Source organism: Heliconius melpomene, chromosome 5 (assembly GCF_056956725.1).
Source record: "Heliconius melpomene rosina isolate 202511_hmr_F chromosome 5, ASM5695672v1, whole genome shotgun sequence".
Classification (NCBI taxonomy): domain Eukaryota; kingdom Metazoa; phylum Arthropoda; class Insecta; order Lepidoptera; family Nymphalidae; genus Heliconius; species Heliconius melpomene.
In genome coordinates, this window is record NC_140393.1 from 439,681 (window position 1) to 683,473 (window position 243,793).

Sequence of the window (243,793 nt, forward strand, 5' to 3'; positions counted from 1 at the left end):
GTTTATAAGTTTGATTCCTACTCGCAGTATCGAATTATTTTCATGTCTTCACTTTGGTAATAAAAATAAAGCGAGACGTTAAGTTCCACGTTTACGTTTCAAGACGTTAAGAAATATACAAATGTCTTTAAATTTGAGCAGTGCGTGTCTTACCACTAGGTTCCCTCTCCCTGTCCTGCTATGAGCGACGCAGCGTGACGCTAAGGAACCCTATAAATCTATTTTACAATCCTATTATGGATTTCGAACATTATCCCGATGAACATAAATAAAGTTTTAAGCTACAACTTTTACGGGACGTTTACGATTCAAAAGATATATTAAATGTTTTAAGCTGCTCTTACAAAGCTTGAGTGTCTGTTGTTCGTGATTAAATTACTTTATTAATAAGTTATAACCTGTATTTTAAACGGGTATTTCATTTGACCTCATTGAAAACTATCTATAATTAGAGTTATATAGTCAGTCTAAAATATATTACGTATTTATATCATATTTTTTTAGCTTACGAGTTATCATTATTATTAGAATAATATTAAGCAAATTAGTTCTAATCATATAATTTGTGTTACAATAAATATTTTCATATCGCAGTCTACAGTCTATAAAACTAGGTAATATGTGTATATAATATGTATAAATCAAGTCATTAACGTCGGTGGCTACCAAAAATACGGGTGTCTCGTTAGACGAGGCCGTCGGTCACACCGTGTTGCAATTGGTGGAGATAAAATTAAAATTTAATTTTAAATATTCTTTATTCTTCCGATTATACCATTAAATGCACTAGTTGAAGGTTCGATTACCATTCGGGGAAGTTAATTATTTTCATTTGCTCACTTTAGTAATAAGAGTTTAGTTGCACGGAGTTGCCCTCTGCCACATAACACGCATCATCATCATCATCATCATCAGCCTGTCCTCGTCCACTGCTGGACATAGGCCTCTCCAATGCAATGTCTTAAAATTTGGATAGATTATTTGGAACAAAATGTATTAAATACTAGGTTTCCTCTGTCTACCCTGCTATATACGCGACATATTAACGGTAAATATTTAATTTACTCGAATAGGTATCGAACACACAATATGTCGCCTTTACAGTCCTACGCTTGCACTTCTGAACCACGACATGCATCTAAAAATATATTTTTTATATAACATTACATTAAAATGACAATGTAGTGTGAGCTCGAGTGTGTGCTCGAGTAAACACCGTATCACCAAAATAAACTTAACTGGATGCGGTTCTGAAAGTCGCCCGGCGGGTCGCGCGGCATACGTACCGTGAAAGCAAATAACGTTAGACTTTTATATCACAGATAAAAAAGGCTATCGTGGCGCAGTGACAGCGGCTTACTGTTAATACGATGGTTGTAGGTTTACTCCCTACTGGGAGTCAGGTCAGTAACATCCCACGGTAACAAGAGGTGATTGGAAGACGGTAAAATCAAAATAAATCTTGATTATGATTTTACCATTGTAAATTTGATCCCCGCGAGGGATATTTTGAAATTTAAAAATATTAATATTTTAGTCTAGTTAGACAAGGCGCGACGTTGAATTCCACTTCTCAACATGTAATCCTTCTAGAAAATTGAGAATTTAGTTTCTAACGCTAGGTGCTTTTTGCTTAAGTTGAATAAACTAAGCAATAGTAAAATAAAATACAAATGTAATTACTAACACAAAAATATTTTAAGCAACTTTACATTTGTTTTCTTATAGTACCGGGAACCTAGCCTTAGTTATTGTATACCTTATGGAACTCAACAGTCAATGCCGCTTTTTATACTAGAATGGCGAAGAGAAAATTATTTCAATATACTCATTCGCCGAGTCACAATCGAACACACAACCTGTACGTCAGTCCAGTTAAACACTGGTCCACTGCGCCACTTCGGCCTCAGATACATTATATATGCATAAAATCCATTTATTTGCATCATAACCTGTTCAGCAAATAACAATAATACCTCATTATGAATGCTAACTGCCGTTTACGACACTGCGTCCGATTGTGTGCTCTGGCCAATATGTACATTTATATTTGCTATACTAGCTTTTACATGCGAGTTTGGTGTGCTTAAGTATTTTTTTTTATATTTTTAAGTAGCGAACGGAAGTATCTTACCACTAGGTTCCAAGGTTCCCGCTGCCTGTCCTACTACAAGGAGGGTGCAGCGTGAAACTAAAAAAAACAATGTTTTAAATACAGCTTTGCTCGCATGGTCAAATGTAAGTAACTAACTGACTTGTGTATGACAAATTCAAAGTGTTCGAGGTAACTCTGACCGCAAGTGCAGTGGTTACGTGATTTCATATAGTAAACAACCTTCCTTTACAAATGGACTACCTAACCCATAAGAGAACAAGTTGAGGCAATAGTTCCTAAGATAAGCGCGTTTGAACATACAAATTCTTTGTTTGAGGTCATTTGATAGCATTATGTGCAACTCTTAGAAATTTCCATTTAACCAAGTTGGCGACAACGTTAGTAAAGCTAATACATATATTCATATTACTTATTTTTATAACAGATCTCAACGTCGCTCTTTTTCTTGATATCAAAGAGAAAAAAAAAAATAACTTAGTTCAATTAGTGGTAATGGAACCCAAAACAACCGTCACTTTACAGACAGACTGTACCACTGTCTCAAGACGGTGACAGCATATTTTCTGAAACAAAAACAACCTACGTATATTTTTATATATATGTAGATTTAGTGTATACCTATATAAATATACATAACAGCGCTAGTATGAGGCCAGGACATGTTATGGTAATGCACAGTAGGCGTGTCCGACTGTACGTAGCGCAGTTAAAACAACTTGTACTATATTTGTAATTTATCTTGAAATTTGTATAATTTGTTGCTAAAACTATTACTAGGCTACCTTGAAATTTTTGAATTTTAAATTAAGAAATTATTTACATTTTGAAATAAATTTTGCATTCTGTATGTTAATCGTCTGATTAGAATTATTAAAATATAATCATGTCCTCAGACAGGAGCTCGAACCCCCTACCGTCGCGTTTACAATAAATAGGTAGGTTAAACATACAATTACTTATTCACTATCTATGCTCGGTAAACGTTATTATGCACCGGGCTTGCAGCTAGATGTCGCTTGTTTTATTAATATTTTCATTAACTTATGTTATTGATCTGTTTATATTCGATACACGATTAGCTTTGTAAAATGAAGTCGTATAGTCCGAGGGGCGGTGGCGGTAATGTATGTCTATAGAAATTGAGACCATCGTGGCGCAGTGGCGCGTCGGACGGTTAACATGATGGTTACAAATTCGATCTTGATGATGATTATATTTAACTAGCGGACGCGCGCAGCTTCGCTTGCGTATTTAAGGGTGAATTTTAATAACCCACGAAATATGTTTTCAATGTAATATTTTTAAGAGTCTAAATTTCAAATTTTATAAAAGTCGGTGGCGATTTAAAGATTTTTCCATACAAACTTTCAACCCCTTATTTGCACCCTTAGGGTGTGAATTCTAGAAAACCATGAGACATGTGTTTAATTATATACGTTTAAGATTCTGAATTTCAAATTTTATAAAAATTGGTGACGATTTAAAAAAAACCTATACAAACTTTCAACCCCTTATTTGCACCCTTAGGGGGAGAATTTTAGAAAACGATGAAACACGTGTTCCAATAAATACTTTTAAAAATACAAAATTTCAAATTTTATAAAAATCGGTGCCGATTTAAATCTTTTTCCATACAAACTTTGAACCCCTATTTCACCCCTTTAGGGTTAAAATTTTTTAAAATCCCTTCTTAGTGGATGTCCAGATTACGAAAGTAAACTTTTGTCCAAATTTAACGTTTCTACCATCAGCGGTTACGGCTGTGCGCGCGTCTTACCTCAGTCAGTGAGGACAAGTCCTTTTATATATATAGATTATTTTCATTTCCAAGCTCTGGTACACAAAACGCGACGATGATGATATGAGTAGTGAACTCACCACGCGACGTCTCGAAACTTGGACGGAAACTATGGAACAGAGTGTCCCAATCCTAACACAAGCTTTCCTCTGCCTCTACTGTATGCGGGATACAGCGTGAAAGCCAAAGTAATAATAATAATAATAATAAAAATGTACAAGGATCTTTCTTTTTGTTTCGGCCCCCAGTCTAAGCCTTAACTAATATTCACATCTCGTAGCAGCCGCGGTGTAAACAATAGATGCAATATTACTATGCAGTATTCCGTCCAAGGAAAGCACACTGGTTGTGTTGTGTGTCTGTCTAGGTAGATTATGTTTTAAATACGTAAAATCTAGGACAAAAAATAAAAATGTATATAAATTTGTATGTAGTCTTTTATTTAACTGACCTTGAGTAAAAATCTTTATTTTTTTGAGCTTCACACTGTATTCTACACATATCAGAGGGGACCTGGGAACCTTGTGCTAAGAAGCTTTTAATATTTAGTAATTATATGTCCAGGAAAAGGAGAAGAGAGTGCTCAATCACTACGTACGTGCGTACGTTCGTCCTTTGCCTATAGGGACTGGACAAAAATTAAAAAAATTGTAGATACATGTTGATATTGTAAGACTTTGAAGCTGTCATGACGCAGAGGCACTATAGTGTGAATGTAATGCAACGGTTTTGGGTTCAATTCACACTCGAGGAAACGAAATATTTACTTAACTTTAATTTCTGTTTCTTCGCTAGAGCGAAGGCCTCGTCTAGAGCCGATATCCAACTCACCGCGCAATGCCTCGAGAATACAGCGGAAAGTAAGGAACGGAGTGTTTTGAGACTATGTTTCCCTCTGCCTACCCTGCTATATGCAGAGTACAGCAGGAAGCTAAATCAAAATATATAAGAAAAAAAATATATTGAAATAACAAACTCTTAAATCTGTTTTTAGCACATTTTTTACATAAAACAATAGACTATAAATAAAATTAATGATACTACATTAGGTATGTGAATTAATTGAATCGCACGCCTTATTTTGATGGCCTCAGCCGGAGACTAGACAAGCTGCTATTATGTTACAAGGACGATTTATATTAATTATTATGTGTTGACACTATAGTGGTGCAGCGGCCCAATGTCTGATGATTGTAGGTTCAATTCTTACTCAGGGAAAATATCTATTATCATTTTGTTGCTCTTTTAACAAAACAAATGGCGTATATTTTAACACTACATTCAGCAGGATAGGTCGGGGGAATCAAGGTAAAAAAACATTTATTTCCATATACAGTGCAATTTCGCTTTGATTTGTTTTTTGTTACAAATCTATATCTACGTGCTAATCTTAGGAGCTTAGAATTGAATAACTTCTTAATTAATCTTTTTGTATCGGATATTATATTAATCGAGAAAGGCTATTGGTTATATAACATCAAGTTAATCTTTTATTCACATTGAGGGTACTTAACCTCAGAGTTAACTTGGAAGCGGGCGAAGCCGTCGGTAACAGCTAGTGCAACAAGCAAAAGAAACTCAAACCTTAACCGGATAACAAAAAAACAAAACATATATTTAAACAAAAACATAAGCTTAAATTCAGTTTTTTATGATTATATTTACATTTATAAGTGCTTGAATACAGGTATTTTGGTTAACACCGTTATATATTATGGTATTTTATAACCGAACAGACCGGTCCATACAAAATATATCGAGTTACGAATATAGAAATGATTTTTGTTATTTATAAATCTTGAATTTGTGGCCGTCGGGTCGCCGCGTAGCTGACAGTGTCTCACTGTTTGCGCGAAACTATAAACGTGATATAATATAACCTTCTATATTAGTATAGCCTTCCTTACCTAATAATATAGCCTTCCTCGATATATGGACTATTCAACACAAAAAGAATTGTCGAATTAAAACGACTATTTCCTTAAATAAGCGTGTCCAAACATAACCAAGATAACTTCTGCTTTGTTATATTAATATTTATATAATATTAGTAAAGATACCTTTGTATAGCTACATATCATATAAACAAATATCTTGCCTGGCTGTAAATAGCCCCTCATTGTATATCGATCCCCACTTGGTGGAATTGTGGATTGATATTTAATTAATTTTTATTTCCCTGTTTTGATCAAACATAATGCGACATTGAGCTCACAAATCGTAAAATAAATTAAATGTAATATAACATGCAGTCTCGAATTTGAGAGGAGAACGAAGAACAAACAGAGAAAATAGTTTCTCCGCTACGGAGGGAGAGTCCCTCAATGTTAAGACACTTCTTTCTATTTTTCACTCAATTTCTGACATAGTTTGAAATTCCTATTAATGATACTAAATATATACCTATTATATATGTATATAAAAACAAATCCAAGTCAAGTTGTATGTATGTCCATCAAACAAAGCCAGTGATACAAAACAAGAGGTTTTTATTGTATACATCGTTTATATGATAATTAGGAGAGCTGGCGCCGCTTTATAGCCAAGGTTCCTCGTGGTCCGACTTTACTATACGCTTGTTTGTGTCGATAGTCGATAGCGCATACGTTACACGTTACTTTACTGTTACTATCCTAGTCGAGAATTGGTTGTTATTTAACTTTTACTTTGGTACAATTAATAAACTTGTGTATCGCACATGTTTAAAAGCGCAGTTCAAAATTCTGTTACCCAGGGGGTTAGCAAGAAGAGAATACAGTGTCTTGACATTAAATTCTCTCTCCCTAAGCATCTACATACAGATTAAAGGATAAAACTAAAAAAAAAATATTTATGAACAATAGATTAGTTGGCCTGTAGTATTTAATCAGAATAAAATTAATTAACTATGGTCTACTAAAGAAAAACAAGCTTGTTTTTGCCTAGCTATCATAAACGTCTCTTCCTCTTCTCATCTTTACTTGCGAAACTCAACGCTGCCGTCATAACAAGTGTCCGTCGCATTACAGTCGGCCAATTGTAAACTCAAAAAAATCTTACTTCTATACTAACCATAAACTACTATAGTTATTTACGTAATTTTTATACTACTCTCAACTTAATACAAAATCATAGTAAGAATTTAATAAATATTCATTTGATGTATTTTAACAGATGATTTATGTATCGCTTTATAAAGACTTCTAATTAAGCCACGTTTATTTGTTTACTTTTTGTGTTTAACGCCTCTACGAGTATAAAATAGAGCATTTTATACAATTATTACATAATTCCTCACAAAAGGATATCGCACCTACAACCTTAGGTTTGCAGTCACATCAGAATATACTTTTATTAAATTAGTGAATCAATTTTACATTTTTAAATATAAATTATTATAAAAAAGATACATTTAAAAATATGAAAAATATAAAAAAACCACTCTTCCGAGGGCGGGACAAGGGTCCAAGCCATCGGTGGCTAGGGCTCCAGAGAGAGGAACCGCCGCACAATACGTGCCGTCCCAAGTAACACTGCCTTCTGTATCCGGTTCTTGATCCAACAGCTAAGCGATAGCCTCTTAAGGTGTTGGTCGAGGCTTTTCACACTATCGGCACAATGATAGTCGCATTGACATCCCACATGGCGGTAATCTCATGGGCTAGGTCCAAATATTTAGATTGTTTTTCTTTTTCGGCCTTCACGAGATTGTCATCATGTGGGATAGTAACGTCAACAATCACTGCGCGGCGCGCCACTCGGTCTACTAGTACTATATCAGGTCTATTGGCAACAATATACCTGTCAGTAATAATAGACCGATCCCAGTAGAGCAAAGCACAGCTATTTTGAAGAACAGACATGGGATTATTGTTACACATTGTAACAATCCTATCCAAGACAACTTAGTCACATACTAAAACTTAAAGCTCTATTTTATGTCACAATACTGGTTTAAATAAAAAAAAAAAAAACAAAATATATCTCTTAAGACAACACTAATATTTTTCAACAACGTGCGGCGCTAAGTTACGCTACCATACCATGTCAGTGTAAACCAAACAGAACAAAAACAAAAAAGACCTTTTTCCACAAATATTCACAGCTTTCTCGTCTCTATATAAAAAAAAAGGGCGGCAAGCAAACGTCTGTTGCGTGAGCGAATTATACAAATCGCTTAAGTTTACGAGGCCTTATCGCTTCATAAGGGACTGGAGTTCGAATTCGGTGTCATCAAAACACGAAGCGAGTTTTTTATCTTTGAAAGGTCGACAGTTCTTGAACTTTTTATGTTTTGCAGGATTAGAGGCAGAAAGTAGATCTCTATCTTATGTCATGTTATATCAAAAATATTTTTTTACAGTAACACTAAATATATGAAAGTTGTAGATTCAAATATACTATAAAAATATAATATAATATAGAAAAAAAAATATACAGAAAAAACATAAAATACAAACTCGACGGACAATGAGTTACACCTGACCTTTTCTTCATTAGAGTAACAAGACAAAACGCAGCGTTAAGTTTCGCCATACACTATGCAATGTCCTGAAAAATAGGCTAAAATTGGCAACCAATCTGCTTATTCTCCTATAACCGAGGTTTAATGTGAAGGTAATAAAAAGCACTACCCAATGCCTAATTGTACGAAAACACCCAAAAATCATCAAATTTTGATAAATTAACCAAAAAAGAGGGTCAAAATGTCCAATCGAACCCGCAGCCTTTGTTCCTTCAACATTGTTTATTCAAACAACTTTTAATTACTCCCGAAAGTTATGAAGCAGAAATAATATAATGTGAACGACTCGTTCCTGAAAATGGACGAACTTTGAAAGTCCGCCTCAGGACGTTAAAAATATTAGTTGCCTATAGAAAATTAATTCTTTATTGTATTATAAATTTGTTATTTTCATATAAATTCTGGTAATTAACTTTGTTGTTAGAATTCAGGTTAAAATCTTGATTACTTAGGAGAATCTAGTAATAGTAAGAGCGTCCTGGCACAGGGGAACAGCAGTAGATCACATAAATCGACGTGAAATATCGCAAATTCGAGTGAAATATGGAAAGAGAGAAACTTCACTCTGTCTTAGAGACTTATAGAGAGTGTTAAAAGAATGCGCGCCGCCTAACCCACCAGACTGAGGTTGTGAATATGACGGGAATCGAAACTACATCCATCATTAATCAATTCAAAATAACAGAAAATACGCCCAAAATATTTGTGCTTAAATCATGAAATAGCGAACAGAATAATTTTACACTACATTCTCTATTTATTAACTACCTCCTCTACCTATTCATTATAAAATAACTTTATAAAAAAATAACTATATAAATCTACATAATAATTATAAGTTTATAAGTTATATAGTTATAAGTTTATAAGTTTAGTTATAAGTTTATAATTATTATGTAGATTTAAATAATAATAAGAGTAAAAAAGTCTTTAAATCTCCATGTTCATACCATTAATTCACAATTCCCATGTAAAGTTAACGGCGGAGTGGCTGGAGGAGATCTCCGCTTTAAATTATTATGATCCTGGTGAAGTTTATTTGTATATGGTACAAGTTGAGAGAGATTGTAATTATTTTTCATATAAAAAATATATGTGGTCAAAAACCTACAGCACTACGTCAGACAGACTGGTAATAAGAAAAAGCGCGGCGTTTAATTCCGGCACTCAGCATACTCTCTTGAAAATTAAGAGGTATATGGAGAACGGATTTAACACTAGATTGCCTCCGTCTACGCCGTGTCGTGTGGAATACAGCGCTGAGTTAAGCAAGTTAAGTAAAAATCTAATAAACGGAGAGATTACTGCTCATCTGCTTATACTCGTACTAATATTACAAAGCTACAAGGATACTTGTGAGGATTTCCTTTTTTTTATAGTCTATAGGTTATATTACATCACGTTAATTGTTTCAATATAACTCACCGTACCTGCGGTCAAAGTGGCGTCGAGTGCTTAGAATATGTTACATGAATCATACACAACTCTTAGCTTTATCCATTTGACAGCGCAGGCAAAGCCGATGTCATTTTAGTTTATGCTTATCAAAAGACACGAGACATAGGTAACTTGAGAACCTAGTATTAAAACACTCCGTTCCCATTAAGACACTTCCATTCTCCACTTTTCGTATTTCTCACACATATTTACAGTGACACACTTGTGCCCCATATGCCATGACTTGCCTCAACATACTCGTAAGTTCATATCCTAAATAAATTTTATTTTTATACAAAAGATAAATATCTATATAATTAAAGGAACTAAAATGACATTATGAGCCTTAATATTTTTATGAATAATAAGTTTTCCTTTATGTTTGTACTTTTAATATACTTTCACCTCTCACATTTAAACTAAAAAAGGTACCTTATTCTGTATGCAACCTTTGACCTCTTCTCCGAAATTGCTATTATACATGTATAAGAAAATTATGTATTGATCTTCTATTAACACGATGCCATAATTTTTTCTGAAGCCGTCCTGGCATAGTGGCACAGCGTTTAGATGTAAACACGATGATCGTGGGTTTGATTCCCAATCGAAGTGAAAAATTATTTTCATTTCAAAAAAGACACGCAGTGTTGAATTCCGCCACTCAACACACAGTGCCACCAGAATTTGGCGGAAAGTGAGGCACGGAGTGTCCTAATACTAAGTTCCCTCTGGCTACAATGCTATGTGCAGGATACATCGTGAAGCTGAAAAATATCTTAAACCCGCTATATCTGATCACTTGTGCCAACATAAGCGGCGGTCGCATTTGGTGTGACGTCAACAAACAGTTTACGACCAAATGTATTATGAGATATTTTTAGCATTTTGAATTATGACAGCACTCTCTCTCTCTCTCTTCACATGGGGAAGTTTTCAAGCAAATGGTGCGCGAAATGGGTTGATAATATTTAGGGAAACAAATTCTTTTTTGTATAATAAACAAACGATTTCATCATTTATATAAAGTGTTACTTGTTATGTCTTAACACTTTTTTTTTTCTACCTACCCCGCTATATAAAAACAACTTTGCGGCACTTTAGACTAATATTAACCCTGTCCAGGCATTTATCATCAATCAAAGTGTGTTAGGACTATCAAGGCTGTACTACACTTTCACTATATTTACATATTATATACGTAGAAGTATATTTATTGAGCAATTGAACATTAAAATAGATAATTTATACAAGATTTATAATTCATCTGCTAAACTAGTTTCGTACACCTTTAGGTATTTTTTGCTAAATATAATCAATATATCGATCGATTGGCCAAAATGTGTTAAAAACACCTGTATGTTTAAATGAAGGTTTTCTATTGATATTTAATTGTTGCGCAAAAAAACGAATTATTTTTAATTAATAGTACAAATTACTAATAAACATCACTTTTTGAAGGTACTATTAAATGGCTTACTTGGCTTTGGATATACAATTCAAATTAAAATTCAAAATATTCTTTATTCAAATAATCTTATTATAAGCACTTTTGAATCGTCGAATGAACATATGAACAAAAAGCTACCACCGGTTCGGAATATATATGGAATACATAGAGACACTAGAGACAATTTCATTATGCAACTACGAAAATAATACTATGTTACATACAATGTTATATTAGTTAGAAAGCACAAAAGAAAAGATCAAAGAAATTGATTGAAGATTATACCTGTAATATAAAAAAACACAGCCCCGTGCTTGTTCTCGCATATCAGACAAAACTGAGGCAAAACTGACTACTGTCAACACGACAACTCTTTCCATAATTTCTTTTCAATTTTCGAGACAGAGTGTGTTGAGTAATGTAACTTAACGACCTGCTGGCAGTCGTATGATTACCGAAAGCAGAAAATGATAATAATTTTAATATAATCATTCCCCAAAGTGGGAATCGAACCCACCACCTGCCTTACAATGCTGTCACATTGCGTTACAACGGCCTTCAATGCTAAAGGAAGTTATAAATACTATAAAAGATCATAATTTTAAGTTTTAACGTAAAACAGCTGATTTCAAAGTTGTGAATGTAAACATAATAAATTATATCAATTTGTTTGTTTTATATTTGGTTATCGTAAACGTATCGTCGTTAGTAATTCTCGTGTGATCGCGTGAACACATGTTTGTGCATTTTGTATAAATTTAGGTGTATTTTTTTAGCTTCATGCTATACCCTCCATAACAACATAGCAGAGTAGGCAGAGTGAACCTGGATATTTAAATAGTTTTTTAATATCACGTTCTATCCCTAACGGATCCAGGATGGACCATTGATCTCTTCATGTAAGTCCTCTTAAGGATCCTCATGCGTTTTGCGTGATTTCCTATATATATCCTATATATTAGTAAACCTGTATAGGTACTCGTACGTATCTATATTCAACTCGTACGTATCTGTATTGCAAATGTGTGTGGGAATGGCTACAATGCGCAAAACTGAGTGACTCTTCACTAATCTCTCTATTTAACCAAAAATCGAGGACTATCCAAACTAAGTTAAAAAACACCGCAAGTCTATACATAACGAAATTCCACCCCAAAATATAATGTGATTGTAATTTCAATGCATATAAATTGAAGTTTAAAACAAAGCTGTTCATTAAGCGCGAAGTTTTATAGCCTCAGTAATTATTGTCCACTACAGCCCGCGCCGGGCTCGGGGCGGGCTCGGGGCGGGCTCGGGGCAGGCTCGGGCGGGCGGGGTGGACGGGCGGGGAGAGGGGTAGCTTTAATTAATTCGGAATAACGTTCAAAGTGCAAAGTTTTGATAAACAAACTTTAACTTGTAATATGGTTAAGGGATGATTCTACAGTCAGATTGGAATAGCTAAGATATTTTTGGCATTTTATAATTAGATCTTTGATTTTGAGCGCCTATTTATACCATTTTCGAAATACAGTCAACAGTGTAAAGTTAAAGAATTAAAAAAAAAACAATACTTCCATAATTCGGTGGAAGTGTTTGTATGGGAACGGAGTGTCCCAACACTTATTTCCAGGATTTTTCTTATTCCCCTTACCTACCCTGCTATATACAGGATAGTGCGTCAAGCCAATAAAAATAATACAAATGTAAATATATACTGCTACTAGTTTTATTTACACGAGACTCATAAAGAAAACAATAAGAGCAAGCCTTTTGATAACAATATATATATATACACTTATACAGTAACGAATTCAAAATCGACACAATGCAGGGAATTGGAATATTGCCACCGGCGCGGCGCGAGAGAGAACAAAGGGGGCTCGAACAAAAGATGACAAAAACTTTATATCCACGGACATTTACTAGACTTGTTTATTGCTGTTACTTTATTTATTAGCTTATTACCTTTTAGATGGGCGTTGCTGGCGTTGATTTAATTAAATCATTGTCAATGATGATTTAAAAGTTGGTACCGAAGGCGTATCAACCGGAAACACTACCACTGGTACCATTCATTTCATAGATGCGTGGGGCGTGGAAGGAAAATCCTACAAAACTGCAAAGTAGTGCCGTGCCAATCACATATGTACTCGTACGTATGTCATGGTTTTAACTCTAGTAAAAAGCCAAAACGCAGTGTTGAGTTCCGTGACTCAACACACAATGCCTGTAGGTTGAATGGGAGGACGGGAACGGAACGGTTCCCTCTGCCTATCCCGATATACGTTGGATACAGCTGATACAGCGTAAAACTAAAACAAAAAAAGATATACATTTTCAATTATGCGTCTTCCTTTGTTCACAAAAATGATAGCTTCAGCCGAGCTTTGAGTGTACTCTTTATTTCCCGAGCAGCGTGACAGTTAAAAACTTTGCACAATGGTTAAGACTTTTAAAACCGTAAAATCTTCAAATTTATGACTCTCCCAAATTACTTAACTTCCTTTAAATAATGGCTATCACGTTCAAGTTCTTTATTTTTAATTAATTTTGCCTTTTTATATCTATAATTCTATACTAATATTATACAGCTGAAGAGTTTATTTGGTTGTTCTCGTTAATCTCAGGAAGTACTGCTTCGATTTGATTTTTTTTGTGTTGAACAATCCATTTATTAAGGACGGCTTTAATCATTTCGATTAACAAATCTAAGTTTTTTCCATTGTGTGTTGAGAGGCGAAACTCAACGTCGCGCTGTACCTCGTTACAAAAGCGAGCAAATGAAAATAGAACCCACAACCTGTTCCGTTTACAGTCGCAAGCTCGTACCCAAATATAATAAAATATAATAGTATGGAGATCCATTAACTTTTACAGTTTTAATAATATATAACTATTGAGTGTCATAGAAATAAAAATGCATTCATTTTTATGCGACGAGTGGGTTTTGCTCAATAAAAGCAGATATATTAACATAATATTGAATAATAAAATACTAAAAAAATATATTGGATTTGTTAGTTTAAAATGCAGGTCAAATTTTGAATTTAATTTATAAAATAATTTTTAGATACCGTTTTATCTACCTACGACATTAATAATAGTGGAGCCGTCATGGTGCTGTGCTTAGTTGTAAAGGCTACAGTAGTGAGTTAGATTCCCACTTCCGGTAATTCATTATTTTCATTTCCACTCTTTAGTTTAAAAAAGCGACTTTGCGTCGTCATTGAACACTCAATCTCTCGAAAATTATGTTTTGTGCGAGGAACGGAGTGTCTTAACACTTGCTTCCCAACGATGCCCCAAATGCCCAATGCTGGGAAGCCACCATGCACATGTGGGAATCGTACTCACAACCTGTCAAGCTTACAGCCACCCTGAGCCACGACTGGCCTCTATCTATTTATTTATTTTACGATCATATTATGAATCTACTCCACCAAATGACACCACGCGGCTGCGCCACGGCACGCCCGCACGCGATACTTTTACGACGCCATAAAAATCCAGTAAAAACCTATAAGAAAGTTATTTTAGAACTAGTTGCATACCGCGTCTCCGCCCCAGAGAGAGATGGACACCACCGGCTGTCATCAAACCACGTCTTTATTACGTTTAAACGTTCAAACGAGTGTTGAAATTTTAATTATCCTTAGGGCCTTCCATTTTATGTCTATTTGGATTTCGATTCCGTGAATCCTTTTGATATTTTGTGTTTGTGTAAATATTTGTCGAACTCTGTTTAGAATTATTTTAAATAAGTTTTTTGTACAAACTAAAACTATGTCGATGTTTTTTGATTCCTCGCACGCTGACCAATTTTCGCCGCGCGTGGGGCGGTGGAACTCAACGTCGTGTTTTGTTCTGTTACCAGAGTAAGCAAATAAAGATATTTCATTCCCCTGAGTCGGAATCGAACTCACAGCACTAGCCGATACTAGGAAGGAAACTTTTCCCGTTCGTAGTCGTAGTATCATACTATATAGGGTAAGCTGGTCTATGAGGACGCAGCCGATAAGAGTACGCAACCCAAATATCCGTGAAGTTATTTACAATGCGCGGCTTATCTCAGTCGTAATGGGATCCCAAATATGTAAGGAAGTGCTGGGCGAAAAAAAAATGAAATTCGAAGGAAAACATAGAAATTACATAAGTTTTAAGGTTTTTACTCAAAACTTTAAATATTTTTACCATTTTAAAAGCGTAATTGAGACAAAAATGCAATTATTTACTAAAATCGAAGTATACTGTGAAGTATTCGAAGGCAATGCCTAAAACATGCGCCTAGAGTAATTGCGGTTGTCGCCATGAGATGGCAATAAACTACGTTTGTTTACGATTTGGCTAGAATGTGTATGAGTACTCAGTTGTGCATCTTATAAGAGTACGCGCGTTCTCTTACATGCATAATACAAATTTCCTAATCAGCTAATGATGTACCAGAACATATGCCTTTGGCAATATCACATGACGAACCCTGAACATCATTAGGCATAAGATGTACCTTTGGCAGAATCGAATGAAGAACACATTTTCCAACTGGCTAATGTGTCGCAACAAAACGTTGAGCATAATAATTATTTTCCAGGCAATTCTCCGCAGCCTTCGTGCTCACAAAATTTTCCACTTCTTCAACCGTTAGTTGAGACAGATAGAAGTTATACACCATTTGCTTGTCTTCAAATTCAGGTGAAGATGTAGCCCCTCTACCACGAGCTGAATTTTTGACACGGTCTCACCACAAAAGAGATAAGTCGGTAATTTTTAGTGGACTTTTATATAAACTGGCTCTCGAGGAAGCCTCAAAGCTTTCTTCAAAGAAAGTACCAAAAATGGATTCAAAGACTTTTTCTAAAAAATTCAGAAAAGCCTTTAAACTTAAAGAGCCAAAGAAAATGTCTAAAAAGGTTTGGAGATGCCTATCATGCACTGAAATATACGTGGACCCCCCCGCATAGGGACAGAATGCTCGGAATGGTGGCACGAAACTTGCACAGTGTATGAGGGCTTAGAACATCTAATTTGCGGGTTCTGCAAGAGACCATAAGTTAATCGATGATCTGCGTACTCTTGTCAACCTAGAAGCGTACTCTTACACAATCATATATGTAAGAGTACGCAATTTCCACTTGTCATTATTTTTGTTATCCTAAGAGTTTAAAATTACTTTTGTTATTTTTTCTTTTTTTTTATGGTATATGATTAAATTATAGACGCAATAAATTACTAGTTAATTTTTTTTATTCCATTTTGTTTCTTTTAGAATATTTTAAACCTTAAGTGAGTTCTCCTAGACCAGCTTACCCTAACCACTAGGTTATTATGTCTTAACATAGGAAATTTCTATCTATATATAATTGGAAAATTGACTGTAGCCAATTCGATACCCATCCAGATGAATGTTTATATTAAAATCGATATCACTTCCTGACGAGTCTTGTCCGGAAAGCGCGGCGTTAAGTTACGCCACTCATTACTTCTATATAAATATTTCTCTCTATATACATCGAAAAATGCGGAAGTTTTGTGAAAATACATTGAGATACATCCTCATTGAATCCAAATTTAGTTTTACGATCTATAAAAGTGGAAGTTTTGAGAGCGACTAAACTGTCGTGTTTATTACAGTCAAATGTCAACAGGGCACCTGGTAACGGTTATAGTAACCTATAGATTAAATAACGTACAGTTAACATAACTTATAGATATAATATACTCTAGATAAAATAATCTATATTGGACTTTTTTTTCCTTTTAGTTTCATGCAGTCAGGTTTATTGGTATTTTGTCGTTCTTCTTCATGAGTTTGTCATATGAATAAATTAAGTAAAGAGGACCTAATAATAAGGTATAATGTCCTCATCAAATATTTTATGATTTTTTTATTTTGTTTTCATTTTGCCAAGATAGAAAAGAGGAAGTACGGCTATGGCGCAATTTCGCGAAGTAATAAACAATAACCAGAAAATGGTTAAAAAAAGGAAAAGAAAAGTATTTATTATCCGGATATTGGTGGGGACTAAGTTTTCTCCACCAAGACAGGTGGGTAAATAAAAAAACTCTTTTCCCCGAATAGCCTGTTAGGAAGAAGAAATCTCAGTCAGTCGGGATACTCTTCTCTCCACGCACCGCCCAATTTTCGACATTGCATTGAGTGGCGGAACCCAAAAGGAATTATTTGTGGTCATCATTTAATAATAATCATTCTCATGAGTGAAGGATTGATCCCACAACCACTGCGTCACAGTCAGACGTAAACCCATTGTTCCAAAACAGCCATAATAACATTTTTTTATCGTCACGCACGTAACAAGGTAAAGTTAACCAGAGAACCTTATATTGAGACACTCCGTTTCCATATACTTTATATTCTTGAGTGGAAATTAAACTCAAAACTTGTCCCTTGCACCTACAATTACACGTTTGTGCCTCTGTGCCACGACGGCCACAAACAAAAAATATAATAAAGAAAATATATATAAATATTTAATTGTACGAGGTAAAACTTTACCAATTTATCGACCGTAAATAGAGCACGTCCTTGGAGTTCCAGTCAAAACAAAGATAATCTTGTCTCATAAAATATCATAATTAATATCCACACAATGTATCATTGTAACCTGATATAATACTTGATTATGAATAGTTTATCTGACGTTCAACGCGACGACTGCGGGTTCAATTCCCTTGAGGGGGAATTAATTACTTACATTTTGTCTCTGTGGTAAGAAGACAAAGCATAGCGTGGAGTTTGGCCACTCAACACACGTATGAACACTTAGCACACGGGAACGGAGTGTCTTAACTCTAGGTTCAGCGGGACAGTGTCTTACTGAAAACGTGAAGGTTATTACTTTTAATTGCCCGATTATAATTATTTTATTTTTATTTCCGTGCTCTATTAGACTAATCTTGACGTTCTTTTCCGCCAATTTATTAATATCTTGAAAATTCAGCAGCACCAAGTGAAGCTGCTCTTTTTTATTTTGCATCGACCTGATTGGTTGAGTTCTATCACTCAACTAACTAAATAAATACTAAAATAAACATGTACTCTAAACAATTATAGCTCCATTATCTATTTAAATTTATCTCTTATTCTGTACATGTCGTACAAGTACATACATACAAACGCTATTATTACTAAACTCGTGTCGTCCACTCCACGTGTAAAAATTACGTCATTTGTTGACTTTACCGACATGATGGTATAGTAGTTATGTATTTTGACTGCTAAACCAGAGGATGGGAGTACGATTTCCACTTAAAACATTTTATATATTATCACACTAATAGGTAAAAGACAATTTTGGAAAATTTTAAACTGAACACTGTACCACATTTTTTTCTAGTTTGGTCTGTCTCAATAGCATCATTTTTTTTTTACTTTGTTTTTCACATATAGTAGAATAGTCAAAACAAACCTAGTACAATCCGTTGTCTACTTACGGTGCGACGGAACGCAACGATTTCGTTTCTCCAAACGTGAATCGAACTCACAGTCGTCGTTGTCGTGCCGTATTTCTGGAAAGAGCGAGAAATTAAAAGCGAAAGGAAACGAGTTCGTTCCCCCGAGTGGGAACAGAACCTACAGTCGTCGGGCTTACAACCAGACATTGCGACGCGCCACAACTCTCCGTTATTTATAGATGCTCGTTAATACAGTTTCGTAGGTGGCCACGTGGAACTAGTAAAGCTTGTGTAGTAGAATGATAATAATCATGACGCAGTTTCTTGCATTTTGTAGAGCAACATTTTTTTTAGTTTTTATAACTGATACTTCCTGAAATTGGTACGAAAGCCACGCTGGGCGACCCCGACTCGCAGTTAACTAGTTTTTTTAACTTCACACTGTATCCCACAAACAGCACGCAGGCGAAAAGAACCTAAAGAACGCATGTTTATTTCCCCGAGTGGAACTGAAGCCACAACCCTCGCTTGACAGCCAGACACTGTGACGCGGCGCCACGAAGGCCACTACCCTAATTATAGATATAGAATTATAAGATCCGATTATAAAATTATAAGTTTTGTGGGTAGCCACGTAGAAGTAGTAAAGCTTGTGTATAGAATGATTATTATCATCCTGACGCAGTTTCTCGTATTTTAATTAGCCTCATGTTAGCGGAGAACCCAGAGAAAAGGAGCGAGGAAGAAAGAGGAGGAGCGTGTCTGTAGAGACATCGAGATCGCGTGGAGCTAACATACATACATACACACATACATACATGGGTATATTATATATTATGCACAAGCACAAACCGACGGTGTGATATCAGCCACGTGTACAGAAGTGTGCGAGATAACATTTGCACTCACAGTGCGCCGTTGTTTACAAATCTAATTATATATTGTATGATAGGTACCAGTGTGGCGCAGTGGGGGAACGTGACACTAGACGCGATGGTTGCGGGTTCGATCACCATTTGGGGAATCAATTAGCTTCATTTTTCTTCTCTGGCAAGGAAACGCGGCGTTGAAAATTGAGGCTCAACACGCAATGTCTCGAAAATTGGGGAACGCAGTGTCTTAATATTATGTTCCCTCTGTCTACCGAGAAAAAGCGGGGAAAAGCGTGAAAGCATGAAATCTAAGTTAACATAACGTCAGCTGCCATTATAATGCCATTCACATTTCAGACATAACCCAGAGTCGGTCGGACCATGAAAAATGTTTTTACGATATACACAATAAATAAACCGTGTGCGACGTACGTGATTTGGATGCTCTGGCTGCAGCGGCGGCTTCCGGTCCTCCATTGATTGCGTTTTTATAGAAAACTATAAAAAATATATATAAAATATGATAACATTACAGGATATAAGGGCGTTGACTTGGCTACATTTTGTCTTACAGTTTTAAGTTAAGAATGCTTAATATATATGTATGTATATATGTAGTCGCGGCGGTCGTGAGTTGGATTCCTACTTGGCAGAAATAAATTATTTTCTTTTATACGCTCACTCTTACTGTAGGACGATACAAAAGAGCTTGTAATGGGCTAAATTAAGCTAAATTGATTAATATCAAAAAAAGTAAGTATATAAAATATTTTATTATGTTATTTTTTTCCTTCACGCTGTATCTCGCAAATAGCAGGAGGAAAGAATCTAATGTTAAGACCTCATCTTCATTTCCGCGAGTAGAATTGAACCCTCACCCGTCGCGTCTACAGTCAGGGTCACCCACTGCGCCACAACGGGCCCTACCAAAGCATATAAAGGTGTGCAAATGTAGACACGGCGCGTGTTTGCGTTATCTATGCAAGTAACACGGCGGCAAGCCCGCTCTATCGAATTTTTCCACTATATTTTTGTTGGAAGCCCGGGGAGTATGATCCGATTGAATTTTGTTATTACTTGCCTAAATTTATTTGTCGATGGTTTGACAATTACAATATAAGAAGATAATAATTTGGTCATTAATATAGAACTAGTCGTCGCTCCCAATTTTGTATGCGTAGGAAGTTAGTAATATCAAGGAATCCTTCTTTAGCGTTTCATAACAATAGTGTTAAGTTTGACCACCAACCGACCCCTTTCGACCGCTCCACACGCAATTCAATAACGCCGTATATTTTCTTATTGGAGCGAAGATATACCCCATACTCTGAGTGGAAGTCGAATCCTTATAAATCATATTTCTATTATATCTTAGTGTTAGTGTAAACGCAGCATAAGACGGGCGTGGCCGAGGGCGAGAGGGCCGTGGAAGTTATTTTCTTTCCTCCTTATTTTGGAAAATAGGATTTTTGCTAAGTAATTTATATTGTATATAACACTACTGTTTGTTCGAGTGTCCTTGAGTTTAATGGTGTACGATCTATATTAAATCGTTGCTTATTTATTTTTATGCTTTTTCGGTATTTAGGATTGGGTGGAGAAGTCTAGTCTGGTGAGAACTGAGAAACCACTCCAGGGACCACTCCAGTGGAAAATCCCACTTATTGATAGATATAAAATTGCCAAACGAAACCAATTACATCTTTATTCTATCATATGAATCTAGGGAATGTATAAAAAACCATCTTCACGCTTATTACCTCATGGCAGAACAGGCAGATGAAACATATTGGAACTTCGAGACTTACCAAAGCCGCAATTTAAATAGTCTCCTGAAAACATTAGCATTTCTTTCCTGTGCTGCACACTGAGTCCCGTACACAGCAAGGTAGGCAGAGAGATCAGAGTGAGAAAATAAAAATATGAATTATTTCATTACCCCGAGTGGAAATCAAACCCACAACCGTCGTTCACAGACACATTGGTACCCCTGCGCCACGATGGTTTTAAATTCAAAATATTACTAATATCAAATTTATTGTATTTCAAGCTCGAAGGCGTTCAGTAATATATGTATTGAGGCAAATAGGCAAAATTAATAATTTTATTATACGTGCCTAATTCAAATCAAAAGTTATTCATAGATTGTATATAATTGAATAGTGTTATTGGGTCAGGCATTCGTCTCACAGAGACCTATCCTACCTATAGGTTTAGGCTTAGACGTAGGCGCGAGTAGTAAATAACGAATTATCATAAATTACTATATATCAAGAACTTCGAGGCCGTCATGGTGCAATGGGGCAGCTTCTGATTGTAAACATGACGATTGTGGGTTTGATCGCACTCGGGGAATAATGACATTTAAGCACCAGCGTTAAATTCCGCTGAAATGTCTTGAATAAGGTTTTCTCTACTTACCTTGTTGTATACGGAATACAATTTGAAGCTATTTTGTTTTTTAATCGACTTCCGTAAGGAGAAGGTTATCAATTCGACTCTATTTTTTTATGTTTGTTACCTCAGAACTTTAGACTGCCTGAAACAATTCAATCAATTTTTTTACACAGAACTTATTTTTTTATTATTTTAACTATAAAAAAACGATAAAACATTAAATTATAGATCGACAATACTCGACTAGTGTAGTGTAGTGTATATATATAATAGTGGTGTATTTTGACCGGCCTTATGTAACACGCCGGCTGACCGTAGACAGCACTTTCTTGTTGGCGCCGCACAGCCATTAGAAATCATGTCGCTAGTATGTCACTTTAATTTCATATAATATTATGATTTTTATTATATATCCGATCCAAGTAATAAAACTAAGATTCAATACTGAATTTGTAGGGCGCAAATCTAGAAGAAAAAAGGATATAAAGTATAACTATAGCATATATGTTTCTTTATTGAATATATACTTTTTGTTTTTAAGTTGTGTCCTCTCTTTACTTACTGAAGAACGAAGGCTCTGAGAAAGCATAGTGAATATGTTGTAGTTATTAGCTATATAGCATAACTAGTGGGCCCGGACGCGGCTACGCTCGCGAAAATTTAAGCCTAAATAATTAAAATAAGTTAAAAAATAATAAAATAAGTGGAGATTTATTATTAGAAAAAATATCTGAGTAACCGAAATGAACAAACAAAAAAAGTAACTAAAGGAAATTCTTAATATTAGAAAAAGTACCTAAAGTTTGCCGTGCGCGCGTACTAAACATTTTTCTATATTAAATAATTATTAATTTTTGCGAACATTATTAAATAAAATCTCAAATGATTATAATTACGATATTTTAAGTGTATAACATCGGTATAGATAACCGAACTGAGATAAATTAATTATAAGCAGCAAATAATTACATAAAAAATAATAGTAATTCGAAAATATATAAAAATTTACAAAATCATCAAAGTCATCTGCCCGTTCGCGTCGGTCATACAATACCACTCGTAGGCTGGGTCATTTGGAATCAGTGACATCTTAATTATTTATTAGAATGTTATACAGTAAACTATAATTTCCATCTACATGAAATGCTAAAAGTGACTATTATATTTATTTTCATAAGGATGAATATCAAATTATAGAAATCATCTAATTTTTGTTAATATACATTAAACAAATCTATATCGGCGCGCGCCATGTATGCATTAAGCAAACTCACTTTGGGTGACGTTTTCTTAAAACAACAAACTTTGTAAGCCGTTGCTTAGCAACGCGTAGCGATGATTGTTATTAACATGGCGGAATAAATTCCTTGTCAAATTAATTATTTTAATTTATTGGTATATATCGAAAATATTACAAATATGAGAAAAAAAAAGTATCCTATGTTCATCCCGGGACCCTCAAGTATCTCTATATGAGTATTTTATCACAAATAAATTAGCGGTTTGGCCCTGATTGCGGAAAAGACAGACAGACAGACAGACAGACAGAGTTACTTTCGAATTTATAATATAGGTATGGATTTATTTTGTCTTTAAAAGTTATGATTTTCCTGATCTGACCAAACTAAATATGGCGTCGGAGGAGGAATTGGGTTGAGTTGAGAAATCGTTTCGCTCCTTTGAATAATAAAAGAAGAAATTTTATTAACAAAATTAAGTCTTTCAAATAAAAAAAACCATAAGCCCAAAAAAACATTCCAAAGCTAAAATCGTGGCGTTCCATAGAAAATCTCTAGATACGCCCATGAACACAGAAAAAATAAAAGACACTGAAAAATATATTTTTTCCTATTAGAGAACTCACAATGGTGCTTAACTTTACAATGTTTTATAAAAATGAATGAATGAATGAACTGAATTAACTATTTTTAATAAAATCAAGATAATTTTATCGACACTCGACACCGAATATAGATAACTATATAACGTATAGTATAGTAGGGGACCAGTGGTTGTACAACATATCAGGCGTATCAGGCGTATATTGATTTGCACAGATCTCGGGACAATGTGTGGCATTGGCAGGTGCGAAATAAAGGTATTTCTAAAATATTACTTCATAGTCTTGCGTAACTGACACGGCTAGAAAAGGAAACATTCAGTTTAATTTGTTGTCTAAATTATAATAGATCGATGCCGTCGTTACGAAGCGGCTGAGACTGTAAGCGGAACGGTAGTGGCTTCGATACCCACTCGAGGGAATTAATAATTATTATTTCCCAGATCTGATAAATGAATGCTGCCACTCAATAAACAATGTCTCAAAAAAATTGTGAAAAATTAGGAACGGAGTATCTTAACATTCGGCTACCTTTGCTTACCGTCCTGTATAAGGAATAAAGCGTGAAGCTGGGAAAGAGAAATTATGTTTTTTTATTTTTTACATATGGTGAGATAAATAGCGGTATTGGTTTATGGAAGGCTGTGACTAAGTTTTCTTTCTAACTTAATATGTTTACACAATATGTGATTATTCCCCCCAGTAGAAATAGAACCCACGACCACTACGGCTATCCCCAGCCTACGTAATTTACATTTGATGAATTAATTTCAAGTTTAGCAAGTCTCATAGTAGCTAGTTTAATAGTAAAATAATTTAAATTTCCACGCAGGTGTACTCGCATAGGCGCCGCTCTACTTACCGCTGCCATTCGATACGATCGCTGATAAAAGTTGAACAAAATCTATACAATGATTTATGGCACTTACATTAAATTTAGATTTGCTATAAAATATCGAGGCCGTCGTCGTGGCGCAGGTGCACAGGCGTTCGGTTGTAAACGCAGCGGTTGCAGGTTCAATTCCTACTCGGTAGAATGAAAATATATTAACAAGGCAAGGCGCAGCGTTGAATTAAGCCCCTAATCTGCAATGCGTAGAGAATTTGGCAAAAAGTAGGAAACGAAGTGTCTTAATGGGAACGAATTGTCTTAACACTAGGTCTCCAGGTTATATACAGGATACAGCGTGAAGCCAAAAAAGTCAGTTCTTATTGAGTTCTGTTGTCCTAAAACGTCGCAAATACTGGACCAAATGTCAGGAACTAAATGTTCTAACAATAAGTAAAAACTGAAGTTACTTTTTTAAATCTGTTAAGTTCTAAAAAAAAAAAACTTAAACCGGAAAGAAAGGCCCTCTCCGGAAAACATCTCTATAATAGATACACGCAAGCCCGCGACTCATGAAAATCGCTTAACAGAATGAAAGAAAGACAAAAAAATATTAAAATCATATTTAGACTCCTGTTACTTGTATAAAGAATTAATGAAATTAATATAATTATCTCTCTTTACAGTTTTGTTAGTTAGATAATATTTTCATATGTATGATTTAGTACTGCGTTAATAATGAAGACTTTTGTATGGAACTCTTGGCATGCCAGACTAAAATAAATTCAATTTGCTCTATGAATGGGGTAGCTTTTGACTGTTACCACGATGATTGTAGTTTTTGATCCCCACTCAGAGAAATTAATTTGTTTACTTTACTCTGGAAAAACATAGCGCAGTGTTGAGTACCGCAACACGCAATGTCTCCAATCAGTGTGATAAGTGGAGAATTCTCTATCTTGATACTGGGTTCTCGTTGCGTACTTTACTTTGGGAAAAGCTTTTATTATTTTTCCTTTAGCTTTATACCTAGTCCAATAACAGACTTCCTAAGTTATTTTATTTCTCTAGAATAGAAGTAAAAAGTTGCAACAACCACAAGATAATGGCCGTTGTATATTAATAAGAGCACATGCCTCTAAGTGGCAACTTTCATCTCGGTGGTAGGGACGTTAACATCTTAAATAATAAAGGGTTATGGCTTTTGGGTTACCATTACACCGATATAAGTTAGAATATTGGTATAAGCAATTTTTTTTTTTCAAGAATGGGAGGAAATTTAAAAGACTCTGTTTTCTATGTCATAAAAACACATTATGTTGCCATAAAAAATACAAGAAACGACATATTCAAATTCAAATTCAAAATATTCTTTATTCAAATAAACTATAAAAGCACTTTTGAATCGTCGAATGTACATGTCAACAAAAAGCTACCACCGGTTCGGAAGGCAGTTCTGCTGAGAAGAGCCGGCAAGAAACTCAACAGTTGCTCTTTTCAAAGTCAATGGTATATTTTACTATTACATTAGCTGGCAGCTGTCCTGCCTGACATTCAATAGACATTAATTCCATACATGTTTATCCTCTAAATATTCTTGAACAGTGTAATACGCTTTACGTGTTAGATTTTTTTTTACAGATATTTTAAATTTTGGTAGTGGCAAACTAAGAATACACTGCGGAATTTTATTATATACACGTATACTCAGCCCCATAAAAATAATACAATCATATTAAAAATATCAAAATAATACATCTATATGGTGTGTATGTATTAGACAATACAATACTTGTTTGTCTGTCAATTTGACTGACAGACAATGTATAGATGAAAAACTACTGGACTTAAAAAATAGAACCGTGGATAGGATAAATTGGAATTTTCCTTTTTAGTGAGAAAGTGTGATTTCTCTCCGGTTTCTGTTTTCCAACCAATAAGAGACCAAACCTTTACTTTTGTTTAACTAAAAACGGAAAATATAAATTTACTCAGATATGTATTTTCTAAGAGCATCATAAGCTGTATGTTTGCCTCTTTTATTATAAAATTTAGGTAAATTAACTTGAATTGATAAATTAGTTACTTACCTTATTTCGAATAACAAAAATTGAAGTGTTTACCACATCGGTGTGACTGACAGCCGTATTAAAGAAAGTATGTATGATAATGAACTAACCTGCTTTAACTTTATCTGCGGCGCCAATCTATTAACCGACTTTCAACTAAAAGGGCCTAACAACAACTATAGGGCAAAATACTAACAGATAAGTACTACCATACTCTATGTGACGTACTAGTAGGTTCCATTCTCAAATTTGATATTTGTGCTGGTTTTACTTGCTGGAATAAAGTTGTAGCAATTCTCTTCAAAATCTTCTATTGGGGAACGGAATATCTTAACACTAGGCACCCTCCGCCTACCTTGCTGTGTACATAGCAGAGTAGGAAGAGGGAACCTGGGAACTTAGTCTTAAGATATGCAATTCCCGTGAAAAAACCCTTCCATTCCCCATTTTTCACCGAATTCTAAAAGCGATGAGTCTAAAGTGACGGTTCTCAACGCCGCGCTTTGCCTCGTTACCTCAGAATATATAAAGATATTAATACTTCATTTTAAGAAAATATTGAATATTTCGTTCCTCGAGTGGGTATAGAACGCGCAACCTGCCGTGTTTACCGTTGCTAGCTTGTGCCACTACGCCACGACTGGCTCATTTAAAAATTTTCTTTCCACTTATTTAAATGTAATTTTCATTAATATACTTTTCTGTTATAGACTTAGAAAATAAACAGTTTCTATACGCCTAACAAATAATAAGATGCAAATATGAATGATAGTATATTTGCATAACAATATCAAAAGTTATATCCATATAATTAACTATAATAAAATATTTAATCAATTCTTTTCTTAAAAAAACTAAAATAATATAAAAATATATTATTTATCATAATTTAATGAAATATTAAATGAAAATAGCTTAAATTTAACGCCGCGTATTCTGAAGATATATATATTTTATATGTAATAGGCTTGCGTTTGACCGCATCAAGTCTGGTGAGCGTTGATGCGATCTACGGTGGTGCACGCTTGCCTAGAAGATACCTATTCACCCTATCTTTGAAGACCCCCATATTGAAAAAAAGTAGAAAAAAATTGCATATGCACAGAACAAGCAGAGTTAATCTAATGCGGATTGAATACATTCCCCAAATGGGAATCGACAGACTGGCACAGCTCCCCCCCCCCCCCCCCCCCTTAGTACTAATGCTAGTACTATATAATTAAGTTCAAAAGGAAGTATCTAATAAAGTAACTTTCTTATCAGATTCGCTTGGACCTTAGTTATTGACTGTAAAGGAAGCGAGAGCCGTCCGCCGGTGGAAGCGGTAATGGCTGTAATTTTACTATTTTCTCCCACAAAGTGCAATGCACGGAGGGAACGGAAGTAAGGAAATTTTTCATTATATATCTGTAGATTTGTTGAAGGGAACAGGTTTGATGTTTGTAGAAGGAGAGAGAAATACAATGTGTAAGTCGTCATCCGCAGCTTTGTTTACGTGGACTTTAAAACGTGTAACGAAAAATCTTTTGGAATTTCGAAAAATCCTCTCCCCTACACTACGTAGGAGACCAGTGAGAGAAAATTTCACAGGAGACAAAAAAAAAGTGTAAAAGTAGCGGTTCTGAGTTCGATTCCCACTTAGCGAATGTATTATTTTTATTCTTTCGCTATGGTTACAAAACAAAGCGCGGCGTTAAAATCTGCTACTCAACACTCAGGATCGAAAATAGAGCGGAAAGTAGTTCCCTAGGCCGGTATATCAGAGTTATATGCGAGATACGGCACGAAGCTAAAAGAAAAATGTGCAAATAAAAAATATAAAAAAACAAACTTAAACAGGAAGTATATCGAGAAAAACAACAAACAACTTGTTTCTAGGAAAATTCCTTTAAGATTTTTATGAATTATTAATAACATTTTGGTGACATTAAATATTTATGAGTATATTTATTAATAATTAAAAATACATCGTGGTAGCTTAGACGAGAAGTGTTTAACTAAGCTAGAATGTAGTAGATTCGAATTGCATCTGAGGGAAAATTAAAAAGAAATTATAGTTATTAATTATTCAACTACTAACTTATTTTACTTACATTAAAAGGTAGAATTGAAAATATGTTAACACTTTCAAGCTAAAGAAAATCTAGTGTTAAGACACATATTATAGGTACCTATATAGAACATATGAAAATATTTTCTTTACCCTTTCAGGCGGCATCCCGGCTGTATGACCACTTAGCAAGAAAGGTTAGTAGACCGTCATAGTACAGGGGCACAAGTATGCGACTGTAAACAAGACAGATTGTGTGTTCGATTTCCAGTCCAGGAAATGAAATATTTATTATTAACATTTTCTTCCACTTTCTTATGGCAAAGCATAACGATTTTTATGGAAAGTGAGCAGCGGATTTATCTTAACACAAAGTTCCCAGGTATCCTCTGCCTACCTTGGTATGTGCCGGATACAATAGACTACTCTACAAATAAGACTACACTTGTCCCTAATCTACCGCTCAATTATCAAGACATTATGTGTTGAGTGGAGAAAACATTCAGCACGCCGCTGCGCTGCCCCACGGCGGCCAATAAAAAAATATTTATGTTCAAATTTAAAAACAAACAGGATAATATGAAACTCTTTGACCAATTTAGTTCAACGTCAAACTCCTCCATCCCCCAAGAATAATATAACCGTTTGATGAGATAAAGGGTTTGTTGTTTAATGCATAAGATATTAACGTGGCGTCGGGGGAAATTCATATTTTTTTCGCCAAAATATTCTTATGCTTTTATTATACTTGACGTTTTGGAGCCTGTATAGGTGTGTAAAAAACACTGGAAAAGAAACGGCCCAGTATTCTTCTTTTTAGTTTCACGCTGGAACCAGCACATAGAAGGGTACGTAGGAACCTAGTAGCGGGATACAGAAAAAATACATATAGAACAAATTATAATTAGATAATTTATAATTAGATATAAACTGAGACACGGAGTGTTTTGTTACTAAATTCCGTATGCCTATCCTGGAAAAAGCGTGCTTTGCAGTAAAAACCGTGAGTATGTGCATGCTTTTAAAAACACTTAAAGATTGTTGCTACAAAAATGTTATACCATTCTTACATATTTTACTAGCAACAGTGTAAAATTCCTAGTTAATAATGTAAAATAGAGACAAGTGAACGTAAAACTCCGGATATTCACTGCGGGCATATATTTGCTTACGGAACTACTAAATTCCACCCGTGTAAGGGATATTTATCACGAACGTAATACAGCACTAGAGCATAGCGCTGTAAGTCATTTTTGAGTTAATCTTACTTGAAAAGTTTTTTTTTTAATTACAGGCAAAAGGTATATCTGCAAAGACATTTAAGTAAAATTTCTATAACGACGATCAACTTAACAGAATCAAACAATTTACACATAAATTTTTATATATCAAGAACGATGCGCCGGCCTAGTAACTTTCATACATAAAATGCCATCTCCTATTGTCAGGAGGACCAACCGATGGGAAAGAAAGGTCCTCGAATGGCGACCACGTTTCGGCAAAAGGAGTACAAGCCGCCCTCCAACCAGGTGGACCGACGACCTCAAGAAGACAGCGGGAATCCGCTGGATTCAAAGGGCGCAAGACCGGGCGGAGTGGCGAGCATTATGGAAAGCCTGTGTCCAGCAGTGAACTTTGAAAGGATATAGGATTTGAAAGGATATAGGATTTGATACCCACCCAAGTGTGTTGGCCGGATACCATGATACAGATTAATCACCGAGGACATTAAAAACCATATAAAATGGAATAGGTTGAGTAGGATGGCAGACTAGGCAACAAATTGTGGAAATATTTCAAGATCTAGAAATATTTCAAGATATTATGCCGCTATGTCATGACGGAATTAACCATAACTATAAAAGAGAACATAACAACTACATGTAACTTAATAAATGAGTAAAATTTAACTTTATATTGTAATTTAACTGTCGTTTTCAAGATAATTACTGAGTGTAGGACACGCGAGTGGAAAATATATGTGAATTTTAATCTTGTTTTTTTATAGCTTCAGAAAATATTAAATATTTTATTTCTCGCACATACAGTCGCACGCTCGTCGGCGTCAATCTTCACCATAGTCGGGAAATCAAACTAATTTAATCATTACTCCGAATCCCCCCCCTGAGAATCTAATCCACAACCTTCGCGTTACAACCAAACACCGTACCACTGGGCCACGACGTAAAAATAAAAACATGATCAATCCAAACTGATAACACACAAACACAAATGACATTATCATTTAAAAAAATATGAAAAACAAACTACACCTAACTAGATTATCACATTCCCATAACACTAACAAAAAATGTGAAAAGAAAATTATATACAGGAGTTAAAAAAGGTGCAAACGTATAATAAAGGCGTATTAAAACATTTCAGGAGGGTAGGGGGTTCGATCGCGTGTCGACTGACAGTTTGTTTGAGGTTATTTTCAGAATATTAACTTTTACACGTAGACTTACAATGGTTTACGACACGAAACTCGAAAAGGTTGAGAATTTGTTATAATGAATTATATTTGACGTATGAATTAAATGGAATAGGCCATTGTGGTGCAGTTGACACTAATTTGATTGTTTTAGGTTTGAATTTTACGCTCTGCTAGTTATCGCCCGCAACTTTGTTTGCGTAGATATTAAGATGTCAAATAGGAAACCTCATTTTTTCTATTCGAGATCGTACTCTTACTAGATTAACTTACCTATTATACCTACTTTCAAATTTCAACTTTTTAATTCCAACAATGTCGTATATAGGTGTCTGTTGTTTATTAGTAATGGAAGAGTTTTGTACATGTATCTATATAGATATTTTGTTAGAAAAAGAGAGAAAGAGTTCGGACAATAGAGGCGGGCGTTAATATCTAGTTTTTTACGAAGCAGTAAACACTGCCTGTCTTACCACTCAATCTGGAAATAATTGTGTTACTCAAAAATCTGTTATTTCTCAGTATTCGAAACTGGCGGAAATAAAGCTTCTTATATTACAGCATACACTTTACGCAATAATAATAAAAATCGACAATTTACGACTTCTTATATGAAAACAAACATGGCGGCCATCAATTTCCATTACATTAACTTTTCTAAGGTTTGACTTTTGTTGCAGATAAGCCTGAATTTGATATTTTTTCCCTTTTTATACGGCGATTTAAAGTCATTCACCACCCCATAAGCTGAAACGTCGATAGAAACCCTTCCAAGCTTAAAAAATAATCGTAAAACTATAGTAGGTACGTAGATGTGAGAGGAAAGCCGAAGGATTGTACAATTATTTCGGTCCACTAGCGATGTGAAATACAGGAATAATATTGGGTTTTTTACGGTCCCCATATTGTGGGGGCAGTTAGTGGATTGCAGGGATTAAATAATGTTAGAAGTGATATAAAGATTTTTTTCTTTATGTTATTTCACTTTATGTTACATATAGAAGGGCAATCGGACATATTGAAGGGGAAATGAAAATAACTCATCCTTTCCTGTAAGAATTGAACCGACAACCACTTGCGCCGCGTTTACTATTCGTCATATACTACACCACTGCGCCGCAACTGTTTCGATCATTTTAATTTACTTTTTTATTAAGGTAAGGTTAGGTTAGTCTCTATTTGACTTGTGCTTATATTTTTACAAAAAAAGTATTTAAATATTAAATTTTGTTACAATGAAAAGAAAATAAATTAAATTTATAATTTCAAATTAGCTAATAACGTCTATACAAGATATGCTCTTGAACCCACCACGCTCCTCTTAAGTAATGAATCCTTGGACTTGCTCCCTCTTGATCTTGTTCAAAGTTCAAGTACGTTTTATGGAGTTATTTGAGGCCCGTCGTGGCACAGAGGCACAAGCGTGTCATTGTAAACGCGATAGATTGTGAGTTTGATTCCTACTCGAGAAAATGTTTTAAAATTGAATATTTTTATTTCTTTGCTTTGCTTTGAGTTCCACCACTTAACAAGCAATGGCTCCAGAATTCGGCAGAAATCGTGGAGTGGAGTGTCTTAACACTAGGTTCTCTAAATATTATAATTATATAATATTTTATCATGCAGCTTCATGCTTTTTCCAATTTAAGATATTGATTTTAAAGTAGCTGAATTCAACGCATTTTGTATACCAGAATGGGGAAATAAAACTAATTTAAATGTAATCATTTCCCCGAATGGAGATCAAACTCACAACTAACGTGTTTATAGAGGATGTCTTATATAGTTCTCAACATATATTGAACGCGCTTCTGCCGAAAATTGGACCAAAAGTGAAACGGAGTGTCTTATACACTACGTTCCTCTAGCTAACCTGCTATATGCGGGATACAGCGTGAAGCCGCAACAACAATATTTACGCACTACCACTTCCAAGCCCTTCCATTCACGATATCAGGGCAACGTTGAATATTTGGGCGAAATATGTTTTCCTTTTATAGGCGGTACGTTTTACTGGCACTTTCGTTTGTTTTATGAAGAATAAATTGTGGTTTTGTCACTTGGCGGTGTTTATGCATCTGTCAGTTGGACCCTAAATTTATGACGCTTTATGAAAATAAAGCTGAATTTTTATATGGCGAATGTATGGCTAGTTGTTTTAATATGTTGTTTTTTTTAGTTTCACGTCCTTTCGTATACGACAGAGTCGAAATAGAAAAATCTAGTGTTAACTATGGCACTCCGTCCGCGTATTCATTGGCCTAACTCAACGCCGTGTCTAGTCTAGACTAGTCTAGTCTTGGGTCATTCCATTCATTAAAATTTCAACATCCCTCTGATTGAGAATTGACCACACAATCATCATGTACCTACCACAGGACGAGGGCCTCAAATTCCTTATTGTATTTCGAGAAATTTTATACAAGATGGCGTTAAATTCCGCCGCCCAGGCTATAACTTTTAATGATAGTATAATACAGAATTTCGTCATTACATAGTCACAGCCAAGTTAAAATCCAAAACTTCGGTATAGTAGGTACAATAACTTAACATAAACAAAATTTTTAAGAGATCAGTGGTGACGCAAAGGCGTAACACCAGTGTGCGACTGTATACATGACAGGTTGGGTTCAATTTCCATTCGGGGAAATTAAATATTTAATATTTTAATTTCCTTGCTCTGGTAAATAGCCAAAGCGTAGCGTTGAGTTCTCAAGAGAGTGACGCACTCACCATGCAATACCTACATAATTCTGCGGAAAGAGGGGAACTGAAGAGTATTAATAGAAAAATCGAGTTTGTATGATATGATTCTAAGTAAATCTAGTTCTAATAAAACGTAATATAAAATATCCTACAACCTTTTTGTATAAATAGACTCTCCAAAAAAAACTCAATTTGAACCAGTAGTTCCTGAGTTTATCGCATACAAATAGACTTTAACTTTATAATATTAGTATAAAAGTATAGATTGGTTAGAGCGTGACCAAAAACAAAGGATTATCAGCTACCATTTTGACGCCGCTCAGTTTATTTGTTTTGCAGCCTTGAGCAGCGACGCTGGCAGAATTTCATTATAATATATTTAGTTGGATTACTTTTTATCGTGACTTATGGTGCTTTATACACATAAATATAAAATAAAATACTTTTTAATTACCTGTTGTTTATCATTACAACTTGATTGAAGTGTCCCACTGTATAGGCGATGGTCGTATATACAATCCAATTCAGGGGAATATTTATTCCGCCAAAGACAGAGTTATCGGAGCGATGGAATAAATAAATGGTCACAATACAGCGTTAAGTTCTGTGATCCAACACTCAATGCCTCTAAAGTAAGACGGGAAGACTTAGACAGGAAGACTAGAAAAGATACCGTTTTCCCAATTAAATGCAAAAGTAATTGGAGCCCACAACCAGCATTTCAATTGAGCACACTATAAAGGATCACAAATCAATCCAGGACCGGATCACTAACTTTCAGTCGCAGTAACTTAATCTACCAATAACTTAAAGTCAAACACAAAGCTTTTAGGCCCTCAATTATTGAGTGGAGCTGAAAGGGTCGTTTCCAATTAATAGATGCCCCTAGATACCATCCATTATTCCTTTCTAATATCTTTGCCTTGGAATTCGACCTTAATCTATATGTATTAATAGAAACAATCAACTGTCCGCTGTCTGTACATGGCACATATATAAGAAAAAAGCGTTGTGGGGCATTTAATATTCGACCATGTCGATGTCACCAAATTATTGAGAGACCTGCTGGTTTTGCGGGCTGAAATAAACGAAATAAGAAATGGCTACGTTACTACGAAGCAACTAGATGAATTAAAATTGAATTTAGAAACAAATCCAACCCCGGCATCGTTATTAACGTGTAATATTAATACGAAAAAAAGAGGAGGGTATGTACTTGATAGTGAGCCTATCGGCCTTTTACCAGCTGAGTTCGAAACAAGAACGGAAAATCAAAACTCGGAGCGTACGGAGTCAACAAAGTATCGTTATCTCGCTCACGCTCATAAGGCGGACGTCGGAAATAAAGACAGTGCATGCATGCTCATGAATTCAACATTGATTGAAAACGTAATATGCACTGATATGATCGAGGCGGAGGCGCAAGCGGACTGCCATACGAATACGAATATAGAAATCAAACAACCCACGATGGCGGATGTTGCTAAAAAAGGAGAATGGAAAATGCAGAATGCAAAAACTAGTGAGTGGGTTACTGTTCAAAACAGAAGGTATAGGAATCGATTTGAGGGAAAAATAGGGAAAGCAGCTACGGACAATACCGAGAAGTTTAAAGCGGCTGAAGTTAAAATTCCGTTGTTTATTTCAAATGTAAACAAAGAGACCGCAGAAGAGGACATTTGTGAATATATTAAAAATAAAACGTCGGAAGTCGTTTCACTCGAAAAAATAAAAATGAAAAAGGAAAGACCGTACAATGCGTATAAAATACTTGTAAATAAAAATAAATTGAAAATATTTTTGGATGATCAGATTTGGCCTGATGGTATCACATTCAGGCGTTTTATACGTTTTAAGTATAGAAAAGAAGAAGGAAATTCCTCTTCTCAGAACTAATAGATACAAAAATGGATAATTCTTCAAAATTGAGTATAATAACATTTAATTGTAAAAATGTCAAGAGGTCATTGAACTGTGTGCGATCACTATGCATGACAGCTGACATTATATTGTTACAAGAAACATGGTTATATCCACATGATTTATGCTATCTAGAGAATATAGATCATGAATTCAGTTACACTGCAAAGTCTTCGGTGGACACATCAGCTGGTATTTGTAAAGGGAGACCTTTCGGAGGACTTGCAATATTGTGGCGAAAAAGTGCATTGAAGTGTGTGACTGTAGTGCAATGTGATAGTGATCGGATTTGTGCAATAAAAATAGTAGTAAATGATAAATGTTTTATGGTTATAAATACGTATATGCCGACGGATTGTAGTGAAAACCTTCCAGGGTTTACGAACTGTCTCAGTGAAATTATTTCCATAATACAATACAATAATATTGAATCTGTTTATGTGCTGGGGGATTTCAATGCGCACCCAGGTGAGACATTTTTTAAAGAACTTATTAGTTTTTGTACTGAGCAAGAATTGTTGTGTGCAGATACTAATCGCCTTGGCATCTCATCACAAACGTATACATACATAAGTGACTCGCATGGGTGTAAGCGGTGGCTAGATCACTGTCTTGTAACTCATTCGGCGGCAAGAACAGTTGTAAACATTAAAGTTATGCTTGATACATATTGGTCAGATCATTTTCCTTTGAAGTTAGAATGTGATATCAATGTAATTAGATCAAAAACCAATGTAATTAAGCTCGCAAATAGCGGCATCCGATGGGGGGAAAGAAATACTGAGGACATTGCAAGATACTCAGAACTATGTAATAACAGTTTAAAAAATGTTGAGTTTCCTGCACAATTTGAACAATGTGCGGACTATTTTTGTAATAACTTACAACATAAGTGTTTGTTGGATAAATTGTATAAAGATATTGTGTGTATATTAGGCGATGCTGCTTGTAAAAGTAGAACATTAAGAGACTGTAAAAGGAATTATAAGGGTATAAAAGGTTGGAACAAGCATGTTAAAGAACCTCACGCACAGGCCAGGGTTAAGTTTCAAATATGGATGTCGTACGGGCAACCCACTAGTGGGCGTATATTTGAGGAAATGAGGTTAAGTCGAAGGATATTTAAATCAAAATTAAAATGGTGCATTAAAAACCAAGATCAAATAGAGATGGATATTTTGGCCTCCTTATATACAGCAAAGAAATTTTCATCATTTTGGAAAGGAACTAGAAAACTAAATAATAGTCCAAGTCTTCCAGTCAGCGTGGAGGGTAGGAGTGACTATGCGGAGATAGCAAACTTATTTAGAGAACATTTTAAAATTATTTCACCTCTTGAATCTCAGACAGGAGTGAACGATGCTGAGTCTTGTCAGTCGGAATCCCCGGTAAGTTTCAATTGTAAAGAAATAAAAGATGCAATTAAAAATATGAAGAGAGGTAAATCTACTGGACACGATGGACTCAGCATCGAGCACCTTCAAAATGCTGGTAAACATCTGCCAGGAGTGTTGACAATGTTCTTCAATCTCTGTATAGGACATTCTTACTTGCCACAGGAGATGTTGGACACAATAGTTGTACCTATTGTAAAAAACAGGACAGGGGACATAGCGGATAGGGGTAACTACCGGCCTATTTCATTAGCAACTGTGATAGCCAAGGTATTTGACAGCCTGCTCGACTCTCGCATCGGTGGATATGTACAATTACACGATTCACAGTTTGGTTTTCGGTCTAAGCTGTCCACTGAGAGTGCCATTTTTGCGCTGAAGCACGCTGTCAAATACTATACTGATAGGAAAACACCAGTGTATGCTTGTTTCCTGGACCTGTCAAAAGCCTTTGATCTGGTTTCTTATAATATCCTGTGGGAAAAGCTTCGCGGCAACGGCGTTCCTGCTTCACTAATATCTATATTGTCCATCTGGTATGATACTCAGAGAAATTTTATAAAATGGTCAAATTCTTTGTCTGAGCCATATAAACTTGATTGTGGAGTGAGGCAGGGAGGTCTCAGTTCTCCGAGGCTTTTTAATATTTACATTAATGAATTACTTGTTAAACTCAGCAGCACACATGTTGGATGCCATATAGATGGTGAATGTGTAAATAATTTAAGTTATGCAGACGACATGGTGTTGCTGAGTCCCTCGATATGCGGAATTAGAAAGTTAATATCCATCTGTGAAGGATATGCTAAGCAGCATGGCCTAATATACAATCCTAAGAAAAGTGAGTTGTTAGTCTTTTTAGGCACAAATAAAAGTCCAACATGTGTTCCCCCTGTAGAACTCTGTGGAAAACTTGTAAATAGGGTAACTGAATTTAAATACCTGGGGCACATTGTTACGGAAAACTTAAAAGACGATAAAGACATGGAAAGAGAACGCAGGGCATTGGCTGTAAGGGCCAATATGCTGGCTCGAAGGTTTGCTGGTTGTTCATTACCTATTAAAATAGCACTATTTAAAGCTTACTGCCAAACATTTTACACCAGCGGCCTTTGGGCTAGTTGTACTCGAAGAGCAGCCCATATTCTTCGAGTTCAATATAATAATGCCTTCAGGGTGCTGTTGAAGCTCCCTTATCACTGTAGTGCATCAGGCATGTTTGCAGATGCTCACATAAGTGATTACTTTGCGATAATGCGCAAAAAGGTGGCATCTGTTATACAAAGGGTAAGGGCAAGCGCCAACAGCATCCTGAAGGTATTTGCAGATAGAGTGGATGGGCCCACAATAGGGAGATTTATTAGGTTACATGTCCAAAATTAGCTATGTGTTTTAAAAGTTATTATATTATTATGTATTATTATATTTATATTTGTTATCTTTTGTATTTTATTTTACTAACATAGTTCTTAAGTCATTGTACTAACCAGCTATGAGCCCATGTAGCTTGAGAATAAAAGATTTTTATTTTATTTTATTTTTATTTTTTATTTTATAATATAAAACTCAAAACAATTATTTTTAAAATTTTGTCTGTTACTCAGTCCGCTTGTGCCAGCTCATCTCAGAAGTGGCTTAACTGATTTGAATGCAGTTTCTACTATCGTATTTTGATAAAATTCTCTTAATATTTGTCTTTACTTTTTTTTATTTGTTCTGTAATTAAATAACATATTAATGAATATGTTGATAATAATATTCTTCCACATTCAGCAGGAAACGGATGTTCTCCACATTCACTACCTCTTATACTAGAATTGCGTATTGAATGGCGAAACTCAACGCCGCGGTTTGCCTTATTTACCAGAGCGAGAAGATGAAAATATCAAGTATTTCATTTTCTCAAATGGGAATCAAACTCATAACAGCCTCGCCCAATGTCAAGTCAATTTGGACTCAAAAACCAACTGTTTATTAAATACTTTGTTGTGATAAACACTTTGTTTTTGTTATTGAATTATGTCTTCCTTATTTTGTTTTCGTTTTGCGGAAAATTTACTCTCAGGAAAAACATTTTCTTTAATGTTTATACTTTCACCTCGGAATGTAGGTATATATTATCTTTGACCTAATTTATGAAAACATATTTTTCCTTCTTATGATTTCTTATTCATAATTTTATATGTACTCGTAGGTACATTTTTAATTTAAGCATTCTTCCATACTTTGATTTGAAAGAATTCAAAAGTAAAGAATTTATATTATTTGAAATAGCATCGTACGTGCGTGTAACTTACGCACTCGGAAGAAAGAAATATTTAATGTTTTCATTTCTTAGCTCTGATAACAAGGCAATCCGAAGCGTTAAGTTCCGCCACTCAAGACGCAAGTCAGTCAGACACTCCGTTCCGTCTGCCTACTCTACAAATGAGGATAGGTATATATAAAGCTAAAAAAACAAACATCCATTAAAAGCTGGGGGTAGTAAATACAAATATCACAATTTGCATTGATTAAGCGGAAGTGGGACACTAACAGGCAATTCCGTTGGTAATTATTAAATGAAAGGGGTAGCATATCACGCCCCAGGGACCCCTTGACCTCGGGTATGCGCAAACTTCCTAATATTACCTTTGAGCCTCTTGTGGATTACATTCTAATGATATATATTTTTAACTAAATCTATGGAAAAAATGCCTTTTTAACCGATTTCGAAGAAGAGATTAGATATAGATTTATGTGTACGTTTGTTTTCGTTTAAAGCAGAAATAATCTTAATAGATAATTCCTTCAACGAACAAAAGTAAATTATTTTTTGTTTTAATTTTATACATATTGGCATCGACTCGAAAAGTAACGATTCTAATTTGTATTTTTTTTTTGTTTCGTTTTTATTTAACCATATTTGCACTGTTGAGTTACAGATTATAATCACAAAAAACAAGATAACATTAAAATCTTTTACTTCTATATAAAAAATACTTTCCTCATAGAAAAGAAAAAGAAAGGACCCTTCCGAACTGCCCTTTATCCTATTTAAGCTGTTTATCAATCGCAAAACACTCACTCGTCTTTGCGAAAATTTTATATTCTTCAAAGGTTTCTCGAACAAATATTAGTTGGTCTTACATTGAAGAATATTTTACGGATTTTATAAATTATATTAATATTATTCAGAGATACTTATGTGATATGAGGCCGTCGCAGTGGAATGGCACAGTTGCTGACTATCAACGCAACCGTGTAGCTTCGATTCAGTCGAAATGGAAAATTTTCATTTTCTCACTCTAGCATAAGACAAAGCATGGCCTTCAGTTACGCCACTTAACACACAATCTCGAAAATGTCTCGAAAAGTAGTCTACGGAAGGTGGTGAACGGGGCGTCTTAGTAATAGGTTCCCTCTGTCCATTTAATATAACTAATTTTAAAGTTTTTTAGTTTAATTTTATTAAAAGGTGTATAGTGATGAATTTAGTGTTCATAGGTGTAAAGATGACATTTACACTCATTACATTAAAAAGAGTAAGAATTTGTTTGGTTGAACGTTCTCAGGAACTTCTAAGGCGAATTTAAAAATTATTTTTGTGCTGGATAGTTAATTTATCTAAAAAGGCTAAATTAGACGTAGGATTTTTTTTTTTCATTTAACGATTTTTCTCTTTTCAGCGTCTTTTTCACTTTTCATTCGTCAAAACATAACCGAACGAGAAAGAACGATATCTCGCGTTCTTTTTCACGCAATTACCTATTTATTATAATAAATCTAAACAACGTTCAAAGCTCTTATTAAAATTGTTTAATAAAATCCTACTTTAAGTCAATTTATTATATCACCTCTATTATTACATTATTTAGAAATAATGCATGGTTATTGAACCACCCACAAAATTATATTCAAAATTTTTAACACACAAAATGATATTGAACTACGATAGATAGGTACTTACATTTAACATTAGTGTTACATCGTCGTTGTCGCATTCTCCTTTTACTACCACTAATATTTACGTCATAAGTAATATTAAAAACTCAACATTTGTTTGAAATGTTTTAAAAGAATGTATGTTTTGATAGTACACTCAAATACTAACACGCAATAGTTTCACATTTGAGAAAAATACTCAGTAATCACATCATCACGATCACGAAACATTCATCACGATTTTAGAAATCCAATTAATGATAAAATTAATATTAAACAAGATCCAAATAATTTAAAAAACTTAATTCAACTTCGAACAAAATAATGTAAATAAAACAGAAATTAGCCGTTCCGCGGTTAAGTTCCGTTGTTACACAGATAATTAAAAACATTGTAATAATTGCCATTAACTAAAATACTTATTCAACATTGTATTAATTTTTTTATTAAAATTTTAATTATTATTTATATTTGTATAATTATTTTGATAGAAAATCGTATAAAAATTAAATAGTAAACGAGTTTTATAATGTTACACGAGAACCTACGAAAATTCAATACGAAATAAATTAATATTTAGTAATTAGCTACTTGTAAATAGTATTGATAATTTTATTAATTATCTTAATATCAAATAATGCGTAAAAAGTATAATCTACATTTATTATGAACTATAGTGTTATATTAAACTATCAATCAATATTAAAAATGAATTTTGATATCTGCACAAAGATCGCCAAACTATCGATTGTTTTGGACTATCGATTGTATGCTAATTCGCGATAGTATTGAATATGATAAGCTTAAGCATAGCTACAAGATGAAATGAAAAGAACAAGAAACATTTTTGTTACATTTCTTTTGTTTTTTCATATTTCGGTGAAAAGAAAGATTACTTAATACCGAAGTATAGTTAGGTACTTCAACTTCGTTTCTAATACTATGATGATTGGTTACTGTAAATGAAAATAGTAAACGATACTATCGCAACTTAGCATGCCAGCGATAGTTCACAATAATCGATAGTATCGATACTATCGATTATTGTTATTTTATTAACGATATTTTAAAACGATATTTTTATTATTTATTTTGTTTGAAAAAATAACTTTTTCATTTTTGGGATTTTTTTTTCTGAATTATATTAGACTTTTATAGAGTACTTAAAACTGTGGTTTCATTTAAAGTGGTGCTGTCAATTCCACCCGTATAGATAGTAAGCTCAAGTAAAGTAATTTATAGAAAGGTGCCGGTGCGTTACTTTCACACGTCTGAACGGAACGACTCTACATAACGCAGGTTGAAGCGTAGGGAGTGAAATTTTGGATATGAAACACACTAGTATGGCTGTCATTCCGCTTAAACATTGTTTTTGTATTTTCAGTTGTTGTTGTTCTTTAATTATGGCGATCCGAGCGTGCCAGTTCAGCACTAATCACTTCGACAATGTCACGTTGAATGGAAAACACACAAAGGAGAGTGTACGGTAAAGAGACAATATTACGCAATAGTAGATGCACGTTAAAAAGAGATCCAGCTAAGATACTGCCACACATTTGTATTTTCAGTCAACTAGTAACTACTAAATGACGGAAAAAACAAAAAAAGACGTGTCCCTCTATTTCTCATTTCCCTTTTTTTTCTCTTCATATTATTACCTTAGATAGCAACAAATTATTTGCAAGATAAAAAACTTTCTGTCTTATTTTTATTTCTACGAATCTTCTCTGTTTATTTTTTATAGATATATCTAAAATGACGGAATTTTTTTTACTAATGGAATGACATTGTTGATGACCTGGAACGATCATTACAGCTTCACAGGGGCGAGTGTAGCTCGCCTCTGCATAGTATACGAGCACAAAGGTTCGCTTAAGAGGGGAGTTAGCGAATGCAAAGGGACTTCTGTCAGTGCTAATAAGAGGAGATTTTCGATCAGAGTAGTGGAACTTTCGAAATGGAAATTGATGTCATAGCCATTATATACAATGAAGCCGATGTTTTAAAAGTATGTGGATGTAGAAAATAAACTAAGTACTTATCTGTATATCTGGTCACCCTACTCTCGGGATAAGTCACGGAGTACCATCAACACGGTACGTGAGGCATCGCGACATACGGACGTACCTGATGCTATATCTGATGGAAGCTGTTTAGAAATTAAGACTAAGGGGAAACAGGTTCAAATTTACTTTTGTTTAAGTGTCAAATAAACATTTTTGTTTTGTTAGTGTCGTTACACTAGTTTTCCTCTGTCCACCTGCTACATGCTGAATAAAACGTGAAAGTGTATACTGTATAAGCAAACTGAATTAAACGTTAGTGAGAAGAAAAAATTTCAAACAATTACCTTTTCTTTTCATATAATTCAAAGAAACAATCTTCAATAACCTAAAATTGTCCAATTCACCTTTGATAGAGGATTCACAAATACATACATACTTTATCTTCCTTTGACCAAATATCCTTGCTTTGTACCCAAAATTCTTTGATCTAACGTTGTTTCTATACAATACCTCCACTAGTTTACCCTCATTCTCATATAAATAGGACATAAAAAACCGGTCAATTCCGAGGCGGAATCGCCCACCGAGGGTTCCGTATCAATTTCTGAATATTAGGTTAACGAGAAAAACAATTTATAAAAGTTAACAAATCTAAATGCAGGCGTTTGCACTCATTTTTGTATGAAATGAACTACTAATATGAGTTAACATTATTATTTTTTATTATGCACATATAAATGTCCTTTTTTCTATATATTGTAAGTTCTCGTCGACTTAGAAATTTCAGTGCTCCAAGAAACTGAAGTAGCGGGCATTTGAGATTGCAGCTTGATTCATTGTCACAATCTTGAGAAAAATGGTCTAGACAGACGGACACACAACTAGACAATCAGTAGGATAGATTTAAAAGTAAAGAGCGCCGGTAGTTTTACTTTTGAATAACGAAACCCTAAAAAATAACGGGATCAACAAAAACACTTTAATAGATTATTCCTGAGAGGTAATTGTTCTTTTGAAATATTATTTTCTTTGGAAAAACTCTGGATAATAGTGGATTTTAGTATTTCGTGAAGACGGTGAAGATTAAAGTGATGTTCAAAGGATATTTTAGTTGGGAAATAAGAAATGAAAGTATTTCAATTAATTATATTGTACATTTTGGGTCAGAAATAAATAAAAAAGGTTATTTTTTAACCATCGAGGCGTAATGTGACAGCGTCTAGCTGTAAATGCGACGGTTGTGAATTCAATTCTCACTCGGGGCAATAAATTATATTAATTTCCTTATTCAGCTTTGGAACCAAGACAAGAGCGGCGCGGCGATACGATCCATTACTTAACTCGCAATATCTCGAGAATTAGGCGTTGCTTCGGGAATGGAGTGTTTTAGCACTTGGTTCCCTCTGCCTACCCTGATAATTAAACAAGTCTCAACGTTGCGTTATGTCAGTTTTTCAAATTTCTAACACACAATCTTTACTTTGACAAAAAACAAATAGCAAGTAACATAACCTAAAAAAATAAAAAGAAAACACCGAGAAATTATACCACCATTTTTTCAAGCAAGTAAAAATTGAAGGGAAGTCATAAAAAAACTTATAACGCACAGTATGACGATATTATTTGCATGATTATGCGGGAACGAGTCATAAACTGTCGTATGAGGCATATATGTAATTTCGCGAGAAATTGTATTGAAATTTTTCAGGCACACTTATAAAAGAAAATGGAAATTTAAGATATATCTACATATTTTATTTTAGTAAGAACCAATAACATTGAAATCTTTTTATCACGTTTTAAAGTTTTATTACACCCAAGGAAACAAAAATAAAAGCGTAGAAACCATCATCATCATCATCATGCATCTCTCCGCCTACCCTCCAAAAGGAGAAATACGCTACGAGAACACAAATAAATACAAGGACAATATTACATTACGTAATAACAATAACAAAATCAAAATAGATAATTCACTTCCGCTTCACCACGTCGCCGGTGGGGGAGTCGATCTTCTCAGATGTTATCTCGTATTGAGTGTCCAATCTGAAATCCAGAATGTCATTGTAATTTTCCTTGTTTTGTACTTGTGTAGCTAGGCCTAATATGCAGGAGGTCATCACACGTTTGATTCTTAATCTATTTTTTATCCTAAGTAAGGAAACATTTTAAAATTATTTTAAATGATTCCATTCTTTCCTTTCTGTCTGTTGTTACAATATACCTTTTATATAAATGATAGGTAAACATTGTGTGTTGAGTCGCGGAAGTTAACACAACCCTTATCCACACTCATACTATCTTACCGCCAACCCAAAAAGTACCTAGAGGCAGAGAGTACCGAACAGGCAACAACTAGTTGAGAAACAATCCAAGTAAGTGTATATCAAGTCAAATATGTGGGAATTACTGAATGCATTAATACGTTTATCGTTCATCGACATTTTGTAGAACCTTGGAATGTATGGAATTGTAGATCGGTATTATACGACGACTAGAATTTACTACTTTAGTTGTTGTACCAAGCTGTAGAATAATAGGTATACTATTGTACTAGATGTAACTATACTATTTATTTGTTAAGATATTTAATCGAACCAACTGGTTCTCTCGCTATGGTAACGAGACTAAGCGCGAGGTTGAGTTCTACTAGTCAAGACGAAGTGCCTCGGAAATTCGGTGGAAATTGGGGAACACAGGTGTAAAAACATAATAAATATTTCAAATTTCCAATTCTGGTTGGACAAACGAACAAACACGAATTTCAACACTCACATATTCACTATGCGCATTACGCATATTTGTCATATTTTTTCTTACATCTCACTTGCTTTAACAATGTTATAAAACAATGCGATTACATTTTCTTTAAAAAAAATCATGTAAGATCAAATATAAAAAAAATTAAGGAAAACATCTGTTTTTTAATTCTCTTCTCGATTCGATTCTCCAATATACTCATTTCCTCGCTCTGGTAACAAGGCAAAGTACTGCGTTAAGATCCACCACTCAACACTCAATGCAGGCGAGCTTTCGGCGGACCACGAAGTCTTTTAACACCAATTCCCTTTTGTCAGCCCAGCATCCAGCAGCAGAAAAAAACTATACTAGATGTTGTTCTATAAAACCTATTAGAATACACATAAAACATATTAAGTTTTATAAAAGTTGTTCACTCCGGTGGTGGTGTTCCCGCGGTGATCGACCGGGTAAATCGAAGGTGACTTGTAGATCGAGCAACGCATGCATTATGCACATCATTATTTATTGAAAAATACCTCTCATTTGACTCCCTCGCTGTATCCCATTGGTGTCGTGTTTCTATGGTATTGTATAAAACATATACCTACATATATTTTAAATAAATATTGTTTTACTTTAAATTCGGAGTCGCGTATTTCGAATGTACTTTTATTTACTATGTGAATAATAGTATACTTTTAAATAAATAGTATCATGTCGTCGTGTGAACGACATGTCATGGCACAAGAGGTCGTTCTCGAGGAAATGAATCATTTAATATTTTCACAACAAACTCACCTTCACGTTGTATCCCGCACACAGCAGGGTAGGTAGAGGGAACCTCGCTTTATGACACTTCGTTCCCCACTTTTCGCAATTCTAGAAGCATTGCGTGTTGAGTGGCGGAACAACGCCGCGCTTTGCCTCGACACCAGAACGAACAAAATGAAAATATAAATTTGAGTAAATATTTCCTTTTCTCGAGTTGGGATCGAACCAACAACCAGTCGTTTTTGCAGCACACTTTGTGCCCCTGCACCACGACTGACCTCAAACTGGACTAAAAAACATGATAATCCAAATAACAACACTCCTACTTAATTTAAGTCAAATTATATGTGTTAGAGAAAAACATAGATTAAGAGCGAGTCGCCCACCGAAGCGATTTCAGGATTGCAAATCGATGTATATATCAATATACACGATGTATATGTCCATACAGATCCATTTCATACAACATGAATCACTTTTCAGATGTTTTTGTAATATAAATATTTCCTTTAGGTATATTATTTAAGTTCTCACTTCGTACTAAACTAACTAACTTTAGGTTCATGGGAAATACCCTATAGGTTTTGATTACGAGGCGAAATTCACACAAAATACAGAAAAAAATCGGTGCATAAATGCTGGTATCTTTTAATTGCGTTGGTTTTTTGTACCTCAAAGAGGTTGTAGAGCTGAATACTTGAATTAATTTCAGCTTATTGCCTCCACGCAATATGGAGGTAAATGGTCTTGACAGATGGAAAGCGCTGCAAATAGCTATAATAATAACAATAATTTATGTTATACCTCTAGTTTCGTGGCGTTGAGTTCTTTTACTCAACATGCCCCATATTGCCCCAAGAATTCGGCACAAAGTGAGGAACAGAAGTGTCTTATTGGAGAACAGAGAACATCAAGTCCACGATTTCTGACTTAGCAGACAAAATCATAAAAAAATATCATCGTAATACATTAAAACTATATTCCGAATCAAATATCTAATAACATTAAATTACCAATTCTATAACTAAAGGAATTTATAAGACACTACTTAGTTTTCATTATTCAGTCACCACCCGGAGTGGAGTCGTTAAACTTATAATTTGTATAATACTATCATATTATACAGTTCGGGATTCGAACCCGTGGCTTTGGGGTAAGAGGGCATTGACTGAGAAATATCTCGAACCATTAAGAATTCCTACGTCAAACTGAAGGTATACGTCACGAAAGTAATGCGTGAAATGCGAATTGCCGAGAATGTCAAATTAAGTGTTAAATAGTGAATAATATATACAATTTTTGTAGAGTAATTTATGGAAGTTGGATGTTTAAGTTAGCTGTATGGTAATTTATATTCTCTAAATACTCTTAGATTTTATTTCACTTTAAAGATTTTTTAGGTTCTTCTTCACATATACGCTACTATATAGTAGCACATATAGGCAGAGGGAACGTAGTCTTAAATCACCCCGTTCTCCTATTTCCGCAAAATTCTCGAAGTATTGCGTGTTTAGTTGCGGAACTCAACGCCGCTCTTTGCTTTATTACCGGAGCGAGGAAAAGAAAATATTACCTTTCATTCCATTCATTTCATAACATTCTAATTCATTCCCCCGAATAGGAATCGAACACTACAACCATCACGTTTATTCTCACACGGCGCCGAATTTCTGTGGCCTATTTTATGTAATTTTCCAATAATCATCATACAAGTAGGTACATAACAAACGCACAATTTACATATACACATTAATTCTCAATTATATTGCCCAATTTCAACCATTCAAAATCGACCACTTTTACCAGTGATCACCAGAATTCAACGTATTTAGCCCAACCCTTTACCCCTACCCCTTAACAGCCCCTACCCCAAAATAATTCCTCTCCAGCATTGCGTATAAATTAAATTTAAACCTAATATTACTGTTTTCATTTCGTATTCAACACGCACAGACTACTTTGGAATACATACACGATGTAACTTTAGAAACAAACTCGATCATACAAGTTTATACTAACAAAGAGAATCTCGAGTTTAGCGGGATCATTTTACCTATTCTGAACTAATACTGATTTTGCGACCCAAAGACTGAATCGTGACCCCTAAAATTGAAGTAATAAGGTTCCGTGGTTAATTTGGTTACACTTAAAGACTAAGGGCTCTGTAAATATCTTTACAAATATTATAAAGCTGAAACTGAAGTTTGTTTGTACGCATTAATCTCAGGAACTAGAACAAATTGAGAAATTCTTTGTCATGGATAGTCCCATTAACTATCTAGGAAGGTCTATAGGCATTGGCTATATACCATCACGTTGATCGTTTTGACGTACTTGCCGTCAGAGTTACTAGTAGTTATTTAAAACACATCGTTCTCCTATGTCTTCCTAGTTTTTAAGACTAACTGTGTTAAGGGGCGGAACTCAACGCCGCCTTTTGGTTATCGGAGTGGAAAAATTAAAATGAATTGAACATAATCACCACTATTCAGCTGACAGTCTTACACTACTCCTCAGTTATTTTATAACGCGGGCGGAGCCGCAGCCAAAGACTAGTACTAAACACACGCTCTTTCATAGTTTCCCCTTTGATTAGAAGACATTTGCAGTCTGTGAAGCGAATAGATTGAAAGGCTTCGGGAGAATTATAATTTAATGGTCACCCAACCCTGAGTCAATTGGGAAGAGTTGACAACTTGTGGACTGGAACGGTCAGGTCGATTATTAACATCAAAAAGCTTTTAGAGTATTCGCTGTATTAAACCGATGAATGGTTTTAAAAAAAAGGTTAACTTGGATAGATTTGGTATCGATTTTCTAAAGAATTTATAATTGGTAAACTTTATCAAATGGATTCTTTCTAACAATCCACTTGAAAGCCTCTTTTACTAAACCAGATAATTTAAATAACAAGAGATATCCTCCTTTATTAAATTAAAACCCATAACTCAGCTCAATCGGTTGAAGATATCTACTTCAAAATTGAGCTCAAAGATTTCACCCGAACCCACATACATACATTGCAAGTTAAATAAAAGCTTTTAATAACTGGTAATTAAAAACCTCCAACGCAGAAAGCTTTAGAAAATAAAAAGCAATTCCAAAAGAGCTGATAATCTTCAAACCGCTGGACAGATTTTTTTTTAATCATAGTTAAGAACACTCTCACTCATAAGCCATCTTTAAGACACTAGGTTTTTGTACCTACCCTGCTATATACGAAAAATAGAGTAAAGGAATAATTTAATAAGCATGTTATTACGAAAGACTTTTCCTGCCCCAACTACTCTTAATTCGCGCTATTCATCACTATGAAAGTCTTTTAGCGGTACTGAGGACAACCATTGTATTGTTGGTTATTATACGTCAACTGTAATTATTTTTTGTGTTACAAAAGTATTGCATTTTAAATGATATTCATTTTTAGTATATATTAAAGATTCTTTCGAGCAATATAATATTATGTACAAAGTACAGCGTTAGGTTCCGCGATTGGGCACAATGTTTTGACATAAATTAAGAAGTTTTTTTTTGATTGCCGCTTAAGAAAATCCAATATTAAATATGTTCATACCTCGCTCTAGTAACGAGACAGAGAGCGGCGGCGAGTTCCGCCACTCAACAAGTATTGCTTCCGAAATTGGGCAGAAAGTGAGAAAACGGAGTCATAACCTTATAACAGTGTCTTAACACTAGGATCTCTCTGTCCTGCCTGCTATGTGCGGGATACAAATACGTTTACGTTTAATAAGTAAATATGTTTTTTTTTTCAGAAATGTCCAGCGGTCGTTCAACTGTTATTACACCTGGAATACTCAGCCTTTCCAGGTTTGACGTTTATTAAAAAAAATATAATATATTTTATAACGTAAAATTTGAAAATAAATTAATAAAGAAAAACCGACTTCTAACAACGGACTAAAAAGTGAAAAATAATTTTACAAAGATTTTATAATTTTGAAGTCTCCTACAAAGTATTACTTAGTAACCTGTACACATCCATATAAAAATGGATATAAAGCGAAAGCCACAAAAGCTCTAACCCTTCTGTAATACATGAAACATTACAATACACTTCTATTCATGGAATATCAAACAAAGCCAAATAAAAACTCATGGGAATCAAAGAACTGCACACGTGCATTACAAAAAGGTGATAATAAAAAGATTATTTCATAGTGCGTTGACCTGATATGTAATGTAGAGGGGAAATGAACTTTGGACTTTGTGAATCATTTTTTATCCTTACTTAGCCATTTAGCCATTTTTTATAGAGTAAGCAGAAAGAAATTAGTGTTTATACACTCCGTTATACAAAAAAAATCATATATTACGTGGTAGCATGACTCTACGTCGCGTTTTTTACCAAAGTGGGAAAATTAAAATAATATTAATCTATACTAATATAATAAAGCGGAAGAGTTTGTTTGTTTCTTTGTTTGTTTGAACGCTAAGATCTCTGGATCTACTGGTCCGATTTACTATGTTTTTGTTTTGTATGAAAGCTGCATTCTTCAGAAGTGCTATAGGCTATATAACATTACATTACACATATATACTAATATATTAAAATACTTTCTAATTTGACATGCAATTTATTCTGCCATGTTAATAACAACCGTCGTCGCTACGCGACCGCGTTCGTTACCGCGTCATTTTGATATTCATCCTTATGAAAATAAATATAATAGTCACTTTTACCATTTCATCTAGATTGAAATTATATTTCTATAGAAATTATATTCTTATATTTTAAGCAGGCGTAGCCGCGTCCGGGTCCGCTAGTTAAATATACTCATTGTACTAACAAAAAGGACGAACGACCTTGAATGGCCTGAACAGATCTTCATAAATCGTAATTTTTTTTACAAAACAAAATCCGATCAAAAGCCACAATGCCGTATACAGAAAAAATGTCTCTCTTTTACGTCTGGGATTAAATGTCACCTCTGCCTCCAAGTGGACCCGAACCCACAACCATCGCGATGATATCGAGACAGAGGCAGCACTGTGCCACGATGTATAAATGGGGATATAGCGAAATCAGTATAAAATATTAATTTCAATACAATAGAATTCTTAAGGAACAAAAAACTCATGAGAATTAAAAGGAGCACGTGCAGCGTAAGAAAGGTATCGACGATAATGTAAAACATTGTTTTATAGTTCATTGACCTGATATGTCATATTGAAGTACTAGCGACCCTCTTGCGGCTTCGCCCGCTTTAACTACTGGATTATTCATGTAATGTATGTTTGCAAAGCACTTAAGATAATGTGAAAATTAATTAAACCCTAATGCAACCCGCATTTTTGTAGTTTCAATAAGGATTTTCCAATTGTTTTACACAGCAAGGATTTTTTAGTAGGTACCGTAATTTTAAATCTGTGCTATTAATCTTTTCAAGTACTTATTAAAATATATTTAAATGACTATTTTTAGATAGTTAAATGACTATTTTTACGGAAGAAATTATAAACAAAAACCTACCTACTAATAACTACTACAAAAAATGTGAAACCAAATATATCGCGCTTAAATAATACATTCAACTCCAATTATCCAATACGTGCAAACGCATCTAACTAAATCTTCGTTGCTATAGAGGCAGCCGGGTTTTTTTTTTCGAGCTTGTGGTTAATGCTGAAGGGGGTATTCTGTCCCTGATGAAAAGCAAGCACGACGTGGCTGCCTGTGAGGAAAATTAAATAGAATGCATGGGCCGGGAATCGAACCCGGGCCGCCCGCGTGGCATGCGAGCATTCTACCACTGAACCACCGATGCGTGTAAGGCAAGCGGGCACGGCGGCAAGGATTTTTCGCAGCAAGGATTTTTTTGATATTATAACAACTTCTAAAGTACTTATTAAAATGAAAAACAGTAAAAGACAGTTTTGGTCTACATTAAATGGCCAACGTAACAAATGTACTTATTTATATGCTGAGAGTAAGGGATAAGTGAAACTTGAGTAACATACAGCTGATGTGTCAACTACGGGATGTGTCAACAATTAAATGCGTTTTTCTGTAAAACTATTCGCAATTTCGAAATATTATAAAAAGCAAATTTTATTTTCGTTTAACGTAGAAAATTAATAAAGTATTTTAAAGGATAAGGATTAATACCATTATGGAAAAATATCCCTCACAATAAAAAATATATTGAAATTATTATTTTTAGACAGAAAAATGATCACTACGCGTTATTCTTAAAAGATACGAATATGCTCTCGCGGACTTTTTTGTGGATCTTATTAAGAGGAACAATACTACAGTTCATTTTTTTCATGTAGTACTTACCATTAGAGCAGCGCGTGCGCGAAAATGTCTCAACGGGTAGGACTTTATACACATTTATCGTATTTATGTTAATTTACATAAGAATTTACAAATAATAAACTATATATAAACCTTCTACGAAAAACACTCGACTTAATGGTGAAGACCGCATCAAAATCCGTTGGGTGGTTTAGAAGAAGAGTTAGAAACAACAGACAGACACGAAAAGCGACTTTGTTTTATAAGATATAGGATAACTACACGCAGTTTTTAGAGAAATGGTGTTGACAGATGGACAACAAAGTAATCCCATAGGAGTTTATATGAAGAATGTGGCGGTACTCAACACCGGGCTTTGCCTCAACACTAGAACAAAAAAACATTATCTAACTATTAAACCATTTACCTGAGATTTCTAAGTCGACAGTCCGATATCATGCTGATGCGTGATCTGGAACCGTCGTCCAATGGCGGCAGTGTCGCTTTAGATCTTCCGAAAACACTGAAACAAATTATTTAATACATGAAAATACACGAGAACATAATAAATGATTATTTTCTAGAGGCCCTCAGTGCACAGTGAGCATGGGTAGGTAAACATGGGTAGGAGGGCAGAGTAGTCCGTGCCCACTCCAGTACAGTCTGTGCCTAGTCCAGAAATTTTACTTATAAAAAATGTATCCTGTAAAATTTAAAAAGTACCTTCACACGAATAGATCTGTTCAAAACGAACAAACGGTATTCGCGAAAAAAAGGAACGAGACTATTATTGATATCAGGCCCTTTGCCTTTTATGATGCGTAAGAAAAAGGTAATAAGAATTTATTATAGGAATATAAAATATATACATAATCTAAAATGTAAATTTAGTATTAACTCTACTGACCAATTACGCCATGATTTATTACTGTATTCATTTTTACCTTTAGTGTCAAAGTATTATGCTATTCACTTTCCGATAATTTTAGATACATTATTTATTTTTATTTTATTTTATTTATTTCTTCACGCTGTATCCCGCATACAGACTTACCGCTTATCGCATACTTTAAGACATTCCATTCCCATTGAGACCAACTGTCTCAATACTTTATCTACCAAGGCAAGAATTGCAATATACAAGTTAGGGACCAAACCCGCAACCAACGCATGTGCAATACATAATATATATACATAATATACATATTTAAAACAATATAAATATATACAAAATGGTCGCCGAGCCATGGCCGCCCTGAAGTTAGTGTGTTTAAACTTTTGAGCATCAAGTAATAAAAATTGCTATTACATGCTATTGTAGCTAATGTCGAGGAGGCCACGACTCATCGGCCGTAGCGTACCTAGTTTTACTGAAAAGCTTGCTTTTATCCGTAAACCGCCGTTTAGGTCGCTTGTCCACCGCCGAGTCGCCCGCGCCTTCTAAGGAGCCGTGTAAAGGACTTGAGGTCTTTAAGGCGCTCAATGAGGACTCCTATATTATTGATGTTCTTAAATATTACTTATAAACAATATCTAGGTTCAATTTTGATTTAGGGGAATGCTTGGCTAATAAAACGATATTTGCTGCCATAACACAATGTCTTAACCAATAAATGTTGAAAAATAAAAAGAGTTCATTTCCGAAGTGGAAATTGAACCTACAACACTATTTCTAATTTTCAATTTTAGACAAAATTTATAAAAAAAGAAATGATCAACTCACTTTAACAGAAACCTCTCCCGGACTGTAAGTAGTTACCTTCTCGAGTACTTCACTCTCAGTACCAATGTTACCTAGTGTACTGGACGACTCGGATTCCTGTTTATGAGACATTATTTAAATAAAAATAAATATGTAGATTTTTTTTATTAAAAACGTATATTTGTTTTTTATCTTCATGCTGTGTCCCGCTGTATCCGGTTCGAACTTAGAACCCAGAGCGTGGAAGTGAAATAATTATTAAATGACTAGCGGACGCGCGCAGCTTCGCTTGCGAATTTAGGGGTGAATTCTAATAACCCATGAAACATGTATTCGATGAAATATTTTTAAGAGTCTAAATTTGAAATTTTATAAAAATCGGTGGCGATTTAAAGATTTTTCCATACAAACTTTCAACCCCTTATTTGCACCCTTAGGGGGTGAATTCTAGAAAACCATGAAATACGTATTCAATTAATTACTTTTAAAAATCTAAATTTCAAATTTTATAAGAATCGGTGCCGATTTTATTTTTTTTCCATACAAACTTTGAGCCCCTATTTTACCCCTTTAGAGTTAAAATTTTTCAAAATCTCTTCTTAGTGGATGTCCAGATTATGAAAGTAAACATCTGTCCAAATTTCACGTTTCTACGCACAGCGGTTACGGCTGTGCGTGCGTCTTACCTCAGTCAGTGAGGACAAGTCCTTTTATATATATAGAAGATTAATCTCGTCGAGTAGGAATTGACTCACTATTTTTTTTTTCAGCAGGAACAAATAGTAAACGTAATGTCTACTACTTTACTTATTTTATACTATCAATAAACAAACACATTGTCAACTAACATAAGTAATTGTCTTAGTGGAACCTTCTGAAGCCTCTGTCTCTATATAAATACTGACTTTACCAGGAAACCTATGGAAAAATATCAGCTTCACGTTGCATCCCGCATACAGCACGGTAGGCAGAGGGAACCTAGTGTTAAGAGGCGCCGTTCCCTACGAAACTAAAAATTTTGAATATACATGTAAAGTAACTTTCAGGGGATCTTTATTTAATACAAGCGACCTACTCGCGGCTTTGCCTGCCCGAACTACATAATTATTTATATACTAATCTGAATTAACTTCATGGTTCATCTTAATATTGGAACATTATGATTGAAAACTAAAGTTTCAGCTAATTTAATAGAGTTTTTGTAGATTTTTGAACGAAAACATTATATTGATTAAACTTTTTTATTTACGAATCGATTGAAATGAAACAATCACTAAATGTAAAGGGAAGTTTGTCATAATAGTGAAACTGCATATAAATCAGACCGGTAACGGAGAGCTGTAGCACTAGTTTCCCTCAGCATGTTATGCTGAAACAGTGCTAAGTTCAAAAAACTTTAAATTAAAAGATACACAAAAAATAATAACTAAAGCAAAACAAATACCAATATTCCTTAGAAATTTCATCCACTACTGGCATATCCAACGACGTCGAGCTCGACCATCGCTTCAAAGGCTCCTGGTCATCCTCCTCAAGGATCACTAGGTCTTGTTGACACCAAGTGTCCTTTGGTGAAGGGTCTGGTGGAACATCTGGAGTCCAAGATTCTGCACGTTTTGGGATATAGCATGGTGGAAATGCGGAAGGTTCTTCACCAGGATCGTGGCGGAAGAAATTCCTTGGGAATTGATATGTATAGAAAATCGCTGTTGATATATTTAATATTGAAACATATGCAAAATCACAGAATAATTTATACAAAAGTGAATTCGAAAAATCTTAATGGTACCGACGTTGTAAGACGACAGCGAAACGGAGGTAATACAGAAAAAGAATGAAAGAAAGATGAATGTCACGGAGATGCGATCTCTTCGCATATCCTAATATGCAAGAAGAACGTGGTCAGCTGGTTTGGGCACGTCTAACGAATGAGTAACGAAAGATTTCCAAACAAGATTTATTATGGAAAAGCTAGCGGTAAAAGCGGTAGGGGGAGACCTCGATTGACTTTCGAACACACAGTATTAAAGATACCGGAGGAAGGTCACGCATGAAAATCCCCCGGAGGGTGTAGGGTGTATATAAAGAGGTTGATGACAGAGGACGAGGTGAAAGAGGTATGTAGAGACTGTAGCGTTTGGCGCTCCGTTCTCTCTGACTATCCCACTAGGGATGTAGCGTGAAGCTAAGTTAAGTTTAAAAAAAATCTTAATAACATATCAATTATGTATCTATAGTTACTTCCCGGAATTAGTAGGAGGTAGTAGGATTCTCTGGAATAGAAGAAGTGAAGATAATAGTGATGTGTTTCTACATTTTCTTAGGCCCAAAACTTTGGAAAAGGGTAAAGATAGAAAAATAATAAATCAAGTCATCAATTTTTAGAATCTGACTTACTTCTCATTATACCTCATACGAAACATCAAACATCGGGTCGTACAAATGTAGCTTATTTCATATTTAAGAATACTTACCAATTAATTAATTTAAGCCACGCTTCAGAAGCACAATACGCTGTAAACAAAACATTCTGCCGTTTCATATAATTTTCGTAACATATTCTCATTGCCTCTTCAATTATGTCCTCGCGAATATCTAATATTACGAGCTCGTTTTCCTCCTTTTGGTAAATTTCTGCCCTGAACATGCCAAAGGACAAGTAACAAATAACGTACACGTGGTCGTTTAATGTTTATATATCTACCTACCTATAATAGAATTGCAACTGATCATTGTTTGTACGTGGAAGATATATGAGAAAACGTAATATAGGGAGATTATATTCGATTCCGCGAAGGTCTTAACACTGACCGCCAGTACAATGGAGTGGCGTAATTATAGAGTGGCAAGTGGGTAAAATGACACGATGCTGCAGTCAGAAGTCAGAAGCCCCCAGTCAGAGCAGAATGCCAACTCCCAATATTGACTATTACAAATTAAGTAAAAAAAAATGTTAATGGCCCGTTATTTGATCTTTGAGGATGTGATTAACCCTTTTGCTGACTAGAATCTTCGAAGCAAAATTGTGTACTTAAACTACAGTTGTGATTTCAGTTCAATATATACCTACTATAGGTTTAACCTTTAATTTAATTTAAAGTGAATTAATAGACAATCAACTTCACGCTGTATCCCGCACACAGCAGTGTAGGCAGAGCAAACCTAGTGTTAAGACACTCCGTTCCCCACTTTCCGCAGAATTCTGGAGGCATTGCACGTTGAGTGGCGCAACTCAACGCTGCGCTGTGTCTCGACACCAGCGCGAAGAAATGATGTTTTTTTCGACTTGGATGGCCTTAACAGCGTCACCAGGCAGGGAAGGGCGAGAGAAGACCATCTCTCCTGTAGAAAAAGTATAAACTTTGATGGAAGCTCGTGAAGGGTAGTAAGAAGAAACGAAAATATAAATTTAAATAAATATTTCATTTTCCGGAGTGGGCATCGAAACCACAAGTCGTGTTTACAGTCACAGTTTGTGCCACTGCGCCACAACTGGTCTCTAAATTTAGTGTTATGCAGTTTAGTTACGCCTTTCATCATTTACAATTAACGCCATATAAACATCAATTTAGAGTAAATTGAAGCTGAGAAAATATCTGATTCAAAATGACCTGACCGAACCGCACGGTGCAGGTGTCGGGGCTTGGTTACGAAATTATCAACCTATGTCTACTACTGTGTTCTTTTTTGGCTTATTTAGGCTAATATTTTCTTAATAATCCTATTAAAAAGTGAAAATAATTTCATAAATATATTTAACAAATATTCGTACAGTTCAAGTGGCCGAAACCGCATGGGTCCGCTATATTTTTAATAAATATAATATTAGATAATCCTGTGGTAAATTTGAAAAGCAGTATTGTATGAAGAACACAAAACATTTACGGCATTACTTAATATTTGTACAACTGAAGCAAAACAGCTTCACGCATTTTCGTGGTATTTTTTTCTAGTGTCAAGATAATCCGTTCCCCACGCACGAATGATTCGTCAATTTTTAAGACATTTTATGTTAAGTAGCGGAACTCATCGCCGTCCTTTGTTTCAATACCAGAGCAATTTCCCCGAGTGGGAATTGAAACCAGAACCTTCGCGTTTTCACGCTGTGCCGCTGCGTCACGACAACGGCCTGTACAAATAAATAATTATATACATACCACGTTCGTTCAGAGATATCCTTTGGTAAAGCCAGCAAAGTCCTTTGATCATTAGAAAGCTGTAACTTTTTACCTCTTCTGGATAACTTATATTTTTCATTTCTTGAAGGACTTTTGTTACTTGTCATTTTTAATTAAGTTTTCTTTAGTTTAATTTGTTATTATTTTTGTATACTGATTTGACAATTCGTATTTTGATATACTTTTTTTATTTAATACGTTCGTTATACTTTGCTATGGTTTTATTTCTTTCAGTATTAATAAATACTTTAAAAAAAATAAGTAGATTATAAAATAGATTGATGTATCATTTTTCGTTAAAATAATAAATAATAATAATAATAATAATAATACGTTTATCTACATGCCTCTACCAATCTAGATAATGCTTTTATCAATTTTAGATTTGTCGCCTAGGCAATCACTAATAAGTGCGTCAACATAGTACAAACAAATATAATTAATAAATTCAATAATATAATATTAAACTCTTTGTTTATATTTTTATAGTGAGATATAAAAAATAAAACTGGCCACAAGCAATTTTGTCTATGACGCAGCAGATTTGACAGTTTTTTAAAAATTAAGTGACAAAAAAGAAACGAAAATTACCTTTTAATTTGTAATTAAATTAAATTTCACATTGAATATCTGATTATACAGAACAAAATGAAAGAATCTCGTTACATTTAAAGTGCCTAGTTAGTTTTATATAAAATGGACGCTAAATGATGAGTGTATATTTTTTGTATTTAGTGTTTATTATTATCAGTTAGCATGTATACGTTAAAAGGCATATTTCCTGAGCCAAGTAAGTTATTGCTATATTTAAGATATATAAAAGCTTTCTAAATCTCTTCCATTTAAAATGGAGGCCGTTTAATGTATTATTTACTTAATGTTATAGAAAAGGAACAGAAAAAGAATTTTATTAAAGAAAACATGAAACAATTGAAATCATTACCAGGAAAGTCGTCGAAAGACCCGAAATTAACCTTAAAGAATCATTCAACACGACTTTCTACACCAGTAACACAAGTCAAATCCTCACCATCCAACAAAAGCGGCAAAGTTTCACTGAATGTCGGCAAAACATGTTCACTAAATTCCCGTAAGAAGAATGATATGAATGTAAAGAAGGGCGATATGGCGGAGTTTTTGAGACGAAAAGAAATGAGACACGTTCAACAGCCAGAGGAATCATCAGAAGAAGATGTAAAATCTTCAGAATCATCTGGACGTTTGCGAGATATAGGATGTCAGACTATAGAATCAAATTTGGCACAAAAATTAACAGAAAGTACTAAGCTAACTATGTTATATTCAAAGGAAGACGATGAAAGTAAGAAAGCCAGTGGAGACTCGAGGAGTCAAAGGTGTCCATATCCTCCGTCACCAAGACCGTATGATATGATGGATGAAAGGAATCGGAGTCGGTTGAATTCTATCTTGGAGAGACGGGACAAGGATCCATATTTACCTGCAGGTAAAAGATTTTTACTGAGATATATTTAATAGAGTAATAATTTTAAATTGTGTCTTTAAAATAAATAAATAAATATGTAAATTAACATTTTTAATTTTCATTTAAAAACATGAAACTGAACAAAACATTCTAGCCCCTGCCCTCATGTAATTAATATATTTTTTTGTACATTTTACAATTTTCAAAGCCAGTATATTTTCTGACCAGTCATAGCACAGGGGCTCATAATTGCAAATGTAAACCTGACAGGTTCTAGGTTCAATTCCCACTTGATAAAATTAGATATTTAGTATTTTCATTTCCTCACTGGTAACTAAAAAAAAATGTGGCATTCAGTTCTGCCACTCAACACCCAATACCTCCAGAATTCAATGGAAAGCAGAAGTGTCTTAATGGTAAGTGAGTGTGTTAATACTCTGGGATACAATGTAAAGCTAAAAAAATATTTGTATTTTTGGGGAAATTCAAACAAAAACATGTTGTATTTAGTGACCTTATGGAAACTGAGATAATAAGCATATCAAATTCTTTCTCTTTTAAATGAATAACAAAATAAACAAAAATTAATTAATTATAGGCCACTGCAGTTTTCATAATGTTTTTTCACATGCTGCCTGGATTTTGTATAAAATATCCATAATATTCGCAATTTACAGGTTACCAAAAAGGTGTTCTACCAAAGTACCTTAGAGATAAGAAGGAGAGTGCCAAAGAGGTTGAAGAACCAAAAGCTGATGATGACCAGGCATGTCCTGATGGACATGTGACATTACCTGACAACGAGAGGAAGGAAACACTGAGAATGCTTAGAAATAGTAAGAAAAATCGCGACAATGCTCCTTTTATGCTTCACTTGAAATGGTGATCACCACTTTAAATGATGAAACCATAATGTGTGATTTATCAGCTGGATTATATTTCCTCTTAGTAAGATAAGGCATATATTATGTGGGATAGTTAATTTACAAAAATTATGTGGAATTTTGCAGAAAACAAATAATATAATTTAAAAAAAAATACTAATATTGAGATTGTATAAAAATATATATTTTTTTAAGTTTAGTATGCAAGGATTTATAGAATAGGAATTCAAATTAAATTATTTTCTTTATATGAATTTACTAATACTTGTTATTTACACAGGTTTTGCAGAACTAGTGAGTGAACTAAACAAAATGCCCGTCAAAACCGACACTCTCAGAATGAGAAATCGTAAAATGGAATTGGAAAAACAACTTGCTAAACTAGAGGAGGGGATCAAAGTATTCTCCAGACCTAAAGTATTTGTTAAGATTGGAGAATAAAAGACAGGTTTTATTTTCCCCAAATATATTGAATTTTGGTTTTGACAAACATTTTTGAAAGTGTTGCTAATGCTAATTTCAGAATTGACTACAGAAGAAATTGAAATGTGGTATGATCGAATTGAATTTTCTTTATTTAAAAAAATCCATATTGAGGATAAAATATATTAAACTATACTTTCTATACCTTGAATATGAATATTTTTGCTACAACTAAACTTAGACAAAAGTGATTGAAAAATATTTTTTGCCTAAACTTCAAGTGACTAAACTAAAATGCATTTAGTATAATTTTGTTTCGGTAAAGTTTTATAATTAATGAAATTAGTGGTGAATTTAACTTTTCTTTCACTAACATCCGTCCAAAAAAGTTGAAGTAAATTCTTGTGATATAACTACTAGAATATTATAGAATAGTTGTAATTTTGTCTTATATATATATATAAAATATGTTTAAAATAATATATTTGTATGATTTACAGTGGTTCTATCTTTTGGAATTTTAAATATATTCATATAGTGATTGAATGTTTTTATTTAATAGTCCCTTTCGTTGGATTTTTCGTTTTTTTTTCAACTTTTTGTCAAATGTAATTTTTTAAAAGCTTCATGCTGTATACCAAACACATGCAGGCAAAGTGAACCTCTATTTAAGACTCCCTGTTTCCCATTTGCCGAAATCTGGAGGCACTGCACGTTGAGTGGCGAAACTTAGCGCCTCGTTTGCCTCGACACCAGAGCAAAGAAAATGAAAATAATGACTATTTTCTCAAGTGGAAATCCGACCCTGCCGCACAGTCACATGCTTGTGGAATTCGTCGTCGCCACCACGAGATGGAGCTTTCTGTGTTATTCTAAATAAAGTAAAATTAGATGTGTACTGTATAACTAATATTCTATTTTTAATAAAAATAAATAATAAAAAATAAAAAAAGCATTCTTAAGATCTATGTTAAAATTGTGTATTTCACATATTTTACGAAAAGGATGAGGTAACTGACTAACTCTTGAAAAAATTTAGTCTATATTTAAAGGTTGATATTTTTCTAAATCTATTTATAACAAAGGTATATAATAGTATTAATAAATTCATAAAATTTACTATTTTATCACTAATAAGTATTATTATTTATAATACTTAAATCTTAACAAAAAATAAAACAATTAGCCTTATTTAAAATAACATTAATTCTCACTATAATTCTAGTCATTCAAGTATTATGTAATAATTTCTTCTATACAGCCTATGTATAACATGCTGTATCATTTCATTTCTTTTTTGTATGTATTATCATTTTTACAAAAGAAGTTTGTAAAATAATATAAACATTATTTTGTATCATAGCAGGCAGAGGGAACCCGGGAACCTAATATTAAGAAAAATCGTTCCACATTCACACACTACCGTTTCCCATTTTCCGCCCAATTCTTGATATTTTGCATTACATGTTAAGTGATGGAACTCATTGATGACCACATTTGCGTAGTTTCCAGAAGTTGAAAATGAAAACTGAAATATCTCAATCCCCCGAGTTAAGGGGACTGAAATATTTCAGTGGGATTGACAACCAAGTAGCACACTTATTCCCCTGCACCATAAAGTAAAATTTTAGGGGCCTGTGTCTCCCCAAATTATTTTACATAATACTTGAATGCCCCCAGTAACAACTTTGTTATATAAAATTTTAAATAAATATTCCATACAACACCCCTTGAAGTTATCTGTAGATGACTGCTATTTTTTAATTTTTTTCTTACTTGTGAATATTCTTTTCCTGGACATGATTTATGATGACATGATTAACAATGGACAAAAGTTTAGAAAGCCTAACTTTATGGATAACTAAATTACTTTGTCTAATTAAAGTCGTCGAACATGTTGAAACAAGTAATGATTGAATACAATGGGTCCTTTTCTGTAAGTAGCTTCTTCGTGTTCATGCCAATGGTAAAATGAAAATTCTGGAAAGAAAAATTTAATTTCCCTTTCAGCTGACGATGGTGAATCTGAAAATGTTAAAACGAATATTTTAAATATAACTCTTAATTTAGTAAATATGCAAATAATGCGTCAGGTTAAGTATCACATAAATGGTGAAATTCAATGCCACACTACCAAAGCAAAGAAATAAAAATGATTTGAATATAACTATTACCCTGAATGAGGAATGAATGCTCAACCATCACATTTCCAGCTTTTGCACCACAATAGCCAAGAATAGAAAAGTAGGCCGTCATGGCGCAGCAGCACAAGGGTGTGACCTTAATACGACAGTTGTGAGTTTGATTCCCACTTGAGGAAGTGAAATAATTATTTATGTTTATATTTCCATTTCTTCGCTCTGGTGTTGAGGCAAAGCGGCGTTGAGTTCTGCCTCAACAGGCAATGCGTCCAGAAATCGGCAGAAAGTGGGGAACGGAGTGTCTTAACACTAGGTTCCTCCTGCCTACCCTGCTGTGTGCGGATAACAGGGTGAAGTTAAAAAAAACCTGTAAAGTATGAATATTTTTCTAAAATAGTAATAGTTTCATACCAGACCCATGAGCAACATTTCTGGTATCCGATATACCGAACATGCCTCTTAGGCAATTGGGTTCTTTAAATTGAGCATGATATACTTTAGTAGGTCCAAGGATTTTTCTCCACAGCTCAATAGCATTAGAATGTCCTATTATGTGCAAATCTATACTGCCACTGAAAATATACATGTATTATATTAGTATCAGTATTATAAACTACCAGTAATTTTAAGTAAAAAATCAAATAATAGTACAAAAATTGTCAAAGTTATCTTATAGTTTCACATTGTATCCTGCATATAGCAAGTAAGGCAGAGGGAACTTGGTATTAACACACTCTGTTTCCTCTCGGACTGTAACAATTTTTGAGACATTGCGTTTTGAGAAGGTATTGGAATTCAACATCGCACTGCGTCTTGTTACAAAAGCGAGAAAATTATTTATCTATTTATTTAAGTATTACATTGTAACATAGTAAATACAAATTCAAGGCGCAATCATAAAGTTATTCGAGTAAATGACGATAATTTAATTCTCGCATGTATTCATTGTTATCTAACAAATTATAACCTCTTAAATGAAATACCTCGCCATAAACGTCACAAGACGATTGTAAAAGAATTTCTCAACGTGTTCTTTATAGAAGTTACCAGCCGTTTCTTTGTCTAATGTGATTCTTTTAGTTTTTACAACAACGAAAGTATTTTTGATTACGTTTCTTATGTATGAAAGTGCTACTGGATTTTTTACGGCGTGCGGTTTTATAATGGCTAGTGATAATTGCAAATTCGGCATTTTTTGATAACCCTATTGAACTTGGATTTAAAATACAATTTCTTTTTTACATATTATATTTTTTGAAATTTGTGCCTAATTTTGACAGCTCTTTATTGATTTTGTATAATTATGACGTTTTGATAATGTTGCTATTGATTTTTTTTCCAAATATACGAATATTACCGATAAATACCGCGATTTCTATTTCATCCCAGGGAATACATTTCGCGGGGTGAATAAACTTAAAATCAACAAAAAAAATGTTTAAATGTCGTCGTTTCAACTACTAAAAAAATGCTAGCACATTGGTAAATATAACTATGATATTTTTTTTCAATACCGATGGAAATCTTTGTACATTGTATATAAAATTTTGTAAAAGTAAAAAGAGACGCGAATCATGTGAATAGACATGCCATATGGGGTATATAGATACGTTATATGGATTGATAGAAATGAGAAGAAGATGTATAGAAAACTGTTGCTGAAAGAATTGACACAAGCAATGATATCATTATATTTTCAACAAATATTTTTATTATAAGAAGTATTGTGGAAAATAGTGTCGTTAATATATTATTATTCTTTAGAATTTGTAAAGTATAAAAATAGTTACTTTGGATTATCTTTAGGAGAAAGATATTACTGTCACTGATTTTTATTTAGCGCAATGCAAACAACGAAAACTCAAGCGCTCCTTTTGTTGCAATTTTTTTTGTTACTCCACTGCCATTGGTTATAGCTGGGTCATACTCATTTGAGTGTTATATTACAATAGCTATAACAAATAAAAGAAAATAGAACGATTTTTCATTCTAAATTTAACTATGCCTACCCCCTTATGATAAGTGGATAGTCTACACATCAAAATTTAAAGAAAAATGTAAATAAAAAAATTCAAATTCCATCATTTGTCCCCTTCTGTGGGCTGTTCAGATTCGTAGTTCATAGTTTCAAAAATTTGTAATTTAAGTTATTACGCCCGTGTCATCGAAATCACACATATTTTCAGCGTAGAATATACTTGAGTTGATTTTTTTATGATAATTTCCAAACTGTGCTTTAGCCTTTTTACTATAATTTCTAATAAACTAGCCGTTACATGTATCTGACTCTTTTCTGTGATCCAAAAAATCTGCATTTAAAAAATTTCTACTAAAGTCACCTTAAATGTAATATCTTTTAATTTGGTAATATTAGACAGCTATAATTTGCTTACACCTATTACGCAAGACGGATGTGTATTTTTATATTCCAATAAAAAGAATCGTGTATTTTATTCATTTTGTAAAAGATCAATGCATCTTTCCTATTTTTACTGTATTTTGGTAAGTATGTGCTACTTATATTTGTAATTATATAGGCACAATGGATTTAAAGGAGTATTTTTGAAATCTCACTTGCCATTTCTCTATCCTTGAAAACTAAAGACCATTGCTGATTTTCGATAGGATTTTTTTTTCTGTTGACATATTTTCTGTTACCTTAAATAACGAAATCTTAGCTTAGCTAGCTTTTTTACATTGTTCAAGCAACATTTCCCTATTCAAATAGATCTGAGGTGCACTAAAACAATGAAGAGAAGAAAAACGAAGACGTGAGACAAGTAGAGCTAAACAAGATGCTATTATTAACTAATAATGTGTCATTATATCTATAAAACAAAACATTGATCGACATTGATCATCATCACCAGCAGATGATTTACATATAAGCTTCACCGGCTACGAGGCGGGGGCTAATAACTGCGACACAGTTAATACTTCTGCAGTTATTACCGATTAAAGTTGCTATTGTTATGTATAAAATATTAATTTAATAAATATTATTATTATTATTATTATTATGTTTCTCTTTTAAGATTCACGGGTTCAAAAGAACCCGGTCCTTTGGAAGGCTTGCGTGGGGACACAGGTCCAACACGCAGAGGTCCTTAAGAGAATATACAAATGTTTTACTGTGACGCATCAGCCGGGCAACCACAGGTAATTGCCCAGAGATGGTCGCCGGTTAATGCGTAGGAACTATGGAAAATATGGAAATCTAAATTAGGACTATGGAATAGAATTTGAATGAACTGGCTATTGGATGAGACTACTGGACGTCCGCCTTTACAATAGTCTCAAATTGAATGGTCGGTGGACGGTGACTCGCCTCCCACTAGATGGGCCCCCACAAAGCGGCGTAATGCTTCTGGGGGATAGATTACAATTCTTCTCTGGAGGACTCAGGTCCGTGGGGTCCACTCCCCAACAGCTCGCCACAAGCTGCCCTGCGGCTTTACTATTATTATTATTCTCTGAAAATTACTATTGTAAATATGGATCAAAAGTTTAACCAGTCCATTTTGGTGGATTAAAAATATATCTTTATTTACACATTTGGGTCTTTCTTTACTACTCGTTGATTATCAGTCATTACAACTTAAGACAACATCTATCTGTTCTATTTCTACAAATTTGAGACATTATCCCTTACTTAAAGATCTCATTAAGACATAGAGTTTTTTGAAAATGACGAAGAAAACTTAATTTTTTTTTTCGATATAATTGTTGGCCATTCATTAATGAATAGATATTGTTTAGTTTGATTAGGACTCTTTCTTATTGTTTTTAAGAGGCTAGTATTTGTTACAGTATCATTATCGTTACGTTAACATTATTTATACATTTATTCATTATTTAAACAAAGATTTTAAGTTTAGTTCCGTTGAGTTATGCAGAAAATTACTGAAACTATTATGAACAAACAAATAATGATAAGAAAACATGGATTAATATACTTGCTACTCAGTAATTGTAAGAAATTATATTTTTTTTTCTATTTATTACCTTACATTTTTAAGACTGAAGGAATCTGCTGTATGAATCTGACATTTAATAGATTTTTTTAATATTTTCGTGACTATATTGATGTCATATTGTAATCAAGGTCGTTATTAACCAATACGATTATTATTAGAAGTACGAAACCAATCAAATATATGTAGCACTGATACTTTATACTTTTCTGTACGACTGTGTCCGTTCTGTAGTCATCAAAAAAAATATGCGTCGAATATCTTTCTCGAAAACCAATAATGATCTTGTCTCATATTTTTCCTGTATTAGGTTAATCTATAAGAATTAAATGAGAGTGATTTTGAACAAATATTTCACTTTTTTTTTTCGTACACATTTAGGTCGCGATTTGTGTATGACCCAGCTAGAGTATATTACTCTAGCCAATTTAAACCTCCTAAGTTAAAGGGTAGATAGATAATACGGAAATATAGATTGTATACTCGTATATTTGATTCTATTGCACAAAAATTATTAATTAAGTTCATGACTTTATTAAATAAATATGTAATTTCTATTATACTGTGTACATATATATGTGGCTTGATGAAGAATCGACTTGCGCTCGCGCATAGGTCAAACCGGTCGGTCAGTCGTTTCTTGTAACACACGCGAAGCGCATGTCTCTCGCTTGCTTGTCGCTCGCTTGCTTATATCGCTAACGCCACGTGCTTCATTACTTAACACATAGTACACACATTCTATATATATACTGTGGTTACTAATAATGACTTTGAAGTATATGTCAAAATACTTTAGCGTCAAGCCAAATATCAAAACACTATATCACTTACTTCGTTTAGTTTTTTAATATTATTTATAGTTTTATATTAAAACAAAATGCCAGAATTAGAAGTTAAAAGAAAAGCCGAAGAACTTTCACTAGTACCAGCAAAAAAAACTCGCCATGAAATATCCGTAGTTGGTACACGAGAAAAGGCTGTTGTAACCTCTTCGGTAAGTTTATTAAGTACTTAAGTTATTATTTATCACTAATTTTATTTATAATTTTTATAAGTTAATTAACAGTCATCATCATCTTGTTTGATTATTAACTTAAATTTGATTTAAACATGCAAAACTAATGTTGATTTCAGGTGCCTAGAACTTCAAATTTATATGCACCGATTATGTTACTGGAAGGACATCAGGGTGAAATTTTCACAGCTAAGTTTCACCCAGAAGGAAAACATTTAGCATCTGCTGGTTTTGACAGACAAATATGTAAGATATATGCATTAAATATTTTAATAGTTTTTTTAATATTACACAATTTTTTTTGTATAAGTTTAGCATAAGTGCATATTTTTTATTTTTAAAACAGTAACTTTATATAAAGAATTTATATAATTTTTTATTTAAAGTATAATAATAATAATGATATGATAAGGTGTGTAAAAAAAAATATTCTAGAACATACAAACTTTACTATTCATAATTCTCATAAAATTTCAGTCCTCTGGAATGTTTACGGCCAATGTGACAACATCATGGTAATGAAAGGCCACACTGGTGCCATTATGGAGCTGTGTTTTTCTCCTGACGGTGCCCATATGTACACTTGTGCTACTGACACTACAGTGGCAGTATGGGATGTACCAACTGGCACGAGAATTAAGAAGCTGAAGGGACATGCAGGTTTTGTGAATTCTGTTTCGGGTAAGTCTTTTCGTAGTTTTATTGATTGAATGAGTAATGTTTTTACATACTACTACTACTACTACTACTACTACTATTTTTAGCATTTTTTATACCCAACTCTGTTGGTGATATGTGGTGAGGTTTAAGACTTTTCCCTCATCTGTACTCAAAAGTTTTAAAACATTACTTTCAAACGTACATACACTGGAACAATGTCCCCAGATCACTCATTAACAAGCACCTTGCAAAATAAATACACATGATATCTTACTCTCCCTCCTCCCTTGTGATATATTGTGTATTGTTTTTGTCTATGTAACCTACTGTACTTGCAATCAGAGTTACCCCAGCCAGTCTTGTCTTTGAGATCCTTCTAAGCAAAGTTTTTGGAAAATTTTGTAGATGTTTGACATTAATCTAATGGGTTCCCTTTTTGTGCATTAAAATTATGAACAATTCTACCCTTTGTGTCGCTATAGTTTCACAATCTATTATTTCATTGAATAAGTGCATAAAACTTTCAGAATCAATTGCTTGATGTGCAATGGGCAATAAATATATTTAAAATAAATTCCAGGTGCCCGTCGAGGTCCAGAACTTCTAGTTTCAGCGTCAGATGATAACACAATAAAGCTATGGGATGCCAGAAAGAGAAATCCTATAGCTTCCTTTGATAGTACATATCCTGTTACATCAGTATTATTTAATGATACAGCAGAGAAGATCATATCGGGTGGTATTGATAATGTTATCAAGGTGTGGGATATAAGGAATAATCAAATAGCGTACAAGATAAAGGGACATACTGATACAGTTACTGGTAATTATTAATTTCTTTTTAGCTTCACATTGTATTACGCATATAGGAGAGTAAACAAAGGGAACCTAGTGTTAAGACATTCTGTTCCTCAAGCACTGCAGAATTTTCGAGTCATTACATATTGAGTGCTGACTCAACGTCAAACTTTGTCTTGTTAAAAGAGCGATGAAACACAAAATATTCAATTATGCATTCCACCGTGTGGGAGCATGTATAGAGCAGAAACTAATTGAAATTGTTGGTTTTCAATTGTTATTTTAATTAAAACGATTTATAATTAAATTTTTCTTCAATATTTAAATGATAATTTCAACTCTATTCACTATTATGATAAGATAAAGCACGTCGTTTCGTTTCGCTACTCAACAGGCAATGCCTTGTAAATTAAACACTAGGCTTACCCAGCTTACCCTTTCCCTTTCATATATTACACTAGCGGGCGCGCGCAGCTTCGCTTGCTTATTTAGGGGTGAATTCTAATAAACCAAAATGAAATATTTTTAGTGCAATGAAATATTTTTAAGTCTGAATTTCAAATTTTATAAAAATTGCTGCCGATTTAAAAAAAAAAAACTATATAAACTTTCAATCCCTTATTTGCACCCTTAGGGGAAGAATTCTAGAAAACTATAAAACATGTGTTCAATTAAATACTTTTAAGAGTCTGAAATTCAAATTTTATAAAAATCAGTGCCGATTTAAAAATTTTTCCATACAATCTTTCAACCCCCTTTTCACCCCTTTAGGATAAAAATTTTTCTAAATCCCTTATAGTGGATGTCCAGATTACAAAAGTAAACATCTGTCCAAATTTCACGTTTCTACGCACAGACAGCGGTTACGGCTGTGCGTGCGTCTTACCTCAGTCAGTGAGGACAAGTCCTTTTATATATATAGATTATTGTAGTGGTATTCAAATATTCATTTTAATCTTTTTATTTCATTCTCAGGCATGGCCCTTTCCTACGATGGCTCCTACCTTTTATCAAACTCAATGGACAATACACTGAGAATATGGGATGTGAGACCGTTCGCACCATCAGAGAGATGTGTTAAACTGCTGTCAGGTCATCAGCATAACTTTGAAAAGAATTTACTCAGATGTGCTTGGTCGCCTGATGGGTCTAAGGTATTTATATGTATATTTTTTAATATATATATATATATATATGTAGAAGAATCAGAAGGCAGCATCATAGCAGTCTTGGCTGTCACTATTCATTTGTGGACATTGTAGCAACAGAGATGTTTAAATAAAAGTCACACTTGTATTCTATAATGTAATGAAATAATGTCACTTGTATTACTCGTTTACATAAAAATTTTACAATAAATCTCACAAGATTAACAAAATTACAATAGATTAGGAGCCAATAGGTTAGTTGGCGAACATCTCACGCCATAACTGTCAACGAATGACATCTGCTATTCCTCGTGGCTACACCTACTACCCTATTCGGGGTTACCCACTCCATTTTAAATATTCTTCTAATAAAATACATTACATAAATCAATTAAAATCGAAATGTAATAATTACGAACTTATAATTAAAACTAATACATAGCGGCGCGCCGTCATATATAATTTTTAAGTTTTCCACTAAATCCTGCATGTAGTGGGGTTCCTGCAAGGTAACCTGGGAACCTAGTGATAAGACATTCTGTTCCCACTTTCGGCCGAATTCTCGAGGCATTGTGTCTTGTTACCAGTTTGATGTGTTTACAGTCAAACCTTCGTACCAACTAGACACAACAGCTTCTATTTACTAATATATCGGTATTTATTTTGCTTCCTCTCACTCTCACGTCCAGGTGGCAGCGGGCTCCTCCGACAGACACGTGCTGGTGTGGGACACCACGACGCGGCGCGTGCTGTATAAGCTGCCGGGGCACCGCGGCGCCGTCACCGACGTGCACTTCCACCGCAACGAGCCCGTGCTGCTGTCCGCCTCCGCTGATAAACTTATTTATCTGGGGGAGATTGAGCCCTAGAACCCTTACTAACAGACTTCCCGACACCTAGCACACCTTCCAAAAAAAATTAGGGAATTATAGATCAATATGACTACATCTCTGTAATTTAGGTTATTGTTCACAAGCTTATATACTTAGAGGAAATTGTTACTGTGAACCGTACTTGGGTCCCAAGTACGGTTCACACCTTTACCTTTACCTTTTTCTGAAAAGTCTCCTCTCAAGACCAAGAGCAGATTCCACGGTTCTTGAGGGAGATGAGCCCTAGAGCCCTGGGAAAAACTCTATCTCATATAATTGAACATATGATAGTCAATGATCAATTTTAATGGGAATAACGTTTTTTTTTTATGAAGTAAATGTACCCAACCACTAACTCGATTTTACTCCTACCCTACACAGCATGCCAATATGAAGATTAAAAAGTAAATTTAACAAAAAAATACAATATTCTATCTAAAAATGTATAAATAATTAAAACCTTAGTACTTTAATTCTGTAATATAATCTAATGAATAAGATTTTTTATATTAAATAACAATTATAAATATATTGTTTAATTTCCTTGTTTTTCATCTTAATCTATCAATAAGTATGAAATTCATCTTAATCTATCAATAAGTATTAAAAACAAAAAAATAATTTAAAAAAAATTAAACTTTTTTACACCAATTGATACATAAATAATGTGCTAAGAGCTATAAACTGTTTGAGTCTAAATTCAAATGGTTTATAAGTGAGCTCTGAATAGTTCCAATATGCAGGTCCTGGCCTATCATCATACCAGCTTTTTGATACCATAATATTCAAATTCAAAATATTCTTTATTCAAATAAACTTTATAAGCACTTTTGAATCGTCGAATGTACATGTCTCTTTTTAAAGTCAATGGTATATTTTACTTTTACATTAGCTGGCAACTATCCTGCCTGACATTCAATAGACATTAATTCCATACATCTTTATCCTCTAAATATTCTTGAACAGTGTAATAAGCTTTACTTGTTAGAGTTTTTTTTACAGATATTTTAAATTTCGGTAGTGGCAAATTAAGAATACACTGCGGAATTTTATTATATACAGGTATACTCAGACCCATAAAAGATTTATTAACTTTTTGGAGGCGAAAACTTGGTGTAACAAGCTTATCTTTATTTCTCGTTTCTATCGTATGACTATCGCTATTTTTTCTATGACAATGTATATTTTGTCGGACAAAGAGAATATTATAGTATAGAAATTGGGAAGCAACTGTAATAATACCTGCATCCTTGAAAACATCTCGCAGAGAATCTCGAGCTCTTAGATTATAAATATATCTTACGGCTCTTTTTTGGAGAATAAATATTGAATTGATATCTGAAGCACTGCCCCATAGCAGCATTCCATAAGATAAAATATTATGGAAATAGCTAAAGTAGACTAGTCAGGCAGTTTCAATGTCCATCATTTGTCTTACTTTCTTAATTGCGAACGCGGCAGAGCTGAGTTTATCTGCAAGTGCTTATAAGTGTTTATCTATAAGTGCAATATTATATTATCACCTAAGCTATCTACAACTGGCAAGTTTCATGATGATACAATTATTACAAGTGGTTTTCCAATTCAGATTATTAGAATTTAGTGTTTAGGGGCAGAACTCAATGTGGCACTATTTGAGGAATGAATGAGGAAATAAAAATATTATTATAATTTATATTGAGTGATTTTGATTAACAATCCACAACCTGTATAGTTAACCATTGCATGCTTGTGATTATTGTAACATAGATTGTAACATAAGTGTATAGATTGTAACAGGTGTAGGTGTGTCTAAACAGACCTTTTGAATGAAAAAGTTTCTTATTTTTCTGTATTATATTTCCTTCAACAGGAATGGGATGCTAAAATAAGTACAAAACAAAGAACTACTTGTTTCATAAATTCCAGAATTTGTAATGGTTGTATTTTTAACTAATTTCAAAAAGGAAGGAGTTAAAAAAAATTAATACAAAAACATTAAATAATTTATTTTACACTTTTCTTGACTATTCCATACATTTACAATATTATACACAAAGGCTCTTTGGTGGTGGCAATTCGGGAATAAAACCTAATTTGAACTCTGTGTTTTCAAATGCTTCAATATCAACTCGGGATAGATCTTCCACTTTACTATATATCCCTTCTTCATTATAAGATGTTTGTTCAGAACTATTAGCAAATCCAAACACATTTGTCACTGGTTTATGAGAAATTTGAAAGACATTGTTACTTAAAGGTGGAGTTGAACTCATCTGAGAGTCAAATATATTAGTAGGTTCCATTTTCTGTGCTGCACTACTAAATATACTAGCAGCAGTATTCTGAGCTCCATAAGTAGGTGGAGGTGGCCCAAAAACATTTTGCGTAGCTTGAGAAAATATTGACTTCGCTTGATTTTGTGTTTGAAAAACATTTGTTTGTTGATTTTGTTGAAAGATATTTTGGTTAGCTTGAGCAAAAACTGATTTAGCTTGATTATTACCACCAAACACTGTATTCTGGTTACCTAACCTATTAAAAACTGATGGTTTTTGAGAACTTTGACCAAATATCGAATTATTTGGGGCATTATTAAACGTCGACGTATTTTGTACAGCGCTTCGAAAAAGTGAAGAGGCGTTACTGCCAAAATTATTTGATGTACCAGTACTTAGGTTTTCATTTTGAGATTGTGGAGCTAAAACAAATGAAGTCAAAATATAATAAATATTTTTGAATTTCTAAATAAAATATGTTATAATCTAACTCACCTCTATAAGTATATTTGGAACCGTAAATATGTTCAAATCTGCAACTCTGTCCGAAACGACAATGGCCTTGTTGAAAAAATTTACATACAACCATTTTGGATAATTTAAATGATATATTATATTTTTTAAATATTTCACGTCATTATAATAATTGCGTTGATATTTTTTACTTCGCTCTTTTTAAAATTGAAGTTGAAAATTTACATTACAATATACAAATTTTAAACTCAACAAGAGCAACTGTCAAATATTTATCTGTCACTAATCACTATTCACTACATTGTCACTTCAGACATGTCAATTATTATTTACTAGCTTTGCCCGCGACTTCCCCTGCGTAAATTATTTTAAATTGATATACCTGTATTCTTTATAAATTGATTGAAGTAACACAAACACTTAATGTCCTAATTGGAGGGAAACTTACCAAAATACAAAAGCACTGTATAAAATCGGTTACAATTTAAAAAATCATAGTTATTGATTTAGATTCTGCCGTATTGATAAAGGTCTTCAATATAGGTCCTCATTACATATATTTAATGTTCAGACAGCGTTCATGTACAATCTTATTATACTTATAGTGGCTAGAGATAAGAGCTCATCAAAAGTTAATAAATTATGGAGAAAGCTTGAAAAATTCGGCAGAAAGAAACGAGTGTCTTAACTATTTTTCCTCTGCTTATAAAAAGGATAAGGTAAACGAGCTTATGGGTCACCTAATGGCAGGTGATAACTGCCACCAAGGACCCCTTTCAACACCAGATGAGCTACAGCTGGAGCAATAAGGTATCCCCATTATGGTTTGCCTTTGTAACTTTCATCACAATTGTCATTTTAAACCGAAAACTCTTTATAATTTCCTATAATTCACAATTTAGCGCCGTTATCGTTACGTAACGATCTATAAGAAGTTGTCACTTCAAAAATACATTTTAATTTGTAAGCTTAAAAATCACACTAAGCCGCATCGAAATATTATAGGGTCATTTATGACGTCAAGTCTGAGTAATTTCTTAAAACCATGGTATTCATTTATATAATAAAAAATATCAATTCGTTTGTTTACGGTAATCGCTCCGATTGTCGTTCAAAGTATGATGAACGGCGGCTTACCGTATTCTGTAGTTTTGTTTTTTTTAAGCAATTCTTGATTTTACACTTAATAATAAAGTAAATGCGTGTCTCATAATCTATTAATAGGGTTTAATTAATTAAATAGATAATTTTAGTGACTTTTACGAACTCAAGCATATTGTAAAAGACATTTGACATTTCAATTATAGTAACAAATATTTAATCTGTGCTTCTTATTTACTTCACGGCAAACTCGGCAAAGTGTACGTTTCAAATTGCTTACAAAGTATAAGAAGAAAGAGAAACATTATTATTATTATAGTATATAGAATGTACTCTGTGATTATTATGTGAGAAGCGGATTGAAGATTAGTCACGTTGTATTCTAGTTTAGTTTAATTGTATACATATTTTAAGTTACTTTAAATATTCATCATATTTGATGAATCATAACTTTAATCTATTAGATGCTTATTTTAAAAGTAATCCATTATTAAAATATTATAGAATCCTTATATCATAGTCTGACTTTAGTAAGAATTACATTTTAAATCATTAAGAAGGTAAGTAAAAATTGTGTTGAGTCTTAAAATGATTAGGTTAAATTCTTAAAATACACTAGTATAGTATAGTTGTAAAGTATTTATTAATATTATTTTTAACCGATTTCTGTAAGAAAAGGAGGTTATCAATTCGACTGTATTTTTTTTATAATATATTTTTGCCTGTTTAAGAATATTTTTAAATAAAACAACTCTAAGGATAATATTTTCTTCCAGGTTGCCAAAAATGAGTAAATCTGCATTCTTATTATTCATTGGTAATTTTTTTATTTATTAATAATTTACATTACTCAAATATATACTAACATTTTTTAATACTTACAATGTGAATCAAAATTCACACTGATTTGTAATGGTACAGTTTCTGACTAAAATGTGGTGGTTCAAGCCCCACATGAGGTAATTAATTATTTTCATTCTCTGGTAACAAGACAGTTCCACATCTCTGGGCTACTATTCAAATAAGCAGTAAGCTGCTTTATTTATTTTAACAGACAATTTGCAATATTACAAAGTGCATATAAGATTGAAATACTATTTTGTATATAAATCAAGCATACCCTGAGTAGATATTGAATCTTGAACTATCACCTACAATCAAACACTTACCAACTGATACATAATGATGTTAACAATACTAACAACATAAAGCTGAATGCTAATCTTAGGTATTACTCATTTGAAATGAAAAATTATTCTTGTGTTTGAAAGTTGATATAGATATATAGGAAGAACTATCATCCATCATCCTTTCTAAGTCCACTGCTTGATACAGGCCTCGGTCTAGGCCTCCCCTAATGCTCACCACTCAGTCCGGTCCTTGCCCTTTAAATCCAGTGAATTCTCCCTGTCTTTTTGAGGTTGTCGGTCCACCTGGTAGGAAGGACTATAGGCTATATTAAATCATATTAATTATTTTTTTGAACCTACTGTACCCCAGTTGACTTTGACTTTCTTATCTCAATTGCTTTCATGATATATAGAGTATCATTTTAAAGTATTAGCCAATTCAATAAAACACTTATTTTTTAGCAATATTGTGAAATTCAACTATGCAACTATGTATATTTACAGAACTTATTTATTTGTGAATCAATTGAAGTAAAACGAATACGAAATAGTATGAATGTTCATTCATTTTTTTCTGTTTGCCTGTGTGTTTACACAGACAAACTGGAAAAATGTTTAAAATAATTGTTTTGGGTCCTATTACATTAATAAAGGCACCAATAACATATTTTTTATATATTTTTCATGTACAGACACTGATCCATTATTATTTTATTATAAGTATAGATATTATGTATATTAATGAATAGCAAGCCTAAGCATAATAATAATATAAAAAAATAATGTTTATCAACCTGAAACATTATACCCATGTTTACCATAGCTATACACACATTTCATATAAAGCTATTATTGTTTCCTGTTCTGAGAAAAGTGATAATCTGTAAACACTATTTATTGTTATCATTTAAATGAATAATGCTTACACTGCTGTGGATTTGGCTTTGAGACTATATACAATACTTTCATTTTTTTTAAGAGAAAATAAATATACTTAAAAAAAAATTATCTTTGAAACGATATTACGATGTTTTTTTTATTTGAGGCCGTCGTAGCACAGGGGCACAAGCCTACGACAGTAAACGAAACGGCTGTGAGTTCATTCTAGGCAGTGAAAAATATATATATATTTTTATTTTTTCGCTCTACTAATGAGGAAAAGTGACGGCTTTGTGTTCCTCCAGTAGACACAAGAATTAAAATAATAACAATGTAAGAGAATTGTCTCAGATCGAAAATCGCTTCTGGTATTATTTATATAGCGTCACGCCAAATCTCACACATAGTAAGATAATCAGGGGGAACCTAATGTTAAGATATTCCATTCCCCACCACAAACCAATTTTCGAAACATTGCGTGGTGAATGACGAAACTTAACGTCATGCTCGTCTTGTTATTAAAGAGAGAGAATGAAAATAATTCTGTGAGAATTAAATTTAACATTTAGGTAAATGTTTCTAATATTTATTTTAATATATTTTATTACAGGGAAATGGAGCACAAATCTATTAACTGTAGAGATGTTGTACAAACTCGGTCTTTTACTGTATCATAAGCTTAAAAATAATAAAACCTTCGACTTGACTACTGTTTTAGAGAAAATTAAATTTTATTTAATAATATACGCTGTATCGACATCGATATTGATGCTTATGGAGGAAACTATTTACGGATATGATTTTTTTGGTTTAATTATCGCATATATTGTATACAAAAGTCCTGAAATCGTAAGTCTATTTATATTTTATTACAGCGTCTGACTGTATGAGGTTGTGGGTTCGATACCCATTCGCACTCTGGAAATGAATTAAAAATATTTTAGTTTCCACGTTCTGATAACTAAACAAAGTGCGGCGTTTAGTTCTGCCATTCAACATACATTACCTTATGAATTCGGTGGAAAGTGGAGTATGGGGTGTCCTAATACTAGATTCCCTTTGCCGACCCCGTTATAATATGTGGATAGAGTAAAACTAAAAAAATTGTAAAATATCTTAATACAATTACAAAAGTAAAAAGTATAGTTGATATTAATAAAAAAAATTATAAAAATCAAATCGTCAATGTCTCATAGCAAATGTGATGGTTGTGGGTTCAATTCTCACTCATAATCATAATAATCAGCTTCACACTGGAAATTCTTTAACAAAAATATAAAGTTCCAGGAAGTAAAAGGCACAGTGACATACGGAACAGGTATGGCCTGCAGTTTCGTAGAAGGATATTTAGTGCATGTTATTCCCAATGATGGGGCGGACTTCGTGGGCTTCGTCAGAAACATCGATAGGTACGAAGCGACACAAGGTATTGTGTTTCCGGTCAAACGCCTATTCATCGTTTGCACCAAATCTTTATTCTGCCCGCCAGATTTGAGTGAATTTAATAGGAAAAACAAGAATCTACCGTATTTGGAGGCTATGAAGGTAAGAACATGGGCTATTTGAACTTGAAAGCTATATTTAAAATATTATATGTTTCACGCTGTATTCCGCACACAGCAGGGAAGTCAGATGGAACAGAATTGGAGGAATTGCGTGTTGAGTGGCGGAAATCAACGCCGCGCTTTGCCTCAACATCAGAGCGAAGAAATGGAAATCTAAAATTAAATAAGTATTTCATTTCCTCGAGTGGGCTCAAACCCACAATCAGCCGCTTTTACAGGTCACTCTTTGTGCTGCTGCGCCACGACTGGCCTCTTTATTATTTGATTGATTTTATATGTATTTTAGAACAGTTGGATAATTGTTAAAGTATTAGCACTATATCTGTTTTCGCTGTTTTAGCGTTTTTTTTCTGAAATGACTTTTATGTATAATGTCATAATAAATGACATTAAAATGTATTTTGATTTGTTTATTCGCAATGATAATATTTTTGACAATCATAAGTAAAGTTAACAGAAGGCCTAAGACTACGCTTAAGTTGGAAATGTTACTTCAAAGAGTGCTTGTTCTATATCAAAAATATAAAGATTCTTTTTGATTGTTTTCTTAACTATAATATCCGAATAACATTTTTAAAGAAATTTATAATACATAAAAAATTTCACACCTATTCAGTCATTAGAAGACGTAGAGAAAGACGTGGCCGGCGTTAAGAACCGTTCGTACCGAAACTCCGCGTACAAAATCTACCGTCCGGACTCTACACCCGTGCACATCGTGGTGGAGTGCGCCACGCCGCTGCACACCCTGTATAAGGCCAGGAGTCGACGAGCGCTCAGCGATGGTGAGAAGTAGATTAGAGATTAGTAGGGTAGGCAGAGGGAACCTGGGAATCTGGTGTTAAGATGATGATCCGTTCTAATTAAGATACTTTTCCTACACAGTTCCCTATTTTTCGCCATATTCTGGAGGCATTGGGTGTTGAATAGCGAAACTCAACGCTGCGTTTTGTCTCGTTACCGGGGCGAGAAATTAAAATATTAAATGTATCATTCTCTCGTCGTGGCGAAACATCTGGCTGTAAACAGGACGATTGTAAGTTTGATTCTCACTCTGGAAAAGGAACTATTTTCATTTCCTCTCTCTGGTATTAAAGTGAAACACGGCAACACGTAATACCTCCAGAATTCGGGGAAGCGGAGAACACAAATGTCTTAATGGGACTACAGTGTCTTAATATTAAGTCCCCAGGTTCCCTATGGCCTACCATATACAATGTAAAGCAAAAAAAACATCTCAATGCTTATGTGTGCTCGATTCCTATTCAAAGCAATTATATATTATAACTAATTTCTTGATCTGGTTAAGCAAAACAGATAATATCTCTGAGAAGGTGGAAATGTAGAAGGGAGTGTCTTAATACTATAAATTTTATATGCTCTGTAAAGATAATATAAACAAAGAATTTTATTTAGAAAAAGTAAATAAAAAATTATTTTGTTTTTCCTACTAATAAATTATTTCATTAAATAGTATTAGATAACGTGAACCCTCAAGAAGTAGTCGAAGATTTTTGCAATACTTTGGAGATTCTCGTAAAAGCACCAGAATATGAGGGCAAATGCGAAATCGTTTACTTCGATGGTATGTATAATTTATTTATTTTGGTTTACATTTAAATTATTTGCATTTCCTTGACGTGTCAGCGTAACACTGATTCACTCACTGTCACTCAATACTGATTGCCTTAAATTGCCGTTAGGTTATTTGAGTATACTTATTAAAATCGTGAAACTGGTTTTTTTTATATAGCTTCTCGCTATATCCCGCACATAGCAGAATAGGCAGAAGGAACCTGGGAACCTAGTGTTAAAACGCTTCGCTCCCATTAAGATACTTCCGTTTCCCACTCTCGAACGAGTAAATGAAAATATATACAAAACGACAATGATCTCATTCTTTTTTATTTAAAAAAATATTTATTTACATGAAGTTTTATACGAAATTTAAATAAGCTTGAGCACTGGGAGGAATTAATTATTTACAATTCTAGTAACAAGACAATACGCGGTGCTTAGATCCGCCACTCAACTCATAATGTCTTGAAATATTAAATAAAATTAAGTAAAATAATTTTCCGCTGCCTGCTTATTCTCTATGAAGCCAAAATAAAAATTATTTGTGATAAAATATCATGTCACATGAAGTTTCGATGCGGTTAATACACTTTGCATAGTTTAGTTGGTATATTTTAATAAAGCTTTTCGTAAGACAATATTATTCATAAAAATCATTAAAAGAAATTAAAAGCTAATTATTCAACAAAATTTAAAAACTTACTTTCGAGCGGACGAAAGAACAAATAAATAAATTGGATATTAGGATCAAAATTAACCAAAAAAGTTCATTAAAGGAATAAAATAACACCGTGATATAAAATACAAAAAAAAATGTAAATAAACTGTATTAAACTTACATTTATCAATATTTCATCAGCCGTCCATTAATAAAACTTTATTCTTGTCTTAAAATACACTAAACTTGATAATATAAATAATAGTTATGAAATAAAAACGTATTATTGAAATTATGTCTTTGACATTAAATTATTGTAGTGAAATTGCAAATCACTTTTATCAGCTACAAATCTATTTAGCTGTAAAAAATCCCCCAATATAGTACTTTCTAAATGTTGCCGGTACATAAATATTATGATATTTTTTTTATACATATAAACGTTTTATTTGTTTTAAATATAATGTGCTTATATATATATACTAGCGGACGCGCGCAGCTTCGCTTGCTTATTTAAGTGTGAATTCTGATAAACCACGAAACATGTATTCAGTGAAATAGTCTATATTTCAAATTTTATAAAAATCGGTGCCGATTTAAATTTTTTTCCATACAAACTTTCAACACCTATTTCACCCCTTTAGGGTTAAAATTTTACAAAATCCTTTCTTAGTGGATGTCCAGATTACAAAAGTAAACATCTGTCCAAATGTTACGTTTCTACGCACAGCGGTTACGGCTGTGCGTGCGTCTTACCTCAGTCAGTGAGGACAAGTCCTTTTATATATATAGATTATTTTCCTTTTAAAATTATTATAAGTGAGTCAATATATTTTTTATTTATTTTGTCTGTTTTATTTTACAGATAAAACTGAATATTTACCAAATATCCTATTGGAAAGGATTCGTAAATTGGAACCGGACTTTGAAAATATTATTAAGGGCCCAAAATAGATAATATTTCATATCTTAGATTTTATAAATGACAACCAAATTTGAGTTCATTTTTAATTATTATAATTTTAACTTTAATTGTAGCTTATAAAGCTCTCTGTTTTTTTTAATGTGACTTCGATTTGTATAAAAAAGAATTAAGATTTTGATATTGATATCCTTTATATTGTTTTTAAAACACTTTTAAGACTCCTGATTTTTTTTATTTGTTAATTATTTTTAAACTATTTTTGTGACTTTAAATGCTCAGAGAGCATATTATTATATAAATTTAATATTAGTTACATACTAATAAATGATTCTGAGTAATATTTAAATCATATTTGGGTATTTATATTTTGAACTCAATCTAAATATGAAGCATTTTTTTACTTATATTGTTTCTTTTTGTAATTTGTTTTATGTTTCTAATAAGAACATGTTTATTTTAAATTCAAATATTTTCATCAAAATAAATGTACAAATATATATTAATATATTGTCCGAATTAGTAGATAAAAAATAACAATAATAAATTTACGATTATTATTAATGATATTTTTTTGTATTATGTATATTCTTTTATAATAAATATATTTTTTGGAAACAATGTTCATATGTAGATATGAACAGCAAATATAAAACATTGCTATTACTCTGTTATTTAATCTAAATAAAAATGTTTTTTTCTATATATTTTCTCTCTTTTTTAAACGGTTTTATTTAGCTCACCCCGTTTGTTTGTTTGGGTCAAATTTAGTAATTGAAATTTAACCCTCTTCCCGTTAACCGATTGATCTGAAATTTGGTATACGCCTTTGATTCTGGTGACAATACAATTATCCATATTCAATATTATTGTGAATCCAAGATGGCCGCCGCTACAAGATGGCGGACAACTTAGTTTTTTTCAATCCCATCAATATGGATATCAAATGAAAGGGCTTGTCAAGTAGAATTCAGTGGACTATACAAAATCAAAATCCAAGATGGCCGCCACTATAAGATGGCGGACAAGTTAGTTTTTATCAATCCTATCAATACGGGTATCAAATGAAAGGGCTTGTCAAGCAGAATTCAGTGGACGATACAAAATCAAAATCCAAGATGGCCGCCGCTACAAGATGGCGGACAAGTTAGTTTTTTCGATCCCATCAATATGGGTATCAAATGAAAGGGCTTGTCAAGTAGAATTCAGTGCACTATACAAAATCAAAATCAAAGATGGCCACTGCTACAAAATGGCGGATAATGTAGTTTTCAATCCCATCAATATGGGTATCAAAAAAAAGAGCTTGGTAAGTATAATACAGTATACTATACACAATTACAATATGAATCTCCCACCTAAGTCAAGATCTGGTATCCTGTCGAGGACTGTGTGGCTATAGGGTGCCTAAAAACGATACGTCGCTAGGGGTACCACCCAAGGTAAAAGGTAAAAGCGCGCCGAGAACTGTATGGCACTAGGTGGATAAAAATGATATGTCGTTAGCGTTTTCCCCTCAAGATTCAGGCACATCTTGTTGTACATAGCCTTGTCCCTCTATTGGACCTCTGGGGGGGTCGTTCGTAACATTCTCCATTAACCTTGCAATAATGAGACATCGAGCCTCATTTCAACGAATTGAATAGCATGAGAAATAAAAACTAAAAACTTAAAAATAAAAAAGTATAAAAAATTTTTTAAGTTAAACGGTTTTATATTGCAGATAAATGTACTAAAAGCTAAAAAATAATTTCATAGAAATTATGATTACTAAAATAAAATCGTGGGGACACTTGCTACTTACCACTAGGTGGGTGAAGTCTCACGCTATGTCTTTCAATTGTAGATATTGGACGTGCCCCACGATTTTATTTTAGTAATCATAATTTCTATGAAATTATTTTTTAGCTTTTAGTACATTTATCTGCAATATAAAACCGTTTAACTTAAAAATTTTTTTATACTTTTTTATTTATTGTTCTTTATATATTCATAATTATTTGTTATAAATATATATTATATTACCATTTATAATATATGAAACAATTAGCAATTATTATTAACAACCACTGCTCACTATTGCCCGCAGTAGTTGCCTAAATTGGTAAGCGGTAAGAGAAGCAGTGGTAGACCTCGTTTGACTATGAAACCACAGTGACGATGATACTGGCGGAAGGTGACGTAAAACGAATTAGGATCTCCCATGCATGAAGAGGTTAATGACAATAGATGTGGCGAGAGAAGTATGCGCAGACTGGCTACCTCGAAAAGGTTAACGTCACATTAGGTCAAGAAGTAGGTATGGTACAGTTTATACCGTGTAGTGTAACTATACCGTAGTTGTCGTTTAATATACATATAATTATATTTGATAATAGTTCACGCACGTGAACTACACAATTATTTATTACCTAATCTGAATTAATTTAATTTCTTTTAACATAATCATTTTTAAAAATATCAATACTTCTAAATAAAATGGTTACCTCATAGTTTTTTTTTAACAATATAAGTTATAATTGATGTAACTGTTTTATTTATCTATCGAACGAAAGAAAACAAACACTAAATGTTATGGGAAGTTTGGCGAAATAAAACAGTGATAACTGTATTTAAATCGGTGAAAAAGTCGTGCCGCAGTGGCACTAAGTGTCACTGTAAGCCGACTGGTTGTGCGTTAGATCCCCACTTTAGGAAGTGAAATATTTGTTTTATAATTCCATTTCTTCGCTCTGGTGTCGAGGCAAACAGCGGAGTTAAGTTCCGCCACTCAACACGCAATGAAAGTTATATTTTTTTAATAATGTTTTCAAAATCAGCTTCACGCTGTATCCTGCACACAGGAGAGTAGGCAGAGGGAACCTTGTGTTAAGATACTCCCCACTTCCCGCCGAGTTTTTGGAGACATTGCATGTTGAGTGACGAAATTCAACGCCAGGCTTTTGCCTTGATGCCAGAGTGAAGATATGCAAATAATTATACATAATATTTCATCCTCCCGAGTGGTAATCGAACCCACAACCGTCGCAGACACACCCTTGTGCCCGTGGACCATGACGGCCTTAACATTATTGTAGACTATTTTAGATTGAATATAAAGAATATAGATATTCATAAATACCACCTATAATACATTTTCTAATACATCTTCCATGCGCAGACAGCGAACAGTTACATGCTTATTATATGTATTCTCTGTAGTTAGCACGTTTGTTAAATGTCAAATGAGCAATGTCAAAGTGTGGCTGTCAAAATATCATAACAATTGCACGTGTTTTGTTTTAGTTTTAGTTTCCTGTAGTAAATTAATGCATTAATAATAAAAAAATGGGTAAAAGAAAATATGATGGTGAATCTAAAGATAAACCTAAGAAGGCTAAGGGGGAAATTGATTCAGAAAATGCCGAAATATTTGATAGCGAAGAACAACCTCATGATGAAGACGACAGTAATAAAGATATGTTAAAACCAGATAGGCCTCGATTATTTGATGTTAAGCATTTTAGGAAAGAAATACAAGGAAAGCAAGGCCAAACAATGGGTTAGTTATTGTTGTTACTTAAAAAACCTGTTACTATTTTATTTATATTTTATAAACATAAACAGTAGAATTCACTTGAGGCCATAGTGGCACAGTGGAACAAGCGTGAGACTGTAATATCGACAGTAGTTGGTAAGATTCAAAGAATTATGTTTCATTTCCTCGTATTTGTAAAAAGGCAAAGCACCAGGGTTTTGTGAATGTCTCAAATTCGGTGGCGCGTGGGTCATTTTTTAGTAAGAAAATGAACATTATTTAAAGCTATCGCTGTCATAAATAAGTAAAAGAAAATTTGTAAATAATTGATTTAAAAAACCATCTACTAAGAGAGACTTTTTTTAATTGATCATTAAAAAAAGTCTCCCCGAGTGTCTTGTGTCAGTTCTTCATAAGTAACTTTTGTAAACCAGTGGTAAATTATTTAAAATTCAAAAAATTAAGCATGTAACTTCTTATTTTGAATAAAATTATATGACTTTGAAGTGTTGTAAACATTAGACTCCCTATGCCTACCTAAAATTCCTACCTAAATAAAACGTAAAGGGGAAACAAATAAAAAAAAAGGTTCGCACTAATCAGGTGCTGTAAAAGACTAGAGATCAAATCCTGGATTATTGAAATGTTTGGAATACTGCAATGTATATTAAACAAAGCATTTCATAAACAAGTGATGTTTTTATATTTTACTACTAATTAATTGCATAATTTTAAAATAACCTATAATTAATTATTTCACAACAGTTATTATTACACACAGTGTTAATATATTGTAGATATATTGTAGTTAATATGTTTCTAAGAATTATAATTGTAGGCTGCTGGTTTATTGGATGTTGCACTCTATACATATCTAGCTTACAGTGTTAAAGTAATGTGTACAAATAAAAGTAAATTTTATTTAAGCTTTTATTTTTTTTTACATTTCAGCTTTGACACAATTTCTACAAGTATGTCTAAACCCAGACGCAGATGCAGATTACATGTTAGCATATTTGAAAATTGGTGGAAATTCACATGAAATATTACGTCAAATAACACAAGATAATAAAAAGAATTTGACATTAGCTACTCCCACCTTCCATTTGTTCCATTTAATTGTACTGAAAGTTCAATCTGATTTACCGCATATGATACCTATAACCGAGGAAGCATGTAGATATTTCTTAAATACATTCATATCAACTGTTGAAATTATGATCAGTGAAAACTCGGGGCCTCGGCACAGGAAAATAATATTAAATCTTTTTACATCCATGGTGACTTTAAATTCAGATTTAGGTGTGGAAATCTTAAATCAACTACCAATGACACCTAAAAATTTACAACATGTTGTTGAAAAACCAAATTATAAGGAGAAAGATAATGTGAGAACTGCATTTGTTCATTTTATGACATCTTTTCTTGTCGATGGTCACTTGCCACTTATTAAAGCATTGTTAGAAAAACAAGGCCTACTAGCATTAGTAATTCCAGGTTTGGTTCAAGATGAGGCAGATGCTGTGCTTATGTTTCTAAATATTCTCAAAAAGAATGTTATAGAGAATCCATTAATATCTAAAACATTGAAACTAAAAACATTTAGTCACCAAGTATTACACAATATGTTAAAAATTTTTACATGGAAAGGTCCACCGGAGATTGAACGTAGACCTGAATCTCAAGAACACATCATGGCCTTACTTTCAGATATAATACTAACTTTATTCACATCTCATAAACTTGGGCTCTATTTTATTGACAATACATTAGGAACAAGTGACTCAAATAAAAATCAGAATTTATATAAAACGTTGCAATTATTAAAACGGCCGTGGGACAACGAAAAACAATGTGACGTAATACTACAAATAATATACAAATGCCCAGATCTTCATAGAGCTATAATTGGTGTGATAGAACAAAATTTCCAACCACAACATTCATCTGTATGGGAGAAAACCATAGATTTTACTGTAAAACTTCTAGAAACTCTTAAAGCAGAGAAATTAATATCGAGACTTAATAATCTTAACGTCTCTCAAACAGCTAATTTTGTACGTTTCATAACAATGCCAGTACCTATTTTAAAATTAATTAATTTGGGTATATCAAAAGATTTGACAATATCCATTTATTGTATAAAAGTATTAGTTAAAATGTTGCAAACTCTTAAAAAATATATGAAAATATTAGAGTTGGAAGATTCTGATATAAAATTCGTAGAATTAAAGAACAAATTAGATAGTTTTCTTCCAAAACATATGCCGCCACCGAGCGTAATTGTTTCGTTAATAAATGATACGATTGACAAGAATGATTTAGAAACTTCACAAGATTTTAGATTGCCGTCGGTCAATAAAGCAGATTCGCTATTGATTTTAATAGATTTATTGTTATTATACAATTATACATATCCAAATTCATTTGAAGCTTTAGAAGGTACTATAGATTTGAAGAAAGTCCTGGAATTTTCTAAAACTTTGTCAAGAGGAAATCTGTCGCTTTTGAAATTCAAAATAGTTTCATTATGGTTATTACTGGATAATTCTGCATTAACATTACGAAATCCGATGTTTAAAGAGTTATTTTTAATTATGTTAGAAGTGTTTACTGATGAAAACGACACGTGGATTAACGCAAAGGATACTTTGCATTTATTTTTCAGAAACACAGAGATATTTGAAAGTGACGAAGATGAGATCCATTTAATATTATACACGTTAAGAAATTCTAAAGTCAATCCAATATCTCTTGTAGGAGATATAATAGAACACGTTTTGTCAAATGGCAAAGAATTATCAGAACATATTAGAAATCAAGTCGTAAATTTTGAAATTTCCGACGAAAACTGCCAAATAAGTTTAGACAATCTCTTCAATGATTTAATGCACGACAAAAATACTGACGAAAGTGTGTTTTTGGAGAAGAAAATACCTTCGACATTTATTGTTGGATGTATGCAGTACATACAAAATAATAGAGACGCTAAAAAGAATTTGAAGCCGTTTTTATGTCTGTACGTTTCTAATTTGTTACATTGTAACTATTCACCGGAGCTCACTGAGGTTTTGATAGGTGATTCAAAATTAGATATCCGGAGTTATGTCGCCGACTGGATGGTGAAGCCAATTGTTTTCCCCGAGAACACTAGTTCAGAGGAAACACTTAGAAATCTCTCCAAATCTATAATAGAAAATCAAGAAATACCTTTAACTGGGATTTTCTCAGTATTAACAAAAGGAGGTGACGCAAATGATCTGGAGATTAATGGAACTAAATACAAAATAGATTATTCTCAGTCCTTAAATAGTTCCAATTTATTTATATGGTCGAAATATTTGATGTTTTGTGCAGTAAGATTGGCAAGTATGGACCAGCTGTCGTTAGAACAGCAAAGAATAATATCCCTTTATTTTGAGACTATAATTGCTTTAGGAAAGAAGTTCCACATGGTGAATATATGCAGAAGTATAATTTTAAATCTGTTCAAAAACGCTCATTTCCTAAAATTATTTCAACCGATTGATTTGAGCAAAAATTCGTCAAACATTCTCGTAACACAATTATTACTCCAAATTATAGAACAAAACGCAGATATTATTAGATACTTAGAGAAAAAGCACTTTATTCTCAAGTCTTACCAGCAAAAAACTTATAGTGAAATTTTAAAACTGTTGATTAAAATAAAAAAGAAGAAAAATGTTAACAGCGATCTAACTATCAAAGTTCTGGAAGTCATAGGTTTATCTAAAGAAAATGATCACAAAATGTTTGATCATATATTTTCTGTGGATACAAACGCGTTTATCAAAGAAGATAAAGAGCCTAGCATTGTACTTAAATTATTACGAGTTTTGATACACAAGTATTCGCTGTCGGTGTCGATAGAATTGCCGGATGAAATCTTGAAGAAGTGTATGACATTATATACAACGTTGCTATCTACGAAAGACATAATACCTAATCTAACTGAAATCGAAGAAGTGTTAGCAGAATATTTTGAAAATAAACCACAACAAGTTAGTTTAGTGAGTGATGATGATTTCAAAAAATTTTTTGAGGCAAACTCTGTAAGAAAGTCAACATCATGCTTAGCTGCAATATTATTGAAATGTAATAGCAGGTTTTGTAATATCTTTAAGGAAGAAATCAATCGGCCTGAAATATTAAGTCAAAGGGAAATAACGTTGCCACTAAGTAATGCTTTACTCAATCATAGCCAATTTGTCATAGAAAACAAGGAAATGCTGATGAAAATAAATGAAGAATACAAATCTAATATAAACAAATTTTTAGAGAAACCTCATAAAGCTGGTCAAGTGTATTTAAATTCTAGCGACTTTATTAGAAAACTTATAATAGAATGTATGAGTGTCCAGGAATGCCAAAAAATCTTTTCCAAAATACACAAATTTGAAACAGTGGAATTAAGTCACATTAACTTAATGCAGGCTGTCTTCTTAAAACTTTGCCTAACTAAAAACTCTTCTAAAAAAGAACATTTAAATAATTACTACCTGTCAATGCTAAATTTATTAACATTAGCTATAAAAGAAAACAAAGATGCAATAGTTCTAGATGATCTGGTGTCAAATATTCATAAAATTACGCAAATTACAAAAACAGTGGAGAATTTTCAAGTAGATCATAAAGATGGTTTCAAAAATGTTACTGAAAGTACAATTTGGCAAACTTTCTGTAAAACAATTTTAAAAGATTCGTTGAAAATAAGAACAGCGGAGGAAGAAAATTCATCGGGACCTAAGTTGATATACTTACTATCTTGTCTTGTAAAGTTGTTTTACAAAGAAGGTCATGAAGACGTTGTCACATTGTTTGACATGGTCACGTCACATTCAGAGTTTCTAAGCGTAATGCTGAGTTATCACAGCCCGGATATAAAGTCACGTTTACTAGAATTTCTTTTTGTATTAATATCTACGAATAAGTCAGTTATGAAAACTCAACAAATACCGGTCTACTTAAGCGCATATCGAGCCACCAGAAGTCCTTCAGATAGGCTAATTTTAACTATCCTTCGCTTTTACGAGGCCAACGATTTGCCAGTGAATGAATATAAACCATATGTTTGGGGAGACTCTGCAGCGAACCATTATTCAGTTCGTAAAAATCGAACTTCTACACTTTGGAGTCATCCTACACCTAACCAAGTTATGAATTTGTTCGATAAAGAAATTATTGAAAGAACTGTTTCAAATTTCCCTGTAAATCAAAAATTAGACTACTATTATGAAGTTCCACCTATGAATGGGATAACAGTAAAGAATTTCTTAGAGAAAACTATAAGAGATTACAAGTACAAACCGAATACGAAGGAAACTGAGCGAGCTATCCAAACTTTACTCATTAGAGACGAATACACCCAAGTTTTGAATGAATTAAAGGGATTGGATGTTGTATCAACATCTCACGCGCAAAATGATGATAATATTTACGATCCTGCGTTTTTATTTCCTCTTCTGGGCCATCTTCTAGCGCCGGGATCGATAGCGTCGTGTTTTAAATTATTAAGGTCTGGACTATTATCAGTACTGGTTATGGGTCTCAGTTCAAACTGCCCATTGATGCGCGCCGCCGCCTACCACGTCTTGCACAGATTCTGCTTACTTTTGGAAACTGAAACGTGAGTATTTTATATTACTCTCTAATTTATTAACTTCTAAAAATAATGATTACTAAGTAAAGATTATTTAAAATAATTTTATGCAAGGTATTTAATTTTCTATTTATTTCTTTAATAAAGTGGTATATGGTATATTTTGATGTTTTAATTATTTTTAACATAATGATACTGGAAACTGCACTTTTTTTTATACATTAAGTCCATATTTAATGTGTTTATATGCTTATCGTGGTGTAACGTCGTGTATTGAATTTTATTGATCTTTTTCTTATTATTTTCAGGAGACACAAAAACGACAAGCTTCTTCTCAACGATTTTATAACAACGTTACGTCAAAGTTTATCAACTGCTATCATCCAAACAAACGATAGCGAGTTCAATGGCATTAAAAATCCAAAACTACCCGCAATAGGAGCTTTGTATTTAGCTAAGGCGTTAACAGTATCGACTTCTCCATCCGACCCTTTATATAAGCCAGTAAATAACTTCCTAATAGCAAAACAATATGTCGATTTAACGGTAATTCCAGATTTTTTAAGTCTTTTCCATAACAGTGACATAGAATTAATAGAAAGACGTCTCTGGTTATTGAGGATACTAAGAGATGGTACTAAAACAATGACAGATATAACAGTTGTGTTTAAAACTATGTGCCTTAAAATGATAATGGATATCTATACTACAGTCCTAAGTGATAAGAAAACTAAAGTTGCAATCTTAAGAGCTCTTAACTCGATGGTAGCTATACCGAGAGGGTTTATAATATTAGTTGAAGGTTACGGGTTCATGTCCTGGTTGAATTGCCTGGTTAGAAATATTAATGGTGATAAAACAATAGTAAAAGAAATGATAGATTTGTCTAAAACAATGATCTACAGTTTGGGCTTTAGTGTGATTAATAAAAATTGTTCTAAATACGTCTTTAATGGAAACTCAGATGGCTTGGCAGAATTTAGAATGAAGAATGACTTAGAATATGAAATTTTGAGTGTCATTTATAATTTATTGCCTCACACAAACGAAATGGACGTAGAAGAATTTCTTTCGTATATAGAAATATTTAATCTAATAACGAAAAGATCCATAAAGTTTATGACTAAAAAACAAGTTTTAAATATATTGGCCTGTTGTGTGGAGCGATGTAAAAACTCTGATTGTGTTAAACTAGTTCAACAAGCAGTAATTTTGAATAATCCTTTGATTTTAAAGAGCAAAGCTATTTACAATGTTGTGACGTCAGAAGCCAGGCTGATAGAGGAATTGAGTTCTCTTGTACAGAAATATATTGCTTAATATTTTAAATGTATGTTTTATGAAGAATTTGATAATAAATAGCATATTTTAAGTTATGCTTTGTTTAAATTTATCTTAATAAGTAGTTTATGTAAGTGTAAAGTTATGGAATATTGTGATGTTATATAGTTGGGGTGTGGTAAATAATTACAAAAAAAAATCGAAAAAAATAGATTTTTAAATTATCTTTTTGCAAATCTACAGCTAAATAATAACTTGGCTGTTATACCCTTATTACATAAAATAATTTTACAGCAATTTAAAAAACATCAACACCATCATATTCATTTGTGTGAACGCAAAATACAAGAAATAATAAATTATATGCTAATTTCAACCTGAGTGTGACTCCAAGGAAGAACCCTATTTATAATAGGGGTTGCCGGGTGGTTGGTGCCCACTCCAGAATAGTCCACCCCAGAAATTTTACTACCAAAAAATTTGCTCTAAAAAAAGTTAATTTGCCCTGAAAAATAAAAATGCTTACATGAATATTTCTGTTCATAACTACATACATAAGTCCAGCCCCTCCATAAAATATCTATAGATACGCCCAATGCTTGACACACGTCCAATTGGAAGTTTTGTAATATTATATCAAAAACCTTGACTTCAATTTCAATTCAATAACTAACTATAGGGACTATTGCACTTGAATATCCGTCGATAGAAATTAGTTCCCACGACCTTATAATAGTACAATATTTTCATCAGATCTCATTTGTATACGTAATTTGTAATTTTACATTACAATGCTTTTAAGATATTTTTTTCAGCTTTATGCTGTGTTCTACATATAATAGGGTAGGCAGAGGGAACCTCGTGTTAAGACACTCCGTTTTTCACTTTCCGCTCAATTTTTAAATCGACTCAACGCCGCGCTTTACCTCGACGTCAGAGCGAAAAAATGGAGATATAAACGTAAATAAATATTACACTTCTTCGAGTGGGGATCGAAGCCACAACCGTAGCGTTACAGTCACACCCTTGTGCCCTTGCGGCACGACGGCCTCTAATACATTTATTATAATTTACTATCTTTTAGATATATAAAAAATAAAAAGACAAGACATACATTATAAAATCGATGTAGAAAATATTGTTTTCTAAGCAAAACGTGAGATGGAATCGTGACAAAACAACATTATGAACGTAGCTTTGAGCAAGGAACAGTGTAGTTCCCACTCCACTACATTATAGGAGAAGTAAGATAATATATTAGAGATCGTGCAGTAGGAAAACGTCGGACTGTAAAGGCAATGGGTGTGGGTTCGATGCCCACTTGGAGAAATTAATTATTCTCAATTACTTTCCGTCAACGGAACGGAGACACTTAACACTAGGTTCCTTTTCCCTGCTATGTACGGAATACAGCGTTTTGCTAATAGCACAGGATTTTAAGGGAAAGAATAAAATTATATAATCATTTACTGCTACACCGTGCACCGCCCTGTAAGGAAAAGATAAACAATGATAAAAAAGATAACGCTAAGAGCTAAAGTTAGTTCACGGATTAAAGATATAAAGTATGATTAAAACTTGGAACACTAAGCTGCCTGATAAGTGCTTTATTATTCTAATCATAAATTGCCTCTTGTTTATGTGTACCACCCGGGAATCAAACTGACAATCTTTTATGGAATATTTACATATATTCATTAGTGAAAATACTTCTTAATGTTTTAATTTATATTGCTGGATAGGCAGAGTTCAACGCCGCGCTTTACGATTAGTTCTTTTGCTAGAGAAATGATTTACCGTTTTTTATTTTAATCGTGTTCACTGCACGTTTTTCTCTTTTTACCGGACCGGGGAAAAGAAAATAGTTTGCTCCCCTGTATCGGAATCAAACTCACAACCACCGCGTTTACACTCAAAGGCAGTCCCGCTGCGCCACGAAGGCTTCATAAGCTTTGACATATTTACTTGAAGTCTATTCTGTTGTAAAGATACAACGGTGGATATAGAGTTACCAACTCGTTGTAATATATACGTGAACATAAAATTCCTTGCTGTGCTAGCCGATATTGATTTAAAATGAGTGAGTTTAAAGTATTTTGTTTTTAATCTTTTAAAGATTTAAGTACATATTTCGAGTTAAAATATTGTTTTCTTTTAAAGTAATGGATTGGATTTTTATGTATATAACCAAAGTTAGTTTTGTGTTTCTCCATTCAATATGTAAAGTCGCGGAGTTGAGTGAAAGAAAAACCGATCAAGTGCGAGTCGGACTCGCCCACTGAGGGTTCCGTATTAATGGGAACGTGAATTATAAAACTTAATAAACTTAAATTTGTAGGCGTGTGTACTCATTTTTAAAATATAGCGATTTTTTTCTGTAATATAACTATAAACTTAATTTTTTAAACGTAAATTCGAACTTATGCCAAATTTCATAATTCTAGCTTTCCACGAAAAAGTTTCTATAATTTGGTTAGGTAAGGAAATTGATGGAAAATAATGAACGGACTAACGGATCATTAATCTCTATTGAACCCACGGTGATATAAATAAGTTACATTTTTAAAATAATTTTAATAAAACGCTTAAACAAATTGCAAGTAATATTAATTATACAATACATTTTAACACCTTCTGACGTTTATTTCCATATAAATTACACGTAAAGCTCGTAAGGCGCTCCGGGATGATATCGAGTATCGAGTTACGACTATAACTTGTTGATATCGATATCCTCCGCGCGATCTTGTCCTTATACTTAAACAAAATATAAGGAACATTTCCATGGATTATTAAGGGACTTAAGGAGAAATTGTAACACTGTCGATACTGTCGAGGTGCAGTGGGGCTCGGGGACATGTATTCATTTCTTTGCTCTAATAACATGAGGGCAAAAAGGCGGAATGAAATTTCCTGACACTGCGTTCTCTTTACCCACTCTGATATACGGCGGGAAGCAAAATAAAAGATCTTTGAATTTCGCTACTTTAACATATTGTAAATGTATCAGCTTAACCGGCTTAAACGTGTTATTATATTTGAGTATTATAGATTTTTGAAGACCCAATGTTTTGAACACTTTCCATTAGTTCGCTGTCCTGGGATGGTCTACCTACATTTAGAATAGTAGTACCTTTTTAAAGTGTTAATAACACGCTGTGTCCTGCGCACAGGAACGAACCTCGGAACTTAGTCTCACTTTCCGCCGAATTCTAGAGTTTGTGTTTTGAGTGGCGGAACACAACGCCGCGCTTTCTTCAAAATATTTTGTGTACCACGACTTGTCCAATAAAAATAGTATATGTTAACGTTGACAATTTAAATTTTCGACTACGGTTTCAGTTCAGCAGGCACGCTGCGCTGGTGACCGCAAGTTATTAGCGAAGCCAACCAATCAGTGTTCTAACGTTTTGTGGTTATTGATTTTTATATAGCGCTAATTTCACTACGTCGTCGCTTAGTTACGAGGAATCGCGATAATGATGGGTTCGATTTCTGCTTCCGCCACTCAACCCGCGATGTCGAATATTGGGCGGCCTTAATATTAAATTCCCTCTGCTTATCCTGCTATATGCGGGATTCTGTTATTATTAGCTACACGCTGTATCCCGCATTACACAGGGTAGGCTGAGGGATTGTAATGTCAAGCACTCTATATCCCAATTTTCACCGAATTTTCGAGACATTGCGTGTTTAGTGGCGAACTCAAAGTCGTTTGCCAGGGCGAGGAAATTAAAAAATATAATCTTATGTTTACCCAAGTGGAAATCGAATCCACAACCATTGCGTCTTAAAAGCGTGGCGCTAAAAGAAAATAAAATTTTACATATAATAAGCATATATTACTTAGTTTAAGTCATTAGTGTATTTGGATGTCGGTGGCATGCTACCGACGACATAATGTCCTATTGACACGCAACTACCCTCAATTTTTTAAATACCTGATTTATATAGATTATTCACGTGACATTTGGTATTTTAATAAAGTCATTTGAGTTTGAGTTATTTTACGAGATTTTTTTATGTTTATAAATATAAAATGCTTAATTTGTATTTCCGTTTGTATTATACAAGAATAATTTTATTTGAAACTTATACAGGATGCTTAGCAAAATTTAATGAAAATATAAAGAAAAAAACCGATTAAGAAATTTTTTTTTAGATTTACGTGTATTTGGCGTATAGCAGGGTCGGCAGAGGAAACTTAATGTTGTTGACTCTCTATTAAAAAAATCTGGAGGCTTTGAGTGTTATGTGGCGGAACTCAGCACCGCGCTTTACCTCGTTGTCAGAATCGATATCGATGTAATACATGGTAAAGCTAAAAAAGAAACGAACCGTCTCGGTCGTTGCCGCGTGATGCCCTTAAAAGGCAAAGCCTTGCCTGGGTATTGAACCCGTTCTCTCGCTTAGGATTGTGATTCTTATACGTTGTAAACGGTAATTAAATTGTAAGCTGTTTCTAAGTTTTTATTTTAGTAGAGTAATATCACTTCTTTAGAACACTTCGTGGTAGTGGCACAGCATCTGAAAGGTTGTAGGTTCGATTCCCATTTGGTGTAATGAATTATCGTTCTGGTGACAAGAAAAAGCACGGTGTGGAGATCCGTTATATCTCGAAAATTGATCAGTGCATCGGGAGCTTTTTAAATAAGATTAGATTTTGTTTAGATTTCTATAAAGTAAAAAAATATTTTAGTTAAGTATTTACTTTATTAGAGTGTCCTAATCTAGTATTATACATTGTTAAAGCTTCAAGAAGCTCCCCGTCGTAATGTTATACTGGAAACCTACAAACTTTAATCTACGAATCGCTGAATACAGGAAATAGTGATTATGGCCCTAATAGTTGTATCACTTTGGGCTTTATAAGGTTTCGAAATTAAGTCAATTTTATACATGACTCATTATATTAGAAATAAATTGGTGTCTGAAATAGAATTTAGTGCCTTAGAGCAGAGCCCAATAGTGGCGCAGGGACACAAGCGTGCGACAGGTTGTGGGTTCGATTCCCAGTCGAAAAGATTTAACAATTAATATTACATCGATCTGGTAAAGCGCAGCGCGGAGTGATTCAAAATGTAATGTCTTCAAAATTCGGCGGAAAGTGAGAGAACGGAGTTGTCTTAATAGGAACGGAGTGTATGAAAACTAAGTTCCCAGGTTTAATTCCAGTGTCTAACTGTAAATGCGAAAATTTTGTTATCGATTACAATTTGAGAGAATGGATCATTTACATTGGATTTTGATTCACAAGTTATTTTTCAGTAGAATTTTTGTAAATCATCTAATAATCACGAACACATGTAAATTAAATAGTAAAAGCATTAAACATACACGAGTAATATGAGCTTCTCTTTAACAAATAGTGGGTTAACTTACCGAGCAAGTGGCTTTAAATCTGCTGTAATTAATTAATGATCACTTAATTTATCGAACAGGCGGAGATACTACCGAAGTGAAACGCCTTCTTTCTACAGACAAATGGCAATGCCTGGTAATGCCTCCAGAATCCGGCGGAAAGTGGGAAACGGAGTGTTCCCACTTCCAACACCACGTTCCCTCTGCCTAGCTTGTTGTTTGCGGGATACACCGTGAACCTGATTAAATTTCTTCAAAATTTCTGTCTGTCTATTATTAAATTATGACTATTCTGTCTCGACATCGCGTGGAGGTTGGACCGGCTTTTTTTAAATTGAGCCATTAAGGAAAATTATTTCGATATTTTATTTTAAAATGATATTTGTTTGTTATAAAATAATTCAGGATCAGACTAAAACTCCTTAATTGGCAAACCGTTTAAAAACCAGCCTTACTTAAATAAGAATATCTTCACAAAATTGCATACAAAAGCAATCAATATAATTTAAACGGTTACATTGTACAGTTGGTCCAGAGCACCCACAGACTAACCTGTTTTAAAAGTGCCCATTGTCTCGCATTTCTTCCCCCAAGGATAATTGCTGACTCAATCGAGAGGACATTGATCATTACCTGTTTTATTACAGGTTCGATTCCCAGAGACGTGTCAACACAGCGATGTATGGCTGATGATAGAAATGATTGGAATTTTAAAATAACTCGCTATTAGGTGGTGGGGACAGCCTTCGGCGATGTTTCTTGGTATATAAGAACAAGATCAGATACAGAGTGGTTTGAGTTATGGGCGATTTCTGTTTAGAAGTATTTTAGTTTTAATATACTAATCCTATTTAATATATGATTCTATTTGATATCTTTTTTTTATCATCAGATCAGTATTAATGCGAAGTTACTTTTAAAGACATTTCGTATAAGTTGCCAAGTTTTTTTATGTATATTATTTTAAGCTTCACGCTATATTTCGCATAAGCTGCAGGGAAGGCAGAGGGAACCTAGCGTTAAGATACTCCGTTTTCCACACACTACATTATTTTCGAAATATTGCGTGCTGAGTAGTGAAAATCAACGTCGCACCTACCGGAAATCGAACCTATAACGTTAAATAATACTTAAAAAATTAAAGTGAAAATAACTATGTTTATATCTTAGACCAAACCACGAAAGGCTATTAGTGCGATCCAGGCATATTTGCCGATGGACACATTAAGTAGGGAAGGGAAGTGAAGAATATACTGGATGCTCTCCGCTATTTACTAACCTTCGCTTTGATAGAGATATTACAAGGTAGTACTAAAGTTGAAAAGCTTATTATTTCCAATATAAGGTATAATTGACTAAGTATAATGGTCGAGAAAGTCTTTTATCTCGATTTGATTGTGGCTGTCGTGGCGTCTGATTGTGAGCGACACCGCTGTGTTCTCCTTCTAGTTCGATTTCCACTTGGGGGAATGATTTATTTTTATCTTTTGGAAATTAAATGAAATTGTTTTAACAATAGATTCCCTCTGCCTCTCTTCCTAAATATTTTTCTCGATTTCATCAAATAAACTGCTTTATTTTCCACAATGAAGTTCACAAGTCGCGAACATGTCGGAAATATGGGATTTTGAATGAGGAGGTCGTTACTTCTTATATAAGGTATAATTGCCACCAGGTAATAGTTGGTTATCATTTGCAAGATATTTATTTTTAACATAAGTTGTTTCTCACAAATTGTGTAATTTTTTCGCTACTTCATCTTCATCTAAATACTCGGTAATATACGTAGATAGATTCAGATAATTGGCTTAGGTACACTTAATAATATAAGTTATTTAATTGTTAGATTTATATGATTTATACTAAAATATTCAGTTATCGGTTATTGGAATTTAAATTGATTCATTTAAAAAGTATAGTTTTATTAAAGTGTTTTCGATGGGAATGGAATGAAAGGATCTCGAATATTTTTACTTTGGCAAAGGGCAATCTTTAATGAAGTCGTTCAGGTTCTGGTGGACATTTGTCTGTGGTTTTTATTTAAACAAATTGTGACATTGCATTAATTTACTTGTCTTATCGGAATAAAAAAACAGCTTCACGCTTTATCACGCATGTGCAGATTAGGTAAAAAATAGTGTTAAGACTTTCTGTTCTTCATTTCCAAACTTAGAAACTTATTAACTAACTTATAGGTATTTGCTTGCTTATATCACTTATTTCCTACCGTCACCATTCCCTTTTAGTTTTAAACTTTGATAAAGATATTATAAACCGTTGGAATATAGCTGACAAGCTTATTATCTCCTCTATAAGGCATAATTAATCGTCATCATCGCGTAATCGAGTATCTCACTGAATGCACCAGTTATGGGGTTATGCCCTTTTCAGGGTATTCTGCTTATTTACGACAGGTACTCCGGTTCTGAGTGGACAAATTATGTCGTAGTATTTTGTCACTAACGACAAATGAATAACGTTTAATATAGGCTTTAATAGGCTAATTAAATTGCGGACTCAAGTATAGGGTATTCTTCAGTAGCGGTTTATATATTTTTGAAATAATCACTTTCGAGATTATATAATAATTAGTAGTTTTCTGTTAGTTCAACAATAAAGAGCCATTGTACAGATTTTTTATAATTCCATGAGGTAGAAATAAATATGTCAGCATATTTGCTGCTCCAAAAATCTCAGTGTCACTCAGCCTGCTTGTAAATCCAGTCACTGGTATTGTTGCTTATCAGTTCAAGTAATGAGATGAAGAAAACGATGAAATACCTTATAAAGTATTACAATTACGGATGCACAAATTATAATAATTTATAAAAATATAGGAACCAATTATATTGCTTATCATATTCTTTAGATTCCGTTCAAAATATGGCAAAAGTGGTACCCAAATACGGTGTATAATTAAATCCTATTACGACTTATGATTCCGTTACATGGCTTGCAATTTTATGCTCGTTCAAGAAAGTGTCTTGGTTGTGGCTAACTATCCTAGCTCAGTTCTTGTGGGCAAGTTCCAAGTTTGTATGAGAAACAGGTTGTTTGATTAGTTTAGAGGCGTGGCTGAGATCGACACATGTCAGATTTATAATAGATGAGTATAGTGACGAGCTTGGTTAAGTATTGGAAGAGCTAATTTTAGTTACATTCACGTTTTTACCTGCTAGGATAGGAGAGTAGGCTAGGCAAAGGGAACCTAGTGTCGAAACACTCCATTTCCTCTCTTGAAGTCTCCAGATATAGCGTGATGAGTGGCGAAACTAACTAGGTTCATTTAAATTTGAAAGGATACGATTTTTCTTTAGTTTTTTGTTTCTCCAAAGGTTGAACAGGTTATTTATACACTTTATATTTTAAACAGCATCCTCGTTTCGTGTCGAGATTTTTATAACGACACTTCTATATTGGCAACATAGTACCGATAAATTACCCAGACATCGTACTTTCTAGCCTTATCGGTTGCATAGCAGTGTCAACATGTCGAGTCAGCCTCGTTATTATTCCTAACAGCATTGCAGCTTACTCGCATGCCATCTTTTAATTAGGTGATGGAAAATCACACGAAATCTGGTTGGGACCAAACGCTCATTAGCCTTAGAGGGTTTGCTTAGAAAATATATAAAAAGTCAGCGCTTGAGCTTCCTCCAAGGAAGTAGCGTTTACGCGCCGTTTTCATAATATAAAGATGTAAAGAGCTTGATAAAAAATAATATATATATATATAGAAAATATTAAACCTAATAATATATGAAATGTTAAAATTTTATGGTAAATTTGATATAACTATAATTCCATTTTTGGATATGATATCTGACACAAGGTCGTACGACGACGGTATAATACCGGTATGGCCGTGCCTCGAGGTCCCCCTAATAATAGCCTTGTAACGTACAATTTGGGCGGAATGCGTTGAGTTGCAGTGCTAGTAAACGCGTTTTGTTATTTTTAAATACATGTATATGATCATTTGATGTCCATCCCGCCTAATTTATTATATATATGATATAAATAAAAATACATCTAAAATGTATATATGTCACTATAATGTTTGTCTATAAGTTCATAAATTTTTTCATTTAGTGGTAATGGCAAGTAATAGGAGAGTGTCTTAACACTAGGTTCTTTCTGCCTACCCTGCTATTTGCAGAACAAAACGTGAAGCTAAAACAGGGTTGTGGAAAACAGGATTTTTCTATAAAATTTTAGGGGTTTTTTTCATACAATAAACTCTAATTTTCTTAACTCTGACCATACCTTTATAACAAAATACAAGCAAATTAAATATCACTTTCAATACATATAAAGGCTATATCAGCGTTTATTATATTGTTAAGTCACGTATATTAATACGGGATATTTGGTTAAAAGTAGCGGAAATAAGTACATAATAGGTAATTGTTTAATTTAATATGCTTTGTGGTATAATTGAAGGTAATATACGTATTTAGTGTAGTATAGTTAGGGTGCAGGTTCAATTCTGCTTTCTTTAAATAGAAGTAATTTCATAATATATTGTAACAAAATAAGGAAAGCGACTGCCTTGTCAAAATAAGTATTTTTCGTATAAGAACGGACTGTTTTAACACTAAATTTTAAAGTTAAATGCATAAAAACATCAGATATTTTAAAAGAAACTGCACTTATTTATATTATACTTTCTTCCCAACTCGTCCAAGTCTAATGAAGTTATTATAAAAATAATTAAACGAAAACTTTCTTTAGCATTAAAGAGCACAGATAACAATCAATATTGTAAACCTCTAACAGTAAGTACTGTTCCCACAGCGGACCATCTGATATGAGAATACATTTTAATTAGCCAACTAACACTCGAATTGTGACTGAGGCATTGTTTTTATATAAACGTATTTTTTTTAAGTTTCTTTATTGATATCATATGATAATATTATAGATTTAGGGCAGGGCATGTAGGTAGTTGTGAATTTGAACCGTTTACGAGGAAATTGGCCTTAATTATTTTTAACGTTGTTTTTATTTATTATTTTTTCGAGCTGTAATTGTATGTAACTAAGTATTAAAATCTAAAAAACTGAATTTGATGACTTTTGAGGATTTGTGACTTCGAACTTAACAGTCATATAAGGGTCATAATCAGAAAAAGTGACCATTTTGTGTCTTTTCTTGTCCCGCTACTTTGAATGCGTTTTAAAAATACAATTTTAAAGATAGCTTAAATATTTTGCCATTTAAGATAAATTTACTTATTAACTTAAAGATTTTTGTAATATTTTAAGTGTATTATGGCTAATAATAGTATTTTTTGTTAGTTGAAAAAAACTTTTCAAAATGCTTCCATACAATTTTTCGTGTCCCATTCACCACTTTACTTTTTAAAACTTGATTTGTTACGAATGTTTATGGTTTTATTTGATTTCAGATATGTTTATATTACTTTACTTTATGCATAATATTGAATAGAACTACTTTTATTGATACATTATTTAACAAATAATATATATTAATTAAGTAAATTTGTCCCAAAATATTGTCTTTTTGTTACTCAGGGCTAGTAACGTACAATTAAATTATGAACGCAATTATTTTGAATGTTATTTAATATTATTTTTTATTGTGGCAACATTATTGTAAAAGTTAATGCTATCGTAGCTACAACCAGTAGTGTTCTCGCAGCAGTCGAGAGGTTCAAACGTTTTTGAGTGAATGAGTGAAATTACATCTCAGGGTTATAAACGGCTTTTATTTTGGTAAGTATTCTATAATTTCGTTTTCTTGTTTATGTTATTTGCTTCTTTTTACAAAATCTCAAAAAAGAACTTCAATGCTTGCACATGCAACACGTGGCTTATGAGCAAATATTTAAAAAGGTTAGAATTTCTCAGACTTCATTTTCAATTTCGTTATATTTCGTTACGTAACGAAACTGAGAAAATATGAAGCCTAGTTCACAATTACGCTACCAATGTTTTATTATATATATATATATAATATAAATTGTACCGAACCGGTGCTTGTATATGGAAGATATGTATATAAGAAAAAAAATTGCTTGCATATGAAAACAAAAATTAGTGGCTTTTCATAACGTAAACTAACCAAAAGTTTTTAAAGTTTTTTGCCTGTTTGCTTGTTTGTCTATGTGTTTGTGCACGCTAATCTCAGAAACGGCTTAACCAATTTAGATAAAAGCATTATTTTATTCTTCCTGAAATTAGTTGTGATTTTGTGATTACTATTTTCTTCTATGGAAATAGTAAATTAATAAATATGTAGTTAAAGCGGGTGAAGCTTTTATTTAAAAACAAATACCTTCTGTACTAGCGTTGTTAAAGATCTAAACAATAAACATGAAATGTTATTAAATGCCTAATATAATTGATAAATATTATTTTATTTTTAGTAAGCGTCATGGCTCCTATGTCAAATGCTGAAAGACAAAAAAAATATAGAGAACGTCTTAAACAGACCAATCCTATTAAATATGAAGATATGCGGAATAAACACTTACAAAGAATTAAACTTAAAAAAATAAAAATTAATGAACAAAACCAACTTCAACAAGAAAAAACAAGAGCAAAATGGAGAGAATATTCTGATCGATATTATAAAAAAAAGAAGAATAATAAAATTTTAAATGAATCTAGAACTACAAATACTTCAATGGTTTCAAAGGAATGTGTAAAAAGTTGGAAACTTAAAATAATTAATTTTCAAAATAAGCTCCGACAGTGCGAAGATAAATTAAAAAAAACATTAACAAAACAGGAAACAATGAGAAAGCAAATTTATCGCCTAAAACAAATAATTTTCAATGAGAGAAATAAATCAAGACATGTAACAATTGACAGAGACCAATCGATACCTTCTGAATTTAATATTCTTTCGGAGTCTATTAGTTCGATATATAAGCAGTCTTCACCGACAGAAAAAACAGTGATTAAAAAAATTGTAAATAGTCCTATAACTAAGAAGTATCGTATGGTCACAAAATTGGGGCATACTATTGGTATAAAAAGCAGAATTCGTATAAAAAAAAAATTTTCTACACAAAGGAAATCCCTTATTCAACAGATACATAATTTTTATTTGAGAGATGATATTAGCCGAGCTACAGCTGGCAAGAAAGAATGCAAAACTAAAGAAAAAACTAAAATGCAAATACGATTCTTGACAGACACTATATTGAATAGGACTTATAAAAAAGAAGGAGGCAAAGCGTCGTATTCTACCCTGGTCAGATACCGTCCATTTTACGTCCTGAGTCCAAAGTTACATAATAGAGAAACGTGTGCTTGTATACGACACGCTAACATAGGTTTTAAAATAACGAAACTTTACAAGCTCGGAATCCTAAAAACAAATAAAATTGAAGATATTTTGAAAGATATTGCTTGTAATCTAAGTTGCAAAGAGTGCATGTATGGAAATTGCCATGTGTGTGCCATGAAAAAAGTTGAAATTAAAAAAAATCCTGATGACAAAACCGTCTGTTGGCTGCAGTGGTGTATGAAAACTGTGCCTTACAAAAAAATTAATGAAGAAGGTGAAGAGGTGGAGACTTTTTCTAAAAGATTTTCAAAAGAAGTAATCTCTGATCAGTTTGGTTCCTTATTACAAAAATTTCAACAAGAGGTTACATTATTTAAGAAGCATTATTTCAATATGATGCACCAGCACAAATTATTTCGAGAGTGTGTTGACAATATTAAAAAGAATGAAATTGTAATTGTTGTTGATTTTTCTGAAAACTATCAATGTAAGTATAATTTAGAGATACAGAGTATGCACTATGCCTCCTCACGGACACAAATAACATTGCACACTGGTGTAGCATATGTAAAAAATGAAGATGCCGCTGGATTTTGTTCTATTTCCCCTAATAACGAGCATACCCCGCACTCTATTTGGGCTCATCTGTTACCTGTTTTGAATTCAATTAAGTATCAACACCCTGAGATAGATACCTTACATGTGCATTCTGACGGCCCAACCACACAATACCGGCAAAAGAAGAATTTTGCCCTCTTTGATGTGATTACTAAACAGTTGGGATATAAATATGCTACATGGTCCTATTTCGAAGCAGCTCATGGAAAAAATGCAGCAGACGGTATAGGTGGAGTTTTAAAACGTACATTAGATCGACATGTTGCTTATGGAAAAGATATTTCTAATGCTGTGGAAGCTTTTATGCTATTAAAAGAAGAAACCAATATAAGTCTTTATTATGTATCAGATAAAGATATTAAAGTTATAAAGGAAACTTATGCTGTATTCGATTTATACCCTTTAATTGGAACCATGTCTTTACATCAAATCATCACTACCAATAAGCCTGGTGTTATAAAATATAGACATGTAAGTTGTTTTTGTGGTGATGAGCGGGGAAACTGTTCTTGTTTTAACATAAAACTCCACACCCTCTACAAAGAGGTAACACCAAACATAACTACGAGTACACCAAGGATATCTAAAACAGTAAAAGATACTGATAGAAAAAAAAATACAAAAGAGGAAGGAAACCAAGCTCATAATATTTCAAAAAGGCCAAAATATAGTGAGAGGAAAAGCAATAAGAAATATAAGCAAGGGTCACCAGGAAAAGAGAATAAATCACCACACAAAAGGAATACAGAAAGTGACAATAGTCTCTATGTAAATGAAAAAAATAACTCCGTATCATCTGATATTAAGAAAACTCAAAAAGTTACTATTTTATCGGATATTAAATTACATCCAGACAATCAACGATATTATGATTTTAGTTCACCAGGACCTTCTTCATTTCATATTATTGATCCTACTCATGATATATGTTTATTTAACAACAATAGTAATTCCAGTGATAATGACTCAAATCTTGATATATTTTAAAGTGGATTTAATTTTATCATTAACTTTGTGATCTCTAACTAGAAATATAAGTTTATTATGTTACGAACTAGCATTATTATATTGTTAATATTGACAGTTTGTTATGTTTTCTTCTTACATTTATAATCTGTTAATTCAACGATTGAATCTTTAAAATTTTAATTTGTGTCTCATTAAATAATAAAAAAAAATAGTTTTATTCGTATATCCTTACTTTGTTGTGCATAATGCCTTATGACATCAGTTTCGTAACAAACATTATCAGTATTGTTACATATCAGTTACGTTACGAATTCGAAAATGTCCACTTTTCTGATTATGACCCATAATATGGTAGTTACAGTGTTACTAAGGTGGTATGATGATGGAGCCACGCCCTGAATAGGAGAACTCTTCACTTACTAGTAATCTGGAGTTAAGGCTCGCTTAATTTATTGCTTTGCCAACATTTTTTAGTTTCAATTGTAGCCCTTGGTGTAGTTCATCGGGTTTCTTTTAGATTTTTTCTTCATATAAAAATGTCCTTTTGTTGTATTGTTGGCATAAAGAAAACCTACTGATTGTTTTTTTAAGCTTTACGCTGTATCCCACTTAAAGCAGAGTAGGAGGAGGGAACCGAGTGTTAAGACATTCCGTTCCCCACTTTCCACACAATTCTGGAAGCATTGCGTGTTGTGAAGAAATAAATAAATTAAATTAAATCCGGCGGCGGCAGAGGGAACCTACTATTAAGACAATCCGTTCCCCACTTTTTTGCCGACGCCGCGCTTTTGTCTTGACACCTGAACGAAGAAATGGAAATATAAATGCTTCCTCGAGTGGGGATCGAACCCATAACCGTCGATTTACAGTCACACTCTTGTGCCGCTGCGCCACGACTGGCCTTAAGCACTTTATTTGGTACAAAGGGTACGTACTGGTTAAATTTAATTAATTAGTTCACTTATCGTTGTTTGTACAAACATATGTACTACAATTGTACATCAGCATCCACTCTCATCAGATAATTAAATTAATGAGGCACAAATTGGCTTCTTGGCGCAGTTCGATTGTGTTTTTTTGATAAAGGTGCTTTTGCGGTCTGGACTTGGTTATCTAAGGATTCTGAGCTGGCATGATATTTTTAAAGTAAGGGGAATGTTTAGATTAAAATTTAAAGGTTTCTTTTTTGTTTCACGCCGTATCTGTCATATAGCAAGGGCAATAGAGGGAACCTGGGATCTAGTGCTAAGACACTTCGTTTCCATTGAAACACTTCCGGTCCTCACTTTCCAGCGAATTCTCGAGTTTGCGTGTTTGCGTGTTGAATAAGAGGAGAAACTCAAGAACGTGATTTGTGGCCTCAAAAACAGCTTTAAAATTATATTAGTATAGAATTTATAAATATATGAACGAGAACGAATAGTTATTTAGTTTATTATTGTTTGAATGAAAAGCCATCTGGTACAACCAGGTGACAGAATACACCTGTCCTATTCACAAAAACGGATCTATTTCCTAACCAATATTAGTACTAGCTATGTCTGTCTTAGTTATTTACTTGCAATATTTTTTTATTTCAAGGTCGTTGTGGCACAGCCACATAGTGTCTGACTATAACTGCGACGGTTGTGAGTTCGATTTCCACTCGGAGGAATTAATTATTTTCCTTTTTTATTCCTCGATGTGGTAACTAGATAAATTTCATTCAATACACAATGGTGGAGAACGGACTGCCTTAACGCTAGGTTCCCTCTGCCTACCTTACTACATGCGTGATAAAGCGTGAATCTAAAATAATAATAAATCAACAATCATTATAAATGTATTAAACAACTGGTTTCTATAATAAGATTTAAATCAGTCTCGTAAATCCAGATCTTGGTGACATTATATAAATATGAATATTTTATATGGACTTAAGGAGCTTTGTGTTTCTAAGCTTTGTAGAGACGGAAATATATTTCTTTATAATCTCCATTCATAAAATAAAAGTCGAACCGTGCCGTAAACACGAAGGTTGTGGGTACGATTTCCACTGGGGCGAATTAATCATTTTTATTTCCTTGCTCTGGTAATTACTTCATTCCGTAGAAACTGAACGAGCATTTCAACTCTTTGTGCTCGTTCGGTCCTTTCCACCCAACTATTTATTGGTAGAAATACAAGTATGCAATTTACTTTTGCAAGTCCAAGTAATCCTTAATTGGCCCACTCTCCTCACGGAGGAAATTGCACTTTAAGCATGTGGAACCTAGTATTCACCCATTTATGGCCCAATTTTCAAGTAACTAGTCTTATGAAGTAAATAACTACAATACACAGGTTCCTCGATTCAAACCCACACATATTGTAAAAGAAAGCTCTACCATACACTGACATAAATACTATTAATCATAAATGTTAAACTTTTTTGATTGACGAAATAAATAACGGCATTAACAATGTATAATTGAGCGTAACATAGCGTTTTATAATTGCCGTAAGAGTAAGAGTTGTGTATAGAGACGACGTTACTAATAATTTAATATGGTAATGGCCGCCTACGGGTTTACTATTGAAAAAAATGTATTATTATATGAAATTGTTTCTTTTTACACGCTGTGAGACATTGTTTGATGATAGTTGTAGGTTTTATATCAAAATTCATTTTCTTTTTTCTGAATGATACATTACAAATACAATTAAGACCGTGTCCGACCGAAAACGACGGTTGTATTGATCCCCATTTAGGGGAATGAGTAGATTTAAAAAAATAAGCTAATTTTACTTTTTCTAGCAGACAAAACGAGACGTTGAGTTTCACCACTGAACACAAAATGTCTCGAAAATTAGGCGGTAGTTAGTAAGCTTAGCACTAAGTTCCCAGGTTCCCTCTGCCTACTCTGCTATTTGCGGAATGAAGCGTGATGCAAAAAAAATATTTTAAAAACCTATTCGAAACGAACCCATGTAACAGTGCACAATGCAATGACAGTGTTTCTCTTATAATACTAGAAAATCGTACTAATGTTCACGAGAGTGGGATTTGAACCCACATCCAGTTTAAAACTCTTCTATCTTAACTACAATGACATTATTATTTCTTAAAACAAATAAAACGAGAAACAAAACTATCAAACCAAACTTACATATTGCTTCTCAGTCACGAACACGCTGTACCACCATTAAAATAAAGCAAAATGTACCTAACTTATATTGTAAATAGAGTTTGAAATGCTCTACAATTAAAGATAGGATATTTGCGACGCCCGTGACATCTCTATTCTCTATAGCATAAAACAAAAGATCGTTTGTGTTTATTTTTCATACTCTAGATCTTCTGATAGGGATTTTTCGAATTTATTTTTTCCAAGCCTGCCAACCAGCGGCTTTGCGCTGTGTTCCCCATATAGCAGGAAGAACGAAGGACAACTTAGTGTCGAGACACTCTTTCGCGCCATGCAATGAAAATAACTAATATGACTGTAAAGTAAAGACATTGTTCAACAGCGCCACGAAAGTCTCAAATGCTAAATTTACAAGGATTTATAAACATAAAAAGTAAACTCGGTCCCTTATCACGCCCCACGCATGATCGAAGGTGACGGGGAACTCGTATGAATATCGATATTATTAATTAGGCTTCTGAGGTGGTCTTTTTGAAAGAGTAATTAAAATTTAGGCACTATATATCAGTCAGTGAGGTTTACTGTACATATTTTGATGTAACTTTCGATCTAACTAAGGTAGAGGTTAAATATTTTTTTATATTTTATTACAATTTTCTATGACATCCCATTTTAAGTAGACTGGGTGAAGAGTTTTCATTCATATATAACATCAGAGGCCGTGGCGTGATACTGCAGTGTAGTGTCTCATTTTAAACGCAATGTTTATGGGTTTGAGTCCGCCCTGTTAACAAAACAAAGCCCGGCGTTGAGTTCCGCCACCCAACAGGCGCTGCCTCTTACAAAACAAAGTGTCCTAATATTAGGCTCCATCTGCCTACTCCGCAATATATACAAGTAAATATTTGAATACATATACATGTAAAATGCCCTTTATCCATTGGCACAGCAAAGGGTAAGACCAGCGCGGGTCATCGACCGCAGCCTATGGGATTGTTTGACCTATCGTGACCACTTGCCATTATGGTAAGTCCTTAAGATAGGAACCTATAGTGTATACGAATATTGTACTAGGAATTCTTAGTATTTATTTTAAAACTAAGGCTTTTTGCGGGATATACATGAAGAACCTATTAAAATCTTCCCGCATATAGCAGGCAGTAGAAGGAACCTAGTGTTGCACACTCATTTCCTCTCTTTCTCAGGAAGAAGCAGAATTTCAGTAAAAACTTATTTACTGTACTGTACCCATTTACTGTATTTATTAGGATAAAAGTAAAACTTTGTAAAATCTTACCATTGGAGAGCAGAGTCTATTAATTAAGGGTCATTTCAAGCCTAGTGAAACTCAACGCATATCTAGGCAAATCGTGAAAGCGATGATGGTGTGCGAATCCTATAACAACATATTATGAATATTGCGGCACAGCGTAATCGGAATGAATGACATTCATTTTCTCATTCTGGTAACAAGACAAAGTGCAGTGTTAAGTTCCGCCACTCATCATGCATTATTTATTTGGGAGGAATGTGGAAAACAAGTCAACACAAAGTTCCTTCGTCACATCCCTCCATATATAGGGGACAGCGAGAATCTAGAGCAAGAATAAAAAATATATTACAACTTTTTATATTGCAATAATAAGTTAATAAATAATAAAATATTTCTCAACCGAGCCACATTTGTTCCAGCATCCTTAACTTATATGGAATATCAAGAATTTTTTCTCACAAAATTCATTTGTACAATTAAAATTCAACACATTTGTCAATTTGTCGCCGTTATCTTATAACTATGAAGAAAAAATATATAAAGTTTTAAACACTTATTATGTACATTCTCTTAATCGAGATTAAGTTGAAGTTAATTGCTATTAGTGGTTAGTAATTTGTAAATTAAATGAGCCAATCGATTTAATTGAAATTAATTATTTATAAACAAGTTGTGCTCTTACGGATATTAAGATTTATTTTAAAAATACGAATTCAACGAAGATGTAATAAATGTCATTATGGGACAATTGGAATGTGTTAAACTGTAAACGCAATGGTTATAGATTTGATTACTATTAAGCAGAGGGAAACTGGGAACCTAGTGTTAAGATACTTTCGTTCCTTTTTATCCCCCGTTCACTTTCCTCCAAACTCTGGAGTCATTGCGTGTTGAGTGGTTGAACTCAACGCCGCCCTTTGCCTCGTAACCTCAGCGAAGAAATAAAAATATTAAGCATCTAATTTACCCGAGTGGGAATCGAACCTACAACCTGTCCCGTTTACAGTTATACGCTGGTGCCCCTGTGCCATGACTGGCTTGGCTGCTGGAAGAATATTCATGTTTAAATTTTTTATCAGTTCACATGCCGGTGTGATATAGGTGTATATTTATGACACTCAACAGACAATATCATTGTAAATGGATTCTTGTCTCCATTTTAAAGATATTTTTTGAGATTTTAATTTTTTTTATATTCATCTCCAGATTATAATCTGCAAATTAGAGTGTCTTAACACTACGTTTACACTGCCTAAAATATTAGAAATGTAAAAAACGTTCACGTTGAACGGAAAGGTTATGATGTCAAATTCTCTCTAAAATTGAAAAGTTTACCATTAAAGATATTTTCGTTTTAAGACATTCAAACTTAAAAACCAGTATCTCTACCTCAATAAAATAAAATAAAGTAGAGCACGGAGTGTCCTACCTCTCCATTCCCTTCGCCTAATATCAACCGTTAAAAAATAGAAAAAAAACTCCATATTAACATAATACATTCACCTCACGAGTCATATACACGGTGCTAGTGATGTCTTCTCAGAACACCCTCGTCACGTATACAAAGCGCCGCTTTTTGTTGCAATAATTGCTTTTCAAACCTGTATCGATGGGACGCCTTAAAATAGCTGACCTGATGCAGAAAAAACTTATGGTAAAAGGTTGAAGTACCGAGAGGTATTCTCTGTTTTTACTACTTTGCGCCGTGGTCCACGCATTTTTCATGGTTTTGTAATTACAATAAAAAAACTACTTTAAAAAAAACCAACTTCAAAAATTAAAATTGAAACTACGAATAAGAATAGTCACCTTTGTTTAGGGCTTGTCACTGATTTCAAATTTCTTTAGTAGGTAGCGCATATATATATATATATATATGTATATATATATATATATATATATATATATATATATATGACGGCGCGCTGCTATGTATTAGTTCTAATTATAATTTCGCAATTATTACATTTCGACTTTAATTGATTTATGCAATGGATTATATTAGAAGAATATTTAAAATGGAGCGGGTAACCCCGAATAGGGTAGTAGGTGTAGTCTCGAGGAATAGCAGACGTCATTGGTTGACAGCTATGGCGTGAGATGTTCACCAATTAACCTATTGGCTCCTAATCTATTGTAATTTTGTTAATCTTGTGAGATTTATTGTAAAACTTTTATGTAAACGAGTAATAAGACTTTGTGGAATATAAGTGTGATTTTTATTTAAACATCTCTGTTGCTACGACGCCCACAAATGAATAGTAACAGCCAAGACCGCTTTGAGGCCCCTTCTGATGCTTCTACATATATATATATATATATATATATGTATATATATATATATATATGTATATATATATATGTATATATATATATATATAATTTACTTAATACTTGAGAAATTTGTAGACAAACATACAAAATTTAGCTCACTTATGTGTTTACTTGCTATAACATCATATATATGAACTATATACATACATGTCCGTCCTTTTCAATTCAATTAAGAATTACTCTACATACTTAAGTACTAAAAGTACATTATTCTTAAAATCCTTTTGTATAAATAAATGTATTTATACATAAACATTTATATTCTTTTATTATGCAAATAGAGTATTGTGGGTTCTGTATAGTTTGTTATTGTAATGCTCGCCCACGCTCTACGTTCAATGTACTGCGTGATCTACAAACATCTTGGACATATTTTTTTTTCTTCAAGAAACAAGAAATCTAGTGTTAAGATACTTCGTTCATTACTTTCGGCCCAATTTTCGAGATATTGCTTGTTGAGTGACGGAACACAACGCCGCACATCTTGTTACCAGAGTGAGGAATTAAAAGTAATTCATTCGCTCAAGTCTTAGGAAACGAAGCTTGATGACGACGTATGTCTCAGTGCATAGAGCGCTTGAACGGTTTCCAAGAGGCGCTGATACAAATCTAGCTAAATTGGAAAAAAAAAAAAAGTACAAAGCAGTTTTCTAAACATAATATTTTACACCTAAAAATGTTAGCAAATTAAAGTTATTTCAAACAAATAAAGAAGTATAAAAAAGAGGTTATAATAACCAAATTATTAAAGTTGAGCTTTTTAAACTTTTGACAGACAGGAGCTTAAGTGCATCCGTTTTTGTAATCCGACGCCTCGTTTGATGATTAGGACCACCAGGTCTCTAAATGTAACCTATACGTTCATTGTATTAGAAAATTATACCAATATTATAAACCTTAAAAAACAGTGTTTGTGTGGTTGAACGCGCTGATCTCAGGAACTACGTTTTGTTTTTTTGTTGTCTTTGGATTGGATCTTGGATCACGGTAATCGTTTCGATGTAGGTACCTGTGGTCAACATTACTTTGGGCTTTTTTTTATATAAATACAATTTTTATTATATGTTTTTTTAATGAAGCAATTTTTTTTTAAATTGTCTTGTTAATTTCCACCACACAGCACGCGATATTTCTACACTTAGGGTGCCCATTGTGTCTAACCCACTATATCGGTGATGGAAATTCAATTAGAAAAACAACATGAATATAAACATAAAAAAACCTACCGCCATAAAATTATCTAAGACAAAATAAAGACAATATACATTTCAGACGTTCAGATACCTTCAAGATAAAGGGTTACAAATTAAAATGCACGTATGCTGTATCTGCAATGTATCGATCTCCTCGTTAAATGCCTACAATGAGATAAAAGTCTTTAGTTTGTTATTTAATTTTATTATATTAAATTCTTATGGTGCAGCGGATTATTTTCTTTTAGATATACAATAGGTGTGTGTTCAAATATTTTTTAAGTTCATGCTATCACTCACATTCACGGCTATTTTCATGTTCCACGCTCTGGAGAACGTAAGTGTCTTAATGGGAACGTTGTGTCTTAACACTAGGTTCCCAGGTTCCCTCTGCCTATTCTGCTATGTGTAGGGTAATGAAGGATAATGAAGCTAAAAAAAACGTGAAGCTATATAAATCCAAAACAATTGTGTCTATCAGACAGACAACGCTACATATGTATGTATATATTATACACAAATGTAAATCAAGAGCAGATCTTAAGATAATAGAAACAAGTGGACGTAATTAAGAGTAAGCTACGGTGGCTCTATCTTGCGTCCTCATCTACAGAATGTCTGCGAACGAATGATCAATCTTTCTTCTTTTACTATGCGTGTACAGATTTTGATAAAACTTTTTTTAGCTCCATGCTGTATCTATGTTCCGTACATAGCAAGGTAGGTACAGAAAACTTGGGAATTTAATGTTAAAACACTCCGTTGGCAAAATGGCAAAGTTTTATCAACTCGCGGCGTTGATTTTCACCACTCAACACTCAAAGTCTACAGAAATCGGTAAAAAAGTGGTAAACGGAAGCATCGAAACGGGCACGAAGTGTGTTAACACTAGGTTCCCAAGTTTCCTATGCCTACCCCGTTATGTATGGGTGTACCCCCTGGCGTGAAGCTAAAAAAAGTGTTACTCTACGTAACAAAATGCTAATAATCCTTGGAGATAATAAAAACACCAAGGTATATTAAAACACTTATGGACTATTACCCAGTGGCCGGTAGCCCCACGCCCCACTTATAATAACTTAACTCGAAGCCGTGAAAATAACATAACTCGTTCGCATTATAAATAAATTCAAAGTGCAATTTAATAATAATTTGTTAGAATCACGAACATTATATTTCACAATTACCTCCATAGGCAGCACCTGCTCGATGCTCATCTCGAGCGTTTACTTTATATGTTATTGTAATTATCTTGACTTGGCTTTGTGAATGCCGACTTTTGGTTTTTTAGCGTTTGTTTTTTTCCCCTTTTTAGCAGGGTCGCTAAAGGAGATACGTGGAAAAAAAGAGTGGCATATAAACATATCTCTATTTCTAAGTACCCTGCTGGAAATATAATATGTTGTTTTAGTTTCACGCTTTATATATAGCGGAACAGCTAGAGAGAACGGAACGCCAAACTCTCTTCATATTTCTTTCGCCTTGTTATTTTTAGTTTTATCTCTTAGCAATGTTTTTAAAAATATGAGAGTGAAGAAGGAAGAGTCTTATCACTAATCGCTAAGTTCTCCCTAGTTGTCCGTCCCCTATTGTTCCAAGCTAAATATGCCTAACTGCTTTAGGCATATTTGGCATATTTTCTTTAGCTTGATTTAAAAATTAAAAACGACCTGAGTCTAATTAGGATTTGTAAACAATAGATCAAAATTTGAGTACTTCAAATACTAGGGGCGGAAAACAAATGCTAGGGGCCCTAAGTACTGTCCTAATTAGTGAAGTAAGCGAAAGATTTATTTACTGAGGGTTGGATATCTATATTATACAAATGTATTTCTATATTATATAAATGCATATATTTGACCGTCGTCGTGGGGCAGCGGAACAGCATGAGACTGTTAACAAAATGGTTCTGGGCTGAGTTAAGCTACTTAACATGCATGTTACGAATTCATTCTAGGTTCTCGCCGCCTCCTGGTAATATCAACATCAATATAATATCACTCAAATCTAACAACAGCAAAGCCTAGAATCTGATCACTAGGCTCCCAGGTTCCCTCTGTCCACTAAGCTTTGTGCGGGATACGGCGTGAAGCTAAAATAAAATGTAATACAGCGTGAAGCAAGTCACATTTTCAAGCAAAATTATTAATCAATCATCGACGTGTCTGGAACGTGGTCGAGTGGCGGTTCGCGACGAGGGTGCAGAGTGCCCTCAAATATAGGTATAGGTACGATAGGTACCTACTGTCTAGGTATTATATAGGCTTAAGATTAAAAGGAATCTCAAGTATTTATAGATTGTGCGATTTTTTTTATTGAGTAAAGGATTTTTTTAGAGATGCAAATGTCGTTTGGAATAATATTTATTTTAGTAATTAGAGTAAACAGCATAAGACTATAAACTCGACTGTCGATTTCTTAATAAGAAGATGAACGCGTTATGTTTCACTATTGAACACACTATTACGTTAATTAATGAATCAAAGTCACATAATTTAGAGAGCACATGATAATAAATCACTATGTGCTCCGTTTATTTAAAAAAATTACATTACTTCAAATAATATTATGTAAAACAAATAAACAGGGCGAGCTAAATAAAACTGATTAAAAAACCGCAAATTTTGAACCCACTACCATCACGCCCATACCGAGTATACCAACAATGGTGTTAAACATAATTAAATGCGTGCTATATCACGACTTGGCTTTTGTTTATACCCTAAAAGGGCCGTTTCCGTTAGGATTATATCCGAGCGGAACTCAAACAAAAGATTAATGAAAGTAAATTTAAATATATAAGCATTATTTAGCGACCATCTGGTATACACGAAGCGACAATATGCTGTTTCTAAACCGGAAGTCGTATATTCAATTCCCGTATGAAGCAAATAATTAGGGGACAGGACGATGCTTGCTACCTAATTGTAATTAACAAAATGTTCAACACCTCGGCTAAAATGAAAAAGGCAACATAAATGTAAATTATATTTAAAAAACAGTAAAATTTTAAATGGAAATTTTAAAGTGCCACACATGTCAAGCACTCTTTAAAATCTTTTAAAAAGTTAACTAGTGTTAACTCACTATTACATATGCAAAAGAACAGCTTCAATACAAAAATTAAGGCCGAGGCACACCGGCATAATATTAGCCTGCAAGCGCCTACGGTTCGGAGTTCAATTTCCACTCGAGGAATAGATATTGATTTTCCCGCTAACAAGACAAATCGCGGTTCCGCGACGAAAGGGGAGGACGTAGTATCTTAAAACTAGGTTCCTTCTGCCAACCCTGCTATATGCGAGGTTCAATTTGCAGCTAAAAAACAATCTAAAATTAGAAGTAAAAATGTAGTCTCATATATAGAACTATACAGAAAAATTACTATTGCATATACTATTCATCACTGACAGTGCAATTTGTAATAGCACATCAATCCGTGTACAGACGGACAGCCGTTCTATATATCGTCGGTCGAGTGGAGAAAAGAGTCAACTCTCATATTAGATATTTCAAGACAATGAACAATAAAGGTGAAACTGTTAAAAAAGTACTATTTTAACAAAAAGCAATAAGAAATCTTATTAAAATTGTATTTATAATTCAGAAATAGTAGAGACAGTTTAAATTTTTCTATTTAAAGGTTTCAATTTACTATTTATTATCTGGATATTTATTATATGTGAGTTAACTCTCTTTAGTGATAAACTGACGATATATACCTATATATAGATGTAGAGACAACCTGTATTACGTCTTCAGTTCCCATGCCATCCCGTAATTGTGAACGCTCCATTGAGTTCCAGGCATTTTCCAGTAAAACATATAAATATGTATTTTCCATACAATTGTTTTCTATTATTTTTTTAATTTATATGTAAATCGCTGATAAGAATTTTAGTTCACACAGTTTCGTAGTTACTTTTTTATATATGATATATTATAGGCTCTACAATTATAATTACTGTAATTGTAAATATAATATCGAGAGACGTATTCAACAACAACACTTAAATTGTCCATGTACAATTTTTTATATAATATATTTTATTTTTCTTTCTTTATTAAATACCTTTAAAATATAATGGCACATTATAAACTAATAAACGACCATCATAAATAGTAATTTCTCAGATCTTTTATCTTTCAACAATTAAAATGGGGTTATAAATTCAAAAACAAAAGGTGTGAGAAAAACACACGTCTGTTAGTATGGAGTTATGTCACATTAAACCAAGTTTAAATCGCAATAAGAAACGACCAGCGCATAACTTGCGATGTCCCTATACAGTGCAACTTTTTCGAAGCCTAAAAAGTCACTTGAACCTACTATGATCATCTGTCTCCCTCTAGCTAGCGAGAATACAGTGAGTGTAAGTGAGACAGAAATGCAAGCAACTAGCGTCTACTTTAGTAGAGCCTGAGACATTGTAAGCAGTGGTTGTGTTTATAATTGTGTTGTTTGAAAAGAAGTTGTTAAAATAATTCGGCATGTTCTAGAAAAGTGTTATTAATGAATGTATAAAAGTGTTTGCTACAGTGTAATGATGATGTAAAGTGTAAGTGTGTTTGTTGTGGGCCCCAAGTGTTTTTTGATTGCGGAACAGACTTATTGAAACCAGCAGGTGAGCGTCTTATTGGTTTTCGGGTTGCGTATATTTGGTTAATGTAAAGACGGTTTTGAAATTTTTGCCTTGAAATTATTATGATTATCAAGTGCTTATGTTTGTTGTTTACATACATATACAAATATAAAATGTTATTTGTACAACTACGCCATAATGAAATTCAGATGAAATTTAAATTATACGATATATTAATAATATAATTATTCGCAACATACATATTTATTTAATTATTTATTTTATTAAGTCATTATTATATTTTAATAATGATTCTATAAAGCCAAATACCCCATCAAGATATCTTAAGACCTGAGCATAATTGACTTTTCTTTACAATATATAGACAACTCATCCTTTGATAAATACCGAATATGTTGCTATCTTTGAATCTAAGGCACTTTTAGAATAAAACTGCTGCCGTTATCTCTCAATAATCATAAAATTTTACAATAAAATGAATGTAACTGTCTTCGCGATGAATATTGAGATACGATCTTACTAAAGACATCAACGCGCTCGAGCTCGAGAAACTTATACAATGTATTTTTATATATTGTTACAAATCAAATGTGCAACTATTGATAAGATTCTGAGTGACTGTAGTTGTGGGTTCATATCCCTCTCGTGGGGATATTTACCTGTTAATATATGTAGGTCTTCCAGAATTGTTTAGAAAATTACTCAGAAGATGTTATCAATAAATTCAGATTAAATCTATAATACAATGAATGACGAAACGACTACAATCCTAATATTGATTTTATATTAGACCTTAAAATTAAAATTGAATAGATTTTATATTTTATTTTTAAATATAGTTAAGTATTGTATTTTTCAACGGAAGGTAGAAAACGGCGTGTCTTTATCTACAAACACTGTATTACAAACGTATTTGTAATACAGTGTTTGTAGATATTCGTATAGTGTTTGTAACTATCTAATTTCGTAAAATTAGACAGTTTATAGCCTAATTGTGAATAAATTTACTATTGAGTCGGTAAGGATGTAATGTAAACTTCTAGTTTGGTGTGGGGACAATATCTTTAAAAAAGGAAGTTAATAGAATGTGTACCTTAGTTCTTAATTCTTACCTTTGCACCAACCCAATTAAAAATACTGTAACTTGAGTAATAAAAACGCTCTATCTTATCAAACTGCCGGTACATTATTATTGGATTTTGTAAAAATATATACATGGATACCTAAGAAAATTTGAATTCACAGCCGTCACTATAAAACTTATAAAAAATTCACGCTTTTTCCCGCATAGATTGAAAGAATCAAGTGTTAAGACACTTCGCCCACTTTAACTTCGCACTTCGTCTTATTCCACACTAGAGTGAGGAAATGAAAGTGATTCATTTTACCGAGTGAAAATCGAACCTACAACCATAGCGCTTATAAACAAACTGCTGCGCTGCGACGGTCAATCAATTTAAATTTATTGTTGAAATATAAACATATTTAAAACGTTGAATTTATTTTTATTCAATCGCGTCTCGTTCCACCTTCTATGAAGTCATGAAAACGTCACTTTTATACATAAAACTCGTTGCCACGTTGAGTTATTCCACTGACTTATTACAGGGGGATAGAGTTCAAAATTCTATAATTGTAAACCATTTTAAGCTTTAACATAGTATCGCGAAGTTATAAAATTTGAAGGGAGTTATATTTCAATCTCAATAGTTATTTGTGTTGATTCTATAGCATTTTCTATAATAATACAGCATTTATGTAAATTTTAGTTTGCCAATGTAGGTTCAAATTTCACTATAAACATTATACAATATGGATTTCGATCATCAATATACAATGTACATTGAGATCGTCGTAGCATGGCCACAAGGTTGAGACTGTAAACGCGACGGATGTAGGTTCGACTCCCATTCAGGGTAATAATTAATTCTTAATTCTGGTACCAAGGAAAAGCATGGCGTTGAGTTTCGCCCCTCAGTGGAAAGTGGGGGACGGGGTGATATAGGTTCCCTAGTTCTCTCTGCCTACACTATAAATAAAAAAACAGGTATAAAAAATACCTTAAGTGTAACAAGTAAACTATACTTAATATTTCCAACGGTAAAATAGCTTTTTTACAATTTTTTGGTAATTTGTTGTGGTTTTTGCAAAATGACTTTTGTGGTTTCTCGTTTCTGTAACAAAAAATCTTTTTCAATCAATAAAAAACATGTATTCAAGAACTATGGTTTCTCATTTGTATATTTCAGTGATATTTTAATATTTAAATATAAAGAAATTCTTCCACTATACCTTTTAATTTCTAATGCCTCATATTATGATACAATTTAGATAAATCTTCGATCGGAATTGAACCCACAACCAACATATTCAAATAAATAGATCAAATAGTTCTCATATGGGGATTAAAAGTTATTATTGTAAAAAACTATTAAAATGTCAAATATTAACATACAAAACTGAGGTCGTAATTAAAGGGTTCGGTTCCCGCAACTTTGCACGTAATATCCCAAAAATTAGGGCGAAAGAAAGAATCTGATCTCTGATATATGCGGGATACAGCGTGAAGCTAAAAATATATATACTTACTGGCTTTACGAAATGTTTGAAGGTCCATCCATAATGTTGCAATATATTATTTAAAAATGTAATTAATGTTAAGATTTTGATCTCAAGATATATCAGCGGATATTACGAAGTTTCTTTAGCTTATTGCTAATCCTTCAACATGGCCAGTGATTTGTCTATATTTTTGAATGTATAGCCAAATAAAAGGAAATATTTAATATTCATTTTTACGTTTATTTTTTTGTTGCGGTTGCCATTGTGGATTAGCAACAATGGAGTTTTCTGTTTTAATAAAACAAAGTACGGCCTTCAATTCTGTAACAACATTCCTAAATAAGAGGAGGGAGTGTCGAAACACTACCATTTACTACTATTTACCATGTAATAATGCGAGAGATACGAGAAAAAGGTGTAAACAGTAGTTTCGACCGCCTGTTGCGGTTACCCACATAATATCTACGCATTTTATCTTTATAGCTTTATAACTTATTGTTCAAAACTAGCTTTTTTAACGCTTTAGCCCGCATTAGATAACCTTTTGTTCTTTTTTGTTAGGGATATTGAACATTAAATTTGTCGTTGTTGAGAATCGAATTTGTGACGTGTTTTATTGAATCAAATTTCATTTAGATTGATAGATACCCACTATAGTTAGCCACTCTCCGCCGAAACCTGGAGGCATAGCGCGTTGAGTGGCGGAAGTCAACGCCGCGCTTTCCCTTGTTACCACTCTGAGTATAGGATGATATTAAATATTTTATATCCTCGAGTGGAAATCGAACTCACAACCTGTATAGTTTAGACGTCTGGCCTAAAAGAGCTGACTTTGTCCAGAGAGGGAATTACAAAATACTTTAATTAACCGAACTTTTTAACGAATCAATTAAAATAAAACACTTGTAGTAAAACCACTTGTTAGGTACCGGAAGAGTTAACGTTGTGTTATCTTATGGATGATTGATTAATATATGTATATGTAATATGTATAGTAATAGTTATAAATATATCAAACTTCTATGTAAAATAAAATAAATAAAAAGCGGCACAAGGGTGTGACGCGTGTAACGCGTCGGTTGTGGGTTCGATCCCCACTCGATCCATCTCTTCGCACTAGTGTCAAGGCAAAGCACGGCGTTGAGTTATGCCACTCAACACGCAATGTCTCCAGAATTCGGCAGAAAATGGGGAACGGAGTGTCTTAACACCCTCTGCCTACCCTGCTGTGTGCAGTGATACAGTGTGAAGCTGATTTAAATTTTTAATTTTAATTTAATTACTAGGCCAACACAGTGTCTGACCGTAAGCGCGACAGTTGCGGGTTTGGTTTCTACTCGGAGGATTGAATTAATTTCATTTTCTCGTCCGCCAGTAAAAAGACAAAGCGCGGCGTTAATTTCCGTCACTCAACATGCAATAAAAAAAAATTCTTCCCGAAAATTGGGTGGAATGTCGGGAACAAAGTTTGTTAGTACTAAATTTCCTCTATCTATTCTGCTATATGCGGGATACAGCGTGCAACTAAAAAAAAAACAAAGTAGGTAGAAAATAAAACAAAAGCACAATTTTAAATACATCATATATTTCTTACATCGACCACCACCACGACGTTTGTGGTATAAAATAAGTTTTTCTAAGCCTATCGAACGTCGGTACCCAGTGGTAAGTACTTTCAGTGGAATAGTAGGGGTTGGGAATGATCCTGGGAACCTCCTCGCGACCGAACATGGTCACTTCGAGCAACGCTTTGAAGGAGAATTGAAAGTGAAACTGTATGAACGTGACGCTTTTGAAGTATACGAAACACGCAAATCTGAAAATGGAAGTGTTCATGGTTGGAGAATGGAAATGGAGAATGTCCAACTTATTAGATCTAGTCTGTATGTATAAAATATAATACAATAAAAGTAATTTAAACAAATGAACATTAAACATTATACATGTCCACTTCAATAATTCCTTGATATCTCAAAAACTAATGAACCAATTTTGATGAAACTTAAACTGTACCTTTACTCAGATTATACCTCATTTAAATCGGAAAGGATCTAGATATGACATTTTGTTTCGTGTGCAAACATAAACACACTTCCCAAATTTTTGTACACGCCCTTGGAAACCTTTTCGTCCCTCACTTACTGCTTGTAGTCCCTGATGGAATGTCCGAGCCGGTTGCCGGTGAGGTCGCGGTGGCAGTGGTGCTCTGACCAGACGGCCGCGTTGGTGCGCGCCATCGCGTCGATGGACACCTGCACGCAGTTCACCTGCGCCACCTGCGCCACCGACATCTGAGAGGACACATTATTTTTACTGTAGACTCGGTAGGTTGTGGGTTCGATTCCCACTGTCTCACAGTCTTGCCGATTTTGAAGGTTGTCATCTATCTGGCTCCGTATTGACATTGAGAAGAGACAAAGTACGATGTTGAGTTACACCACAAAACAGGCAAAATCTAAATTAAGAAAGTAAGTTCTCTTTCCCTACTCAGCTACATAAGGGGTGAAGCGTAAAGCTAAAAACAACTATGACTTACAAAAAAGAATCCTTGCGCGAAGTTCTTGTTAGTGATCACTTCAGCATTGTCTTTATACATGACATGCCCGCGTTTCTGACGCTCGCACACACCGATGTCCTTCGGGAGACGGATCTTAGCTATTTAAAACATATTATTTAAATATACATACTATGTGAAATTATGCTTTAATATTACATTATATATTAAAGAGGTTTTAAATGCATTTTATGTTGTTTTGTCTAATGTAATAAACATTTTAATTGAGGCCAGTCGTGTCCCAGGCGCACAAGCGTGCGACCGAAACACAAAAGCTTGACAGTTCGAAGAAAAGAAATATTTCATATTTTCATTTACTAACTATGGCAGTGAGGCAAAGCACAGCGTTAATTTCTGTCACTCAATACCCAATGCCTCTAGAAAGACGGGAAAGGAGTGTCTTAACACTGGATTCGCAGGTTCCAACAACTCAGCCGTGTGCGGGATACACCGTGAAGTAGAACAAAAAAGCATAAATTACCAAAATAGCAGCTTCACTTCTTTTGCCAAAAAGCATCTTAGAACTAAGTTCCCCACGTGCCGCGATTTATAATAATAAAAATATACCCTTACCCTTATACAAAATAAGCTTAATAGGAGACACCCTTCTATATATATAAGGCTGGTCTTCCTCTTTAGCGTTGTAAGGTACTTGTGATATCATCTCATCGATCCAGAACAGGTGGTCGATAATGTTGATGAAGCGCGTCGGTGCTCCACAACCGGGACCTCGGACACTGAATCCTATCTTGATTTGAGTAATGTAGTGATTAGGCACTACTTTTTATCGTTACTTTAGGTAATTATACGGTTATCATTTATTTTCAATAAGAATATTGGAAGCTAAATTTTAGGTAAAAGTTAATATATATAAATAGATAATACTCTTATAAGTAAACTAGCGACCCTCTTGCGGCTTCGCCCGCTTTTACTACTGGATTATTCATATAATGTATGCTTGCAAAGCACTTAAGATAATGTGAAAATTAATTAAACCCTAATACAACCCGCATTTTCGTAGTTTCAATAAGGATTTTCCAATTGTTTTACACAGCAAGGATTTTTTAGTAGGTACCGTAATTTTAAATCTGTGCTACTAATCTTTTCAAGTACTTATAAAAATATATTAAAATGACTATTTTTACATAGTTAAATGACCATTTTTAAAGAGAAATTATAAACAAAAACCTACCTACTAATAACTACTACAAAAAATATGAAACCAAATATATCGCGCTGAAATAATACATTCAACTATTACTTGAGACGGCACGTATTGTGCGGAGGTTCCTCTCTCTGGAGCCCTAGCCACCGATGGCTTGGACCCTTGTCCCGCCCTCGGAAGAGTGGTTTTTTTATATTTTTAAATATATTTTTTTTTATAATAATTTATATTTAAAAATGTAAAATTGATTCACTAATATAATAAAAGTATATTCATTCAACTCCAATTATCCAATACGTGCAAACGCATCTAAATCTTCGTTGCTATAAAGGCAGGCGGGTTTTTTTTTCGAGCTTGTGGTTAATGCTGAAGAGGGTATTCTGTCCCTGATGAAAAGCAGGCACTACGTGGCTGCCTGTGACGAAAATTAAATAGAATGCATGGGCCGGGAATCGAACCCGGGCCGCCCGCGTGGCATGCGAGCATTCTACCACTGAACCACCGATGCGTGTAAGGCAGGCGGGCGCGGCGGACTCGCTTGTATAAGCATAACGTCGCGAGGCGCGTTTCGCAGCAAGGATTTTTTGATATTGTAACAACTTCTAAAGTACTTATTAAAATGAAAAACAGAAAAGACAATTTTGATCTACATTAAATGGCCAACGTAACTAATATACTTATTTATATGCTGAGAGTAAGGGATAAGTGAAACTTGACTCGATACAGTTGATGTGTGAACGGCGTGATGTGTCAATAATTAAATGCGTTTTTCTCTAAAACTATTCGCAATTTCGAAATAGTTTAAAAAGCAAATTTTATCTTCGTTTAACGTAGAAATTTAATAAAGTATTTTAAAGGATAAGGATTAATACCAATATGGAAAAATATCCCTCACAATAAAAAATATATTGAAATTACTATTTTTAGACCGAAATATGATCACTACACGTTACTCTTAAAAGATACGAATATGCCATCGCGGACTTTTTTGTAGATCTTATTAAGAGGAACAATACTCCAGTACATTTTTTTCATGTAGTATTTACCATTAAAGCTGCGCATGCGCCAAAGTGTCTCAGCGGGTAGGACTTTATACACATTTATCGTATTTATGTTAATTTACATAAGAATGTACAAATAATAAACTATATATAAACCTTCCCTCAGAAATACTCGACCTAATGGTGAAAACCGCATCCAAATCCGTTGGGTGGTTTAGAAGAAGAAGAGTTAGAAAGTTCAGACAGACACAAAAAGCGACTTTGTTTTATAAGATATAGGATAGGATAGGATATGTATAAAAACATATGTAAGTTTCAAAACTATGTTTGTCTTATATCATGCGGTCTATTCCCAACATTTGAGCTGAAAGATTTAGAAGATCTACATTCGAGCTAGAGGACAATTAAATAGAAACAATTTTCGCTAGGAGGAAATCGAACCTGTACTTTAAAATAATAATATAAAAGACTGTTAATATGAGTTTGCTATAAAAATAGGAAAATACTTACTAATTTCCAAAATCCCCATACTTGTCTGGTAATGAGGGCGACGCCGCCGTCCCACACGCAAGGAGCCGTCATGTTTAGGGCTTTGGCACATATTGACTTGACTGGCGACATTTTTTTATAGTTTAACTGCAATTAATTTATATTATATACTAGCTTTCACCAGCGGCTTTACCTGCATGTTCAACAGATGTAACTAAGAGTAATGTATAACAAGTGATACACTCAAATACTCTGACTGCAGGTACAGCAATAGTGTGTACAATTTTTGGATAAATGGAATATTGAACACAAAACAACATTTTATTCCAACTAGTTCTTGAGATTAGTGCGTTCAACCAAACAGTTACTGCGGACATTACTAATATCTTCAAAGTCAATATTTTTTTTGCAAGAAAGAAAAAACCAACTGGCTTATATAACACATTTACGACCAATGACGTACATTCTATAGTAAACAAATTACGATTTTCTCAATTATTATTACTTTATTTTTGTGATAGAATTCTTCACACTCCTGGCTGTCCACATATTCCATTGGCACAAGTTCCTTTTCAATTTCACCACTATCTAAAAAAAATGGAAAAATCTAATAAAATTGATGTTATTATAAATGAGATCATCATTGCGCAGTGGGGCAGCTTCGAATCCGATGGTTGTGGGTTCTAAACTCATTATTTTTATGTTATTCTTATTTCCTCGTTCTGGCATAATAAATACGGCGATGAGTTTGGGGGGCGTGGGCCACATATGCTTTAACACTAGGTTTTTTTTGCCTTCTAAATAAAAATAATAAAATCTCATCTAATCTAATCTAATAAAATAATTCTATATGAGGGAAAAAATGTGAAATTAAAACAAATAACTTTAAGTGTTTTAAAGAAAATAAAGCTTTAAAAAGATACTTAAGAAGAAAAAAGAATATATGTTGGGATTTTTATAATTCGAGGTTTAACAATTAGTTACTCAATTAATAAGTTAGGTCAATTATTAAGTTTAACAATTACATTTTATTATTTAATTAAAGTATGAGAGCGTGAGATTCTTTCTCTTTTATATCAAAAACTATTTACTTTGGGACCTTCTTTTAGTTTGCACATAGAAATAATATTTTTAGTTCTACATTGGCAAAGATAATCAAACGATATAATAAAAGTATGTTGATAATATAAATAACGTTGAATATTGAAATCATTGCTTGGTGCGCGGCGGAACTCAACTCTACTATCTACAATATACATAATTAAGTTAAATATAAAAAAAATCACACATGTACAGACATTAATCTTAATAAACATATTATATTCGTGTATGCATATATTAATTACCGTCAGTCATCTTAACCGCGAACAAGTCAGTTAACATTCCAGCGCCTCTCGTCGGCAAACACACCGGCAGTACTGGCGCTAGAATAGAGTTATTATATTATATCTATAATATGTATTACATTAACTTCACGCTGTAATCCTATGTAGGTAGAAAGGGCCCACTCTCCGTTCTCCATTTTCCACCAAATAATGTAGATATTGTGTGTTGAGTGGCGGAATTCAACGCCGTGCTTTGCAATGTTTTTCAAAATTGTATATGAGAAAATCTATTATTGGAGCCATTTATCAATGTCGTGGTGCAGGGGCATAAAGTGTGACTGTAAATACAACTGGTTCAGGGCTGGATCCCCACTCGAGGAAATAAAATATTTATTTAAATTTATATTTTAATTTCGTCGCTCTGGTGTCGAGACAAACAACCAGGAAACACCAGAATTCGGCGGAAAGTGGGAAACAGAATGTGTTAGCACTAAGTTCCCTCTGCCTACGCTGCTGCGTGCGAGATGCAGCGTGAAGCTGATTAATATATAAATAAAATACAAATAGAGCAGCTTCATGCTTTCTCTCGTAAAGCAGAACCACCAGAGGTGTTAGGACCTTCCCCAATTTCCGTCCAATATCCGAGATATGTACGTGTGAACTGTGAAGTAGCGGAACTCGTTCATTCATAATTTATGTATACTCAATCTCTTGAGTAAAGATTAAAGACATAACTTAACATGAATAAATAATTCTATACTTATAATAAAATCGTAAGAGATTCGGCGTCTGTACTTGGAAGATATTTAAATAAATATATTATTGGGAACCCTTATTAACGTAATAGAACCCAAAACAAAAATTTTAAAATTTTTGTCTGTTTGTCTGTTTGTCTGTTTGTCTGTTTGTCTGTTTGTCTGTTTGTCTGTTTGTCTGTTTGTCTGTTTGTCTGTTTGTCTGTTTGTCTGTTTGTCTGTTTGTCTGTTTGTCTGTTTGTCTGTTTGTCTGTTTGTCCGTTTGTCTGTGCGTTTGTTATCGCTAATCTCAGAAGCGGCTTAACCGATTTAGATGCGGTTTTCACTATTGGATTCTGAAAAGCTTTCGAAAACATTATAGAGTTTATTTTATTACAATCGGTTCATAAATAAAAAGTTATGTCAATTTAAAGTACTTAGTTCGACAAATTTGCTAATTGCCGTAACAGTTATTTTATACAACTGTTTTACTGAATTGACTGAATCTTTTAATAATAATTAATATAGGTATCTTTTAATAATAATTAATATAGGTATCTATTTCAAGCGGGCGTAGCCCCGCTCAGGCCCACTAGCCTTTAATATAAATCTTACCTCTAGAACCACCTCCAAATGTGGCAATTTGCAAGAGTGCCAAACTGGCCAAGGTGATACCTTCTAGGTATTCTGGTGCCAAATAATAACTTTCAATGTCCAAAGAATACTTCAGACTTTCACTCTGCCATACAATGAATTTTGTATTATTTCTATAATAAAATAAATAAAAATAAACGTGAATATTATTAATTTAATATTTTTTGTAGGTAGAGGTGAACTAAAATAATTAATAGTTGTTGTTGTTTGTAAATATATAAAAACTTTCTACAAACATAATAATTGTTTTTCAAATTATTATTTGTATTTACCTTTTTTAATTTTCATATGATATATTAAAATTACAATAAAAAAAAAATTAAAATTATTTAACTAAGCAATATCAATCAAAAATCTTACTCTAAGCTCGGAAATTGTATCCTGGCAATATCTTCAGCCGGTGCTATGGCGTGCGAGGGATGTATGAGGACACCACTTGTTACAGCGAATCTGGTTTTACCTCCCAAATCTACGAACAAACACAAAAAATTAAATATGGTATGGGGTGTTTCTATTCTAGTCAATTCCATAATAAGAATAGAAGAAAAATATTTTCAGGTAACTACGTTTAAATTTTTATACTTTTTTTTTATGTTTCTATATATACTCAAGTATGTCTGTATATGCTCAATGTTTTTTTCTAGCATCACGCTAACGCATCGTAAACGCGCATCCAAGGGAACCTAGTGTTAACACATTCCGTTCTCCATTTTCCGCTGAATTCTGAAACCCAACGCCGCGTTTTACCTCAACCAGAGCGAAGAATTGAAAATAAGAAGAAAAATATTTCATTTCCTGGAATGTCAGCCAGTAAATCCACAGATTTAAACAATATTCCAAACTTATTTGAAGCAAAACAAAATAATATAGTCTCATATGAAGGCTAAAACTATTTGTATTATTTTCGTGAACTATTAGTTCCCACAATCAAAAGTATTACGTCTATTAGTAACGGGTTAACGCCCACATGTGTATCATTTTAATGATAATGATAATGATGATGAATTATAATTTTTTTTCATCACATAGTCTCCAGTTTATTATTTATTTTTAAGAAATAAAAATATTTAGTGATAAAAATCAAATGACGTATATTTTTTTGACCATATATAGATACTTATGTATGGTGTATATAGATATATGGTCTATTTTGCTCATATATAGATACCTATAGATATATACTAGGTCTAAAGACCTAGACTATAGTACGGTCAAAAAGGTGTGGCCTTGGAGGTAAATGTAGACTGCGAAGATTTGATTTTTATATTTATTTTCCTTTTGATTATTTTCTTCAGTAGCGATATGCTTTACCTACCCTACTAAATGCGGGATACAGCGTGATACTAAAAAAACAAATTAGTAAAGCACTCACAAAACGTATGCTGCACTACACCAAACCAAGGGAAGCGGGATATATCTCTAACTTTGCCCCCCGTCGACGCTTGCTGCGTGTCGACGGAACAACGAATGTTTTCCCATTTGACACCAGATCGAGCATTTTCTGTCGCTATAATAATATAAACTTTATTTCAGACTTTTGGTCCATATATTTTATTATTATTTTAAAATAGATCTTAATTTTAATTTGTTATAGTGGTACTAGTATGAGAGCGTTTTACTTTACGATAGTTGTGGACTCGATACCCTCTCAGAGGAGACAATTATTTTCATTTCCCCGGTCTGGTAACAAGGCAAAGTGCTTGCCATTGAGCTTCTCTATTCTTTTTTTAGCTTCACGCTATATCCCGCACATAGCAGGAAGAGCGAACCTGGGAACTTAGTGGTAAAACACTCCGTTTCCTTTTTTCCGCCGAAATGACAAATCAATAAACACGTATGAGTAATTTTAACATTTTATAAAAATTAAACTTACCTTTTATATTTGTAATGAAAAATATTAAATAACACTTCAACAAAATATACAAAAATCTGTTAATTCTTTTTAGCGCCATTTACGAGTTCAATTTCAATTTTGAATGACGAGTTTAGGCTGTGAGTTGTAATATCGTTTACAAAATAATTTCGAATGTTGGCACTAACGCTAGCGATATTTCAAACTATACATCACTTTGTTTAAAGAATACTTCCGTATTTTTAACTTTTGGTGGGAAAAGTATTTTCCAACTACCAAACTCAACACATCCTTCTGGCATTCGGCTGTAAATAGGTAACCGAAGGGTCCTAATGAGAGGTCTTAACACTATGTTCCCAGGGTTCATCTGCCTACCTTGTGAGCAGGATACACTGTGAAGCTCCTGTCGAGTGCTGGCTAAAATTTTAACTAAAATCTTAATAATTATACTGAGTTCTTATTAGGGTTCCGTACCTTTCAAAGAAAAAAAGGAACTTTTCTAAGATCACTTTGTTGTCCGTCTGTCTGTTTATCAAGAGCCTTTATTTCAGTAACGTTTGGGGATATTAAGTTGCAATTCAAACTATATACTCAGATGTACGGTCTTATGCTTTACTGAAACAATCGTATTTCTACATTTACTTAGAAAAAAGATATAGCCGTTTATATAGTAGAAAACTCGTATTTCGACACTGAAACGGGAATCAAAATTATCTACAGGTAGACAAGTTTAGAAAAATAATTGAAAACTATACATTTATGGTTAAATCCTACAAAAAGTTAAAGCTAGTTCTAGTGAGGGATACCTCAAGAAAACAGACTAGAACTGATAATGTACTCTGTTTTTTACTCGCTTCTCACTCATCCATTTTCACTAGTTGACTGGAAGAGATGTCTTCTAGAGATAAGTCCACCTTTGTACACGAAATGTCTTTATGTATTTGTTTATTTGAACGAAGTTCCTTACGGCTGGCTTGGAAGGGATAGGGATTTCGATGCGTGACCGAACTGAAAAAAATGTGATAGTAAAACCGTAAGAAAAATACGTGGAATAAAACCGTTAAATGAGACGTGCGCAGGCACGACAGTCGCATACACAGACGAGTAGTGTATAATACCTTTCTCTTTCTCCCTCTTTCTATATATTTATTATTTCCTAAAATACTGAATTTCCTAAATACTTTCTTGTACTTAAATAAAAACTAATCAGCAAAATTTAAGAGAAAAATAAAGAAAACCTACATAAAATTGAGCACGACTTTTTTGCAATTTGTGTCGATCCTACATTAGCCGAAGAAACTTCGTTCCTACCTGGTGTCCCACGACACCACATTTAATTTATCCTATATCTTATAAAACAAAGTCGCTTTTCGTGTCTGTCTGTTGTTTCTAACTCTTCTTCTTCTAAACCACCCAACGGATTTAAATGCGGTTTTCACCATTAGGTCAAGTATTTTTCATAGAAGGTTTATATATAGTTTATTATTTGTACATTCTTATGTAAATTAACATAAATACGATAAATGTGTATAAAGTCCTACCCTTTGAGACACTTTCGCGCATGCGCTGCTTTAATGGTAAGTACTACATGAAAAAAATGTACTGGAGTATTGTTCCTCTTAATAAGATTTACAAAAAAGTTAGCGACGGCATATTCGTATTTTTTAAGAATACCGTGTAGTGATCATTTTTCTGTCTAAAAATAATAATTTCAATACATTTTTTATTGTGAGTCATATTTTTCCATAATGGTATTAATCCTTATCCTTTAAAATACTTTATTAATTTTCTACGTTAAACGAAGATAAAATTTGCTTTTTACACAATTTCGAAATTGCGAATAGTTTTAGAGAAAAACGCATTTAATTATTGACACATCCCGCCGTTCACACATCAACTGTATTGAGTCAAGTTTCACTTATCCCTTACTCTCAGCATATAAATAAGTATATTAGTTACATTGGCCATTTAATGTAGATCAAAACTATCTTTTACTCTTACTGTAATAAGTACTTTAGAAGTTGTTACAATATCAAAAAATTCTTGCTGCGAAACGGCTCGCCACTCGCCATGCGTCCGCCGCGTCGCCTGCCTCACACGCATCGGTGGTTCAGTGGTAGAATGCTCGCCTGCCACGCGGGCGGCCTGGGTTCGATTCCCGGCCGATGCATTCTATTTCATTTTCCTCCCCGCAGCCACGTAGTGCTTGCTTTTCATCAGGGACAGAATACCCTCTTCAGCATTAACCACAAGCTCAAAAAAAAAAACCAGCCTGCCTCTATAACAACGAAGATTTAGATGCGTTTGCACGTATTGGATAATTGGAGTTGAATGTATTATTTCAGCGCGATATATTTGGTTTCATATTTTTTGTAGTAGTTATTAGTAGGTAGGTTTTTGTTTATAATTTCTTCCGTTTAAAAATAGTCATTTAACTATCTAAAAATAATCATTTAAATATATTTTAATAAGTACTTGAAAAGATTAGTAGCACAGATTTAAAATTACAGTACCTACTAAAATCCTTGCTGTGTAAAACAATTGGAAAATCCTTATTGAAACTACGAAAATGCGGGTTGCATTAGGGTTTAATTAATTTTCACATCTTAAGTGCTTTGCAAACATAAATTATATGAAAAATCCAGTAGTTAAAGCGGGCGAAGCCGCAAGAGGGTCGCTAGTTATTATATATTTTTATTGCAATAAAGAAAAAATAAATACCTCGAGACCTCCAATTTTTGAACGGAACCTTTAGTGGGCTTGCTTAGCATTAGCTTGCTGATGATGTTGGTATAAAAGATTTAGCAACTTAGATAGGATATAATTTATAGCCCATTTATCTATAGCTTTAATGTCAATTTATGGTTATTATTAGGTTCAACAGTGAAACTACAGTTTTCAGTTTTTATAAGTTTTTTAAAATAACATTTTTCTTTCCCAACTACAATAAGGAATAACATATATATAAATAACATTACAAATTAACAAATTCCTTTACTTCATTTCTATTTAAGTTAACCACAGTTCCACATAAAGGTAAAATACTTAAACAAGTTGGGGGCAGGGAGGCTAGAAGTACGTTTGTACATACATATATTGTAGTGTAGGTACCGCCGGCGGGCGCAATCACTTCGCTGAGGTGCTTGCGTGAGTTTCAGATATCGACGTAGATTGTCTGTAGTAATGTATACCTCGTAGATATGTTGTGTAGGTATGTAAAGGTACGAAAGGGTTTTTACTCTCTTTTTTATCTTCACGCTGGATCCCGCAGCTAGCTGGTAGGTATGACATAGGGAAACTGAATCTGGGAACCTGACCTCCATTCCCAATTCTCCATTAAGACGCTTCCATTCCTTAGTTTACACCAAATTAAGAAGCTTCGCGCGTTGAATGGTGAAACTCAGCGCGCCTTGACACCAGAGCGATTAAATGAAAATATTAAATGTTTCAGTTTCTCGAGTAGGAATCGAATCCACAACCTGTCTCGTTTACAGTCGCCTGTACCTGCGCTAAGATGGATCTAAAAAAAATAGTGATCTAAAACGTTTGTAAGGAAATAAAAATATTGAAAAATTATTTAAATAAAACAAATATGGGGACATAAGCGTGTCAAAAACAATATCGCGTGTACACTCGAACTGTACTTACGCGTGAAGTAGAGAATCATTGCAACGGCTTTTACTGGACAGATCAATATTATTACCGATACTAGTTATAGCTTGCAACTTCGCTTGCCTTCATTACAAAACTTAAGATCCCGTTCTATTTCGTTGCCGTAGAAATTTCGAGTAGCGCTCCCCTATACTCCCCAAGGAGCACGCTGAATCTCGGCGTTCCACAATAGTTATTATTTTCAATTCTAATACCTGACAATTCCCTCACTCTGGTAACGAAGTAAAGTGCGGTGTTGAATTACGCTACTCAACACCCAATGTCTCAAGAATTCGGCGGAAAGTGGGGAACAGAAATATCTTAATAGATAACTAGGTGGTTCCCAGGTTCCCTTTGCCTAATATGATTCTCCCGGATATAGTGTAAAGCTAAAAAAAAGAAAAAGGGTTTTACATGTGAATGAACAAAGCCATACAAAACTATTCATAACCCTAATAAATCAGCTGTCGAGTGAATTAATAGGCTTTTACGATTTTGATTGTGTTCGTAATTAACGTGAGTAGACCTCGAGGGGTTATAATGGTGATTAGAAAATCCTGTGGGTTCACTTTTGTACGTAATTTAATTTAAAAAATAACTAAACTATTATCAATAATTATTTAAAAAGTTTTGACTCGCGCTTTCTGATTTTTTTTTTGTTATATAAATTGAACTGAATAGTCTTCTTCCTCTTCTTCCTCATGGCGGCGAATCTCGGCGAATGTTGCCAGGGTCTGCCTTCCTGCTTAACCTACTCCACTTTGCACGATCTGTAACGTCCTGTGTGGTAAGACCATTGGCTCTCATGTCCTGCATCACGACATCCAACTCCAGGGACAGACATAGCGACGCACTTGCATCGAACATAGTTCCTAGGCCGGCGCGCAACGTGGCCATACCATCTCAGGCGACGCTCTTGAAGCTTATCTGCTACGTCAAGGAGTCCAAGACGACTTCCAATGTATGTGTCACGTATGTGATCAGACCGCGATACGCCGCACATCCACCTCAGCATCTTCACGTCCGTGATGTGAAGCTCCTGAATGTGCTGAGATAGTGCTGGCCAACATCGCTGCCGTATATAAGAACCGGTCGGATGAAGCTCTTGTATATCTTGTATAAATTGAACTAAATAGTAATAGGTACAAATAAATAATGAATATTTACCTCAAGCAGGAATACAACCCATAATATCCGGTAGATTATAATCATTTGTACTGACATTGTTGTCGTATTAATGCGTTATTTTTAATTCAAAAGAACTTCAAAGGGGGTAAAAGGCAGCTGTTTTGTAAGCAACTAACAGAGCTATTATGAAGGTTTCTTAGTTAAAGCTTTTCTATATAAGGCATGACCATACATCTGTCATTTATTATGCAATTATGGAAAACAAAGGCCAGGCTTAAGTTAATAAAAGAAAAGGCTCTCAACTAGGTTCCTAAGTTTGTTCGTTAAGACATTAGGATACTTTACTTCCCCACGTTCCGCCGAATTCTGGAGGTATTAAGTGTTAAATAGTGGAACTCAACGCCGAGCTTTGCCTCGTTATGAGAGCATGTAAACGAATTTCAAAAATAAAGAGTTTCCGAGAAGCATGGATTCAAATCCAGCTGCGTTCAATTTAAATCCGACATAAATGTAACAAAAAATCCTATAAAAAGCCCGCACAGTTTCATAGCGGCGACGACTCGTCAACCGTATTGCAATTTTATTTTTAAATGGTAAAGAAGTCGAGAAAAGAATGTTAAAACACTAGTATCTCTTCACGTACCCTACAAATACAAATTTTTATGTTACATTTACAATTCACATTAAACAATCCAAAATTTTATTTTATATTTCCATTCATTTCATCTTCAAAGGTTTTTAAAATTTTCATTCCACTTTAAAATTACTCCACACTCCATTATCTTCGCTAGCAAAATGAGGAAATGTTTCATCCTCTTATATCATAATAGGTTTTATATTCAGTTATCTATTCATACTTTTTTAAATATATTCTCAAGGCCGGTGCGTAGATGCTCAGTATCTATCTATAAACGCTATAGTTGTGGGTTCGATTCCCACTTGGTGAAGTTATTTTCACGTTTCCCGCTTAATAAGAGTTAACAAACCACAAAACGCGGCATTAGTTTCCACAGCTTCATGTAGGTACTTAATGTGAAAACATTCCGTTCCCCACTTTCCGCCGCACTTTCCAGATAAGCGTGTAAAGTGGAGGAACTCAAAAGAAAAAATGTTACCAGAGCAAGGAAATGAAAATATATAGTTAAGTTCATTCCCCCGATTGGGAATCGAACACACAGCCGTTCTGCTTACAGAAATACGCTGTGCCACTACGAATTATTCCAATTTTATCGGACTTCATGTCAGACCACCCATACTTTGCTCTGATTTCCATAGCTCTAACGGTACACCACACGCTAATACACGCTAAACTATATTATGAATGGAAATTTGTTTTATAACCACACTTTCAGCTTATACGCTAAGGAGAAATTCAAATATTGATACTTACAAACGAATCGAGATTTTCGTCTTTGATATGCTATGAACGATAATGTACATTTTTTGCCTATAATCCTTTGAATAATTACTTTTTTGTCGTAGTTTTCTTCTCTTTAAGTTCTTATTAACTATAATACTATTACTATTCTTTATAATTATAATGCCAACATTTGTCAAATTGAAATTTTGACAAACTTTAGGTGAAATTTAACATGAAGATTGTAGGTCTTTTGGAAAATGAAAATTCCTCATTTTTGAAATTATAGATTTTTACAATTTTATCATTTTTAGTCCAAGCAAATGAAATTGCAAGCTTCTACTCGTTAACCATTACCTTTTAGAGATTTTCTAGCAAATCCTTTCCAAAAGTCTTCTATGAACACTTAATAGAATCAAGAACATAAAAACTTTCAAGTAAGCTCATACAAATACCTGAACCATTACAAAACAAAAAAAAAACGATACACTTATCGACTTATAAAATAAAACTAAAAAAGCAATACTCATATCAGAATGACTGTCCAAACCTTATCCTATAACATCGCATTAAAATAAACCGTCCACCTTTAATACACTACTTTAATTACTGACTCCTGTCGTGACGCGACACTATTGAGAGTGTTCCTTTCATTTTGTTGTAATTGTTGTATTAAGACCATTTTTGCTTAACCGATTTTGATTGACAGCTAATTTTGAGTGGTTTTTGTTGGATTGTGTTTTTGTTATAGTTTTGAACTGGTTTCTTTATGAATTCCGCACATTTTTGAATATTGATGTTATTATTTGAATATGTAAAGGCAACACAAAGAATCTATTTCTAAAAATACGCTAAGGTATTAAGACAAATGTTAATTAATTAAAAGTGTAAATTACTAGATTGTACCCGATTCTTTCATGTAGGACCTTATTGTAAAAAATGAGCTTCTTAACACTAGGGTCCCAGGTTCCCTCTACCTAACTACATGCGGTAGCCGTAAAGCTAAGAAACCACTATCAGAGGCAAATTCTAGTAAAAGTATCACCCGCAATAAATCTTTTTCTGTAATATTCTACATTAATAGATACAGCTTTCAACGAGTTTGCAAAAATTGGCAAAAAATATCCGATTGAGATATAAATTTGTATTCATTCACTTTAAATGTGTGATCTGAATACTTCTGCTAGTTATCAATATTAATGAAGGCACCAAAAAGGATTTGATACAATACGAGCGAGTTTTTTACGAGTTCGACAAGTTTGGACCTTGCTTTTGCATGGTAAGAATATGTATTTAGGTTATTTAAAACGTTTTTAAAATAAATATTACCTTTTAAGATCGTCGTGGAACGCGTCTGATTATAAAATTTTTATCACTCTAAAAGAAAATAGTTTACTCCCCCAATGGGACATCGAACTTACAACCACTGTTGTTTGTGTTGATTATGATTATGCACCTGTAAGTGTTAATATAATATGGAAATATTAAGAATATTACTGATACATCAGCTAGCTATACATCAGCTAAACAAATATTATAAAGTTAAAGACCTCGTTTGGTTGAAAGCCCTGATCTCAGGAACTGATTGGCTCGAAATGAAAAAATATTTTTGTGATGGATAGTCCATTTATTAAGGAAGCCTGTAGGCTATGTATGTTACATGACCTCAATCATTTCGATATAGCCCCCTCTATCTGTGACTAGAGTTACCTCGAGCACTTAGAGTATAACATGTGTCAATGACACGGTGTCATACAAAACTTTTCGTTATTTTAATTCAACAATGGAAGCAAAGATAAGAACTTATATATTTGTTTACATTTTTAACTAATCTATACTAATATAATAAAACGGAAGAGTTTGTTTGTTTGTTTGTTTGTTTGTTTGTTTGTTTGAACGCTAAGATCTCTGGATCTACTGGATCGATTTACTTTGTTTTTGTTTTGTATGAAAGCTGCATTCTTCAGAAGTGCTATAGGCTATATAATATTATATTACACATATATACTAATAAATTAAAATACTTTCTAATTTGACATGCAATTTATTCTGCCATGTTAATAACAACCGCCGTCGCTACGCGACCGCGTTCGTTACCGCGTCATTTTGATATTCATCCTTATGAAAATAAATATAATAGCCATTTTTAGCATTTCATCTAGATTGAAATTATATTTCTATAGAAATTATATTCTTATATTTCAAGCAGGCGTAGCCGCGTCCGGGTCCGCTAGTAAATTATAAAGTAGTTGGTATATCTTTAAGTCAATTTGTAATATTCAGAGCAAACAATAAATTTCACAAAAATTCCATTCCGCCCACGAATTCGGTTACGTTCCAAATACACCAAATGACAAGATTCTAATGGTTTATGAATATAAAACATCTATTAAAATATTAACTAAGCTAACCAACTCTTTAAGGAAAATTGCCTTAACTTACAAACTTACGAGCCTACCATGGACCATGGTCCATACGTGGGCACCAGAACAATGGATTCTAAACTAAATAAGAATGTTTATGGTATAATAAAACACGTGGACCCACGCGACTTGTCTTTACGACGTTACTTTAAGGAAAGTGATTCAGCCTCGAGCAAATAAGAGAATATATTAATATGTTGAGACACAATCTACACGAGATGTCCAAACGTTGTGATAGCTGTGTCAGATAGATGACTTTTGTTTATATGTTACTTTTGTAGTAGTAAAAGAAATAGAAATATGTAAATTATTTCTTGATTATATTTTTTACATGGTAGATTGATAATATTACGTTTCCAAAACATATATTCTTACTTTCGTTTCTTCGCTCTAGTAACAAAGCAAAGCACGACTTTCTTAAGTGGACCGGAAGTATCGTAATGAAAAAGGAGTGTCTTAACATTAGGTTCTATATGTGGGTATAGCGTAAAGTTATAAAAATAAAAAATATATATGAACAAAGATGCTTATAACAAATTTACATATATCACAAACAATTCTAAGCTGAGGCTGTCACGTCCCGGCCGCACACCGTCCGACTGTAAACGTAACGGTTGTGTTTTCAATTCCTCAGAGGAATGAGTTGTTTTCATTTCCTCGCTCTAATAAGAAGACAAATCACGGCGTTGGGTTCCGCAATGTATTGAAAATTAGGCAGTAAGTGCGGTACGGTATGTTTTAACACTAAGACTCCTCTATGTGTATGGAGCGTGAAGCCAAAAAATTCTAACCCTAAGTAAAAGAACAATATTTTTTATCAGTAGATAGGTATGCACGTACATAGGGACTGAATGACCACACTGGTTGACGACAAAGTGCAGCGTTGAACTCCGCACAATGTCTCAAAAATTGGGCAGAAAGTGAAGAACTTAGTAACCTCTCTCTGCCTACCACGCTATGCGGAAAAGTGCCACGACACCGGTTGTAATAAAAAAATCAATAAGATTGCATTCAAGCGTGGAAGTAAACTATTGATTTTTATTTTTAACATGAAATCTGACCGTTGTCATGGTAATCAACTATCATAAAAACGTACACAATGACTCTCAGCCAAAAAAATTTTAACTTACTTTCTATCAGTCCATTTCATTTTAAATGGTATAATAATAAGAAAATTAAGTGATATACGGTAACCGTGGAGTACGGAGTGACTTGCCACTAGGTCATACTTGATAGGAATCCTAGAAGTTAAATAAGATATTATACAAATTACAGGCCAACGAGGGGTAACGGTACAATGTCTAGTTATAAAAGCGACCATTATAGGTTCGATTCTCTTTCGGAGGAATTAATTATTTTCTCTGGTAACAAGAAAACGGGTTATCTCGTTGGCGTCGGCGTTGAGTTTCGCTAGTCAACAAAGAATGTTTCGGAAATTATGCAGAAAGTAGGGAACGGAGAATTAACATTTGGTTCCCTCTGCGTACCTACAGCCAAGATAAAAATTAAGCAAAATAAAAAAAAATAAACAGAAACAACATTACACAACCAATGCCTTTCTAAAATGGCAACACTTAAAACATTTTCTTGTAAAACTATAGACTAATTAATGAAGTTTTAAAACTGGTTCAGCTCAGTTTGATTAACTTAATCACTTAATTATGACTAAAGTCGTCGACATGAGCCATACAAAAAGTTGTAAGAATAAAAAAAACCCTGCCTTAAAGAAAGTTGGTCTAGTTAGCTTTTAGCAAAACAACTTTTTGAATTATTTTCACTTATTAACAATTATCTTAATGAAGTATTTAATGTCAGTTAGTATTAAAACGGCAATAGTAGGTTTGACTATATAAGTGTAGAAGTCGTCTCTGTTTTTTTATAGCTTCACGCCTGTTGTTAAAACACTCTGTTTTCATTAAGACACTTCCGTTACCCACTTTCCGCCGAATTCTGAAGACATTGTCTGTTGAGTTATGGAACCCAACGCCGCGCGTTGACTCGTTACCAGAAATTACTAATTGTTTAATAACAATTAGTAATTCTTATCGGAAACACTAGCAAATTGAATTTAAAAGCGATATTTTCCGTCAAGGCTCGAAACGAGTTTACAGCGGCTCATCCATCTCTTTCACTTTCCTCTAGTTAGAGAGAGATCAAAATACAGGTATTAAAGTGCGCTTGTCCAAATATGGCGTGGAAAGTTAAGAATCTCTATACATTATGCTTTTGGCGTTGTGGGCAAAGTTAAGTAATACATAAATCAATACTAATTGTGTATGATAATTATGAAAAAAATTAACCGACCTATGTTATACATTATGTAAGTATCCTCTATAACACGAAAGTACATATATCTCAAAAATTTCTAAACCGATATTGATGAAATTTCGACAGTTTCCTCTCACATTCAGAAAAAATCTAAGCCATTTCGTTTTTCACAAAACTCAAACAAACTACCTATTAATTACTTAATATATATTGATGTGTAAAATCTTATCAGCTATAAGTAGGGTAGCGCAAACAGCTTCACCCTTTTTACCGCGTAGCAAATAGGAAAAGAGAACGTAGTGTTAAGACATTCCACTCCCCACGCACCGCCTAATTTAACATGTACTTTGCGTATTGAGTGGCGGAACACCAGATTGCGCTTCCTCTACCAGAACGAAGAAATGAAAGTAAATCAAACAACGGCCTCAAATCCATTCATATAACATACAATGTGTTCACGTCGCTATTATCATAGAAATAAATGATGTCTTGGAATAGTGACAAGAATGCGCTTTGCATTTACTCCTAAATAAATATAAGTGGCTATAATATTGTTTGTAGAACATTTTAAATGCTTTTATATAACGCTACTTACTGTACCTACTGCCAATATTTTGAACTAGCTCCCACATGCTGCTTCACCTACGTGCTTAAAATGGATTTTTTTTTCCATTTTGATCCAATTGTTTCTGAGATCAGCCCGTTCAACCAAACAAATTCTTCAGCTTTATAATATGACAGATTTTCCGAGACCTATGATTGATTTTCTAATGGCCAGTGTTTACCTAACTCATGTATTACTTTGATTTCTCTTTAAATATATAGATTTGTGGCAGAACTCAATGTGGCACTATGTCAAACTATAAAAAACCTAAAAAACTGTACACTGTACTGTAAACTGTAGACTACGTTGTGTTTATATAATTATATTCGTTGCACGTGATTTACTGTCCCTTTGTCTCGGTCTTGCACACTATGGCATGCATCGTACCTCTGTATTATATGCAGGGTGGAATTGTCAGCGCTACTTTAAATGACACCACAGTTTTAACTACTGTATAAAAGCCTAATATATTCGGAGAAAAAAAAAAATTCTCAAAAATGAAAAAGTTTTTTTTTTTCAAAAAAAATAAATAATAAAATTATCGTTTTAAAATAAAACGCCATTTGTAAAGTATAACATAGGCACGCACACACTTACCTGTCAAATCGGAAACGTCGCATACGTATGTGTGCGTCACACGAAATACAGGTATGTATAATACATATATCACCGGTACATACGTGTTAGTGTTGGGTTGCGGTACCTAACGCCACACTTTGTCTTATTAGCAGAATAAGGAAATGAAAATATTCAATCCCCCAAGTCAGAATCAAATCTTCGCGTTCAAAAGCCTTTACACCACTACGTCCGTTTTAAATTAAAATTCACAAAACAATTTATCACTCAAAGTATTCATCTTTAGCTTGCTAAATATATCCCGACTTAATTATACTCACCATAAATTTCCCCCGCGACAGCTGTAATGGCGTTTTCAATAGGATTTCTTTGGACGTATATGGGAACCACACCCAGTGTCCGAATGGTTTCTTTCGTACCGGGAACCCATTATCCAAGTCCTGTTCTAGTATTCATTTATGCTAAGAATAAAAAAAGTATATGCTTTTTATTGAATATTATTTGAGTACCTTAAAATTATTGAAAGTAAATATAACGTTTATTATAACGTTCATTTTCCTTATATTAAATATTAGGTATATTTATTACATTGGGGCGCTGAGTTCAGCCACTCAACACGCAATGCCTCCAGATTTAGGCGGAAACGGAGCAACCGAGTGTCTCAACGGTACCCGGCTATGTGCAGTGTAAGGCGTGAAGCAAAAATAATAATATGAACATAAAATTTCACAAAGAAACTATATACCTATTTCCCGCCATGATTCGCTTATACATTTCATATTTATAATATTGTGTACATACAAAGTACAGACTAAAAATTTAATAAAGTACTAACAATAAACATCCATCTTTATTATATTGTTTTTTATCAGCAATTTTAGACGTCAAAATAACTTTCATGTCCACATTAAACTAACTTGATCTTCTTAATAGCAATAAAGAAACGACTGCTAATAAATTTTCTGCGTTTAAAAATATATATAAGTGCTATTTACGTTAAAGCTAATGGCAATTTAACCATCAGATAAGAGGACCTCATTATCTACCTTATAATATAGCTTGAAACTATGATATTTGTACAGAGTAATTTTATATAAAATACAGATCTTTATAAAATGATAAGTATAAAAGTATCAAGAAGTTCTACACATAAAAAAACTAAATTAATAAAACTCACTAAAAAATATTATTAATATTTAATAAACAACGAATGATCGTTTATTAAAAAAAAAGAATATTATAATAAACGGACAAAACCATATAATATAAAAAAAAATGTATATTTTCATAATTTATTTATTATATTTATAATCTATATTAAACCTCTTTTAAACATTGTCCAACAAATATTTATACTATATACGTACTATACTATATATAATCTGTGTAATTAACGAGGTGACACAACGTGGCCCCACATGGCGGTAATCCGTGTACGACTAAATGAAGACCTTATCTCTACCAGTTTACCTTACACTTGTATGGCCGTAAATTATATTTTAAGATCGTTATTTTGGACATGTTTAGTGTTTATTTTAGTCAGTTTTGTGTTACTAACTTGCTACTGAAATGGTGTAAGATGACATTTGATTTCTGACTGCTCATAATTTTTCTTTATATATCTTTTTCAAAGCACGAACGCAGTGTCTTGACACTAGATTCTTCGCCTGGATAAGCAGGGGAAACATAATGTGAGAACACTCCGTTCACCACTTGGTCTTGTTACTAAAACAAAGATATAAAAATAATTCATTGTTCAAAGTTGGCATCGAACTCACAACCCTCCCGTTTACAGTCAAATACTGTACCGCTGTGTCGACGACGGCGACGGCATTATTTATACAGTTATAATTAGACATTCTCGTGTTATTATATTTCTAAGAGATAAAATTAGAAAGTAGATCATTACAGCAATTTAAATTAGTATAAAAGTTACAAATGTCATTAATTAATTAAAATATGTACATATTTTGACGTTACTCAGATAAACTTAAGTCAACGGCCCATGTAACAGATTTTTTATTGATTAGAGGCGTGTTTGTTTTCGTCAAAATGTTATAGTGATCTTAACCAGTTATTTTCTTTTGCTTCATTCTGTATCCCACAGAGGGACCCTGGGAAGCTAGTGTTAAGACACTCCATTTCCGTTAATATACTTCTGTTGAGTTAATAAAAATACATAGTGTGTAACTAATAAAAAAAAGAAAAAAAATTCTGCATTAATATATTTTTTTTGTGGTAGTTATAGTACGACCCGCCTAACTTTTAAAATTAACAGTCAAAATCAATTTTAACATAAAACATGTTTAATAAATTATTCAATATTCCAATACATTTAATATTATAACCGTGAAATTAAATGTTTAATTTACATAAATAAACATATAAATGGTTCAATTTAACTGTAAAGCAGACACCTTGTAACATAATTATCAATGTTCTTTACTTGTTGCTTTTAATTTTGTAGATAAAAATTTGTAGAAACACATTTTTTTATCTGGTGGTTTTTTTTAACACGGCAGTTTGTGGGTTCAATTACCACCAGAGTAAAAGAAATAGTTAATATTGTCATTTCTTCGTTCTAGTGTCGAAGCAAAGCGCGGCGCATTGCCTTTGCCATACAGGGTGAAGCAAGAAAAACATATTTAGGTATTATAGTTGTACTGGCTCCCAAAATATTAATAAATAATAAATCATATACATGTAATAATTCATTCCCTCCAGGAGGAATCGAACCTACTTACTGTCACAACCTTGTGCCCCTGAACCACGACCGTGAAGTGATTTATATTATAAGAAACTTAATAATATTAATCGGAAGAAGATCAGAATTAATTATTAGCTAGTATTATTAACTCTAATAAATATTTATGTGACATTTTATAATATTTAATGACCTAATAAATACATATTTAATAAACGCCATCTTGATAAATTGAGACGTTTCCAAGTAACTCTCTATTCACAGCCAGAATGTGAAAAATATTTCGAAGCGTTGGTTTTATAGAAGCGAGAATTTGAGTTGCGTTACATTCAAAAATATTTATACATTTTTAAATTTATATTTTTTAAAATTTTCCTGTTGGAAACGGACAATACTGACATTTTTATATAACTAGACGATTCAAAAGTACCATAAATTAAAAAAAAAGAAATATTTTGGTAGCGATTTCATATTCTCTTTAACATTAATAAGAATAAACGAACACACAATTCATCACACTAGCTATAAACAAAAGTTATCAGCTCTAGCCTCATAAAAGTTCACGGCCAATCGTTTAGTTTACATACACTATACGAGTAAACTTAGTTTTTACTATCATTCACTATTATATAGTCTGTAGAGTAGAATGCTTCCGCGTGCCACGCTGTGGAATTTAAATAACTTTTTTAATGCCTAAGATGGCAATGAGATATCGTAAATTGATCGATAAAAGATGAATGTAAATTATATTTATATAATGCTATAAGAGACATGTGTATAGCTATTAGTTATAATGAAACTTACTTGGGACTTGGGAAATATGGTGTAAACTAACGCCACACTTTACGAAAATCCAGTTTCTAAATGAAGTTCTGACGATGATATTCACTTTCATTACCTTTTATTTAATAACAACTTAAAATTACGTAACCTCATCCTGTATCAACCATATAGCAGGGTACACAGAAGAAACCTAATGTTAAGGCCCTCCGTATTGAATTGCAAATCTCAATCAAACCCACAATCGTCGCGTCCACAGTCAACTGTGCCGCTGCGCCACGACCACCTATTCCAGTCAACAAGTCGTGGCCGCTCTGAAGTTAGCTGTAGATGGGTGCGCAAATATGATTATTCTTATTTTTTAAATAAAAAGTTTCTATTATTTCCCAGTCCGAGCAAACAATGCGCAAAAGTTCAGAAAACCAACTTTGACTAAATTAATACTGACATTTATAAGACTTAATACACATATTTCAACGCTTTTCAATTTGTTCCGATAGCTAATATATTTAAATATGCCGATTTGTGTCTAGACGTTTAAAAAACACCTGGTATGTTGTACACATAATATATAATTGATTACCTGTCTCTTATTGACTGGTTCAGCACGATCTAAAAAAAATAATATTTTATTAAATCCTTTTACATAAAAGACAGCTTTACGCTAGCAAGGTATAGCTAATATAAGAGAAGTGCTTAATATTCTTTTCACCATTTTCCTTCCACTATATTAAAAATTGTGTTAAGATACTTCATTTCTTATACCAAAATACCAATATTCAAGACATTGGGTGTTCAGGGGCGGAACTCCGCGGTTTGTCGCGTATTTATTTGTGTTACTAGAGTTAAGAAACAAATTGAACGCAGAACCGCCAACAAAAAGACTATATAAATATAAGAAAACATATTTACGACTTGAAATCAATGTGTATAGTTTATTATCGTTTATCGTCAGGGAAGCTCACGTCGGAAGGGCGAGGGTCTACTCGAGCGTGTCTGCTTTATTGTTAGTACTAGCACTGTACATCTTTATGTCTGTCACGAGGACAGACTTAGAGTAGAGGCGATGGCGGTTTACAAAAATAGTATTTAATTTTTTTGACAAATATTCCATATATCTCGTGTTGGGTGGAGGAACTCGACCCCGTGATTTGTCTAATTACCAAGACAAAGAAATGAAACTAGTTCATTCATTCCTCCGATTCGAAATCCAACTTTTCGCATCTCCCACATTACGCGCAATAAGCTAAGTAATCTAACGGAGGCAGAGAGATAAGCTTGGGCGTATCTAAGGATAGTTTCTTTCTGAACTTTAGATTTGAACAGATATGTTAGTGTAAATGTATTTTTTTATTTTTCGGTGCAAATTATTTTGTTACTTATAGTTCTGGGATATCCACAATACTATTATAGGATGGCCCTGGCTCTCCTATTCATACTCTTTTATAGATAAGACGTCTTTATGCGACAATATTGCACTAGTTCTCCGCTACCGCTTACATTATGACCAAGTCCTAAGAACTCTAATAATCGTTAAGAACTATCGAAACAAAGCCAGTATAGTTCGGGATGCCACCGCGATTCCTTTACTGTTTTAGATTCCCAGTGAAACATACGTTACATTGTGTAGTTTTCTACGTGAAAGGTGAGTTAGTTCAAAATAAGATAATGATACAGAATTTACCTTTTGGCATTTGATTACTTCTTTTAAATAAACGCAATGGTTGTGAGTTCAATATCCCACACAGGGAAATGTAATATTTTCGCTCCTTCGCTTTGGTAACAAGACATAGCGCAGCGTGGTGTTCTGTCACTATTCTTAAATAAATGTACTTTTTCTACTCTACTTTTATACAAATTCTCAAAACTATTTTTTTAAAGTAAAATCTAAAAAAACCAGCCAAGTGCGAGTCGGACATGCGCACGAAGAGCTTCGTACCATTCACCATACAAACGGTAAAAAAATCACTTGTTGTTTAGGTTTGGGAGCCTCTTAAATATTTACTTTATTCTGTTTTTAGTATTTATTGGCATTTCAACTGTCTAATTTTCACAATTCATGACAGACTTACAGAATGACAGACGGACAGACAGACAAATAGCAAAATAATAGCTCCCGTTTTACCCTTTTGGTACGAAACCCTAAAAATACCACCATGATATACAAAATTGTCACAAAAAAATACACAAAGACAATACAAGCTGAAGTGAATCCATAACCATCTTCCACTTATACAACCATGCAATAGGATCTTAAAAAATCGGCCCAATACATCAAAATAAATCATCTAAAAGATTTCTCCAACAAAACACTCCACCCGTAACGTATTCACCGGCTACAGTAATGATATATTTATCGTATTAATCAAAACGTTACTTACAGCTTAGGAGAGCGTAAATCTTATACAGATAAATGATATGAACGAATCAACAGCCTCTTTTATGTTTTGTTTTGCTTAAATATAATATATTAGTAGAGACGGCCATTGCATGGCATCTGACTGTAGACGCGACGGTTTTGGGTTCGATTCCCATTCTGAATAGTGTATTATTTTCATTTCCTCGCGATGTCCCAAATAATATGGTGTTTGTGAAACGGGAAACTTCTCCAATTGTCACTCAAAATTCGAGATTGTCGTGTGGCGAAACTCAACGCCGTGCGCCTTTTTACAAGAGCCAGGAAATGAAAAAATATCAATTCTCTGTTTGAAAAAGAATATAATAATAATTGATCTTATACAAAATGTATAATGCTAATAGTGTAATTGTCACAGTAAGTAGGATATGTTGGATTCCCGTCCATCTCCATCAGTGATCAAAGTTCCGTATACATCCGGCTCATATCTTCTTATGAGACGCACTCGGCTTAATAAAACACTAAATGATCTATTTTTATCCATACCATAAGTAATAGTAAGTAAGCTCCCATTTTTAACCGACTTCCGTAAGAAAAGGAGGTTATCAATTCGACTGTATTTTTTTTTAATTTTTTTCTTATTGTGATATTGTAACTGTCTCATTTTTCTAACGAAAATTCAGTCAGACAGGGGGGAACGGAATGTCTTAATAGCTGGGTTCCCATTATCAACCCTGAAACCCTCAGTCATTAAATAATGAATTTAAAATTCAACAGCAAATTTTGCGCAAAAACGAGGAAATATAGTACATACTTGTATTACAAATATATGTACTTATAAGAACACTCCAACAAGATAAATTCAAACCCACACCTATCCCCTTAACTATACTGCCACTGCGCCATAATGGTGTAAAATGAAACGTACATGATGATTGCAAAGTTGACATATTGATTGTGAAAGTGGGACAGACAAGCGATTAACCATCGAGCACGCTTTCGCGTTCATTAGTAAATATTTGGTGGGAATCGATACTAGTATTATCTTTATTTATTTATATTTTATTGTATAATACGTTACTATGTAGATATAATATATTATGGGGGCTTAACCCTCTCTCTCTCTCTCTGCTTACACCTGCTTTATTCAGACAGATACAATCTATCAAAGCCATACAATTTAAATAACAAACGAATAATATTAAAATGAAAATCTAAAAAAACTATATCGATATAGTCCATACATTTTGTAGCACAGCATCCAACATCTAAAGTTGACGTGTTAAGATAAATAGATGTCTAAAGACATTAAGTACAAATTAAAAAGAAGTCGCGGGCGGTCGCCAGTTCAAAGTAATTGGTAAGGTGAGGCAAGTCGTGCGTGCGCTCTGTGTACACTCGAGAGAAAACAAAAATTACAGCTCGAACTGATGTATTGTAATAGATGTGTATAGAATGTTGTATTGTAAGTCAATACAATGTTATTGTTATTCATTTTTTAAAGTTTTTCTCTGTCTCAGTGTTAAAACTCTCCACGGAGGAAATGAAAATACTTCAATGCTGCTTCGCCATTATGGCTCTAGTTTGTTTTGTTTTTTTTTTTAGGCATAGAAACACTCCGTTCTATTTAATAAAAAAAAAAAAAAATAAAAATAAAAATAAAAATCTTTTATTCTCAAGCTACATGGGCTCATAGCTGGTTAGTACAATGACTTAAGAACTATGTTAGTAAAATAAAATACAAAAGATAACAAATATAAATATAATAATACATAATAATATAATAATATAATAACTTTTAAAACACATAGCTAATTTTGCACATGTAACCTAATAAATCTCCCTATTGTGGGCCCATCCACTCTATCTGCAAATACCTTCAGGATGCTGTTGGCGCTTGCCCTTACCCTTTGTATAACAGATGCCACCTTTTTGCGCATTATCGCAAAGTAATCACTTATGTGAGCATCTGCAAACATGCCTGATGCACTACAGTGATAAGGGAGCTTCAACAGCACCCCGAAGGCATTATTATATTGAACTCGAAGAATATGGGCTGCTCTTCGAGTACAACTAGCCCAAAGGCCGCTGGTGTAAAATGTTTGGCAGTAAGCTTTAAATAGTGCTATTTTAATAGGTAATGAACAACCAGCAAACCTTCGAGCCAGCATATTGGCCCTTACAGCCAATGCCCTGCGTTCTCTTTCCATGTCTTTATCGTCTTTTAAGTTTTCCGTAACAATGTGCCCCAGGTATTTAAATTCAGTTACCCTATTTACAAGTTTTCCACAGAGTTCTACAGGGGGAACACATGTTGGACTTTTATTTGTGCCTAAAAAGACTAACAACTCACTTTTCTTAGGATTGTATATTAGGCCATGCTGCTTAGCATATCTTTCACAGATGGATATTAACTTTCTAATTCCGCATATCGAGGGACTCAGCAACACCATGTCGTCTGCATAACTTAAATTATTTACACATTCACCATCTATATGGCATCCAACATGTGTGCTGCTGAGTTTAACAAGTAATTCATTAATGTAAATATTAAAAAGCCTCGGTGAACTGAGACCTCCCTGCCTCACTCCACAATCAAGTTTATATGGCTCAGACAAAGAATTTGACCATTTTATAAAATTTCTCTGAGTATCATACCAGATGGACAATATAGATATTAGTGAAGCAGGAACGCCGTTGCCGCGAAGCTTTTCCCACAGGATATTATAAGAAACCAGATCAAAGGCTTTTGACAGGTCCAGGAAACAAGCATACACTGGTGTTTTCCTATCAGTATAGTATTTGACAGCGTGCTTCAGCGCAAAAATGGCACTCTCAGTGGACAGCTTAGACCGAAAACCAAACTGTGAATCGTGTAATTGTACATATCCACCGATGCGAGAGTCGAGCAGGCTGTCAAATACCTTGGCTATCACAGTTGCTAATGAAATAGGCCGGTAGTTACCCCTATCCGCTATGTCCCTTGTCCTGTTTTTTACAATAGGTACAACTATTGTGTCCAACATCTCCTGTGGCAAGTAAGAATGTCCTATACAGAGATTGAAGAACATTGTCAACACTCCTGGCAGATGTTTACCAGCATTTTGAAGGTGCTCGATGCTGAGTCCATCGTGTCCAGGAGATTTACCTCTCTTCATATTTTTAATTGCATCTTTTATTTCTTTACAATTGAAACTTACCGGGGATTCCGACTGACAAGACTCAGCATCGTTCACTCCTGTCTGAGATTCAAGAGGTGAAATAATTTTAAAATGTTCTCTAAATAAGTTTGCTATCTCCGCATAGTCACTCCTACCCTCCACGCTGACTGGAAGACTTGGACTATTATTTAGTTTTCTAGTTCCTTTCCAAAATGATGAAAATTTCTTTGCTGTATATAAGGAGGCCAAAGTATCCATCTCTATTTGATCTTGGTTTTTAATGCACCATTTTAATTTTGATTTAAATATCCTTCGACTTAACCTCATTTCCTCAAATATACGCCCACTAGTGGGTTGCCCGTACGACATCCATATTTGAAACTTAACCCTGGCCTGTGCGTGAGGTTCTTTAACATGCTTGTTCCAACCTTTTATACCCTTATAATTCCTTTTACAGTCTCTTAATGTTCTACTTTTACAAGCAGCATCGCCTAATATACACACAATATCTTTATACAATTTATCCAACAAACACTTATGTTGTAAGTTATTACAAAAATAGTCCGCACATTGTTCAAATTGTGCAGGAAACTCAACATTTTTTAAACTGTTATTACATAGTTCTGAGTATCTTGCAATGTCCTCAGTATTTCTTTCCCCCCATCGGATGCCGCTATTTGCGAGCTTAATTACATTGGTTTTTGATCTAATTACATTGATATCACATTCTAACTTCAAAGGAAAATGATCTGACCAATATGTATCAAGCATAACTTTAATGTTTACAACTGTTCTTGCCGCCGAATGAGTTACAAGACAGTGATCTAGCCACCGCTTACACCCATGCGAGTCACTTATGTATGTATACGTTTGTGATGAGATGCCAAGGCGATTAGTATCTGCACACAACAATTCTTGCTCAGTACAAAAACTAATAAGTTCTTTAAAAAATGTCTCACCTGGGTGCGCATTGAAATCCCCCAGCACATAAACAGATTCAATATTATTGTATTGTATTATGGAAATAATTTCACTGAGACAGTTCGTAAAACCTGGAAGGTTTTCACTACAATCCGTCGGCATATACGTATTTATAACCATAAAACATTTATCATTTACTACTATTTTTATTGCACAAATCCGATCACTATCACATTGCACTACAGTCACACACTTCAATGCACTTTTTCGCCACAATATTGCAAGTCCTCCGAAAGGTCTCCCTTTACAAATACCAGCTGATGTGTCCACCGAAGACTTTGCAGTGTAACTGAATTCATGATCTATATTCTCTAGATAGCATAAATCATGTGGATATAACCATGTTTCTTGTAACAATATAATGTCAGCTGTAATGCATAGTGATCGCACACAGTTCAATGACCTCTTGACATTTTTACAATTAAATGTTATTATACTCAATTTTGAAGAATTATCCATTTTTGTATCTATTAGTTCTGAGAAGAGGAATTTCCTTCTTCTTTTCTATACTTAAAACGTATAAAACGCCTGAATGTGATACCATCAGGCCAAATCTGATCATCCAAAAATATTTTCAATTTATTTTTATTTACAAGTATTTTATACGCATTGTACGGTCTTTCCTTTTTCATTTTTATTTTTTCGAGTGAAACGACTTCCGACGTTTTATTTTTAATATATTCACAAATGTCCCCTTCTGCGGTCTCTTTGTTTACATTTGAAATAAACAACGGAATTTTAACTTCAGCCGCTTTAAACTTCTCGGTATTGTCCGTAGCTGCTTTCCCTATTTTTCCCTCAAATCGATTCCTATACCTTCTGTTTTGAACAGTAACCCACTCACTAGTTTTTGCATTCTGCATTTTCCATTCTCCTTTTTTAGCAACATCCGCCATCGTGGGTTGTTTGATTTCTATATTCGTATTCGTATGGCAGGCCGCTTGCGCCTCCGCCTCGATCATATCAGTGCATATTACGTTTTCAATCAATGTTGAATTCATGAGCATGCATGCACTGTCTTTATTTCCGACGTCCGCCTTATGAGCGTGAGCGAGATAACGATACTTTGTTGACTCCGTACGCTCCGAGTTTTGATTTTCCGTTCTTGTTTCGAACTCAGCTGGTAAAAGGCCGATAGGCTCACTATCAAGTACATACCCTCCTCTTTTTTTCGTATTAATATTACACGTTAATAACGATGCCGGGGTTGGATTTGTTTCTAAATTCAATTTTAATTCATCTAGTTGCTTCGTAGTAACGTAGCCATTTCTTATTTCGTTTATTTCAGCCCGCAAAACCAGCAGGTCTCTCAATAATTTGGTGACATCGACATGGTCGAAGGTAACCGGCGGTAATTTATGTAGATCTCGAGCCACAAAAATAGGGATTAAATCCGGTTCTGTAACTTTGAAGACACATATCATATCCTCTAAATCTTTGTGTAATTTTCCATTTTTACGTCTTGACACCTTCTTCAGGTTTGTTTTAATAGAAGCAAATAGCAAATTTTTTGCACATTCTACCTCCTCTTCAGAAAAAGCAGTCGTACAAATTCTTATTAAGCTTTCATTATCAATTACAGAAATCTTATTTTGTATAAATGATAATAATTCACTTATCACAATATTACAGTTCGCACACTTTAACGTATTCACATTTACTTCAGACATCGTCGCAGAGTTAGCCACTAACGATCCGTTCGCTAGCGCGACGCGACGCGAATTAATACCATGGACTAATGAACATTATTAAATATTAACATTAAGGTTCTCTTTAAAGATTCACGGGTTCAAAAGAACCCGGTCCTTTGGAAGGCTTGCGTGGGGACACAGGTCCAACACGTAGAGGCCCCTTAGAGAATATTGAAACGTTTTACTGTGACGCATCAGCCGGGATCCATCTCAGGGTAACCACAGGTAATTGCCCAGAGATGGTCGCCGGTTATGTAACTATGTGGAATGGAATTTAGATGGACTGGCTACTGGGCTATTGAATGAGACTAACGGACGTCCGCCTTTACAATAGTCTCAAATTTGGGTTTCCCAGGTTGGCGGACGGTGACTCGCCTTCCACTAGATGGGCCCCCACAAAGCGGCGTAGTGCCTTGGGCGCAACATCGGTGTGGTCGGCTAAGGGTGTAGAGAGGTGTACACCGGTTTCACCATCACGAGGAACTCGTGAGCGGGTTTCCCCGCTATTACGCAGATTGAGCACAAATTGACCACCCTTTCGAGCATATAGCTCTTGCGCTCCACTCTGCCGACCAATAAAGGCAAGCCAGAGGCGGGGGATAGATTACAATTCCCCTCCAGAGGTCTCAGGTCCGTAGGGTCGCCACTCCCCAACAGCTCGCCACAAGCTGCCCTGCGGCTACATTAAGGTTTATTAAAATTAAATATTAACATTAAGGTACTGAATATACTTTTATTAAATATGTGAATAAATTTTACATTTTTAAATATAAATTATTATATAAAAAAAAAAGATACATTTAAAAATATAAAAAACCACTCTTCCGAGGGCGGGACAAGGGTCCAAGCCATCGGTGGCTAGGGCTCCAGAGAGAGGAACCGCCGCACAATACGTGCCGTCTCAAGTAACACTGCCTTCTGTATCCGGTTCTTGATCCAACAGCAACAACAACAACAAACAACAAGGTTAAGGTCCAACATTAAGGTTATTATTATTATATGCACTGGGACCCTATTACGAAGATTTCGCTAACCGCTCGCCCGTCCGAATTTTTCATAGACTGTTGCCGCTGTAACAACAAATACTAAAAACAGAACAAATTAAATATTTAAGGGGGCTCTCCTACGTCCTACCTCATATCATCATAGTGACGTGATAGAGACGTGATACGTGATATTGTTTATAAAATAACGAAGCGTTATGAATTATGTATGTTCTAAAACATTCAAATATGTATGACGTTTGACGATGTATGAGTGACTTAGTTATCATTTCAATCTTCTTGACGGTCTTGATTTCATATCAAGTTTTTTAAAAATTATGCTATTATATTAATGTTCTAAATGAAAGGGAGACGGAGTGTTTTGACACTAGATTCTCTCTGCCGACAATGCGAGAAAGGTGAAAGTGTTTAATTATTTTCTAGAGGGAATCTTGGAACCTTGTGTTAACAACACCCATTAAAACAATTCCGTTCCCCACCTTCCCCCGAATTTCGGAAATTGAAATTCTGTTTACAATATTAATAAAATATAAGAAATTTATTTAAATTCAGTTGTCTCCACAATATTTATTCCATTGAATAAGAAACGGAAATCATGATCGTATTAGGCTAATGTTGGTACCTATAAGTATTTTGTTTTACAAACGTTTTCTAGCACTGACTAATAAAATAAGATAAAATGAATCTTCATATTATAAATATTATTTATTTGTTCCAGGCATGTCGTAACGTATGGTAGCGCTGCTGGAGGCGGCGGCGCGCGGCGATGCGGGCCGCGTGGCCAGCTTGGTGCGCGGCGGGGCCGGTGTGGATGCTGTGGACGAGGTATATACATTTGTATTATTTACTTAGCTATTACAGTTACTTATTTTCATAGGTCGCGATATGGCAGAAAGTTGAAGTTCTTCATTCATTCATTTTCAGAAAAGCTGTAGCTTAGGTTGAGTAGCTTAAAATACTCAACCTAAGCTGTAACTTTTCGTTAGTAATTATAACTAGAAATGGAACTTACAACCATTAAGTAGAGTCAGACATTGTCTGCTCCAAAACCTTTCTGTTCAAGTATGATTGAATGAAAATACAAAATTAAATTATTTATTAATTGACAGCTCTTTTGTAAACAACACTTGAAGTTGCTTAAAATATATATATCAGTAACAATTGGAATTTTAAGATATGAACAATAATATCCATGTCAGACTATTATTGTCACTCAATTTAGTTTCTTTTTAAATTAAAACACTACGTTCTCGGTGGAACTCTACATTTTCTATATACTTACTTTCATAAGTAAGGAATAAAAGTTTTAAAAAGTTAAAGGTATTCAACATTTATTATTGAAATTTGAAGTCACGACCACCTACATAGAAGACCGTACTTATTACACTTTAAAATTATGAATTAAATTATGCATATAATAAAATCGCCTATTCACGACTAATATAATATTTCTGTTTATACTGACATTGTCAGAGTTAGTAGCGGGGACGCCCCGTGGCTAACTAATTTATAGTGTTACATTTGATATGCAGTGGCGGGTTTTATACTTTTATTTATTTATAAAAATTCAGCTTATGTTTTATTTATTCGTATGGAAGGATGCTGTAGATCTATATTTAATTGTTTTGATTTATAAATAAAATAAAATAAAAGAGGGCGCAGAGTTACAAGTGTGCGACTATAAACGCAACGGTTTTTTTAAATACTCATACTTCCTCGCTCTGTTAACGACACAAAATACGGCGTTAAGTTCCGCCACTTAATACGCAATGCCTCCAGAATTCGGCGAAAATTAAGGAACGAAAATCTATGTTTGTGGCTCAATGGTCAGTAATAGAGTGATTATTGTCCACTATTTGAAATGTCATTTTGTGCTAAGTGATGAAACTTAACGTTTTATTATCCACGACATTATAAAAAGAACATTTCTTATTTATAATATGTGTATCAAACGTAATATAGTTAAACACGCCCATCTCAGGAACTACTGAATCAAAATAAAAAAACATATTTTTGTGTTGTACCTATACACTAGATATAAAGGATATAAGTAGTGTATATATGGTATATAGAATATATTAAATAAAAAAATCACATTCTATATTTCCTTAAACACAATTCTAAATTCCAATCAATCGTTACAACAAAGTTTAATAATAAAATCCTTTGAACGAGCCCGAGACGATACATCAGCGCGCCGCGAGCGATACATTGAACTATCAACGCGATTTGTAGTAACTCTAATTAAGAATGTGAGTTTTAAAGTCGATTTTGTTTAGATTATTTCTAAGATATAGTGTTAATAATTTGTTTTTTATACGAGAAACCGCCTCTGACTTGTAAGGGGATAGTTGTGGGTACAATTCATTATATTCTAGGCGTAGCTTCACGTTATAAACCTTATATAGCAGAGGCTGAGGAAACCTGGTGTTAGGTCAATTAGGTCCCCATTTTTTGTCCAGTTTTCCAAATATTGCGTGCTGATTGGTGGAACTCAAGGCGCTTTTTCTTATTAACAGTGCAAGGAAGAAGGGATAGAACCCACCACCCACCATTGCCTTTACAGTCAGACGACATGCCGCTGCGTCACGACTACTTGGCGGCAGCTTGTGTTCATATATGTTTTTTTTTAGCTTCTCGCTGTATCTCGCATACAGCAGGGTAGGCAGAGGCAATCTGGGAACATAATGTTTAGACTCTCCGTTTCCCACTAAGATACTTCCGTTCCCCTCGACGTCACATTCTGTTACGTTTACAGTCACACTCATTAGAAAACATCAAAAAATTATAATTGGTTCATTTAAATATTTTATGTTCAAACTTTAGTTCAAAGTTAAAATTATAAAACAACCAAAGCACTCGAACAGCCTAACTCCATATTATTTTTAAAACGGAAAACCATCAATCATAGTCGAAAACAAGATTCGAGGAACACTTAAAATTAATTCATAACTAAGAATGTCTATAAAGATAATGAACGTAAATAAAAAAGAGTGTTTTAGCGGAAATGACATAATAATTTGAAATTTACTAATTAATAGAAAGATCGAGGCCAGTCGTCGAGCGTGTGGCTATAAACGCAACAGGTTGCGGGTTCGATTTCCACTCGACTTGAATCAAATCAAATATATTTTAAGATTTTCTTTTACCCGAGATGATAACGACGCAAAGCGCAGCGTTGAGTTCCGCCACTCATCTCGTCAGTGTCTTAATATTAGGTTCCCAGGTTCCCACTGCCTACCGCGGTAAATCTAAGCTTTAAACAATAATAGTAAGTAAAATAGTCTTAAAGCTTTTTTTTACTTCTCAATTAATCTAAACACTTTACAAGGTGCGTAAGCGCATGTCGTTACATTATTACGACAAGGTTCTAATTACTCATGATGTATTATATCAATGTCCGTTATTTGATATTAAACTTCCATGTATATTGTATATATGCTTACATTTGATAGTCTTGTTCCGGTTTTACTATGTTTTTTTTTGTATTGGGGTTAATATAATAGTTAACTGGAGTATAAATATTTAATAAAGCATTATAAATATGTTTTTCTCTCTGTCCTTTTAATGCCCAATCTCCAGAACAGCAGAACTGATTTTATGATATTTTCACTAACCGATACAGGGGATAAAGTAGCCTATGTGTTGCTCAATACAACACTTAGGCTTTTATCCCGGAATTCCGGATAGGGATTAATGGGGGAAAAACTGCTATTTGCAGTGCGCGCGTAAGACATGAAATAATTAAACATTTTTTTATTAAATACGATAATATCTGAAAACAAAATGAAATAAAGTTACAAAAAATAAAAATTACGATTTATTAAATGTATAAGAATAATGTAGACAACCATACGGAAATAACCAACCAATTTATCCTAAATAAAATAACAGAGGCCCCTGCAGGGCTATGTCCGCATTTTTTTTATTTAATACCTACTATTAGTATATAGCATTACTCAATACACATGTATGTATGTAAGTCTTGGAACCTGAATTATTTATTAATAGGCACATATAGGATAAGCTTATCCTAATATTTGAAGGATACGATATGAAGCTAAAAAATATATATTTCCAATTAAGAAGCATATATCGATACTAATTCTATAATTTTTAATTTCTAATATATTTTTTGTCGAACCAATACTCGTTATCTACAGCACGGTAGGTACAACTGGGCACAAGCCAACTTTCTAACTAATAATGTTACTTTCGATTTGCTGAATTGTTTATGATGGAAGAAACGATACAAATTACTTATAAATAAATCATTGATCTAGCTTTCTTTATCTTTGAACACGTTTTGAAAAAAAAATATTTATTTTATTTACTGTATAGTATAAACACAACATGTCTTTGTTATGACAAATGTATATAAAAACCGATCAAGTGCGAGTCGAACTTGCCCACCTAGGGTTACGTACCAATTTCAGGATTGTAGGTAGACTCAAAATAGAGAGAACCAAGTATTAAAACACTCTATTCCACTTATTAAGAACCATTTCCAATTTGGCAGTGGACCCCAACGCCACGTTTTAATAACCATACCCACCAGTTTTAATAACCATATCTTCTTGGGAACTGAAACCACTACCCTTGCGTGTACTAACTTCTAAATACCATCATTACAGCTATAAAATAATTCAAAGGGACGTTAAAGTTACTTGCGATAATTTAAATCATATTTACACCCGGAACAGAGTTGGCAAGCATCAAGTTAACAATAAAATGCAAAATTTACTTCACAATTTCACATTTAATATTGTTAAAACTAATAACCTTCGTTAATTATAAAAAGTTATTGGTGCATAAATATAATATATTGCAAGTGCTTCGAACAAAAGTTCTCGTTTATTTCTAAAAGCTGTAAAACGAACTTTTAGTGCTCATTCATTTTAGTATACACTTTTTTAAGATTCGTGTTGCGTTTGTTTTAAAACTAGGTTCCCAGGTCCCTCTGCTTACTCTGCTATATTCGGGATATAGCGTGAAGCTACCCACTTTCACGCTATTCCCACATATAGCAGCGTAGGCAGAGGGAATCTAGTGTTAGGATGCTTCGTTTATCACTTTTTGCCCCATTTTTGAAATATTGCGTGCTAAGTGGCGAAATTGAACCCCGCACTTTTAGTGTATGGAAATAAAATAATTAGTTCCCAAGATTCGATCGAAAAAAATCCCGTAAATCCCCACATTCTGGATACCCTCATTTATTACATAGATAGATAGATACAACGACGATAAATAAAAAAAATCTGTAACAAGATTGGAACTGGTCCGCGTTACTGAACTAGTTTTTTAATGATCTCCGTCCCCCCGATATGGTGGTATGGTGGCACCGCGTCCAGATGACAGATAAGATGGCAGATAGAATAAATATATACAATGTTTAACGCGGAAAACAATTATTTAGTTCATTTTTATTGTTTCGAGGCAAAGGTCTTAAAAATTGGACAATTCGTTCATTAAGTCCTAACCCTATCCTGCTACATGCGGGATACGGCGTGAAACTAAAAAAACATATTAACCTCATACCTATACGCAATAAATCAGACATTAAATACGCCCATATGATATACAACTTGTGTCAATAATTATTTCGTTACGATACTTCGTATAATAACCATGCAAATACCGTTAATAATATCTTTACTTCTACCTCGTTGTACAGTGGAGAGCTATTGCCCAATTTTTTTATAATCATAATATTATTATGATTATAGTGAATTCTTTTGGAGAATTTTTATGATTATGATTTCTAATTGAAAATCGGATGTAAAACCAGGTAGTCAATAATCATGTTGAATTATAGATCTAGTTTTAGTAAGCATGAAATAAAATTGCTTAGAAATAACATAATGATACAGTTATTGATCTATATTTTTTAAATTGGTTAGCTTGTGCGAGTTGGCTGCAGATTGTTAAGTCACAAATTTCAATATCGGCAACGAGGAAAGTCAACTAAAGTTCTTTTTCTAACTTTTACTTTAAAAAAACTTAATACTACTAACTTCTTGACTTCAAATTAGTAATGCATTCCCCCGAATCACATTCGAACCTATAAACGTCAAGTTTCCATTTACACGCTGTGCAGCTGCGCTCCTGCCAAGTTTCAATTGTGTCAAGGTAAATGTTATATAAATCAATTTCAACACTCTTCGCATCTACATTATAAAAAAAATACCAAATGCGAGTCGGACTTACCCATCGATGGTTCCGTTCCAATTTCGTGATTGTAGGTCAACAGAGTGTAACTACTAATTACAAACTTAAGGGGGTACACGACTTTCTATGAAATGAATAACCAATATAGGTTTCTAATGTTTTTTTCTCTATTTCCCTATTTGTACTTTAAGTTATTTCTTGTCAAATTTACTTCACATTTTAGGTTTTAATTACGTGGACAATTTTTGGCATTGTTTTTCTTTTGATTGTGTTAGCTTAGAATCTTAATTTTTCTATATTTAAAAGTACTGGATATTTATTAATAATTTCAGTTCCAGTAATTAAAATTTCTAAATAATTTCACCTTCACACGGTCTCGAAAAAATGACTTCAACAGACAGGTTCTTTTAAGGTACGGTACCCTAATAACTATATAATTCTTAATATTATGCATATTTCCGTGGACCCAATTATCACATATATGTGCATATAGGATAGATTAAGCAATACATTTGTACGTATGTCAATCACAGGTTGATGGACGTCCAATCGAGCTTTTCCGTGCTTCGAAGCTATTAAGTAGCCGATACCAGTTGTTGGTTTAGGTTTACGGTAGGTATTTACAAGTCAGTTTTCTGTATAATTTCAATAACTGGTCTTATTACAAGTACCTAGTATTGAAGCGTTTAAAGCAGTGAGGCCAGCTGTGGCGCAGGGGCACAAAGTGTGACTGTAAAAACGACTAGTTGTGAATTCAATCCCCACTCGAGGGAATGAAATATTTATTTAAATTTCCATTATATACATTTCTATTTCTTCGTTCCTGTGGCGAGGTAAAGCGCGGCGTTGAATTCCGCAACTCTATACCTCTAGAATTCAGCGGGAAGTGGGGAACGTAGTGTCTTATAACTAGGTTCCCCCTGCCTACCCTGCTGTGTGTGGGATATAGCGTGTATTTTTTTTATTATTTTTATTTTCCTTACTATAATAGACTAAGTAAGGTAAAGAACTCTAAATGTCTCTGCTATGCGGTATACGGCATTAAGACATAAAAAACAAAAGTAGCACAGAATGCATTATATATTTATCTAAAGTTTCAAAATAATTATTTATTATTTTTAAGGCCTGCCTTACTTAGCAAAAACAGGATTCGAAGTCAGCAAAGAGCGCCGACTCCAGTCCATGAGAATTTCAATTATTTTTTTATTCAATAAATATCCAATTTGTAAGTCTCTATATTAAATTAACACTGTCTTGTTTATGAATTAATCTTTGTAAAGTAATATTTAGGTTTGCTGTCCATATAAGTATAAAGCTATATTCTATGTAATGGATATGAAATGCTCCTGACAGTTTTTTTTGGGGCTTCCATATGGCGGGGTAGGCAGAGGGATCCTAGTAAATGATTTGTTCGTCCGAGTGGGAATCGAACCCGCAATCGCCAAGTATAGTGTCGACGCTGTGCCACTGTGGCGTTTGTTTCCACCACTCAACACGAACTTTTTCGAAAACGGTGCTCTCCGTGGGTAAAGGAGTATCTTAACACCGGATTTCTGCATGCGCTGCCATCGGTAATAAGATATGAGGCTGCCAAAACATTTATCAGTATTTGGAAAACCAAATCTCTGCCGAATTCCTTAATTATAGCGGATTTTTTCAAAAGTCTCAAAGTCTTATTATAAACTTAGAAAAGAAAAGTATTTATTAAAAAAATGTATAACAAACTCCCTATGTTAAAGTTTTTATACATTTTCTAAAAAAAATATTACAAAAAGTCACTACCAAGTCAAGTCAAGATTTGTTTTTTTAAAGCAGCTTCTGTTGATACATGTATTCGTGTCCGTGGATTAACAGCTTTTAAATGAACTCCTAACATAAGTGTTAAAACGGAAATCGAAAGTAATTTTATGGCTTTATTACCGACGCGGGTTCTCTTTAATTTTTATTTATCTGTTACTCGTTTTCTCCTAAATAAGTGTCGAAATATGATCTGACAAGTTTATGTCATAATTTATTAATTTATTGTGTAATAGAGTTCTTCGATTTTTACAATTATTTGATACATACAAAAGGTAAGGTAAGGTAGGTAGGTGTTAAGCGAAATAGATTAATTTTCCAATTTATTGACAAATTCAATAATATAGGCAGGTCCACGTCCAGGTATGTTAAGTGGAGGATCTCAAAATAATACTTCGTATTGTTACCAGAACAAAGAATTCAAAATAACTCATACTTCAGAATGGGAATCGAACCCACAACCATCGTTCTATACAGTATATGGCCTCTTTTTTCACTTTCTACATTACAATTAGGAAATATAGAATTATATTTAATTAATAAAAGGAACCTTTACAAACGAAGTTGTGAACTCGTTTCAATCGACATACCTACAATCATTAAGATCTGTGATAAAAAAAATAATAAAAAAAAACCAAGCACGTTGCAAAGAGCGAAACTAATTTGAACTGGGAACCCTTTTGTTTTTGCGTAATGAGATAAACATGGATTGTACATTACGACAGACATTCTTGGTTTTTATTTTATTTATTTAACACTAGCGATGTGTCGGCGACAAGTTTTTTTTTTAAATAAAGATATGATCGAAGCCCTCGTAGCGCAGCGAGACAAAAACTGACTATAAACGCGACGGTCGTGGGTTAGATTCCCATATGGGGAAATTAATTATAATCAGAAATCACAACGTACTGTTTGTTTGTAAACAGAATAAAGACTACTTTTAGGAGAATTCTAGTGTTAAGACACTCCGTTAATAGAGAACAAGTTTAAATGTGGCTATGCTAAATAATTTCTATTTAATAGTTGTATAGAGCAAAATTCATTATAGCTTTTTTACATAAAAATGAAAGATAACTTTAAAAATGTCAAATAAGGATAGCTTTCCGTTGCATTTTACGCTGTCCTACAAAGCAGAAAATAAAAACATAACTGGTTGTACGCAGATAAAATAGGTGCTTGCAGGAATAGATTAAGATAAAATTTTATTACTTTTGCGACTTGCTCTTGTTTTTAATTGTATACGAGCGTACCCTACATAACTACTAGCAATATCTTTTTAATTTACTTGAGTGCAATTTTGTTATTTGTTTATTTATATATTTACTTATATCAAGTGTAAGTATAAACACGACGGTTGTGAGTTCGATTCCCACTCGAAGGAATGAAATATTTAGTATTTTAATTTCCTTGCTCTGGTAATGAGGGTAAGCTCAGTCTTATATGGAGTTGATTAATGGAGTGTATTAACAGTAGGTTCACAGATTCCCTCTGCCTATTCAAAGATATAAATATTCATAAACAGAGTTTGGAGCTAAGTTTCGCTTCCAATCGTCCCTGAGCAAAGAGAAGAGAATATAATAAATTTCTAAAAACAGATCAAAAAATTAAATTCAATTTCACGCTGTATCCCGCACACAGCAGGATAGGCAGAGGGAACCTAGTGTTAAGACACCCCGTTCCCTACTTTCTGCCGAATTCTGGAGGCATTGCGTGTTGAGTGGCAGAACTCAACGCCACGCTTTGCCTCGACACTAGAGTGAAGAAATGTAAATATAAACGAAAATAAATATTTCACTTCCTCGAGTGGGGATCGAACCCACAACCGATGCGTTACAGTCACACCTTCGTGCCACTGCGCCACGACGGCCCCATGAATGAATTTCTAGATATGCATTATTTTTTTTAACTACAGCTACAGGAAAACTAGAGAACCTCCTCCATTTTTACGTCGGCTAAAAATATAAAGACCAACATGAACAGAGTTTATTGCTAAATTGTAAATACAATAATAAAAAACTAACAGTTACACAATCTATTACATAATAAAATATGTATTTGTCTAATTAGTTGCGCAAGCGCACCACAACAAGGAAATGATTTATTACCGTGTTATATTAGTTTGTTGATACTTTCACATATCTATCTGTAAACTTGATGATTGATGTGGAAAGATATTGTTATTTATCTTTTCTTTGGTGTATATTTGTTTTTATTAAAATTTGATATAAACTTTACATTCGGTCTCTACAGACCAAAAGTCTTTACAGAAAGTCTTCTCAAACTTTTTATAAGTATTATTTTTTATTTTACTTAATTTTCATGTTCATCTATCGGATGTAGATGTAGAGATTGTTTGGCGGAACGGACTTATCTCCAAAACTACTGATCCGAATTGGAAAATTATTTTTGTGTTAAATAATCCTTAAATTATTTAAATTTAAATTATTTATTTTTCTTAAATAATTTATCGAAAAAGGATTTGGTCTATAATTAAATTACGTTAAACTATCGGTATAAGCATGGCGGAACGTGACGCCTCCTTTTATGTAAACCAGCCTGTTTATATATTTATACAAATTTCTAAAACTCCCACAACGAGGATTTAAATTCACAAGTGTAGTACACAATCAAATTAGTTGCAACTGCCCTACGGCGACCGGCTCTTTCGCCATACAGTAAATTTAAAATGGCGAAAAGCAGAGAGCGGAGAAAATCACCTGTAAGTTAAGACTCAGGTTAGGCGAAGTTTCCACCGTTTTTACTAAAAAGCAAAACCATGACGGGTATTTACCCTGGTCCTAGTGACTAGGCACTGCTATCGCACGCCATGCATATGATAAGTATAACGGTATATGATAAGCTCGTACCATTATTATCTTGACAACTTCACTGTAATGTTGCAAATTGCTGTATTCGTTTCATATTATTATTATATTAGATTATTCATATAACAACGCTACTTCCGGCGTTTATCGCTGGTACTGTATTTTACTACTGGGCTGTCTAAATTGACAAGGAGATAGACAAAAGCGATAGATAAGCGATAATATGGCCAATTATTTATCGTAATTTTCGTTAATTTTAAAGTTATTATGTGTTGAACCACGGAATTTAGATCTGTACCTACAATAAATTTTATGGCACCATACCGAAAACCAATTATATTATAAAAGGAACTGAAGAACGAGGCCATTCGTGGCACAGGCAGCTTCAATTTCTATTCAAGGATATTAAATATTTTCGTTTCCTAGCTCTGGTAACTAGGCAAAGCGGGGCGTTGAGTTGAGTTTCCGCCAATTATGAATACTATTAAATATAATCGTTCCCCTGGGTGAGAATCGAACCCACAATCGTGACTTAATGTCAGACGCTGCCCCATTGCGCCACGGAAGCCCCAAATATATTGTATTAACAAAAAATATCACTTAAAACGTACAAAATACAAATATTTAAAGTAATCCTAGCCTTAACTATAAGTTAGTAGTTTTACTAAAAAGGAAAATTGCGGAAGGTTCCCTCCTATAAGCTTTCATAGTCATCAAAGCGTAGTTAGCTAAGTGCAAAATGATTCCACGCACAAATCACATGTGAGATTGTAACGATATAATAATAATAATGTTTGTACGCGTATAAATAAATGATAAGTTACTTGAAAAGGTGCGTTATCTATATGACTGTAAACGCAGGTTATGGGTTCGATTTCCACCTGAGGATATGAAATATTTTATACGCAATGCCTTTAGAATTTGGTTAAAAGTGGGAAACGGGATGTTTTAACATTATGTTCCTTTTGCCTACCTCTGAAACTATATTGAATAAAATTAAAAATCTTTTTGGGTGTAAAGTCATAGTTTTGGGTTCGATTCCCACTCAAGGGAACGATTTTCCGTTCTGGTAGACGAAGAGCGGCGTTGAGTACCGCCACTCAACACGCAATACTTCCAAAATTTGGCGGAAAATAAGAAACTGAAATGCCTTAATAGGAACGGAGTATAGGTTTCTCCGTTCCATCTGCCTGCCCTAACCTGCTATGTGCGGGATACAACGTGAAATAAAAAATAATAATAACAAAACATAATTCTAAAGTCAAAATAATGGTTTTCTATGATGGTGGTCGTGACTTCGACTTTGAATAATAAATAGTTAATTTTTTAAAGTGGTATTCCATACTTAGAAAGTATATAGAAACTTTTTGTTTTTCCAATGTGTAAATATCTATATGTGCAATAAAATATTTGTACCTTAGATAAAAATAAGAATTTCACACGTACCAACCAATAGTACAAGGTTCGAATCCATTAAATGATCTATTTATGTTACCCTGTTTTTGCCTCACGATAACGTTTACGACATTTTGTAACGTTCACTCGGCAATGTGATAATTACGACAGTTGGCAGGTGTCGTTACTGGGTAAGGTATAAAATAGTATTTATTAATGCATTAAGGGTTTAAATCTATATTTAAAATCTACTTTAACATTTTTTTTAAGCACAGAGTAGGGTAGACAGAGGGAACCCGGAATATTAAATATTTAATTTCCTCGAATGGGAACCATACATTTAATACCCTCAATTCATACATTATATAGAAAAATATATTTTACAGAATGGCTGCAGCGCGTTGCAACGAGCGGCGGCGGACGGACACGTGGATGTGGTGCAAGTGTTACTAGAACATGGGGCTGATCCTAACAGGCAGGACCATGTGGTATATATTATTAGTTTTTTTAGTTTCACGCAGTATCCCGCATATAGCAGAGTAGGGAGAGTGAGAGGGAACTTAGTGTTAAGAACTCCGTTTCTCCGCACCGCTCTAATCATCATAGACGAGTGTTGAGTAGCGGAAATCAACACTACGCTTTTTATACTTATCAGGTCAAAGAAATCAAAATAAATGATTCCATCGAATGGGAATCGAACCCACTACTGTGCAACGACGACCTCTCAAGGTTATAAATGTAACTTAATCGTAAATAGAAATAATTTTTCTAATTTCAGCATGGTAACACAGCAGCTCACGAAGCAGCGTGGAAGGGCTACTCCCGCTGCGTGGCGCTCCTCGCACGCGCCGCGGACACCCGCATCCGCAACGCCGCCGGCTTCGCGCCCCTACATCTTGCCACGCAGAATGGCCATAACCAGTCTGCGAGAGAGATTTTACTAGCTGGTGCTTGCCCGGATTTGCAGAATAATGTGAGTGAATGACAAATTTATGTATAATTTAAGTAGGATGTAAAGTGGAAAAAAGATAATAAGTACGGATGTTCCAATTTGATTTTTTTTTTTTTCATATAATTTCATATTATTATCATGAAATATATACACATTCTAAAATTTTATTGTAAAATTTCAGTATGGCGACACGTCCCTTCATACTGCAGCACGCTACGGCCACGCCGGCGTCACACGAATACTCATCTCCGCACAGTGTCGGGTTTCCGAACAGAATAAGAATGGTGATACAGCTTTACATATTGCTGCAGCCATGGGAAGAAGAAAACTAACACGCATTTTACTAGAGGCAGGCTGCGATAAGTCACTACGGAACCACCAAGGAGAAACTGCAAGGGATATAGCTACTAGGAAAGGTCTAGAAGAAATCATCAATATTCTAAACACCCCAGTAGCAAAACAAGCGAAAAAGAAAGATAGGCATAGAGATAAAAGCAGAGAACGCGCCGTTGATGAACCGGATGACGCTAAAAAAAGAGATAAGAGCAAAGATAAGAAAAAGAGAAGTGTGCATTTTGAAAATCCTGCACAAGTACAGTGGTCGCCTTACGGATGTCACTATTATCCAGATCCTAAATATTTCCCCAAGCCCAAGCTGAGCTCGCTACCCACCGAACCTTTGAAGAAAGGCGAACAATACTATTTGGATTTAGCGGGAAATATTAAAAAGGGTCCAATTGGTGCCGGTTATACTTGCTACTGTGCACCATTCTTTAAACACATGGAAGAAAAGTTGAATGAAGATAAAAAAGATTTAAAACGCCATATAGATAAAGCACATGAGAGAATAGATCAGAAAGTAACTGATTTAGAAATGAAGACTCAAGGACAAATATCGGAATTGACAAGGTTTGTGGCTGCTGAAAGAGCGTTGTGTAAAGAGAGACATCAGCACTTAGAGCAGTGGTTAACAAGAGGTATCATGTACCGAGCTTCGGAAAGAGTTAAGAAATTGGATTTTAGTCCCAAAGGCTCGTTAGATATCCCACCAATAAAAAGAACCAGAAGCTTAGAACTGTTAGATGCCAAAAACGAGGACTGGAATGATGTAAATAGAATTATCAAGGGTTTAAACGACAATGTGGAACAATGTGAAAATATTGCCAAAGACCTCGACTACAAATCAACATCGAAGAGTTCTGAAGGATTGAACGCTAGAACACCACCAAGTCCAAGAAGAAAACATTTGATGAAAAATTCTAAAAGTAGTGACCAATTAGATGCAGGACCTAGCAGATGTTCGAGATCACCTCACAATCTTACATCTTACGCGAGTAGTCAAGATTCCTCACACAACGTCACCGCCGAAATCCACGTAAAAGCAAATAAAGTGTCAGTTTCTCAATCACCCGTATCTGATAGTGCTTATAATGAAAGATTTATGACATCTCGTCGACAATCTATGATTTCACCAAGTAGCAGCAACAGGCTAACTGACTTTAGCACTAACAATGCTGAAGGTAACATCAAATCCATTAACCAACAAGAGCAACAAAACGAAGCGATGTGGAAAAGCCAAGTGTTACAAAGAACTGCCGATGACATCCGGAAACGTATTAATGAAAAAGATTTGCCCGAGGGTCTCACAAGAACTTCAAAATTAGATATTTCTCAAGATGGCTACATCAAATTCTTAAAGCAATCCGAATATAGAGAAGAAAATATTGAACGTGAACCAAGAAAAACTGTACAAGAGTTAGTTGCTCAAGTAGAGCACCAGCAACGTTGTACTTCACCAGAACTACAACAAAGGATACCACTGCCAAGAAAATTTATCGAAAAAGAACCACCATTGCCAATTCAACCTAACCCAGTATTAAAAATGCCACAGCAGCCAATGAGGCCGGCACCCATTCTGAAAGAAAAACCACTGAAAGCAAAACGTTTCAGTATTCATAATCTTATACCATTCCCAACGAGAAAGACTTTTCAAAATCCGCCTAAAGAAAACGGAAATAATTCCGAAAGCAGCGACGACGAGGACAATCCTATTAGGCAGACAAACCAACCTGGTCCAATGAGGAATACAAATTTGCTCCAAACGCTGCCGCTGCCCAATTACGAGATAATCTCCACCAAATCTCAGTCACCAGCACCACAAGTGCAAAGCCAAAACTATCCACACGAAGTGCGAATGATACCAAAAGACGCTTATTTTCACGACATACCGAACCGACCGCACCAAATGCCTTATAGGGAAGTGGAAAACAATGGATATCCTCCATATTGTAAAAACCAGTACGATTATGAAGGCACAGTCCCAAACCAAGTTCAGGGCAGAAACAGAAACCCAATATTCCATCATCAGACAGGCGTATTTAGTGCAATGATGCAAGATCATATCCGTCGAGAAATCGAAAGAATACCCCATTGCTATAGCGACCATCTCGACCAGAACACTGAAGTTGAAATTTCCAATCAAAATGAACACTTTCGTGGCGGTTACTACGATAACCGTCCGCCAATGTATCCATTTAGAGGAAACCCTGTCTTAAGGAAACCAGCTCCGCAACCCGACCATAATCTTTTACATAGTCGGTTACAATCTTTAGCAATAAATACTCATTTAGGGGAGACTCAAAGCCAAACGGATAGGGAGTCGCATAATGATTCAGGATATAGCACGAAAGTGTATGGAAGTTCCCAAGGACCCTCACCGAGCTTGTCCGGACACGTTGATGATAATATTTCGGGTCAAAGAATAAGTGTTCTGCCTAATAAGGATATAGGTCCAATGGGTGCTTCGAGCTTAGTGTAAAATCTAAATGAGACATGAAATTAAGTAATCTACTGTCGCTTGAAAATACAATAAACTATTAATTTGAGAACTATTTCTTAATTTTAGACTTTTAATATATTTTTTAAAATGCACGAGCACTTTAAGTAGATTAAAAATCTAAAAACTATCTAGAAATATATTTTCTACTGATTAATATTATTGTTACTTTATCCTTTTTAATTTTTTAACTAAAGTACAAACTTGTATTAGAAATGAGATGCCATGTCACAAATAATAATAAGTTTTAATATATTAATAAATATAATAAGTAATTAGGATTAGGCTGAATACATTTTTGTATAAAACATTACTTTTTTAAAATGTAAATTGTTTGTTTGTCTATGAAATGTCATTGTAACATAAATTAAAAAATGTTTTGAATTTGTTTTCAATTATATTTATTGTATTTTGTGTATGTTTTGTAATGATTTTAATAAACGCACTTTAAAAGTGACACTTTCATGTTTGTTTTAATTATAAATTAAGAAAGAGGGATGTTAAACAACAACAAAAGAAAATCTTAGACATTTTTTATTTTATAATTTATTATAATGTTATATACTAGCTTAAGACATAATTAACATTTAATTAAATACAGTATCCCGATTCAAAAACAAAAAAATAGCAGTCAATAATAGGTAGTGATTGTAAAAGCGAAAGGTTTTGGGTCAACAGTAAGTGTTGAAATGGGAACGGACTGTCTTATCTCTAGGTTCCCTCTGCCTACCCTGGTAAAAAAATATTAACAAATTAAAGTGAAGATTTCCCCACATATAGCAGATTCGAGACGACTTGTAGCTTCGATTTGTACTCAATGTAAACTTATATATCCATTACCTTAATTTTGCCGTATGTTAAACAGCGCGAACCGTTGCTAGGGTGTTTTTTATGGTAACATTTTCAACATACCCCTTTCCGCCCAACCAAAATCCTTATAAAACTCCCTGAGACTAGTAAAAGAAACCGCATTTCCATACAAAACAGAACTTTTAGCATTGACAATTCTAACACTAACATAATCACCCGGCTTCACTTGTCTTTTCTCACCATTGAAATCGATTTCCCGTTCATTAAATAAAACTTTAATATAAAATTCATTTCTGCCCAATATTTGATTTGTTTTTTCAATAACACTCTCGACTAGAACTAAATGTAATTTGCCCATTTCTTTATCATTCAGTTGTTGACATTTTTCTCTGTATAGTTGTATGAGACGAGAGTGTCTTTCTTTTTTTATTTGTTCTGGAACGTCGTCCTTGTAGCGACGGTGTGCTGTTGTTTTCTGTAAAGAAATATTATATAGTTTATTTTGACTTTCACGACTTTTCTAAGCCTTAAATAAGTAGGGTAAACAAATAGAAACAAGTATTAAGACACTCCTTTCTACTAATATCGCCTGATAAATAAAATAAATAAATTTATAATCATTGCCCTGAGTGAAAGTTATAATCCTATTGCGCCACACTTATTTCAAATTCACAGTCTATATCTGAAAATCTAGCCTGAGAGTTCATATTCTAAAATATAGAAACAATTAGTTCAGGTACAAAATACTAATTAACAATTATCAATAAGGCCACTTGTGGTGCATGGGCACAAGCATGGACTGTAAACGCGACAGATTGTTGGTTCAATTCCCACTTGAGAAAATTAAATATTTTCATTTCTTCGCTCTGGTAACGTAAAAAAATCAAATGCAATTAAACTATCACTCACCTCTCTCATACTATAAGGGAATATAAAAGCCACGTTGTATTCAACTAATTCCATCAAAGACATGGTTTCTTCAAATTCTTCGTCAGTTTCTCCGCAAAAACCACAAATAATATCCGTGGAAAGACCAACTAAAACAAACACTATAATAAATATAAACATAAAACAATTATAAACATAAAATGGTTTAAAAGCAATGATTATAGTCACAATTAAATTGTATCTCTAGTCACAATTAAATTGTATCTCTAACATTGTATCGGTCAGTGGAATGTAGGGGTTCTATCAGAAACTTACTTTTATTTATATTGAATAATAAAAGAAAAACATTTTCATTGCAACAATTTCATAAACATGTCAAGATTCCAAGATTTTAATGATGCTATAAAAAAGAGGTTTTTTTTTTGGAAGTACCTATTAGGTGCTGTGTTAAGAAACCTTTACTAACGTTATAATAAGATACCAACGGAAAATAAAATGCAAAGCGACCCACATGGCGCTGCCAATTCTGTTTTAACACATTTAGTGGCTTGACGAAACATTTTGTTAATTTCCTTTTTAAAAGTCTGCTAATAAATTAACAGATATATTGAATCAAGCGATTGCAGCACAACTAGATTCAAAATTATGCAGATTCTTCCTTTACTGTTGATTATGTAAGCACACAAACATAAATTTATAATTTCTATGGCACTGACACGTATCGGCGACAGTATCTGGTCCCACTACCCACCTCCCGGAACTAAACGCCGCACGCGCCGCACCAACTCCAAGTAGGCCTCTCTGGAGTGTCCGCGGCGCATGCGCTCCAACACCGTGCTGGACCCGCTCTGCGCTGGTAAGTGAAGCAACTTGCATATGTTGGGCCTCTCCGATACTAATTGTAATACCTGTGAATGATATTCAAATAGAAATTTAAAGTTATATTTTAAAACTTAAGAGTTTGGTTGAATGCTCTTATCTTACGAGCTACTTGTGCGTGTTCTTAAGTGAAGCAACTTTTTATAAGTTTGAACCCTCTGACACTAATTGCAATACCAGTGAGTAATATTAGAATAGAAATCTGATTTTTTTTTCAGATGTGACTCGCACATATGGAGTAGGCAGAGGGAACCTAATATAACCGACAATCTTTCGTATTACAATAACGTAGAAAATAAACACACTAATAACGCTGTTCTTTGTAGTACTTAAAAAAAAATACTATACTACTAATAAAGTCGTGGCGCAGGGGCACGAAGCGTGACTGTAAACGCGACTGGTTGTGGGTTCAATCCCCTCGAGAAAATGAAATATTTATTTAAATTTATTTTTTCTTCACTCTGGTGTCGAGGCAGAGCGCGGCGTTGCGTTGCGCCACTAACACAGATTGCCTCCAGAAACCGGCGGAAAGTGGAGTATAGAGTGAGTGAGTGAGTGGAGGATACAGCTGAAGCTTATTTGATAAATTTTTATAAAGTACCAAAAAGAAAATTAAATTAAAAAAGTAGATTAGTAAAAAAAGTTATAAATAATTACCTCATCTGGAAAATCCTTTGGATGTGCAGCGGTGAATCTTATTCTCATTTCGGAATCTACTGAGGACACCTTGTCTAACAGATCAGCAAACCTTAGACCACCTTTTTTAGTCTTATAAACTGTTTTAAAACCTGTAATTGATTTAATAAAAAAAACAACATCATTTTCTATTATTACAAATTATTTAGAAAAAAACAAAACTGCTTAAACATAGATGAGTAGTATTACATGCAAAGAGATAAAAAAAAATCATTCCCTCAAATGGGATTCAAACTGACAACCATTCTGTTTACAAACAGAAGATGTCCCACCGCAACATGATGACTGTATAAATTTAATATTTATTCTCTAATATTCTTTAGTCAGCGGAAATTAGTAGCAATGCATACTTCATGACTAAACTGTAAATATTTCTAATTAAGACACTAGAAGAAATGAAAAAAAAGTTCTCTTATTAGAATCTAAGCACACACCCATTAAATAAAATCTACACAGAAACATACCTTCTGACATATGAGTGTCAAATTTCTCTGTCCTTTCACTGACATCTCTATAACTATTCACATTCTGGCCCAACAAGGTGACCTCTTTCACTCCATTCTCAGAGAGATGCCTTACCTCATCCACTATCGAGGATATTGGACGAGATCTCTCTTTGCCTCTAGTGAAAGGCACTATACAATATGTACACATGTTGTCACAGCCTCGCATTATTGAACTATAGGGGTAAATAACTATGCAATAGTATATAAAATTATTGAAAATACTAAGCTCTAGCAGGGTATGTAGAGGGAACCTAGTTTAGGACACTCCATTCTGTAGCCAAGATTGCGTGTTGAGCTGAGGAACTCAATCCCCCCCTTTGTCTTCTTACCAGAATGATAAAATGGAAACATTATATAATCTACCAAGTGGAAATCAAATCCACAGCAGTCCCTTTAACACTTAGATACTTTTTTATTGTTTTTTTGACTAGAACCTTAAGACACTCCATTCTTCTGCAAAATGAACAACTATGACAATGCAATTTCATGTTATATGATAAAATTAAAAAATAAAATCGCATTTTTTTGTTTAATTTAGAATTCTTGAGACAGGGAAAGAGAGGGTTGGCAAATCAGAATATAGGAACATGAAATCAGAAATCATGCAGAACTTACCTGGAGGTGCACTGTAGGTAATAATAAGACTAGGTGGAAAGAGCTGGGAGAGACCTATGTCCCAATTTGATAGTGACAAAATATAATGAATCCAAAATTGTTAGATTATCAGAAATAAAGGCTTAAACTGAAATTATTAAATTTGAACAAATTTGTGGTTAAAACTTATTAATGTGGACTTTGAGCCAAGCAATTAATAGTGACACACTGTACTTCTATGTAGCAATGAATAAAAAATTTCGGCCTACTAAACATGGCAGCTTTCTAAATTTGAACTTAGGTGAGTGGATGTAATTGTAAAAATGTATGTATTGTATCTGAAGACTTTCATGATAAAATGTTGGTATAACACATGTGGATGAAATAACTATTGGAACCATTTTAATATTCTTTACTTGCCATTGCTATTTTTATATCTATTGTTAACTCTTTATATTTTGCTAACTTTTCAGTGTATGTTATATTATTATTATAAGCTTCAACTACATATTACTTACATACATACTTACATAAAAGCAGATACAGAATTTTTATTTAATCTAACAGGTACTACATCAGCATAAGTCTCATCCAACGACAGGAGTACATTAACCGCTGTTTGTCCACTCTCTGTCAAAGCTAGGAGCCTTGGTAAATCTCTGTAGCTGTCTGGTCCAGCCACTGGAAGCAATAAATTAAATATGTTAATATGCTTTATTATAAATAAATCAAATTAACTTAAATGAGCTTCATGCTGTATTGCACACACATCAGGGTAGGCAAAGGGAACCTAGTGTTAAGACACTGCGTTCCCCACTTACTGCCGAATTCTGGAGGCATTGCGTATTGAGTGGCAGAATTCAACACCATGCTTTGCCTCGACACCAGAGAAAAAAAATGAAATTATATATTTAAATAAATATCCTCTCATCAAGTGGGGATTGTACCCACAAACAGTCGTTTTTACAGTCACACTTTGTGTCCCTGCACCACGTCTGGCCTTGTTAATTATAGATAAGCTTTTACTTATGACTTGGCCCTGTGACATATTCAATGGAAATAATTAACAGTTGTGTATGAAACACACAAAGACATTCTAAGTGACCATGGATATAAACAATTTATATTGAAATGACAAAACTTGATATAATAAAACCTGTAGCCTTCTTCAACATATAGACAATCAAACACAAAAACTATTTATCAATTCAAATCAGTAGTTCCTAAGACTAAAGTGTTAAACCAAACAATCCCTTCAGCTTTATAATAAGTGTTTTTATTGGTTGTGTTTTCAAATTGAGAACCTTTTTACTTTTTAATTATAAAATTTTTATTCTATATATTTTAAAGATATTAAAATGTGATTTAATAATAATGCTCCAGTTAAACACAAGAAAGTAGTTGGATTTATAGAAAAAAAATTAAGTAACATTTTATTAACATTATTATTAAAACATTTATGGACCAAATTCACTATTTATATATTTTTCTATAATTAAAATATAATATATATTTAAACTACTAACTATAACATATGAGGTATGTACAAACCAACATCAACAGCTCTTTCTTTCTCTATCAATTTCTCTTTTAATCTCTCTGCCATACAACCAAGAATACCAATTTTAACTGGTCTATGTCGATTTTTTGATCCGGCCCGCCGATTCTTAAAGCCTCGTAAATGGTCTAACCTATGCCATATTTTATTTTCAGCGCCTTCTCGAATAGCACAGGTCATTACGAGAAAAATATCAGCTTCTTCTTCTATTTCTGTTTTTTGAAAACCCTCACTTTTCAAAATAGACCATACAATCTCAGTATCACTTAAATTCATTTGGCAACCGTACACATCAAAATAAATTTTTCGTTTATAATCATTTTCGATATTTTCTGATAAATAAGGTATATGAGGCTTATGTGTGATAACTTCGCTAACTCCAGATGATTCCAATATAAAATCTTTAAGTCCTGGGCCTTGTTTTATTTTATTTTTCATAGTACTTAGTGCTACATTAGATTTGCATCGACATTTTTGTGTTGAGAAAAAACGATTCCCAGTTCGCAGGAATAACATATTTACACTATTTTATGGACTAAAATCACTATATTTTATAAACTAGTTTTAAATATAAAAAATTATGAAATCCAACATAACCTTTAAAAATTTATGACAGTGACATATCACATAAATAAAAATGACATTTGTGTGTTTTCCAATTTCCATTCAACGTGACATTGGCGAAGTGATTAGTGCTGAACTGGCACGCTTGGAACGCCATAACTAGAGAATAAAACAACAATAAAAATCAGTATCAGTATCATCAATACGGTACGGTGACTATTGGTGGGCAGAAGGAACCTAGTATTAAGACTGCGTTCCCGACTTTCCACCTAATTATGGAAGCATTGCTTGTTGAGTGGCGGAACTCAACGCCACGTTTTGCCGCGATACCGCGACAGAGCGGAGAAATGAAAATATAAATTGAAATAAATATTTCATTACCTTTAGTGGGGGTAACCGCAACTCACCCATTTGTTCCCCTGCGCCACGATTGGCCTCTCTTTTTGTATGTTAATATTAAATTACTTAAATTTTTCTTGAGGCCTTAGTAGCGTAGGGGGGTTCGAGGACTATTGTGGAATATTTAATATTTTAATTTTTGTAGTACAGTACACTTAAATACACTAGGTAATTAACTAATTATTATAAAAAGAGCGGAGAATGCACTGTCTTTTGCTTAAAATTTACTAAGTAGAACTCTCGAGTCTCATAAGTCATAACTCCTTAAATTTCAAAATGTTGGTAGGTTTTGATAACAAGCAACAACATTACTAAGTGTGATCAAGTTGATATAGTCTGGCAAACATGTTATTGATAATGGGAAGCACGCGCGGCAAATTGCGCAGAAAGCGTATTTTGATGTCTGCACATAGACACCCGCTCACGCCGGACCGATTCCCCGTAAGGGCTCGCGGGGAATCGTTGCGGGGTGTGACCGGGCTACGGTACAGTCGAGTGCAACGCTATCAGTTCATTACTATGAAATATGAATATAATATCATATGATAGCATCATATATACGGAAAGGCGAAAGCATATTTATCTAGTAATATTATAAAAATTAGTAAAAAACACCAAAGCAACATGCAAAATGAAGATATGGTAAATTGAAAAATTAAATAAAAAACTGAATTAATTATAATGAGGCCACATATAAATCTTCTCAATCCAAATTCAATAAACAAAGTAAAATTTAAAAAGTAAATTTAATATATAAAACATGCAAACAAATACAAGATTTTGGCGTTAGGCAATATGCAAAATCAACTTATGGGTAAGTCAAAATTTTTTTTAATAATGGAAATAGAGGTCTTAACAAATAAATTATGTTAATAAATTATATCTCCAAATTAAATCAAAATTTGATTACCGTTTTATTTAAAACGTTAATTAATGCATGCAAGAAAGTAAAAAATAAAAATTGACAAATAATAAAGCAAATAATCAAAACGGTAAAAGGCATTTTTGTTTACAATTAATTATATTCTTGTTTGAACAATATAGTGTGAGCTCGATTGTACCTTTAAAGATGTGTGGGTGCGAATTTCCTGTAAGGACGTAGCGCTCACACTGACGCAAATGGCAAACTATGGCAAAGTGATACCGCACTCTCATTTTTTGTACCTCAAAATTTATTGAAATAATTTACCCAATATTATTTTCTTTTATATAATCTTTAAGAAGTTTAAATATTGCCAGATATTTCTTTATTCATATTGCATAGTTTATAAGCTTGTATTATGCACACTGAATGTTTATGTTGTACATAAGTGTGTATATAGTATATACACATATACGTAAATATCATGTGCCATTAGTTATATAAGCAGAAGCTTAGAATTGATTAATTATTTATTGACTCAAAAATGTTATTATACTTTTCGGGCTAGTCTTGATTTTATTCTTGACAACAATGTATGAAACAGCTGATTATTTTGCGATATTTAGATATCCTCATAAAATTTTCGTTTTGTATAATTTACTACAACATAAACATGATCAGATATTTTAATTATCGTATAATTAGGTTTCAGAAGTGAAATATCAAAAGAAAACTACACAACACTAATGTTGCAAATACAATCTTATTTATTAAAAATCAAAATAACTGTAAACTGAAGTTTAAATAACTAGAAACTTATATAAAACACCATCAACATTCGAAAACACATATAGGTATTTACTCAGTGTTAATTATAGCAGCTCTTTTAACCAATTCACAATATTTATTAATTAAAACATTAAAATTACTTTATAACTTGCTAATAATTATCTATTAACAACCTAGTAACAAATCACATCGACTACAACACGTGTAACCTCAAGTATGTGAGGGCCAAATATGTCTTCCCGCTTAAATTAGTAACTTAATAACAAAATGAAAAGAGCGGGCATTTTGACATTGACAGTGACATTGACACATTGCAGTACTATATTTGACAGTTGACATTTGTAGCACGGAAGTCTCCTAAGTGTATAGTTAAATGTAATTTGCTAAGCGTGAGGTAAAACAACATAACAGGGTAACACTGTTTGAACGTTCTCTGCGCATACGTATACTGCGCAATTTACCGCGCGTGCTTCCCATTATCAATAACATATTTGCCAGACTATAACTGGCCATCAGAGAGCTTTATTTCGCTCAGCTGAATTAATTTTTGGTGCAGCTAACAATCTTTTCTAAAGTTGAGGTATAATTACAATATATAAAAAATCTTACAAGATCTTGAAAAAATCTTACATTAAGTTGGAAATATATATTCTTATAAAAAACATCTTGTTCAATAATAATAACAATCAAAACGATTTCAAATATGACATAGAAGGTATAATATGTACTCTGTGTTCTCATTCTCAATTCTCAAAGATCAAAGATGGCGGAATGACTTTTCATCTTTTCATTAATTACGAGTTGCGTAGCAGAAAATGATAATTGGTGTATGATATTACTGATTATCCATTTAATAACTATTAAATATTATCAAAAACACCATGAGTGAACGCCACAGGGAACACAAAGGTATTCGAATAAATTGACAAATATATTTTTCATAATCAAAACAATGGCACTCGATAAAATATATATTTTCTGTAATTTATATATTTTTATTTATCTTTGCCAGTGTTTTCGCATTGGCAGGGTCGTCTCGATCTTCGCGTGATGATTATAGGAAGTACAAAGAGAAAGAGGGCAGGCAGACGCGGTCCCGATCGAGGTCTCCCAGACGACATCGGTCACCTGGATACGGGGACAATTTAAAAGCTAGTTATAGTCGGAACAGAGATTTGGAATACGAAGGTGAGTATATAATTACTGATTGTTATTATTTTAAGATATCTCCCATTTACATGTTTTATTATTAACTAGGTAAGCCTGCAACTCTGTGTGGAATGTAAATTGATGACAAGCGCACAAACATGAATATAAAAAAAAAACATTGTTTTGAGTAGTGTTGCTTTGATAAATACCTTCAATAATATATATTTCATTAAAGATAGTGATCACTTTCATATAAAGTATAATTAAAATAATATTCTTTTAGGTAGAAAAGATTCATCAGTCTATGAAAAGGTTGAAGAAGTGCCAGTGCCCCCTCCACCTCCTCGCATTAGTAAAATATCCATTGGTTTTCAAAAACCTAAAGCTCCAATTAAGATGACACTTGGATCAAAGCCTACAACAGCACCGAAGCCAACAGTCGCTTCGGTGTTTAGTACTGATGATGATGAGGAACCTGAGGAGATGCCAGCAGAGGCTCGAATGAGAATGAGGAATATTGGCAGGTAAATAAAGCGTTATTCTTAAGTATTATTAATAAACATGGAAATAATTAAATTAAAATTTTTTATTGCACAATATTTTTTTTTTTATTTTAAAATTTTTATTGAAGTAAAAGATCATTTAACCCATTCGCTGCTAAGCCTAAATTATATGAAGTCATGTTGCCATTTATATTTTGAGTGCTACTTTTGTTTACCAAAACCCTGTTATTTCTTGGTAAGAGCACATGTATAACCATACATAATCATTTAGGAGCAGAAAACCAAAGATGAGTATACTTGTTTTTGGCTATACAAGAACGAGTATATTCGTCCTTGACAGTGAATGGGTTAAGCTTGTTGTAAAAGCATTTGAACCAACTTTCTGATATTAATATTATGTTAGATTAGAAGGGGTTCTATAATTATTATGATGCAGTATCATGGACAGCAATGGGTCAAAAAATTATGTACTTTGTGCAACTTAATGTTACTGTCTAAGAAAAGATCAGATTGGAAAATGAATATATAATAAAAATAACTACTACATAATATACATTTAGATACACCATAATATCACAAGGTTGTTTATATAATTAATGTATATTTTTTTTAACAGAGAAACCCCTACATCGGCTGGGCCTAACTCCTTTGGTAAAACCAAACAAGGATTCTGTGATGCGAAGAAAGTGTTTGAAAAAAATTTGAAACAAGCATTAGAAACGGCAGACAAACCAACTTCGAAATTCCCGCAAACTATTTACAAGATAGGGCCATAATTAGCATTCACATACATTTTATATTGTGTAGTCTTCAAATTGTTTTATAATATATTGAAATTTAAAACATTAAATCATTTTCATCACTACAGTAGTACTTTTTTTTTATTCCTTAAAATAAATGCAGTAATATCACTTACGACATTATTTTAGTTTCAGGCATGGGTTTAGAAATAGGGTAGAGGTAGTTAAACCATGCCCAATCCAGAAATTTTAGTAAAAAAAAATTTGCCTGACAAAAAAAAAGACTGATAGGACTGTATATAACAATGTAGAACTTATGTAACCCTTTAAAATTTATTAGAACTGGAACATCATCATCATCGACAGCCATCGATCGTCCACTGTTGGACATGGCCTTTCCCAATTCATGCATCCTCTAGGTCGTCAGTCCATCTGACATCGCACGTTAGGTACGGGGTTCAAATTTTCTTAACTTTTAATAACTATTTTTTAAATAGTTGATCACTAAAAACACCCAAACGCAAAACCGAAGCATCTTATTCTCAAACATCGAACAAATTTCAATACTAAATATTACTATTTACAACCCACATTTCATAATAAGAGAAAAGACAATATAAGAACAATACAGGTTATACAGGTAGCTGCTAGAAACGTATATGGGAAACTCTTCGCTACAAAAATTAAACAGAAATAAAAAACCAAATAAAAGGCTGAGAAACTTTATTTACATTTTGTCTCAAGCCCAAAAACAAGACTAGACAAAGACTATAGGTTAAGACGAATGAATTTTCGAGCCATTGCGTGTTGAGCGGAACTCAACGCCGCGTTTTGCCTTGTTACCAGAGCAAGGAAATTTACATAATAAATGATTAAATCTCTTTAGTGGGAGATAATCAAACCCACAATCGTTTCGTTTAAAGTCACGCTTGTCTCAAACATCGCCGGATACATTTCATTAATAAATTTTGAGGTCGTCGTGGTGCAGTCGTACAATGTTTAACTGCAAATGGTGGCTGAATTATTTACATTTATTAACTCTGTTTTTTCTATGGAAAAAGACAAGGCAAACGAACGCACGGGTCACCTGATTACATGTATAATGGTACGAAAACAAAGCGCAGCGTTGAGTTTCGTAACTCAAAAAAACAATATCATGAAATTTTGGTACATAGGTAATGCAGTCTTACCATTGGGTTCTCATTGCCTACCCTGCTGTGCAGAATTTTAACCAACAAAATAAGCCTAAAAATAAAAAAAACAACTTAACAAAAAGAGAAGATAGAAAATGGATGTTGTTGTTTTTGCTTTTATATAACTATCTAAATTATCAATTCCTGTTGTACTATATTGAACAGACTGATGTAACAATTCATGATTAATCTAATTGTATAAAAATATAAAGAACCATAAAAACAATATAGAGGCCGTCATAATGTTATATCACGATTTCTGAATATTACTATAAATATTATGTATTCCAGGGTACAACTGGTTGTAGTTATTTAATTTTCTCAAGATAGAATTCAATGGACAACCTGTAACATTTTTTGAGAAGTTGAAAAGATATCGCTAATGAAATAAAACAAACAAATTGGGTTTTTACATAATTTTAATATTTAAAATTACTTCCGCTGTACATTTTGCGGTCTTGCCGCATCTCTGTTGAAGGTACTCTTGGGCGGAGTTCGGATACGCCTGTCCTTCTTGGACCTGTTCCTTACTACCTTACTGTGGATTGCACATGACACGCAGTAATGGAGCTTTGCATATAGCTTGGGTAGTTGGAATGCTGAAATAGATATTTGTAATTTTTAAAAGGTATTATTGGTCTAATGATTTGTATAAATCATTTAAATATATTGAATGTATATAAAGCTAGTACCAGCCAACCTGCTGAGAAGGGTCGGCAATTAACTCAACAATTGTTCTTTTCAATGTCAGTCACAATTTTAATATTACATACACTACAATTATCATGAGATAATATTAATTCCTTACACTTTTTTTAAAATCTATTTGTTTTCAAAATATTATATTTTCTTATGGATTAGCAATTATTTATATATTTCATACGAAAAAAATCTTGATTAACAATAAAAAATAAAATTAGGTTATAATGTTAACTTTTTAAATTTTAAACTATTTATTAACCACTTTTAACAGAAATTACGTAAATTGTTTATAACTCACAAGCATACACGGAGGCTTCGTTGATATCTCTGACGGCGGCCGCTTCAACGATGTTTCTGATCACAAACTTTTTAATAGCCTTGTCTTTTGGGACGCATCGGGCGCAGTTAGTGCACCTCACAGCCTTTACGTGTCCACGGCCGTGCTTGGCGCGTCCTCCATTACGGCGTTTGCGAGTCTGAAATGAAATAAACCACCATGTAACCACATTTTGTTGTCCTTTGTTAGTTCTGGAACGAAAGTGCCAATTGATCAGTCACTTTGCCAATGTCATGGATGGAGAACACACGAAAGATATATGGTAAAAGAGAGTTCGTCAATAGGAAAATGCAATGAAAATGTTAAAAAGGGATCTAGTTAATACAGCCACATGTCGATGCCTGACCACCACGCGTATTCATAAAGCTATTTTCACTGAAAGTTGATGTAAAATTACACTATATTTTAATTAATTTATGTCATTTTAATGTAATTTGACTTTAAGTGCAATTTAAAAATTGATTAACTAGATGTTTTAGTTAAAAAGTTACGCACCATTTTTATAACCTCCGATACGGTAAACGAAGAACCACGGAAAAGAATACTTTGACATAGACAACTGAGAATGAACGAAGAAAAAGTTCCGGTCATAGATTATTAATTATTTTCTCAATATAATTTGCTTTCATATTTTTCATATTATAAATAGAAATACTGTTATTCATATTATTTATTTATAAGTTTAAATTTCTTATTAACTTATTTTCTAATACTTTTTAGATTCATTCAAATTAAACTTATAGGCTTAAGACGGCAACATGGTAAGGTTACATTCATATCATATGAAATTTGTCATTTAAAATTAAGAATGTTGAGTATTAAGAAACGATATACGACGAGTACTTAATTCATACATTTCCGACATGCTATGACTACTATTTAGCCCAAAATTATTAAAAATAAAGAAAAAAATCTTGTTTAAACCATAAACATTCCATTCTTTCTCGTTCGCTCTTTATTCAATAAGCTGCCATCACTCATATTTAATCTATTTATTTATACTTTTTGCGTTAACATTTTGTTATATTCTGTCGTCAATTTAATAAAAAAAATATTTCATTCAATCGTTGCATGTAACATTATTTTGTTGCTAAATACTATACTATTTATAAATTATATTTGTTTAGCTTTTTCCGTCTATTTTATACTCATATTAAAACTATTAGTGAATGTCTAGTAACATAGTGGCGCAAAATTCCATTGTCGTCATAGCATAGTGATTGGTCCTATTCATTTTATGATAAAGACGAAGTGCTTTTAAAATTGTTTTTATTGCAATGTGGCGTAGGTAGCTAATATTCAGTGACCGCGTGTGAAATGTCACAACATGGATGCCCGGAGAGACTTTCTAATAGATCGAAGGGCTACCAGGAGGATGGTCCTAGCCAGCCGACTATGGAAGTCCTGGTGGAGACCCTCACTGGCACCGCTTTCGAAATGACTGTATCACCATCGGACACCATTTTTGCGATAAAATCCAAGATATTTAGAGTAGAAGGTGAGTTTTAAGCTATTTCATTATTACACAATCAGTTCGCGGAACTCAGCTTGTTTATCATGCGTCATTGTAACAGAAGGATGTCGTGGCTACATGCTGCGTAAATTAAGAAATATTATTTGCAAATATTATTAAATGTAAGCTTATAGGTGAAATAATATGTAAATTGTTTTAAATTTATGGTAATTTCATGGACACATTTTATTTGATAACATTTATGTTGCTCTTTGTGTTATGTGTTTGCTTAGAATTTAGATCAAGCATATGTGTTGATCAAAGTTCACAAATAAGAACGATTATACATGTTTTGGAGGCAAATAATTAAATTTAAATTAAATATTTGATACTTCCTGTTCAAGTATATAATTACTTCCTGTTCAAATAAATTTTAATTTTGTTCCATACAATGTTGTGACACATTGTTTAAAGTAAACATTCTATCTTTTCTACATTGTTATTTGATGATTTTTTTAAGAATTTAAATTAAATTTAAAAACCTTGCCTAATATGTATTTTGTTGTCTTATGAAAACTTTGTTATAAGTTCAGATTATTTATATTGTTGCAGTAAAAATATTGTTTCAATACAAATTGTTTTAAATGCCTTCATATCAAATGAAAGAGTCACTTTCATAAGGCAATGTGGTGTTGAGTGCCATCAAAAATTTGAAATTTCAAATAAAAATTCAATGCTTAATGTCTCAAAATTAGGGGAATTGAATGTTTTGCTTGGTATATGCAGAACACAGAATCATGCTAAAAAATAGTTTTTAAAATGTATTTTGTATATAAAATCAATAATTTTTATGCAAGGCCTGTGTAATTTTGTATGAAAGTAAATTTTGAACTATTGCCAAAACAGCTGCTCTGTTAGAGCTACACTGATAAAACAAAAATAATGCTCAGACAAAAATAAAAACATGTAATTTTTCTGTTTACTTTTTTATTTTAAATTTTAAAACTTACATTTTTTTATTTAATCTTTTTTCTAGTTTGTTGTCCACTTGTGGGAAGGGAAAGGAATTATATTAATTTTACTGTTTTGGTTGGCACGGTGCAGAGATGAGTTTTGTCACTAACATGAAGTTTCTTCAATTTAGACTCTTTATCCAATAGCTTGTGTTTGTATTCTAAGTTTTCATTTTGCACACTTATAATAGTCAAGGTTGTTTTGATGCAGCAGTACAGCATCTGACTGTAATGTGTCATTTTTGAGTTTCATTCCCACTTAGGCAATTAAAATTTTGTAGCTCCGGTAAGCAGACAAAATGTGTTGTTAAGTTTCGAAAATGGTGGTTGAGGAACAGATTATCTTAACACTAGATACTACTCTACTTTGCTATATGCTGCTATGAGTCTGAAAAATATAATGAGAACAATCTTTTACCTCAAAACCTTTGTACGCTCAATGACTGTAAATTGTATTTAATAGTAGTCAGCTACAATCTGGCGTACCTCCAATATGATTCAATCTGTACAACAGTACATTGTGACACTTGTGTAACGTAAAAAGCAATAAATTATTTTTATTTGTGTTGCTTAGTGTATGAGATCATGTGCAAGATGTAATCTTTTTAATGGATTATTATTATTTATAATTGTGGCTATATAAGTTTTAATGGAACTATTAAAAGTAATTATGAACTGTATGAAACAGTTTAATGATAATTTATATACTTTATATTTTTATATTTATATTAAAATTCTGGATAAGTTAATAGTTTTATATTTATATTTTTGAAATGCTAAAAGAAAAATAAAAAAAAACAATGATTGTTGTGGGTCCTATAATATTAATACATGCACCCATTGATAGATTTGCTCATATATTTTCCATTTATAGATAGTGATAAAAAATTATAACAATTTTATACTATGTATAGATATCTCATAGATCATTTTATATATTAATATTTATATATGAACTATTTTTTTATATATAATTTTTCTCAATTATCAGGTATCCCAATATCGCAACAGCACCTGCTATACAATCTTCGCGAGTTGGACGATGGTTTGTCTCTCAGCGAGCATTCGATCACAGACGGCGCTAAGTTACGTTTAGTGTTAGGGCTCCGCGTAGGCCCAGTGTCCACACGTAGATTACCGCCGCCGGAGCCCTGGCGGGACATTGACAGGTTACTGCGCAGGTCTGATGAGTGAGTATACCTATTTTTGTATAGGAACTAAATTATTTTATTTTTTGTTTCATGTTATATCCCGCATGCAAAGAGAAGGCAGAGGGAACCTAGTGTTAAGTGTTAGATAGTCCGTTCCTTACGTATTTGATATTGTGTTCCCTTAAGTGAAATTCCATTTATCAAATTTTTGTAAATAATTTAAAGGAGGCCAGGCGTAGCTTACAGGTTCGCTTCGCTTCCCACTGGCGAAAATGAAATATTTTATATTTACATGTCCTCGCTCTGGTAATGTGGCAAAGTGCGGCATTGAGTTTGGCCATTCAACACGCAATACCTCCAGAATTTGGCGAAAAATAAGGAATGGAGGTGTCTTAATAGGAACGGAGTCTTTTCACACTGAGTTCCCAGGCTCCCTCGCCTACCCTGCTATGTACAGGGTACGGCATGAAGCTGTAAAAAAACTATTTAAAGCAAATACTCGTACACATTAAAAAGATTTATCAAATCTCCTTTGTCTCTTTGTAAATAAAAAAAGAGCGTTCTTTTTAAAAGTTTACTTCCCTGGCGTGACATCTCGTTTGCGACACACAATGGATTCGTTGCTTCCTCACGAAAATACCAATTAACTGTGAAGGTTAAATTTTATTGCAATTTTGTTAAATGATAACGTATTGAAATAGATCGTTTCTCGTTTTAAATTATATTTGTTTTTATTTTTTATTTTAATTATTAGTTACACCTGTTTTGTATTGGTATTTAATCTCTGTTGTTATTTTCTATGATTTTTTTTAAACTATTCTGGAGTAAATATTGTAAGAAAGAATACATTAGAAACTCGAATAACAAGAAAGGATAAACCAATATTCCGATAACCGAATGTAATTAAATAGGAAAACAAACTGTGTACATATTAAAAGTGTATTTTTATAAATAAGAATTAACGTTTATTTTAGATTTTTTTTAAGTCTATCCTTCAATCAAATCTCACTTATCTAAAATTACATTATATACAGGATTAAATCTTCGCGGATAATTCCTATATACTATATAGGGATTATCCGGGATTATATAGTATATAGCGTACCGCTGAAGGTCCATGACTCTGGTTTCCACTATAGTTATGTGTTTCTCACGCTGTATCCCGCACATCGCAGGAGAGACAGAGGGACCCTAATGTTCAGTTTAAAACACTCCGCTCCCTACGCACTCCCCAATTTTCGATCAATGTTTTCTTACCTATAACTTATTTTGTCATGCGTATTCTGACTGCACTATTATAGTGTATTTAATTGTTATTAATATTAATCGACATACAGTGAGTGAGGTCACGTGACATCTCCAGTCTCCACAAGAAATGTCATTGCCATACAATTTAACCTTTTGGTTCTGAGCTTCCGGTATTATATATTTTTTTATTAAAATATGCGTCTTCCGAATAAAGATCGGGTTTTATATTTCTTAATAAATTACTTAACTGTGAAGATATTGTTTTGTAGTTAAGAAATATTTCTCCTCTTCTCTGGGGTGTCTTTTGTTTTTTAAATAATAGAAAAAGTACATATTATATAGAGGCGCTTTTTACGAACGGCTTACCTTGCCGGTTGTTTTCCTATAGGACTGAATACTGACATTTTTATCCTATTATGATAAAAATGTCAGTATTTAGGCAGTTTGATTCTTATCTGAGGAAATATATTATTTTCATTTTCTCCCTCTGTTAAGAAGCAAAATCTCGAAGTTTGAGTGGTGAAGTGGAGAACGGAGTGACTTAACACTTACGTTCCTGATACCAATATGCGGGTTACAGCGTACAAGCTGAAAAATATTTAGAAATATTTATCCGTTTGTATTCCAGTGACGACGCAGAATGGGGCTCCAGCAACTGTAAGGCCACAGTGCTGGTGTTCCGCGAGGGCGAACGTGTCAACCTAGTACGCGTCAGTGAGAACAGAGATGGCACATATTCACCTTTGGATCATGCTAAATGTGAGTATTGTTCGAGATTTTACTTTAAATGATTTATGTAAGTTGTTAAAGATATAGATGTTATTATAAAAATGGTCCTTTTTTTCAAATTGGAGGGTAGATAGAGAAAGTTTAATGTTGTTAGGTAGATCCGTTCCCTGCTTTCCGTCAAATTTTAGAAGCCTTGCGTGTTGAGTGGCCGAACGCAACGCCGCGTTTTTGCCTTCTTACCAAAGCGGAGAAATAAAACTTATGTTACTAAAATATAGATGTTGTTATAAAAAATGTGTTTTTTTTACGTATAGGGTAGGCAGAGGAAACATTTTATAATTTTACAACATATATGAAATTTCCTAATTTACTTCATAAAAATTACACAATAAAAGTGTATAATTGGCATAAGTTATAGCTTAGCTGGCTGGCTTAGCTTAGGTTATAATGAACGGGACCTTATCGCTTAGAGCACTGTTTGTCTTTGTGTCTTTTACCAAGCTGTCTCTCACGAACCGTTATAGTTAAATAATTTTTCATAGATGATGTATTTCAGTTTCCACTGTAGTAACAAATACTAAAAAATAAGGTAAATGTTTAAGGGGGACCCATATACAAATACAACAAACCTGATATTTCGCCTTGTTTCTAAAGATAATGGAAGATATGAAACCATTCGTGCGCGAGTCTGACTCGCACTTGAAAAAACTGGAGTACCTATAACTAAAACATTATTTCCAGACTCTTCCCTCCGTCAGCTCGCAGAGGCGGAAGCGGAGCCAGGCCCTAGTACATCCGCTCTAGCGGGGGCGGAGGCGGAGGCGGGCGCGGGCGGCGCGCTGCGCGACAACGCGCGCACTCTCACCAAGATGCAGGAGCTGCGGCGGAGAATGGAGACACTGAGCCTGCAGCGGCGGAGGCATGTTGTGCGAGGTGGGGATGTATTGATATATCTTACTAATATTATAAATGTGGACAGTAGCAGGGCAAGGCTTAACTTTTATGTGATGCATTTTACGAGGCCCTCATGAGCACAAAAAGGCGGTTTTTTCTGTTTCTGCGGTGCAAAAAAAATAAAGTCTGAGGTCTATATTGAGATTGTCAGAGGTATGTACCACGATTGCGCTTCTATGGTTAGGACTGCTCTTGGCGGTACTAAACCCTGTATATAATATCTATAAATTTTAGGTGACAAACGCGACATAAAGAAAACAAGAAGCGAGGAAACCCTATCCGTCCCATTTTTAGACGAAACCAACGATTACCCAAGAAACTATACAACCTACGAAGACTTCACGCCATTGTACGACGGGAACTATACAAGATATGAATACGATTGCAGTTTCTCCGATAAATATACACTTTTACCGCCCATACTCAGAACTGACTCTAACCAGTCATTAGAAGAATTACCCGATGAGAGGATCAAGCTGTCTGATGCCTTGTCCGGTAGTATATTGGTTAAATCGAAAAATGAGGACGCCATCTTGGAGGAGTGCTTGGACAGTGATGAGTGCTTGAGGCAGGATAATAAGAATATGGCGCCAATACCTGCTGAATATGGTTTGTGGTTTTTTTTTATTGTATTTATTGGTGTGGAAGTAGTTGAGTGTTTGTATTGAATGCTTATAGGTCAATTGCCATATGGGGAAAGGATTTTTTTAATTTCCTCGTTTTCGTTGATTAAGTGTGGTGATGATTTCCACCTCTGTAAGATATAGAAAATAAATATTTATTTCCTTATTAATTTCTAGGAGTTGAGTCTTCAGTTTTAGCTTCCGTAATTCAAATTCGATATATAGGTACATGGAAGATATATGAGAAAAATATTTTTGGTGGTATTTAATAATGTAATAGGACTTAAAACAGTGATTTCTTAAAATAATTGTATAGTTCAAGCTGGCGAAGCAACAAGCGGGTCAGTAGTATTTAATATTTTAATTTTTTGCTCTGAAACAACGCACCCTCGGCCTTGAGTTCCACCGAGAATTAGGCGTAAAGTTGAGAACTGATGTGTCTTAATGGCAACGAAATATTTTACCACTACCGGTTTCTTTCTATCTACCTTGCTATGTGCGGGTTAGAGCGTGAAAGTATAATATAGTAACTGTATTTATTTATAAATTAGGTCCACTGGTGTCGAGCTCCGTGTACATAGGCGGGGGCGGCTGGTGCTCGGCCTCGGCGCTGCCGGTCAGGGCGCCGCTCGGGGACGCGCTGTTCTCCTCTTCCACATCCGACCTGGAGACTTTGAAGAGAAATAGGTCATTTACCGTGATTTTCCTTATTTTGGTCCCGTTTTACCCCAAAATGCACTACTTGATTGTGTCTACCCGTGTCAAATCAAGTAGTAAATTTTTATAAAAATTGAGATTACTTAAAATTGAATAGATTTGTTTAATCTCATACATAGGAAATAACCAGAACATAATATTAACCACAAATGTGGCTGACAGTAAAAATGAAATTAATGGTACCTATAAACAAAAAATATATAGAAACATTGCCATAGTTCGAAATCAGTAACAATTTACTTTATTTCATTTCATTCCAATTATTTCAGCTTATTTAACTTAACTTCACGATATTATATAACTAAAATTATCATTGCTTATCAGTTTTTAATAAGGTAAAGCGCAGCGTTGAGTTCCGCCACTCAACACGCAACACCTCCACAATTTGGCAGAAAGTGGGGCACAGAAATGTCTTAATAGGAACGACGTGTCTTAACCTTCATTCTCAGGGTCCGTCTGCTTACACCCTGCTAAGCGGGATATATTGTGAAGCTAAAAGAAACTAATGGAATTCTTATGCTACAAAAAGTTCTTTTTCCGCTGTATCCCGACCATAGTTTTAAGACCCTCCATTACCCACACATAACCCAATTTTCAAGACAATGTCAAGAGCTAGGAAATGAAAACAATTTATTGTCACAAGTGAGAGAATTGAACATACAACCTGTAAGATTTATAGTGTACCTACTAATATTATAAATTTAACAGTTTGTCAAAAATGGATATTTGTTTTACTTTCACACAAAAACTACTGAACAGATTTAGATAAAACTTTACAATACTATAGCTTATACACTAGAATAACAATTTATTTATTTACAAGGTATTGAAGCTTGAGAAGCCGTGTTTCAGTCATTAGTAAACAGTATTTTAATTCAATTTTACAGAATCTTGCCAGCGCTAAGCCGCCACCGTAACCGAGAACACTTACACCTCAGCGACGAAGGCCTAGACCTGTCCCGGCACGAGCCACCAAGAAACCTGGAAATAGGTTCCGAGAGACACCAACGGAAAATAGACAAGATCAACGAGGACCGTGCAACGGAAAAAGTTGAGAAGAAAATAACGAGAATCCGTTGTGGACTGTGCAGGAAGAGGCTCAGTATAGCGACGGTGCACAAGTGCAGATGCGGGCAAGTGTTCTGTGCACCGCACAGGTATGCTGAGGCGCACGGGTGCTCATATGACTACAAGGCCTGTGCTCCGTCTGCCCCCGCGCCCAGAGCTCCTAAGCTGCCCGAGATATAGTGTTCCATTGGTGATCCCATTGTATGTATAATGTCAGTTTTCTTAGTGATTCTTCGGTACGGAAATTCGGTTGGTGTTTTATTTTTGTTTAAATTGTGAATTTTTAGAGTTTTGATTTCACTGGCTGTGTGAAATTCAAATAAAACTAATTTAATTTTTTTTGGAACTAACTGCCTCGGATATATTAGAACCCGATTTGTTCTTATGTTTTGTGATTTTATTAGGTTTTTTTGAAATTATTAGTAGGACATTATTTCCCAAAAAAATAACACATTATAATATATATATCCCACTTTTGAAATATTAGTTATGCCTACTGTGTATTAGTGTCCATTTTGATGGATTTAGTGACTCGTTTTTAGTTATTTGGTAGTGACATTTACAGATTTGTAAAAATTTGGGTTCCATATATTTTTTTCGGATTTTCCTTTATTTTCTAATATTTAGTTTCTTTTTTTTTTCACAATATAGCTGTTGTTGCTAAAAATAAGAGATTCCATCAAATACACCCGTGTATTATATATATATACATATTATATAATGAAATTGTTGATAATTATTATAGTTGATAGCGTCAAGTGTCTTATCTTGCTTCTGGTTTGCTTCACATCGGTCTTGTAGTGGGTTTGATTTCTTTTTTTTTAAAGCGCACAGATGTCTGACGTTGACCACAATTTATTACGCCAATGTCAATATAAATCATTAACTGACCCTAGGATATTAAACTATCCTACAAGTGCCATTAATACTAAAGATTCGCCAAAAATACAAAAAACACAACGTCAAAATTACAGAAATAAAATAAATAACATAATTAAATACTATTCTTTTAGAATTAGTGGTAATATTCTTTGAGCTTGGATTATTATTCTTGGCTTGGTTTATTATTCTAGGGTTAATAGTAATTATAGAGTGGATATGACATTAAATACGTCCATGTGTTGTTCTAATGTCATTTAGCTTTTGTTTTATCTGTGTTATTTTCATTAAAAAAAAAAGAAAATACAATAAAATTAAAAAATAAATTTTTGGTTTTATTTAGTAATTAGATTGTGTTTTTTTTCTTTTTTGCTAGAAATTGTACTGTACTATTTAAATTATAAGGTCTGCAATTTGTGACAGTCCAAATGTGTATTGTGTTTTGTCGGTGAATTGATACTCGATATAGAGTACTGCTGTACTGTATGGGAAACTGCTAAGTTATATTTATTGATTACGAGATTTGTATATTAATTATGTCTTATAATATCCTAATTTATTTATCTATACTAATATTGTAAAGGTGAAGAGTTTGTATAGTTGAATCTACTAATCGTAAGAACTAATGGTTTCAATTGATTTATTCAATTATTTATTTTGAATGGTCAATTTGTCAAAAAACATGTTTAGACAATAAGACTCTTTAGCGTTATAATATTAGTATAAAGTAATAAATTATAATACTGTAATACATTATTAATATATGAAACATATTAAATAAATATAAAATTTCCCTAAAAGAAGTCACATTCATTACTTGTTTAATGGAACTCTATACATTTTATATTATAAAATTATTTGAGTCCGTTGCTATGAACGATTTGTGATATATATTGACCCTAAATTAAGATTAAAATGTTGATCATACGCGCCATCTTTGTGTGTTTTCGTAAAGAAATTCAATTATATTGATGAAAATTATTAAAAAAAAATAATTAATATTATATTGTGTAGATAATAAATATAAATACTCTCGTCTTTAGTTGTCGTCGCAGGTGCTTTGCCTTTGCTCGGCTTATTATTTTTTAATTTGTTGTGTATTAATTGTAATTTCTTTTGTTTTGTGTGGATGTGGCTATTGGGTAGGTAGTTATGGGTTTGGTTGATATATATTTTTTTCATAGTGAACATTTTGCAACTATAAAAAAAAATCTTTGCTGTTTTTTTAAGTTCTTGTAATAATGTATTTGAAAATTTTTGTTCACCAATCTGTAACATATCCACGTTATTTATCTATATAAATTAGCACGTAAAACATTTTTTTTTTCAATTATTTTATAAATAAATTTGTCGCACAGGTAAAAAAGACATTTTCAAGTATCTATTTTTCCCTTATTTTTCTAAATTGTTATTTATTCCTCAAGATCATTGTTGATCACAATTATAAAAAAAAACTTGAAGACATCAAATATCAAAATCAAGTGTTTTTTATATTTCTTGACTTTTAATATGTAACACTTACATATTATTTTAATAAGAAAATAAAAAACCAACTAAACCATGGCCACATCCTGAAAATAGATTAAATATGCTTATATTAAAAATAGTTTGGAATAAAAAAAAATAGTTTGCTATACTCTGTTGGTGCCGAGAGTTGTGTATATCATTTTTTTTGTAATCTTTACGTTTTAATGTTTATATTTTGAATAGGCTTTATATTTTGGTCCCTTTGCCTGTTTTTTTTTTCAGTCTGTGTGTTGTATACAGATTATAATATAACTAGAAATTACTGTGAAATGTTTTTTCTTTTTCAATTATTTAATATGACTAAAAAAATGGTATGTCAAATTATTATTATTTTAGTTTTTATCATCAGATTTTTGTAAATATAAATTGAAATGTAATAAAATTAAAGGGACCTTGATATAAAAAAATCCTTAATAAAATTTGTATTAATTAAAATATTTTGAGTATGTAAATTTATTTTTTTATATAGTATGTTATAGTGATTTTGTGTAACCATTACAATTACTGTGTATTTGCAGATTAAAAATTATATTGTTCACTTTTTTTTAATATTACACGATATTTTCTCCGGTTTTTTGCTTTTCTTTTTGTTTAATTTGTTGCGTTAACTTATACGCAGTATACATTAAGTATTATATAAAAAAAGGTTTTCACATTTTGCAAAATAACTGTAGGCCGTCGTGACGCAAGTGCACAAGCGTATGACAGCCGTTAACGGGACAGTGTTGGGTTCGATTCCCACTTGAAGGAATGAAAATATTTAACACTTTCATTTCCTTGCTTCCGCCACTCAATATGCAATGCCTTTAGAGTTTGGCGGAAACTGGGTAACGGAGTGTCTCAACACTAGATTGCCATGTTCTTTCTATCTACCCTGCTATGTATGTATGGGGTTTCAGTGTGAAGCTAAAAAAAAAAATCATTTCACGCTGTATATCGCATATAGCGGCGTAGGCAGAAGCGTTCTCCAAACATCATCCCATTCTGAAACAAGGTGTGTTGTTTGGCGGAACTCAACACCGAGTTTTTGTTGTACTAGAGCGAAGAAATAAAAAAATCGGTCCGCCAAGTTGTCAAATCAAACCCATAACCATTGTGTTTACAGTCTGTTTCTTACAGTACACTGTTACAGAGAGTGAGAAACCTAGTTTCTTCTAATATAGATAGACTAGATGATTAGACTAGACTAGCAACCCAGTGTCAAGATAGCCCTAAGACGGTTGTGAGTGGTTGTTTCTGTCACAACTTATCGTCGAACGAGATACATAACCAAGGTGGAGTACAACGCCGTTCTTGGTCTTGGGAATGAACTAATAAAGCATTTATATAATCATACCTGTTTTCAACATAACAAAAATTGCATTACATTTTGTAAAACTATTGAATTTTACTTCGTTTTAATTGGGCATAATTTTCAAATAAAAAATCGAGTTAAACAGAATATTTTTTATTAGGTACTAAGTTATACTTATAAATCATCTTACAATACAATTAAAATAATGTTCTATAATACAATAAAATAATTTAATTCCACTTTCACTTATAACATACATAATAACTAAAAATATACTGTATCTTACTAGGATTTGAACCCAATCATTTTTTTTAAAATAGATCTCTTACACAATAAAAATATATTGAGAATTTTAGATTAATTAAGTATTTTATACCAGATTAAAGTTTAATTTCGCATTATTCCAATCTTTAAATATATATAATACAAAATAGTTTTGGTTTGTTCGCTTTATATAATAAACAACAATAATACTGTTAGTATCAAAGTAATAAAATTTTGTTTCATTGTTTTTCACTTATAATTCTTCATTTTAAAGACTATAGCAAAATGTGTTCTATTTATGAAACTCTTTTTATATTTAACAAAATGTGCTTTTTCCTATTAGATTACATATCTACTAACATGCATAATATTTAAATAAAATACATTGGCACAATTTAATTATAGTGTATATTAAAATTTTAAAAACACGTCTCAAACAAAAGTTTTCGTCGTCGTTAGTCGTTAAATATAATAAAATTATGAATAATATATCCTTTTTCTATATTAAAGATAAATATGTAAAATAAATATCATAATTAATATTTTTTTATTAAAGTATTGAATTAGTTAAAAAATACTGAACTTTACAATTTGGCACATTTATAATCTACTACATAAAATAAATATACATATATACATTGAAAATGAACGATTTAAAACCATTCAGTCATTCATTTATAAAACAACAGATAATATTGTAAATATACGCAACATATTGACACATAAAAATAAACTAAATTTATTTTAGAAGTAAACTAATTCAATCTTTATATATTTTTAAATTAAGTACATAATAGAAACTCAAAATATCTGATCATCAGTCTCTCTCAACAAAGACTCGAATATTTCCACAAAATTATCGATGCCCTCTTTGAAATTATAATCGACATCGTCATTTTCATCGAGAAAAGCGTGCGCAAAATCTATTAATTTGACAGTTCCCCACGGATTTGGGTTGGGGGAGTCACTTGATAATTGATCTAAAAGGGCTCGATAGTTCATTTTGATTTGGGATAATTTGTCTTCGTAGTTATGATCGAAGGAATGGTTGTGATGGAGTCGGTCTAGGGCTTCGCTCCAGGGGGATTTGGGTAAAGGGGGCTCCGCTAGCCATGGAGAGGGAGCCGTGGTCGTGACAGATTGCACTTTTTTGTATACGGGACCCTGAAAGGATAAGTTTTATTTGAGTAACAAGAAAAATATTATATTGTGCAATGGCTTCTTTATCTTTAGTTTTCGATTCGATATAAGATTGAGCTTAGCGGGGTAGTCAGAGAGAGAGCGGAGCGCTAAACGCTACTGTCTCTACATACCCCTTTCGCCTCGTCCACTGTCATCAACCTCTTCATACATGCCCTCCGAGGGGTCCTCATGCCTTCCTCTAGTATCTTTGATACTGTGTTTTCGAAGGTCAACCGAGGTCTTTTCGAGGATTCTACTGATAGCTACTAATAAAATAACACTTTAAAATCGCTAAAAACCAATTATTATTAACTATTTAAAAAAAAAATAGCATACCTTTGCAGAGATCTGCCCACTAAAATTAGAACCTCCGGAAGCGCGCGGGTGCAAGGAGTGTATGGATCTGCGCCGCGGAGCCACGGGCGGAGTGTAACCTGCCGGTCGCGGCCTGGGAATCGAACCCACTATCAATAAACTATACATAAATAAAATCAGCTTCACGCTATATCCCGCACACATGGTAGGCAGAGGGAACCTAGTGTTAAGACACTCCGTTCCCCACTTTCTGCCAAATTCTGGAAGCACTGAGTATTGAGAGCACTGCGACTGTAAACAGGTTGTGGCGTCATTATTACAAATCTATATATATAAAATCGAAAGGTCACTCACTCATCACGAAATCTCAGAAATTACAAGTGCTAGGAATCTCTAATTTTACATAGGAGTTATTTATAGGACGTAGGTGCTCGCTAAGACGGGAATTTGCAATATTCGACTTTTAAGGGGTTGTTTTGGGGTTGAAAGTTTGTATGAAACTTCGTTACTACAAATGCTAGGAGTCTCAAATTTTGCATGGACGTCACTTATAAGACGTAGGTACTCATGGAGACAGAAATTAATAGCGAAGCGAAGGCGAAGCCGTGGGCGGGCCGCTAGTATTTAATATTTTCACTTTCGCTCGCTCTGGTAATGAGGCAAGACACGGCATTAAGCCGTAGGGTGAGCAGTTCCGCCAATCAACAAGCCACTAGAATTTGAACGAAAGTAGGGAACGGAAAGCTTTAAAAATAATTATACAGTTCTAGCGCACTAAGCCACCAGCGGGTTGCTAGTAAACAATATTAATCAACCTATTTATAATAATCTTAAATAAACAATCAATGTAAATACAATAAATAACGAGACATAGTTACACCAGGTACTATTACCAGAAGAGAACAACTTACCCAACTCCAGCAAGATGTGTTTTATCAGCAATATGAGTACAACACGCTCTTAATCTCGCAGCATCATAAACCAGAAGTAGGGAAGCCGCATAAAATCTTAGAGGACGAGCTCTCGCGCACCATCTTTGAAGGGCCCATAGAGCAGCTAAAAGTTGTAGCACGAGTGCCCGACACAGACGCGAACCCACACCGTTCAGGAAGTTTCTAATAGCTGATCCATAAAAGAAAGATATTAAAGTAATTAATAATCGTTATATAAGTTGAAGACAAGCATTTAGTTTCACAAAAATTTAAAAATTAAAAATTAAAAGCTAGTCTTATTTTGAACTGCGTCTTTTTATCTTCAAGAATTTCCCACATTGCAAAGGCATCATTCCAAAAATATTAAGTAATCAAAATAAAATAACCGGACAAGCGAGTTGCGAGTTGCGAGTCGGGCTCGGCCACCGAGGGTTCCTTAGCCAGAGTCCTTGCATCCTCACTTGAAGAAGTAGCGGCTTTAATACTAAATTTTGCCCCCTTATAAATGCTATTATTTTTTAGAATTTAACCACAAATGATTTAGACAAAATAGAAAGATGCTTTTATTTTCATGTAAATTATATGTTAGCTATCTAGCTAACATATAATTTACATGAAAATAAAAGCATCTTGAATAGAAGAAGCTAGCATCTGCTAGCTTCCAAATTTTATTTTGCAATATAAACGGCCATAATTATCTTTCTTTTAAGTAAACGTATAAATACGTTTTCTCCAAGCGTCTCTGACTGACTGACTCTTGACTGACTGACGGACAGCAAAGTGACCTTATAACGGTTCCTTTTTTCCTAAGAACAGCACACAAAACTCCAAATCTATATATATAAAGTCGAAAGGTCACTCACTCATCACGAAATATCAGAAACTACATGTGCTAAGAATCTCAAATTTTGCATAGGAGTTATTTATAGGACGTAGGTGCTCGCTAAGACGGGAATTTGCAATATTCGACTTCTAAGGGGTTGTTTTTGGGGTTGAAAGTTTGTATGAAACTTCGTTACGACAAATGCTAGGAGTCTCAAATTTTGCATAGACGTCACTAGAACGTAGTCATGGAGACAGAAATTAGTAATAACATAGTTCACGCGGGTGAAACCGCGAGCGGGTCGCTAGTATATAATAAAACAACCACTTTTCAGCCACTTACCATTTCTAACCATATGTCCATGCAACTTCTTCCCATATTCCTTATTATATTTCTGTAATTTCCCAGTTTCTAATTTATAAACTTGGTAACCGGGTATGCAAAAACCGTATTCTTCTTTACATTGCTTGTATTTACTTTGCTCCTTCTTTATTTTATCTTCTTTGGCTAGAGGATCCCATGTTCTTCTGCCTGTACGTAATTAAACTCGTAGCAATAAAAAGGCAATAATAAATAATAAATTTATAGAAGTGCGGAAAGTGTACGTATTCGCCATTTTATTGTCATTACAACAGCAATGTTTTAATAAGTTATCCAAAAACTTCATATAATATATATGAGGCAGATCATATATATACATATTTAAAAAGTACTTGAAATTATACATCATTAAAGTGACCACAAGAAGTAAAAAAAATAGTTTTATAAAAGATATAAAAAAAAATAAACGTAACGGGATTCGATCCTGCGTCCAAATAAAGCGCCAATAATCTTAAAAATAAAAAGAAATAGCCTTCTTATATAACTTACCAATTTTAACATCCATGATACAAGGCTCCAGCATCCTCTCAGTCAGGTCTTCCAACATAATATATTCTTGTTCGTATCCGTTGTATGTAAATTTTCTAGTTCCATAAAATTTCGGCATAAATTTTCTAAGTTCTATCAAATCGGGACTATTCGATGTGAACACTTCGGTATAGAAGTCTACTTCTCTCTGTTGGGAGTCTTTGAGTATTGGCTTGAGTACTCTACCGTTACTGCATTGTAATAAACCTACAAATTTAGAAATTTGACGCACGGGCACACAGCACGGGATACGAATTGGGAATGAATTGTGGCGGAGTGCAACCCTAGGTTCCCTCTGCCTACCTTGCTGTGAGGAACAAAATAGAAAGATGCTTTTTATTTATTAAAATTAAAAAAAAATTTATAAATCAAATTTCAAATTAAATGGTGTTCCGCTTAAGCAAGTACCTGAGTACAAATACCTCGGCCACATTGTAACCGAACGTCTGATTGACGATAATGATATGGAGCGGGAGCGCAGGGCGTTGTCAGTTAGAGGAAACATGTTAGCGCGTAGATTCACACATTGTACATTACAAGTAAAGTTAGCCCTATTTCGAGCCAATGGTTTGCCAATAATAATAATTATTGAGCCAATCTTTTTACACTTGCAGCCTGTGGTCGAATGTTACTCGGCGAAGCTACAACGCCTTGCGTGTCCAGTACAACAATGTGCTGAGGGCGGTGCTGGGGAGGCCTCGTCATTGCAGTGCGTCAACGATGTTTGCAGAGGCAGGTGTTGATGATTTTTACGCAATCATTCGGAAGCGGGTCGCTTCGGTAATAGGTAGAGTCACGAACAGTACTAACACCCTCCTCAGCACATTGGCATGTAAAATGGAAGGCCCAGTTTGGAGACACTGGAATAATATTCATGTAAAGATAGATAATAAATTATATTAATTACTAACGTAGGTTAAGCAATTGTTTTTACTAACAAAATTACTTATGGACTATGTCTGAAATAAAGATTTATTATTATTATTATTATTTTTCATGTTAATTATATGCATATTTCAAATTATTATTCTTATCACAACTCAAACAACTCGCCGGTATGGTTCTCTCGGTAAATATTTATAATAAATTATATATTTTTTGTGGTGCGCGATTTAATGTGAATGTGATGAGGAAAAGTTTATAAAAAAATGACATAGTATAGGATTGCAAATTTATTACCAACTTTTTGAATTTATCTCATCTTTACTATCATAATATTAAATAATATAAATACCTAAATATCTTTTTTCCGTTGAATCGTTCTTATGCCCGGCGACCTGTAGCTGGTAGGCCTGTACTTCCAGCGGCGTCGTCGGCACCACTAGCGGCTTGGCCATCATCTCATCCTGTCGTGGCCGTAGATTGTAATGCACCTGAGGGGGTTCATTTTTCAAATTTGAAGAGAATTTGGAAATTTATAGAAAATAAGAAAGCATTGCTAATCTATACTAAAGTTATAAACCTGGAAAGTTTGAGTTGAGAGTTTGATTGAAAGAACTAATCTCAGGAACTACTGGTTCTTTACGTGCCGGATATTTTATTTTTTATTTTATTATGTGCCATGAATTATATACAACTCTTTAGTTATTGTCGCAAAGATATACAATATATTATATATACAAACTAAAATAAGTTATATTATATATTCTAAAAATCAATTAAAATTTATACATTACCGTCGCTTTGCAGTAAAATATCTAACAATGCAGGTATAATAATGTTCCCGAACACATCAATAAAACCGTTTGATATAATCTTTTATAATCTGTATGTATATAAATTATATTATAACTTTTATGATCATAAATGTCATAAAGATGTTATTGTTAAGAACAATAATATGTTATACTAGTTTTCGGATATGGTGTTTGCTTATATCTTTAGCACTTTTAGGATTCCGTATTTCAAAACAAATTCGAAAGCCTCAAAGGATAATTTTGTTGTCCGTTTGTTCGTCTGTCAAGATCATTAATCTCGAGATATAGTGGAGTCGCAGGTAACTTACGACACAAGTCCGGTGCTTGAGACACTTGGGGGGAAAATTTAAGCTTGTAAGTCAACGTAATCAAAAGATACGAGCGTTTATGCATCGCTATTGGTGCATCTGGTATTGAGTTCGTCTAGTTCCTAATCACGATCTGTAGGGTGCTTTTAGAATTTTGAACAGATATATTGTGTTAAGGTTTTTGTTTAATTATTCAGGGCAAATTTTTTGTGACTAACATTTCTGGGGTGGGCACAAGACTGTGGCATCGTAACGCCTAAACTAACATTTACGTTCGTTCGTTTCGTTTTTCGATTTCATAGAGAGTAACTAAAATTAATGTTTTAATAGGAACATTTCAAAGTACTTTTATAGGTACCTACCTACATTCAAAAATCGTGTTATGAACAAAAAACTTTTAAACGTTTTTATATGAATAATGGGTAAACATGATTTAACATACCGTGATAGTAATTACGTTGACTCATTATAAACACGATTAAGAGCCATAACGATTTGTTTTGTACGAATAACTAATCTTTATTTTGTAAAGGAAAAAGTTTTAATATGGAAACTCATTTACTCAGAGCAAACTACACTTTTAAATGCGGCTTCGCCCCTCCAATGGAAATGACTAAAAGTTGTGTATGACACATTAGGAGGAGCGCTGTGAGGCTTTAGTGGGTCGTGTGGATGGCCTTCATCTGCCGGTCCACGAGTCCCCACTCGGGCGGCGTACCCGTAGAAGGGTTTACTCACGATAAAAAGTTTATATACATCAAAACAATAATTATTTAAATTTGAGATAAATGGACAAACATCCAGCACAAAACAAAGTTAGAGCTTTTCCACAAAATTAGATTTATTAAATAAAAAAAAAAAATCAGCTAGATGTATCCCGCACACAGAAGGCAAGGTAGAGGGAACCTAGTGTTTAGACACTCTATTCCCCACATTCCCCCGAATTCTGGAGGCATTGCGTGGAAATTAAAATATTAATAAATAATAATTCAATTCCTCGAGTGGGGATTTTATGAATTTCATATTTATTTATTTTATCTGTACAATTTAAAGAAAACAAACTTAGTAAAATATATTTAGTATAATAAGGGAAGTTTGCTGAAATACAAAAGTGAAAACTGATGTTAAATTGGTTAGGCAAACCGTTTCTGTAATTAGGGCGCACAAACGCACAGACAGACAGATACACAAACAAATATTTTAATAATCACTGTTTTGGGTTATATTACATTGCGTTAAATGTAATATAATCCAATACAATGATTAACTATATATACAAAAGATGTTTCCACTGACTTGAGGTAAGACGCACGCACAGACGTAACCGCTGATAATAGAATCGTGAAATTTGGACAGATGTTTATTTTCATAACGTGGACACCCACAAAGAAGAGATTTTGAAAAGTTTTAACCCTTTAGGAGTGAAATAGGGGTTGCAAGTTTGTATAGAAATATCTTTAAATCGGCATCGATTTTTATAAAATTTGAAATTCAGACTTAAAAATATTTAATTGAACACTTGTTTCGTGGTTTATTAGAATTCACCCCATAAACTGAAAATAATTTCATAAATATATTTTATAAATATTCGTATAGTTCAAGCCGGCGAAGCCGCCCGGGGCCGCTAGTTATATTGTAAGATTTCATAGTATTATGTCCTACACATAGTCACTTCTCATTCACGTTACTATGACGACTAAGAGCAATCATAATGCCATTAACCAAATACAATAACAACCGCATATTAATTTCTTGACGATATCTTTTAGGAAAAAATAATTAACCGATTTTGAAAACACGTGATAAAGTACTACACTAGCATCGATGTCTTGCTGTGCCATGTTATGGCATGGTTCCGTTGGCACGCGTTTGAAATATTTGTTTGGCTGGACACGCGTTAATCTCAGGAAAAATGAAAAATATACTATTCAAATCGAACCAATAGGGTTCGATTTGAATAGTATATTTTTGTATTGGATTCCATTTGGATTCATCGATATCACAGTACTCGCGGCCTTTTTTTTTTATTTGTCGACGTGGACAAAGCCGTGAGTAAAAATTGATTATAACATAAATCCTCGTTCGAGGGACTTTTATGTTAAAAAATATTTAATCTGGTAAAACGGATTACGGTGTTGAGTTCCGCCACTCAGGATAAGCCTCTACTTTCGTATAAATATGTCCAAAGAGTTATACCTACAAAAGATAACAAATTACAATGCGGAAGATGTCCACAGATAAAAAATATCTATATTTGCTTATTTGGATGTTTGTTAGTTATCAACGCAAAAATAGCTTAGCAGATTTGGAGAAAATCTCTTCAAAAAAGATCAAAGAAGTTAAAAAGAAAATATATAAATATGTGTAATGAAAATATGTAAATATATATAAATATGTGTATCGTTTATAAGAACAATAAACCATATATTATAAACATCCATTTTTTTACCTTCACGCTGTATTCCAGTAGGCATATCTCACCTTTGTGCGATAGACACCTACCGTTACCTAGTACACTCCGTTCGCGATTTTCCGCCGAATTCTGGGGGCGTTGCGAGTAGGGTGGCGAAGATCAACACCGCGCTTTGCCGCGACACCAGAGCGAAGAAACGAAAATATCAAGTATTTAATTTCCTCAAGAGGGAATCAAACCCACAAGCTGTCTCGTTGACAATCACACGGTTGTACCCTCAGCCCTGTGCCAAGAACGTATTTTTTCTTACATGATTACACATTGTTACACATGTTACACATTGTCCGTACTTTATACCGTCCGTACTGTATATTTCAAAATAATCATGAATTTATGAATAACATTATAAATTATTATTAATTCCTTATAAGGTAAAATTCATGAATACGAGGAAAAACTACTCATTTTTGCATCACTGAATGAATATAGTTGAATTTTGGTGAACCTACCTACTTTGAAATTATTTCTACAAAAGCAATTGTTATCCTATTCCAGTATGACCAACATTTCAGAAATAAAAGACTTAAAAAGTTGTGATATAGAACTGTTTTAACTTGCGCGCGTTGCTGGTTCGAGTCCTACCTGTAGAAAGGATTGTTTTAAAACATTTTCTATTTCCATAACAAAGATCCCCAAAATTTGGCCTTTTTTTCACCTTCGTGCGTCATACCAAAGGGCAAGGTAGAACAGGGGAAGTGTAAAGACACTCCGTTCTCTTAATTTGAATTTAAGACATGCATATACGCGCTTTGCTACCGAAGCGAGAAAAAAAAATTCTCCGAGTGTACGAACCCATAACCTTCGCATTTACAGACGCTGTCACATAATCCAAGCTCAATCTTTCACAGGATTTTAACTTATCCCACAAAACTAAGTGAAAATGAAAGTTCTTACCTGAGATATGGATCTTTCCCGCCGCAGCGGTCGCTTCTTAAGTCTTTCCACCACATCACTCATTTAGTCTTAATTCTAGAAAACAAAAGAACACTTGTTGGTGAATAATATTTTAAAAGTAATGTTCTATTACATTATATATAATATTTATTAAACGAGTATTTTTTTTATAGTTTGTTAGTCACAATAGTTTTCAAGGGACCGGACTTCAGCACCACCTACATTAAAGTAAATATATGTATTTTCACTTAAAAACGTAAATTCAAAGTAATATAACCTAACACGTACTATTATTTAAAGAGAGGCAATAAAACTAAGCGGATTATACGTGAAGTGGTCACGTTGCGTTGTTATAACATGTATGACACATAGTAAATCTTCATTAAAATGGAGTAGAAGAAAGCGGGTAGTTTGTTATTTTTTTTTTACTTTTACTCTGTATCCCGTATATAGCAGGGTAGGCAGAGGGAACCTGGTAACCTAATGTTAAGACAGTCCCTTACCGTTACTAATTAAGACACTTCTTATATCCACTGTACTCAAAATTTTTAAAGCATTGCGTGTTGAGTGGCGGAACTCAACGCTGCGCTTTGCCTCGTTACCAGAGCGAAATGAAACTATTAACTATATCATCCCATTGTAGAAATTTTGAAAAAAGCAATATCAATATTTTAAATTTTATTTTAGTTGATTGACTGAAACTTTAGTTTTTAATGTAAAAATATTGTCTTTGAAATGATAACTTTCAGAAATAATTGTGTCGTTCAATGCTTGTAGATGTCAACGTAAGATTATAAATATAAAACCCATCAACAATGAATCAGTTCATACAAAAATTAATCAATGTGTTTCGTCATCAGGAAAATCATTATTTTATTTAATACGGCTCATTTCATAACTTGAAAATCCACAAATTTTATAATCAAATTTGAGCTAAACTTCTTTTAATGTTTTTTTTCGACTTCACTCTGTATCCCGCATAATTTATATTAAAGGTACAGTGACAATCACTTCTGCCACAAATTGATGGATGTGCAAACTATCAATTCTGTAATTTAAAGTAGGCATTTAAGTTGTCAATCTAACGAAATCTATGTCCATGACTTTCAGACAGAAGTTGATATATTATTGTGTTTCTGATAAATGGTGTATGGTGGTAATCCCATTGGTAGGACCACAAAAGATAAGAGCCCTGTATTTTGAGCATGGGCGCTGGAATAGGGGGGCCAAGGTGCCCATCCCAAAATAATTTTGTGCCCACTTCAGAAATGTAGCAAACTCCGAAAAACAAAATCGTTACCAACGGAACATTTACCTGCAAGTCTATTTATAAACACAAAAGTTGACCACAAACACCACAGTCCTTCGTAAAAACCTGCGCCAGTACTGAAATATTGATATAAGTTTATCTAATCACAAAGAAATCAACTTTGATGGTTGTTTATCGCTTACAATATATTCGCATTGTGTAGATAAAAATGTTGAATAATTGATTTGTATGTACAAAATATACCGTAAATATAACGTAAGTATAAAAATAAATACAATGAAAGGGAATTCCAATAAATTATCTAAGAATAAGTGAATAAAACCAAGTAACGATTAGAAAATATTTGATTTATCTTTTTATGTTTTTTTAAAAATACTTTAAAAATGTTAAAATAATGATTTATCACCAGATTCGCTTTGATAAAATAATGTAAATAAACAGTCCGTTCCGCGCAATGTCCTAGGTACCAGATATTACGTTACAGAACTCAACGCTGCGCTTTGTCTTGTTACCAAAGAGAGGAAACGACAATTTTTAATTCCCTTGAGTGGAAATCGAACTCACAACACACGCTGTGCCTTTCATTGAGATAATAAAATAATACCTAATGGTCGGATCGAAGTAGGGTAAAAGAGCCTACATCATATTTTTTCTAAAATAAAATAAAAAGATTCATAAAACGTTTAATAGTATATTATTTACAACTTCAATATAACATTAAAACATATAAAAGTATAAAGATAAAATATTTTTTTATTTTACTTAAACTATAAATAAGTATTATTCATATTTATAAATTCCTTCACCGGTTTTCCTTCCAAATTTGCCTTCAGAAACTAATTTGTCTAACACGGCTATAGGTTTAAAGATGGTGTTGCCACTTTTGTCTAACATGACCGCTAAGATAGCTTTCTTGTTATCTAATCCGGTAAAATCAGCCAGTTCGAGGGGGCCCATTGGGTAGCCCGCACCTAGTTTCATTGCAATATCAATATCTCGAGGCGATGCATCACCTGGAATTAGTAAGAAGCAAATTTATTTTTACTTGGAGGTCGTCGTAGCACAGCGTCTGCAAACGCGACGGTTATGGGTTCGAGTCCTATTCGGGGGAATAAATTATTTTCTGCCACTCAATACGCAATGTCTTGACAAATCTGGAAAGGAGCGACCTTGCTATGTGAAATTCTGAATATCCCTACTACTATCTATGCATTGGAGATATTTAATCGAAATCAATTTGAGTATTGAATTGTTAAGTTTTAATTTATCTGTCCTGATGCTTATATCTAACAAACTGGAGTGTATTTTTAATTAAATCTAGAAATAAGTACCGCGTGAATTTTTTTATGATTATTATATAGTTAATTATTACATGTTATTTCAATAAACATCAAATGACTTTAGTGGGTTTGGCTGTAAGGACTTTTATTCCCAACATACCCCACGATAGCGGTGCTCGTGTATTGATAAGATTAAATACACAAAAGCAGGAGGTAATGTCATGATAATGATCATGAATTAACTGTAAATTAACAAGGTTAGATAAGAATTATAATTTGATAAGAGTATTTATGTTTCCGAATTTTTTATGTCTTAGTGCAGCGGGTGTAGGGAAACAAGGGGGAATCGGAGCCACGGGGTAATAAGAACTACTTTAGTTAACGTGTATCTAGGTGAACGAGTTAGATCCCGCTTTGCTATTAAGTATCATAGAAGGACGTAGGAGGAGTGTATGTGACCACTTGCATTGTTAATTAGTAACCCTTTGGTATACTAACGGACTGTAAATTGATTTTTCGGCCAATCGATCTAATTATTTACAATTTTCTAGAACAAATTGTGAGTACTAGTCTTATAGAGCTATTAAAGTCAAATTTATAGTATTGATTTTCGTGGTTTCATAGAGTATGTTAATTTGTAAATAAATTGAAGCATTTTTTACTTTAATTTATGTGTTTTTGGCTAAGGTTTTTTTTATTTTACTTATCATAGTTACTTGTTCGACCAAACGTTGCGGCGTACAAGCGAGGTCGTACCTATTGTACTGCTTTTTGCCAATAATTTTTTCACAGTTGAATGCAAGGCTACTTTTATTAGATTTTATAAAATAATGCAAAAAAATTGGAACATGAAAACACAAGTAAAATTTTACGTTTAAAGCTTCAAGGCAAGAACGTAAATATCATAAAATATTAGTTCCTTTTTCCGCATCCTACGCTCCTTCCTCATAACCTAACACTGTGATACGTAGAACCTGGCAATGATTAATAAATAACAATATGAATATAAATTTAAATACTTATTTCATCTCCTCTAGTGGGGTTTGAACCCTCAACCAGTCGGTTTTACAGTCACACTTTGTGCCCCTGCGCCACGACTGGCCTCAAAATAAAAATATAATATTACATAAAAAGGATTAAAACGAATAATTAAAACACAACATCTTTTACAAAAATACAAAAAAAAATCTTTAATTCACAAGAAAAACAAAATCATTTCTTATATTTATAAAATCCTTCGCCAGTCTTGATACCCAATTTTCCTTCTGCCACCATTTTGTCTAATATTGCCACAGGTCTGAACACGGGATCTTTGGTTTTTTCATACATAACTTGTAAGGCATATTTATTCGTATCTAAACCGGTATAATCGGCTAACTCGAAGGGACCCATAGGATAACCTGCGCCTAGCTTCATGCCTATATCTATATCTTCTTTCGATGCATCTCCTAAAATGAGCATTTGATAATTTTTAATTTTTATTTTGATCAATATTGGGCACCGTTACCTGTTTAAAGACCATTGGATCATATAAATGAATAGCATTCTCTACAGCAAATAACAACACACGTACAAAAATATATATTAAATGAATATTTTTAATGTCAAAAATATTTACAACATTCAATAATTTTTATTCTAAGAAAGAGTTAAGTCCACAACTACTACTTCATACTAACCTGCCCTCTGACAATATTTATTGTAACATGTTATTTTTAAAATTAAATATATTTTTCACACAGCAGCACATAGTATATAAAAGCATTAACTAGCAATACTTACCTAATAATAATAATAATTAAAAAAAAAACAATAAAACCGGACCAGTTACGGTAAAGCTTCTCTTCAAACCAACCCAAATAATAATAATAAAATATTTTAGTGCATTTCTAAGCAATTGCAAATGAAATATTTTGTATATTAATTTTTATTTACATATAATTATGCACAATTTAACATTTAAAAAAGAATATAGAAAATCCTATCGCTAATCAGCGATTTCTTCCAGCCAACCACTGGGATAGGATTTTTTTTATGATAGTAAAGAGTGGGTGGGTCGTCGTAAATAAACATACGTATGATACTACATCCTAATATATATACGTACTACACATATATTTGAAAAATACATACTAATATAATAAAAGTATATATATAAAAGGACTCACTGACTGAGGTAAGACGCACGCACAGCCTTAACCGCTGATGGTAGAAACGTTAAATTTGGACAAAAGTTTACTTTCGTAATCTGGACATCCACTAAGAAGGGATTTTAAAAAATTTTAACCCTGAAGGGGTGAAATAGGGGTTCAAAGTTTGTATGGAAAAAAATTTAAATCGGCACCGATTTTTATAAAATTTGAAATTTAGATTTTTAAAAGTATTTAATTGAACACGTGTTTCATCGTTTTCTAGAATTCTCCCCCTAAGGGTGCAAATAAGGGGTTGAAAGTTTGTATGGAAAAATCTTTAAATCGCCACCGATTTTTATAAAATTTGAAATTTAGACTTAAAAATATTTAATTGAACACATGTTTCATGGGTTATTAGAATTCACCCTTAAATAGGCAAGCGAAGCTGCGCGCGTCCGCTAGTAGACTAATATATGTATGTCATAATATTATTTAAACAAGGAGTTGTATATATTGATATCATCTTAAGGTGAATAATCTTTAAATAATAATAACTGATATTATAAACTAATTATAAGTAATTTATAAATAATTTAAAACAAAATTATAAGCAAAATAAAATTACAGTTAATAAGCCACTGTTTAAAAATGACATAGTTGTTAATAAGGAACTTAAATTTATTATAATCAATTAACAAATAATCTTTAATATTTTATAGTTAATGTAATATTTGTTATTTTTTATATTGTTTTTTACTAGAGCGAGGAAATAAAATGTTTTATGTAACTGAGGGCTGATAAAATTTTCTACATAAACAGAGTAATACTATATCACAAGATACGACATAATACATATATAGTAAGCAGCAGATATATAAATGAATTATAATCCCACTTGACGCTCATTAAATATTTTCTAGATCCCAAACAATCGCAGATGATTGTAAAACTTCTAATTTTTTATAAAAATATCCGACCGTTTCTCTTAAAATTCACGTGACACTATTGAATATCGTGGTTTAATTGGCTCAAACACTTTAGTCAGAGGTGTAAGTTTAGATATGAATAGTCATCTCGTTGATGAAATTGTCCACAACTCCACCAACCAACACCAATAAAATATGACCATAAAATATAAATATAATAATATAATACGAAAATAAATGTTTCCTTTATCCCAACACTATTTATACCCCAAAAACCCAAAAAGAAATGAAAACAACCCAATTTCATACATACCTCTCTCATACAACCTTAAGGCTTCCGCACTATAAGGTCCCAACAACCTGTTGACCACAAAGCCGGGAGTATCCTTGCATGTGATACAAGTTTTGCCGACGGCTTTGCCCCATTCCATCATAGCTTTATAAGTCTCTTCGGAAATGTTGTCACCTTTGATGACCTCTAGTAAACGCATTACTGGTACCGGATTGAAGAAATGGAGCCCACCGAACCTGGAGTTAAAAGAAACAAGGATAGAGGACCTGGTGTTGAGCTACTGCATTTTCCACTACTCATATAGCTGGGTAGAGAGAAATAAGAGTTTTCCAATCTTTGACTAATTTAGATATTGTGTGACATTTCCATCAGTGTTGTACTAAGTATGTCGTTGTAAACACAGAGTGTGGAAATAAGAATAATTTCATTACAAACACTCTCCCATTAAAAATCGAACCTACAATCATTGCATTATTGTGACAGACAAAAATCTATATATATAAAAGAACTTGTCCTCACTGACCGAGGTAAGACGCACGCACAGCCGTAACCGCTGTGCGTAGAAACGTAACATTTGGACAGATGCTTACTTCCGTAATCTGGACATCCACTAAGAATGGATTTTGAAAAATTTTAACCCTAAGAGGGTGAAATAGGGGTTGAAAGTTTGTATGGAAAAAAATCTAAATGGACACCGATTTTTATAAAATTGAAAATTCAGATTCTTAAAGATATTTAATTGAATACATGTTTCACGGTTTTTTAGAATTTATCCCCTAAGGGTGCCAATAAGGGGTTAAAAGTTTGTATGGAAAAATCTTTAAATCGCCACCGATTTTTATCAAATTTGAAATTTAGACTCTTAAAAATATTTCATTGAACACGTGTTTCATGGTTTATCAGAATTCACCCCTAAGGGTGCTAATAAGCAGGCGAAGCTGCGCGCGCCCGCTAGTATTAAATAAATATTCTAAATATTTAATTACAATTATAAATTTATAAATAATATTAATAATTAATTCATCTACGCTAGTCGTGGCGCAGGGGCACGTATGTGCGAATATAAACACGATAGGTTCTGGGTTCGATACCCATTCGAGGAAATGAAATACTGAATTATTTCATTCCCTCGCTCTGGTAAAGAGGCGAAAGCGCGACGTTGAGTTCTGCCTCTCAACACGCAATGCCTCCAGAATTCGGCAGAAAGTGGGGAACGGAGTTTCTTAACACTAGGTTCCCTCTGCCTACCCTGCTGTGTGCGGGATATAGCGTGAAGCTGGTATTTGTTTTGTTTTTTTAATTCTGTCATAATATAATACGTGTGTTCCTTTAATGCCAGAAAAATAATGACTAATAGTAGTCATCCTTCTTACCCTACGGTATTTTAGAAATAACTTCTTACCTGTCCTTCCTTTTAATTCCAACGCCAATTTCATTGATTGAAATAGACGAAGTGTTGCTAGCTAGAATTGTGTGCTCAGGGCATAGCTAAAAATAATTTAAAATATTTATATAGAAACATACATATAGTATAATTGAGGTCATAAGTCGTGGCGCACATGTGTGCGGCTGTAAAAGCGACAATGGGTTGGTGGGTTCTTTCCTTTGAGTTCCGCCACTCAAGACGCAATGCCTCCAGAATTCCGCAGAAAGTGGGGAACGGAAGTACCTTAATGGGAACGGAGTATCTTAACCGTAAATAAACATAATAAACCGGGATATATCGTGAACCTAAAAAAAACTATTACATTTATGATAGTTTACGAAAGAGTCATAACTACCAAAATACGGAATAAAACTTTTTTTTTTATAATGTAAAAATAATTATTACATTAAACAATAGCTAAATTAAAAATACAAAAAGTAAAAAAAGTCCCATTTAAACTGTAATCGTTAAAGTCGTAGTAATTTATCATGTTAAATGTTAAAAAAAATGTCTATTGTATTCAATTGAAATATTTTATGAGTAGTTCTTGTTAGTTAATAATTGATTTTATCATTTAATCTTTATAGTGTAAGTGTTAAGTGTTAACATATTTTTTTTTAACTTGATGCTGTATCTTGCTAATGCACACTTGATGCTGTACCCTGCTGGATAAGCAGAGGGAACCTGAGAGCCTAGCGTTAAGACCCTCCACTCGCATTAAGACACTTCCGCTTCCAACTTTCCAATGAAATTTAGAGGCAAGGAAAATATTAAATAATTTATTTTCTTCAAGAGGGCAACCCACAACCGTTGCATTTCCTTGCACGTCACACGCATGTGCCTCTGCGCCACGACGGTCTTGACAGAGACAAAGTGCTAATAATTTCAATAAGCACTTACCTCATCAAGTTTATTAAACAGACTTTGTTTAACACCCAAATTTTCAACAATGGCCTCGACAACTAAATCGACATTGACCCCATCTTCTATATTTGTTGATACTTTGATTCTATTTAAAGATTCTTTAACAAAATCTTCTATTTTGGCATTATCATCTTTATATATTTTTTTTCCGACTCTAGTGAGGTTATTTTGAATAGATTTTTGGGCTTTTTCAAGTAATTCTGGTTTCAAGTCCACAATTGTTACATTTTGACCTGCTTGAGCTGCAATCTTAAAAAAAATACTAATGGAACACTACACATTTAATATATATTATAATGAAATCTTTAATCAATAGTATTGTTTGAGTCATAAAAATCTTTTTGTTTTTAATCCATTTTCTATAAATGGGCTATAACATCATGTCAATTGTTCAATGAAAATCACTATATCTGCAGTCAGAGTTAAGTTCCGCACTTACAATGTGAAGTGTGTTACTAAATGAAAAAATGCTCCATATAAGCATAATTTGAAAAATGCTATGGGTCAATAATATTTATATTTATATCTCTTCCTCCTAGCATTAATCCCGTCTATTACCAGGGTCTGCCTTTCTACTCAACCTACTCCACATTGCACAATCTTTTGCATTATTCATATTTATATATAATCTATTAATATATTACATAATTACTTATCATGGTTGAGACAGAAATATTTCAATAAAAACAATAGTCCTTATCTAATCAATAGGGTGTAATCCATTATAATAAAGGTAAGGTATAAATGTCTACAATTTAATTTATCAAAACAATCTATAAATTCTTATATTATATTTTCCATGTTGAGTAAAAGAAATCAAGTTGATTTTATATCCAACTCTAAAAAAAGAGAAATTATTATTAATATAATTATATATTTCATCAAGATCATCTAGCTAAGCTATTAATTAAACTAATTTCCCCCATTAAACTTAATAGGAGCTGCCATATTTAAATGAAATATTATATAAATAGCAGTAATTTAATTAAAATAATATTTCAACATGATGAATTTTTTATCATTAAAAAAATATTATACATTCAGTACTCAATAAATATATCTTAAATATTTCATTTATTTAAAAGGTTTTTAATTATAAGAAAATGTCAAAGATAGTGTTCAATTACAGTATATAAGGGAAATGAACTTTAATCTTTACAATGAACGTTAAGTAGGATTGAGTAAACATAATTAAATTACAATCATAAATAAAAACAACTTACTTGTGCAATACCAGATCCCATTAAGCCTCCGCCAACGACAGTGACTGATTTAATTGCATTTAAAGTTGCTGAACTTGAAAAATTTCTTGTTAAACCAATCATTTTATTCATTTTGATGTTTTTTAATCAAACAATGATTATCCCTACGCGGCTTGAATACGCAAAAGCAATGAAGAAGTATGACTATATGAGCGAAACCCGCTTCGTGAACAGTTATAATCAACTTGCACACAACGATCATGTGTGATACAGATTTTAAATAAAATATATCGCCGTTACATAAAAGTTAAATATCACTTACCTATCATATTTGAATTTGATGTAACTCAGCAATGTACACAACACATTTTATCACTGTTAAGATAAACAAAACGTAGATATAGATAATTGATAAAGAATTTTTTTTTTTGTTAAAAAGATTTACTATATAATATATATTTATTAAGTATAAATATTTACATAAATACTGTCAAAGTGACATTTGAAATCAACATGTGTCAGTCACTTGGTAACCACCACAGATTATTAAAAAAAATACTTTCCATATAAAGCTGATACTATACGTACCGTACAGTACTGTCTAACAAAATTTATGAGGTATTATAAGTCAAATAAAAAGAAACATCTTATATTTAAAATACCGCTTTAAGCGTTCTGTTTGTGACATGAACACTGAAACTTTTATATCAACTGTTCCATTGTTTCCATTATTTTGCAGCGTAAAACGTAATTCTTGTGCTTAAAGAGTGCGATTAGCGATATAATCTAATATATTTGTTAATAATAATTAGAAAAAAATTAATCTTTGATTAACTTCTTATTAATAGGTAATGTAAATAATAATAATAATTAAGAAAACTGACTTTACAGACAACCAGTTTTAGTTTTTCAACCAATATTCTTTAGCCTTATGCTATATCTGCATATCTAACCTGCTCTTAGAAGAGGGAACCTGGGAATCTTATGTTAAGACACTCCATTCTATACTGCGACATAAGACAACTCCGTTCCTCTACTTTCCGCCGAGCTCTTCAAGCATTGCATGTTGATTATCGGAACTTAACGCCGCGTTTTTTTTTACCAAAGCGAGGAAATGAAAATATTAAATATTTCATTTCTCCAAACCTACAACTGTATTTGTGGACAAACGTGCGCATATCGAATATTATGTACATGATTGCGTGGTTGACAAGTGCCCATCCTGAATTGAATTCTTGATATATGGCGTTTCGAACGTGCCAGTTGAGCACAATTCATTTCGCCAATGTCACGTTGTATGGAAAACACACGAAGGAAATTGACCGGTAATAAAAAAGATAAATATACACAATTATAGAATACATGTAAAAAAAAAGAGATCCAGTGTAAGTACAGCCTTCACCCAAAACAAAACAAACACATATTTACAATATATACACAACAAATTAGATTAGTAATAAATAATATTTCACATGGTTGTTAATTTAAAGTTTTATTTTGTTATGTTTAATATATTTACATAAAAAATTACATAAAGGACTAAACACAAACATTAACAAACACTGAACATATAAAGGACGAGTTAACTTAGGACAAGAGAAAAGGATGTGAGAAGGGGAGCCGTCATCCAGGCCACATTTACACAATGAGTGGTCCCTGACCCTGATCTTAGCTAGTGTACAGGCGTAGAAGCATGCCCAAGACGCAAGCAACAGATTGTTGTAATAATCCTCCGTTCAATAAGCCTTTGAGAATAAAAACAAAGTCGCCTAGGCATATCAGGTTGAATAAAGGCGTAGTACTTAGCTTTATAGGATTTTGACTCACTCCAGAAATGATTCCAGCACTTATGCAGATGAATATCCGCAAGGGACATCAGATCTTGGGCGGAATTGGAGAAATGGTCTAATGTGCCACACTGGATAGCTGATTTAGCGCAGAGTCTGCAGATTCATTCCCACTGATTCCAGAATGTCCTGGAATCCACACCAAACTAACATCCAAGCCCTTTAGATGACATGAGTACAATTCTTTACGAATCCTTAAAACAATTGAAGATCTTAATCTACTATAAAATGGGCTTCCCTTTAAGGCCATTAAGCAGATTAGTGAATGAGTAAAAATAACTGTGTGTTTAAAATTGTGGGAATGTGTAAAGAGCCTCGCCTGTGAACACAGATGATTCGGGAGGGCATTTAAATTGTAGAATAATTTTGAATTTTGGTATCCAACAAGCCGCACCAACACTCCTCTCCTCCGCCTCGCTCTCCTTCGAGAGCTTCAATGCATCAGTGAAGATGAGGAGGTGATTCGACCAATTGAGTTGAACTATTTCCTTAAATTTTGTGTTGGTGCCAGGATCTCCTTTGGTTAGGCCAAGATTTGTGACAATACAAGGAGAATGAACTAGGGCGTTATACGGTGTAAGAAATAGTGGATTAGAAGAAAAACAAGATAAAGGATTAGGGAGAGAGGTAAGTCTAAGGAAGCTATCAAGCAGATATGGCAAAGGTTTGCCTTGAGGGATAAGATCAGCTAGCTTAGATAGCTTAGACCGTAAATGGTGGGAAGACAGCTGCAACATTTCACTCATAAATCCTTCAGAAAGGAATCGTCGGCGGATAGGAAGTAGAGGATTTACATACTCCATCTGCAACGCATTGATAGGAGTAGACTTCATCGCACCTAGGATAATCTGAAGACACTTATATTGTATTCGGTTTAATTTTTCAGTAGCTAATTCATTAAAGGGGTCTAACACAAATAATCCTTAGTCAATATAACTACGAATAATAGCATTGTACAGCAGTTTTTGAGTATAAGGGTGTGCGCTCCACCACAAACCAGATACAGCTCTCAAAGCATTAATGCCTTTTTCACATTCCCTGCTGAGATTTTCAGCATGACCATTCAGTCGTTTATCAAGTATTATGCCTAAAAAATTGTCAGATTATAATGACAAATGACAACTATTACATACGTGTACACTATACTTTATATAACGTTCCTTACTTTATATAAATATTTTTTTCATTAGGTATTAGGTAAATGACCTTTGGAATTCCATTTATAAAACTTTATCATTACTATTTATCAGTTCTCCCACGTTTATCGTTTAAGTAACTACTGTGCTGTTAACACTTAATAAATTATATTTATATAAGTTATTAACTATATTTTTATACTTTATACAAAGAAATGAATCAATTCGGCGTTTTAGCGCGAAACTTTTCCAGTTCGGCCGCAGTACAAAGTGCAATAAAGAATGTTACTATAATCGGAGGTGGTTTGATGGGATCTGGGATTGCTCAGGTATATAACTTAATAAATTTTATAATTTATTAATATTATTTACAAAGATAGATATCTTGTTAACGGAAGAGTATTTTGTTAACGGAAGTGCCGATATTATCACTTCGTTCCGCCTCTTGATTAAGACAAGTTTAGCAATGATATCAAAGTCCCTTGTATTAACCAGCTTCACATTATCAGTCTATATTTTCTTTTAAGTTCACGCTGTACATATATAGCAGGGCAGGAAGAGAGAACGTAGTGTTAAGACACTGCTCCCCATTTTCCGCCGATTTTTCGAGACATTGCGTGATGAGCGGCGAAACCCTACGCCGTGCTTTGTCGTGTTACAATAACATGGAAATAAAAATATTAGATTTTTATTTCCCCAATCAGGAATCAAACCCAAAGCATTCGTGATTTACAATCACACTTTGCCCACTACACCCTGACGACCTCTATAATTTAAATGAACTCATTTATTTTTTTGTGTATTTTTAATCAGGAGTTTTATGTGAAAACACTACAGTAAAATTGAGTCACATGTTAAAACCATTGTTATAAGATATATTATTTTAAATTTACATATATAAATAATTTAAGTTAGATAAGAAATATTCTTATTTCCCTCCAGGTAGCAGCCCAAGCAGGTCAAAATGTCACACTTGTGGATGTAAGTTCAGATGCATTGGCAAAATCTCAAAAATCTATCGGCAATAACCTGGGAAGGGTCGCTAAGAAGTTATATAAAGATAATCCCCAAGAAGGTGAAAAATTTGTATCGCAATCCTTAGCCAGGATAAAAACAGAGACTGATGCTGTAAATGCAAGCAAAGGTGCAGATTTAATCATCGAAGCCATTGTAGAAAATATTGATGTTAAACATGAGCTATTTAAGAAACTTGATGCGGTAAGTCTACTATTAAAAATATTTAAGGATTAGTAATTTCTACTGTACATTTTTCCTCAATTCGCTTCTGAGTAGAAGTAGTAATCTTGTAGTATTAACCATACTGTAATTGTGTACTAATTGTTGATTGAAATGTCTATATAGAGGGATTTTTATCGAAAATATTTTGGTGTAAAATAATTATGAAAACAATTTAAATGTTATAATCATCTCCTTGAGTTGGAATCAAATCCACAACCATAGTATTTACAGTCAGACACTCCTCACTGTTCCATAACTGTATGTTTTGATTTAAAGTAGTTCTAAAAGCACAAAAATTGCATAAATAATTTGCTTGCTCTTGGTTGATTCTTGAATTTAAATATTTAAATAAGCTTAAGATAATAAACAATAATATTTCATATATATTTTATGTTTATGATAATTTTATGTCACCTTGGCTTGCATTTTTTTCTTTTTAGGGTTCCATACTTTAAAAGGAAAAATCTTATTTTGTTGATTTTACGTCGTCAAGACTATATATATCTAGTAATCGCGTGGAGGTATCGAGCAGAAATTAATTCCAATAACCAAGTATATGTTCCCTTGTAAGACAGAAAAAAAATAAGTTTCTAAATCAACATAATCAAAAGATACGAGAAATTCGCCGCGTAGTTAAAACTTACACTAACCTTTAGTGTTGTCTATTTTTTGACCAAAAAACCGTATAAAATAGCTATATTTTATATTTTTATTGCTTGAAAAATATATTTTTGCAAGCTTTAAGCACATTCTTAGATTTTAGTGTCATCTAGTAATGTTTCAAAGCTTTTTTGACAATCAAAATAATATAAATAAATTAAAAATTATTTTTTTATTAAAGTTATTAGACGTCGTTGCATACTCACTGAAAAATAAAATCTCTTAGTGAAAGTTGAAGTAGTAAGGGTGAAGCGCAAATAAGATATAAGTTTTTCTTACATTTACAATACTACAGTCCTGAAATTGCTACGAAACCCTCGATGGGCAGGTTATTATTTAATATTTTTAATCAGCTAGCTAGCCAGTAGGTATTATTAAAATCATTACTTTTTCATCATCATTCATGTATTTGAATATATATGCTATAATGCTATAATTTTTATTGTTGAATTTTTTTATATTGATAGAGCGAGCTACGTCAGTGAATATAATGTTAGTTATAATGCTATTTTCTGTTTCTATCTCCATTCTTCTTATATCAAAAAGTAACTGACAATAAAAAGATTAGTTGTAAGTTACTAAAAAACCCACAATCTCTTATTTCATCTGAACTTTTGCTTACTCAATTTGTAATGAATATAAGTAAGTAGATGTTTAAATAATTAACTAGTTAAACGCGACGGTTTTAGGTTCAATTCTTACTCGTGGAACGCATTATTTAATATTTTCATTTCCTTGCTCTGTTAACCAGACAAAGAGTTCCCACACTAACGAAAATTCGGCGAAAAGTGGGGACTAGGTTCCCTATGCCTACCCTAATATATGCTTCATACAGCTAGCCGAAGGTAAAAAAGGAAAACTATATTAGTGACCTATGAATCAGCTAGCCCATAGCTTTGTCGTCGCAAAGGGGCACAATTGTGTAACTATAAACTTGACGGTTGTAGGTTCGATTCCAACTATGAATATGAATTATTTTCATTTCTTTTCTTGCTATGGAAATAAATGGACCTGAGTTTGCCGACTCAACACGCAATATGTCGGAAATAGTGCTGTGCGTGGGAACGAAGTATCTTAACGTTAGGTTCCCTCGGATAGAGCGTGAAGCAAAAAAATGCTTAATATTATAATTTCTTACTGTAGGCTGCTCCAGGTCACACAATTTTTGCGTCAAACACATCTTCTCTCTCAATCAATGAGATTGCTTCGGTTGTAAAGCGTAAGGACAAGTAAGTTAACATCTTTTATATACTCATTTTCAGTTTCACGCCTTAACCCGCACATGGCAGGATAGCCAGGGAGAACCTACCTATAAAATTCAAGATACATCAGCTTCACGCTATATCCCGCAAACTCCGTTCCCCACTTTCCGCCGAATTCTCTGAGTTTTGCGTGTTGAATGGTGGAACTGAAAGCCTCACTTTGCTTGCTTAGTAGAGCGAGAAAATGAAATGACTAAATAATTCACCCAAGCAGAAATCAAACCCACAACTATTGCGTTTCCAGCCGCAAGTTTGTTCCCCCTGAGCCACAACAGAACAATAAATAATTGTTGTTTTTAGATTCGGTGGACTCCATTTCTTCAACCCTGTACCAGTAATGCGTTTACTAGAGGTCATCAAAGGTGACCACATCTCCGAAGAGACTTACAAAGCTATGATGGAATGGGGCAAAGCCGTGGGCAAGACTTGTATCACATGCAAGGACACTCCTGGCTTTGTTGTTAATAGGTTGTTGGTGCCGTATGTCATTGAGGCTATTAGGTTGTATGAGAGAGGTTAGAGGTTCTTTTTTTATTATTTTTTTAGGTTCACGCGGTATACCGTATATGGTAGCGTAGGCAAAGGGAACCTAGTGCAACACCGCGGTTTGTCTGGTAACAACCAGAGCGACGAAATAAAATTAATTTATTTCCTCGATTGGGAATCTAACCTACAGCTATTGCGTTTCCAGCAGGAATGTTACTGCGCCACGACAACCTATATCTTGAGATTTTAATGAAAATTATAATTACATAATTTTATTTCGAGCTAATTACATTTTTTTCATTAACAGGTGATGCGTCAGCAAAAGATATAGATATAGCAATGAAACTAGGAGCAGGATACCCCATGGGTCCCCTAGAACTAGCTGACTACGTCGGTTTGGACACCAACAAGTTCATATTGGACGGTTGGCACAAGAAGTTCCCAGAGGACCCTCTGTTCAAGCCTGTCCCGTTGTTAGATAAACTGGTGAAGGAAGGCAAGTTTGGTGTCAAATCTGGGGAAGGATTCTATAAATATGAGAAGAAATGATGAATTGTTATAAATGATGTGATGAGTTATATTTTGTATAGATTTATTTAATAAAATAAATATATTTTTATATAGGCTGTTTTTGTGTTTAATATATGAATTTGTATTTCAATTCTACATTTTCCTTTGGTTTCCATACTATGTTCATTATCATAACAAAACACAACATCTTGCGTCGTTGAGTTTCGCCATTCAACAAGCAATGCAAATTCAAAATATTCTTTATTCAAATAAGACTACTATAAGCACTTTTGAATCGTTGAATGAACATATAAGTAAAAAGCTACCACCGGTTCGGAAGGCAGTTCTGCTGAAAAGAGCCGGCAAGAAACTCAACAGTTGCTCTTTTCAAAGTCAATGGTATAATTTATTACATTAGCTGGCAGCTATCCTGCATTACATTCAATGGACATTAACTCCACACATGTTTATCCTCTAAATATTCTTGAACAGTGTAATAAGCTTTACTTGTTAGTATTTTCTCTTCTTGACACCAGAGCGCAAAAATGGAAATATAAATATTTCATTTGCTCGAGTGGGGATCGAACTCACAACCAGTGTCGTTTACAGTAACACTTTGTGTCGCTGCGCCACGACTGGCCTCAATATAATTGTAATGTAATAATTCTATTCTAGAATATGTTAGTTATTTAAGTTTTTATTTAAAGACAATAATGTACCAAGTTTTAGTAACAATTGTCTACTAAGGAATGAAAAATCATTAGCTTCAATCAAAATCATTACGTATTAAAAAAATACCATCCAAGAGGTGGTTTAAACTCAATCAAATTTATATAGCAATTCTCACTTGGGGAAATGATACTTAATATTTTCATTTCTTTGTTCTGGCGTCGAGGCAAAGCGAGGTGTTTAGTTCCGCCACTCACAATTCGGCGAAAATCTGGGGAACGGAGTGCCTTAACTTTAGGTTCTCTCTGCTGACCCTGCTGTGTGCAAGATACTTTGGGTTCCTTAACAATATATTATCAGTTTTTATTGAATATTCCAATAATTTACTTGAATAAACTAACAACATATTAATTTAAGCAAACCAAAAAAATAAAAACCCATATATAATGTAAAAAAAACAAATTTATTCCAATCAAAACATAAAACTTATAATCTACATATCATAATCATCATCTTCCCGTTTTCTCTTCTGCGGCATCTCATCCAGCTCCATCTTGACAGGGCCCTGGGCTGAGGGGCCTGCTGTTACTCTTACTGCTGGCTTTGCTACTACCTAATATAAGAGTTTTTAAATATGTTAAAATCAATAAAGTCAAAGAGTGTAAAAGCATTTCAATCATTATTTAATTTAATGCCATTATGGCAGGATTCATTGCGTATAGGATAATTGTGAGTTCGAGCCCCACTCAGGTGAATTTCATTTTCCCACTTGCAAAGCAAAGTGTGACGTTAAATCCTGCCACTCAACACAAAATGTTTCGATAATAGTGCGCGCTTGGGGAATGGTGTGTTTTACCACTGGGCTCCCTCTACATACCCTTTTAAATGCAGGATACAATGTGAAAAACATACTTACTTTACTGCTAGAGGTAAATTTCAACACTGGCTTCGGAACCACACTGTGTTTACTTGAAACATTAACTATGGCACCTGGAGGCCTTTTTACCACCACATTCTGTCCTGGCTTTGAACTTGTGACCGTTTTAATAGTGGGAGCAGATGGTACGGCCGGTTTAGCTACCACCTTCTTTGTAGCTTGCTTTAGACGGTAGTTACATGATGACAAACAATAACTGGAACAATTATAGAAATTCATATACAGATATTTATCTTTTAGAAACTTAGAAACTTATATTTAATTTAACTTTTAATAAAACTTTACCAATTGTAATGTTAAGAATATATTATGAATGATGTAAATATTTGTTACTGGTATTTTTAACAGAACTAGTTCGGTACACAAATCCTCCAGCATAATATGTTATATTGTATTGTGGAACATACATTTTAAATGTAAAGTTTCTGAGGTTGAATGTTTCTTTCACTTTTAAGTAAAAATAAATGAATGTATTTAGACTTTACAATAATATAGTTTATACATCAGAATAACACACACATAAGCGGGCGAAGCCGTGGGTGGGTAGCTACTAAATAAATAAATAAATCAAAACTTTATAACTTACCGATCTGGAGGTAACCGTAAACCACAATGTGGCTTAATTAAAGGTAACGGATTCACATTCTTGACCCTCGCCAGTTCCAACAACACTTCTCTAGGCGGTGGACTAGTGAATGACTTGTCCAACTGCATCTGCACTGCCAATCTAACATCATCTAAATCAATGGTTTTCTTCTTAGAATGATTAGCGAATACTCTCGCATCGTCTAAAACTGATGTAACATATCTATATGTGAATTCTAATAGCTGATTTACTACTCTCGGTTCGTATTCTGTTATACCAACTTCTTTCATTATTGACATAACAACTTGAGCGTCTTTCGGTAGGTTTTTCATTTGTGCGCTCACTTTCGTTTTGTCTTTATCTGACATTTTTGTTAAAGTACAAGAAAACTGTATTTATTGATATATAATAGTAAATTCTATTATTTCCTCACGTTGTTTTTGTTTATAAGAAGAAACAGAAATGTGTTTTGTTACAAAATACACAATACCAGCGTCGTTGCAATAATAGTTGACACTTGACAGAAATATCAATGTCACTGTCAATTGTCAAACTATCCCATAAGATAGTATATAAATAATGTTTTTGTGCTCAACTGGCACGCTCGAAACGCCATATATCAAGAATTCAATTCAATTAAATAATGTTTCCAACAACCTCTTTCGTGAGTTCTCCATTCAACGTGACACTAGCGAAGTGATTTTGTGCTCAACTGGCACGCTCGGAACGCCATAATAGAAAGAACAGAACAGAACAGAATAATGTTTCCATATTTTTTTAGGAACGCCATAATAAAAGAACCATAACAATAACCATATTTTTTTACTCATAAAAATGCGAAGTGATATGCGCTCAACTGGCACGCTCGAAACGCCATAATCAAAAACCATACCATACTCATAAAAACCATAGAGTTTTTTTTCGAATGGACTTAATTGCTGTAGACGTTTCGTATCTGCCAGTTTTCATTCACAGAAAACATACCCAAACGAGAAAGGGATACAACTCGTCCTGTTATACGCAATTTTTTATAATACATCTAAACAACGATCAACTTAACCGCCATTACTTAGTACTCGACTACTCGATTTCGTGAATGAGTGAGCCTCATTGTCGCTTTGATAGATTAGTTTCTGTGTACGTCATTCTCAACAAATTTGACTGTATGTTGTATCTATTGCACATGATAGACCAATTGTATCACGCACATAGCAGGGTAGGCGAAGGGAACCTAATGTTAGGACACTCCGTTCCCATTAAGAAACTTCCGATCCCCACTTTCCGCCGAATTCTGGACGTATTTTACCAGAGCGAGAACATAAAAAATATTAAATGTTTCATTTCCACGAGTGGGAATTGAATCCATAGCTTGTCGCGTTTATAATATCACGTTTCTGCCCCGCCACGACTGAACCTCACTAATGTTACTATAATAAATATGTACAAATATTAAAGTATATGAAAATATACAAGGGATCATAATAAATAAATCAAACACACTCTGTATAATAACCATTTCGATTTATTCAGTTAAAATATGAAATAACTTACGTGTACAGTAAAAATAAGTTGTTTTTTAGATAGTCGAATGACCGATTACTAGGGGCCGCTCGGCCTCAACGTCGCTACCTTACACCTTGTTTTACCAAGTACTAACATACATCTAGTCTTAATGGTTAGGTTTAATTGATAGTGCAAGTTCGAATCATAAGAATCAAGTCAGTAATCCATATAATACGGTTGTCAACTATCTATGCAAACCTAACCATTGCAACTAGACCCTAGCATACGCACTAAAGGTTACATTATTGTAATTTGCATTAGGTACATTAACATATGGACAATTTGGACGTACACTTGTGTTACACTAGCGATAAACAGAATATAGCATGTTAGCTTCACTTTCGTTCCATTTAGCTTATTTAATATTTACAATTCTACTTATATTAAGATATTTATTTTATTGTATACGATCTTTTGTTGATACCAAATATAAATCTGTCCATAATTTGTTATACGCTTTTGGTCGCATGACAGAGAGTTAACTGTTTTCTAAGTGCGATAGTGCAATTATATTTTTTTTAGATGACGTCAACCACACACTGCCTTTTAAAATCGATTATTTAGTGAATGAACAAACGATATTTGAAATAACCGATTTAATTATCTGTTTTAAGATTCATTTTTCACATTAAATCGATTCATCACTAACAATATGTGTATTCGTACTGGTGATAACGACACTACAATTATATTACATAATTATTAATCTGTCTAAAGTCAACTCTAAGTGTCACTAGACCAACAATGGAAGGCTCGATTTCCCGCCAAAACGTCCACCATTCAATAGAATAAAACGTCAATGTATGGAACAAAAGTAAAGTAACATTTCATAAAGATGCAGAGTTTGTTTGGGAATATAAAATTAATCTAACTATTGAAACGTCCTTGATATGTCTTGAAAATAATTAGAAATTTTGCGCTCGAGGAGGGAAAAGTGGAAATTATTGCTTTCGTATTCATTATAGTCAATTTCCATACTGTTTCTTTTGTTCTGTACACTGAGCGATACACACACATTAAAGTGCCTTAGTATTTTCAAGTTCAGTAAGATTGAAGAGAATTGAACAATATCAAAAAGCCATCGAAAATGTCACTTATGTAAGTAATATTTAATTTCCTGTCTCGAATAACGCAAAGTGTACAAAACATAAATACACTCATTTCCGTCCAGCTTCTATCTATAGCTAATAAATTGTGCTATTTGAAACCAGCCGACGGCACTGTCAACATTCTTGTTACACTTACAATATAATTATATCACCTAGTGAGGTTTCAAACAATAACCTACGATTTACCTCACACGTTAAGACTTCACTTAAAAAGAAACCATTTAAAAACATTTATAGTTAATATAAGAGATAATAACAACTGCGTAATCAAATAAAAGCGCTGAAATATCAAATATTTCACTATAAATCACTTAAAATCAATCATATTAAACATCGATTATTAAGTGAAATCGATTGAAAATATCAATTTTTTGATAAAAAAAATCAATGACAGTCAAAACACAAGAAACAGTCAAAAACTAATGAGACTTAGTAATTTAAATGGAAGTGGAAACGCGTGAGGCGATCTATTAATCTACTTATGTAGAATCTACTCATACAGTCAATATATCAACAACGCAACTAGGGGCTACTTACTCGAACTATGAACATCACGTAATCCAGACTATTGAGTGGCTAAGACAGGAATCGTGTTGGGGTACTCCGGTTCGGAATCGAACCCCCTACACTTATGATTAGAGACTTTAGTTAGTGAAATGTTGACCATATTTTTAAAGCAATAGTCATAATTTTAATTACTATATCGTTTTTAGTAGATAACTAATAAAAAAATAACGCTACTGCCAGCTCGAAAGACAGTTCTGCCAAGAAGAATGGCTATCCTGCATGAAATTTAATTGATATTACTTGCACATTAACACATTGTTATAAAGTCATTTATTTGAATAAGAGTAGGGAGGCGATCTAAATCTATTACAATCGAACAAGACACGCGTAAATCTCCCAAACAAAGCCATCGCACTGAATTGTTTCATTCAGAATCTAATAGATTGGCAAAACGGGATCAAAAAATATTAAATAACAAATATAAGCTCAACATAACCGACTTTAACGATTTAGTCTGTTACCTAAATCTCCCTCCAAATTTCAAAAGTCGGCCGAGAGTGTGGAAACGCCTTTTTCATTTACAAAAATATCCAAACGTATCAAATTCAGTCCGTTTCAGATAAAATCACTTTTAGCAAATTGCAAAAGGCACTCCACTGCTTATGCAAATAAAATGTAGGGAATAAAAATGTAGCTAAAATCTAGAAGTTTATATAATAACCTTGTTTAAATCGTAGTTTCTCATTAAACTATAGTTTCTTACTATAGTTAAATGAGAAACTACGTTTCGTACTTCTACTCATATTTAATCAAGGTTCTCATTTAACTATAGTTTAAACTTAAAATTTAAAGTTCCCACCAACATTTCCATCCTTTTCAACGATTATTATCAAGTTACATTCAAATTTACAGTTGAGCTACAAAATAACGTTGAACTCAAACATAACCTAATCTAATAATAACTATTATTTAGAAACAGGATGAAACTACAATTAATAGACAAGTTAACAGATTCCCTTCGGACACTAAAAGGAGCACTTGCAGTCATTTAGGGTACATGACTTCCGTTCTAATTTAAAATTAATAAAAAAACAAATAACTAATGTATAAATTAAGACATATTTTAAAAATTATCAATAAAATTGAAAAAATTTATCAATAAAATTGTACCACATTAGAATTAACCATTTCTAACTAGTATTGCAACATCTACCACTTATACAAATTAATATTAGATACATTCAATAATAATATAATTATAATAAATATATTATTCAACCAATAAAATTCATGTACCGTATCGACTGTAATATATTACTAATATATATTTGATGGACCTTTCGGTCCGTGTGTCCTACACATGCAGCGTCTTCATTTCACCTCATCTGAAAAAAATAATTTTAAATAAGCTTTAACGGTAAACGCGAAGAATTCCCACTAAAAAAAACTAAATTCTACTAATATTATAAATATGAAAATTTGTGAGGATGGATGTATGGTAGCATACCATTACCATACCATTTTCATGCAAAAACTGACCGACTGATTTTAGTCGTCACGTACCTACGTGGTGAGCGCGGGCTGCGCGTGGTCGGCTGGCGCGGAAGGCGCGTGGGGGTGGGGGTGCGCGGGGGCGGCAGGTGCGTATTCCACCACCTCCTGATAGATAAGCTGCTTCCACTGCTCCACGGTGTGCTCGCGCTCGTCCACCGAGTGGTCGTAGGCGGCGGGCGCCGGCGCGTTTACCTCCCCTTCGTCGTACCTGAGGGATAATAGTTCGTGATAACACACGCTTACATTTATTTCAGGCAAAGAGAACCTAGTGTTAATTAATTCCGTTCGTCATTTTCCGTCCACTTTTCGAGATGTTGTGCCATGAGATGAGATGAGATACCATGCGTCGTAACGGACCATGGACATTAGTTCGTTCATAAAGTTGTCGTCCATCATTAAAGTTAAAGTTTATTTAAAAGACAACTCAAATGGGTGTATAGGTCACCATTAGGTGACCCGAGTGATTAGCACTGCTCTTATGACACTAGAAGTGCCTTTGCCGACCTTTGAGGTGGAGATATAAAATACAAACGTGATATTTAAAGACATGTCGCATGTCGTATTAATCTGAAAACGCTGCCGCAGGTTTAACCATTCTAAAATACTTACCATACATTAATGTATGGATGCAGCAGTGCTTCATCCACTGAAATACGTCTTTCCGGGTCAACCACCAACATCCTGGACAACAGATCCCTTGCCTGGGATGCCTTTAATCTGTTGTGCTCATTTGAATCAGACGGAAACAGGATATCCGGGAAAAGCCTCTCGAAGCTATATCCGGCGTATCTTGGCCTGTTCTCGACGTAATTGCGTACAGTCGGTTGGAGGCGCGCCATGAATGCCGCTGATGGTGTGCCTAATTGTTCTGTTAAATACAAGAAAAAGTACATTTAGTAAAATTATTTCAAATAGAACTCATTTATATATATATTAGTAAATTTAAAGTATATACAACCCAATTGACAGATTGGGAGCTATATTGAGGAAAAAATTACGAGCGCAGACCTAACAGTTTGGCTGTATTTGCCAATTTTGTTGAACCATCTAGTTTCTTCCAAAAAAATAAATAAAAACCTAACATCTGCTGAAGCACTAGAAATAGCTGAACTTCATGGCAGGAGAATAGTTAGATAATGAGGTCCCGTACTCCGTCTACCGTACATCTGTCCATCTATGTATAAAATATAGCAAAAAGAATGAAACCATATAAAAGCTATCACTCACCAATAATCTTATTCCATTGATCAATATGGTCTGTGCCGGGGAAGAGTACACCACCGCGTATCATTTCACCCATGATGCAGCCCACAGACCAGATGTCCACGTTCTCGGTGTAGCCCATGCCGAGGATCACCTGAAATTTGGGGAGAGTTGGTCATCTATTGTGATCCCTATGCAGGTAAGTGATTGTATTGCAATGATTTTAATTTCAGACTGATATTAACTACACAAAATGCGGCTTTTGGTTACGTCACAGAATAAGGATGGAAGGACGTAACTTACGGAAAACAAGCGCCGCGTTTCGCCTTACCAGACCAGCGAAATCAAAATATATTTTAAATAAAAATACACGTCAGTGGCACAAGCGTGTGACTGTAAACGGGGCGGTTGTGGGGATGAGTCCTACTCGGGGGATTGAACTAGGTTTTTTTTTCTTCATTCTGGTAACAAGGCAATAGCACAACGTTTAGTTCGCCACGCATTGCCTCAAGAATTCCGGGGAAAGTGGGAAACGCAGTGTCTCAACACTCTGTTCCTACCGTGCTATATACAGAATACAGGGTGAAGAGTTATTCTTGTCACGTTGCAATATACCAAGAAAACATATACAACATGCACGTGGTACCATACACTTCAACAAGACAAGAGGTCTCACCTCGGGCGCGCGGTAGTATCTGGTGACGACGTAGGGCGTCATCATGAAGGTGGTGCCGGCCGTGCGCGCCAGACCGAAGTCCAGGATCTTGAGAGTACAGTCGCTCTTCACCACTATGTTGGACGGTTTTAGGTCCTGGGGGAATGAATTTATGTTAAATAAATAATATCATTAAATTTAGGCTTAAGCGTTGATTCAATTTTTTAAATATTTTATACTTTTATGGAAAGTATAAAATACTCCTCAAAGAAAATAAGATATCTTTAACTTCATTTTTTTTCCTTTTTTATATATTCCCTTCGCATATAGCAGGGTCGGTATAGAGATCGGTTAAACCACTTCAGCTTGAGGTTCTTCACTTTTAGCTTGAATTCCGCTCATAGGAATAACCAAAAAAATCCTTACCCTATGTATAATCCCAGCAAGATGCAAATGTTTGATGCCGCACAGCATCTGGTATAGAAGGTAGCTCATCCTCTCGTGGTCCAGGTCCATCTGGATCACCTGGCACAGGTTGGCATCCATCAGCTCCATCACGAGGTAAACATCCTGGAATTCCTCCAGGCTTTTTTGTGGCGTGAACGCATTTAGGAGACCGATTATCTGAAATTTATTGAAGTTAAATTAATTTAGAATTTACGTGAACTTCAATTGTCGTGTGTAAGATTTTACTACTAAATAGAAAAATTTAAACAAATTGTTAATTGTATATATTTTTAAATTGTTAATTTTTAAGTCTAGATTACAGAGATGTCAATTAGCATTTTAGCACTAATATCAGACTGGCACAAATACGTATGTGCATGTATTTTATATAACAAGAAATTACCATGGAGATCTCTATAGTATACTTAACTGTTGAAATAGAAACAATCTTTTCCAAATAAAAATGTATAAGTCCGACTTGAAAACTCGAAACTGGTCTTGAACAAAAAAATTTTTTTTTGTAATATTCCAATCTTTAGGTTATTACGATAATGAAAGATTAAGTATATTATAACACCTTGATGTCCAAAAGACAGCAATCAGCAGGAAAAAATTATTATGGTTATAAAAACCAGAATGTACTTACATTTTTATGATTAACGAGCTTCATAAGCTTGAATTCGCGGTAGGCACGTTTCGCGTGCGTAACATTCTGGAAGGGCCGTGACAGTTTCTTGATTGCGACGTTCTGTTGCGTCACCGTGTCGTACGCCGCGCTGGAATCGAACCCAGTACCAATTGAACGAATGAATCCAAACACCAGCGATGACGTACATTTCCAATTTTTTTTTAACATTTTTAAAATAAGTGAAGAAATCCAGATATAATTAATAAAAAGATAAAAAACCCATAAAATACGTAGCATATATATATATATATGAATGTACATATAGAGAAAGCCATGCATAAATATAAAAGTTGCGATGACATACATTATAATTGCCACCATGTTATTGTCTGCCTTTTGCAATTACTTATAGGTTCAAATAATATATAGAAATTATAATATAATAACATAGAAAAAAAGATTATGTTTATTCCGCTGTTTTAAGCTAGATTAGTCGATTCATAAAAAAATCACTTAAGTTATCATTAAATTTTAAATTTCGTGGTCCAAAATCCCACATATTATAAGATACTAGACAATGAACAATATTTGTGGACGAGTTAAATAAAAACTATAATTAATTATATTCTTTTGTATGATCGTTTCACTTTATTGTTCTTTCTCTGTCTCGAAATCTTTAATATACGAGTTGATTTAATTCAGCGCACAACAACCCAGAAACAATATCTCCCATTAATAAGACTAAGTAAATTATTTCCACCGCAATGCTTGCTAAAATACCTGTTGAAATTTCAAACAGTGTCATGTTTAATTCCTTTACAATCCGTTGTTTTAAAGTTGTTTTTTTTTAGTTGGTAGCAATGTTGAATTTTATATAAAAGATTTTGTTGACCCACAGTATATTCCTTTTCCATAATTAATTCTTCATATATGGTTTAGGAATATTAGGTTTCTTGAAAAATTACGAGACGTATGATAGAAACGTTTGTAAACCTTAAAAATGTTTAGGGTCAGGAGCCGAGTTGCTGATAAAAAAATCCTACAGAATTTGAACTTGAAATAATGCGTAAAAAGTTATATTTATAGGTTTTTTTAATATATATTTCTAAATAACTCTTCAAAATATGGAAGTATCGGGTAAACAAGTAATGATTTATTTAATTATTTCGTTTGCAAAAATTTGTCAAAATCATGCAACATTCAACATTTTATTGTGAAGCCAATATACGTATGTCAATTCAAAATAAACCGACGAAATAAGAAAAATATAGGTAACATGTATAAATATTGTAATAGCATAACTAACGATTTGAGAGCGTAAGGCGTTAGTGAGTAAGTGAGCTTCAGATTTGGAAAAGAAATTAATATTCAAAATGTTAATTTATTGCTAGTTTATTATTATAATTATTTGTCTTAATAAAAGCATTTAGCGTATAAGTATCTAAATGGGTACCGCTAATCTTCTGTATTTATGTAAGTTAATTCTAAAATCAACAAAATCTAAATATTATATTTAGCTGTTCTTTAAGTATTGGCCTATATATTTCACACCATCGTTCCCAAAAAAAACACAATTACAAACCCGATGTCGTAATACCAAACATCCCAATTAACACCCACAATTTTAAGATTAACATTAAAGCCAATGAAGATGAAACTTCAAAACCATGAACCGTCACGCTGGACAGACAGAGGGAACCTAGTGTTAAGACACTGCGTTCCCCATTGGAACCATGAACCGAAAAACGAATTTTGGAGGGTATTAAGAAAAAATTAGTAGACAATCAAAGCTGTTGGGGGGATGGGGGGCACAAGCAAGCGCATTGCTTACCACACCATGCCCTGTGCGCCGGCGCCGCGACGCACGAGCTCGGTATACCGCGTCGGTATCGTGAACACCGTGTCACCGAGCGTGACGGAGTAAAACTGAACCATAGTGTACCACTGAGTAGTGATTGTCGGCTAACGTTATAACTGGATCAGCTATAAAGAGAAATAATCACTTTGTTTTCAAATATTTAAAGTTGTGGCTTTTTTCGTTTTTCTTGATGATAGATTGTTAGTCTTGGTTTGTATGTAATATAGAGTTTGTGGTCGAATTCTTAGATGATCAATTTCTTGATGATGGCGATGGTACTAAATTTCTTTCAATCATTGTACAACCTGGTAAAGTGTTTGTTAAAAATTTCTTTGTTTAAAAATGCAGTTTACGTTATGTCAATCCATTTGAACTTAAGAATGTGTTAAAATTTATCTGTAATCAGGTAAGCAAATAAGTCTCAACAAATCATATATGTAAATGAGCAAAACGGCTTGACAAAAATATTAAAATAATAAGTCTTTAACATGTTAAATTAGATCAAATTTTTGATAAAATTTCTGAAAATTAAATTGTATTTCAATAATTCATCAAGTATTTTGTAAAATTTGGCATTAATACACATTAAGCAAGACAGACACGGTGATGTTTGTGGTACTACGAGAGCGGTGCAGATGTGCATGCAGAGACGTAGAGCGTGCGATAGATGCGATGTAGAGTGTGGGGAGTGGGTCCAGTATAGGAGTAACTAACAACTATTATGTAGAGCAAAATAAAGTACAACGTAAAGTAACTGAACAAAAAGAAGTTAAAAGAAATAACATACATACAAGTACATACGTAGATAGAAATAAAAAGATATGAATAATTAAATGCATAGAATATAATTTTTATTCATTTTTGAATTTGAAATGAATGAATGAATTTTAAATTTGATTAATTTACGTATTGATATGAAATTTTACAAAAGTTTTTGAGAATTCTTTTGTTTTTATGAACCATGCCATGACTTTAACGAAACGTCTCGGAAATCTAAAAGTAAATCTTTCTGCTACAAGCAAAATTACATATCAGAGCTTATTGAAAAAAATCCAAGATTACTCTTACTTAAATATTTCTTATCATACAAGATAATTTTCTTTCAATATATGACATATTCAAAAAGTCCAAGAAATCTTTTTAGATTAACGTCAAGGATCGTTAGGACTTACCATACTATGCCCTGGGCGCCGGATCCGATAGGCTTCAAGTTCTGGTAACGCTTGAGTATTGTGAACCTGGTGTCGCCGACCTCGACCGTGTAGAAGTGCGGGTGGCGCGGCGCGGCCGACATGCTGGTTGGCGCCGCGTGGGGCATCGACCACCCCTAGCTGGGACGCAAATCAAATTATATCATACTAGCCTTCGCCTGAAGCTTGAGTTGGGAAATGGAAAAACCAAGAGTATTGTATGACACATATATGTATGTAAGTGTTCGAGATTGCTCTGATAATTAGACTATGTGAAACAAAAATATTATTCCAATTCGAAGTATTTAGAATAGTTCCATTCCTTTAAATTATTCAAAATCCTAATTGAACATCAATTAGGTCTTTGAATATTTGAATTTTATTGTTTCTTGGGTTGTCCACATCAGAAGAAAGGATTTGGTGTTTTTCTGAATGACAAGTTTAGAACAACAAGCTAAAATTTACTGAAGAATCACATAGTGATTCGACAGTTTGCTCTCCGTATCGTACAACGATTTTTTAATAATAATTAATGATGTAAACTTCGTAGCTGCAGTAAACTTTTAATTACAAACGTGGTGAAACGCCTGTTTCATTAATCAAGGGCCAGTCACAGTTAATTACTTACTCTAAGACAGGGTTTTAATGAAATATGCTCGTAGTATTGCTGTATTTTAAATTAGAATCCAACGATATAGTTTGTAGAATCACAGTTATTTCTGAAGAATATTTTAAAATAGATTTAACTAAATAGAGAGCAGAAACACTGCTTTAAACTATATTATTTAGATGTGCTTTTTCCTGCATGCCAGGGTGGTAACATTTCTTTCCTTATATTCCATCTATTTACGAAGCATGTTAATTTCTTGTTGTCAGAGTAAGGAAATGAAAATACTTGATATCCAGAGTGGGAATCGAACCCACTACTATGGCTTTAATGGCCAGATGCTGTACTACATCACGACGGCTTTTTGATGTTATTAAACAGCGGAACTCTCTCTCAGACTACTGTACAATGCCTTTCATGACTTACTCTAATAAATTGCTCCAAGAGAAGGTGCGCCGTACCCCATAAAGCGCGTCTCAGCGTGGTCCGACCTGTCGCGCGAGGACGGGGAGGGTTCGGTCACTTAGTTGATGTTATTACGTCTGCAACAATATTAGAACAACATTAAATATATGGCTACGTATTATTTAAAAGGTAAAACTTTTTAATTTTTAATCGATTTTCAAAAACGGAGCTATCAACTTGACATTCTTCTTCTTATTAAAATTAAATCAAAACCTTTAATTTTTACATATTTATTTTTTTCTGATAAGAATTTAATAAAAAAATGGTACACAATACTCTAGAGCAGGTCCCACACTCTTGTAACATCCGCAACTTGCCTACCTAACAACCATAATACACAAACTCAGCAAAAATTGTTAATTTATTTATCCGAAATATAAAACAAATACATCTCGAAACAAAACATCAAAATATATAATTTAAGGAAAACAAACACAAACAATCCCTTTGATCTTCCTTTTAATACATTTTATATTTGTGTTTAAACATTGTATGTTGATAGAATGTGCCTGTTATGTTAAAAAAATATATTATGTAACATGTTGTTCTTTCGTTTAACAAAAGCCAGAGGGACAGCCATCCTTACTCGGTGGAATGAATGATTATCCCTTCACAATTATAGTAATACATTAGGGCCTTAATTTCTTTCACTTAAGAAGCAGTGTCTCGAGTTCAGGCGGAGAGTAGAGAAATGAGTGTCTTAACACAAGATTTTCTCTAGATAAAGCGTGAATCTGAATAAAGAAAATGTCATACTCGTAAAATATTGACAGTATAATAACGTTCAACTCAGTAACGTTGAGCTATTCTAATGTGTTTGATATTTAAAGTTCAGATTTGACCTTTGAACTAGTTTACATTTTAAATAGACCTGTAAAAAGTTACTCCTGGTCAGTTTAAACGAAATAACGAGTTAATTTTATTTAACTAAACAGGTGACACAAGCTGGGTAAGAGGGGTCATTTTTATATTATTGTTTTTAATATTTAAAAACACAATTAAAATAATGAATAAAAAATTATGTGATAGTCCATAATTATATTCATATAAGAGAGTGGTGATCAAATTTAAATGACTACACTTTAACGACGACGAAGTCAAGTCGGTAAATAAAACCATAATCAAAATGAAGTACATACTACGGAATCTAAAACAGATTTTCACCTGCAAAACATTACAACTAAAATGCCTAAAAATATTTTAAGAAATAATTTTTCATCTCATTTCGGTTTGCGAGAAATGAGTAATTTGCATGTTTAAGTGGCAATCAGACGACGGGCTCTTGCTGGTGTAATGAGATTCAATTATGGCCCTTATATTATACGGTGGCAGTATTTACTATGGAAGATATAAACGTTTTGAAGAATCAGTGGGATTTAAAGTAACTCTTGACACAAATGATAGTCGGCTTTTTCTCAGATCTCCGTTGTCCACTTTCTCTCGAATTGTCAAGGCATTGCCTGTGGATTAGAGAAACTCAACACCGCCGCAATGTTAAGTATAGTATATAAATCATGAACATCTAAGACTGCGACCATCCCTTGTCTTTGCCCTTGTCAATTATAGAGTATGACGTGTCTCTCGCTCTCTCTTTCTCTCTCCATAGAAATCTTAATAGATCTAAATCCGCTACATTTTTGCGCAAAAAAGCTAACTAATACATGTTAGCTTAAATTTAAATATTTATTATTTTTCAGTTACCATACCTTATTTGAAGTTAGTTAAAATAAATGGTAGCAGTATAAATAAAAACTTAACTATACGTATAATGAAAGTAGTCCAGTTCAAAGGAAACCTAAGACCGTGTTGACTAATGGCGCCCATTCCTTTGATAGCTAAGAAAATATCTTACAATTGTAACAGTCCCACTCGAAGTAGAGCAATTTTCTTCCCACTAACCATAAGTTTTTTACAATGGATGTCCTTTATCCTCATTGTCTATATATTCTACGGTTTTCAGCGGTCTGTAATGATTTTTTTCAAAGGCTTTACGGAACAAAAACATTGGATTTAGGACGAGGCGGGACAATGGTTGAATGTAGCGCAAACTAAACTAAAATTGTATTTTAACTAGTAGTTTATATTAAAAAAAAAAATAAATAAATAAAGAGAAACTACTGAATGTAACAAGTAACGTTTTTAACAGTCAATAGACTTTTTTAAGATTTTTGTATGAAAAAAATAAGTAAATAAAAAAAACTACAGATAAAAAATAAATACAGAAAAACATATATGAATAACTCATCACATTTTAATCCGTATATTGAAAAGAACCTCTTTAGCGCTTTTGAATGAATGATACAAAGAATGAATACAGATAAATTATGAATGTGAAGTTTATAAATGTACCTACAGATAATAATATGAAAGGTCTGTATGTAGGTAGGTACAGGTATAAAGGTTATATTGTAAATAATTTCAACGTCAATTTTCAATCGTACCTACATGTATTTTACACATGTATTATATATTATTTATAAATTTCTTTTGTCAGTTATGATATACAATATTGTTTTCTAGTTTGAAATTGTGTTCTATCTCTAATTATATTATAGGTGTTTTCACATATAATAAAACTATAAATTTTGTTGAAGATGTTTTCGCGTTCAAAAATTGTTAAAGATTATCTTAAATTAATTTAACCATCTTGAAATATATCTAAAGTATTTAAGAAAACTATAATAAAAATAAATAAATCAACTTTACGCTATATCCCGCAAACAGCAAGGTAGAGGAAACCTAGTGCGACGCCGAATTCTGGACTGTCGCGGAACTGAAGGCTGCGCTTTGCCTAGACACCATAGCGAAGAAATAAAAATATAAATTTAAATAAATATTTTCTTTCCTCGAGTGGAAATCGAACCCACAACCGTAGCATTTACATGACAGCTTGAAGCATATACATGTATATATAAAAATTAATTATAGGTACATCTCTCTCTTTTACAGAAATAATAAGGCATACAAAAGTATTCCACAATACAAAAAAATATAATCCAATATCTCCCAGAGAGCCCGGCCTGGGTTCTTGACACCGTTATACACAAGTACTTGTCAGAGCACTCGACTCGTAGAAAAGCAGTATTTTTCTCATTAATTGGTACTGATACGGAAGCTACGTTTTAATTAGCGATCGGAAATTAATTTAAAAAAAAAACATTTGTACATTTTTCATGTAGATTTTGTTTTTTATTGTTAGATATAATGATTACCCCCCTCACGGGGCAACGACACAATGGTTGATTGTGACTCGACGGTTCCTCCTCGGAAGAATGAATAATTATCGCTCTCGTAAAAAGACAAACAGCGGTGTTAAGTTCCACCAATCAAAATGCAATGTCTCAAAAATTGCGCAAAAAGTGAGGCCATCAGAACCAAGACCGATTTCTTGACATCGTTATACGCAAACAAGTAAGAACTCATCAGCACATCTCGTATTTCATAATAATTGGCATTGAAACAGAAGCTAAGTATTAATTAGCGATTGGAGATAACTTAAAAAAAACAAGTATACATTTCATATGGTTTTTAAATGGGAAAATTTAGAACAAAAGCTTTTTAATGATTTTTATTGTTACCAAGTATAATCATGAAATCATATACAATTTTGGTTTCATATTTTATTTTTTTATAAGAGGCCGTCACAGTGCACAGCACCAGGCACAACCTCTTATATATCGCCTGATTGTATTTTATATACATATATGTTGTGTATATTTATATTTACATTGTTATTTATATTTATAGTAAATTATCAATAGACTTTTTCTATTTACTTCTCTTCTGGTGACACATGGCCAAGGTAGAGAATGTAATATTACAATTATTTATTTGTCTCTAAAAACACTAGAATAACCTAAAAGTAATAAAAAAAATATATACCTAATAGAAAAGCAAACTAAACCTCGCCTATTTCTCACCAATTGAACAGATGTGCTTCACTATAATATATCTCGAGAACAATTAGGACGCCGGCTCGAGGGACCAACTAGGCGGGATAGCTAGTAATCATCTACAATCGCGTCTGCCTCGTTTCTTACTTGACTATTATTCGTGAGACGTATTTGGACATTTGCTGTTAGTACTGCTTATAAAACATATATGTATATAAAATAAATAACATCAACGTTCGATTGTAAGCGTGACGGTTATAGGTTATATATGACTATTCTCCTTACAGTATCAGGGGAATCATTATATTTTTATTATTCTTATTCTTTGCAATGGTGAGACAAAACGCAGGCTTGAGTTATGTTATTTACATTCCGTTTTTTCTCACTAATTGAAAAGATGTGCCTCACAATAATATATCTGAGAAGGAGAATAATTTGGAAGCCGGCTCCAAGGACCAACTAGGTGGGTTAGCGAGTAGTCTAAAATCGCGTCTGCCTTGTTTGTTACTTGACTATCAAATTATTATTAGTATTTGATTGTTTGTGAATTAGTTGTGAATTCGACCCCACCGTTCATTATTTTTTTCACTTTAGTAAGGCGACAAAGATGGGCGGTGAGTATCGTCACTCGAGACGCAATGTCTCAAAAAAAAATCGGAAGATGAGAAACAGAGTCAACGCTAGCTTTCCTGAACCTAAAGTAAAATACATGCACAATAAATGTTCATATAGTCAACACTAAACGTCTAAGATGCAAAAGCGCATATACACAGCATCTTTGGTCTGAAGATTGACGAATCACTTGAAGCCAATAATAAATTCCGTAGAAGAACCGATAGACCGATAGCTCTAGGGATCGTT

The 243,793-nt window shown here is 33.6% G+C and overlaps 19 protein-coding genes across 31 annotated transcripts; 9 read left to right on the forward strand and 10 right to left on the reverse strand.

Moving 5' to 3' along the window:
* Positions 1-44,865: 44,865 nt before the first annotated feature.
* LOC146538751 (uncharacterized) lies at positions 44,866-58,972 on the reverse strand. Its single transcript, XM_085185775.1, has 8 exons — positions 58,770-58,972; positions 57,087-57,251; positions 56,057-56,290; positions 55,461-55,530; positions 54,634-54,729; positions 54,272-54,402; positions 53,338-53,433; positions 44,866-45,184 (listed from the first exon to the last, which is right to left on the reverse strand). Exons 1-8 carry the CDS (start codon positions 58,895-58,897, stop codon positions 45,112-45,114), a joined length of 993 nt encoding a protein of 330 aa, XP_085041901.1. The 5' UTR covers positions 58,898-58,972; the 3' UTR covers positions 44,866-45,111.
* Positions 58,973-59,193: 221 nt separating this feature from the next.
* LOC146538752 (uncharacterized) lies at positions 59,194-62,082 on the forward strand. 2 transcript variants are annotated; one of them, XM_085185463.1, is made up of 4 exons: positions 59,194-59,580; positions 59,677-60,255; positions 60,912-61,116; positions 61,399-61,563. In XM_085185463.1, the coding sequence occupies exons 1-4, from the start codon at positions 59,547-59,549 to the stop codon at positions 61,418-61,420; spliced, it is 840 nt and encodes a 279-aa protein (XP_085041589.1). In that variant the 5' UTR covers positions 59,194-59,546; the 3' UTR covers positions 61,421-61,563. The 2 variants fall into 2 exon arrangements, with proteins under 2 accessions (XP_085041589.1, XP_085041588.1); XM_085185462.1 differs by having other exon boundaries at positions 59,198-59,580; positions 60,912-61,070; positions 61,399-62,082.
* Positions 62,083-62,499: 417 nt separating this feature from the next.
* LOC146538753 (nucleoside diphosphate kinase 6, mitochondrial-like) lies at positions 62,500-64,995 on the reverse strand. The gene is made up of 3 exons (XM_085185464.1): positions 64,666-64,995; positions 64,094-64,254; positions 62,500-63,566 (listed from the first exon to the last, which is right to left on the reverse strand). Exons 1-3 carry the CDS (start codon positions 64,872-64,874, stop codon positions 63,421-63,423), a joined length of 516 nt encoding a protein of 171 aa, XP_085041590.1. The 5' UTR covers positions 64,875-64,995; the 3' UTR covers positions 62,500-63,420.
* A 3,441-nt stretch (positions 64,996-68,436) lies between these two features.
* On the forward strand, positions 68,437-73,833 carry LOC146538754 (U5 small nuclear ribonucleoprotein 40 kDa protein). Its single transcript, XM_085186053.1, has 6 exons — positions 68,437-68,653; positions 68,794-68,920; positions 69,152-69,355; positions 69,915-70,157; positions 71,108-71,286; positions 71,970-73,833. The coding sequence occupies exons 1-6, from the start codon at positions 68,537-68,539 to the stop codon at positions 72,147-72,149; spliced, it is 1,050 nt and encodes a 349-aa protein (XP_085042179.1). The 5' UTR covers positions 68,437-68,536; the 3' UTR covers positions 72,150-73,833.
* A 286-nt stretch (positions 73,834-74,119) lies between these two features.
* On the reverse strand, positions 74,120-75,186 carry LOC146538755 (uncharacterized). The gene is made up of 2 exons (XM_085186056.1): positions 74,906-75,186; positions 74,120-74,832 (listed from the first exon to the last, which is right to left on the reverse strand). Exons 1-2 carry the CDS (start codon positions 74,997-74,999, stop codon positions 74,180-74,182), a joined length of 747 nt encoding a protein of 248 aa, XP_085042182.1. The 5' UTR covers positions 75,000-75,186; the 3' UTR covers positions 74,120-74,179.
* A 411-nt stretch (positions 75,187-75,597) lies between these two features.
* Positions 75,598-83,423, forward strand: LOC146538756 (stimulator of interferon genes protein 5-like). 2 transcript variants are annotated; one of them, XM_085186055.1, is made up of 7 exons: positions 75,598-75,694; positions 76,762-76,802; positions 78,605-78,843; positions 79,276-79,539; positions 80,176-80,344; positions 81,034-81,144; positions 82,661-83,423. In XM_085186055.1, the coding sequence occupies exons 2-7, from the start codon at positions 76,772-76,774 to the stop codon at positions 82,747-82,749; spliced, it is 903 nt and encodes a 300-aa protein (XP_085042181.1). In that variant the 5' UTR covers positions 75,598-75,694; positions 76,762-76,771; the 3' UTR covers positions 82,750-83,423. The 2 variants fall into 2 exon arrangements, with proteins under 2 accessions (XP_085042181.1, XP_085042180.1); XM_085186054.1 differs by lacking the exon at positions 75,598-75,694 and adding an exon at positions 76,213-76,545.
* A 2,522-nt stretch (positions 83,424-85,945) lies between these two features.
* LOC146538757 (nucleolar pre-ribosomal-associated protein 1) lies at positions 85,946-93,230 on the forward strand. The gene is made up of 3 exons (XM_085186051.1): positions 85,946-86,258; positions 87,186-91,881; positions 92,163-93,230. The coding sequence occupies exons 1-3, from the start codon at positions 86,045-86,047 to the stop codon at positions 93,172-93,174; spliced, it is 5,922 nt and encodes a 1,973-aa protein (XP_085042177.1). The 5' UTR covers positions 85,946-86,044; the 3' UTR covers positions 93,175-93,230.
* Positions 93,231-119,653: 26,423 nt separating this feature from the next.
* dgo (ankyrin repeat domain containing protein 6 diego) lies at positions 119,654-173,310 on the forward strand. 2 transcript variants are annotated; one of them, XM_085186130.1, is made up of 5 exons: positions 119,654-119,875; positions 157,593-157,699; positions 169,446-169,547; positions 169,838-170,032; positions 170,193-173,310. In XM_085186130.1, exons 2-5 carry the CDS (start codon positions 157,607-157,609, stop codon positions 172,827-172,829), a joined length of 3,027 nt encoding a protein of 1,008 aa, XP_085042256.1. In that variant the 5' UTR covers positions 119,654-119,875; positions 157,593-157,606; the 3' UTR covers positions 172,830-173,310. The 2 variants fall into 2 exon arrangements, with proteins under 2 accessions (XP_085042256.1, XP_085042258.1); XM_085186132.1 differs by lacking the exon at positions 119,654-119,875 and adding an exon at positions 149,238-149,326.
* LOC146538759 (uncharacterized) lies at positions 123,982-136,738 on the reverse strand. The gene is made up of 10 exons (XM_085185922.1): positions 136,597-136,738; positions 131,711-131,860; positions 130,699-130,807; positions 130,300-130,451; positions 128,972-129,049; positions 128,131-128,213; positions 127,647-127,772; positions 125,544-125,718; positions 124,953-125,071; positions 123,982-124,707 (listed from the first exon to the last, which is right to left on the reverse strand). Exons 1-10 carry the CDS (start codon positions 136,736-136,738, stop codon positions 124,555-124,557), a joined length of 1,287 nt encoding a protein of 428 aa, XP_085042048.1. The 3' UTR covers positions 123,982-124,554.
* Positions 173,311-173,363: 53 nt separating the features above from the next.
* On the reverse strand, positions 173,364-179,425 carry LOC146538760 (mitochondrial tRNA methylthiotransferase CDK5RAP1). Of its 2 annotated transcripts, none has more exons than XM_085186133.1 (7): positions 178,772-179,425; positions 177,751-177,901; positions 176,585-176,799; positions 176,082-176,212; positions 175,297-175,453; positions 174,567-174,694; positions 173,364-174,132 (listed from the first exon to the last, which is right to left on the reverse strand). In XM_085186133.1, the coding sequence occupies exons 1-7, from the start codon at positions 179,292-179,294 to the stop codon at positions 173,737-173,739; spliced, it is 1,701 nt and encodes a 566-aa protein (XP_085042259.1). In that variant the 5' UTR covers positions 179,295-179,425; the 3' UTR covers positions 173,364-173,736. The 2 variants fall into 2 exon arrangements, with proteins under 2 accessions (XP_085042259.1, XP_085042260.1); XM_085186134.1 differs by having other exon boundaries at positions 178,747-178,882.
* Positions 179,426-182,125: 2,700 nt separating this feature from the next.
* On the forward strand, positions 182,126-183,909 carry LOC146538761 (PEST proteolytic signal-containing nuclear protein-like). The gene is made up of 4 exons (XM_085185683.1): positions 182,126-182,301; positions 182,422-182,580; positions 182,825-183,065; positions 183,661-183,909. The coding sequence occupies exons 1-4, from the start codon at positions 182,274-182,276 to the stop codon at positions 183,818-183,820; spliced, it is 588 nt and encodes a 195-aa protein (XP_085041809.1). The 5' UTR covers positions 182,126-182,273; the 3' UTR covers positions 183,821-183,909.
* Positions 183,910-185,378: 1,469 nt separating this feature from the next.
* Positions 185,379-186,670, reverse strand: RpS26 (ribosomal protein S26). Its single transcript, XM_085185694.1, has 3 exons — positions 186,512-186,670; positions 185,978-186,155; positions 185,379-185,576 (listed from the first exon to the last, which is right to left on the reverse strand). Exons 1-3 carry the CDS (start codon positions 186,605-186,607, stop codon positions 185,410-185,412), a joined length of 441 nt encoding a protein of 146 aa, XP_085041820.1. The 5' UTR covers positions 186,608-186,670; the 3' UTR covers positions 185,379-185,409.
* Positions 186,671-186,992: 322 nt separating this feature from the next.
* LOC146538763 (uncharacterized) lies at positions 186,993-197,950 on the forward strand. The gene is made up of 7 exons (XM_085185684.1): positions 186,993-187,514; positions 189,474-189,672; positions 191,510-191,640; positions 192,352-192,543; positions 192,799-193,173; positions 193,739-193,874; positions 194,792-197,950. Exons 1-7 carry the CDS (start codon positions 187,334-187,336, stop codon positions 195,150-195,152), a joined length of 1,575 nt encoding a protein of 524 aa, XP_085041810.1. The 5' UTR covers positions 186,993-187,333; the 3' UTR covers positions 195,153-197,950.
* Positions 197,951-198,809: 859 nt separating this feature from the next.
* Positions 198,810-218,398, reverse strand: Ipk2 (Inositol phosphate kinase 2). Of its 6 annotated transcripts, none has more exons than XM_085185688.1 (8): positions 218,244-218,398; positions 208,470-208,544; positions 204,332-204,470; positions 203,059-203,304; positions 202,531-202,719; positions 201,345-201,555; positions 200,455-200,566; positions 198,810-200,100 (listed from the first exon to the last, which is right to left on the reverse strand). In XM_085185688.1, exons 2-8 carry the CDS (start codon positions 208,530-208,532, stop codon positions 199,738-199,740), a joined length of 1,323 nt encoding a protein of 440 aa, XP_085041814.1. In that variant the 5' UTR covers positions 208,533-208,544; positions 218,244-218,398; the 3' UTR covers positions 198,810-199,737. The 6 variants fall into 6 exon arrangements, with proteins under 6 accessions (XP_085041814.1, XP_085041816.1, XP_085041812.1 ...); XM_085185690.1 differs by lacking the exon at positions 218,244-218,398 and adding an exon at positions 214,391-214,529; XM_085185686.1 differs by lacking the exon at positions 218,244-218,398 and adding an exon at positions 209,785-209,933.
* LOC146538765 (uncharacterized) lies at positions 203,463-204,333 on the forward strand (the record flags this gene model as incomplete). Its single annotated transcript, XM_085185501.1, is given in 2 exon segments — positions 203,463-203,660; positions 203,662-204,333. Coding segments are annotated over 2 exon segments (537 nt in total), but the record flags the coding sequence as incomplete, so codon positions are not given.
* LOC146538766 (putative 3-hydroxyacyl-CoA dehydrogenase B0272.3) lies at positions 210,417-218,236 on the reverse strand. 2 transcript variants are annotated; one of them, XM_085185693.1, is made up of 5 exons: positions 217,943-218,236; positions 216,696-216,968; positions 215,772-215,857; positions 214,391-214,605; positions 210,417-210,752 (listed from the first exon to the last, which is right to left on the reverse strand). In XM_085185693.1, the coding sequence occupies exons 1-5, from the start codon at positions 218,051-218,053 to the stop codon at positions 210,520-210,522; spliced, it is 918 nt and encodes a 305-aa protein (XP_085041819.1). In that variant the 5' UTR covers positions 218,054-218,236; the 3' UTR covers positions 210,417-210,519. The 2 variants fall into 2 exon arrangements, with proteins under 2 accessions (XP_085041819.1, XP_085041818.1); XM_085185692.1 differs by lacking the exon at positions 210,417-210,752 and adding an exon at positions 212,182-212,467 and having other exon boundaries at positions 217,943-218,231.
* Positions 218,399-220,931: 2,533 nt separating the features above from the next.
* LOC146538767 (hydroxyacyl-coenzyme A dehydrogenase, mitochondrial-like) lies at positions 220,932-225,174 on the forward strand. Its single transcript, XM_085185652.1, has 5 exons — positions 220,932-221,233; positions 221,847-222,122; positions 223,947-224,032; positions 224,366-224,580; positions 224,859-225,174. The coding sequence occupies exons 1-5, from the start codon at positions 221,120-221,122 to the stop codon at positions 225,098-225,100; spliced, it is 933 nt and encodes a 310-aa protein (XP_085041778.1). The 5' UTR covers positions 220,932-221,119; the 3' UTR covers positions 225,101-225,174.
* Positions 225,175-226,179: 1,005 nt separating this feature from the next.
* Taf9 (TBP-associated factor 9) lies at positions 226,180-227,767 on the reverse strand. The gene is made up of 3 exons (XM_085185805.1): positions 227,254-227,767; positions 226,647-226,863; positions 226,180-226,343 (listed from the first exon to the last, which is right to left on the reverse strand). Exons 1-3 carry the CDS (start codon positions 227,619-227,621, stop codon positions 226,224-226,226), a joined length of 705 nt encoding a protein of 234 aa, XP_085041931.1. The 5' UTR covers positions 227,622-227,767; the 3' UTR covers positions 226,180-226,223.
* A 990-nt stretch (positions 227,768-228,757) lies between these two features.
* On the reverse strand, positions 228,758-239,116 carry bsk (mitogen-activated protein kinase dJNK). Of its 3 annotated transcripts, none has more exons than XM_085185696.1 (9): positions 239,001-239,116; positions 237,950-238,108; positions 234,938-235,067; positions 234,271-234,468; positions 233,866-234,000; positions 233,214-233,343; positions 232,596-232,854; positions 232,000-232,194; positions 228,758-231,817 (listed from the first exon to the last, which is right to left on the reverse strand). In XM_085185696.1, the coding sequence occupies exons 2-9, from the start codon at positions 238,093-238,095 to the stop codon at positions 231,814-231,816; spliced, it is 1,197 nt and encodes a 398-aa protein (XP_085041822.1). In that variant the 5' UTR covers positions 238,096-238,108; positions 239,001-239,116; the 3' UTR covers positions 228,758-231,813. The 3 variants fall into 3 exon arrangements, with proteins under 3 accessions (XP_085041822.1, XP_085041821.1, XP_085041823.1); XM_085185695.1 differs by having other exon boundaries at positions 231,996-232,194; XM_085185697.1 differs by lacking the exon at positions 239,001-239,116 and adding an exon at positions 236,751-236,902 and having other exon boundaries at positions 231,996-232,194; positions 237,950-238,090.
* Between the last annotated feature and the right edge of the window lie 4,677 nt (positions 239,117-243,793).

Excerpts from the sequence above, each read along its gene's own strand:
- LOC146538751 (XM_085185775.1), bottom strand. The coding sequence starts at position 58,897 with ATGACAAGTAACAAAAGTCCTTCAAGAAATGAAAAATATAAGTTATCC. Across the intron at positions 57,252-58,769 it reads GATATCTCTGAACGAACGTG|GGCAGAAATTTACCAAAAGG; the intron begins GTATGTATATAA and ends TGGCATGTTCAG. Across the intron at positions 55,531-56,056 it reads GAAATTTCTAAGGAATATTG|GTTTCCTGGTAAAGTCAGTA; the intron begins GTATTTGTTTTG and ends ATTTTTCCATAG.
- LOC146538752 (XM_085185462.1), top strand. The coding sequence starts at position 59,547 with ATGTATACGTTAAAAGGCATATTTCCTGAGCCAA. Across the intron at positions 59,581-59,676 it reads AGGCATATTTCCTGAGCCAA|AAAAGGAACAGAAAAAGAAT; the intron begins GTAAGTTATTGC and ends TTAATGTTATAG. Across the intron at positions 60,256-60,911 it reads GGATCCATATTTACCTGCAG|GTTACCAAAAAGGTGTTCTA; the intron begins GTAAAAGATTTT and ends CGCAATTTACAG.
- LOC146538753 (XM_085185464.1), bottom strand. The coding sequence starts at position 64,874 with ATGCCGAATTTGCAATTATCACTAGCCATTATAAAACCGCACGCCGTA. Across the intron at positions 64,255-64,665 it reads CTTGTGACGTTTATGGCGAG|TGGCAGTATAGATTTGCACA; the intron begins GTATTTCATTTA and ends GTATATTTTCAG. Across the intron at positions 63,567-64,093 it reads AAATGTTGCTCATGGGTCTG|ATTCACCATCGTCAGCTGAA; the intron begins GTATGAAACTAT and ends TAACATTTTCAG.
- LOC146538754 (XM_085186053.1), top strand. The coding sequence starts at position 68,537 with ATGCCAGAATTAGAAGTTAAAAGAAAAGCCGAAGAACTTTCACTAGTA. Across the intron at positions 68,654-68,793 it reads AGGCTGTTGTAACCTCTTCG|GTGCCTAGAACTTCAAATTT; the intron begins GTAAGTTTATTA and ends TGTTGATTTCAG. Across the intron at positions 69,356-69,914 it reads TTTTGTGAATTCTGTTTCGG|GTGCCCGTCGAGGTCCAGAA; the intron begins GTAAGTCTTTTC and ends AATAAATTCCAG.
- LOC146538755 (XM_085186056.1), bottom strand. The coding sequence starts at position 74,999 with ATGGTTGTATGTAAATTTTTTCAACAAGGCCATTGTCGTTTCGGACAG. Across the intron at positions 74,833-74,905 it reads TTCCAAATATACTTATAGAG|CTCCACAATCTCAAAATGAA; the intron begins GTGAGTTAGATT and ends CATTTGTTTTAG.
- LOC146538756 (XM_085186055.1), top strand. The coding sequence starts at position 76,772 with ATGAGTAAATCTGCATTCTTATTATTCATTG. Across the intron at positions 76,803-78,604 it reads TGCATTCTTATTATTCATTG|GGAAATGGAGCACAAATCTA; the intron begins GTAATTTTTTTA and ends ATTTTATTACAG. Across the intron at positions 79,540-80,175 it reads CGTATTTGGAGGCTATGAAG|TCATTAGAAGACGTAGAGAA; the intron begins GTAAGAACATGG and ends ACACCTATTCAG.
- LOC146538757 (XM_085186051.1), top strand. The coding sequence starts at position 86,045 with ATGGGTAAAAGAAAATATGATGGTGAATCTAAAGATAAACCTAAGAAG. Across the intron at positions 86,259-87,185 it reads AAAGCAAGGCCAAACAATGG|CTTTGACACAATTTCTACAA; the intron begins GTTAGTTATTGT and ends TTTACATTTCAG. Across the intron at positions 91,882-92,162 it reads TTACTTTTGGAAACTGAAAC|GAGACACAAAAACGACAAGC; the intron begins GTGAGTATTTTA and ends TATTATTTTCAG.
- LOC146538759 (XM_085185922.1), bottom strand. The coding sequence starts at position 136,738 with ATGGCCACGTTGCGCGCCGGCCTAGGAACTATGTTCGATGCAAGTGCG. Across the intron at positions 130,808-131,710 it reads TGTAGTGCAGCATACGTTTT|ATTTGGGAGGTAAAACCAGA; the intron begins GTGAGTGCTTTA and ends GTTTGTTCGTAG. Across the intron at positions 127,773-128,130 it reads AATTCTATCACAAAAATAAA|TTAAACTATAAAAAAATGTC; the intron begins GTAATAATAATT and ends AATTAATTGCAG.
- dgo (XM_085186130.1), top strand. The coding sequence starts at position 157,607 with ATGGTAGCGCTGCTGGAGGCGGCGGCGCGCGGCGATGCGGGCCGCGTG. Across the intron at positions 157,700-169,445 it reads GTGTGGATGCTGTGGACGAG|AATGGCTGCAGCGCGTTGCA; the intron begins GTATATACATTT and ends TATATTTTACAG. Across the intron at positions 170,033-170,192 it reads GCCCGGATTTGCAGAATAAT|TATGGCGACACGTCCCTTCA; the intron begins GTGAGTGAATGA and ends GTAAAATTTCAG.
- LOC146538760 (XM_085186133.1), bottom strand. The coding sequence starts at position 179,294 with ATGTTATTCCTGCGAACTGGGAATCGTTTTTTCTCAACACAAAAATGT. Across the intron at positions 177,902-178,771 it reads AGAAAGAGCTGTTGATGTTG|TGGCTGGACCAGACAGCTAC; the intron begins GTTTGTACATAC and ends TATTGCTTCCAG. Across the intron at positions 176,213-176,584 it reads TGACACTCATATGTCAGAAG|GTTTTAAAACAGTTTATAAG; the intron begins GTATGTTTCTGT and ends AATCAATTACAG.
- LOC146538761 (XM_085185683.1), top strand. The coding sequence starts at position 182,274 with ATGAGTGAACGCCACAGGGAACACAAAG. Across the intron at positions 182,302-182,421 it reads ACGCCACAGGGAACACAAAG|GGTCGTCTCGATCTTCGCGT; the intron begins GTATTCGAATAA and ends TCGCATTGGCAG. Across the intron at positions 182,581-182,824 it reads CAGAGATTTGGAATACGAAG|GTAGAAAAGATTCATCAGTC; the intron begins GTGAGTATATAA and ends ATATTCTTTTAG.
- RpS26 (XM_085185694.1), bottom strand. The coding sequence starts at position 186,607 with ATGACCGGAACTTTTTCTTCGTTCATTCTCAGTTGTCTATGTCAAAGT. Across the intron at positions 186,156-186,511 it reads TATCGGAGGTTATAAAAATG|ACTCGCAAACGCCGTAATGG; the intron begins GTGCGTAACTTT and ends ATTTCATTTCAG. Across the intron at positions 185,577-185,977 it reads CGAAGCCTCCGTGTATGCTT|CATTCCAACTACCCAAGCTA; the intron begins GTGAGTTATAAA and ends TATCTATTTCAG.
- LOC146538763 (XM_085185684.1), top strand. The coding sequence starts at position 187,334 with ATGTCACAACATGGATGCCCGGAGAGACTTTCTAATAGATCGAAGGGC. Across the intron at positions 187,515-189,473 it reads CAAGATATTTAGAGTAGAAG|GTATCCCAATATCGCAACAG; the intron begins GTGAGTTTTAAG and ends CTCAATTATCAG. Across the intron at positions 193,875-194,791 it reads GAGACTTTGAAGAGAAATAG|AATCTTGCCAGCGCTAAGCC; the intron begins GTCATTTACCGT and ends TCAATTTTACAG.
- Ipk2 (XM_085185688.1), bottom strand. The coding sequence starts at position 208,532 with ATGAGTGATGTGGTGGAAAGACTTAAGAAGCGACCGCTGCGGCGGGAA. Across the intron at positions 202,720-203,058 it reads TATCATGGATGTTAAAATTG|GCAGAAGAACATGGGATCCT; the intron begins GTAAGTTATATA and ends AATTACGTACAG. Across the intron at positions 201,556-202,530 it reads TGGACATATGGTTAGAAATG|CTATTAGAAACTTCCTGAAC; the intron begins GTAAGTGGCTGA and ends TTTATGGATCAG.
- LOC146538766 (XM_085185692.1), bottom strand. The coding sequence starts at position 218,053 with ATGAATAAAATGATTGGTTTAACAAGAAATTTTTCAAGTTCAGCAACT. Across the intron at positions 216,969-217,942 it reads TGGGATCTGGTATTGCACAA|ATTGCAGCTCAAGCAGGTCA; the intron begins GTAAGTTGTTTT and ends ATTTTTTTTAAG. Across the intron at positions 214,606-215,771 it reads GGAATTAAAAGGAAGGACAG|GTTCGGTGGGCTCCATTTCT; the intron begins GTAAGAAGTTAT and ends TTTTAACTCCAG.
- LOC146538767 (XM_085185652.1), top strand. The coding sequence starts at position 221,120 with ATGAATCAATTCGGCGTTTTAGCGCGAAACTTTTCCAGTTCGGCCGCA. Across the intron at positions 222,123-223,946 it reads TATTTAAGAAACTTGATGCG|GCTGCTCCAGGTCACACAAT; the intron begins GTAAGTCTACTA and ends TTCTTACTGTAG. Across the intron at positions 224,581-224,858 it reads TATTAGGTTGTATGAGAGAG|GTGATGCGTCAGCAAAAGAT; the intron begins GTTAGAGGTTCT and ends TTTCATTAACAG.
- Taf9 (XM_085185805.1), bottom strand. The coding sequence starts at position 227,621 with ATGTCAGATAAAGACAAAACGAAAGTGAGCGCACAAATGAAAAACCTA. Across the intron at positions 226,864-227,253 it reads TTACGGTTACCTCCAGATCG|TTATTGTTTGTCATCATGTA; the intron begins GTAAGTTATAAA and ends TAATTGTTCCAG. Across the intron at positions 226,344-226,646 it reads AATTTACCTCTAGCAGTAAA|GTAGTAGCAAAGCCAGCAGT; the intron begins GTAAGTATGTTT and ends CTCTTATATTAG.
- bsk (XM_085185696.1), bottom strand. The coding sequence starts at position 238,095 with ATGCCCCACGCGGCGCCAACCAGCATGTCGGCCGCGCCGCGCCACCCG. Across the intron at positions 233,344-233,865 it reads GATACTACCGCGCGCCCGAG|GTGATCCTCGGCATGGGCTA; the intron begins GTGAGACCTCTT and ends CCCAAATTTCAG. Across the intron at positions 232,195-232,595 it reads CATCCATACATTAATGTATG|GTACGACGAAGGGGAGGTAA; the intron begins GTAAGTATTTTA and ends ATTATCCCTCAG.